The sequence below is a fragment of the Microcebus murinus genome, chromosome 1 (genome assembly GCF_040939455.1).
Source record: "Microcebus murinus isolate Inina chromosome 1, M.murinus_Inina_mat1.0, whole genome shotgun sequence".
Taxonomy (NCBI): domain Eukaryota; kingdom Metazoa; phylum Chordata; class Mammalia; order Primates; family Cheirogaleidae; genus Microcebus; species Microcebus murinus.
The window spans coordinates 107607642-107868951 of NC_134104.1; the positions used below are offsets into that span (position 1 = coordinate 107607642).

Sequence of the window (261310 nt, forward strand, 5' to 3'; positions counted from 1 at the left end):
CACACACACACACACAGTTTCTGTGTGTCAGCTCAGCTGAATCCTCTGGCTAAGGGTCTCATAATTGCAATCATTAGCCAGGGCTGCAATCATCACAAGGCTCAGCTGGAGAGAAGCTGCTTCCAAATTCACTCACTGTTGGCAGGCCCAGGTCCTCACTGACTGTTAGCCAGAAACATCAGTTCCTTGCCCTTTGGGCCTTTTCTAGGGTTACTCCCAACGTGGTAGCTAGCTTCATCCACAGGGAGGGCTCAGAGAGTGTTACAGACTGAACACTTGTTTACCCCCAAAATTCACACGTTGAAACTCTGCTCCCTGATGTGATGGTACTAGCAGGTGGGGTCTTTGGAAGGTAATTAGAATTAGGTGAGGTCATGAGGGTGGAGCCCTTGTGAATGGCATTAGTGTCCTTATGAGTGTCCCGAGAGAGCTTGCTACCTATCTCTGCCTCAGTGAGAAGGCTCTCACTAGACACTGTGGCACCTTGATCTTGAACTCCCCAGCCTCCACAACTGTGAGAAATAAATGTTTATTGTTTAAGCCACACATTATGATATTTCTGTTATAGCAGCTTAAGCTAAGACAGTGAGTGACTCAGAAGACAGAAGTCATAGTCTTTTTGTAACCTAATCTCAGAAGTGACATTCTGTCCCTTTGACCATATTCTACTCATTTAAAGTAAAATAAGCCCTCACTCAAAGGGAGGTGGGTTCCACTGAGGGGGGGGTGACACCAGGAGGAGGGATCATTGGGACCCCCTTGGAGACTACTTACTATAAGTATCTTGGCCTGTCTATAACTCAGTTTTGTCATCTATAAACATCTAACCTATAAAAGACATTGTGAAGATTAAAAGAATTTTAAAGTGCTTAGATATAATTATTTTAATATGTAAAGTGCTTAAATACGTAAGGTGCCTTGCACAGGGTGAGCACTAGAGAAAACTAGCTAAGTATGAATACAAAAATAATGCAAATACATAGACCTGCTCTGTGTAGTACAAAGTCCATGAAGTGGTTCAAGAAATGCTTGAATTAAATGACCCACATTTATTCAAAAGAAACTTGAGTACATGGAAATTATCCCAGAAACACATGTGCTTTATAAAGCTAAAAGTTCCTATCATAATTACCAGGGGTCCTCATAGTCACCTCTAAATTTTCCATAAGATTTCCTCTTACCAGAAATTTCCACACAGCATGTTCCAGTGCACACCTGAGTCATCTCTAAAACGCCAACCACATTTTGCTCTGCAAATGCACACTACTTGCCTATTGCAGAAGTTGCCCAATTTGCAAAACCACATAATTTGTAAGTTACAGAAAGAAGGCACCAGCCTGAGCAAAAGAGAGACCCCCATCTCTACTAAAAATAGAAAGAAATCACTTGGACAGCTAAAAATATATAGAAAAAATTAGCCTGGCACGGTGGCGCATGCCTGTAGTCCCAGCTACTTGGGAGGCTGAGGCAGAAGGATCACTGGAACCCAAGAGTTTGAGGTTGCTGCTGAGCTAGGCTGACGTCACTGCACTCTAGCCCAGGCAAGAAAGTGAAACTCTGTCTCAAAAAAAAAAAAAAAAAAGAAGAAGAAGAAGAAGAAGAAGAAGGGCTAGAGTTTATCTGCCTAGCTGGAGCATTTCCCATTGTGCTCATTTTAGGTGAGATTAGGGGCTCACCTGTGACTTTTTTTAAACACAACTCACCCCAACATTTTAAGTAAAGAAAGGGTTATTCAGTACCCCACCCCACGCCCAGTCTTTCAAGGTTAACGCAGAGCAGGAGAGGGTTAAGGAGAGGTATCTTGCCTGACATATGCAATCCAGGATTCAGTGGGAGGGAGAATGAGGCTAACCTCTCTCATGTAGCAGATGTGGCAAGTGGTCATGAGTCAGGAGATAATAAAAGGGTACTGGACCCTCCTCCTCAGGCCACAAAGTCACCCATTAAACAGAAGCCCAGAATCAGCAGCAACATACCCAAGGGAAAATAAACCTCGCAACAACTCAGCTCAGCACACATTCTCAGTGCCCATGCTGACTACCCTCCTGATAGGTGAGGCTCTAGCTCACGGTGCCCACCTTTCTCAGATTCAAAAGCTCCATGGAAGAAGGAAGAAAGGACTGGAAAGACCAGCCTGGAAAGGTGCCCCATGTGGCTCAACAGGCTCTCCTCCTGCCTACCTTGAGCAACTGCCCAGAATTTTTTTGTTTTTTAATTACCCTGGTCAACTTAATCAGGAATACAATGATGTGAAAGAGGAGGCAAAAAGAAATTTCTTTATACCCAGGGAGGCATCTGAAAGGGTAAGAGTGGATGGGTTAGTTGCATTTTTAGAAAAATAAATCAAATTCTCTCTGCAGAGAATTGCTTTTCCTGTTCTTTGTTTCAACAACTCACAAACCAAATTGCTTTTTGAATGACCAGGGCCTACCTGGCTGGAATACTGAGAGCTAGTAAGCCCTGGGAATGGAGGTCATCTGCAGATAGGCCGGAGGTGGAGGGAAAGAAAATATATTCCCATAATAAATTCCAATTGCCTGGGTTTTAAATTAAGAGTGGAAAGTATTACATTTTCTCCAATAACAGTGAAACAGGGGGTGATTTTTTTCTGTCATCACTATTATGTTTTTTTATGTCATAAAAAGATGAAAATGGAATAAATAGAACATGATTTAATTTTTCTCTCAAGACCAGTTAAGGAAAAAACTTATGTAAAGTTTGCCCACAAAATTCAATGCTTTATTACAGGCTGTGCAACTGTTTTCTGACTCTGTTGAGTGTGCTAATCTTAACTCCTTAACCAGATTATAAGTAGGAGTCGGCATAATCGAGTGGCATATAAACTAGTAGTTAAGAAGGGCTCTGGAGCATGTTCCAGTATTCTCAGCTGTGTGATCTTGAGCAAATTAACCGACGTCTGAGTTTCCTACACAGTAAAATAGAAATAACAGTAGTACCCATCATGGAGAGTTGTTGCAAAATACTTAAAACCATCTATGCCCACATAGTGGGCACTCTAAATATTAGCTATTATTTATTTACATTCCCCACAGCACCTATCCAAAAACTCAGGTTCAGCCATGTTACTAAAGAGCTTTCCAAAAAACCTATTGTTTTGAAAAAACCCTTCTCTCACTGAGGTAAATCTCTTACTAAGCCAACTGAAGTTCCCATGTGCTAGCCCCATACCCCTAAACTGCCATTACATCCCCCCAAGTCTCAATGCACTCCTGAAACACATTCTTTCACTCCTGCTACAATGCCCTTCCCACCTCCACTTCCTCCTGTGGCATCCTCTCCCGTGAGCGCTTGGTTATTGGGCCTTTCTCCCTAAGTAGGATGTAAACTGAATGAGAACCATTCTCAGAGCCTCAACAGTAGCCGGCACATAATAAATGCTCAGGAAACATTTATTGAGTGATTAAACAATATCTATACCTATTAAGTTTTTTCCAAGATTTAGATCAAATTCCACCAATTCCATGCATGTAGTATTTCTAGAAGCCCTTTATAACATTAAACTTTATTTTTCCTGAGTTCTAACAGCATTATTTCTTGGATAGATTTTATTCACTGATATTCACTAATATTAATATTAAATCCTAGCACTCTGGGAGGCGGGCAGATCGCTCAAGGTCAGGAGTTCGAAACCAGCCTGAGCAAGAGCGAGACCCTGTCTCTACTAAAAATAGAAAGAAATTAATTGACCAACTAAAATATATATATACAAAAAAAATTAGCCAGGCATGGTGGTGCATGCCTGTAGTCCCAGCTACTCGGGGGGCTGAAGTGGTAGGATCGCTTGAGCCCAGGAGATTGATGTTGCTGTGAGCTAGTCACGATGCCATGGCACTCACTCTAGCCTGGGCAACAAAGTGAGACTGTCTTAAAAAAAAAAAAAAATAATATATATATATATATATATATATATATATATATATATAAATTAAACATTCGCTAATGATATTTTTTAAAAACACAGCTAACATTTAAACAGTGCATATGATGAGCAAGGTTCTGTTCTAAGAGCTTGGTATATACTACATTCATTTAATCCTCACTATCCTACCTACAAGATAGGTATTTTTTTTATTCCACTTTTGCAGATGAGGAAATTGAGGCCCAGAGAAATTAAAGAACTTGCCCAAAGTCACACATATGGCAAAGCAGATAGAGGGTACCGTTTTTCACTCATTCCTAAGAGTTGTTCCTTACCTCTGTCTCTCCTACACAAAATATCCGATTTCGGTAGCCCCTTCCCAAATTCCAATGTCTTTGGCTCAAAGTTTGCAGAAAAGCAATTCAATTTGGAGCACACGGTATACATTAAATTAGCATGTGGTTCGCTGTGGGCCCTCATGCTCTCTCTAGCGCTTCCCCTGGGCGCGCAGGGCGAGTGCTTACGCCTCGCAACAAAGACTGTGCAAGGAGGACGCAGCGCGTTATACCGGAGGGTCACCCACTGTCTTCCTAGGCCTCACGTCTCTGGCACTCTGCGATGATCTCAAACTCTCCTTTTACAGCTGTGCATGAATGAGCTCCCTCCCCGGCCTGCCATACCAGTCAAAGGCGCTCATTTGAAGCTTTCGCCAGGTCGGCAGGTAAAGAAATAAAGGGAGTTTACCTCCTCCTCACCCCTTAGGGTCCAACCCCACCCTCAACAGTACAGCAGTAGGTTCTGTGCCGGCTGCAGACCCAACTCCAGCCCCTTGCCCTGCTGCCGCCCAAAGCTCTTCGTCTCGACCCGGTGTTCCAGACTAAGAGCCTAGCTCGCCGCGTCGGACGCCTCCCCTGTGCCCTGGTGACTCAACCCGGGGAAGAGCAACCTCTCACTTTTTTCCGACCAGTCCTGGGCCCCCGCCCCTCCCCTGCCGGCTGGCGTTCCGTCCCGGCCCCCGCCCCCGCCCCCACCCCGCCTGAAGTTGCCCTTCTGGTTTGAGCCCAGGGACGCGACGGCCAAGATCCCCGGGGTGTGGTCCTGGGTCTTCGGCGACGCCTTCCCGAGGGCGGCCCCTTCCCCAACCCGGAAAAGGCGACCCCGCACGGTGGCTGCGAGCCGGGCATGCTCACTAGCGCAGGCCGGGCCCGTAGCCCGAGCAGGAAACGCCCGCGCTAGGCGGCCCCTGCTCAGTCAGCTGGAGCCGGGCGGAGCCCGCGCCCGGGTGCTGGGTGGCTCTGCCGGTCCCCGCGCGCCTGGGCGGCCGCACACGTGTCCAGGCGTCACGTCCGCGCGCGCCCCCGGGGCTTGCGTCAGCTGCTGCTCCCGAAGCCGGTGGGTCGGGGCTCTGCGCACCGCTCGGGTTCGGGGCCGGGACGCCGCCGAGAGGAGGGCACGGCGCGCGGTCCCACGCAGAGGCGAGTTCGGAACGCCGGGGACTGCGGAGAGCGTCAGCGGGCCCAGCCCCCTGTCTGCCCGGTGCCGATCGTCTCCGCCGCCCGGCTCCGGGCTGGGCGCCGTGGCGTTGCCCCGGAGCCCGCTGCCCGCGGGGCGCGCACCGCCTTGACCCGGGCGGCCCCGGGGCAGGCAGGCGCCCGCAGTTCCATGGTTGGTTCGGAGCGCGATGAGCCGCCCGTCCTCCACCGGCCCCAGCGCTAACAAACCCTGCAGCAAGCAGCCGCCGCCGCAGCCCCAGCACGCTCCGTCCCCGGCTGCGCCCCCGGCCGCCGCCACCATCTCGGCTGCGGGCCCCGGCTCGTCCGCGGTGCCCGCCGCGGCGGCGGTGATCTCGGGCCCTGGCGGCGGTGGCGGGGCCGGCCCGGTGTCCCCGCAGCACCACGAGCTGACCTCGCTCTTCGAGTGCCCGGTCTGCTTTGACTATGTCCTGCCTCCCATCCTGCAGTGCCAGGCGGGGCACCTGGTATGTAACCAATGCCGCCAGAAGTTGAGCTGCTGCCCGACGTGCAGGGGCGCCCTGACGCCCAGCATCAGGAACCTGGCTATGGAGAAGGTGGCCTCGGCCGTCCTGTTTCCCTGCAAGGTAAGCCCAGCACGGCCCTCCCGTCTCCTCCCGGCCCCTTCCGGACTCCAGCCCACTCGAAGGCCCTGAAAGGCGGGTGGCATCTTCTCTCGTTAAAAAAAAAAAAAAAATTATACTTTGTCCACCCTCCCCCATGCCCACCTGTCCACTTTGGGAGTAGCTCAGGGTTGACATTTGCCCAAGTCCTGGCCTCAGATTAATTGGCACTCGCTGGTGGTTGGAACACACCGTAGCTCTCCTGGCCTGGTGCCTGCGTCCTTTACAGACGTGTGCTCAATGGGTCTGCCCGCGCAAGTAAAACTTGGACGGGGAAGCTGACTGGGGGCATTGAGGAGGGAGGAAATGCGCGAGCTGAACGCATCCTTGACCAGACTCGGCTTGGCAAGATTGGTACTGGATTCCTCCTGCACCCTGCGCCTGCTGTCTGCTCACCCCTGACACGTGGGAGCTCTAGGGAGTGAAGCTAAAAAAAAGGCGCCCACAGCCTGTTTTCCTTCAGCTACAAGAAAACCCCACAACCACGCCTTTCCCTCTCCTGGCCTTCCAAGGACTGGGAAGGACTGAGGAGTTGTGGCTGAATCTTTGTAATCAGTGGGGTGAAAACAAAGTCACTCAAGAAATGAACAAGGGCACGCAAGAGCTGTTGTTATAGTTCTTCAAAGCCCATCACTTTGTTAATTTAGTTTAAAAAGTTATCAACGCCCTTGCGAATAATGCAAACCACCAAGATGAGAAAAGTTAAATGAAAGACCATGACCTCTCCCTTTCTTTCCCACCATTGTTAAGCTCAGTATGTATCTTTATAGACTTTTTAAATATATACATACACCCTCGCAGCTAAATGTAGAATCATAGATGTCAGTGTGTCAGGAAGGTTTTTTTTACAGATACAAGTTTTTCTCCAAAAATGGCTTCTGCAACTTGCTGTCTTTAAGTTCATATTATCACACATTTTTCAATGTCTGAAGCCTAGTTGACCTCATTGTATTTTAAATGGCTACATAGTAATGCCTTCTGTGGTCATATTATAACATTTGTGCACCACATCTATCACTTAGAAATCTTCAGGAGCAATTTCACAGACGTGCCTCTCTATATTACCCCATTATAACCTACAGCTGTACTGTAAAGTTCATTTTTTGAAATTAAAAGTGAAATAGTGTCATTAATAATTTTGAGCGTATTTTGTAAAAGTAACTGCTCTGCTTCCTGCGCCATGTAGGCTGTCTTGCATTTCTCCTTGGTGCTGCTTATTTTATAGGACAAGAGCTCAGTTTTAAATTAAAAATAATCCAACTGAGAATTCAGGCTTGGGACTCAGGTCAGTAAAATGAGTGATTTAATTTGGTCTGCTGCCCTGCCACAGAGTTTAAAATAGCATTATTTCAAATAAGGGATTGAATCAGTGTTTGGACTGTGGGGTTTCAGGCAACCTTAATAAATTACTTTACTTTCATCCCCTCCTCATAAAATGTTTACTAATTCACCCAGCCCAGTTGTTTCTCATAAGACTTAGATAAAATATTTCCATAGTTTTCTTAGGATCATGAAGAAGGTGGCAGCCTAGTTGTCAGAGAAGGTTTGGTAATAGTTGACATAGAGTGGATATTTGACATTTGAGATATATTGTGGGGGTGGGGGATGCCCCACAGGATTTCCTAGCCATCTTCTCACCTGTTCACTTTCTCCTAAACCTTAAGTGACTAATAGAAGAAATGGCTTTAGGTGAATTACAGTTCACAGATGAGAATTTGATATCAGTCAGTATTCCATAATTTATTTTCAAAAGGCAATCTCAGAAGAGAATCATGTTCCCAAGAGAAAGGGAAGGAAACAGTTATAACCTGCTATATGGAGTGTGAAGTTTCACTTTCAGAATCTAGAACTCTGGTTCCTATGGAAGCGTATGTTCTCTCCTAATGTATAACAGGCTAGTGAAGTCATTCTCGAAGAGTTCTCTTGGGAAGCAGGGGTACTCAGCCTTTGTACACATGTTAGTGATTTCCAGGTCTCTCTTCTATAAGAATGCTGTTGAGCAGAGACATCACTTTGCAAACTAAAATTTAAAAGGGTCAACCCTTTAAAATTTAAAAGGGTCAACCTACAGACCAGGAACCAAGCTTAGAATATGATCTTCAGATCACTTTTGTGTGTGTTTGTGTTTGAGATTTGCAAAGCTGGAGTGTGTATGCTCACCTTTGGTTGACAAGTAATGCAAGCTATTGATGGGACAGCTCAGCCAGTTAGTGTGGATAAACCAAACTGGGACATATACATAGGCCCAGCAGCCAACCAAGATATGTTACTTGGAAAAGATGGGAAACCATAGGGAGTGGTAAAGCCTGTTTCAAATTTAAAACAGGGTAGGTCTGTTTACCTAGCCTGTTGGCCTGCAGCTTGAGGCTCGTAGCAATCATAGGGACTGCCTTGTCACTGTCCCCACCTGCTCTCAGAATCTCTCATGGGCTGGCTTATAGGAGAAAACCAATATTGAGTAAAGTACTAGAGCTCAGGTCTCAAGAGCTGCCTGGTACTGCCACTGTTTGCCTGAGAGACCCCTTTGAAGGCCTTGATTTCCTCATCTATAAATTTAGGGATGAAACTGTCTGGCTCGTTAGGACCTGTAGCTTCTAGTATTCCATGAGAAGAAGGGAGGCCATGTGGGATGTTATTAATGCTCTCTGTGTGCCAGCTACTTTGCACGGGTCAGCTTTTATTCGTTTGCCTTTTCTTCAGATGAGAAAACCCATGCCTATAGAGTGGTTAAATGTGAAATGACTTGTCAAGTCACATAGCTAGTAAGTGGGCCAGTCCATGCATCTGTATCCCTAAGGCACGAATCTTTTGTATGTAGGAATAGCACAAAAGTTTTTGTAGGGATTTTGAATCTGAGTGTATACTCCAAGATTCCAAATCATAGCTCAAAGTTGACACCAGTAACAAAACCATCTGGTTGGATGAGTTCACCAGATGGGCCTCTGATGGGACTGCCCCAACATGGCAACATACATACTCACTCTGAAATTCATTGGCAGGGATTTTGTAGGGCATGTGAAGTAGAAAGATCAGGGTCAGAGGGAAGCCTACAAACCTAATATTTTGGGAGATTTCATCACAGCTGTGGACTGTTCATGCTTCAGTTGGCCAAAAATGGATGTATTGCCAAATAGCTACTGTACAGAGGTGTGTGGAGCCACTTAATTAAAGGCTAGAGTGTTGCCAGCCCCTTTGATACAGGGTACCACATGCATTATTAGCTCGTCTCCTTATTTTTAGAAAAAAAAATATATGTTTATTAGAGTATACTCTTCCACTTGGGGTATTTTCAGTCCATTCTATGGTTTATTCTACACCTGAGAAATTTGACATCCTGTTCCCAGATCGCAAACTCCATCCCCCAGGGTGTGGGTGTTGGGGGAGAAGTGACACAAATGTGTCAACCACACAGTCTGTTTTACCACTCAACAGTGTATTTTGATATCAGCCAAGTATTTCTCTCCATAAGTGTGGGAAATGCTAATCCACTCCAGCCTACTTAGAGTATGATACATTTTCTTTCCACTGTATCTTTTAAGTTTCTAATAGCATATCTCCAAATAATTATTGACTTTGAAAGCCTCAGCCAGCCAGACAACTCTTCCCTTTTGTTGGATTGTGACAATGTTGTCCTTGTTCCTAAAGAAACCAAATATAAATAAAACCAAGTCAGGTCAGCCAACACAGTTGAAAGTTTAAAAGTCCCTTGGTGTGACCTTATCTAGTCCAGTGGAGACAAACTCTAAATACCAGCAGGGACTAGGTAATGCAAGGGAGAGAGGCATCTGACACATGGCCTCAGGGTCGGGGAGATGGTAGGGAGCTGGGGGACAGGTACCACCTCCAAAGGGCAACACTCAGTCAGCTCTGGCTGATTGGTGGGGGTGGGGTTGGGTGCAGCCATGCCAGACCTTTAGATTTTTTTCAAGAAAAGCCAAAAAATCTAGATTTTTTTCAATGTTAAATACCTTTTTTTTTTCTAACATTGGCTGAATCCACATGGACAGCCAGCACTTGCAGGCCAAACCAACCATGTCTCCAGGCCAAATTCCAACTGCCAACGTGCAGCCTCTGATCTGGTTCTCCTGTAGATTGCATTCTGTGAGCCTGCAAGTTCTCATTTAACTCTTGCCATACATGAACTTCAGAACAATAATACGTCCCAATGATAGGTGATTTAGTAGCTTTTGTAACTTGTTTTCTTTTTATCTTTATTTTGCCGAGACAATATTCTATTCTGGCCACCGGGACAGCTGAAATGTCCTCTTAGTTACTAGATGTTTGACTTTGTTCAGATCAAACAAAGTGAGGGGCTTGCATCCAAGTGAGGGTCTTTAAGAGAAGAGGTTGGGCTAAATGATACCAGGGTTCTTTCTTACCCTAAAATTTTGGAATGTAGTAAGCAGTCCCAGGAAAAAGAGCACTAGCCAGGAGACAGAAGAACTGGGTTCTCATCCTGGCTTTGTATGACTTTAGTCCACTCACTTCCCTGACCTTGTTTGTTCATCTGTTATAAAGAATGGAGCTAACACTTAGCTGGTGTGCTCTGCGATCAGATTAGAAGAGCTATAGAGGGCTTTTGCTTCACCTTTTCAAATGGAAGATGAGTGGTGTTGAGGTGTTTGTAAGGTGATGGGTGATCATCTAGAAGTATAAGCCGATTAGCCTAAAACAGTTTCAAAGCTTTCTTCTTAGCCTCAAAAATTCCCCTAAGACAAAATCATTTACTTTGGAAATTGTCCCTGCAGGCCTCACTACAGCCTGAAATGAACAAGGTTGACCCATAAAAGCATAGAATGAGCTGGCAAGCACCAGAGTCCACATACTTTAACCCCGGGGCTCACTCAAGATTTTAAAGAACAAAATTGACAGTACAGCTTTTATTGTATTTTATTATATAAAACAGAAGCATTAGAATACTACACAGCAGTACTAATGTTTAATGCTGACACTACACGTAACTGGCCAAAAAGTTTTCACAGGTCACTACAACCTGGAAATGGAATAAATCCTTGTTAAAGTTGATCCTTAGTACAGCCAGAATGGAGGCTTCCCTAAGGTTACAGCAGGTCTGGCCTATAAAATACCAGCCTGAGATTGAGTTAGATTTCTCCCGTGCTGTGAGTTAGATCCCTGTTTTGAAGCCCCATAGAAAGGTACTGTATACACGTGACCATAGTAAGACCTCAATGTAAAATGTCTTAAGAGCCAGATTTGTGCTTCTGACAAAACTTGTGAGAAATGGCATTTCTTATTCAAAACCATAAGGGCCTCACTCCTTGAAAGGGGCACAGCGGCCCCCTTTGCTAGACTGAATGCCAGCATTCAGAGCCACTGTGTATTGCTGGCGTAGTGTGCAGGGCGTGATCATACGTGCGGTATTAGAATGTGGTTCCACTCTGGACACCTTGAAAAGGAAAGTAAGAACATTTTCCTGATCAAATATATCTTTAGATTAAGCTGTCGAGTATACTTTCTGAGGCTTATGAGAAGTTCTCAACTTTGCCCCAGATGCCCATCTTTCTCCATTAGTTTCTTGAAAATTAGGAAACTGCTGTTTTCCTCGTTTCCAGTTTGGTAAAGATTTTATGTGTGTAGACTATGTAGCATTAATGACATAAAGGATTACCTCCTTCCCAGTTTTTGGCCACAGATGCTATTGAGATGGATGAAAAATATCCCTGTGTTAAATGTGTGGGCCTGTGCACTATTTTAAAAGTTTGAATCGACAGAGGTAGTGTCTTTGGGTTCCTCCTCCCCCCTGACTCCCTGGCAGTTTTGAAGGCAGGTTCCAGTCGTACCTCCTGGTCCAAACCCTGACTCTGTCCCCACTGTGACTGGCTGGTGACCTCTCCAAGCCTCAGTGGCTCATTGGTAAAATGGGGTGATGATAAGGTGTTGTAAGGATCAAACACTGTGATAATTCATGTGAGGTGGCTAGCACAGCCCTGGCACTAAATAAATGTGCACAGTCAGAAGCTGACAGAAAGCAAATGGCCAATGTCTGAATTCAGGCCCAGTCATAAACTTGAAAAAATGGTTATTTTTCTCATTTTCTCCCACGGATTTTCCCACTGAACTTCTTTTCCCTACTCCTAATCACATATGGTTTTCAGAGAGCTAGGTAAGCTGGTCCTGGTATTGGTTTTTCAGTGATGAGAATTTTTTCCCTCATTTCTTTTAAAAGGGAAATCTTGGTTAGATTAAGCAACATTTTAAAGTATATGTATTATATGCATTTTATTTTATATATTATATCTTTTCTAAAGTTATGATCCTTATTTTAAAATGTAGAACATATAGGCCAGGCGCAGTGGCTCACGCCTGTAATCCTAGCACTCTGGGAGGCTGAGGTGGGCGGATTGCTCAAGGTCAGGAGTTCGAACCCTGAGCAAGAGTGAGACCCTGTCTCTACTATAAATAGAAAGAAATTAATTGGCCAACTAATATATATAGAATAAATTAGCCGGGCACTGTGGTGCATGCCTGTAGTCCCAGCTACTCGGGAGGCTGAGGTAGTAGCATTGCTTGAGCCCAGGAGTTTGAGGTTGCTGTGAGCTAGGCTGACGCCACGGCACTCACTCTAGCCTGGGCAACAAAGTGAGACTCTGTCTCAAAACAAAATAAAATAAAATGTAGAACATATAGAAAGTAAAATAAACTTCAAGTCCTCCATAATCCTCCTACCTAGAAATAACCACTATACCATTTTGCATATGTCCTTGCAAACTTATTTCTACATCAGTGGAATTTGTCATTCAAAAAAAAAGCTGGTGAGATGAGGAATCCTATTATACATACTACTTCATAACCTTTATCTAACTCATCATGACTGCTTTTCTACATGGATAGATACTCTTCAGAACCATGTTTAGGCCTGGCATGGTGGCTCATGCCAGTAATCCTAGCATTCTGGGAGGCCAAGACAGGAGGATCGTTTGAGCTCAGGAGTTCAAGACCAGCCTGAGCAAGAGTGAGACCCCATCACTACTAAAATAAAATAAAATAAAGTAATTGGCCAACTAAAAATATAGAGAAAAAAAATTAGCCAGGCATGGTGGTGCGTGCCTGTAGTCCCAGCTACTCAGGAGGCTGAGGCAGAAGGATTGCTTGAGCCCAGGAGTTTGAGGTTGCTGTGAACTAGGTTGATGCCACAGCATTCTAGCCCAGGCAACAGAGCCAGACTCTGTCTCAAAAAAAAATAAAAAGCCATGTTTAATGGCTGTATACTATTGCAATTCTTTAACAGTACCAGGGTTATCTACTTAGGTTCCTGTTTGTGGTCATTTATTCTGTTTTCTGAGATTATAAAAAATAAATAAATACTAGTATAACTTAATCCTTGTGCATAAGAAAATAATTATTTCCTAAAGGTAAATTCTTAGAAGTTGGTTGGTAGAGTCCAAGGGTATATGCAGAAATAAAAGCTTTTAATAGTAGAATCAAATTGTTTTCTCCCTTGGAATTATTTACAGTTGAGTGCCCATTTCTTCTCAGCATCACCAGTACTGGGTGTTATCCTTTTGGTTTTCTTAATGCTGCTGCCTGCTCTGTCTCTCTGATGTAACATCAGGCCAGAGTTGTCTGCTGCTTTGCCCGCTAACTTGTGATCATACCCTCTCTTGTCTTGGAATCTCCTGAAGCTCCAGGCCATCACCTTCCCACAACCCACCTGCCTCACCAGCTGTTACCTCCACTCACCCCTCCCATCCTTCTGAAACCACGTCTGACGGTGGAGACAGACGTGCCGACAGGGCGGCAGAGCCCTTCTGAAGTGAGATGTGCAGAGAGGAGTCTGAAGACCTCACTGCTTGGTGGTGCCAGATGTATTCTGAAGGATGAGCAGCAGCTTGCCCATGAAGAAGGAAGGGATGGCAGGTCACAAGGAGGCTATATGGGAGGCCAGCAGAGTTGCTTGTAGAGAACCTAGCTGGCCTTGCTGATAGGTGCCCTGAACTAGGTGTGTTATCTTATGTTATTTTTCTCATTACTTTGTAAAGGAGATAGGACACAGTGAGTGTCCCCCGTAAGAGATTTGCCCAAGCTCATGCAGTTTGTAGGTTCAGGGAGCAGAAACACCAGTGTGGGCCTTGTAATCTCACACACACACACTGTCTTTTTCACTACAGCCTCCTGCCTTTGCTGCAGCCCACCCCACGCTGCTGACTAACAGTGATTCCCCTTCCCATTCCAGACTCCACTAGTGGCTTTTGGAAGGATGGCAGTACTGGGGCTCTCTTACCAGTGTGACCAGATAAAACACAGAATGCCCAGTTAAATCTGAATTTCAGATAAACAATAATTTGGGGGGGGGGGGATAGGGAGTATAAGCATAACCAAATATTGCCTGGGAGATACTGGCATCTTGTATTTTTACTTGCTAATGTTACAACCCTACCACTTAAGTCTTCTGGTGAATTCAGTTGCTTTAGTCCAGAATTAAAGACAGGTGAGGGGAGTGGAGCTGTTTGCAGTTAAGTGATTGTGCAGGTGGGGACAGGTCGTGGAAGAGTGAGGGCATATTGAAAAGGGTAGGCAGGACACCGGTCACGTGGCGTAAAGCTTTTGACTCTAAAGGTGCTCTTGTTTGCTTGTGCATGCTCTGAAGGGACCTCACAAAACTGGTTCTCCAAGACAGTGAGTGGTTCCTGCTAACTCTGGCTATGGACAGATGAAAAACATACATAGTCAAAAGTCAACTTTTGTTTAAAGTTTCTAAGATTAAAAATAGGGCTTTTGTAAGGTCAAACACATGCTCCCCCCCATAGCAGGACTTTCTCAAATTTCTGCAATAATCATGCCAAAAATATTCCACCACGAAGACACCTTTTAGTAAGAAAATTAGCTGCAACAGTAGTTTGTCAACTTTCTCTTTGTCAAAAAGGATGAATTTTTGAGCCCAAGATTTTGATTATTAATAGAATTGCCATACCCAGAGGAAAGTTTGTAAAGTTAACAGTATTTTCCTAGTCTCACTGCTGTTTGATGACACTGATGGTTCTGGTGCTGAGTAATATTATCTTCTCATATTATTATCTGTAAAATTGTTGATGCAATATTGGTCAGTAATTATCTCTTTGTACTGCCTCATAGTGGAGCTAAGGAATTTTACCGTTTGAGTTACATGAAAATAAGCTAAGCTTCTTAGAGGAAGGATGCTAGACAGATGCAAGTAAGTCGAGTATTATAATTAAGTCACAAGAAGAAATTTCGCTTTCTACTGTTGCTCAAGTCTGAGCATGATTAACTTGAGGAGTCTACAATTCTTCCACTGTTAATAACAATCCAGAAGTGAGTCATAGACAGTTTTATAGACCCAGAGGTGGCTGGGTGGGCTCAAGGTCACACAGGACGCTGGGTACTTGAGTTCTAATCATAGCTACTTTACCATTATTGTAAACACATTTTAAGCAAGAGGAACATACAGCCATCAGGACAACAGTGATGATGTTTCCCAGTCTATGTAAGATCTCAGAAGAGCTATGAAGTCCCTCATCCCAAATATTTATGTAAAAATAAGTGAAATACCTTTATCAAAAAAGACAAAGCAAATTCATAGTGCCTGAAATCTAAACTAACAATAAATATTTTTTTCTGACATGATCTCAAGGTCTATTGAATTTTTTTAATGTTAAGTTCTACAGTAAAACATCTAATTAAAGTAAAATTAATATGGTGTAGAACATTCCATCTTCTGCAGATAAACCTAGTATTTATTCATTTATCAACAAATACTGGGTTGGCAAGAAGCAGGCAATGGATCAGTAAATCAATAAAATTAATAGGCCCTTAAATTAACTAGAAAATAACCTGAGATTGTTTATTGGTATTTTGGGGGCAGGCAAACATTTTTAATCATGAAGAAGCTAGCTTGAATTGATAGAAGTCCTTTTTAAAAAGTGGTAAAATTTAATTGCTGGTTAAAATGGAAAAGTTTTACCATGGTGTTGATTTATACTAGATTTAGCTGCAATTCCCATTTGAATGAGTCTAAAGAATGTTGAGAAGACAGAGACTTCAGCCAATAGTCTCCTAATTATTTGCTGAACATACAGAATAAATTACACTGTCAGGAACTCATCCTTCCTGTTGAATTCCCATAGCTCTACTTCTGGGTTCACCTCCCTAGCACTAAAAGAAGGGGGCTAGGTGGGTAAATTTCATTCCTGGAGCTCATCTTTCAGATGGTTCTGGATTGGAGTAGGAGTTTACCTTGGACCATGTCAGGTGGTGGATAATGAAACTCTAGTGGCCAGAAACCACATGCCAAGGCCGCAGACTTGTCAGGGCCCCTCAAACCTTTGGAAAGATCAGAGGACAATAGAGAATGCTTTGTCTTCTGTGATGACAAACGAAGTGTTAATTAGTATAACAATTTATGTCTTCAATGCAAAATTGTATTGGTTCACTAAAGTGAATCCCAAAGGGCCTTTAGTAAAAGAAAAACTAACTGTGGTTGCATTTACATGTAAATGTACTAAAAGTATAGTTTCTTTTTTAAAAAAATACTATTGTGATAACAGTTTATTCAACCAACTCTGCATAAGAAATCTCTATATCCCATAAAGGATAAATATGCTAACTCAGTCCCTGATTCTTTAATACATTTTTATTTTGATAGGATTTCAAATTTACACAATAGTTGCAATAGTACAAAAAAATTCTCATATAGCCTTTATGCAGGTTTACCAGTTGTTTCCTTTTTACCCTATTTGCTTTGTCATCTGTGCTCTTTCCATTCCATATATTTAACCATATTTCCATATATTTAACCATTTGAATGCAAATTGCAGGCTCCTGCCCCTGTACTGCTAAATAACTCACTGTGTTTCTTTGAGAAACAAGGACATTTTCTTACATAATTATGGCACAGTTATCAAAATCAGGAAATTTGGCACACAGTAGTAGATTCTGTTATCCAATCCACAGTCCATATTCAAATCTCAGCTATTGCCCCCATAATGTCCTTTGTAGCAATTTTGGTTTCTCGGGCCAGGGTCATGCATCACATTAGCAGCCAGTGTGCGTTTTGTGATCATTACAGCTTACTTAGATTGAAGGAAAGCACGGTTTGCTTTTACTTCAAGACAAGGTCATTTCTTGGATTTAATTCCCAAGTCTATGATCATTAACACAAAATATTGATTGTGCTTTGTTTTTCTTGAGACATTCTCATTTGAGGCACTGGTAGATATTTTGCTAATAAATTTCAACTGTTTCCTAGGAGATAAGCAGGTCTAGGCAGGGTGGTTACCTCATAGTTCCCGAGAGGGACGAGCCTCTACCGGGGAGTGCATGGCACCTCCATTGTAGTGCATTGTTGATTGTTGGAGTTCAGCAGATCGTTCTTGAATTGTGTGGAATCAAACTTAATGAGATTAAATGACTTGGTCTAAACCACTCACTGCATCCATGGCCTTCACTAGCACCCCAGCCAAGAAGGGTTATTTGTTTTGCTTCTATACTCATTTCATAAGCAGATGTAATGTGACTGTGTTTATTAGGTAAATAACAGGTGTCTCATGTTTGAATGTGTTCTGACGTATCTCTTTGTATCTGTATGTGAAAGGGTTTGTATGCCGAAACGAGAAAAACCCTGCCTAAATTCCAACTTAAATACAACCTTCAAACCCCAAGCCCAGGGAAAGAATGGGAACTATTTACTGCTTTCTGTAAAGACTTAAAAAATAAGGCTCCAGATTACTCATTGCCTTTCAATGGCAGAACACATTTGCACAAGACTTTTGAGCCATTTCAACATGAAAAGTTCCTTAAAAAGTCAGAAATGGGATTTCAACATTTTTTTTCTCATTCTGCTGGATCATCTTCCACCTCCCTATGTTCCTTAACTTTGCATTTCTCTGTGTGTATGTGTGTAAGTGTGTGTGCTTTCTTTAGAGAGTTACTTTAATTCCCCCTGGGGGAAATGAGCAGATATTTCCCTGGGGAGAAATCTCATTTATAGCTGTGAACTTGTCCCAAGATACACAGGCAGCCTCTGCAAACCAGCCCTGGTGCTTTCTCTCAGTAACAAGAGGCCACAGCTAAGGACCAGGTGTCTAAAGGAAAGCCCTCCCTGGAAAGCTCAAACACAGAAGTCCCTTGACCCCATCACATTTGGAGGGCCCAGCCCTAGCCAGAGTGTGAAAAGTGAAACCTGAGGACTTTTTGCCTGATGCCAGAGAAGGCCGGGAGGACCTGATGGCTGGTTACTTATTTGTGAGGTGCTGCTGCCTTATTCCTAAGGGAGTGGTGCTTTCAGGGCTGTTTTTCTGCTTGCACGCCAAGGAAGAAGTTAATATTAGAACCTACTTCCAAAAGCAGTGTATCTGTGGACTCTGAGTTTTGTATGTGTTGGGTTGGGGCTGTGGATGAAGGCAGATATTCTGTTCCCTTTTCTCAAAATATTCTTTGTTTGACTCCTGAGCTGCGGTGTGCTGTGAGAGAGCCCTGGAGGGGCAGCCTGGGAACGTAGGGCTCTATTCCTGGTGTGGCCACAACTGACCACGAGGCACTGACCAGTTAGTCACGCTCTGGGAGCCTCCAGCTTCGAGTCGGTAAAACGGGTAGAACCAGCTCCCTGGTCTATCCCCACGCTTTGCCAGCAGCCAGATTCTGGCTGTGTGTCAGGGCGGGCATTCTCAAAGTTGTCCTGGCAGTGCCCAGTGGGCGGGGCAGTGACCTGCTGGACCTGCTTGCTGGCGTGGGCTCCTCCCAGCTGTGACTGTGGCTGCCCAGAAGCCGGGTTTTGTCCTTATTCAGAATTGGAATGAGCGGTTCTCCTCAGAATCAGTGGTTCTCGCCCAGAGCGATTTTGCCCCTAGGAGACACTTGGCCATGCTTGGAGACATTTCTCGTTGTCACAACTGAGGGGCAGGGCATGGTTACCGCTGGCATCTAATGAATAGAGGCCAGAGATGCTTCTAAACATCCTACGATACACAGCACAACCCCACAACAAAGAATTATCTGGTCCAAATGTCAGTAGTGCCAGCGGAGAAAACCTGAAAATAAACTGAATTGTTTGTGAAGTCCCTGCCTTCTCCTTTAGCTTTTATCCCCGCTGTTTCCCCAGTGCTAGAACCACATGGGACAACTCCATCCACAGTCCAGCTGTCCATAGCAAAGCTGCCCTCACCCCTTTTTTCTTCACCCTGCCCCACTTTGAAATCACCTGTCGCCCTTCTGGTTTTCTTGTGCACAGTCAACTTCGTTTCTGACGCATTTGAGTTGTTTGTTGTTAAGTTTATTCTATGGCCCCTCTTAACTGGAACACCGCAAGGGCAGGACCCACAGCTGAGTCCCTCTATGTGCTCCAGCATAGAGGTTTGTGCCCCTAGCAACCTTCAGAAACCCTTGGAGTTTTTCAAGAAAACACAAACCCTAGGCCAGGGACTGGTGAGATTTGGCTTTGCTCAGAGGCACCTAGACAGTTTTACATACAGTCTTGGGGAACTCACAGACCCCTAAAGCCCTCTCTCTGATCCCTGGATGAGAGCCCCTGATGAAGGTGACAGGGACACCCATCGTGCTCTGGAATGTCTTTCCAGAACCACTCCAAGACTCTTGTAAGTATGAAACAGCACGGGAGACTGTGTATGTGTGTTTAAAGTAGATCTTTTCTCTAATCCAGCCATCATAAAAGTGGCCCCAGTGGTCATGAAGACACAAACCTTACCCATGATAGAAAGAGAGAAATAGGCATTAAAGTTCAGCTTGTTTAGAAAAAGCAGAGTAAGTACCGTACCTAAGGCTTTAAAAATGTATTTAATACAAAATGTAGCAAGATCTTTTTTCATAATGTCATTGTCCACACAAATGCAAAGTAATGCCTTTTCTGTTTGTGTAGTCCAGGGAGGTTCCCTGTTCTCCATATTTGTGTTGAAGGAAGTGTTGACTGTGTGACTTGTAAAGCAAACCAAATAATTCCAAATATAAATTTTCCTACTTGACTGGGAAAAGTTCTAAAATGATTGCTAGATGGTACATATTTGTCGTAGATGTTGAGTCCATGAATAAGGGGTGGTTCGGAGCTTTGGGAAGAAGTGCAGGTGGTACTTTTCTGTGTGCCACTGGCCTAAGTTCATCTTGTTCCTGGGATGATTCCTGGGCAGCCGTGGCAAACAGCTCATTCTGAACCGTCTTCGGGTAGTGAGGGCTTGTTTCAGCCAGAGAATCTGCCAGGCTCTGGGCTAGTTCTTGCTATTTTTACTGTGTGTTTTTAAACTCTGGACAGAAATGCCTCACCCATCTTTCAGGCAAGAATATCAGAAGGCTCTGTATTCCTGGCTACATCCTAGATTTAAAACACAGTTAACAGGGATTTGGGGTTTGGTTTTTTTTTTGTTTTTTTTTTTTTTTTTTTTTTTTTGGAGGGGGTGGTTTATAAAGTTAGGAACACAAAGTGTAAATATACGTGGATAAATAAATGTGTTTCTCCTGATTAAGTATTTTTACACCCAGGCTTTAAAAATTAGTGCATGGTTTAAAAAAGATGAACAAACAATTCCTGTGGGCAAAGTAAGAGTGAAATATTTCTTCCAATTTCTACTGAAGATTATAATCCGCTTTAGGTACGGGGGATGTGGGGAGGTATGAGCTGCATTTCTTTCTTTAAGCCACTCTTCTTCCTGATTAGAGGAGACTAATCTCTCTGAGTGGAGGCTGTCATCTTTGCTCCTGTATCCTCCGAGTGACTACAGCTTAGCGTCTTGCATGGAGAAGGTGCTCAGTACCTGCTTGTTGTTGGTGATAAATTCATCTGTCAAGATTAGCATTTGACCTTCTTAAGGTTTACAAGGAGGTTATTCTATAAGTCAGGGTATGGAGAAGCAAATCTACTGTGGTGTTTTCGTTTGGGGGGATTTTTTAGCAATTGAATATTTTTTTTTTTTAGCCTCTTAGAAAAATGACCTGGCCCTGGCCTTATTTGGTGCATTCATGTCTCAGGGAATGGGGGACATTCAAGTGTCGTAAGCCAGACAGTTTACCTGCCACTCTGTGCTCCAGGGCTATAAGGCTGACACCTGGTTTCACTTGAAAAGGTGATTCAGGTTTCTTAATTCTTTACAAGACAACATAGTACTCTGGGCAAGTGTCTACTTGTGGGTTGATTCTCCATCTGGTATCTAGGAATTAACTTTGTCATTCTTGTGAGAGCTGGGAGCAAAAGTCCACTTCCTTGGTGTGGTCTCTTGCTACGCTGAGTGTGATTTATCCCTCGGGTTGCCATCCTGAGTGCAGCAAGAATAAGGTTTCGTTCTTACCCTATTAAAGCAGCGTCTGAGGGGCAGACTGACTGTGTCAGCAAACTCGTCCAGTACCCCTCCCTTCTGGGCCTGTCCTAACAGCCTGACGTACCTGGTTGTGAAGTGGCATGCCCTTGGACTTGAGGAAGTGGTCTGGGGCAAGAAAGGGCTTAGGCCTTTCTCATCTGAACCTCCATTGGCTGGAATCAAAGTGACAAGCAGTCTTCTTGGATGTGATCTCCTTCCACCCAAAAACTACGGGCAAAACCTCCCAGAGAAAAGGTTAAAAGGAGAAGGTGGGTAATATTTCTAGCAGTGTGAAGGGGTCTCCAGCCCTCCTCTGCCCTAGCCTAGTCATTCCAGCCTTCCCCACGGCCGGCCTGCCTGCCAGTCACCAGTTTGAACCAGGAAGGAGTTAGGGGGACAACAGAAAGAATTATACTATTTTTGAAATTGTCTTTATGTGAAAACTAGCCTGGAGGTAATATAATATTCTTTGCCCAACACCTTGGTTCAGGAAATGCCCTTGATTTCATGCATGACAACACTGATGATGAATATGACTGAGATGTTTAGTTTTGAATATTTCACTCATCTTGAACAAAAGTAGTTGAGATAAGAATACAGTTTAAGCCCAGGAAACCTGAGTGGGCATTCCCAGCAGTCTTAGAGGGTCGCACCAAGAGACGTTTTGAGAAGGCCGATGGCTCAGTGTATTTCCTTCTGTCTCTGCAGTATGCCACGACGGGCTGTTCCCTGACCCTGCACCATACGGAGAAGCCAGAACATGAAGACATCTGTGAATACCGTCCCTACTCCTGCCCTTGTCCTGGTGCTTCCTGCAAGTGGCAGGGGTCCCTGGAAGCCGTGATGTCCCATCTCATGCATGCCCACAAGAGCATTACCACCCTTCAGGGAGAAGACATCGTCTTTCTAGCTACAGACATTAACCTGCCGGGGGCCGTCGACTGGGTGATGATGCAGTCATGTTTCGGCCATCACTTCATGCTGGTGCTGGAGAAACAAGAGAAGTACGAAGGCCACCAGCAGTTTTTCGCCATCGTCCTGCTCATCGGCACCCGCAAGCAAGCCGAGAACTTTGCCTACAGACTGGAATTGAATGGGAACCGGCGGAGACTGACCTGGGAGGCCACGCCCCGGTCCATTCACGATGGTGTGGCCGCAGCCATCATGAACAGTGACTGCCTTGTTTTTGACACAGCCATAGCACATCTTTTTGCAGATAATGGGAACCTTGGAATCAATGTGACGATTTCTACATGTTGTCCGTGATGCACCGTGTGGCTTTCATAAACCATCAAAATTATTTGGGCATAGTGCTCTATGTTTAATAAAGATTTTTATAGATGTTTTAGTCCATATGTCTTCACAAGGGACCCTTCACAAGGGACCCACGATTCCCCGTGTTTCATTTGAACAGCAGCTTCCCATCTGGCATCGGCCCAACAAAGTTCATTAACCTGGGATGAATGGGGTTGGCCCATCGATGATCCAGAGGCTGTTCTGTGATCTAAAATCAACTCTATCATTAAATCTTTCTTCCTGAAACAACACTTGACAGGTTGCTCAGGGCTGCTGCAGATGAGCATGTTAGAAATTGGAGGCTCCTTCCTGTCCGCCTCCCTCCATCAGCCACTCGACATTGACAAAAGCACAGTGACAGCCAGCAGACCCCTTTACTTGTGTTTTTTAGCAGGTAGGAATTGTTTTGGTGCATTTTAAATAGTGTCTCTCAGATGGGATGGCTGGCCAATATGCCTAGAATCACCTGGAGTGCTCATCTTAAAATTGCAGACGTAGGGAGCCTGTGACTTTAACAATCTCATCAGGTGATTCTTTTCAACAGGAAAGTTTGCGAATTACTGGGTTAAATTGTGGGAAAGAGTCCAGATTTTAAAGGTGCTTTAAGATTGCCCTCAGCTGATACTGTTTGTCTTTCTATTTCATCCCCTAACATCCCCCCCACCCTCAAATTAAAACTAGAACTGTAGATCCTCGTGAACACACTGAAGAGGTTTGGTCACTCTTGTGTTTTGGGTGGACGGCCCAGGAAAGCAAGTCACATGGCCATTGACAATGCTCACGTCATTAGTTTCCGCTCACCACTGGTACAGATGACCTGTTTACACTTGGCTTCCCTGAGAAGCCCTGCCTGACTGTAGCTGGTGTGAAAGACTAGATCGGTAGGATTGGGAAAGCTTTATATAACCAGTGTGTCCTATGCTTGCTATTTAAAGGTACGTGTTGGTTTTGTTTTTGTTTTCTGCCACATTCACTTTAGTTTTTTAATAAATATTTTCCAAAAATGAATATTGTGCTTCCTTTTCCTAATTGAAGCCTGTGTATTTATTGTGCATTGACTCAATAGAGTGCAGGTGCAATGAAGCTTCTTCACTACCTCTGCAGTTGGAGCTTTCACTGTAGCCACGTGGGAAAGAGTCATCAGCCCAACGTCATGGTGCAGGCCAGTGGCAGCACTGGGGTCCCAGCTCATGTCAGTCATTGGTGTTGCAGGTCTCCTCCCCGGCGCTGTCCTTGTTTGGCAGTCTAGCACTTGTGTAAGAGGAGGATTGCTCCTGCTTGCAGAATCAGAAGGAAGAGACTTAGCTAGTGCTGATGTCCAGAGTACTGGGGTTGATCCATGCGACCCACACCCTCAGTCCCAACCCTAAACTTTCAAAAGAATTCAGATTAGCCCCACATGTTCAGTAAGGATTGAAGACTGCTTACCTCAGTGGCCCAATTTCATTAGCATAGCACCAGGTGGAAGTGATGGCTTTAGAGTTGTTTTTGGTTTTTGAAATACAGTGGTACCTTTCTAGCCAGCATAGAATTCTGGCACTTAAGGAATTGCTAAAGTAACTTATCTTCTAGGCTATTTTTCAAATAAAAGTGAAAAACAATACCCCGCAAAAAAAGTAGGTACTTAAAACAATTTTGGTGGATGAATGGAAAGCACAACTCTTATCACTAAGAAAGTCACATTTCCAGCCAGAACAGAGGGATCTATGGAGGTGAAACTAGGACCCAGGTGCAGATAGACTTTGACCCTCATGGGCAGAGCTAGTCCAGGTAGGGCTGTCAGGAGCCTGCACAGCACCCAGGCAAGGTTTTGTGTGTGTAAACTGGCTAGCTTGGCAGCATCACTTCTCGTCCACATCTTACCCTCTTGTATTTGTGATGGACGAAGTTGGGGCTGATTGGTCAACAAAGGGTAAAGCTATAAACAAAAGACCATGAAGAAGTAGTGAACACAAATTACTCCAAAAGCACAAAATGTCAGCCCAAAGAGGTAAAGGAATAGGCCAGCAGCCACACAGTGCATTAGTGGCAGCACTGATTCTAGAATTCAGGCTTCATAACTCCCCACTTAAACATGCTTCTACAACTCAACAAATGAAAATAAAGTTGTAGGCAACAAAACTCTGAACTTTTTTTTTTTTTTTTGAGACACAGTCTCGCTTTGTTGCCCAGGCTAGAGTGAGTGCCGTGGCGTAAGCCTAGCTCACAGCAACCTCAATCTCCTGGGCTCAAGCAATCCTTCTGCCTCAGCCTCCCCAGTAGCTGGGACTACAGGCATGCACCACCATGCCCGGCTAATTTTTTCTATATATATTAGTTGGCCAATTAATTTCTTTCTATTTATAGTAGAGACGGGGGTCTCGCTCTTGCTCAGGCTGGTTTCGAACTCCTGACCTCGAGCAATCTGCCCGCCTCGGCCTCCCTTGTTTTCCAGAGTTCCTTTAATATCTGTCACCAAAAATGTGGAAACATAAGTCTATAGAGGCTCTGACTTGCTTAAAATTTTCTGCCAGAAAATAAGCAAAAATCCCCAGGTTGTTCCCTGTTTTAAGAGGAAGTAAAAGGCCAGGTATGGTGGCTCATGCCTGTAATCCTAGCACTCTTAGAGGCCAAGGCCAGAGGATCGCTTGTACTCAGGAGTTTGAGACCAGCCTAAAACAAAAGTAAGACCCCCATCTCTTCTAAAAATAGAAAAATTAGGTGGGCGCAGTGGCATCTGCTGTACTCCCAAATCCCAGCTACTTGGGAGGCTGAGGCTAGGGATCACTTAAGCCCAGGAGTTTGAGATTGCTGTGAGCTATGATGACGCCACTGCATTCTAGCTGAAGTGACAGAGCAAGACTGTCTCAAAAATAAAAAATGTAAAAATGAGGAAGTGAAAACAGCAAAAAAGATTATGTAAATTGAAATGCCTTTTTATATTGTTCCAATTGCAAATGCAATTTAAAATATAATGATAGGCATTTGTCAAAATTCATTACTTGGTCCACTAAGCAGCATATTAAAAAAAAAAAATGCAGCCGGGCATGGTGGCTCATGCCTGTAATCCCAGCACTTTGGGAGGTTGACTTGTGAAAAGGAAGGCAAGAGTGCTTAAAGGATAGGAAATCTAATTCTCTGTATTGTTAAGCTTTCTGTTTATACTACTAATTTGAAGCTTAAAATTTCTTTTCTTTCTTTCTTTCTTTTTTTTTTTTTTAGGAGACATTCTCTAGCTCTGTCACCCAGGCTGGAGTGCAGTGGCACGATCTTAGCTCACAGCAACCTTGAACTCCTAGCCTCAAGCAATCCTCCCGCCTCCGCCTCCCAAAGTGCTGGGATCACAGGTGTGAGCCACTGTGCGTGCCTAGCCCATTGAAGCTTAAAATTTTCTATTTATGACCGCTGTTCATTTGTCTTAAGAGTCCCCAAATGGCAAGGCAGAAAGAACTTTACACCCCATTGACACCAACACCCACCACTACTATCATTTACAGAATAAATAAATAAGACCTACACGGTCGGGTGCGGTGGCTCACACCTGTAATCCTAGCACTCTGGGAGGCTGAGGCGGGCAGATTGCTCGAGGTCAGGAGTTCGAAACCAGCCTGAGCAAGAGCTAGACCCCGTCTCTACTATAAATAGAAAGAAATTAATTAGCCAACTAATATATATAGAAAAAATTAGCCGGGCATGGTGGTGCATGCCTGTAGTCCCAGCTACTGGGGAGGCTGAGGCAGAAGGATTGCTTGAGCCCAGGAGTTTGAGGTTGCTGTGAGCTAGGCTGACGCCATGGCACTCACTCTAGCCTGGGCAACAAAGCAAGACTCTGTCTCAAAAAAAATAAAAATAAATAAAAAAACCTACAGAGAGGAATCCACTGGCCCAAAACCATACTCCTAGTTAGAATTTTCTATGATGATACAGTGTCTTCTGTATTAAGTAAAAGGGGAAAAATTATAAAACTATTAAATCTATGAGCCAACATTTCACGATAATGAAGGGAACTCGATCCCCATCTCCACTGCCACGGCCTGGAACAAACCACTGGAAGGGCCCCTGATGGCTTGCCCTCCTCCCTCCTGCCTGCTCCAGTCCATAATACCCGTAGCAATCAGAAGGCTCTTTTGAAATGAAAATGAATGGTGCCGTGGAGCTTCAATATTCTCTTTCAGAGCACTCTGTTCTTTTCCTTCAAAGCACCACAATTGCAATTGTATATTTTATTTGTTCAGCACCTGCCTCCCCTCGACAACCTTCAGGGTAATAGAGACTATGAAGTTTTTGTTCATCCCTGGGTCCCTGGCAGCTGGGCACTCAGTTAATATATGATTGAACAAATTACTAACAGACTAGTCTGATTGCAGCAGTGAAGTCAACACTTTAAGGATTAAGGTTTTCTGTCTTTTTACCAAAAATCACTGGGGAAATTGCACAGGTAGGCAGGGAACAGATATGGGGAGATATTCTAACAATCTAGAGAAAGGAGAAAATAAAGGGTTTCTCTGCCCCTGTCATTCTCTAGGCAAGGACAGAAACGCTGGTCTGAAGGCTCTGTGTGCCTTGACATTTCTTATGTCATCATGTCACCTGACATTGAGATCAAAGGCAGACTCTGATCTGTTTGATGATCCTTGCAGCTGGCACAGATCAAGGTTCCTGTGGCCTGCAGGGAACTGGATAACAAGATTAGACCAGTTTGCAAAGTCCACCAAGATCACAGCATTGCCATTTATTTGACACCTATTGTGTGCAAAGTGCTTCGTATGTTTTAACCCATTTAGTCCTCTATGAGATAAGAAGGGCTCATTATCCCAATTTTGGAGTTGAGGAAATTAAGGCTCGGAAAGTTTAAGTAACTCGCCTACACTGGCACAGCCGGTAAGAAACAGAACTGGGATATGAACCCATTGCAGAGTCCATGCCTCATCTCCATATCACATCATTATTCATTTTGGCTTTCACATATTTAGATCACCAACAAAAACACTGCCTATTTGTAACAGAGAAAGATGAACGAGACTTGGGCATGCAGGATGCTTGGTGAATACAGAACACCTGTGCTTTAGAACTGCTTTCCCCACAGTTTGCTAAAGGGGACGGAAACCTAGAGATCACTCAGACCCTCACCACTGAAAGTGTGGTCCATGGACCAGCACATCAGCCTCACCTGGAAGCTTGATAGAAATGCAGCATGTCAGGCCCCACCCCAGACCTACGTAGTCAGAATCTGCATTTTAACACAATCCCCAGGTGATACGGGTGCATGTTCAGGTTTGAGAAGCACTGGTCTCAACCAGGCATTCTCACTCAACCCACGTGTCCTTTAGAATCACAGGGTGAGTTTTAAAGCATACCAGGACCTAAGTTAGAATCCTTAGAGCTTCTGTGTGCTTTTTAAAGCTTCCCAGGAGAGGCCTATGAACAATCAGAGCAGAGAACCACTAACCAAGTCCAACCCCACTGCCTTGTTTTGTTTTTCTCTTGTTTCGTACTGCAGCTAAAACAAGTGAAGTGACCTGCCAAGTATAACGAAGAGGGTGGACTTTGGAGATAAACAGATCAAGATACCTGTTCTCATGGAAGGAACATTCATGTGGGGAAAGCGAACAATGGACAAGTTACCATCAGAGTGTGAGAAGGGCTCGGCAGAGAATGTAAAGGGGATTATGTGCTAAAGATGATGAGGCGGCTATTTTAGAGTGAGTGACCAGGCAGGGAAGGCTGAGGAATGCGAGTGGACATTAAAACCACCTGGAGGCAAGCACTGTGGCAAGAAGAGAACAGCAAGTGCAGAAGGCCTCAGGCAAAACCAGCCGGCGTTGCCAAGCATGGTGGAGCAGGGGCAAAATGATGGGATGGGTGGTCAGTAAGCAGCCAGAGCCTTGCCCTGTGAGGCCAAAGCTGGGAGTCAGGATTTCTTTCCAGGTACAATGGGAAGGCACTCGAGAGTTTTTAAGATGGAGCATCAGTGTGATTTTGGTTTTTAAAACAAGCTGTAGCTGCTCAATGACAAAAAATGATTGTACAAGGCAGAATGGAAGCATTTAGGAAGCTACCGCATTTGCCTGGGTGAACGATGATTATGGCTTGGACAGGGTGGGTAGAGGTGGAGTCAACAGAAGTGGACAGAAAACACTTGGGCTATGTTTTCAAGGTAGAGTTGACAGGAGCTGGTAAAAAATTGGATGAGTGGGAGAGCAGTGATGAAGGTAAGAATAAGGAAAAGATGGAAGGGGTGAGGGATGAAAAGTTATTCGTGGGGTACAATGGACAGCACTTGGTAGCGGGTACACCAAAGGCCCAGACTCCACCTCTGTACAGTATAGACATGTATTTTTTTTTTTTTTTTGCTGGTGTCAGCCCATGATGACCAGACTTATTCATTGGTACATGTCAGACATCCTTGTGGGACTTGCACAAGTATAGTTGGGGAGTACCTTGTCCAGATTTAGGGACACAAGAGTTATGTCAACATGCCTTAAACACAACTTACTTTGCCCAACCCAACTTTCTCACCTGCCAGTAGTCCCACCAACTTTCCAGTCACCCTGGCTCAAACCTCAGTGTCACTTTTTACTCCTTGCTTCTTTTATCTGATTATAGCTACAGCCAGCAAGCCCTAATAGCTTGTTTATTCAACAGATATTCTCAAGCTCCTACCTGTTCAGCTCACACTGATTTCTTTCCTCTTACAGAATTTGCTCTTGGTACACTCAGTTTGGCATGTGACTGTACTGTTCATTTGATGTGGGTGCTCCTAAGTGTCTTTTTCTTTTTTTGAGGCAGAGTCTCACTGTGTTGCCCAGGCTAGAGTACCATGGCATCAGTCTAGCTCACAGCAACCTCAAACTCCTGGGCTCAAGCAATCCTCCTGCCTCAGCCTCCGAGTAGCTGGGACTACAGGCATGTGCCACCATGCCTGGCTAATTTTTTCTGTATATTTTTAGTTGGCCAATTAATTTCTTTCTATTTTTAGTAGAGATAGGGTCTCACTCTTGCTCAGGCTGCTTTTGAACTCCTGACCTTGAGCAATCCGCCCGCCTCAGCATCCCAGAGTGCTAGGATTACAGGCGTGAGCCACCTCGCCAGGCCTGCTTCTAAGTGTCTTGACTTAAACTAGTCTGTAATTCCTCCGAGGCAAAGACAACACCTCACCTCTGTTTGTATCTTCTTTTTTTTTTTTGAGACAGAGTCTCACTTTGTTGCACAGGCTAGAGTGAGTGCCATGGCGTCAGCCTAGCTCACAGCAACTTCAAATTCCTGGGCTCAAGCAATCCTGCTGCCTCAGCCTCCCAAGTAGCTGGGACTAAAGGCATGCGCCACCATGCCCGGCTAAGTTTTTTCTATATTTAGTTGGCCAATTCATTTCTTTCTATTTATAGTAGAGACGGGGGTCTCACTCTTGCTCAGGCTGGTTTCGAACTCCTGACCTTGAGCAATCCGCCCGTCTCGGCTATAGACATGTATTGAATGGAATTCAGCTGGTACTCCCAAACCAATTAAAATTATTTAAAATTAATTTTTTTATTTTTTATTTTTTTATTTTTATTTTTTGAGACAGTCTCACTCTGTTCCCTGGGTTAGAGTGCTGTGGTGTCAGCCTAGCTCACAGCAACCTCAAACTCCTGGGGTCAACCAATCCTCCTGCCTCAGCCTCCCAAGTTGCTGTGACTACAGGCATGCGCCACCATGCCCAGCTAATTTTTTATATATATTTTTAGTTGGCCAATGAATTTATTTCTATTTTTAGTAGAGATGGAGTCTCACTCTTGCTTAGGCTGGTCTCAAACTCCTGAGCTCAAACGATCCTCCTGCCTCAGCATCCCAGAGTGCTAGGATTAGAGGCGTGAGCCACCACACCCGGCCTTAAAATTAAATTAAAAAACAAAAAACCAACAAAAACAGAATAAGAATCAAGGCTGATCACTCCTAGGTTCTCACCCTGAGTAACCAAGTGGATCAGAAGCCCCATTTACTGAGACTAAGGAGGCTGGGGAAGGAGCCAGCTCAGGGGAGGGATCCAGAAACACATGGTGCAAAGTAACAACCAGGATGGACACAGCAATTTGGGGCCCATCACCGTGTGTGTGGTATTTAAGCTGTGGGGGAATGAGAAGATGGGTGGGAGGTGTGGATGGAGAAGAGAGTGGGGCTCAAGCCCATCTCCTGGGACGGTCAACCTCTTAGAGGTCACATGAGGAATCAGAGCCCAAAGATAGGGCTGAGTCAAAGGCATGGCTGTCAAGATGGGGAAATCCTAAAGAGTGTGGTGTCACAGACGCCCAGGAAAAATCGCTGGGTTCAAGTAGAACAGAGGAGTCGACTGTCGAATGCTGCTGGGAGGACAGCGTGGTCAAGGCGAGGCATCAGGCGCGGTGTCGTGGAGTGCGGACAGAAGCCGAGAGACAAGCAGGTCGGGGAGAACTGGGCAGGGGAGTGAGGAGAGGAGGTGAGAGCTGTGGACAACACTGTAGGAAGTTATGCTGAGAAGGGGTGGAGAAAGGAAACCACAGCTGCAGGAGAACAGAGGGATGAACGACAGACAGGGTTTTGTGTTTACAGAGTTGGAGCCACCAGAGCCTGGTACAATGCCAATGGGAATGATCCAGAAGAGAGGGAGAAATGCATGGTGCAGGAGAAAGAGGCAACAGTAGCAGAAAAGAGTACTTATACAGACAAAACTTTTCAGGGCAGGTTATTTACTTGTGCAATTAAGATGGTCAGGAAACAGTCACTATTAAAAATAAAGTAAGAGCGAGGTTGTAACCTTATACGTTGTGCCTACAAGCAAGGGCTGCAGCAAATGGTATTTAGAAGGGCCCTGGTGATGGAGTCTGTGCATAGCCAGCCCTGAATTGGAGAAAGGCCCTGGATCTGCTTCAGCCTAGAACATTCCAGGCAACAGAGAGGTTTACACCTCCATAATTGTGGTGTTTTTCCAGGCTCCCTTGAAGCATGCATGAAATATTCCTGAGGACTGCCCAGCACCATTTCCCTGAGAGCCTAGTGACATCCTGTTCTAGTTACTGATTCCAGTCCCCGGTGTGGGGACATCAAGTAAGGCGTGTGCTGCGGCTCAGAATGCAGAGTTTCCATTACGCTGGACGACGCGTGGCTACCTGAGTCCTGGAATTACAGTGGCTTCCGCTGACAACATGAGGAGGAGATGTCCTGTCCAGAGCGTGGCCCACTTGCTGCCTGCTCCCTGCTCAGCCCACCCCCTGACCCGTCCCTGAGAAACCAGAGAGAACTCTGGATGTGCTCTTTTCTTTCCCTTATCCTCCTAGCTATGCTAATGCCACTCCCCCTTCAAGGTCTAACTTGTTTCTCCTCAATACACAGACCCCCAGGAAAAAAATCTGGGTTCAAGTAGAACAGAGGAGTTGACTGTCAAATGCTGCTGAGAAGACCATTCAACTGCCCTGTGCTTGGTCTTGTTACTTTTATATCCTCAATATAATTTAATCCTCATAAAACACTTTGAGTTGGGTATCATTCCCATTAACAAATGAAGAAAGTGAGGCTCAGAGAGGCTAAGTAACTTGCTCAAAGTCACACAGCTTGTAAGTGGTGAAAATGGGATTTAAACCTAGGACTATAGGCCTTCCAACAGCCCTGCCACCTGCAAATGTGTCTAGGATATGGCGTCTACAGTCTAGCAGAAGTCCAAAAGCATAAAACAAGAGGCAACTTAAGAATAATGCATTACTCTCCAAAATCGGAGCAAAAAAAAAAAAAAGAATAATGCAAAATATGCAACTACAACTACATCAACTATGTCATTGCAAAGCAAGTTAAGGTAAGAGAAGGACATACAAATTGCTATGGAGTATTGGAAAGTGCTTCTTGGCGGGGGTAGTGCATGCATTGAGCCTCGAGTGTGGAACAGGATTTTGCAAGGCTGAGCTTGTTAGGAGGATGTGCCAAAGACGGGAGCATTATCTCCCAGATCAAGTCCAATCCACTGAGTGTCTAAATCCAACCGTGTCCACCCCCTCCCATCTCCTTCACAGAGTTTTCCAGCTCCAACATTTCCTTGATCCCTACACCCCCAGCACCTAACACAAGGTCAGACACATAGAAGGTACCTGGTGGATATTTGGGTTCAACAGTATCCTGTCTGGTCTCCTAAAACTAGTCTCTCCTTTCTGTAATCCAACTCCATACTAGCGAAATTTTATGACCAACCCTGTCCACAATTAAACCTGCTCTTTCTAGAAAATGTGCCCTGCCCCAAGTTCCTGCAAAACCCCAGACAAAGCCCCACTAATCCACATACCTAAAAACTCACAAAGTGGGGCACGGTTGATAAGGCCTAACCCAGGCCAGCTGGTGCATTGGCTGAGCAGTGACCAGAGTCTCCTGAGAGTCAATGCCACTCAGTGGAGGGCCGGGGACTCGCATAGCCCTGGAGAGTCAGGGCTGTGCCATGGGAGAGGACGGCACAGCAACGGCAGCTGAGACGTGGGGGCAAGAGGCCTGAGAGAGGCAGGCAGCAGCCACCATTGCCCCACTCCGAGGTCCTGATCCACCCCTGAGGCCCAGAGACACTTCACTCCCTGCCCTGGAGCGTCTTGGACACAGCCTGCTGTGCCTTCACAGTTAACTCCCCTTATCACTTTTTCCCTTTTTCGATTTCAGAGCATATTTATTGACTGCCACCATCAAAACTGAAGAAAGTAACACAGTTAAAGTTCCTTCCTCCTTCTAATTTTGTTTAATTCTATGATTATTGCTGTCAAGATGTATGACATTTTTGAAAACCTTGTATTATGTAAATTTTCAAAAGAAGGAAGGGAGAATAATATAATGAATTTGATGCATCATCACCAGCTTCAACAATTATCAACTCTTGGCCAATCTTGCTTTATCTATACCCTCACCTACATCCACATGTTGATGTTTTAAATCAAATTCCAGGCATTATATCATTTCATCTGTGTATATTTCAGAATAGAATATCTAAAGATTAGAACGTTACATACTGTTTTCACAATACTATGTTCACACCCATAAAAATAAATAACAATTTTTAATATAATCAAATATCCAGTCAGAGCTCTCATTTCTCTGGTGGATGTATATTCTGTTTGTTTGAGCTGGAATCCATATGTATATAAGATCCTTATGTTGCTAATGGTGAGATGGTTATATCTCTTTTAATCTATAGATTCTCCATCTCTTTTGCTTTCTTGAAATTTTTTATTGAAGTAGCCAGCTTTCCTATAGCAGAGTTTCCTATCGTCTCATTGCATCCCCAGAATATCATTTAATCTATATGTCTTCTAAATTAGTAGTTAGGACAAGAGGCTTGATCAGATTCAGATTTGATTTTTTTTTTTTCCAGACAGAGTCTCACTTTGTTGCCCAGGCTAGAGTGAGTGCCATGGCGTCAGCCTAGCTCACAGCAACCTCAAACTCCTGGGCTCAAGCAATCCTGCTGCCTCAGCCTCCCGGGTAGCTGGGACTACAGGCATGCGCCACTATGCCCGGCTAATTTTTTCTATATATATTAGTTGTCCAATTAATTTCTTTCTATTTATAGTAGAGACGGGGTCTCGCTCTTGCTCAGGCTGGTTTCGGACTCCTGACCTCGAGTGATCTGCCCACCTCAGCCTCCCAGAGTGCTAGGATTACAGGCGTGAGCCACCGCACCAGGCCCAGGTTTGATTTTTCTTTTTGCAAGATTGCTTCATAGGTGGTGGTGGTGGTGTTTACTTCCATAACAGACAGAAAATCTCAGTATCCTTTTTTCTCTCTCTCTCTTCCTCCCCAACCTCCTTATGGTGATATTATCAGCCACTGATGGCCCATATTCATTTATTAGGGATTAGAAAATGATATTTCAAATATTCCTTCTCTATTAGCTGGGGAGCTTCTATAGTAAGAAACTTCCTCTTTTCAACTACTTGTCTACCCCGAGGTACATTTTACAAGGGAAAGGTAATATATTAAATAAATGCTTGATTGTTTTCCTTTATCAATTTTCAAAATAATGAGGTAGTTTTTGCACCTCCAAAAATAACCAATAAACTAACATTTTAAAAAATATTATTATGAACACATGGATTTAAACATTTTTGATGTATGTCAATCCACTGCAGTTATCCCTGTTGATATTCATACCATTCCATCTTGGCCTGGTAAATTCTTATTCAGTTTAGTTCCTGAGTCCTTCAGACATGACTATAAATAGTAGTCTTTGATGTTCCAGGCTCATCTTCTTTTTTGCCCTCAACATATAATCAAGTTTGTCTCCAAAGAACCTTGGTTTCTTAGTGAAAAACAATGATTCAAAACCACACTCTAGGCAGTAGACTTTTATTCAAACTTGAGCCAATTTGAATGATTTTTCCACTCTGTAGCTGAATGGACTTTGACTAGAATTCTCAATGTTTCCACCAAAATAAATCCACAAAGAAGCAAATCTGATCACATAAATCTGATTTAAAATCTCCCCCCTTTAGGCAAGGCTGCCAAGACCATTTAATGAGGAAAGACTAGTTTTGTCAACAAATGGTGTTAGGACAACTGGATAATTACATGCAAAAGAATGAAGTTGAAGCCCTGCCTCACACTCAAAATAGATTAAAGATGTAAATGTAAGAACTAAAACTTAAACTCTTAAAAGAAAACATGGGTGTAAATCTTCATGACCTTGAGTTAGGTGGTTTTTTCTTAGATATGACACCAAAAGAACAGGCAACAAAAAAAGAAGTAAATTGGGTGACACCAAAATTAAAAACTTTTGTGCTTCAAAGGACACCATCAAAAAAGTGAAAAAAAAATTAAACTTTTTTTGAAAATCAAATAGCTATCAAGGATCTAATAATCAGAATATATAAAGAACTGTTACAACTCAACAAAAAGACAACATCCAAATTTTAAAATTGGAAAAGGATCTGAATAACATTTCTCCAAAGAAAATATACAAATAGCCAATAAGCACATGAAAAGATGTACGACATCATCAGCCATCAGAGAAATAAAAATCAAATTCACAATGAGATACCATTTCCCACCTAACAGGATGGCTGTAACCAAAATGACACTAACAAGTGTTGGTAAGAATGGGGAGAAGTTGTAACTCTCATATATTGCTGATAGGAACATAACATGGGGTAACTGCTTTGGAAAACAGGCTAGCATTTCCTCCAAAATGTTAAACATAGAGTTGTCATATGACCCAGCAATTCTACTCTTATGGATATACCTAAGAGATAAAATAAATATGGCCACACAAAAAGATGCACATGAGGCCGGGCGCAGTGGCTCACGCCTGTAATCCCAGCACTTGGGTGGATCGCTCAAGGTCAGGCGTTAGAAACCAGCCTGAGCAAGATCGAGACCCCGTCTCTACTATAAATAGAAAGAAATTAATTGGCCAACTAACATATATATAGAAAAAATTAGCTGGACATGGTGGCACATGCCTGTAGTCCCAGCTACTCAGGAGGCTGAGGCAGTAGGATCGCTTGAGCCCAGGAGTTTGAGGTTGCTGTGAGCTAGGCTGACGCCATGGCACTCACTCTAGCCTGGGCAACAAAGCGAGACTCTGTCTCAAAAAAAAAAATGCACATGAATGTTCTTCATAGCATTGTTCATAATAGTTAAAAAGTAGAAACAACCCAAATTTTCATCAACTGATGAATGAATAAATACAATGTAACATATCCACATAATGGAATATTATTCATCATAAAAAGAAATTAAGTACAAGCTACAACATAGGTGAACCTTGAAAATGTTACACTAAGTGAAAGAGCCAAATATAAAAGGTCACATATTACATGACTCTATTTGTATAAACTGTACAGAATAGGCAAATCTACAGAGACAGAAGGTAAATGAATGGTTGCCTAGGGTAAGGGAATTGGGAGGTAATGGGGAGTGACTGCTAATGAGTACATGGTTCTTTTCAGAATGATGAAAATGTTCTACAATTGACATTAGTGATGGTTGCACAACTCTGGATATACTAAAAAGCCATTGAATTGTATACTTCAAATGGGTGAATTGTGTGGTATATGAATTATAGGTCAATAAAGGTATATATATATATATATATATATATATATATATATATATATATATATGAAAGTCTCCTGGTTCCTCCAGGAGTTGAGCACACAGTCACTCATTTATCTTATTTGATACACATTTACTAAACATCCACTATTCAATAATTGATTTATCCAACAAATACATACTAACCCCCTCTGCTGTGCCAGGCACTGTTCTATACACAAAAGATCCAGCAAAACATACAAAAAATCTAGCCTTTGTGTTGCTTACATTCTCTTAGAAGGAAACAGGCAAGAAACAAAATATATGCAAAGGTTTTATACACTGTAAAATATTAAAGATAATCCATGCTATGGAGAAAAGTACTGCAGGGAAGAGGGATGGTCAGTAGAGGAATAGAAGAGAGGAGGGATTGCATTATAAACAGGGTGGGCAGGGAGCACCTCACCAGGAAGGGGACATTTAAGCAAAGAGTTGAAGGAGGTAAGGAAATGAACCATGCAGATGTCTGGAGGAGGAACATTCTAGGCAGGAGAATGGCAAGTGCAAAGGTCCTGAGATGGGCCTGTGTTCAAAGCATGTCCAGGTTGCAGAGTCAGTAAGAAGGAAAGTAGAAGACAAGGTTAGAGAAGTAAGAGGAGTGACAGCCTCTGCTATTTTATTGAAACAGAGCATAGTGGAGTGTTTACATCTAAAAATAGCAGAAATTATTCTGGACGGAAACTCCATGAGGGGAGCATATGCAGCTTGCCTGGCTTCAAGATAAGAAATGCGATCAGTGGTGAGCCGGAGCCGGCACATACCAATGCATAAGAGTCAAATTTTCAGGAATCTTGAGAGCCAGTTGCTAAACCCAGCTATTATTAAAAATTAAATTTTACAGATTTACAATTTGATAAACTATAATAAAAACAAAGGTAGTAATTATTCACATCTTCCCAATTATTTTTCTATGTTTAACTATTATCTAGGCTCTTTTTTTTGTTGTTGTTGCAAAGTTAAGGTATTATCTAGGCTCTTATAGTTATTTACGTCTACTGTATCTGCACGGTGCAAGTACTATAAAGGGTGTGCTATGTTCATCTCTCCCCAGCTCTGCATTCAACGGCGTCACATTGGTAGGTTGCAAAAGGCATGGTAGGAGAATTTATAGCACAAAAAGTAGCAAGTGCTACAAATCAAGGTTCGATTTACTATTTGTGGTGGTGGTTGTCTAGATTTAAAAGAGTGAAGGAGAAAATATTAATAATGGAGCTTTAACTTACAAGTATGTCAGACTTGGAGTCATTTTTTAAAATTTGTATTTATTTATTTATTTATTTTGAGACAGAGTCTCGCTTTGTTGCCCAGGCTAGAGTGAGTGCTGTGGTGTCAGCCTAGCTCACAGCAACCTCACACTCCTGGGCTCAAGCAATCCTACTGCCTCAGCCACTGAGTAGCTGGGACTACAGGCATGCGCCACCATGCCCGGCTAATTTTTTCTGTATATATTAGTTGGCCAATTAATTTCTTTCTATTTATAGTAGAGACGGGGTCTCGCTCTTGCTCAGGCTGGTTTCTAACTCCTGACCTCGAGCGATCCACCCGCCTTGGCCTCCCAGAGTGCTAGGATTACAGGCGTGAGCCACCTCGCCCGGCCCAGACTTGGAATCATTATATTGAAAATAGAACAACAACAACAAAAAAAAAAACTGAAGAAATATTTTCTTCAGTTTTCCCAGTAATCAAAAACAATTACTCAATTCAGCAAAGAAGTCACTCATCACTGATGACTAGTTGAGGAACTAGTGATTTTGACAAACATCTGAAAGCTAAAGTTGCTTCACGTTAATCTTAGTGCTATCTACCAGCATTCATGTCATAACTACACTTGTTTGTCAGTTTCAACCACAGGCTGGCTACAGATACAAGGGCTGAGCAAAATCCAGTGAAAACATTCTGAGAAAACCAATCAGCTATGTGGAATTGACAATAAAGAACACTGTATATTTTCTTATTATTTGTATATTGTATGCTACAACATACAGTTCCTTTATATCAGCAAGATTCACCTGAGACTTGTCTGTGTATGCGCGTGTGTATGTACACATTTAATTTTTGGAGGGCCAGTTGTTAAACATTACCAGCACACCTCTGGCTACAATCCAATTTCAAATCCGATTTTACAGATCTAAGGGCCCAGACAGATAGATGGGAGAGAGGCCTCTCAAGACAACCAAGCAGTTAAAAGGGCTGAAGTTATTTCAAAATCATTCAGCCTTATAATTCAGAGCCAGCCAGGCTGGAGACCACGATTCCTTTGTATTAATATTTATATTTATGATACCTCCTATTTAAGTACAGTCATTCTAGCTCTCCATTTACAGTGGTAATATAGTTTCCTTTTCAAGCAAAATTTGTTTAAAGTACCAAAAAAAAGACAATTTCAAGAAAAATATTAAGTAAATGCTAATACGGGAAATACACAGATGTGGCAAAAACTCTAATAGTGGACAGCAATGACTACACTGGGAAACACTCACGCAGTGATTAAGAACTCAGGCCTCGACCGGGCACAGTTGCTCAGGCCTGTAATCCTAGCACTCTGGGAGGCCAAGGCGGGAGGATAGCTCGAGGTCAGGAGTTTGAAACCAGCCTGAGCAAGAGAGAGACCCCGTCTCTACTATAAATAGAAAGAAATTAATTAGCCAACTAATATATATAGAAACAATTAGCCGGGCATGGTGGTTCATGCCTGTAGCCACAGCTACTTGGGAGGCTGAGGCAGTAGGATTGCTTGAGCCCAGGAGTTTGAGGTTGCTGTGAGCTAGGCTGCCGCCATGTCACTCACTCTAGCCTGGGCAACAAAGTGAGACTCTGTCTCAAAAAATAATAATAATAAAAAAAATAAAGAACTCAGGCCTTGAAGTCACATACCCTGGCTCAACTTCAGACTCTCCTAATCACCACTGCCTTTGTGAACTCACTAGCTTCAGTGTCCTTGTCCGTAACACAGTGTCCTTGTGCCTGCTCTGCAGGGCTGTCAGTGGGGTCTGGAGAAGGCAGGGCCTGGCACAAATGGGGGCTGACTAACGAGGGGCTCTGCAGAGGAGCCCGGCCTGGACCTGGCCTTCTTCTTGACCCAAACCAGCAATGCCTTCAACTTCCTGTCTCCAACATGTGTGAAATGTTAATATTCACGCACACACACCCACATGTGCACACACCCTCACAGCAGCAAGCACCTCTTCATGGACTCAGTGTTCTCCCCCAGCATCCCAGGTGTTTTCTGCTTCTGTCTGCTGGAGTAGTAGGTTCCTGATGCTTCTGAGGGGTTCCTAAAGCCCTAACAGGGCCCTCAGTGATATGCCCCTGGTCCTGCTTGGCACTCTTTTTGCAAAGAGGAAAAGGCCTCTGTCCCTGCCCACAAAGAGATTTTACCAGCTAGTGCAGGAGACAACCTGGTACACAGCACAGTGCACGATTCCCACAGGACCTGCATGGTCCCATAGGTCTCCCCTGCGTGACCCCCATTGCTCTTTGTGTTAGGCTCTTTTGTTTGCAAGGAATGGAGACTCAGTCAAGTCCGCAAGTGACAGGCACCTATTGTAGTAATAGCAACACTGCAGCATGAGTGGCCAACCTTTGTGCAGGATGGGCTCTACCGGCTCTACATCCTCTCTACAGGCCTTACCACCTGCTCCAGGCCCTGCCAGGCTGACCTCTGTGGTTTGTATCCACCTAACTGCCTTGCCCTTTGGCCCCTGGTTGGATTGGCCTTTGGGGGGGGGCATGAGCAGGAGATCAGAGCAAGGGAGGAGGGAGGGCTCAAGGCTGGGCATCCTCTCCCCTCCAGCCCTGTGGGGCCAGGCTGGCTCGGCTGCACTCCTGTGCGCGCGCGCACACACACACACACACACACACACACACACACACACACACACACGCTGCCGTTCCTGTCCTGTCACCCCTTCTTGAGGCTGCTGGGTGTCTGGCAACCGCTTCCTCCCCTTGCCTCATCTGGCCTAGGAACACTAAAGGCTCCATGGCCACTACTAGCCCAGGGTGCTCCACTGTCGTTTGTCAGTGTCCCTTCCTCTGACCCCCACCTTTGTAAGTAGTCTCTGTCACCCTCCTTAATTACACAGTTGGAGTGTCCTGCCCGGACCCAGGCCACTAGCTGCTTATAGAGAGCCTAATAAGTGCCAGGCTCTTCTCCGCAGTTTATATCCATCGATTCATTCAACCCTCACAACAGCCCTGTGAAGTAGACACCACTGACACCCCAGCTCACAAATGAGGAAAGCGAGGCACAGAGGGGTCAATTACTGTAACAGAGTAGTCGCCCCTCCTCCCATAGATATGGAAGCGTAGAATTGAGAGTGGGGAATAGGTGTCAACAGAAAACAAAGCCAAACTCTGTAAAATAATTTTAAAGAGATTTACTCTGAGCCAAATTTGAGGACCATGACCCAGAGCCACGCCCAAGAAGCCTTGCGCGAGTGGACTCGCTGTGGCTGGGTTACAGTTTGGTTTTATACATTTCAGGGAGACAGGGGTTACAGGTAAAGTCATAAATCAATACGTGGGAGGCATACATTGGCTAGGTCCAAAACGGTGAGCCATCTCAAAGTGGGGGGGATTACAGGTTAAGGTGGGCTTAAAGATTCTTTGACTTGTAATTGGTTAAAGACATGAAGCTTTGTGTAAGGGCTTGGAATGTTCTAACATAAAGAGCTGTTAATCAGAGACAAGACGAGGCCTTTCCTCTCCAGCTGCGTGAGCAGGGCGGGCTCTGACCTGCCCGGGCTGAGACTCTGTCCATCTGCTCCCAGCCCAGAGGCAGGCTGACCTCCCACGTCCTACGGGGGCTGCGGAGCCAGAGCGCAAAGACAGAGGCCTGCGCAAGAGATGCTGCCATGAAGGACACACAGCCTGGGGACGAGGTGGAGCTGGACAGCCGGGCTGCCCCATCTGAAGACCCCCAGGACGTGACCTACGCCCAGCTACACACCTGGACCCCCAGACGGGGGACAACTGCACCTCCTGTGTCCCAGGAGGGAGACCCTCCAGCTGAGCCCAGCGTGTACGCTGTGCTGGCCATCCACTAGCCCAGGAGGGACCCAGACCCCACCCTGCACAGAGGGAGGCTCGGGGAACCTGCGAAGCACAGGAGCTGCCCCCAGGGCCCTAACCAGTGAACCCCAGCCTGGACCCCCGACAAAGACTATCGGGAGGTTCTGGAAACTTTTGAGAGTCACCTGATTCTGTGGAGGTAACTAACATCCCTACATTTTGGAAATAAAGCAACAGACTTGTCAATAATCAATGAGTTAAATGAGAAAACAAAACAGAAGTGCAAGAATATTTTACATTGAATGATAATGTCGCTATTACCCATCAAACCTATGCAATGGAAAAATTAAGAATAATGAATGAATATATTAGGAAAAGCCTTTAAAAATCAATGACCATGTCAAGAGTTTAGAAAAATAACAAATGATTCCAAATCAAGGTAGAGGGAAGGAAATAATGAGTAACTACTAAGGAAGACAAAAAAAAATGGAGGAAGGCCGGGTGCGGTGGCTCACGCCTGTAATCCTTGCACTCTGGGAGGCTGAGGCGGGCGGATTGCTCGAGCTCAGGAGTTTGAAACCAGCCTGAGCAAGAGCAAGACCCCGTCTCTACTAAAAACAGAAAGAAATTTATCGACCAACTAAAATATATATAGAAAAAAAAATTAGCCGGGCATGGTGGCGCATGCCTGTAGTCCCAGCTACTTGGGAGGCTGAGGCAGCAGGATCACTTGAGCCCAAGAGATTGAGGTTGCTGTGAGCTAGGCTGATGCCACGGCACTCACTCTAGCCTGGGCAACAAAGTGAGACTCTATCTCAAAAAAAAAAAAAAAAAAAAAAAAATGGAGGAAAGTCATTAAGCCAAAAAAGTTCATTTTTGAAAGTGTTAATTACATTTGTAACTCCTAGCCACAAATGACCAAGAAAAAGAGAGCAAGCACACATTTCCATATAGGCATGGAATAGGGGGCAGCACTACAGACCCTACACACATTTATACCAATATATTAGAAAATATAGATAAAATGGATAATTTACTAAATGAACATGAAATAGAAAGTCTTAAACTAAAACAAAAGTAAAAGCCATTCTAACAAGAGTGAGGTGATATCTTGTGGTTTTGATTTGCATTTCCCTGATGATTAGTGATGTTGACCATTCTTTCATGTTTGTTGGCCATTTGTCTAAGTTCTTTCTAAAAACTTCTGTTCATGTCTTTTGGCCACTTTTTAATGGAGTTGCTAATTTTTTTCTTGCGGATTTGTTTGAGTTCTTTGTAGACCATTATCCTAAGTGAAGTATCTCAAGAAGGGAAAAACAAACACCACATGTTCTCTCTAATAAATTGGAACTAACCAATGGGCACACAAATACATAGAGGAAAGTAAAAGTCATTGGAAATCAAGTGGGTGGGAGGGAAGAAAGGCAAAACCCCATCTAACAGGTGGGGCAAAAACCCACCTAACAGGTACAATGAACACTATTCAGGTGATGGGCACACTCATAGCCCTGATTCAATCCATGTATATATATATATTCATATATATATATATATATATTCACACCTACTGGGTGCAGTGCACACCATCTGGGGGATGGAACACTTGAAGCTCAGACTCGAGTGGGCAAAGGCAATATGTGTAACCTTAACATTTGTACCCCTCTAATATGCTCAAATAAAATAATTTAAAAAAAATCAGAGACAAGACACCAGACATAAATTTGTTGTGTAAACTGAGGACCTGCAGGCTTGTCTTTGCATACCCTTAGGACTGTTAATGGGTTACAAAGATGTCCCCAAGAAGGGAGGGGGACATGATGAGACAGGTCTGACCTCCCTCCTCCTGGCAGGCAATTTAGTTTCCGGATATTCCTTTGGCCACGAGGGGCGTCCATTCAGTCAGCTGGTGTTGGAGGGGTCAGCCCTAAAATTTTATTTTAGTTCACATAGGTAACAGAGGGAATGGCTTGATCTAAAAAAAAAGGTAAAATATTTTCTGTCTCATTAAAACATCCTCCATTCCTTTTTTTTGAGACAGAGTCTCGCCCTGTTGCCCAAGCTAGAGTGAGTGCTGTGGCATCAGCCTAGCTCACAGCAACCTCAAACTCCTAGACTCAAGCAATCCTCCTGCCTCAGCCTCCTGAGTAGCTGGGACTACAGGCATGCGCCACCATGCCCGGCTAATTTTTTCTATATATATTAGTTAATCAATTAATTTCTTTCCATTTATAGTAGAGACAGGGGTCTCACTCTTGCTCAGGCTGGTTTGGAACTCCTGACCTCGAGCAATCCGCCTGCCTTGGCCTCCCAGGGTGCTAGGATTATAGGAGTGAGACACCGCTTCCTGCCTCCTTTTTGAGAACTAAAACCTGCATCCCTGCCTGAGGCCAGTGGTTGGGAGGGGCAGGGTCATTTTGTTGTTGTTGTTGTTCTTTGCACTATAGGAAATAGCTCAGCCATCCCAGGATGGTGCCAGATCTCCAGGTGGGCAGAGATCGCAGGCTCTATCTTTGGCAGAGATGGGACCATTAGAATAGTGAACCACAATAGCCAAGAACTCAGAGCCCTCCCTTTAAAAGCTCTGAATGTCTGCTGATGTTCAGGAAATTTGGATTTTTGAGACTAGGTCTACCATTTTTACTCCTTTGCTGACAAAGTAATATACTTTTCTTGCCTTATCTCTAGACCACTTGTTCTCATTCTTCTGATGCAGCCTCAAGGACAAGTGCCAAGCTTTTGGTAACATTATTTGCCCAAGTTCACACGGAGGTGAGTGGCAGGGCCAGGCAGGGCCTCTCCTGAGGCTGCTCTGTGTTAGGATATGTATGGGGTCAGGGAAGTGTGCACCTCCCTTTGCCTCCTGGGAGCATAGCACCAGCCATACCAGTAGGTTTTGGGGAGCTGGAAAGTAGTTCAGAAATAGAAATGTCATCCAGGCCCCACAGGGGGTGCCGACCATCCCTATCTCACAGGCTGCTGGTGCTGCTGCGTCACTATGTGTCCCTGCCACATTCTGTCCGCTTCTCCTGCCTCTGCCTTCCTCTGCTCTCTCACCCTGTTGCTCCTGCCTAGCACTTTCTCTGTATGTCCTTTACTTCCTAACCCTCACCAGATGCTGCTGTCTCAAAGTCCCCAAAAGGGGGCTGCTTGATTCTGCCAGCCACCAGTCCATGTGGTGCCCACCCTAAAAGTCACTGGCCTGTCCCTGAATTAGGGGCAGCAGGGTTGCCCAGCAGAATGGGGCTCAATGGAAAGACTCCAAGAGACCCACTGCAGGACCCTCTCAGGGCAAAGAAAGCAGAAGCGCACACATGGTGGAGATTGCACCGCCTGCTCCCGGGCAGCGGGATGAGCATTCTCATGGGGGTGATGGATATACCCTCTCAGGCCCTCCCAGCTGTTCTAGAAATGCTGGCCGCATGCTGGCTCTCCTCAATTGCAAGAAATGGATGCAGGCTGGGCGCAGTGGCTCATGCCTGTAATCCTAGCATTCTGGGAGGCCAAGGCAGGTGTATCGTTTGAGCTCAGGAGTTCGAGACCAGCCTCAGCAAGAGCGAGACCCCGTCTCTTCTAAAAAATAGGAAGAAAATTACTTGTACAGCTTAAGATATATAGAAAAAATTAGCCGGGCATGGTGGCACATGCCTGTAGTCCCAGCTACTCGGGAGGCTGAAGCAGACGGACTGTTTGAGCCCCAAAGTCTGAGGTTGCTGTGAGCTAGGCTGACGCCACAGCACTCTAGCCGGGGCAACAGTGTGAGACTCTGTCTCAAACAAAAAAAAAAAAAAAAAAAAAGAAGAAGAAACTGATGCAAAACAACCCTCACACATTACCCTAAGGCTAGGGGAGGCAAGATGCGGTTTTCCTGGAGAACCCACCACAGATTCAGGCCTCAGGCCTGTCCCGAGTCCATTCCTACAGGTGTCCACTGGTCAGCTTGAATGGACCACTTAGTAGAAAAGTACGAAACTAGACCAGCGACACACCAGGAGCCCCGGAGGGCCCCTCTGCTGACCTCAGGGTGTAGCAGGCACCCAGGTTTTGACAGTCTCCCATATAGCACATTCCTTAGGCCCCTCACTCCAGTCTCCCTGAACTCCCCACACTTCCCAAACACACCATGTCCTTTCATGACTGTGTCTCTGCCCAGAACATTCTGTCAGCCCAGAAGGTCTTTACCCACTTGTTCCTGCAAACTACTTCCTACTCATCCTTTAAAAGACACTCCCAAGAAAACCTCCCAGATGCCCCAAGCCGGATCAGTTGTCCTGCCCCGTGTTCCGCTTCCTTGGTTCTCTGGAACAGTATTCACCTTGTTACACTGCCATTTTCTTAGCTGTCTGTCTTTTGGCTTAAACTACGAACTCCTCAAGAGCAAGGTCTGTGTCTGATTCCTTTTTATGTCCTAAAACTTCCCTAAGCCAGGAACATATCAGCTGTTCCCCAAGCACGTACTAAAGAAATGAATAGATGAAGAGCAAGGAACACAATCAAAAAACAGCAAATAGGATGGTGACTGTTGTTTTCCCCTAGCAAGAAGAACTTGAGACAAGGCTTAGATGAAGCTCATTTAGGAAAGTGATCCCAGGTCACAGGAGTGGGGGACTGGGGAGAAGGGAACAGGCAAGGAGGGAGAGACAGGCAGCACAGGGCCATGTTACCGCCACTGTGCACAGCTGGGGCTCAATCCTGCAGGGGACTTCCGAGGAGCTGTGCAGAAGGACCTCAGAGCTGCCCACCTGGAGACAGAAAAGGAGGGTCTTTACCCTCCCGTTCCCATCCTCTATTCATCAGAGGTCACCCTATAGCACGGTAAGTCCCTAGCATGTCCAGAAAGCAACCAGGAGGCAAGTGTGTCTATGTTCCGCACTGCAGGAGCAGGAAGACAGCAAGCAGAAAGTGAGCAATTCTCAGTGCAGAGAAAGCCAGAGCTGTCCAGAGCTGTCAGGCCACAGCTGCACAAAGCTGCTTGCTGCAGCAGTGGCTACAGCAGTGGCTGGGCCAAGAGGATGTGCAGCATCCATGTAGGTCTGTATAAGGAGTAGGAGATGTTAAGGCTAAAAAAGTGGGGTCAGCCGGGCGCGGTGGCTCACGCCTGTAATCCTAGCACTCTGGGAGGCCGAGGCGGGCGGATTGCTCAAGGTCGGGAGTTCGAAACCAGCCTGAGCGAGACGCCGTCTCTACTAAAAAAATAGAAAGAAATTAATTGACCAACTAAAAGTATATATACAAAAAATTAGCCGGGCATGGTGGTGCATGCCTGTAGTCCCAGCTACTCGGGAGGCTGAGGCAGGAGGATCGCTTGAGCCCAGGAGTTTGAGGTTGCTGTGAGCTAGGCTGACGCCACGGCACTCACTCTAGCCTGGGCAACAAAAAGTGAGACTCTGTCTCAAAAAAAAAAAAAAAAAAAGTGGGGTTAAGGTTAGACTGTAGAGGACCTTGAACATCAGCCCAGAGCATGATTTGGTAAGCTACTAAGAGCCACTAAGGATTTCTATGCAAGGCATAATATAAATGGCAGTACCAAGGGGGTGGCTTGAGTTAATTTTAGCCCCCTCTCTCAATAGACCCAATCAGCACTTCCCCAAGTCCTCTCCAAATAAACATGTAATCTTAGGAAAAAATCCCAGTGCAAGTGCTGCCTAGTTCCATCAATCAATAGCCACACCTAAGTCCCTGTATGGAAAAATACTAAGCTCCAGTTGGGTGCTAGTCTCTCTCACCTGGGGTTTCATAAAGAAACCCCAGGAAATATGTTTTTTAATGTTTGGATCTTTAATTGAGCGTATCTTTAAGATCTAAAGAAAAAGGAGCCTGGGAACCTTTAAGAAAGAAACCAGTCAAAAGGGTCCTCCCTGTTGCAACCCATGAGGGGTCTTCAGATGACAGAGAAATTCCATTCTAATTTCCAAAAAAGATAAGAGAAAGGAAAAAAAACTTTCAAATTGGAAAACAATCAAGAGAGATGCACTGGGAGTGTACACAGGGTGCAATGACACTACTTTTTTTTTTTTTTTAACAATTCTATCAGGACACGTACAATGAGACCTGGGCTCTGGGACCTAACACTTATTCCCTGCTGTGTCACTACTCCACATGGTGTGGGAAGTACATCTCTATCTACCTCCTAACTCTGATGGCACTTTAGATGACTATCTTCCATGGTTGCTTTCTTTGTCCTTTTGTGGTAAATTAGATTTTCTTGACTAGTCAAAGATCAAAAGCAAGATGAGAGATTAAGATTTATTTTCTTGTGTGAGTCACAGCCTGGATCACCAAACAGAGTTCACCAAATGTTTTGAGCAGCGATGACATTAACTGAGACAAAATTATAGAGTTCTGGTGTGATGTTTAATTAAAACTTTCATCTGATCAAGGGCACTGTCAATGATGGTGACAATGTAAATTACCCATCACCCAGAAATTCTTCCTCTGGGAATTTATCCTGAGATACTATTAAAGAATGTAGGCTAAGACTTAGCTACAAGGATATTCACTAGACTGCTCTTTGAAAGAGGAAAAATTTAGAAACAACCTAAATTCTGCAAGAAGGGGGATTAGTTTAAAAAAGATAGTATCGTCCTATGATGAAATACTACATTCCATGCTGCTATAAATGTAAACACTATATATATGTATACACACACATATTTATATATTACCCTCTGACATAAGGCAAAAAGAATCTGTAGACTTAATTCCTCAGGTTAATATTGGGTGGATGGAGTTATGAGTATTTAAATGTTCTTTTTGCTTGCTTTTTCCATTATGAGCATGAATTGCTTTTGTATGTAGAAAAAAATAACTAAAGAAAATTGACGGGGCGGGGAGCAATGGATTTGAGAGTCCCACTGATCATGCACAAAAAGGTCATAATTTTCCCTGTTTGTGGAGCAGGTTAGTCCAGTCAACATTATTGAGCTTCACTAGTACATATCCACTGAAAATGGCTAGGGACACAAAGATGAAGATGGGGTAGTTCCCTGCCCTTGAGGAACTCAGGCCAAGTAGGGGCACAAATATCTAAACAGAAACTCATCAGAAATCTCAGGGAAGCCTAGGATTTGAAGCACCCTGGACCTCCCAGACTAGATATTATTTTAAAGTGCTTGGTAAGGCAGCACTATACTAAGGTACGCTTCCAAACACTTGGAGGGACCAGCTCACAAGAGACACTAAGTGTTCTCATGAGAACTGGTGTATAAGAATGAAGAGCATGTGAGGAAATGGTTATATTACCTCTTTGTGGCGGGAACATGTAGGTAGAATTTGAGGAATGCTGCAGCTATCCTTCCAGAAGCAATACCCTGCTAATGTAGTAATAATATTTCCCTTCTGTAGAAGAATACTACAGGACACTATATTAAAGGAAGACATCTCACTTTCCTTTGATACTAGACATTTTGTATCTTCTGATCTGAGAGTATCAAGTGTGCTGATTTTTCTTTATTGTAATTGCATGTTTCCCCCTAGTGTTCATCTATATTATTACAGCCTGTTGTAACTGAAGGTGGAGTGGAGGGAGGTCAGAGCCACTTCCCAGAGAGAGAAAAAGAAATGTATTGGACGTGTGAGAGAACTGTCAAAAGTACACCAACAACAGCTGCTTAAGCTGTAAAGCATAATCAATGGCTCTATTTTTTGTGTAACAATAAAAAGTTTGCTAATTTTGGTCAGGATAATAATAGCTAATATTTATTTACCATGTGCTAGGCATGGTAAATGCATGTATTAAAGCATTTGATCCAATAGAATAAATAAGATCTAGTGTTTGATAGATCAGTAGGGTGACTCTAGTTTACAATAACTTATGATATATTTCAAAATAGCTAGAAGAGAATAATTTGAATGTTTCTAGCATAAAGAAAAGACGAATATTTAAGGTGATGGATATCCCTACTATACTGATTTAATCTTTACAAATATGAATGTATTAAATGATCACATATACCCCAAAAATGAACATCTATTATGTATCAATAAAATTTTAAAATAATTTAATCCTCCCAGCAATCCAAAGAAGGGAGAACTATTAATTGCTCTAAGTGAGTGCAGCATCTCACGATTCAAGGGAGGGGGGAACATAAAATGTCACATCAAAAGAAAGCAAAATCGGGCGACTTCTGGGGCCCCCCTCTCTTGGGGCCCCAGAACCTCGTCCACGAGTGTATAATAAAGCCACGTGGTTTGGCCCCCACAAAAAAAAAAAAAAAAAAAAAAAAGAAAGCAAAATCAAGGCACATGCAATCTACAGAGGTTGGAATGAAGAACCACATGCAGATGGCAGAGTCAGCACTCTGTATTGTTGTTCATTCGTTATTACTAATGTGTAGTGGGTTCCTTTCAGTTTATCCTCAAAAGTAAAACACTTCCTTTCCTTGTTTTTTTAAATTTTATTTTATTTTTATTTTATTTTTTTGAGACAGAGTCTCACTCTGTTGCCTGGGCTAAAGTGCCATGGCGTCAGCCTAGCTCACAGCAACCTCAATCTCCTGGACTCAAGCAATCCTGCTGCCTCCGCCTCCCGAGTAGCTGGAACTACAGGCATGCGCCACCATGCCCGGCTATATATATATATTATAATCCGCCCGCCTCAGCCTCCCAGAGTGCTAGGATTACAGGTGTGAGCCACCACGCCTAGGCCCCTTTCCTCATTTTTTAAAAACAGCTTTATTGAGATAGAATTCACTTACCATACAGTTCACCCACTTAAAGTATACAATTCAATGGTGTGTAGAATGTTCACAGAGATGGCAACATCACCGCCATCAATTTTAGATCGTGTTCACCACCCCAAAAAGAAACCCCGTGCTCACTGGCAAACACGCTCCACTTCCCCAAACTCCAGTAGTTGATTCTAGGCAATCACTAATCTACTTTCTGTATCTATAGATTTGCCCATTGTGCCTATCCTACTTTTCATACAAATGGGATCACACAGCACATGGTTCTTTGTGACTGGCTGCTTTCACTTAGCATGACGTTCTCAAGGTTCATCCATGCTGTAGCATGTATAATTCATTTATCTTTATTGCCAAATATTATCCCATTGCATGGATATACCACATTTTAATTATCCATTTATCAGTTGATGAACATTTGGATTGTTTCTACTTTGTAACTATTACGAATAATGCTGATATTAACATGCATGTATAAGTTTTTGTGTGGATATATGTCTTCATTTCTCCTTAGTGGAACTAGAGTTTAAATTGCTGGGTCATATGGTATCTATGTCTGTTTACATTGCTATAAAGAAATATCTGAGGCTGGGTAATTTATAAAGAAAAGAGGTTTATGTGGCTCACAGCTCTGCAGGCTGCACAAGAAGCCTGGCACCAGCATCTGCTTCTGCGAGGGCCTCAGGCTGCTTCCACTGCTGCTGGAAGGCGAAGGGGAGCCGACATGTAAAGCTCTCACGGTGAGAGCACGGAAGCAAGAGAGGGGAGGCAGGCGCCAGGCTCTTTTTAACAATAAGCTCTCCTAGGAACTTAAGAGAGAGAACTTACTCATTACCGCAAAGACAGCACCAAGCCATTCATGAGGGATCTTCCCCCGTGACCCAAACACCTTCCACTAAGTCCACCTTCAACACCAGGAATCAAATTTCAACATGAGACTTGGAGGGAAGAAATAACCAATCATATGGTAACTCCACGTTTAACGTATTAAGGAAATGCCGGACTGTTTTCCAAAAGCAGCTGCACCGTTTTGTGTTCCCTCCAGTGGTCTATGAGAGTTCCAATTTTTCCACATTCTTCCCAAAGCTTGCTACTGTCTTTTTTACTGTACCCATCTTAGTGAGCGTGAAGTAGTACTTCTTTGTGGTCTTGTTTTGTGTATCCCTGATGGCTAATGATGTTGAGCATCTTTTTGTGTAAAATCACTTTTTTTATAGTAGCCACAATGGCCAAATTAGCGTTCACTACCTTTAATTTTGTTAGCACTCTAAACATCGCAGATAAGATATGAGTGAGAAACTACCAGAAGAGACGGAGTTAAAAATTCTGAAGAAGGCAAGTCATTAATTCCTTTATTTGAGTCCCTGTTGGAGGCAAGAGACTGTGCTGGGTGCTGAGGACAGGGGACAGCCACATGGGGGCAGCCTCTGCCTTCATGGAGCTTAACACTGTCGGGCAGGCTGGTCTTAAGCAACTATTTACATAAGTAAATAACTACAATCATAAAAAGCTCCATAAAAGAAAAGTGGCAGAGGCTCTGAAACATATAGCACAGGGTCCTGACTATATCTCGGGGTCAGGGAAGGCTTCTCAGAGGAAGCGAAGTTTGAGTAGAGACCTAGGAAGAGCTCACTGCGGGAAGGAAGGGGTAGGCGGTGTGGGACTCCACTGAGGTGCTGCGGGCTGTGAATGGCGTGGGGGGGGGGGGCAAGTGTGAGGGATTGGAAGTTGGCCAGCGTGGCTGGAGTGTGTAGATCAAGGAAAGAAGAGGCTAGAAGGCTAGAGGAGCAAGCCAGATCAGGTACAGCATCACGACTTTTGTGTTGAGAGTTTTGACCTTGTTCCCAAGAACAGTAAGATGCCACTTTTTAAAGGGCTCCAGGTCAGGGAGCTGGGTGATAATTGGATTTCCACTTTTAAATGATCTGCTTTGGCTGCAATTTGAAGGATGCAGAGATAAAAATGAAGGAAAGCAGACTATTCAAGAAGTAATCTTAATTAATCTAGGCCAGAGATAAAAGTAATTTAAGTCTAGGATTGGGGACAGTAGAGAGATTTAAGAGATGACTAGCAGAAATTTTGCAGAAACTCAGTGAGTGATTGGACTTGGGAGCTGGGAAGTGGCAGATGTCAAAGATGACTCCTTGCAATTGGATTGATGATGTTATCATGGACCCAGGGAAGGAGCAGGTTGGGGTTGGGGGTGGGGAGATTATGAGTTCATTTCAGAGAAGCAAATTTACATACCCAGGAAACACCAAGTAGATAGATGGGCAGTTTGAGATACAAGGTTGTAACGTAGAAGGAAGATCCAAGCTAAAGGTACACATTTGGTGTCCTCAAGGTGGAGGTGGTAAATGTGGCTATAGGTAGAGATGAGCATATTTAGGGAAATGATATGGAATTAGAAGAGAAGGAAGCTCAGAAATGAGGCATGAGTCACTGCAATATTTAAAGGTCTTAGAGAAGAGGATTAGCCAAACAAGCAATGAAGAGAGAGATTAAAGAATGAGAAATAAAAATAAAACCCTAAGGCCACCAACCAACTGATCAGACTACTCTGGGCCAAAGGGACTCCAGAGAAACCTTAAATCTGAGTTTTCAGACAAGATAAGGCGGGAGGTCAAACACACCTTGTTACACACCCTCCCATGTTAACCATCATCAGGCGTTCTTCCCTAACAGCTAAACAGAACCAAATCTTTGGATAGACTTGTTCTATCCACTGATTTCAATCCACTGGCCTAATGCTGCCCCTCCCTTTTTGTGGTTTCAACTTACAACTGACCAGCATTTCTTCCTGATAAGGGGCCACAGACCATGGAGTGGTTCTGACCAGTCTACGGAGGCTAGGCAGAGAGTGTTTCCATGTCCTCTGCTTCACCTTTTGAAGGCAGAGGGCTGAAAACTGCACCCTCAGATCATGCTAATGCCACTATTTTTTGAACATGGGTCTTATGAAGTAGCAAAAAGCTCAGTTGCGCACATGCATGTTTCTCCTTTCATAAATATTCATGACTCCTCCTATAGCTTGTTAAATATGTATATTTGCCACCCTGCTCAGCATAAATTCCTGTTCCCAGTGCCTTCCCCTGGAAGTATTAATATTTGCTCTTGGCTTCTGGCCAGAGGTTATGCTTCCCAGCCTGCAAGATGGCCAGTCTGCAGGCTGCAACCCTTTATGAGAAATAAAACTCTCCTTGTAAAATTTATGAACCTTGTCACTCTTCAGTTGACAAGAGGTAGGATGAAAACTGAGAATTATTCAAGCCAAGAAATGAGTTTCAAGGAGTGATTGATCCACAGTATTGGAAACTGCCAAGAGGAGATGTACAACATGATGACCAAAAAATATCCGTTGGATCTAGCACGAGATGTCATGGTGACTTTTGCAGGAGTGGATGTGGCTGAGTGGTAGGGGCTGAAGTCTGACTGGAGTGTGGTAAGGCGAGTGTGGGAGGTGAGGAAACAGAGATGATAGGATGGGCGACTCCACCAAACCTATGGCAGTAAAGGGAGGGGCAGAGGGAAGTGGCCAGAAGGAGATGTGTGGTCAAGGGAGGGTTAAATTTAAGGCAGCAAGATGAGATATGTTTACATGTAGATGAGCTGAATCCACTCTCCTGGTAGGGACAGGAGGATGAAGACACAGAGAGGCGGCACAGTTTAGTGACAAAGAGCTCGGCTTCTGGGGCCAGACCACTGGGGCTCAGTTCTGGCTTCTCTACCTGCTGCCTCTCTGGTGTGGTTGAGGGCAAGGTATTTGGCCTGCCTCTACCTCAGTTTCCTTATCTGTAAAAATGTAGGAAAAAATGGAGCTATTGTTCTAAAGTTAAATAACAATGTATAGAAAGGCCTAAGGTTTGGAGTTCTTTTGCCAATGCACGATTTCAAAGTCACAGTGACTATTTTCACCCCTCACCTGAGCTCTGCCCTTAGAGACACCTAACTGTTCTCTTTTAATTTCTTACAGCAACTAACAGACACTTCCTGACTCAAAGAGAGTTGCAGTAGACTAAATGTTTGTGCTCCCCCCCCCACCAAATTCACAAATTGAAATCCTAATCCCCACCATGATGGTATTAGGGCATGGGACCTTTAGGAGGTAATTAGGTCATGAGAGTAGAGCCCCCATAGATACGATTGGTACCATTTATAAGGGACCCCAGAGAGCTTTCTCACCCTCTTTCCACCATGTGAGACAGAAGGAGAAGACATTTGTCTGCAACCTGGAAGAGGGCCCCTACCAGAAGTCAACCATGCTGGCACACTGATCTTGGACTTCCTGCCTCCAGAACTGCAAGAAATAAATTTCTGCTGTGTATAAGCCAGTCTATGGTACTTTGTTATAGCAGCTCAAATAGAGTAAAACAAGGGTATTGGTGGTGAGCTATTTCTACAACTAAAAATAAAGTACCAACAGAATGTGAATATGTACTCACCAAAAGTCACATAATAGGAAGTTCACAGCAGCATGACTCATAACAGCCCCCAAACTGGAAGCTACTCAAATACTCATCAACAGAAGAATGGATAAACTGTGGCATATTCACACAATGAATACTATACAACAGCAAGAATGCAAAATCTACAACCACACATAGCAATAAGGAAGCAAGAAGCCCTATATAAAAGAGTATGTGCTGTATGGTTCCGTTTTTATCAAGGATAAAAACAGACAAAACTAATCAATGCTATTATAATAGATATGAAGACAGGGTTCCCCTTTCAGGTAGGTAGTGGCTGGAAGGTGGGGGACAGAGGGAAGTTTCTGGAATGGGCTGCTAAAATTTTGTTTCTTGATCTGGAACTGGTTGCATGTTCAGCTTATATAAATTTATTGAGCTGTACTTTATTTAAAAATTTAACAATAAAGAAGCAAAGAGGACATATTTGGAAAAAATGCTGCTTGATTCTCTCTCTTTCAAATTCAAGTTGCTTTATCAGGTTAGTGAAGTAAATCCATACATTCTGAAATGCAAAGCAACAATGGGTTTTTGTGTTATTCCTAAAAAGCAATAATTCCAGACTCTAAAAGAGGTGTTTGAGAAACAAAACTTTTTAGAGAAAAAGACTCTCATGTCTTCTTGAGATTTGAGGTCTTCCATCTCATCAGGCAATTTGGACATGTAACCTTAAGGTACTCAGCCTGGGTGTCCCAAAGACTTCAGCTCCAAGGAGAGTCACTTTGCAGGCAAGGCAGTGTCTACTTGTTTGAAACAGCATCTAACTGCTCAGAAGCCACCTTGACCCTCTCTATAACGTGCCTGCCCAGAAAACTTGTGGAGTTTGGGCTCACAGTTACTTCTCAACTGAGATCTAATTCCCTGAATGCTTCAGGGACAATATTGTGTGGTGGCCACAGTCCTACCTGACCTCCTGCCTGGTTCTCTTGACTTATTTTTCTATCCAGATTCTCTGCCTGGACTTTTGACAACATGATTAGAGTTACCCAGCTCTGAATCAAACATCAAGACACTTCTCTTGAAACTGCACCCCTGTTTGTTTCCACTAGGCTGGGTTCCCTATGATGGAGAAAGTGAGAACTGCATTGATAGCCAACTACTGCTTGGTGGCCTGAAGGGCGGCCTCCTCCCTGGGTCTCACCCCTGTCCCTGCTTGTGCCACATTTCTTATTTCCAGCATAGTTGGGCTCCTTCCTGTTTTTCCAGCTGTGTCCCCTAATATCCAGATCAAGGCAGACTTTGACACTAGGAGGTTAAAGATCGCTCCCTTCTCCCCACTCCCACCTGCTAAATGCAACTTGGAATTGGAAATGAAACAACCCAACTTCAGCTAAGATGCACATGTCAATAATCAAAATTGAGGCCTAGGCCGGGCGCGGTGGCTCACGCCTGTAATCCTAGCTCTCTGGGAGGCCGAGGCGGGCGGATTGCTCAAGGTCAGGAGTTCAAAACCAGCCTGAGCAAGAGCGAGACCCCGTCTCTACTATAAATAGAAAGAAACTAATTGGCCAACTGATATATATATAAAAAAATTAGCCGGGCATGGTGGCGCATGCCTGTAGTCCCAGCTACTCGGGAGGCTGAGACAGAAGGATCGCTCGAGCCCAGGAGTTTGAGGTTGCTGTGAGCTAGGCTGATGCCACGGCACTCACTCTAGCCTGAGCAACAAATTGAGACTCTGTCTCAAAAAAAAAAAAAAAAAAAAAAAAAAACAAAATTGAGGCCTATAAATAGATTCCATGCAGTTTTTAGTAATTTCCTCAGGAAATGTAATTATTTTCAAATTGATCTGCCCTTGTTTTCAATTCCATTCAATAATGAATATGTGGGAATTCAGTTACCTCACTCAGTAAATTCAATATCTTTTTTAAAATTAAAAAAAGGAAGCAACTAAATAAATCATGTTCCATCTTGTCCTGAAAAACCAAGACCTATATTCATAAAATTCTCATTAAAGTATGAATAAAAAGCTATAAAAATAATGTGTTGCACATATTTTTGTGAAGTAAACACACAGTGAAATCTGCTTATCAGCTATGCTTTAAGTGGCTTTCCAGGATATTCTATTGGAATTAGCAAGGGAGAGAGAAACCGGGGATTAGGAAACCAGAAGTGAAGTGATTGTGCTCATCTACGTTAAGGAGTTTACCTAGTCTAGGCTACAGTGATCCCCTCAGTAATACAATGGTAAAGGATTCTAGAATCCCATAGCTAAAAATGCAGGGCCCAATTTTATTATTATTGTTACACACACCCCTTTCCATCAACTCTTAGAAACAAAGCCAATACAAGCTAGTTGGGCACAAAATAGTGTTTTTAAACTCCCTGGACCAGTAATATTAGCATCATCTGGAAAATTGCTAGAAACAAAAATTCTCAGATCTGTCCCGGACCTACTGCATCAAAAATCTGTGGGGAAACACTCAACAATCTATATTTTAACAAGCCTTCCAGGTAATTTGACAGTCACCACTCAAATTCAACACACAGAAACATCAGGCGCCCCTTCTCATGTGTGAAGCCCTACTGGTGTCTGTCCTCGGCTGGGCTTGTCCTGGGTGCAGGATGTCATTCTCTCCCTCTCTCAACCAGGGTCCATGATGGACACTGCTAATTCCATCCTCAGGATCCATTCCACCCTTCTTCTGAACTTCAATCCTATTTCCTTTCCTAAGGCTGAGATTTCTTAGTCTGTACCACTAAAACAAACTACCACAGACTGGGTAATTTATAAACCACAGAAATTTCTCACAGATCTGAAGGCTGGGAAGTCCAAGATCAAGGCACCCACAGTTTCAGAGTATGAGGAGGGCCTGGTCTCTCTGCTTCCAAGATGGCGCCTTGTTGCTGTGTCATCCTCCAGAGGTGACAAAGGCAGTGTCTTTACATGGCAGAAGGCAGAAGGGCAAAGGAGACGAACACTAGTTCTCTCAGCCCTTTATTGATTGATTGATTTTTTTTTTTTGAGACAGAGTCCCGTTTGTTGCCCAGGCTAGAGTGAGTGCCAAGGCATCAGCCTAGCTCACAACAATCTCAAACTCCTGGGTTCAAGCGATCCTCCTGCCTCAGCCTCCCAAGTAGCTGGGACTACAGGCATGCACCACCATGCCCAGCTGATTTTTTCTATATATATTAGTTGGCCAATTTAATTTCTTTCTATTTATAGTAGAGATGGGTCTCACTCTTGCTCAGGCTGGTTTCGAACTCCTGACCTTGAGCAATCCACCCACCTCAGCCTCCCAGAGTGCTAGGATTACAGGCGTGAGCCACCATCCCCAGCCACATTCTAGTATTTTTTGAGACAGTGTCTCACTTTGTTGCCCAGGCTAGAGTGAGTGCCGTGGCATCAGCCTAGCTCACAGCAACCTCAAACTCCTGGGCTCAAGCGATCCTCCTGCCTCAGCCTCCCAAGTAGCTGGGACTACAGGCATGTGCCACCATGCCCAGCTAATTTTTTTCTCTATATATTAGTTGTTGAATTAATTTCTTTCTATTTATAGTAGAGACGGGGTCTCGCTCTTGCTCAGGCTGGTTTCCAACTCCTGACCTCGTCCTCAGCCTCCCAGAGTGCTAGGATTACAGGTGTGAGCTACCGGCCCAGGGACATTCTTAATTAGCTATCAAGGCTGCAGTTCTTTGCTATTGTTCTTTCACGGTGAATCAGAGCAATGCTTAACAAAAGCATGCTGAAGAGACACTGTACTTTCTTCATGAACATAGTAGGGAGCTATCTACAGCCCATTCAATATATTCTGCATGCAAATAAGAAGTTAGAACGGGACAAAAACCCACTTTGTTGCCTTTCTCAAAGTGGTGGTATTCATGGCAGTCTTTAAAGGGAAATGGTACATAGAAAGAGAAAAAAAACAAACAAAAAACAAAAAGAGAGCTAGAGGCATCACACTACCTGACTTCAATATATGTTTCAAAGCCAGAATAACCAAAAAAACATGGTACTGGCATAAAAATAGACACACAGACCCATGAAACAGAATAGAAAACACAGAAATAAATCCACATACATACAACCAACTGATATTCAACAAAAGTGCCAAGAACACACCATGGAGAAAAGACAGTCTCTTCAATAAATGGTGCTGGGAAAACTGGATATTCACATGCAGAAGAATAAAGCTAGACCCCTATCTCTTACCATATACAAAAATCAAATCAAAATGGAATGAGCACTTAAATGTAAGACCTAAAATGATAAAAATACTAGAAGAAAATACACAGGAAATGCTTCATGATATTGGTCTGGGCAAGGATTTTTTGAATAAGACCCCAAAAGCACAGGCAACAAAAGCAAAAATAGACATATGGGATTACATCAACTATAAAGCTTCTGCACAGCAAAGGGAACAATCAACAGAGTGAAGAGACAGCCTATAGAATGGGAAAAAAATATGTGCAAACTCTGCATCTGCAAGGGGTTAATATCCAGTTATATAAAGAACTCAAAAAACTCAATAGCAAGAAAACAAATAATCCAATTTTTAAAAAGGGCAAAATATATTAGACATTTTTCAAAAGAAGACACACAAATGGCAGAGACGTGAAAAACTGTTCAACATCAGTAATAATCAGAGAAATGCAAATCATAACCACGATGAATTGTCACCTCCAATTAGAATGGCCATTATCAAAAAGACAAAAAATAACAAATGATGGCACAATGTAGAGAAAGGGAAACTCTTATACAGTACTAGTGGCAATGTAAATTAATACAGCCATTATGGAAAACAGTATGGAGGTTCCTCAAAAAGTTAAAAATAGATCCAGTGATCCCATTATTGAATATAGATCCAAAGGAAATGAAATCAGTATGTTGAAAAGCCATCTGCAGTCCTATGTTTATTGCAGCAGTATTCACAATAGCCAAGATAGTGAGTCAACCTAAGTGTCTATGAAGAGATGAATGGACAAAGAAAATATGGTGCATATATACAATGGAATACTATTTGGTCATAAAAAAAAATGAAATCCTGTCATTTATGGCAATATAGAGGAACCTGGAGGACATTATGCTAAGTGAAATTAGCCAGGCACAGAAAGACAAATACCACATGATCTCACTCCTATGTGGAATCTAAAGAAGTTGGTTTTATAGAAGTAGAGAGTAGAACAGTGGTTATCAGAGGCTAGGGAGAGATTGGTCAATGGATACAAAGCTACAGTTAGATAGGAGGAATAAGTTCTAATATTCTATTGCAAATTAGGGTGACTATGGTTAACGATATTGTTTATTTCAAAATAGCTAGAAGAAAGGATTTTGAATGTTCTCACCACAAAGAAATGATAAGTGTATGTGGTGATAGATATGTTAATATGCTGAACATCACCTTATACCCCATAAATATGTGCAATTTTTATGTGTCAGTTAAAAGAAAAAGGAAACAGAACATCATGTAATGATAACAGAACAATTATATATTATATACTTGTGATAGGAAACTTTTTTTTTTAAATCTACTTACCTCTGAAGTTTTTAACAGAGACATTATTTTATAGATCATAGAAGTTAACATTATTTTCTAAACAGAAAAGAATTATGTGCCCTAAAAAATTAAAATAAAATACAAGATCAGTTCTCAAAAAGAAAATAAAATATGGCTGGGCGCAGTGGCTCACGCCTGTAATCCTAGCACTCTGGGAGGCCGAGGTGGGTGGATCACTCAAGGTCAGGAATTCGAAACAGCCTAAGCAAGAGCGAGACCCCGTTTCTACTAAAAAAAATAGAAAGAAATTAATTGGCCAACTAAAAACATATAGAAAAAATTAGCTGGGCATGGTGGCGCATGCCTGTAGTCCCAGCTACCTGGGAGGCTGAGGCAGGAGGATTGCTTGAGCCCAGGAGTTTGAGGTTGCTGTGAGCTAGGCTGATGCCATGGCACTCTAGCCCAGGCAACAGAGTGAGATTCTGTCTCAAAAAAAAAAAAAAATAAAAAATAAAATAATAATTAAATTTTATTTCCAAAGAGCCCTGTGAAGTAAATGGAAATATACTAATATTTCCATTTTACATATCAAGGAACTTAGGCTCAATAACCTCAAAATCACACAGTCGGGGGTGGTGCCTGGCTCTCAAATCTCAAGCCCTTGACTCCAGCTAGACACTGGGAATGGGGCAGAGAAGAATACAAAGTGGCCCAGCATTGTTCTCTCTCTGAATGGACCAAACAAGAGAGTGACGTTCCCTTCTGGGGAAATAAGACACTGTTCTTTGTGGAGTAAGTGGATCCAAGAGAAGGAGATTCCCCAAGATTTTCCAAAAGGCCTTAAACAAAGGTTCAAAAGAAGGAGTACTTTAACAAATTAATTCATTATGTAACTAAGAAAACTCCACAGCAATCAGAGAATGGAGCTAGGAGCAGGAACTCAAGAGTGAGCGCAAACGCTGTTACCCTTGCTCTCTGCTAGCCTCCATCCCACCCCACATCCTGATGTTCAGCCTGCTCTCTCAGGACCCTGCAAACAGAAATACTCAAGTCCCTTCCCCTACGTAGGACCTGGTTGAGTTCCATGACCTGTAAGATAGCTGCCAACATCAAAATGCTCTTATTGCCCAGAAAAGGAATGGGCTTTTTCTTTCTTTCTTTTGTAATTCCACTTATCTTATTTGTTCTTCAACATGTGTATGCACAGTTTCCTGTGCTGACCCCTCCTTTCCTGCCCTCAGCCTGTTGGAATGCCTCTCACTCTTCTCTCCAGCCACCCACATTTTACTCTTCCCTCCAGAGCAACTCAAATGTCCCTTCATCTGTGCCTCCTGCTCCTTTAGCTTGCAACTTCTTTCAAAAATATTCTGTGTATTTTCTCTCTGACTCCCTGGAGTACAGGGGAAGTTTTGTGTTTGTCACCTCCCTTGTTCTGCCCTTGTGCCTGATAGCTTGCTGGACTCCAGCCAGATGCTCTGGTGCTGTCACCAGTTAATGAGGACAGGGACCATGCCTCTCCTATCCACTGCCATAGCCCAGCACCAGCAGAGGGGTGGCTCATGGTAGTGTTCAATCAAAATGTGTTTGATTTGACAGTCACAAAACATTGCTTGTGAATCTAGACACCTAACTTCTCACTTCCTGCTTCCTTTAGAGCCCTGTTAGTACAAGTCCCCTGGGCTGGAAAGCTCATGGCTGGGAAGTCCTGCTATATTATTCACAGCTAGACCCCAATATTGTTTCAAGCTGGTCTAGTACTCACAGCCAGGCCATTTTGTTCTCCTGTTGGATAGACACCTTCTCAAGGAATAACAACATCAGACAAGGTTACTCTGACATCATGATAAAATGAAACAAAACAAGGCCACCTCATAGTTTTGTCTAAGCACAGACAAAAGATCAGTAAGCCACCACAAAATACCCCATCAAAGAATTGCTGTGCTCTCCTGCTTCCTTAGATCCACTCCCAAATCATCTAACCTCAGCCTAAATCCTGTAATAGGATCTTTCTAACATCCTCTTACTGAGACACTTTGCTGCAACAAGTATTAATAATAAAGCCAACTTATTTCACTACAAGTTTGTTCCTGCTGGTCTCTGGACGAAATGTGTTGATAACTGTAGGCAGCCATTTCACTTTCATCAATACAGACATCTTAGGGGTATGTATTTTTATTACCAATTTATACCCAGGGAAACTCTGACTGAAAGAGATCAAATGATTTAGCTGAAATCATATAAAGGGACTTCTAGATGTACCCCTGGTCACCTAATAATGTAAGCGTCAGTCAACCACATGTCTGCAATATTATTCTGTATACCTTTTTGTATGTATACAAGGTATTTTACAAAAATTTAAGTAAGTACAATGAACTGAAAACAAAGTCCCCAAAAGATGCAGGTGGTACCTAGGTGGGCAGATGCCTCAGACCTTTTCCAACTCCCAGATGAACAGATGGAACAAGCAACAAGCAGGAGCCAGACTACAACAGGGTGCAAAATTTAAGAACACCAAAAACTCTGGCTAATCAAGGTTAATTAACATTAATCTAAACATTTCAAGGCAATTAATATTTAAATCAATTCCACATGCTAATTATATTTAAGGCAATTTTTTAAAATAGCAAATCAGCAAACTAGGGCCCAAAGCTGGCGCCTACTTTGTAAATAAAGTTTCACTGTAAGCTCCAATAAGTATCTGTCCACTCAAAAAACAAACTCCAGCATCCGCATTGCAAAGTGGCATTGTGGGTGTCCATCGCTAGAAGACACTAAAAAAAAAAAAAGGCTGAGAGATGAACGGGAGATCATTTCGCCGCAGGCTGCCCGGGGTCCCGGAGACCCGGCAAAAAGCCGACGGAAAGAACCCTGCAACCCCAGCCGTGCCGCCCCTCTCCCAGCAGCCGCGTTGTACCCGGCTAAAGGGGTCCTGCCGCTTTAAATCCGGGCGGCTGGCGAACCCTGGGCGGGCCGTTGCCCGGGGAGACGGACGCGCAAGAGCGGCGCACGCCAAGCCTGCAGCTCCGGGCCGGTCGCGGCTGCCTGGGCGCCCGCCCGGATCCTGCCGCTTCCCGCCAGCCATGGCCGACTCGCCCTCGCGCCGCAGCTCCAGAGAGCCTCAGGGGAAAGAGGAGAGCCGGAAGGAGTTGGAGGAAGGGTTAGAGATGGAGGAGGAGGAGGAGGAGGAAGAGGAGGAGGAGGAGGAGGAAGAGGTTGAGGAAGAGAAAAACGAGGAGGTGGCGGTGGAAGAGTCTGAGGTGGCGGTGGAAGAGTCTGAGGTGGCGGTGGAAGAGTCTGAGGTGGCGGTGGAAGAGTCTGAGGTGGCGGTGGAAGAGTCGGAGATGGCGGTGGAAGAGTCGGAGATGGCGGTGGAAGAGTATGAGGTGGCGGTGGAAGAGTATGAGGTGGCGGTGGAAGAGTCGGAGATGCCGATTGACCCCGAGTCGTTTTATGAGTACTTCTGGAAGGTCATGGACCTGGGCGGCAGCAATGAGAACCAGTTGGTGGGGTTCCGACCCCGCTTAGCCAGCGTCGTCAGCCCCAGCCTGTCCCCGACGCCGCCGATGTCCAGCGAGACCGAGAGCCTGACCATCACCCTGACGCCGAGCACCAAGACGCCGCCGAGCACCCAGACGCTCAGCACCCTGACCCAGACCGTGGGGGAGAGCCCGCTCTTGAGCACCGCCTCCCAAAAAAGTACCGCCCCCGGGCCCACCTCTTCTCCCAGGGCTTGTCTGTCCCTAGGGGGCAGCTGGTCTCCCCGCTCCCGAGCCCTCGTGCACCTGGGTGTCTGGTTTCTATACGCACGCACCGCCCCACACACCCGCAGTCTGTGTCAGTCTCTCCTGTCAAAGGCACTGGACTCTTGGCTGAGCTGTTGTGATGCTTCCCACTTTAGGATATAGGTGAAACCCTTAGTAAAAGGTGAACCTTGGGCAGTGCTGTGTGGACTGTAACGGGTTTTGTGTTTGCTTTTTGTGGACAGGGTCTCATTCTGTTGCCCTGGGTAGAGTGCTGCGCTCAAGCAATCCTCCCGCCTCTGCCTCCCAGAGTTCTAGGATTAGAGGCGCGAGCCACCGCGCCTGGCCGAGTGTTCATTTTTATAACACTCCTGCGTGCATTCATGGCGATGTTCTCTCTCCTGTCTCTCTCACATACACACACATGCACACACGCACTTGTTACTCCTAGAGAAAAAGTATCCGAAGGGTGCTATGTTACTAAACTCCCTTGTGTGTGTTTAACTTTCTGTGCTGAAACCACGCCAACCAATCACTTCATTTAAAAGACAGGCAAGAGCAGTTATTTAGAGAAGGTTTCTCAAGCTTTCAGCATTTACATTTTGGTCTGGATAATTCTTTGTTGGGGGGACTGTCCTGTGCATTATAGCACGATTAGCAGCATCCCTGCCCCCTGTCTCTGGCTGTGTTAGTAGCACACACCCTTGTGATGATAAAAAATGTCTCCAGTCATTGCCAGTTGTCCCTGGGCAGCAAAATTGCCCTTTTGAGAACCAATGGTATAGAGAGAGCGGCTTATTTTTAAATGTTTCATTCAACAGGTTTTCCTAAAATATTTCAGACATTTAGGCAAGACATGTCTGAAGTAAATTTAGATAGGTAAGAAAATGTTTTTGATTTTCATATTATTTTTTTGAAGTTGATAATGTTTGCCTTTTGGATAAACATGTTAGAAAGTAAAGCAAAATAATCTAGGACATTTACAACTTATCTATTCAAAGAGTTTTTTAAAAAATCTATGCTGGTAGATGCTTTGGAAGAGATGAAGACAAGTTCTCTGCCTATCTCTAGCTTATTCTAGCTGTAGAAATGACGTGGCCACTTATCAATGTTATATAAAAAATAATACATACATGCCATGTGTACAATAGTAAGTGCTATGAAAGTTTAGAATATAGGCCTCTGCTGGCTAAATGCAAGAGTGACCAAGTATACCTTTGTGGAAGAGAATGGAAGTTCTGGCCTTTTTTTCCTCTCTTCTTTTTCTTGTTATTGCTATTAGCCTTCAAATGCTTTAATTATAAAAGGAAGATACCAGAGAAATATCTTTTGGAACAACGTTGTAAATCTTCCCTGAAATCTCACATCAAACCTGAATCCACAATCTTTTTTTCTTTTTTTTGAGACAAGAGTCTCCCTCTGTTGCACAGACTAGACTAGAGTGCCATGGCGTCATCATAGCTCACAGCAAATTCAAACTCCTGGGCTCAAGTGATCCTCCTGCCTCAGCCTCCCAAGTAGCTGGGACTACAGGCATGCACCACCATGCCTGGCTAATTATATATATATATATATATATATATATATATATATATATATACACACACACACACATATATATATTTAGTTGGCCAATTAATTTATTTCTATTTTAGTAGAGATGGGGTCTCACTCTTGCTCAGGCTTGTCTCAAACTCCTGAGCTCAAATGATCTGCCCACCTCGGCCTCCCAGAGTGCTAGGATTACAGGTGTGAGTCACCATGCCCAGCCTGAAATTCTTAAGTATAAAGAAAATTGTTCTGTCCCATTTACATGTTTTTATTTATCCTTTTAATTCAACTTTTTAATAAAAAAATATGCACATGTTAATAAATAAAGTATACAAAGGTATAAAATTGAAACTGTCCATGTCCTTCTCCACCTTTACTCCCACTCACCAGAGTTAACATATAGTTAATAGTTTCAATTTTGTTCCCATTATAAATTTAAATAACATTTTCACTTCTTGATTTATCAATTTCTGACATAACTATTGACTTTCCACCTTTCCATTTTGGTAGTTGTATTATTTTTAGTTTTTCTAACATTTAGTACTTAAAAGTATTCAAACCTCTACTTTTGATTTATTAATTTTAGTAAGTATCAATTGACTGTATTATGAAAAAGTAACACATTAATGTACTTGTGCTTTCTTCCATCTTTCCTCTCGCTTCTGTCCCAATTAACAGAATTTATATACATTATATAACAAACTATATGAAAATATACATATTCACAAAAAGTTATATTACTTTGCCAAATTTTAGTATGTTTGTACTATGGTTTGTTATTTATAATTAAAGTGCTTTGGGTACAGGTTGTTTCTAAAAACCAAAAACTGATAAATAATACAATTCCATGTTAAAAAACCAGTAATGTGATTGGATCCATGGACAAGAAAATGTAATCCTATGTCCATAAAACTTGTCTCCTAAAAAGTGAACTTTTCAACTCTCAGTTGTTTTTAGTTGTCTCCAATTTTTCTGGGTTGGACCCAATGGTCAGGCTTTCTTGATTCCTGTATTGCCTTCTTTCTTTTATTCCTTTTCCTTTTTCTAGAAAAACTCCTAAGGTAGTTTTTGCACATAGGTCTCATGGATAGTCAAATTTCTGAGTTTTTGCCTGCCTAGAAATTTCTTCATTTTGTCCTCATATTTTATTTATTAATAATGTAACCTGGCATAAAAGAATAGATTAAAACCATTTTCCCTCAGAGCTCTGAAGACATTGCTTCATTGCCTCGTAGTATCCAGCACTGCTGATAGGTCTGATTCTCATATCCTTCTGGTATTTGGTTATTTCCTCTTCTTCATTGATTGGGTCTATTCTTTTCTTCAGAACTCCTCCTAGAGGTTATTGGACCTCTTAGATAGATTCCCCAACTTTCACAACTTTTCCTTCAAATTTTCAGTATCTTTAAGGTTTCTGATGTTAGCATGCTACTATACAGCCCTTGTACAGAAGTTTTTATTTGGGGAATTCATATTTATAATTTCCCAGAACCAGTTCTTGTTCTCTGATTGTTGCTGTTCAAAATAAATATTTTTTTTATTTTTATCTCTTTGAGAGTACTATTACAGTATTTTTTAAATTTTTTTTGAGACAAGAGTCTCACTCTGTTGCCCTGGCTAGAGTGCCATGGCGTCAGCCTAGCTCACAGCACCCTCAAACTCCTGGGTTCAGGTGATCCTCCTGCCTCAGCATCCCGAGTAGGTGGGACTACAGGTATGCGCCACCATGCCTGGCTAATTTTTTCTGTATATTTTTAGTTGGCCAATTAATTTCTTTGTATTTTTAGTAGAGACAGGGTATCACTCTTGCTTAGGCTGGTTTCAAACTCCTGACCTTGAGCAATCCACCTGCCTCCTAGAGTGCTAGGACTACAGGTGTGAGCCACCGCATCCAGCCACTATTACAGTATGTTAAAGATCTCTTTTGTTCTTTGTATTCCTTTTTTCTTTCAGGGTCAGTCATTCTGTTTATATCTCTTTCTCTTCTATGCTATTGATTGTCCTTCAGTGACTGGTAATCCTTGGTTACCCATTTATATTTATAAATGGATGATGGGAAGGTAGCTTGAATGGAATCTTCCATAGGGTTTGCATGGGAGGCTTTACTATGATCCCTCTGCAGGTGGGTGGGGAGTATCAGAGCCCACTTCCTGCAGTGTCTGGGCAGGGAGCAGTCAAGCCGGGTAACCCACTCTTACTAGAGGTAAGGCAAGGACACTTTACTGTATCGTTGGAGTTCTTTATGGAAGGAATGTCACTTCCTCCTTTCTCAACCAAGCCTGTTGGGAAAGTCCTGAGTAAACTCACACTCTGCTCTACTTCCCTTTCAGGGCTAAAATCTCCCCTAGCACGTCGCCCACTTTTTTTAGAAGGCAATTCTTTGGACTTCATTTGGAAATAAAAACAACTGCTGCCAACTGCTCTGTGTAAGGGGAGAGGAAGGGGTCTGCCTGACCAGCTGTCAAAATTCACTCCTTGAACTACCCTGATGACAGCCCCCAGATCTCTTCTCGCTCTCTGTTTGGTTGGTCCAGCTAGAAGCTTCTCAGGATTCCCTTTGGAAGAACCTTACCTCTCTCTGCTCTGGCTTTACATCAACCTCTAACCATTTTCCTCTTTTCTTTTAGTATGACTTGTCTGTTAACCTTTCTTTTTTCCAGAACTAGTTTCTGTTTGTTTGTTTGTTTAAAGTGTCTGTTATTTCAGTAAGAACTTGGAAAGGAAGGGAAGGAAAATTGTGTACTGAGCTGCCATCTTGACCTGAATTCCTATTGTATGATTTTAAATCCGTGGGAGCCTCTCTTTCCTAGATCAAATTCTTAAACTTCCCTCATAAATCTTCCCTAAAAGATGCTTTTTATATTTCAAAGCAGTCTCTGGTAAATTTGATGAGATTATGAGTGTTGTTTTTTTAAAAAGTCCTAAAATTTCACAAAAAATGCAACCCATTTTGGCTCAACTTCTATTTTTAATTGCCTTATTACTATTCCTATTGAAAATGGGGCAAACTTTAGGAAGCAGATGAATGTGGAAAAACACAGGTTTTAGAGCCAGACAGGAATCCTTGTGGTTCCCTAACCTTCATAAGCCTCAGTTTCCTTAACTGTAAAAATGAAATGCTAATACCTGCCTTGATTATTTTTTGTAAAGATAAATGAAATAATGTAAGTAAAGCAACTACTATATATGTATTACTATATAGTAAGTTCTCAGTTAATTTTAATTTTGTCATTGTCTTCCATCTTTCCTATTTATACAGATGTTCATAAGTAATCTTTGGTGTTGGTTTAAGGAAGGCAAAGGACCTAAATGAATAACATATTGTTTTTGTTAACCATTGAATTGGGGGTGGGGGAACAATTAAAGGTGACCTAGGGATTTCTCCTTAATGATCCTTTGCTCATAGTCTAACTTGTTTCTCCGGGAGGTTAGATAAATAGGGCTCCCTAAGAGACCTGCACAGGTGTCCTCCACAGGGGAGTTCCTCACCTATTACAGGACACAGTCATTTCAGAATTACAAAAACAAAAGCACTTCACTGATGCAACGTGCCAAGGAATAACGCATCAAAAAGGAAGATGGAGATGTAAGAGAACCAAGAAAGATGGAAAAGTGACAATCCAAAAGTTAACTAAATTGTTTGAAAAAATATTGTCTGGTAATTTTGGAAGATCCAGCACATTATATTTAAAACATTGAAATTCAAAGAGACCGAGGAGCTTGAAAAGTAATATTGTTTAATTGTTACTAGTAAGCATTTTAACTAGTACTAGTAAAGGTCAATAAATTCCTGCCTTGCTATCACATCAGTGATAAATAACTGGTTAAACTGCACTGAAAAAATACAGACTATTTAATGACAATGCATTTAACATCAGCCCTTTAAAAAGAGTTTAGATTATTTTTAAACTATTGAAAATGAACAATTTATTCTAATTTAAATTCAAGTAAATGTTTAAATGCATACACCAATACCACCATCACAAATGTACAGATATAGTGGTAGTAATTTACTCCCTGAGGGAGATAATATGGTATTGGAAGCCACTGGGATTTAGAAAGGAATTCTTTCCAAAGAACAGGTTTGATGCAAATACACTCTGCCTAAATTTACTGAAGAGTTAAGAATGAAAGAAAATATTTCAAAGAAAATAGAATCAAGATTTTCTATGTGTTAATATATTTATTTGTTAAATGTACTATATTTAGAAGATCTGCTAATGACTATATTGGTATACTCTCAAAACTAACATTTTGTCTAAATTTCAGAAGTATCTATCACGGTTTGTATCCAGGAATTCCAATATCAGTACAAACAGAAGAAAGTTGGCTTCAACAACTGTCTGGTAACAAGTATACAAGTGAGCCAAGTGAGTAGTTCGATTTCTTAGCTTTGCTGGGAGGTGGGATTGCCTGTTGGCAATATCACAGGTGTTCAAGGTCAAGAGAGTTAGGTTTGAATCCCAGCCTCAACACAAACTAACAGTGTGATGTTGGGCAAGTTACTTAAATCTCACTGAGTCTCAGTTTCTTCATCTCTTGGTAATAATCGTACTGTCACAGGATCGTTATAAAGATCAAAATGAGATTAAATATTTAAACTCCTTGTCATTTAGTATTCAATAAATGGTAGCATTTATGTTCACATCAAGAAATAATCTGGGCCAAGCACAGTGGCTCACACCTGTAATCCTAGCACTCTGGGAGGCCGAGGCAGGCAGATTGCTCAAGGTCAGGAGTTCTAAACCAGCCTCAGCAAGAGTAAGACCCTGCCTCCACTATAAATAGAAACAAATTAATTGGCCAACTAATATATATAGAAAAAATTAGCCGGGCATGGTGGTGCATGCCTGTAGTCCCAGCTACTCGGGAGGCTGAGGCAGGAGGATTGCTTGAGACCAGGAGTTTGAGGTTGCTGTGAGCTAGGCTGACGCCAGGGCACTCACTCTAGCCTGGGCAACAAAGCAAGACTCTGTCTCAAAAAAAAAAAAAAAGAAAGAATCTGACATTATATTTTTGATACACATCTTTATGTTTTATTATGGAAATAACATATGCACACTGTTTTTAAAATGTCAAACCATTAAGAGGTAGATAATGTAAAACTTTTTTAAAAATGTTTTAATACCTTGGATATGCTAAAAATATTAAAATTTTAACTTATCCTAGTATAGTGCCTTTCAGCATTTTTTTTTGAGACAGGTTCTCACTCTGTAACCTAGGCTAGATTACAGTGGCACAATCAGCTCACTGCAGCCTCGCGGACTCCTGAGCTCAAGGATCCTCCTGCCTCAGCCTCCTGACTAACTGGGCTACAGGTGCTCACCACCATGCCCAGTTATTTTTTTACTTTTTGTAGAGACAGAGTCCACTGTGTTACCCATGCTGGTTGCAAACTCCTGGCTCCAGCAATCCTTCTGCCTCTGTCTTCTAAGGTCCTGGGATTACAGGCATAAGCCACCATGCCCAGCTCCTTTTCAAATTTTATATTCAAGTTTTATGTCATGTCACTTATTCATCAAACACTTACTGAGCACCTACCATTTGCCAAACAACTGTCATAGGCCAAGCCCTGTTCTAGGGAACCTGCAGTGAAAAAAACCAATGTCTTAATGATATTAACAGTGGGAGGTGGAGGTGATGGTGAGATAAATAATACACAAAATAAGTAAATATATACTACATTAAATGATGTAAGTGCTGAGGAGCAAAGTAAAGCAGGGAAGAGGATGGGCAGTGTGAGGGTGGGAGGGCTGCCAGCTTACACAGGGTGTCACTGAGAAATCATCACTGGGAACTGAGACATTTGAGCAAAGACCTGAAGGAAGTGAGGGAATGAGCCATAGTGATCTCAAGGCAAGAGTGTTCCAGGCAAAGGAAACAGCAACTGCCTCCTTCTAGAACATAAGAGGCCACTGTGGCTGCAGTGGAATAAGCAAGAGGAGAATCCTAGGGGATGAGGTCGAAGAGATAATGAGAAGCAAATCTTTCTCACTGGGAGTGAAATGGGAAGTCACCGGAGGATTTGTGCAGAAGAGTAACGCAATCCACCTTGTATTTTAATGACTGCTGGCTGCTGAGAAAAGTTGGCAAAGGGGAAAGGGCCCAAGGATTGAGCCCTGCAGTTCTTCACTGTTAAGTTGGGGACATGAGGAGGAGACTGAGGAAAAGCATCCAATGATATAGAAAGAAAACCAGGCAAGTGTCCTTTCAGGGGTCCTCAAACTATGGCCTGCGGGCCACATGCGGCCCCCCAAGGACATTTATCCAGCCCTGCCGGGTGTTTTTGCCGACGCTGCCTGTCCTGCTTAGCAGCCGACTTGTCTGGGCCCACAGTGCACATGTGTGGAATGTGCACTGCACTCTCTAACGGCCCTCCAACGGTCTGAGGGACAGTGAACTGGCCCCCTGTTTAAAAAGTTTGAGGACCCCTGCTGGGATGCTAAGAAAGAGTCTCAAGGAGGAGGGAGTGATCAACTGGGTCAAATGCTACTTAGAGGTCAGGAAGATGAGGGCTGAGAACTGACTGGGACATTTAGCATGTGGGGATCACTACTGATGTAGACAGGACCAGCTTCTGTGTAACTGCGGGAATGAAAGCCCAATTGGAATGGGCTCAAGGGAGAGTGAGAGACGGGAATTGAAATAAGTGTAGAATAAAAATGGAATCATACCCCTCACTCCCATTTCATTCATGGTACAATGGTGTAATGAATACATAAACATAGTCTTATTTTTCCTTCCAGCCTAGATTCTGATCTGAACATAGTCTTATTTTTGAAAAGTTAAAAAATGTAAATCAAACAATGGTTTATTTTGACTATTACCCCCAATTTCATAGGTCATCCCTATTCTCATGCTGTATCTTTCCAAATCTTTTTCTGAGCATTTACACTAATATAGAAGTATGGACTATACTTTGGCCCTTTTTGTTTGTTATTGTTTACATGAATAGTATTACACTGAATATGTTATTTTGCTTGCTTTTCACTTAACAATATGCCTTGGAAATTTTACCAGGTCAGTAAATACAGATCCTCCTCATTCTTTTTAATCGTTGCATAATAGTACATGGTATGGATGTAGAATTACTTATTAAAGATTCCCCAATGCATGCATAAAGCCATTCCCAGATTTTCACTTCCACAATGTTACAGTAAGCATCCTCCTCTTTGTATATACATCCAAGTATTCCTCTAAGACAGATGCCAAGAATGTGGCATTACTGGGTGAAAAGTTCCATATTTTGATCATCACCTTCCAAAAGAGCTGACACAATGTCTGTTTTCACCAAAGGGGTTGTTGAGACTACCTTTTTTCTACCCTTCCCAGTATTTGATCTTGTCACTCTTCTAAATTTTTGATAGTCTGGTAGGTGAAACTTATACTGTATCTTATTATTTTATTTAGTATTCCTTGATTACTAAAGAGGTTGAGCTTCTTGTTCGCAGGATTTTTTTTTTTTTTTTGGTCATTTGAATATCTTCTTTGGATTAAGCAAACAAGTGTTCACATTTTTTGCCCATTTGGGTTGTCTTTTCTTTGCTTCCTTCCTTCAGCTCTTAACATATATCATATGCTTCCTTCCTTCAGCTCTTAACATATATCTCTAATACTTCTTTGAATGTTGTATATGTTACAAAATTTACCTCCCAGTTTGTCTTTCATCTTTTACATTTGCTTGTGGTAGTTTTTTGTCATATGTAATTTTTTTTTTTTTTTTTGAGACAGACTCTCACTCTATTGCCCAGACTAGAATCCCATGGCATCAGCCTAGCTCACAGCAACCTCAAACTCCTGGGTTCAAGTGATCCTTCTGCCTCAGCCTCTCAAGTAGCTGGGACTACAGGCATGTGCCACCATGCCCGGCTAATTTTTTCTATATATTTTTAGTTGACCAATTAATCTTTGTATTTTTAGTAGAGATGGGGTCTCCTCACTCCTGCTCAGGCTGGTTTCGAACTCCTGACCTTGAGCAATCAGTCCACCTCGGCCTCCCAGAGTGCTAGGAGTAATGTTTTTGGTTTTTTTGGTTTTTTTTTTGAGACAGAGTCTCACTCCGTTGGCCGGGCTAGAGTGTTGTGGCGTCAGCCTAGCTCACAACAACCTCAAACTCCTGGGTTCAAGTGATCCTTCTGCCTTAGCCTCCCAAGTAGCTGGGACTACAGGCATGTGCCACCATGCCCGGCTAATTGTTTCTCTATATTTTTAGTTGGCCAATTAATTTATTTCTATTTTTAATAGAGACAGGGTATCGTTCTTGCTCAGGCTGGTTTCGAACTCCTGACCTTGATCAATCCACCTGCCTCCTAGAGTGCTAGGATTACAGGCATGAGCCATTATGCCTGGCCTGTCATATGTAATTTTAAATTTTGATGTAAATAAATATTTTCCTTGTGATTCTTATATTTTGTGGTTTAAGAATCCCATCCCCAAATCAAGATTATAAGCATGTTTTCCTATATTTTCTTCTAAAACTTATAATATTTTATTATTTACTTTTAGCACCTTAATCAACATGGACTTCATTTTTGTGAATGGCTTGGCATTTTCCTATATCAATATCGCATTGTCTTAATTTCTATAGCTTTCCATATTTAATATATGATAAAACAATTTCTGCCTTCCTTATTCTTTTTCTTTTTCTTTTTTTTTTTAACATTTGACAGTCAGGTCACATCCTTATTCTTTTTCAACATATTATTCCTAGTTCTTTTTGGGCATTTGTTCTTCCAAAAGTATTTTGGAATCATTTTGTCAAATTCCATTGGAAAATTCCATCAGAATTACATTGACTATATAGATTAATTTGGGAATAGTTGTCATCTTTTTAATATTAAGTATTGCTTTTCAGGAATCTAGAGTACATCTCCATTTTTTTGAGGAAAATTGAAATCCTTTTTCTATTATATTTTCTAATTGGTTATTGTCAATTTCAGAGCCTCTTTCCTTTGCCTCTGTCCCATTGTAAGTTGCTCTGATTAGTTTTTCACCATTCTAATCCTATCTGCTCTCAATCTTCTAGACATTTACTGGAAGGTGCTGGTACACTGATGCCTCCTTCCCTATTTCCATGCTGCTCTGGAATTTACAGAGGGAGTAATCCTGGTGCTTTAGTTCACTGTCTTGAACTAGAACTACCAGCACCCTCCTACCTGAAAAATCTCACACAGATTTTTCTACAGACATAATGTAGACAGATGGTACTTAAAAGAAGCAGAAAACAAAGAGTATGCAAAGCGTAAACACAACCAGTTAAAATATTTAGCCATGTAGTATAGTAATACCCCCTTGTCTACAGTTTTGCCTTTTGCAGGTTCATTTACCAGCATTTGACTGCAGTCAAACATATTAAATGGAAAATTCCAGAAATAAACAATTGCTAAGTTTTCAATTACACACCATTCTGAGTAGAGTGATGAAATATTTTGTCATCCCTCTCTCTCCTGGGCTGTGAGTCATCCTCTTGTAGACAGCCACGCTGTCTACAGTGCCCACCCATTAGCCACTTAGTAGCTGTCTGGGTTATCAGATCAACTGTCATGCTTGTGTTCAGTGAACCTTTATTTTATTCAATAATGGCCCCAAAGCGCAAGAATGTGAGGCTGGCAATTCAGATATGCCAAAGAGAAGGTATAAAGAGATTTCTTTTTTTTTTTTTTTTTTTTTTTTTTTTTTTTTTTTGAGACAGAGTCTCGCTTTGTTGCCCAGGCTAGAGTGAGTGCCGTGGCGTCAGCCTAGCTCACAGCAACCTCAAACTCCTGGGCTCGAGTGATCCTTCTGCCTCAGCCTCCCGGGTAGCTGGGACTACAGGCATGCGCCACCATGCCCGGCTAATTTTTTATATATATATCAGTTGGCCAATTAATTTCTTTCTATTTATAGTAGAGACGGGGTCTCGCTCTTGCTCAGGCTGGTTTTGAACTCCTGACCTTGAGCAATCCGCCCGCCTCGGCCTCCCAAGAGCTAGGATTACAGGCGTGAGCCACAGCGCCCGGCCAAAGAGATTTCTTTAAGTGAAAAAGTGCAGGTTCTCAACTTAATAAGGAAAGAAAAAAATTTGTATGCTGTGTTTGCTAAGATGTATGGTAAGAATCTTCTACCTATAAAATTGTGAAAAAGGAAAAAAATTCACACATAGTATATATAGGGTTCAGTACTACCTGTAGTTTCAGGCATCCACTAGGGGTCTTGAACATAACCCCCACAGATAAGGGGGGACTATATTATATTGTAGGACTAGAAAGGTACATGGTAATATTTGTAAATGTGATACATAAAGTGGTGAGTTTTTTCCATGTATTCCTTGTTGATGAAATGTTATTTGGAAAAAGGCAAAAAAATAAAAGAATAATTAAATTAAATTTATTTCATAATTAAAATTAAAAGATAAGCACAGTAAAGGTACTTATTTTTCCAAGAAATAAGTTGCTACCAAAATCCACATTGCTACAAGGGGGTTCTCCCCTAGGTCCAGTTACTCACTGCACAGAATGCCAATTACTGAGACAAGGATTACCAAAGAAGAAAGGAATTTTTCTTTTTTTCTGAGACAGAGTCTCACTTTGTTGCCCAGGCTAGAGTGAGTGCCGTGGCGTCAGACTAGCTCACAGCAACCTCAAACTCCTGGGCTTAAGCGATCCTCCTGCCTCAGCCTCCCGAGTAGCTGGGACTACAGGCATGTGCCAACCATGCCCGGCTAATTTTTTCTCTATATTTTTAGTTGGCCAATTAATTTATTTCTATTTATAGTAGAGATGGGGTCTCACTCTTGCTCAGGCTGGTTTAGAACTCCTGACCTTGAGCAATCTGCCCACCTCAGCCTCCCAGAGTGCTAGGATTACAGGCATGAGCCACCACGCCTGGCCAAGAAAGGAATTTTTAATACAGATGATGTTATTCTCAAATCTGTCTCCCCGACTAATGAAGAGTAAGGGCTTTTATAAGCAGTTAAGGAATGTGTACAAATAGGGAGGAATGGTGAGTCTTGGTGTAACTCCTTCCAGCAACAGCTCATAAGTCCAGAGTTCAAAGTCTCACCTGAGATATAAGGCAAGTTCCCACCATGAGCCCAAAATGAGTTATTTATTTCCAAGCTACAATGTTGGTACAGGCATTGGGTAAATATTTCCATTCCAAAAGGGAGAAATCAGCCCAAAGAAAGGCACTCCATGTCCTGCAATCTAGGCACACTGGTGCAAGGAGTGGGCCCCTGGAGCCTCAGGCAGCCCTGCCCCCATGGCTTTGCCGGGCACCCCCCACGCGGCTGCTCTCAAGGATTGGAGTCCGGTGCCTGGGGCTTTGCCAGGCTGAGCGTGTACACTGCCGGTGGATCCACTGTTCTGGGGTCTGGAGGGCAGTGGAGTCCTTCCCACAGCTCCACTAGGCAGTGACCTGGTGGGGACTCTGTGTGGGGGTTCCAACCCATTTCCTCTCAGCACCACCCTAGTAGAGTCTTTCTGTGGGGGCTTCACCCCTGTGGCGGGCCTCTCCCTGGGAACCCAGGGAGAGATTTAGATTTCCCATGAAATCTAGATGGAAGCCATCAAGCCTCCACCACTTCCACATTCTACGTGCCTGCAGACTTCGCACCACATGGACACCACCAAGGCTTATGGCTTACATCCTCCAGAGCAGCCACCTGAGCTACACCTGGGGCCTTTTGAGCCGTAGCTGGAACCAGAGCAGTAGGGAAGGAGGCAACAGCCTCCCAAGGCTGCACAAGATGGTGGCAGCCCAGGTTCCCCAAACCATTCAGTCCTCCTAGGCCTCTGGGCCTACAATGGGAGGGGCAGCCTGGCCTCATTTGCACCTCATCAGCCTGGCCTTTACTGTCCATATTTCTATCAGTATTTTGGTCACAACCACTTAACCAATCTCTAAGAAGTTTCAAACGTTCCCCCATTTATCTTTTTCTGAGCCCTCCAAACTCTTCCAGCCACTGCCTGTTACCTAGTCCTAAAGCCACTTCCACATTTTCTGGTATCTTTATAGCAACACCCCACTCTTTGCTTAGTCCATTTTGCAGTGCTATAAAGGAATACCTGAAGCCTCATTATAATTTATAAAGAAAAGAGGATTATTTGGCTCACAGTTATGCAGGCTGTACAAGAAGCATGGCTCTGGCGTCTGCTTCTGGTGAGGGCTTCAGGGAGCTTCCAGTCAAAGTGGAAGGCGAAGGGGGAGCACGTGTGTCACTTGTTGAGGGAAGGCACGTGAACGAGGGGCAAGGCACCACTCTCTTTTAAACAACCAGCTCTCACGTGATGTATTAGAGCGAGAACTCATTACCGCGGGGAAAGCCTTTCATGAGGGATCCACCTCCATGAAACAAACACCTCCCATCAGGCCCCGCGTTCAACACTGGAGATGGCATTTCTACATGAGATTTAGAGGGGACAAGCATCCAAACCATATCATTCTGCCCCTGGCCCCACAAATATCATGTCCTTCTCACATTGCAAACTACAAACATCCCTTCCCAACAGTCTCCAAAAGTCTTAACTCCTTTATCTTGCAGAAATTCCACCATTTCTGGGAAATAACTCAAAAGGTCAAGTAGTTAGTTAAAAGTTACAGGGTTCTGGTCGTCAAGTCTTACTGGCCTGGGAAACCAAAGCATAAAAAAGCTTCAGAGAAAATATGTTTGGAGGTTCATCCGCATTTGTTCATGGGGCCAGTTACAATATTTTCTTTTACATTCAGCTTCTTTTCTACTTTGCCAGATTGATGACAAATGCACACTCTTTTTGCAGAGCTAAAAAGAACCCCTGCAAAGAAGAAAGTTGAACGTCAAAGTCTAGCATCTAAGTTAAGAGGTAAGTAGAGGTTCGACACCATCCCCTTTGGATGGCAAAGGCAAACTACCAGTAGAGAACCAACTATAACTCGTGCAGTGCCCACTTCCTTTCGGAAAGCAGTCCCCTAAGAATATGGGCAGGAATGTGGTGAAAATGTCGGGTCGGGGCCATTATTAATGGATAGCACATGTGTTATGGGCTGGGAGGATGGGGTCAGGAGAGAACCTCTACCTAAAGAAAGTGGAATGCACTGCACAAAGTTTTCTTTCCTTCTAAATCTACCCTTTCTCTTCAGAAAAATGGATAATTAATCCAGAAGAGCCAAAACTAAGTATTTTATATGAGCTGGAGGTAAGAAATGTTTGTCATACCAAATAGTACACTGTTCCGATGGTAAAAATAGCTAATTGAGTCTTCAACTTTCTCTCTCTTTTTAAAAATTTAGTTTAAGGAAGACTTCATAACGCTATTTGAGCCTTCTCTAAGAACATTGCCCAGCATTGGGCCACCAGCCATTCTGGCCTACAAAGAAGAGAGTTCCAATTTAGACATTACCTTCAAGGTGATTTTAATTTATATTTTTATTATTACTGTAAAAAATAACATAAAAGCCACATAATGATTTGTACAATAGACAGTGAATATACCTTAAAAGAAAAAAAAAAAAAGCCAAAGAGCTCGATTACTTAGAACAGCACTTAGGGTGGCTGTGCTAGTTCTTAGCTGCTATAACAAATCACCACGAACCAGGCAGCTTAAAACAACAGAAAGCTATTGTTTCATAGTTCTGAAGGCTAGAAGTTTGCAATCATGTATTGACAAGGCCAATCTGGAGGGAAGACTCCTTCCTTAACTCTTCCTGGCTTTTGGTGGTGGGCAGCAGTCCTTGGCATTCCCTGGCTTGCAGCTGCATCGCTCCAGTCTCTGCCTTGCCTGCCGCGGCATTCTCTCTACCCCTCTGTGTCCAAATGGCCCTCTTTTCTAAGGAGGATTTTCGAAGTCATATTGGATTAGGGCCCACTCTAATGACATCATCTTGACCTGATTACGAGTTTCTAAATAAAGTCCACATTCATGTGTACCAGGAGTTAGGACTCCAACGTATCTTTTCCAGGGACAAAATTCAACCTGTAACAATAGCTACAAAGCCTGGAAACACAGGAGAATGTATGCCATGTTTGATCGTGTTAAGTGACCAATTAATGCAGGTCACCTCAGTAATTCCAATGGGGTGGTGAGCCACCCCACTACACCAGGGTCGTGGAATGATTATTTTCAAACCTGGATTGGATGCCGTGGCTATGTGGAGAGAACTGCCTCTTGCCCTGTTCCTGCTCTGAACTCCCCCCCCCCCTTTTTTTTTTTTTTTTTTTTGAGACAGAGTCTCACTCTGTTGCCCAGGCTAGAGTGCCGTGGCGTCAGCCTATCTCACAGCAAACTCAAACTCCTGGGCTCAAGCAATCCTTCTGCCTCAGCCTCCCGAGTAGCTGGGACTACAGGCATGCGCCACATGCCCAGCTAACTTTTTTTACTATATACATGAGTTGGACAATTAATTTCTTTCTATTTATAGTAGAGACAGGGGTCTCGCTCTTGCTCAGGCTGGTTTTGAACTCCTGATCTTGAGCAATCCGCCCACCTCGGCTTCCCAGAGTGCTAGGATTACAGGTGCAAGCCACCATGCCCAGCCTGAACCCTCTTGATGACTTCTTCTGGCTATGATAAAAGAGCAGGTATATTCACCGACAATAAGAGGCACCAATCATGTGTGGCAGAGCCTCCTGGGTGCATGTGTAGGGATTGATGGATATGCTGTGTGGCTGCATTGAGGTGGTGTTCATTGCCATTTTGTACAGCACATTGAACTAAGCAATACTAATGAGGGGCAACACATTAAATATATCAGGTAATATATAAACATTTGCCGTTTATATTTACCCAGGTTTCTAAACTTTATGGTTACTCTGTAGATTCCTTAGGCTGAAATGCTTTATTTAAACTTAGTACCTTTCTTTTTCTGAACCACAAGGCTTGTATCCAGGGAAGACTTTTGATCTGGGGTTACACTCTTCCCCTGACACCCAGAGATGGGCCTGAACATGACAAGGCCTTGTGGCCTCTCCTCCAGGGATACGTCCCTGAACTGGCACCTGGACAAGGCTGTCTCCTCCTGCTCCTCAGCAAACTTTCAGGTCTAGTGTTGACACTCGTCTAGTTCAGAGCTTTCCCAGCTCTTCTCTCCAGCCACAACTTCTTCAGGTGCAGATCCCAACAACACTCATGGTCTTTCGAAGTACCTCTTGCCTCATACCCAGGTGAAAGGTGAAGGGACCATAGGCTGAGTTCACTACCAAGTCCCTTGTATAGAACAGGTCGTAGATGGCCTGGCATTGCCAAGCTCCTTTTCTACCCTGCTCCATCATTTGACAGTTGTCCTAGATTTTCCTCCATCATCTCTATTGCAAGCCTTCACTCTCCACACACCCTGCTTTCAGCACTGTGCAGCACTTACTATTGGGTAGTTTCAGTGGCCTAAACATGTTGAATGTTACTCTATGAAGGGTCAATGCCCCCTGCACTGGCCATCTTAGTCACCCTTTAGCCCCAGGCTGGGCACTTTTGCCAGTCTCAGAGGATGGTTTCCATGGCAAATACCAAAGCCCCGGTGGTGTTCATGGGGCGCGAGTCACATGATCTGGGTCTTTCCCTGGAGACTTGTGCTGAGGCTTGGCCACTCATCTGCTTAGCAGCCTGTGCAGGAAAAGACATGACCCCAGGTCACTGACATGGCCACGGTGTATCAGCTCCTCACTGAGTCACCTGAGCCCCTAACTCTGGCTCTCTCCTTTGTTTCCTCCCTCTCCTGAATCACCGTCACAGCACAGACAAAATTCAGAGCTCCAACCCAGGGATCCTCTTGAGAAGGAACTCTTGTTTAGTTCAGAAAGTAGGTAATTGTACATGGTGGCTTGCACAGTAATGTCAAGGCTTTTTCTTACCTGGCATTTCTTGAAAGAGTTAATGATATTTAAGCACCTTACACTATTTACATAGAGGCTGACCTCAGAGCCCCTGGGTCTCCTTGTGGTCAGGTCTTCATGGTATTCTCTCTCTCTCTGAAGGATGAAGAGGAAGAGATAGCACCTCAGTGTGAATTTTGTGGAGGTGATCTAAGAGCATTTTTTTCCAATGTGGACATTTGCTATGACTCTAAACCAATGGGACTTGTAAGTTCTAAAGCAGGTTTGCTGAGGAAACAGTGTTATTTTTAAAAACTGCTTTTAAACAGATGTAGTATTTTCTCCTGTATCTTTCCCCTGCTGTGCCATTCTCAAAAGCATTGCCAAGAATGTGTCTTAGATGTCAGGGAAGTGCAAATCACAGCTACAATGGGATACCACTTTACATCCGCTATGTGAATGGGTATAATTAAAAAGACAGATAGTAACAAGTGTTTGCAAAGATGCAGAGAAATTAGAACCCACATACACTGCTGAGGGGGAAAATAAAATGGTGCAGTCACTTTGGAAAACAGTCTTGCAGTTCCTTGAAAAGTTAAACATACAGTTACCATATGACCCAGAAATTCCATTCCTAGGTTTATACCCAGGAAAATTCACAACATATGTCCACACAAAAACTTGCACCCAAATGTTCATAGCAGCATGATTCATAATAGCCAAAAAATGGACACAACTCAGCTGTCCATCAACTGATGAATGAATAAATAAAGTGTGGTATATCCATACAGTGAAATATTATTCACCCATAAAAAGAAATACGAAGCACTAAAACGTGCTAGAATATGGATAAGCCCTGAAAACATTATGCCAAGCGAGAGAAGCTGGTCATAAAGTACCACATGTTGTATGGTTCCATTTATATAAACTGTACAGAACACACAGATCTAGAAAGAGGGAAAGCAGATTAGTGGTTTCCAGGGGCTGGGAGGAAGGATGGGAAGTGACTGTTAATGGGTAGTGTTTCACATTCTAAAATTGATTGCAGTGATGGTTGTGCAACTATGTGAATATACTAAAAACCAATGACTTGTTCCTTTTAAGTGGGTGTATTATATGGCATGTGAATTATATCTTAATAAAGCTGTTACCAGGAAAAAAAAAGAATTATGATAAATTATCATTGAAACCCCATTAGCCATTTTTGTCCCCTCTAATCATCTTCATCTAAAACTGATGAGATGAAAATAACCTGTCTCTTTTTTAGGTCTGCTGTTGTATGTCTTTCCAAAATCTGATTGACTATGTCTGTGAGGAAGAAAAAACTATCAAAAGGTCTGAAGCTGAATTAATCAGTATTAAACCTCATGCAGCCCATGGCAGTGAAATTGATAGACTCAAGGCAAAGGAAAAAGCCCTGGAGAGGTAACACTGAGCCTTTGATAGTCAACTCTGATAGGCCAACTTAATTGGAGAGCTTTTTCTAAAATTCACCTTGTTTTTTCAAAATATATAATTTTGAAGATGTGCCCCTGTAAAGAAATGAAAATTGGCCAAAGAAAACCTATTACAATTTCTGGTGGGTATCATGAGATTCAAAAGGCCCCAGAAACTCAGTGAACTCACTGAACTCACTGATTTAAAGCAGAAATTTATCAATCCTAAATTATCAGGACAATTCAGAATTCTTATGTTGTAGAAATGTGTTCAGTAAACAGAGTAGAGACCCATGTGCTCTGAGTAAATAGGATGGATTCACAATAACATCTAAAACTGACAAGAGATGGCATTTAAGCAGTTGAAATGTATAGTATACTGTTTTAAGCTTTGACCACATTTCAGATTTATACATATTTTTGATTTTGTAGAAAACATGCCCGACAAATGGCCAAACATTTTGAAATGATGTCCTCGCATGAACCTGTTACTACTGTCTCTGAAGATGGTGAGTTTATCAATGCTGATATTATAGACCAGCTGTACAACATCAGAAAGCTCAGATATTTGTTAGAGATAAAATTAGTATATTTAAAAAATAATCGTGAAAAATTTTATTCCTTAGTAAAGCTTGCATCAGTCAAAATGACACAGAAAGCTGGTGTTTCCAGCCATTTCGCTTTTGGAGGTTTTAGTCTTCATCTCATTGTTATTACTGTGAAATAAATTAGCAACATCTATGAAGCACCTTACAGATAGCTGCAAAGAACTTTCGAGTTCATTGTCTTTTGTTTTATTAAGCACACTTTCCATTTTGTTTTCAAGCATGGATATAGAAAATCGGTCAAAAATAAATCAGATTACTTTCTTCATATATTGCTTTGTGTCAGTCAGTTGGCCAGTATAGCTGTAGTACTGGTACAGTTGAAGGAGCACTGATTTTAGAATCAGAAGTCCTGGATTTATATCGTTGCTTTTCTCCTTACAGGCTGTCTGATTTCAGGTTAATTACTTTATCTCTCTGAGCATCAGACTCCTCCTCTACCACTCAGAGCTATTGAAAAGATACTTAGAGAAGATATATTTTTGTAACTAAATCTCTAATGTAAAATTTCTTAATATTCAACTGCTTCCTACTAGAACTAAAGGCCAGAAAATTCCACTTAATAGACAATTGCCATTTTTGTTCTTTAACAAAGTAATATTCTCATTCTTTAACAAGTCCCTCCCTAACATAATGAAGGTTGACATTTTTCTTCCTTTAAAAAAAGTCTTATGGGCTGGGCATGGTGGCTTACGCCTGTAAACCTAGCACTCTGGGAGGCGAGAGGACCATTTGAGCTAAGGTATTGGAGATCAGCCTGAGCAAGAACGAGACTCGGTCTCTACTAAAAAAAAAAGAAAGAAATTAATTAGCCAACTAATATATATAGAAAAAATTAGCCGGGCATGGTGGTACATGCCTGTAGTCCCAGCTACTCGGGAGGCTGAGGCAGAAGGATTGCTTGAGCCCAGGAGTTTGAGGTTGCTGTGAGCTAGGCTGACGCCACGGCACTCTAGCCCGGGCAACAGACCCAGACTCTGTCTCAAAAAAAAAAAAAAAAAAGTCTATGAATCAATGCATTTATAAGGGGGTTGAAATTTTATTTTAGAAGAGAGGTTTTAGAAAATTTAAAACATATATTTACTTTCATGTGACCCTTTTCCCATTAGATTCAAAGCACTTAAAAACGATTTCTTATCAACTTTCCATGGATATTCCCCACACAAAGATGCCTAAGGACGTACTATTTGATTTTGAACTTAACAATAGTAACATATCGATTGTTTCTTGTGATTCTAGGATAACATGTGGAAAGGTAATTAACTTGTAATTGTTTTACTTACTATTTCTTAAAAAATATTGATAATTTTAATTGATATTAATTTTGAATTGATATTTTTGCATGTTGGTCAAGTAATTGCAATGAGAAATCATAGTAATTTTAGAATAATTAAGATTAAGCCAATGTATTATTTGTTTATTTATTTATTTCAGAATATTGTGGGGGTACAAATGCTTTGGTTACATAAATTGCCTTTACACTGCCCAAGTCAGAGCTACAGGCATGCCCCTCTCCCAGACAGCGTGCACCGCACCTGTTAGGTGTGAGTTTACCCATCCCCACCTCCCCTCTCCCACCTGCCTGACACCCAATGAATGTTACTTCTATATATGCACATAAGTTTTGATCGATTAGTACCAATTTAATGGTGAGTACATGTGACTATTTTTTAGAAAATCAGTTTCATCTGAAATTCTAAAAGCTCTCATGAAGTTTGGCTACATAACACATTTAAAAATTTGTCAAAAAGAATTGGTACAGAGTTGGCCTTTTCACTTCTACTAGACTGAGTCACAATGTCTTATGTTTTGGTTAAATGGTTAAAGCCTTTTTTACTTTAAAATGTAATAGTTGCACATTAAAGAACATTTGAAACCCTTAGAAAATTAAAAAAAAAGAGGAGAAGATTACCAAAATTCCCAACCACTATCCCCCAAACACTAATATTTTGATATTTTCTAGACTTATACCATCCAATATGGTGACAATACTGTATATGACTATTTAAATTTAAATTCATTAAAATTAAAATTACGAATGTAATTCCTCAGTTGCACTAGCCATACCCCAAGTCCTAGACAGCTGCATGTGACTAGTGGCTACCATACTGCAGTGAAGATACACAGAACATTTTTAGTATAATCAAAAGTTCTGTTAGTGCTGTTTTAGACTTTTTTCTTTGTATAAGTTTTTGTTAATATAATTGCATCATATATGTAATTTTTATCTCTTTTTAACCTAATAGTAAAAAGAAACTGTCCATGATATTGTATAGTTTACATTAATATTATTTTAATAGCGATGTAGTTTTTCATATAGTTTATTTAACTATTTCTTTACTTATATCAGTTGAAAAGCATTACTAGAGATATTAGTTAAAAGGACCACTTTTTAATGATAAAATTTCAACCTACCAGCAAGATATAACATTACAAAATATTTTTCCCATATCAACACAGCCTCAAAAATATATAAAGCAGGGCTGGGCGCAGTGGCTCACGCCTATAATCCTAGCTCTCTGGGAGGCAGAGGTGGGCGGATCGCTCAAGGTGAGGAGTTCAAAACCAGCCTGAGCAAGAGCAAGACCCTGTCTCTACTATAAATACAAAGAAATTAATTGGCCGACTAATATATATATAGAAAAAATTAGCCGGGCATGGTGGTGCATGCCTGTAGTCCCAGCTACTCGGGAGGCTGAGGCAGGAGGACTGCTTGAGCCCAGGAGTTTGAGGTTGCTGTGAGCTAGGCTGACGCCATGGCACTCGCTCTAGCCTGGGCAACAAAGCGAGACTCTGTCTCAAAAAAAAAAAAAATTTTTATAAGTCAACATAAAAAAATGTCAACTTAACAGAAAAATGGGCCCCCCAAAATTTGAACAGATGCTTCTCAAAGGGGAAAATTCAACTGTTCAACAAACATATGAAAAGGTGCTCAATCTCATTAGCAACCTGAGAAATGAAATTCAAACCACAACCAGAAATCAGTACATACCAACCATATTGTTAAAAAATGTAAAGTGTGATAGTACCGAGTTTTAGAAAGGGTACACACTCTAGGGGGGAGAGGAGGCATGGGCAATATATGTAACCTTAACACTTGTACCCCCATAATACGCTAAAATAAAATAAAAAATAAAAAAATAAATAGATACAGAACAACATTAGCTATTATTTACCTCTAGTGGAAGTGTGAATTGGCACAACTTGGAAATCATTTTGGCATTATCTAGTAAAGTGGAAGATAGGTATACCTTGGGATCCAGCAATTCCACCTCTGGGTATAATATCCTAGAGGAGCTTGGTACCAGTATACAAGTATAAGAATGTTCACAGTATCATTGTTTGTAATAGCCAAAAACTGGTAACAACCCAAATTTCCATTAACAATAGAATAAATAAATGAATAGTGATAAATTCATACAATGGAATACTGTACACACATGAAAATTAATGCATTACAGCTACATACTAGGACGTGTATGAATCTTCAAAACATTAGTTGACAGAAAGAAACAAGACATAAAAATATATAATCTATGATTTCATTTATGTCATTCAAAAGTGGGGAAATTAAACTATAATGTTTATAAATGATAAAAGTGCAAAGAAAAGCAAAGAAATTACTATGAAATCAGCCTAGTGGTTCCATCTAGGAAGGGTGTTGACATTAGAATGAACACATTGGGACAGGGGCTTCACAAAAACTGTCAGCATTTTTTGATTTCTTGACCTGGATGGTGATTAATGGGTATTTGCTTTATAATTACTCATTAAGGAAATAGCATGTTTTAGCACTGTCTGAATGTATTCCATATTTCATAATTTTTAAAAGTAAAAATATGTATTAGCTTTCAAAATAAATGACAACATTTACATGAACATTTAGATCATTTCATTATTTAGCCCTAGGAATTCCTATATCTTTTTTAGTTCAATTCAAGATTAGTAATAAATAGAATTAAATTGAATCTTCAGTTTATTATCAAATATTGTTTATATAGTAATATGTGTATAAAGTACATATAGTAATAATATGTATATAAAATAAAAAACTAAAAATAGGCTGGGCGCGGTGACTCATGCCTGTAATCCTAGCACTCTGGGAGGCCAAGGCGGGAGGATCTCTTGAGCTCAGGAGTTTGAGACCAGCCAGAGCAAGAGCAAGACCCTGACTCTACTAAAAAATAAAAAAAATTAGCCAGTTAACTAAAAATAGAAACAAAAAATTAGCCAGGCATGGTGGCTTGCGCCCATATTCCCAGCTACTCAGGAGGCTGAGGCAGGAGGATCACTTGCATCCAGGAGTTTGAGGTTGCTGTGAGCCAGGCTGATGCCATGGCACTCACTCTAGCCTGGGCAACAGAGCAAGATTCTGTCTCAAAAAATTAAAATTAAAATAAAAAAAATTAAAAACTAAAAATAAAAACAGAAAAGGTCCACTTCAAATAGATATGTAATGTCACATTTCTATCAGAAAGATTTTATCATGTTATACTGCAGTGTTTAGGGACAATCTATAAATGATTGCTAAGGATTGTCCCCTGAATATTTGGCAAGACCAAAAATTCACTGTCTAGCAACCAACCTATATCGATTGTTGTCATACTTACTGTTTTATATCTGAAGCCATTCACAGTTAAGTGTTTTCTTTTCTATGGTGTATAGATTATGAGAAACGAGCTCTTAGAGAAGTACTACAAACACGGAGGCAAGTTTCTGACTTCATTTCCAGACGGGACAACGCAAATATTGTATCCTTTCTTTCAACATATTACTTTTATTAGCTTTATTTTTTCAAAAAAAAGAAAGATAAAGAAAGAAAATACAGAAAAAATATAAAGAAAAAAATTATTCTCAAATTCTACCACTGAGAGAAAAGCTGTTAGCATTTTAAAATATATTTTTCCTTACTTCTTTCTGTCTTATGAGCACATATATATAGTTCTTTAAAAATCAATTCCCCAATTATTTATTCATATTTCACAACTGGCTCCTTTACATAATGATATTACAAAATAAGTAATGTTAGAAATATATAGCATGCAATAAATATAGAGATACCATTTTTATAACCACATGGTATTTCACTATAATTCATTTAGTCTATTTATCTCCTATTAATGAACAAAGGTGGTTTCACTATTTTTGCTATTATACACGACAGCTAAATGAACAGCCCTGTGTATACTTTGTTGCATTTATCATTTATTTCTTTGAATTAAATACCAAAGGGTAGAAATTCTGGGTAAGACATTTGGACATTTTAAAGCTTTGATAGATTTTGCATCCCCCCCAAGCCCCACCCTCCAGAAAGTGTGCACCAGTTTTCACACCCATGAGTAGCATGTAATTTTTTAATACCAAAATTCGATATTCATTTAATGGAACACTTTTTTTGATCACTTGGACTTCTGCCCGATGGCCAGGCTATTCACTTAATATTTCAACATATAGACTACTTAATTTCTTGAGGAAAGTAAAAACAAAAAGCAAAAAAATGAGGTTTATTTTTATGAACTGAGGCCCTCCCTTAGTAGAAGAAAGTCATTTTTAGTCATAATTTCCTAAATGTTCAGTCAAACTCCAATAATAAAGCAGAAAACCTACTTTTGTGGCATAGGAAGCATAATGAAGTTTTAGTTCCCTAGGCCCTATGAGAGGATAGGGTTTGTTTTAATTATATCAATAAACTTAACATAACTTACCCAACCTTTATTATTAGTTATTATTTCATGCACTGACTTTAATTCTTCTTAACTCTCTTGAAGGCTATGGCTGCTTTCAAGATGATTTAGAATCAATTTTGTGTTGACTTTATCTCTGGACTTCTGGCAAGCCTAGATATAAACTGAGTATTAACATTTAGTGAATTATCCTTAGTATATTTTATTCTTTTTGATGCTATTGAAAATGGAATTGTTTTCTTTATTTTTAGGATGTCCATTGTTAGTGTACAGAAATACAGTTTATGTTTGTACATTGATCTTGTAGTCTACAACTCTGCTGAACCCATTAGTTCTAATACATTGTTTTGTGGTTTCCTTAGGATTTTCTATATATACGAGCATGTTATCTGTGCATAGGTACAGTTTTACTTCCTTTTACAGTCAGGATGCCTTTCATTTGTTTTTCTTTCCTAAACTTTGTATGGCTAGAACCTCCAGTGCAATGTTGAATAGAAGTGGTAAGATAACATCTTTGTTTAGTTTCTGATCTTAGGGAGAAAGCACTCAGTCTTCCACCATTAAGTATGATTTTAGCTGTGGGTTTTTTTTTGAGACAGAGTCTCACTTTGTTGCCCAGGCTACAGTGAGTGCCATGGCGTCAGCCTAGCTTACAGCAACCTCAAACTCCTGGGCTCAAGCGATCCTTCTGCCTCATCCTCCCAAGTAGCTGGGACTACAGGCATGTGCCACCATGCCCAGCTAATTTTTTCTATATATATTAGCTGGCCAATTAATTTGTTTCTATTTATAGTAGAGATGGGGTCTCGCTCTTGCTCAGGCTGGTTTAGAACTCCTGACCTTGAGCAATCCGCCTGCCTTGGCCTCCCAGAGTGCTAGGATTACAGGCATGAGCCACCGCGACTGGCCTAGCTGTGGGTTTTTTATAGATACCCTTTATCAAGTTGAGGACATTCCCTTCTATTCGAAGTCCATTGAGTCTTTTTTTTAAGAAGAAGTGTTGAAGTTTGTCATATGGTTTTTCTGTGTCTATTGAGATAATCATGTGTTTTTTACTCTTTATTCTATTAATATGGTATATTACATTAATTGATTTTCAGATATCAAACCAACTTTGCATTCCTGGGATAAATCCAACTTCATTGTGGTACATAATCCTTTCTATATATTGCTAGGTTTTATTTACTAATATCTTGTTAGGGATTTTTGCATCTCATAAATATATTTTGATCCACATAAAAAGCATAAAATCTTTTTGTAATAATAGTACGTCCTATATTTGGACTGCTTTATGATTTCACAGGGCTCTCTCATAAGGTAAGTTTATTCCAGATTAGTCAAGAACCATTAGAACACCTTACATGACCTTATCTGACCTCAGCTATCCATCTGGAAACCTAGCTATCATCCGAGTACCCAACAAGATACATGGTTTCACATGTATAGTGCAAGAAGACGTGCACACCAACCCTGCCATCCTGGCAGTGCTGGATTCCTCTGGCAGAAGTTCCTGCTATCACCCCAATGGAAATGTCTGGTAGGCTTCTAGGTTTTTTCTGTGGTCCTTTTGGTTTTTTGGTTGTGTGAAATTTTATTTTTCTTTTTAAATTATATGAATGGCTTTAAGAAGATTTATTTAAGTTTGTGGCCTTTAGATAGTAACATTTAACTCAGAGACATTTTTGGTTTATGTCATTCCATATGCTTCTCAGAAAAATCCCAAGCTACTATATAAAACAAAGCTCAGTATAGTCTTTCTATAAACAGTAAGAAAATATGAGCTATATAATTGCAATATTAAAAAAATCTTAATAAATTATATGGTAATTCTAGAGATTTGGCATATGAACCTACGCAGTCTTTAGAGCCTGTGCCTTGATGATGTTATGCTGCTGCTTCTATGGAAATAATTTGTCAAAGGACAGTTGCTACGTTATGTTTTTATTGTTTGAGATACAGTCCTAACTAGTAAGCCTCCTACAGCCACAACCAACAACAATAATATATAAACAAAATCTTTAAAGAAGGCAGAGCACAGTGGCTCACTCCTGTAATCCTAGCACTTTGGGAGGCCAAGGTGGGAGGATAGCTTGAAGCCAGGAGTTCAAGACCAGCCTGACTAACATAGTGTGACTCTATCTCTACAAAAATAGAAAAATTGGCTGAGCATGGTGGTGCATGCCTGTAGTCCCAGCTACTCATGAGGCTGAGGCAGGAGGATCCATTGAGCCCAGTAGTTTCAGGTTGCAGAGAGCTATGATAATGCTACTGTACTCCAGCCTGAGCAACAGAGCAAGACCCTGTCTCAAAAAAAAAAAAAAAAAATCTCTAAAGAAATTATTATCGTGATCCCAATTTGATCTACTAATGTACATACTCTATACTATTACTTCATTTAGCCTAACAAAGTGACATGTGGGTCATAATTTCAAATACAACTTAAACTTTTTGAGCTTTTCAGGAAGGGATCTTCTCCTTTTTCCCCTTTACATTATTTACAGGTTTAACAATCTCATTTTGGGAAACTCTGCCAATAATTGGCAATGTTTGTATATTGCCAGTACTTGAGAAAGTTAGGACACAGTGAGCTATTTGGGTTTTTAGTCCAAAGCAGTAGTCAATCCATTACCACTGTGTATATTAGAAAATTTCTACTTACCTTTCAGGATTCAATAGTAATTCTACATTACATTTGGTGAAGTGCTATATTAATTATCACCAATATTCACTGGTTTCTAAACTAGAAACCAATTGGTTCTTCTAGATTGATTTCACGAATCCCCTGACCCACAAACTGAACTCTGGGCACTCTGGCATGGCTCCTTGATATTTTCATAGACTTTCTATCTGGCTTTCACATAGCAAGTCCATTTCCCCTGCTGGACTGATGTTCCCTGAAGGCACATCCTAAATCTTTGCCACAACATAGCAGTGTATCTCACACGGTATAGACCCAAAGAATGTTTATTAAATAAACAAAGCACTGACTTATCTAGATAATTTTACCCAAATATTATTTTCACACACATTTCAAGATAAAACTAAATCTCTCTCTTCCTAAATACAATAAGATAATCACCTCAGTTTTTCATTTGTGCTTGGGATATTAGATTACTATCACAAATCAATGAAATGAGATGATTTCTGGGGAAGTGAGATGATAGTTATCTTACTATAGGGAGCCCTTATGGCCAATTCATCGAGTGTTTATTTTTAATTCATTATCAAATTAAGTCAATTTTCTAAATACCCAGAACTATCCCGATTCTCTTTCCTCAAGATGGGAATGGTGATCCAAGATGGAAGAGGATGAGAGACTGTGACAAGGAGACAGCTGAGTAGAATGGCAGTGTGATTGCCTGTGCAGGGCTAAATGTAATGTAGTAAAAAGGGGCATTGGTGATGCTAAGAGATTGCAGGGGGACCAGTTGGTCTAAGTTCTACCTTCTGCTCCTTACAGAGGTCTTCTCTACTACAGGGCTCTCAGAGGTGTTCCTGAGCCTCTCCCCCGCCCCAACACCCACATCTGCTGAGAGGCCTCTGAGAAGGACACATGGCTCCCAGTTGGTGGGCACTGTTAGGAAACAGCTTTCTTGTACTGATGTCAAGTTGGGCTTCCCCAGAATTTACATCCACTGGTCTTCACTTTGGCATGATGAAAATCTAAGCATTGGTCTTTCCCCCTCTTTCAGGAATAGCCTATTCCCCTGTATCTCTTCTTTTCTGGACTAAACTTTTCCTGCTCCCTCTCCATCCTTCCAGAGCCCTTTACCATCCCAGTTCCATCCTTTGAATCATTTTAGTTTATCAGTATGGCCTCGAATTGGACCCAGTACTTCAAATTAGTGCAGAATTCAGTCATGGTATTATCAATCGTAAGATTATCTGACATTTTCACCACTCGTATGCTATTGGCTAACATAAACTGTTACTCCCCTTGGTAAGCAAGTGACAGGGCTAATTCCGCTATTGGATTATAGTGTTACTGTTTATGATTTTTTAATTTCCTTCCTGCCCAGGGTATACATCAATATCTTGGGAGGTCAATATTCAGATCAAGCTGGCAACAGAATAAGGGCTTGGAATTGGTCAAGTCCCACCACTTCCTCACCATTTGTTTCATTTAAACCTGTCTTTCTGGCTTTGAACCATCATATTGGAGTTCGCATCTTAGAACAAGACAAGATTTCTATCACTTTTCTAGCAATGGGCCAACAGGCAAAAATCAGTGTCGGAACCAAAGTGAAGGTAGGTACGGTTTTAAAAACAGTTTAAAGCATTTAGAATAATGAGTAAAATAATTTTTGGTAATGTTATTACTGATAGATTATACTTTTGCATAATCTACTGTCCACTAAGAATTTTGGAATTCAATGAAAAAACACATAGTGAAAGTTTCATATGGAATTGAGGCAGGCTCATTGTCTCTTCTTCTTCTGAAATTCCTTTTAGGTCAGATTTGGATCCAAGTAACACTTATTGAGTGCTCTGTGACTGAGTGTGCGCCTTTGGGGGTTTTGTTTTAGGATTCCTTGACAAAAATATGCTCTCAAATCCCTCAGAAAGTATTAACTATACATATCCCAAAGTCTTCTTCTGTCTATTAATTGTGTTTTCTTAAGTATTAGTTTCTCTAATAGGTAAATCTGATACCTCTCTTTCATGGCCTCAAGTATTTGGTGATTCTCAGTTGTGTGTTCATTTTTGTATTTGAGAATCTCTACTTCTCTGCTCTGCTTACTGAAGTTTGCTTTTGATCACTGCAGAGAAGTGGTATGTGCTGTTGAGGAGTGCGGGCACCAGTGCGCAACACAAAGGGGAAGCTGAGGGGGCTGCCTCCCAATGTAATGTAGACTTCAGGGTCTCTCCTCCTCCTTTCTCTTGACTCTGAGCTCAGAATGTGTGTGTTTTGGGTTACTGGTTTCATTTAGTCATTTATCTCCCTATAGATAAAGCCTCATCTACTTTTTGATCTCTAGGAATTCCTTAAAATTATTCCTGCCGATGAAATCTTTCTTATTAGAACCATCATTGATTTAATCTGTAAAAAGTTTTCTGTCATGTTATGGGATTTGGTGTTAAAGTGTAGATTGCGGATCTCGATCCATTCTTTGTTACTTGTCCATCTCGTATTTTTTTCCTTCCTCCCTTCTTTCCTTTCTATGGAAGGAGGTGTGGAAATGCAGAAGGATACTGTAAGTTCTTGCACATTTTGCAGATAAGTGGTCACTCTGCTTGCAGAAGGTAGTAGTTCTGTTTGCATTTAATCTGCCCCACTGAGGCTAACTGCCCCTCCCAGGCTGGCCCCAAAGGCACAGACTGGCAAGACCGTCCTAACAGAACCATTCAGCTTTCTGCAGCTGCAAGGAGACAGTAGCAGCCTAGAATCATCAAAGGCTGTGAGGTAGCAGGGAGGGCAGAAGCCCAGGAAGAGTAATGGAGAGGTTAATTTGGAACAGTCTCCTGGAAGTAGGGGGCACATTTAGGAGAACAAAAGGGAGTTTTAGTCATCCTGGTCCTACCTTCTCTGAGGAAAAATGCCCCCTCAGTGCCTTCCCAATGGATACCTAGCCTTCCCACACTTCCAGGGAAGGGACTGTGGTGGAGGCAACTTTGTACTCTCCTCAGTAGATGCTGGTTAAATTACTTGAATAAATTGTAAGCTTTTGGAAGTACCCAAATTCCACTCAGTCTCCTGAGTCTCCACAGCATTTCAGCTCTTTCCTTGCTGGGATCAGAATAATGCCACTGCCCCTTACAGATAACTAGACTGGACCTTCAATAGGGAATCTAATCCGAAATTAGGGCCATGATTTGGCTCCTCCCACCTCCCCAGTTCCACTCTTGGACTCTGAGCTTCCCTTCTCTTTCTCTTTGCTGAAAAGCTACCAGCCTCTGAGGAGATTCCAGTCTTCCGATATCTGAGTGGAGATGATCTTATTCTGCTGGCCAATTTAATAAAGATTCGACGCCTGTTTCATAAACTTGAAGGATGTGTGAATTTTCCGTCAAGCCAGGTTTTGGAAAAAATAAAGCAACCTTCCTACCTTTCCTCACTTTCTCTAAAACTAATTGCCCTCTGTCACAATTCTGGTATAAATCGAGATACAATGACAACAATAAAAAACATAATAAATGAAAAAATTTAACTAAGAATGATGGTACTTTCATATATTTTGTTGACTTTTTTGGTGGGGGTAAGATTGGGAGGTTTCAAAAAAGTGTACAAAATAACTAGGAAATACCAAGAAATATGCTATATTATAAATTTAGAACACATGCTGAGCATTACTGGTTTATATTCTTGGTCATAAAATCAAACAACTCAACTTGCACAATATCAGAAAATGAGCAAATCAGCAAAAGTATTAGTGTTAGTCAGAGTCCTATTAGGAAAATGAAAGCAGGAAGGGACTAGATGTTTACAAGGCCATTGGAAAAGCTAGGGAAATGAACACTCCTGCTGGCCTTCAGGAAATACGGAAGTGAAGGTGTTTTAGCCCGTTAACAGGACGGAGGATGAACACAGAACATAAAACACAAACGCAGAACACAAAGAAAAACATGGACACACAGACAGACGGTTGACTCGAGTAATAATACACCGGGTCCATTTTATTTTTATACTCTAAAAGATTAAAGTTAGTTCCTTGTACGTAACTGCCCAGGCATTGCAGCAATGGCCATAAATTCCGGAATACATAGCTTTAGGGAAGCAGATATCCCCTGGCTCAAGGTCTCCAGGTAGTTGCTCTAGGTGCTAGGCATAAAGGACCGAGATTAGCAAGGATGGGCAAGGTGAGCCACAGGGGGCATTTCTCATCCCCAGCTTCTGTTAGGGTGACCCCCTAAGATCTTCAGCTGAACCCCGGCAGCTGTGCCTGGCTTAAGTTGCCCCTCCCTTGAGGGGTCTTACCTGTCATTGACTAACCAGCCATCTTATGGAGTGTACGCAGCAATCACAGGAACAATATGTTTATCATGTGGCCTCCAGACCTCCCAATGCTGTGGGGCGGGGCTGCTCTTGCTACTCGCAGCTCAGGTCCTTTGTTATACCTCTAGGCAACATCCTTGTTTATCACAATGACCTTGTCTGGAACAGATTACTTTCAAACACTCTGGGCAGAAAACGTACATTACTCATTAACTTTAATTCTTAAACTAGGAAAATATATGTCAGTCCCCTACATGAAGGAATCTCAAGAAGCCACAGAGTCACAACTAATGATCTTTGCTGCCCACAGCACCAATGTGACAGACTGACAGGAACTCTTCTGGAAGTTGCTACAGCATCACATTATAGTGCAGGAAATACAAGAAACCACCATCTACTCAAACATCTACCTCCTCCTGCCAAAGATGAATGATGGCTTCTTATTCCCTGCCTTACAAACCTCAGGGAGGTGTCTCTCACTGGGGAATCATAAAGGGAACCAGCTAGTAAAGATTACAGAATATTATGTCTTTTCCACTTCCCATAATATGCGGGAGGGGAGGGGTGCTGCTGAATCTGCAAAGACAGCCCAGCACAGTATCCTCTGATGATAAGGTTGCTTTAGAACAGAAAGCGGAGTTGAGAGTTGGAGGTAGAGGACCATCAACACATGGGAGGGACGCTTGAACCCGGCAACTCCTGAACTTCCTGGGACTCAGTTGTCAGTTCTCTGTTCTTTGGGAGAGAGTGAAATAAATATAGTTTCAGAGGACATTCCTTTCACTGAATTTCAAATATGGTGCTAATGTGTAACAAGAGAGATTAAGACTACCCACCATTCACAACTTTGTTCCAAATCAGGTTGTTTTTCTACTAAGAACCACCTGAGGAAGTGCAAGAAAGGAATGGAAGGAAAGTAGTAAGTGAAAGCATGGAGTATTCCAGGAAGGCTGAGCTACTGGGAGAAAGGAGGTGTGGTTCTTGCAGCCAATCTATTAACCATATATATATATTTTTTTTCTTCCTTTAGTTAGCTTACTTTCTAGGAATTTTATTAATACTGAGGATTCGGTTTTATTATTATTTTTATTATTTTTCAATTTTTACTCTTGCTATTCCCCCTACTATTTTTGTGAAAGAGATTCCTAGACTCACATCTCTATGTTAAATGTCTCTATTTCTTTTTTCTATTTTGCCTTTAGCTTTTTCCTTTTCATTGATGAACTTTTAGTTTCTATCAAGTGAGATAGAAATATTAAATTAATTGAACTAATATGTATCAGTATAGCTCTAAAGAATAGCACATAACAGTACATCAAAACAAAGCTCTATGGCTACTCTTTTTGGCTTAGGAGCGATAGAAGCAGGTTGGTTTGAGTCTTGGGTTAACAGTTCCCCCTGGTTAACAACGCTACTATCCATCCTACTAGGTCCACTCATTATGCAAATCTTAGTCCTTACTTTTGCGCCATGTGTAATTAATAGACTAGTAGCTTTTGTGAAAGAACGGATAAACACTGTCCAGCTACTAGTATTGCAACAACAATATCAGCAGCTATGGTCAAGTGCTATAGAACTAGAGCACCTAAGAGTCCTTGAGGACGAGCAGGAGTGCTCGTCTGCTACCTAGAGAAAGGGGGGAATGTAAGGCAGAGGAATTTGTAGGACAGAGGAAGGGCAGAGGAATTTATTCTACTTGTTGGGAATTCACTTGGGTGGGGCAATGAGCTAACGGCAAACCTTTGCTTCTGGTCATTGCTTGCTTGCTACACCGCTGTAAGGGGAATTATGGGATGAGGTCATTGAAGCACGGGCAACTGGCCTATCAGGCAATAGAGGGCAACCAACCCGCCAATATTTCAAAAGGCAATAGTGGGCAACCAATCATTTCAAAGGTCAACGCATGATCCATGCATAGTCGGCTTGTGCGCAGCTTGTGCACCGTGGGGATAAAAGGCATGCCATTGTTCCGGTCGGGGTCCTTGCCTGCGAGAGTGGCCACTGCGTTGGTGCTCTGGGGCTTGGACCCTGGCTAGCCAGAAAATAAACCTCCTCTTGTGTGATTGCAAAAAAAAAAAAAAAAAAAAAAAAAACTGGCCGGGCGCTGTGGCTCACGCCTGTAATCCTAGCTCTTGGGAGGCCGAGGCGGGCGGATTGCTCAAGGTCAGGAGTTCAAAACCAGCCTGAGCAAGAGCGAGACCCCGTCTCTACTATAAATAGAAAGAAATTAATTGGCCAACTAATATATATATAAAAAATTAGCTGGGCATGGTGGCGCATGCCTGTAGTCCCAGCTACCCGGGAGGCTGAGGCAGAAGGATCGCTCGAGCCCAGGAGTTTGAGGTTGCTGTGAGCTAGGCTGACGCCATGGCACTCACTCTAGCCTGTGCAACAAAGCGAGACTCTGTCTCAAAACAAAAACAAAAACAAAAACAAAAACAAAAAAAAACAAAGCTCTAACTGAAATCTGGTTTTATACATCCATTAAAAACTAGGAATGCTCTGATTTAAGCCAAACTGGCAAATCCAAAGCAGGTGATAGAAAGACTCCATGTATACACAGCCAGCTAAGAAAATCACTGGTGTCTATATTATACCTTGTGGTGCAACCCAGTATTAAACAATGTACAAAGCCGGCCAGGGAGAAAACAACTTTCTATTTGCATCCACTTTTTACTTGCTCTACAGGACTGCGACCAAGAAATGAAAATGACATGCATCCAAACTCTTCAGAGATGACACCCTGTTGTGTCATTTTCAAAATAACCGAGTAAACCATTAAATAAAAGGACAACACACTAGAAAAATAATCAACCTCTTGCTCTCTTATTTATATGCATACATATTAGCACCTGAGAAATGTCAAATGAACGAATGAACAAATGAAGTGAAATCTCTACTATCGGGGGTTCGAGACATCCCGGATAAAGATAAGGTCCCATGGCAGACTGTGTTGCAAGAGATGAAAGAAAGAAAGACACAGAGACAGAAATAATATTTAAGAAAGTGGGGAAGTCACCACCAGCACTCTGGTGCCAAAGTGGCGGTGACTAAAACCCAGCACATGCTTTTTATTCTCTTTGCCATACTGCAAAATACAATGATCTCATGTGAAAAAATCACAGGATACAATGATCAAAGATCTTGGGGCTACCCCCAAATCACAAGGTGTCCTAGCTGATTTCCTTCTCCTTTCTAGAAGTGAAAAACACATAATTCTTCAGTAGGTACAACCCTTTTGATCAAAGTAAACTGATTTTATCCCAAACTCAAGCTATGTACACGGATATCAATCTTTAACTTCAGTAGCTGCAACCCATTTGAACAAGGAATAAAGAAACTACATGCTTTCCACTGGGAGACTGGTTTTACATTAACTGAAGCATTGTTGAGAGAAAGGGAGAGAAGGAGCTTGGGCAAGTGTTCTAACAATGGAAGCCTTGATATCCTTCCTCCCTGGCTGACATGTTGCAATCTACCTCTACAGCCATGAGTTTTCATGTCAGGTTGCTCTGTGGCTTTTCATGCATGAGACCCCTTAGGCTCTGAGGTTAAAGCATGCTTTGCTGTACTCCCAAATCACTAATATATGCTCCCTGGCTAGGCAGTTAACATCTGCACTCATTTCAGGCTTCTGCTCAGGCAATTCCTTCACTTCTTCTCCTCTCACAGCCTCAGACACGGCATCCCTAAATCCTACTGGTCTTAATCCCATCACTCTACCACAGACATATATTGTTATGGAGCAAGATTCTGGGTGTCTCTTTGCTGCTCTTTTCAGTGCCTGACAGTGCGGGTTGAGAATAGACCAAAATTGACGCATATCAAAGCCTAGTTCCCACCTCAATCCTTTCATTAAAAACCCAGTTTTCTGTGGAGCTGAGCTGCCATTGATAACAAATTTCTCAGAAACATGGCTGGCACTCTCTTTATTTAAGCTGAATGTGTTAATAAACCAAGTTTTCATTCCAGAGCTAGAGTTTAACCCATTCATTTAGTTCATCTGTTTAATAAACATTTATTCAATGCCTACTTTGTACAAAGTACTGGTGATCATAAAGCTGGAAATCATAGTTCCCTGTCCTCAGGGGAAAAGAAACACAAAAAGAGACCATGACAAAACAATGAGGTAAGTGACAGAAAGTACGGGGAGCATCAAAAAGATAGCATTATGTCCCAGCCCAGGGACTAAATGTCCTGGGGGGGGGGGTAAGAAGGCAAGGAAATCAAATGACCAATCTCAAAATAATCACAGAATTTTCCCCCTGAAGCAACAATTAACCCTTAGGTATGTTGACTGGATGTAGGGATCACAGGTGACTCAATTGATGACCACAAAGTCACAAATGCCCAGATGATAAGTAAATAATTACATGTTCAACCCCTTGAGCAGTTGCTCATACCATCAGGTTAGCAAGAAAGGGCCAGAGATGGCTCAGGTAAATCTTACCCTTGACTAAGCACTTAAAGAGGCCACACGACGACTTCCAGAAAGATGGAGAGAAAAGGGATGGAGTCACAGGTTTCATCGCAGGCGTTGAGAATGGAGGAGGGTTGGCCTGGCTTTGATCCAAAGAGAAAGGTTCAACTGTGGATAGAGCCAATGCATGAGATCTTGGGGCATCTCAAAGGGAAGAATACAGCACTGGACAGAATCTCCCTTCAGGATACCATCAGGGTCCTCTGCATTCACCCTACACACTAGTGGGCAGCAAAATGCTGGGATGAGGAATGATGGAGAAGTGATAGGAAAGGGGAACAGTTTTGCCTGGTAGGTAAAAACCTGAGTAGGTAAAAATTGAGAAGAAAGTAGCTGTGCAGTGAGCTGGGAAAAGAAAGCACATCAAGTTCTGAGGTGGGAATGAGTTGCCTGCACATTCCAGGGGCTAGAAAGGAGGCTGCTGTGAGTGAGGGGGAGTGTGGTGCCAGGTGAGGCTGGAGGTAGGAGGAAGCTGGATGGAGCAGGGCTGTATGTGCCATGGTAAGGAGTTGGGATTTTATTCCACAGATGCTTGTCTTTTTCTTGAAAAGATGCCAATTTCTAAAGCCTGAAGAGTTTTGTTTGTTTTTTTCTTTTGAGACAGAGTCTCGCTTTGTTGCCCAGGCTAGAGTGAGTGCTGTGGCATCAGCCTAGCTCACAGCAACCTCAAACTTCTGAGCTCAAGCAATCCTTCTGCCTCAGCCTCTTGAGTAGCTGGGACTACAGGCATGCGCCACCATGCTAGGCTGATTTTTTCTATACATATCAGTTTGGCCAATTAATTTCTTTCTATTTAGAGTAGAGATAGAGTCTCACTCTTGCTCAGGCTGGTTTTGAACTCCTGACCTCGAGGAATCCACCCGCCTCGGCCTCCCAGAGTGCTAGGATTACAGGCATGAGCCACCGCGCCCGGCCTAGAGCCTGAAGAGTTTAACCACTGATCACCATGCACTTTTCCTCTTCCTGACTCAATAATGATTATCTGAGAGCAAGGATGGAAAAGCAATGGGAACACTCAAATACACTAGGAGAACATTTAAATTGGTACCACCACTTTGGAGAGCAAATCCTATAACCTAGTAAAGTGGAGGATGTGCACACCCATCACATAGAGTTTCTATTTCTAAAGAGATACCTCCTAGAGAAACTCACACACAATGATACAAAAACAAGCTTGTTGCTGTAACATTGTTTGTAGTAGCAAAACAACAGCAACAATGAAATGTCCATTAACAGAATAGATAAATCGAAGGAGCAAAGACAGCAGAGTGAGGCGTGCTGTTGCTGACTGGCCTCTGGGTTGGGGGCAGAGGCGGAAGGATTACCCCAGGAGGCCGAGTGCATTTGGCAGACCCTGCAAGGTTCCTTATCACAGCTGATGAGGTGATTTTGGGTCATACTTCTGATTGGTTGACTGCCATGTAAATGAAGTAACTTTTGGGACATACTTCCGATTGGCTGACTACTATGTAAATGAAGTAACTTTTGGGACATATTTCTGATTGGCTGACTACTATGTAAATGAGGTGACTTTTGTGAAAACTTGCCATTGGCTAACTGTAACCCCCAAAAAGGTATAAAACTAAAAGAAAACGAAAAAGGGACGCTCAGAGTTTGGTGGCAGACATGCCTCTCTGAGCCCACTGGCGAAATAAAGCTGACTCTCCAACTCTCCGCGTGCCGCTTGGGTTTTTCTTCAGCCAAGAGCTGTTCATGCCTGCCGGAACATCACCACCACTAAGAGAGTGGCCCTTGAACCAGCAGCATGAGCATCTCTCAGTAGCTGGTTAGGATGTGCAACGTCTGGGGGATGGTCATGCTGGAGACTCAGACTTGTAGGGGGAAGAGGGAAAGGGCATTTATTGAAACCTTAAAATCTGTACCCCCATCATATGTCGAAATAAAAAAAAAAAGAAATGTGGGATCTCAGACCCCAGAATTTGCACGTTAACAAGTTCTCTAGAAGATTTGTATGCTCACTCTAAGTTTAAGGAGTGCTGATCTACAGTTAGTGGTTCTCTACTCTGGCTGCACATTAGAATCACACTGGGAGTCTTTCAAATACCTGTGCCTGGGAAATTGGAACTCTGCCCAAATAACTGATAAAATAAAAATATTAATGTTAAATTTTAAAATGTGATAATGGTATTGTAGTTATTTTTGTAAAGGGTCATTCTCTTGTATACACGTACTGATATGTGTGAACTAAAAATAAAATACTAACCTCCCCACTGACTCGGCCTCTCGACCCCCCCTCTCGGCCAAGGGGACCCCGAAGAAACCTTAAAACTGAGTTCCCCACCATGACAGGCATGGGAAGTCAGACACGCATCATTTTACCCCTTCCTTCCTAACAACCATTAGCCTTTATCTCCTAAAGGCCTGACCAGCATTCTTTCCTGATAAAAGACCATCAACCATGAAGTGGTTTTAACAGTTCTACAGAACATGAGCAGAGAGGGTTTCCATGCACTTGTTTTGCCTTTTTGACATAGAGGGCAGCCATTTTTAAACATGGACCCTATAAAAAGACAGAAAGCCCCATTGTGTAAGTGCATAGTTCTCTTTTCATAAATATTCATGACTCCTGTTACAGCTTGTTAAATATGTATATGTAGCCATGTCCCTCAGTATAAAATCCTGTTCCCTTTATCCTTCCTTTGAAGCATGTGTTCTGGGCTTGTGGCCAGGAACCCTGTTTCCCAGCCTACTGGAATGGCTACTGCAGGCTGAAAACCTTCTGGGAAATAAAGCTCTCCTTTTCCAAATTATAAACCTTGTTATGTTTCTCAGTTAACAAACATGAATAGAATATGAAGAGACTATCCTTTATTGTTATTCTTGGCACCCTTGTCAAGTCTGAGTAAACCGTATATGTACAGTTTCTTACAGTTTATTTCTGGGCACTTGATTCTGTTCCATTGCTGTATGTATTTGTATTTATACCAGTACCATACCATTTTGATCATCAAAGCTTATAATATAGTGATAGTCTGAAATAAGGAAATGTGATGCCAGCTTTATTCTTTTTTTTTTTTTTTTGAGACAAAGTCTCACTCTATTACCCGGGCAAGAATGCCATGGCGTCAGCCTAGCTCACAGCAACCTCAAACTCCAGGGCTCAAGTGATCCTCCTGCCTCAGCCTCCCAAGTAGCGGGGACTACAGGCATGGAGCCACCATGCCCGGCTAATTTTTTCTCTATATTTTTAGTTGGCCAATTATTTCTTTCTATTTTTAGTAGAGACAGGGTCTTGCTCTTGCTAAGGCTCGTCTTGAACTCCTGACCTTGAGCAATCCGCCCACCTCGGCCTTCCAGAGTGCCAGGATTACAGGCGAGAGCCACCTCGCCGGCCCAGCTTTGTTCTTCTTTTTGAAGAATTACCTTAGTCAGAATCTTTTGTGGTTCCATATAAATTTTAGGGTTTATTTCTATTTCTTTGAAAAATGCCACTGAAATTTTTATAAGGAATTTTGATAATTTTCTTTTTTTATATATATTTTTTTGATTTTTGATTTTTTAAAATTTTTATTTATTTTTTTGTTTTTTTGAGACAGAGTCTTGCTTTGTTGCCCAGGCTAGAGTGAGTACCATAGCAACAGCCTAGCTCACAGCAACCTCAAACTCCTGGGCTCAAGCAATCCTGCTGCCCCAGCCTCCCAAGTAGCTGGGACTACAGGCATGCGCCACCATGCCCAGCTAATTTTTTCTATATATATTAGTTGGCCAATTAATTTCTTTCTATTTTAGTAGAGATGGGTCTCACTCTTGCTCAGGCTGGTTTCGAACTCCTGACCTCGAGCGATCCGCCCGCCTCAGCCTCCCAGAGTGCTAGGATTACAGGCGTGAGCCACTTCGCCCAAATTTTGATAATGTTCAAGCAATAGATTTTCGGTAGTATAGACATTTTAATAATAATAATTCTTTCAATTCATGAACATGAGACATTTTTCCACTTATGTATGCATTCTTCAATTTCTTTTATCAATGTCTTAAGAGTTCTCATATTTTTCACCTCCTTGGTTAAATTTATTCCCATTTTATTGTTTTTTATGTTGCTGTAAATGAGAAATTAAACATTAAATATGCTCCTAAATTACAAATGGGTCAAAGAAGAAAGCACAAGAGAAATTAGAAAATACTTTTCAACTGAATGAAAACAAAACACAATGGAAAATTAATCCCCTTAGTGAATATCTAGAATTGGTGTCCTTCCTGAAATCAATACTCAACAGGACATACTGTGTATTGTCCCTAGAGATTAACGTCAGGATTGACTGGGCCACAAAGAGCAAGAATGACTTCTCAGAAAAACAAAAGAGAATAATCACATTAAGCTACTGGGCACTCTAATTACAGGAATTTCATATTCTCAGGCAAAGAAAGGAGGGTGCTTAGCCAATGAGCAGAAAAGAGATTCCAAAAGAATGTAAATGATACTCAAAGGTTAAAAGCTAAATTACCAACATGAGACTTTAGAGTTAAGAAGGATAATTCCAAGGCAGTGTAGGTTTCTGTATGACACTGAACCATAAAGTAAATGAAAACCCAAGAAGAAAACAAATGTGACCACAAAAGCTGACACTAATATTTTAAATTGAAAAATTTTAAAATTATATATCCAAGTCGAAGAAGTCTGAAGAATGTAATGCTGAGAATGCCAGAATGCAAAATGCTTTTGTTAGAACCTCTGACTACCTCTTCATTCTGTGCTCTGCCCACTACATGCTTACTACAGCCAGAATCGCCTCTTAAAACCCAAATCTTGGCCTGGCGTAGTGGCTCACACCTGTAATCCTAGCACTCTGGGAGGCTGAGGCGGGTGGATCACTCAAGGTCAGGAGTTTGAGAATAGCCTGAGCAAGAGCAAGACCCCATCTTCATTAAAAATAGAAAGAAATTATCTGGACAACTAAAAATATATTAAAAATTAGCCGGGCATGGTGGCACATGCCTGTAGTTCCAGCTATTTGGGGGGCTGAGGCAGGATTGCTTGAACCCAGGAGATTGAGGTTGCTGTGAGCTAGGCTGATGCCATAGCACTCTAGTACGAACAACAGAGCCAGAAGGTGTCTCAAAAAAAAAAAAAGCCAAATCTGATCTTATACCTCATCTGCTCAGAAATCCTCCTTGGCTATTTATTATCCATAGACTGCAACCCAATTCTTCACCTAAGCTCTCAATGCCCACAAGCATCTTGTCCCAACCTATCTTTCCAGCCTATTTCCCAGCATGTCCCTCCCTTGATTGCTACCCCATATACTACACTATGGTCCAGCCCCCTTCCCCTACAAGAATTACCACAAAGACCTCATACTTCTGTGCTTTCTTGCCTCTAAAGTGCTGTTCCTCCTGTGTAACATTCTCATTTATTAAAAACTGTATCTTTAAGGATCTAGATCCAATGCCCTCTTTCTGTTCTCGTCGCCCACTTGTTAGGCTTCTTACCATGTTTTGCTGTATGCGACATTTTTGTGTGGTTATCTCTTCCACTAAAGAATAAGCTCTTTGAATGCAGGAACTGTGCTACCCATCTTTAGAACTGTTATCCCCACAGTATCTAGCACAGAGAAATCCCTCCAAAAATGCTTTTAAGCTAAATGGAAATATTATTCTGGAGAAGTTGGAAAATTCTAATAATACTGATTTTCAAGTTGTGGATCTGCTTGGCCCAACAGCAGATTCCAGTTGTTTTCCCCCTTCCATCAGCCTAAGAAAAGGTGGAAGCTCGGAAGACCAACACAAGTTATTTTCATTGTTGGAAGACAGTTTTTAACTCTACTGGTCTGGAATGTTAATCACCTCTTAACATGCAACTCATTATTACAAATGCCTTGGGGGGGGGGGGAACTACACCCAAACCAGGCGTTTTATTAAGTCATACCTCAAAGCTGCTTCTGATCACAGCTTCACATTCCCAAACAAGTTCCAAGGAAACAGGAACTTCCCTAGAAAACACTGTGAACTCTCTTCTTTCTGTCCCCTTCTTTTTCCTTTTTTTTTTTTTTTCCGTTCTGTTGTTTTTTTGAGACAGTCTTGATATGTTGCCCAGGCTAGAATGCCATGGAGTCAGCCTAGCTCAGAGCAACCTCAAACTCCTGGGCTCAAGTGACCCTCCTGCCTCAGCTTCTCTAGTAGCTGGGACTACAGGCAAGCACCACCATGCCTGGCTCACTTTTTCTATTTTTAGTAGAGATGGGGTCTTGTTCAGGCTGATCTTGAACTCCTGAGCTCAAGGAATCCTCCCACCTCAGCCTCAGAGAGTGCTAGAATTAAAGGCATGAACCATTATGCCCGGCCTTGTCCCTCTTTCTGTCCTCTGGGGTGGCCCACTGCCAACTTCAAGCTCCAAAAGTTCTTCTGGCTTTTTTCTCTAATAAAAAAAGAGAAAGGATCTAATAAGAGCCATTTCTCTTTGTTGGCTTGACATCCTTGACAGTCTTTCTCACTAAAATGTTTGTCACCTTCAATTTTGCCTTTTCTTTCATTATTGGGTCATTATTCTTCATTATTCTGCCTCTACTAAAGTAATTTTAAGCATAAATATGGGGATCAAATTTCAACATGAGGCTTGGAGGGGACAAATGTCCCAACTATATATCACCCATTCATTTATTCACTCACTCATTTACAAGCAACATTTACAGAACCATTTTGACCTTCCTCAAAACTATCTTAAATTTGTCTTTACTTTGCATAATCTTTAATTTTTTTGGTATTATAATGTTATGTAATTATTTTATAGCTCATATCTATGCTTCCCATATTATATTCCCATAAAATTCCTGGAGCACCTTTTCTTCAGTTATTATAATCACCTTAAACATGCTGCTTTACTGCAGGTTACACAGAACGGTTCTATAAATTTGAAGATGACTCTATAATGTAGGTTGCCTTGTTTCTTAAGATGATGTACACACATGCACACAACCCACACCCAAGGGGAATTAAGATGCAGTGGAGCAGGGATTATACACAGCCTCAGGAGAAATGCATTTCTTGGAGTATCCATTTTGCTAGGGAGGATTTAGGGAATTAAGAATGAAACAAGTTAAAACCAATAACAATTTGAAATGATTTTTTTGCATGAATTTTAAAATGAGGTATCAACAAAATTGTTTTGCAATGGGCTACATCAGGCCACAGTCCCAGGCAGGCTGGTGCTTCAGCAGAAAATTTGAGAAGACCTACCAAACAGAGCATTTTCACCGAATTTAAACTGAGAGAACGTGTATGATCCAAATTCTAGCTCAGAGGCAGGTGTGCTGTTTTTAAACCCACTGTATGTGTGAGGTAACCACCTTGCCTAGGAATGTAACTGGTAGTCTCTGTATATACTTGCAATTCTTACCATATAAACAGATGAAATGCAAAAGAGAGTAAGTAGTCTGAAAAACTGCGATTTGTAAACTCACTTTTGGGGAAACGTCTTTCCAGTTAATCTGAAGCTTGAATTTAGTTATGTTACAATAATAAATTGTCATGTAAACTTGCCTTCTATTCTGGTGTCTCTTGCACACACACTCCTTTTTTATTTAAGTTTATTTGAAAACTTCCAGATCATCTTAGCTAAAGTAGAGTAAATGTGAAACTAAATTGAAATTAAATTTGTAAGATTGCTTTGTTACTCTCTCCTCTCTTCCTGCCTGGTATAATTTCTTACAAAGACCCCTTTGCTTTTACTCTGTCTTCCCCAAGCTCCACCAAGGGTGTAGGTTTCTTTTTACCATAAGCTATATAACCAGGACAAGATACTTAATCTCTCTTAGCCTTTTCTTTATTTGAAAATTGGAGTATTGAAGTAGATTTCAAAACCACCAAATTTCATATATATAATACAGAATTTTACTGTAAGAATCATGTTATAAGTAATCCATTGCTTGTATGTATTGTACATTTTAATATCTTTAAATATAGTCTCTTATCTCTTGATTTTATGAGCTATTAAAGGACAAAACTCAGCAGCATGTTCTAATATATTTTTTTAATTATTTAGGGGAAAATGTCAACAGCACACTTTCATGCAAACAGACCTGCTCTTAGCAGCTCAAGAGTAATAAACAAAGGAGCTGTAATTGTTTTTTTCTTTAGTAAGGGTTGCTAGTATACAGAGGAGATGAGTATAGCCAATGGCCCAGGGGAGTATTGGTAGCAACCTGCCTGCTAGGCTCTAATACTTTCCTTTCTTAGCCAAGCGATCAAGCTCTGGCTCCATCCATGCTAGACAACTCTCAGTCCGGTTAAATAAATAGCTGAGTACTTGATCTGAGTAGCTTATAACTGCAAAACCATAGACTTGTCTTAAACATTTATGATCCTGAATAGGAAGGAGGTTGGGTGGAATGAGTGAATTAGAGGAAAAGAAGGTTAACAAATGATAAAATGATCAGGGTTACCTATCAAGTGAAAAACAGAAAGAATCCAAAGACAGGGAATGTGATACAAGTTGGACCTGAGTACTTTTCTGGGACTTTATCTATGCGCTCTCCCCTTTCTCCCCCAACCTTTTCCTCAATTATGGTGAGGCTCCTGGAGAAGATAAGGCCAATTTAGAGGAGAGTTCTGATCATCCCATTTGAACTCCTGAGGCCAATTCTAGAATGGACTTTTCTGGTTACATGGAACTAATTAATCCTTTTCTTTTTGAGGATATAAAATAGTTCAGATTGGGTTTCCCTAGCAATTTAAAGAGTTCCATTATGGTTACTCTAATAAAACTAAAAGTATGCATTTTTCTTAGAACTATAAGAATTTAAATAGATGTCTATTTAATGTGAAAATCAAGATCAGCTGTCACTGCAAAATGAGCATTATATAGGCATGCTGTTCCCTGATTTGCTCTGAGAAAATCTGCCAATTCAAGCTAGTTACTTCAAATGATACTCAAAGATATAGTATTTCCTTTTAAAACACATTGATCCAAAAAAATTTTAAAGTATTATACTATGATTGTCACTGTACTGTAGCCTGGGCAGCAGAGCAAGACCCTGCCTAAAAAAAAAAAAAAAAAAAAAAATTAAATTAAAAAAATTAAAAGTAAATTAAAATACCAATGCAACAAGGATATCTTGATAAAAGATAAATTGGGACAATTAAGTCAATTTTTCTTAGAAACACAATCTCCCTTTCAGCTCATTCTGTTTGTCTCCTGAGTTAATTTCCCATTTTCTGAATTTGTAAGTCATTCTATAAACATGAAGTTTCTAGGATGAGTAATGAATCTTTTGAACTCTGCTCTATGGTTCAGTGCTGTTTAGTGTAGACCACAGACTGACAGTAATAGCATTATTTTGAAGCTTGTTTGAAATGCAAATTACTGGGCCCCATTTCAGACCAACCAAATCAGAACCTATAGGGGTGGGATCCAGAAATTTGTCCCAGTGATTCTTTAGCATACTAAAGTTTTAAAACCACTGGTGTCATGTGGTTGCATAGTTACCTTGTTTCTTTTTTATTTTGCTCATACTTAAATAGGTAACAGAAGACATTGTAAGCTGGTCCTAAGGTAGTGAGTTATCTCACTTGATTGAACTCCTTGTTCTACTACTTTTCCCCCTTCTCACTACTGTACTTGACTGGTCTTTAAAAAAAAAAAAAAAAGACATTCTATTAGTCTTGATATAGAATGGATGATTTAACAGCTTCTCACGGTATCTGGAACCAGTTTATATTTTTCTTCAAGATACAATTTGGAGCTAAGTCTATTTATTTCTATTTGTTTTTCTGAAGCCTATGGAAAAGGGAGCCAGGGATTATAAAGGGAAAGGCTCAACTGAATTTTTAAAAAATATCTTTGTTCTCTCTTCTGAGATTGTTAAATCGTCCATACATGTCAACAGAGAGAAAGGACTCATTCTGTTTCTCTCCAGAGTTGGGGATGTTAGTGTGAATTTCTTAAGAATTCTGGAAGTTGGAGGTAAAGATGGACAGTGATGTAAAATAAACTGTTTCTCTTTGCTCCACTCTAACACAGAATATATCACTGAGCTGTTGACAGTTTAGCAGCACTGAAGCACAGGTGGCCCATAAGGAAGTAGTTTAAGGTCCAACCAAGAACGGTGGAACTGAGTGCCAGACTGAGGGTGGGTGGTAAATATTGGTTAAGAAGCCATTGGAAAGTAAACATATTTGATAACTTTTATAACACAAAATTTCCTAAATACAGTTAGCAGATAAAGTGCTCCATGTAGATTTAATTCCATAAAGTAGGGGTTCCTTTCACATTAGCTCAATAAAAGTTTATTTTCACAATGTCACAAAGGTAAATCCCCAAAGTTTACAACTCCTCACCTGTTTCTCTCAAAAGAGATTTAAAAGATGAAGCCTTAGAATATTAAAAATCTTGTAGGCTATTTTAAAAATCTGATTTTAAATTATGACAATGATAAAATGTTTGTCAACCAATTGAGGTCTCAAACTAATTAACATTCAAAGTATGAAAGAACACACATTAGGATCCAGTTATATTTTGGTAGTTGTAAAAGCTGATTAATTCCTGTCATTAATGTTGATGCCATAAGCAAACAATACCATTTATATTTTGAAAGCATATTTGTCTTACATATCTTACACACTGAGGTAAAAAGCCATGTTTTACCAACATTTCTTTATTAATGTAATAAATAATTTCTTCCACAGTGGCAACTGTGGTAAAAACCCCAACAATATTAGCCAACCTGCAGGCATGTTCTACGGTCTTCTAATAGTGCACAGACATTTAGAAAACTACACAGCCACAAGAATTTATAAGCAGCTAACAAATTTTGAAATGTTAGGAATAAAACTATATCCTAGTTTACATTCCCTTTTCCTTATATTATTCTTTTATATTCATTCTTCCCACTAATTTTTTTCACTAGACTCTATTAAAGTCAAGATTTCAATATGGCTAAGCATAAAACAAAATAAAGATGAGTGTCAACAAAATAGCTGAGTTTTATCAGTGTATAAGCCACTTAAAGCTATTTATTCTCCAAAAGACAAGTTATTCAACCCAAGGCAAAGATGGAGAAAGTTGGATTGGAATCTTAGGTTCTTTATAGTTTGACCCATTGGGTCCATGGTAACTTCCAAGGCCCAAGTTTTGAACATCTACATGCCACAAAGATAACTGTGTCACTAGTGCAATGCCCATCAGCTGAAGAAAGACCCCTACACACATTCAGCAGGATGTTCAAGTTGCAGAACATGGGGAGTTTAAAGTGGTATACAATCAGATAGCAAGGTTTTGTGCTCTAGACAAAGATGTAATAATATCATACCTGAATACCAATCTCTAAGGAATTTTCAGCTTAAATTGTATTGACTCTTGTCATTATATGAAGAATTTAGGTTAATAGTTCTGCACTCTTAATTAAAAGGATAACCATTTAATCAATCTCCTGTAGTGAATTATTAGATTGTCATCTGGAAATAATATTATATTATGTTCCACCTTTAGGCTGTCACAATCAGGATCATTACCTGACACATAATCAACAAATAATCAGTGACAAAGTATAAAGTTAGGTATTATATAAAATTAAGCCCTATAAACTTAAGTGTTAGGTGGACCCAGTGTTGAACTACAGATTGAGCATCCCAAATCTGAAAATCTCAATTCCAAAATGCTCCAAAATCCGAATCTTTCTGAGCACCAACATGACACTCAAAGGAAATTCATTGGAGCATTTAGGATTTCAGATTTGGGATGCTCAACCAGTAAGTATAATGTAAATATTCTAAAATCCAAAAAAATCCAAAATCTGAAACATTGCCGGCCCCCAAACATTCCTCATAAAAGGGATTTCCTTAAATCCCTTTATTTCCACTAACAAATCTAGGCCTACTTTTGGCTCTACCACTTTTATTTGTATATGGGAACTAAAGTATAATATGATTGCTACTATATGACTTTTTAACATTATGGTTTTATCTCTGCTAAGTTATTTTTACAGTTGTTAACAATTTAAGTTTTTAAAAAACTACCTTTTCAGAACTCTGAATAATAGTTAAAACTAAATTTAAAAAACTTGTTTGTTCCTCATATACAATAAAATTCTGATATTCGATGTTAGACAAATTATATTAGACAATTGATCTCCATTCACCTAATATCAATGATGTAAAGAGGTTCAAGTGAACTTTCTTTAGTGAGGTGAGTTTCAATTATCCTAAAAATGGTAAATGAATCCATTCTTTGTGTGTGAATCTAAACTGTGTCCTTTATGAATTATCTATAAATCAAAACAGAAATTTAGGCAGACGACTGTTAATATAATGTTAACAGGTACATTGAGCAATAAATTGAAACTTTTTTATTTAACTCACATCTGCTTAGTTTTTTATTAAGTATAAAGGCCCAGTTAATCAACTCATTAGATTGGTCAAGGCAAGACACTTGAACTACATAACAGGATTTAAAAAGCAATTGGTTTTTTTAGTAGTTCTCTGGTAATCATACACACACACACACACACACACATACACACAGATTTGTAGAGTACTGTGAATATAGGATTTCCCCCATAATCTTGTATAATGCACTGTTCACAATCTGCAATATTTTGAAAACTATATAAATAGGACATGGCCAAATTAGAGATATCTGATAAACTGTTATAAAGTATTTGGGAACTTCAGCTATATTCCCAAAAAGATTAATTTGAAACTATAAAAAACAAAAATTCATATAAAAGCACAACAGATTTAACAGACATATTAAAAAAAATCAAATTGTAACTCAATTTTCTACTTTTTCAAATATGACTAAGAAAAAACTTACAAGTAGCAATGTTTACTATTTTTTTAAAAAAACAATTAACTGGGTGAATTTGTTGGGGGAAAAAAGCTATACAGTATTATTGCACTCCACGAATGTGCAGAATTCCAAAATGTGCCAGCACTGAAAAACTCTCTTGCACTGAGGTTTTCCAAGAGGTACAACGAGCCTGCCAAGAAAGCATCTGGTCTGTACTAACAGCTTGCTGTCTTCAGTACAGGCCTTCATAATGTCAGTCACGCTGCTCTTGCAAAAATCCCTTAATGTCTGAAAGATACACAGAAAAAAAAAAATTTATTTCAAAAATTACTCTTATAAAAACTCTTTTAGAAAGTTAACTCACTGATCAGAAAAGACCTGAACAACTCTGCTAAGCAAAAGTTGTCTAATACCTCTCTGTGTTCACACATTTACTTGTAAGTTTTCTATCCAGAGAATGTTAAAAGAATTTGCATTCTCTCAGGAACTAATTATTTGAAAGTAAAGAGAAGATGCATGTATATACACATTCTAACATATCAACTATTAAGCCTTAAAGATAAACAGAATTATTAACACAAGAGTTTGGTAGGCCCAAACTCTCTTGATATAAATTTTAATGAAGAACACATCCATCTGCTAAATCTTAAATTGGAAACTCCAGTGGCAATATATGTAATATCTACTAACTTGCTAATTCATGATGAGAATTAACAGAAACTCATGTATAGTTATTATATTTTTAAACTACTTACAAAACAGTTTTCAGTGCTGATAGGTGGGGCTATGACCGATGATGTGGGATTGAATCCATATGCACATTGAGTTTCATTTCATTGTCAAGAATTTGAACAAGTTGTTGCATGGATGGAAGGTGACCAGATTCCAGCTTAGACCATACAGGTACATCTATAAAAATAAAAGGTACCACCCCACAAAAAATTAAAGATGATTTTATAATAAACATTCATTCCACAAGTATTTATTGGTGCCTATGTATATAACTGGGGATACAAAAGAGAGAAAAAGAATACAGTTTCTTACTCTTATGGGGTTTACATTCTTGTAAGGGAAATACCAAAAGAACTATATAAATAGCTACAAGATTACAACTGTATACCACGAATTAAAACTAGAAAATGCCACTGTACTATGAGAGGCACATACTCAAGCTTCTCTTCCTTACTAGTTAGAGAAGTAATGTTCTAAAAGACAAAAAAAAATTTCTAAGAGTGAAGGTTCATGGGAGTAGAAAACCACTGAAGCAGAGAGAAGAGAAGTATAATGGCTGGAAAGGAGGATGGCACATTAAAAGTAAGAGAAAGTCAGAATAGCTGAGAGAAATATACGGGAGGTGTAGTAAAAAGGAAGCCGGGGAAGCAGAGATTATACTGGTGCCAAAAAACTAAAGGGCCAGTAAGTAAACATTTTTGGCTAGGGAGACATACAGTCTGTCACAGTTATTCAACTCTCTTTGTAGCCTGAAAGCATCTATAGACAATACATAAACAAAGGGGCATAGTTATATTTCCATAAAACTTTGTTCACAAAACAGGCAGCAGACGATATGGTCTACAGGACCATAGCTTGCTGACCCCTAGACTAGACCATGTAGGGCCTTTTGGCCATGTTAAATGTTCTAGTCTTTATACTGAGAACAAAGTAAAGTCATTTAATGAATTTCAGACATTCAAACAACAAAATAAAATTTGCATTTAAAACAATTACTATTTAGAGCTGATATTGGTGAATTTTTCCATAAGCTAGATGGTAAATACTTTAGGCTTTACAGAACAAGGGACAAAATCAAGGATATTTTATAAATAATTACATAACTAGAGAGACAAAGTTCCACAAATTTATCATTGATGAAACTCAAAACTTTAGTTAAAACAGTAAAGTTTGAATTTCATATAATTTCTGTGTGTCACAAGATATTCTTTTGACTTTTTTTTAACCATTTAAAAATGTAAAAACTGGTTGGGCTCAATGGCTCATGCCTGTCATTCTAGCACTTTGGGAGGCCAAGGCAGAAGGATCCCTCCAGGTCAGGAGTTTTTGAGAGTGGCCTAAGCAAGAACAAGACCCTGTCTCTACAAAAAATAAAAAAATTAGCTGGGCATGGTGGTGCACACCTGTAGTCCCAGCTACTTGGGAGGCTAAGACAGGAGGATCACTGGAGCCCAAGAGTTGAAGGTTGCAGTGAGCTATGATGATGCCACCGCACTCTACACAAGGTGACAGAGCCAGACCCAGTCTCAAAAAAAAAAAAAAAAAAAAGAAAGAAAGAAAAGTAAAAACCATTGTTAGCTCAGAGGCCATATTTGCCAATCCCTAGTTTAGAGAATGGATAAGAGGGTATCAAGGTAATTGTGGCCTAAACTAGGTTATGTTTAAGATTTCTAGGTATAGCACTTAGAAGAGAAGTCTAGAGCTATATATTCAGAGAGTATCACACAAATGTTATTTTAAAGCCATGGGAGTAGATGAGGGCCATAGAGATGATCTGCCCTAAGATGGCCAGCTCTTTGAGGAATTCCAAAATGTGAAGTTCAAATAGAGGTATAGACAGTGAATAAGTTCAAATTTTCCAAATTCTTCTATCTCCTGAATTTCCAATTTCTTTCAAATAAAATTCTCTTATGTAAGCATTAAAGAAGTTTCTCCTTCCCAAAGGATCTTGTGTCAGCAAATAAATAATAAAATAAAAAAGTCTATTATGAAAAATAGAAATGCCTGATGCTCATTTCAAATCATTTAAAATTTGTCACAAAATGCAAACTATACAGAACCTACCATTTAAAGTTATTTCAAATGCACCTGTTGACATACACTGGTTCTCAATCATGTTGCTCAAGAAGAAAACCATCATACACGCATAGACCTAAGAGAAAATATAATTAAGCGCAACAGAGAAAGTCATTTTGAAGTCAAAATGATACAACAACTTAGGACACATTAAACTTTTTAACATATAGTCTCATTCTCTGTTTGATAAGTGCTCTTTTTAATCTACATTATAAATTTCCGGTATAAACTATTACTGCTATTCCATATGTTCAGATAACATATCCAGAGGAAGAAAACTGCAATATTAATTTGCAGCTCTATACATACTGAAGAACTTTTATATGATATTCATAATGTACACAGGATTTCTAAAAAATATCAATAGACTTAATAAGTTAAACAAAAGAATACCAGTGTAAGAACAATTCATTTTACCATTTTATATGATTTCACAAGAGACTAGTGATGCAATAATCAGCAACCATGTATTTAATACAATTTGTTTATTACGTTTCAAACAAATCAGTTTAAGTCAAACTAAGAAAGTAGATTAAAAAGCACTGGCATATTAAAAGTACATTCATTCACCTTTTGAAGGCAAATCTATTCTCTCCCAAAAGAAACTATATGTTCCTTGTTGGACACAAAAGTTCTAAAAAAATCACCAGACTAGAAGTAGGATGTAGTTGAGGATGCCAATTCATAGCAAGCTATTTCATAAAAATAAATCAAATGTCCACAGTAGATGAGAAAAAGCTTTACCTCCTGCCCCACTTGACCTAGATGATGTTTGATTTCACAGGGATTACCCTAACATTTAGGAACACAAGTCTGCTTCCAAGGAAACAATACACTAAGAACTGTCATGAAAGCTACAGCTTTGAAGTACATTCCCCTTCCACAGTGGCTCAACCATGGTACATATTTATAGAAGTAAAATGCACTAGAGACAATTTGAAATCAATTAATAAATATAGCATAAAACAGTATCAATAAATACTCAACTTCCAATTCTTAATCCTTTGCAAATTGACATTTTGCTAGTGACAGGGTAGAGGCAAACTTCAATTAGAGATAGCACCTGAGCAAGCTTATGTACAAAGTCTTGCCTCTTATTGGAAATAAGTGGTTCCCTAAGAAAAAGAAGTTAACTATGAGGAGCTGGGTGCAGTGGCTCATGCCTATAATCCTAGCACTCTGGGAGGCTGAGGCGGGAGGATCATTTGAGCTTAGGACTTCGGGACCAGTCTGAGCAAGAGTGAGCCCCCATCTCTACTAAAAATAGAAAAAAAAAAAAAATTAGCCAGTCTGGTTTTAGTTTAGGTCAACTAAAACCAAAAACAAAAAATTATCCCCAGGCATGGTGGCTCGCACCTGTAGTCCCAGCTACTTGGGAGGCTGAGGCAGGAGGGTCGCTTGAGCCCAGGAGTTTGAGGTTGCTGTGAGCTAGTCTGATGCCATGGCTCTCACTCTAGCCTGGGCAACAAAGCAAGACTTTGTCTCAAAAAAAAAAAAAAAAAGAGGTACAACTATGTAGGAAGGAATCCACTGCAAGTATTCGGCCTAGAACTAAAGGACAAGGCCAGACAGAGAACTCAAAAAAAACCAAAAAACTTCATTGAAGAAAGCGTAAGAAATTCTATTCAAGAAAAAAAATAAAAATTTGACACAAGAGATCCTCCAGAAAAAATTATTTTAAGTAACACATGAAAATAAGAGTGCTCTACAAAGAATGCATGCTGCAGCAAGACCCTACAAAGGAAAAGAGAAGTAGCACAAGATTAAGTATATTTATATCGATCCACTGAAGTAATTTGCCAAATAGATTTCCATGGACTTAAGAGTCAAAGGACAAATAATTAAAAGAGAAAGAGGTGTTTTGATAAGAATAAATTCATCAAAACCCCTTTTATTAATGTGAATCAACCTACTAATACTGCATTACTTGGTAAGGCCTATAATATGTATATATTATGTTTTGCTGGATATGATTTGACCTAAATAATATAATCAAAATCAGGTAATAAGTTATTTTGTGCCCAGCTTCTATTAAAGTAATACCATCCTATCACCCCAAAGTTTAAGACATAATCATTCTTTTTTTTATTTTTTTGAGACAGAGTCTTGCTTTGTTGTCCAGGCTAGAGTGAGTGCCGTGGCATCAGCCTAGCTCACAGCAACCTCAAACTCCTGGGCTCAAGTGATCCTACTGCCTCAGCCTCCCAAGGAGCTGAGACTACAGGCATACGCCACCATGCCCGGCTAATTTTTTCTATATATATTAGTTGGCCAATTAATTTCTTTCTGTTTATAGTAGAGACGGGGTCTCGCTCTTGCTCAGGCTAATTTCGAACTCCTGACCTTGGGCAATCCACCCGCCTCGGCCTCCCAGAGTGCTAGGATTACAGCCGTGAGCCACCATGCCCGGCCGACATAATCATTCTTAATTCATCAATATGAAAACTTAGGACAAAAGAGGTTAAGTGACTTGCCTAGAGATAAAAGTGGTATAAGTTAAAATAATACACATTAAAACAAGTGAATCAGTAACAAGTACTCAAAAAAAATTCCATTAAAATATTTAATTGACATGCTAAAAACCTACAGTTACCAAAGCTATTAAGTTACATACCTTATTTTCTTGGCCCCACTGCCAGATGCTAGGAGCTTGCATGCCAAAAAAAGCAAAAGGATCCTTGCCAACAATTATTAAGCCTATTAATACTAGTTTGAAGATTGACAGGAAAGATGCTATATGTCTATCAAAAGAAAAGAAACAAATTCATCAGAAGCCACAATTTCTCATCTACTTTAATATTTAATTCAAGTATATGTATGTATATAGACATTTTCTAGACACCAATCTAAAAGTTACTAAAGTTTATTGTGTAGTTTTAAAACAAAAATGTTTAATATTTTTAAAACAGTGAAAAATTAACTTATAAAATTATACAGAATTAATTGGCCTTTAAAGCTCATCTTTAGAAGGCTTGCCATCTCTGAAATGACCCTATTCCTTCTTACAGAAAAAGCCTTCTATATTTGAGTCAAATAAACTTGCTATTAATAAAGCAGCATTCTCTGTATATTATTATAACCAACTAAGAAATTATAATAACCAAAGAAAGTTAATGAAACTAATTCACAAAAGTTTATAAAGTCAAACTGTATTCCTTTTAAGTTACTGAAATACTTACCTATATATTGGTTGAGGGAGGTAATTCTCTCCTTCAATGCGGATGTCTGGGTACCGCTGGCTGATAACCCGCATGTACTCCTCAAACACCCGCCTATAACCTCAGGAAACACTGCAGAGAAATAAGTGTTTCCATTAAGTGGTTTAGTATACACCTAGGTGTATTATGCAGTTAGACAAAGCCTAAAACAGTACCATGATTAAAATTTTTTCTCAAGATCAGTCACAAATTAATAATGATTGAACCTGGATGATAGGTACATGGAGGTTTTTCACAAATTTCACATATTTCAGTTACCTCCCCCTTCAAATAAAGCCATTAGAACATTAAACTTTACAGATTTGGGTTACTATTGGACAACAGCAACTACCTATTCACATTCAGCATATCTTGAGTTCTCACATCACTTTAGCCTTAGACTAAATTCTTGTATCTCTTCTGACTCAATAATTTGATTCTACCTTGCAAAGGAAAACAAATATTAAGATAATTTTCAACAATTTGGAAAGAAAATCCTTATTACTCTGGATATTAAGTCAACAGCATCCAATCTTCTCCATTAAAGTCTCTGAACAACTCACTTTTGAATATGTTGCCCTAACAAGAAAAGGGAAATATACCACCAGAATGCATATATAAAGAAAAAAGACGATGATACCACCATATCAACAGACAAGCTTACAAATTCAGGTAATATTGTTAAGCACTTAAGTTCACTAGGTTCTAAGCTAAGGACCACATAAATACCATAAAGCAATGAAGGCACCACTTGGTACAGGAGAAGCAGGGTCAGTAATTAAGTTATAGTACAGTAAAACCTGATGTGCCAGCTTTGTCAATTAAGGGGGAAAAAACAAACACCACTCATACCACTACCAACCCAAAGGAACAGTGTGGAATTTATAACTGACAGGGTGAAACAGTCCAAATATTAGCAGATCTCAATTTAAGAAAATCTGCTTTAAAAAAAGAAATTCACTGGTTTTACAGTGAATATTTTCTTTACATATAGAATGAATTTTCACAAAAGATGAAGTTCCTTAAAAGTATAAATATTTTGTAGAGAGAGCTTTACACTTAAATGGATTTATAAATCTTCAGATACCTTTAACATCCACCTTATCTAATACTTTACTATTACCATTATTATTTTCTTTACTCTTTCCAATTAGCACGTTGGGCTTTACCAAGTTCATATTACTAATTTGATATAATTTAAAATTTACAGAAAAGTTGCAAAAATAGTATAAAGATCTCACATAAACCTTTCACCTGGATTCATCAAGTATTAGTATTCTACCACAATTGCTTTCTCTATGAGAAGTTTTTTAATATTGCTTTTGTTTTGAAGGTATTATAAAAATAATCTAGATAACCTATAAAACCAAGAACCTTAACACCAAGAAATTGATTTCAATGCCCAAGTTTGCACTGGTGTTTACAATGGAGTTGATTATCTAAAATAATAGTACCTTTTTTTCTTTCTTCCTATATACCTGGGACTACAGGTGTGTGCCACCACACGTGGCTAATTTTTTAAAACTTTTTTTTTTTTTTTTGTAGAGACAGGATCTCACCATATTGCCCAGGCTAGTCTCTAACTTCCAGCCTCAAGAAATTCTCCCACCTTGGCCTCCCAAAGTGCTGAGATTATGGGTGTGAACCACTGAGCCCAAGAATTTCAACTAATGTTTATTCTACCCTCTACCCAAGAAAGTCAGGAACGTATATTATAAATACTGGTTTTGAAATGCTACAGAATAGGTCAGCTCCAAAAGCACACTGATCACTAAAAACTGACCATTGCCAGGTGCAGAGGTATACATACACCCACAGCTCCAGCTAATAAGCAGGCTGAGGTGGGAGGATCACTTGTGCCTAGGAGTTTGAGGCTGCATGAGCTATGATCTCACCAGAGTGAGACTTCATCTCTTAAAAAAAAAACCAAAAAAACCCTGACCATTACCTTTCTAGATGTAATCTTTATTTCTCCTTGTTCTGTTTAAGTAGAGGAAGTAGTAATAAACATCTGTCTGGGTCATTACCTGCTCTAAGTGTTTTAAAAAATAAGATCTGAATAGGTACTCCATAAATCATACAAGAAACAAGATATTCAGGGAGCAAATAATAAACTAATCTGATAAATGCTTTTTAAATAGTTACACACAAGAGTGCTCATACACTTTGGATGAAGATAAAAGATGTGGACCAGACTTGCTCAGTTTTTTTCTAAAAGGTGCAAAAACAGCACTAAAAAGGTGGCAGCTTGTTAGGTTAAGGAATTATATTATATGAAATCAGGTGATATCCCTTTCAACTGCCTCACTCTTAGAGATTTACAATGTCCATCACTGTAAAAATATACAAAATGAGCCCCAAAGTGGCTTCTGAGAGGTTGAGAGCCCTGGCTTCTTTACTGAGTTTATTCAAATGTCACCTGAAATCAGTCTACAACCAACAGGTAAAATTACAAGATAAACAGGAAAGCAATAAATAAAGCACCCAAAAGACCTTTCTAGTTTGGCCAATGAATTAACATAGAACACAATATATTTTCTTTTTATCAGTCTAACAACTTATAAAAATGCACTGAGAGTAAATCTTACGGTGTGTGAATTACAGCTCAATTTAAAAAGAAAAGCACTGAAAAGAATAAAAACATTAAGTAGTATATGAAGTATTTTGACAAGAAACAATTCCTTCAAACTGAAGTCAACTTTATTGAGTGGCTACACACCATATAAATATGTTAATAAAAAAATACTTTCCAGAAAAAAGAGACAAAATTCCTTCTTTAGGAAGAACTGAGGAACTTAAGCAATTTATAAATCCTTGGTGGAAGAGGCCAGGTGAGGTGGCTCACACCTGTAATCCTAGCTAGTTGGAAGGCTGAGGTGGAGGATCGCTTGAGCCCAGGAGTACAAGGCAAGCTATGAACAAGCAAGCTAGGAACACCCCACCGAACTCCAGCCTGAGTGACAGAGCAAGACCTCCGTCTCTAAAATAAATAAATAAATAAATTATTGGTGGAAGAGTCTATGCCCAAAGATTTTCTGAAATGTTATGCCAGAAGTATAGGAAAACCAGAAGCTAGAGAACTAAAGAATAAGACACAAAGAATGAAGAGAATAAAAATAGATTAACCAAATTTTAGGTTTATCAAATCTTTGATAGCATCAGAGTAATAGAACATTACTGAATCACCTGGGGGGGGGGGAATCTCCTAAAGGTGAAATAATAAGGGTAAAAATTACAGAGAAATTTTGGAAGACCAATTAAAAATCAAAAGAGTGTTAAAAAATTCAGTGAATTGGCTGAGTAGTGGCTCACACCTGTAATCCCAGCACCCTGGGAAGCCAAAGCAGGAGGATTGCTTGAGGAAAAGAGCTCCACACCAGCCTGAACAACATAGTGTGCGACCTTGTTGCTACAAAACATAGAAAAATTAGCCAAGTGTGATGGCACATTGGCATGTGCTTATAGTCCCAGCTACTTGGGAGGATTGCGTGAGCACAGGAGTTTGAGGCCCCAGTGAGCTATGATGACGCCACTGCTCTCTAGCCTGGGTAACAATGCAAGACTCTGTCTCAAAAAAAAAAAAAAAAAAAATCTATAAATTTGTTTTTAGATTTTTTAGCATTTCTGTAATTACTAAATGAGAGAAAAAATTTAAGACCAGTTGTTTCAAGGAACACAGGCTGGGAGAAGACGGGTGGGGGAAGGAACACACTGAGAGAAACAAATATACTGTGAATATAATATTCCCTACATATCTAGCCTGATTCTCTCAGTAGTCCTCCAACTCAGCTCTATCTGGATGTCCCACTGATTCCTCAAACAATATACTATCCCATTTCTCAAGTTCAAAACTGCCTCCAAAATCCACATTCATTTATTTTTCTATTACAATTGGGCTTAACACCTTGTGTCCATCCATAGCTGCCTATTAACACACTGACTACCATACTAGAAAAAAAATGTTTCCCTGGGGCCATGTTGTTTTATTATGAGAATAAAACTTCAAACACAAAACGATTTTCTAATATAATGAAAAATTTTGTTATTTTTTGTTTTCTGTGTGTGAGTTATATGCAACTCACGCAGCACTAGAACCCATTTTTACACTGCATGCCACATGAGTTGTATATGACTCATGACATACTTATTGAATTTTTTTCTCAGAATTGAGTCTTTTGTCATTCCATAGGCATTTGTCTCTGGAATGGACCTTGGGTGGTCCTGGATGATGACCTCTGAATCATACCCCCTCAGTATGTGCAACAACATCACACTGCCACATAATTGTTCAGAGGCACCAGGCAAACATTCAAGGAGAAATGCACAGCAACACACAGTCCAGCACATGTGGTGGATGGGCTGGCCAGCACAGTCCAGCACTTGGATGGGCTGGCTGGAGTGGGGCAACAGGAGGTGGGGGAGATGTGCTGACTGACAGCAAAAACAATGAGCAGAGGTTTCACAGAGCGCAGGGATGCTATGGCCCTTCCTGACTAGCCACCATTCTAGTTTAGTATAGGTTCTGTGACCAGAGGTGTGATCATCACTTACGTTTATTTTATGTTTTTCATTCTCAAGAGAAAATATGTAGAGAAAATGGTCCATTAGTCTTTGTGTAACTGCCATTTACATCACATAACACTCCACTAAACAAAGTAAAATATTTATAAACCTTTTTGTACTACAGCCATCCCTTTTCTTCAGAAAACTACTTTAAGATTATTAAGTTATTACTAGGCAATGTTTTCCATATGTAGTACAGAAACATGCTGTAGCTGTGACTTAAAATTTTAACCAGTATGTTTGTGCTATGGTTTGAATGTGTCCCCCAAAAAGCATGTAACGGAAAGTGAATTCCCAATGCAACAGTGTTGGGAGATGGGGCCTAATGGGAGATTATTAGGTTATAAAGGATCCACCCTCATGAATAGATTAATATTGATTATAAAATAGCTTGAAGCTGTGAGTTTGATCTCTTGCCCTCTCTCTTTGCCCTTCCACCATGGGATGAAACAGCAAGAAGGCCCTTGCCAGATGCACCTTGATACTGGACTTCCCAGCCTCTAGAACTCTAAGAGATAAATTTCATTTCTTTATAAATTATCCAGTCTGTGGTATTCTGTAATAGCAACACAAAACAAAGACAATCATTTCTAATTCTGTTCAAAAACCCTTTAAATCTCCACTCTGTTTGAATATTTCTTTTCCAAAAAGGTACAGTGAAAATGAAAGTGAATGATATCAAGAACTCTTAGACAGTATCTCTTAAAGGATAAGCACAAGAGATGCATATAACCAAAACCAAACTAAACTAATTAAAAGAATAAAAGCTAAAACAAAATGAACTCTGGAGGTTAATGCAGAACATAACAATGCTGCTTTTTAACTATGAGTAAAACAAAAAGATGAACAAAACAAGCTTGCCAGTTTTAATTCTTATTTCTGTTCTGACTTATCCAATAGGAAAAAAAGGTGAAAATGTATCAAATACCTATGTCCTTGAACAAAAACTATCTATCTAGCTATATTTTTATTTAACTATGAAGACAATTCTGGCTGGGTACGGTGGCTCACGCCTATAATGCTAGCATTCTGGGAGGCGGAGGCAGGAGGATCGCTCCAGGTCAGGAGTTTGAGACCAGCCTGAGCAAGAGCGAGACCCGGTCTCTACTAAAAATAGAAAGAAATTAGCCAGACAACTACGGATATATAGAAGAAATTAGTTGGGCATGGTGGCACATGCCTGTAGTTCCATCTGCTCGGGAGGCTGTGGCAGAAGGATTGCTTGAGCCCAGGAGTTTGAGGTTGCTGTGAGCGAGGCTGACACCAGGGCACTCTAGTCTGGGCAACAGAGTGAGACTCCATCTCAAAAGAAACAAAAAAGACAATCCTTTATCATCCCTACTTTATAAATGAGCAAACATTCAGGAGGTTAATTTGTTTATGGTCACATAGCCAGTACATGGCAGATTCAGAATTAGAACCCAAATTATGTGAGACCACCTCAATTATAAGAATCCAAAATCCAATTCTCAAAGAAGAATAAGACAAAGGACCTTAACACTAGAAAGAATGACCAACAAAAAAAAAATTATGACTCATGAACTTTCTCACTGATCAAAAAGATAATGGTTGAGTCCACTAACCTTCATCATAGTATCCACTCCTGTATAACAAGTAGGATAATACTTGCAGTATCCAAGTCCTAATAAAGCATGTAAATGTGACACATATATATGTAAGTTATCACCATTAGAAAATGTTAGCAACACTTAGATACTTTTTTTTTTGAGACAGCATCTCATTTTGTTGCCTAGGCTAGAGTAAGTGCCATGGCGTCAGCCTAGCTCACAGCAACTTCAAACTCCTGGGCTCAAGCAATCCTCCTGCCTCAGCCTCCCGAGTAGCTGGGACTACAGGCATGCACCACCATGCCCAGCTAATTTTTTCTATATATATTAGTTGGCCAATTAATTTCTTTCTATTTATAGTAGAGACAGGGTCTCACTCTTGCTCAGGCTGGTTTCGAACTCCTGACCTTGACCAATCCGCCCGCCTTGGCCTCCCAGAGGGCTAGGATTACAGGTGTGAGCCACCGCACCCGGCCTAGATACTTTAAATGAGTAAAATATTTCATAGTCTCCTTTCCTAAAGGAGTTTCCAATCTAATTATTTTAGAAAGACATACACAGTAAACCCTGGGGAACAATTATAAGGGAAAATATAAGCAAGCCCACAGAGCAACGTACAAATTATAAACACACATGTTAAAGTAAAAGAGCAAGAAGAAAATGAATTGTAATTTCACTGGCATATCTGTCATACTTCTCTTAGATCACAAACTCTCTACTAGTAAAATTGAAAATAATAAAACATAGATTCAATCTGCTAGACTGATAGAAACATTAGGACTGTATTTAGTAACCAAGATGCAAACCTGAATATACACCAAACATAGATGGCATCTTGAATTTGTAGTAAGAACATAACCAAATCAAATCAACCATAAGTAGTTCTGGTCAATGACGTCCTACTTCCCAAATGAACCCCTAGTCAAACTGGAGGAAGAAAGGTAATTTAAACCTGATAAAAAGATTGTCTCGCTTGTGGTACAAATGTGAGGTTTCATAATGCCAAACCATAACAAAATTAGTTAAGTCACCTTCAAAAGCAAGCACTGTAATGTCAGAACAGAGATCAATCATAATTAAAACAATTGGGTTCCATTTCCATTCATATACAATAAGTACAACAGGAATCTTTGACACCATTTATTCTCTATTTCACATTTTTCCGACCAGTCAAAATTTTCTAAAACATTAAACTACTAAAAATCTTTAATATATCTTTTGATGCATAACCCCTATCAAATTATTCAAATTCTGAAATCACAGAAATTTACAAAAAAATGAATCACACCAAACACTGACAGTAATCAACGATCTAATGACAAAATCTAGGAGAAAATGATATTAATTACAAGGCAGACAGTAAGGGCAAGATTATGAAAATTTACCTAAACTCTGCTTCAGGAAAATTCCTACCTAAAAGCTTATAGATCTAAGGCCCATTCCAAAGGGAGGATTGGATAGTATGGATAATTGTTCTTCACTTTCAGTGAAGTCAGTTACTGTGCATTCTCCCATTCCCAACTTTCTGCATTCTGGCAAAAGATGTTTTAAAAAGAAAGAAAACACCAAGAGGATAGATAAGTAATAAGAGTATATCAGGGTAACAAAGCAGCAGGAAGAAGACTGGCAGCAGCAAGTGAATTCTGGAAGTTTAACCCCACCTGTGGAGGCAGAGGCCTGATAGCATAGTATATTCAAACTAGAAGTCTTACATATATCATATCCTATGTGTAATAGCTAACAGGCTGAAGCAGAGGCTAACCAGGTAAAAACCTACCATAAAGGAACTGTGCTGGGAAATATCAATCTATACTCCAGTTAGGAATTTTAAAAGGTGGGGGAAAGAATGGGAAGGATAGGTTTTCACAGGGCCAACGACAGTGGACTATAACAGGGTGCACTCATTTTTTTCAACAAATATCAACTGATCATAGTTACTGTTCTAGGCTCTACAGATACATCATCAAGCAAAAGAAAAATCTATGTCTTTTTGGTGCTGGCAACATTGTAATGGAGAAGACAGAGTTTGTTAGTTAATATTGGAAGCTGTTTTTCTTGTCTTGCTTCAGAAAAAAGGAGGAAAATAAAAACCTAAGGAACTATGGGGGGAAAAAATCACAAGAGAGCAGAAGCAATAACCAAAAGATTCAAAATAAGAGCCTATATCCAAAAATATTCTGCAACAGGCAGAAGAAAAGGATAAGAGAGATATGGAAGAACTGTAAGAAAATGAAACCAAAAACAGAATTAAAACATATTTTAAGGCCCTAGCAAATCAAATCCATGAGATAAGACCTCACATCCATTAGGATGGTCACTATCAAGAGAATATAAAGGCCGGGCGCGGTGGCTCACGCCTGTAATCCTAGCTCTCTGGGAGGCCGAGGCGGGCGGATTGCTCGAGGTCGGGAGTTCGAATCCAGCCTGAGCAAAAGCGAGACCCTGTCTCTACTATAAATAGAAAGAAACTAATTGGCCAACTAATATATATAGAAAAAATTAGCCAGGCATGGTGGCTCATGCCTGTAGTCCCAGCTACTTGGGAGGCTGAGACAGAAGGATTGCTTGAGCCCAGGAGTTTGAGGTTGCTGTGAGCTAGGCTGACACCACGGCACTCACTCTAGCCTAGGCAACAAAGCGAGACACTGTCTCAAAAAAAAAAAAAAAAAAAGAGAATATAAAATAACAAGTGTTTGTGTGGATGTGGAAAGATGGGAACCCTTATGCATTGTTGGTGGTAATGTAAAACAGAGTAGCCATTATAGAAAACAGTATGGAGGCTCCTAAAAAATTAAAAATAGAATTATCATATGATCCAGGAATCTAACTTCTGTGTATATACCCAAAAGAATTCAAAGCAGGAAGAGATATTTGCATACATAAGTTGATCCCAGTACTATTCACAATAGCTAAGATGTGGAAGCAACCCAAGTGTCTGTTCTTTGACAGATGAATGGACAAAGAAAGTGTGGTACATACATAGAATGGAATATTATACTGCCTTAAAAAAGAAATCCTACCATTTGCTACAACACAGATAAAACTCAAAGACATTATAGTAAGCAAAATAAGCCAGTGGCAAAAAGACAAATACTGTATAACTCCGCTCACAAAGTGGTCAAAATCATAGAAACGTAAAGGTAGAAAGGCTGCCAAGGGCTGGAGGAAGGAAAGGGGGAAATTAGTGTTTAGTGGGTAAAGAATCTAAATGTTGAAAGATGATGAATATATTTAACACCAATGGACTATGCACCTTAAAAAGGTTAAGACAGTAAATTTATTGTTACATGATTTTTACCACTTTTTTAAAAAACACCATATCTTGACACCCTAAAGAAAAAAAGTGATGTGGTAGAAAACTGAATCAGTGATACAAGACGAAAAAAAAAATTACAGAAGTTCTCAAGAGTATCATTAATAGATGTGATTAGATTAATAGACTTAATAATTAGATTAACTTAATAGAGTGATTAGATTTTTTTCCTATAGAAAATATCTTCTTTCTGAGAGCCCACAAAACATTTACAAAAAGTGACCATTTCACAAAGAAAACCCAGTAAGCAGAAATACCAAATGTTACTCTTGGATTATAATGGAACAAAATAGAAATTTTTTTTTTTTTTTTTTTGAGACAGAGTCTCACTTTGTTGCCCAGGCTAGAGTGAGTGCGGTGGTGTCAGCCTAGCTCACAGCAATCTCAATTTCCTGGGCTCAAGCAATCAAACTGCCTCAGCCTCCCGAGTACCTGGGACTACAGGCATGCGCCACCATGCCTGGCTAATTTTTTGTATATATATTTTTTAGTTGGTCAAGTAATTTCTTTCTACAAAATAGAAATTTTTAAAAACCCAATTCACTCTATGATCTTCTAGTAGGAGTATTAACTAATATAATTATGTCAAAATTTAAAATGTAATACCCTTTGACATTTTACTTAACATTTTACGGAAATAATTGGACAAGTACACAAAGGTATTTGAGGGTATTCTCTCAGCAAAGTAATTCTGTAAAAAATTTGGGTCAACATAAATGTTAATAAGGCACTGGTTAAGCAAAGGTATACCCATCTTATGGAATACCATGCCTAATGATGCAGATCTGCATTTACTGACATAAAAGGTTAAGTATGGGGGAGGAGGCAAATTTTTTTAAAAGCATACAACTCTAAGCTAATTTATATAAAATTATACCATATGGAATATGTCTATGTAGTCCTCTTGAAGAGGACTCTTCATACAGACACATACCATATTGTATAGTACACAGGACTTTTTACTTCCTTTTGCTTCATTATTTTTATAACAAAATATATTATTTTCATAACCAGAAAGCTATTTTCTTGTTTTTAGAGTTAAAAGTCAAAAAGGAAAGCTTTCAAAGTTCTCATCACAGCATTAAAGATAATGAAAATAACAAATAAGCAATTGATAAATGATAGCATACACACACACACGCACACACACACTGTGCTAGGTGTTTTAAACTGATTATCTGACTTCCAATTTCCTCATTTTCTGTCCCCAATCCTCTCCTATATACTAAGTCAGGCTTCACATTTGCTTATGGTCTTCCGTTGGCCCTTTCTCTGTATCTCCTGGTAGAGTTCCCCATACCCTTCAAGATTTCATTTCCTCTTCTCAAAGCCTTCCAATTCCCCCTGAATAAGTAATCCTTCTTTCCTCTGAGTTTCTATAGTCCTTTGTTACAATCTCTTTTACAACACTTATTCTGTTTTACTGTGAATATAGTTTATAACTGTCTCTCCCACTAGACAACTGATTTTCAAACCTTATTGTTAAAATCTTCCTCCTAAATCTTAGACAAAAAAAAAAAGGGGAAACAGGTAGCATAAAAAAAAAAAGTCTTAAACAAAAATTTAGTTCATGCAAAACCCTACATAAGATTTCTTCTTCAACAATCCCAAGCTGCACCCCAATCACAGCGTATGAGAACATGATTGTCCTTTTTGGAAAGCAAGGAAGGTGACCAGCAGAGGAACCAGAGTGCTCCAACCACACTCTTTTTTTTTTTTTTTTTTTGAGACAGAGTCTCACTTTGTTGTCCAGGCTAGAGTGAGTGCCGTGGCATCAGCCTAGCTCACAGCAACCTCAAACTCCTGGGCTCAAGCAATCCTACTGCCTCAGCCTCCCGAGTAGCTGGGACTACAGGCACGCGCCACCATGCCTGGCTAATTTTTTTCTATATATATTAGTTCGCCAATTAATTTCTTTCCATTTTTATAGTAGAGACAGGGCCTCGCTCAGGTCCAGCTCAGGCTGGTTTTGAACTCCTGACCTTGAGCAATCCGCCCGCCTCAGCCTCCCAGAGTGCTAGGATTACAGGCGTGAGCCACTGCGCCCGGCTTCCAACCACACTCTTAAGTGACAAAGACAGAAAAGAAGATAAACACATATATACACTTCTTATTTTTTTCTTTAAGCCTCCCAACAGTACAAAATAAAGTATCAGAGGTAAATGGAGGCCGGGCGCGGTGGCTCACCCCTGTAATCCTAGCACTCTGGGAGGCCTAGGCGGGCGGATTGCTCGAGGTCAGGAGTTCGAAACCAGCCTGAGCAAGAGCGAGACCCCGTCTCTACTATGAATAGGAAGAAATTAATTGGCCAAGTAATACATACAGAAAAAATTAGCCGGGCATGGTGGCACATGCCTGTAGTCCCAGCTACTCGGGAGGCTGAGGCAGGAGGATTGCTTGAGCCCAGGAGTTTGAGGTTGCTGTGAGCTAGGCTGAGGCTGACGCCATGGCACTCACTCTAGCCAGGGCAACAGAGTGAGACTCTGTCTCCAAAAAAAAAAAAAGAGGTAAATGGAATACAGCCATCCTTATTTTGCAGATGAACAAGTTGAGCACTAAAGAGATTTTTTAAAAAGAAAATATCATAGAAGAATAAAGAGATTTAATACTATTTACCTAATGTCATTCAAAGGTACAAGGCACATCTAATAAGAACCTGGCCTCTAAATTGCTAGTCCAGTAAATGAGCAGTTTCCCAATAACTATACTAGCCAAAACTTCTCAGGTTATCTTGGTATTTCTTTCTTTGTTGCTTTCTTTTGCTTTTTGAGGCAGAGCCTTGCTCTGTTGCCCTGGCTAGAGTGCAGTAACGTCATCACAGCTCACTGCAACCTCAAATTCCTGGGCTCAAGCAATTCTCCTGCCTCAGCCTCTGGAGTAGCTGGGACTACAGGTGTGTGTCACCACGTCTGGCTCATTTTTTCCACTTTTGGTAGAGACAGGGTCTCACTCTTGCTCAGGCTGGTCTTAAACTCCTGACATCAAGTGATCCTCCAGCCTCAGCCTCCCAGAGTGCTGAGATCAAGGTGTGAGCCACCACACCCAGCCTATCTTGGTATTTCTAAATTATATATTCAACTTGACCTTCCACCACTTACCTTAACAGCAAACTGTAAGGAAATAATGCTTCAGGCCGGGCGCATTGGCTCACACCTGTAATCCTAGCACTCTGGGAGGCCGAGGTGGGAGGACTGCTCGAGGTCAGGAGTTCAAAACCAGCCTGAGCAAGAGTGAGACCCCATCTCTACTATAAATAGAAACAAATTAATTGGCCAACTAATACATATAGAAAAATTAGCCAGGCATGGTGGCGCATGCCTGTAGTCCCAGGTACTCGGGAGGCTGAGGCAGAAGGATTGCTTGAGCCCAGGAGTTTGAGGTTGCCATGAGCTAGGCTGACGCCACGGCACTCACTCTAGCCTGGGCAACAAAGCAAGACTCTCTCTCTCAAAAAAAAAAAAAAAAGGAAATAATGCTTCAATTTTCTGTAAGAGAATATAAAACCTTCAAAATCATTCAGTCACATCTTACCTACATCTAAAAGCTTTGAACTAAATACTTCATTCATTATTAAGTGGAAACAACCATTATGTATGTGCACTGTGTTCAATCAGATGCTGCAGCTACTTGGTTTAAAAAAAAAAAAAAAGGTAAAAAAAATAGTGGCTAAATTTTATGTGAATATTTCTACGGAATTAAAAAAATCTAACCTATTCGTAGGTATAGCAGCCATCATTTTAGTTCTTCTCTAGTAACACTATTACTAATAATTTGCTATCTGGACCAACTTTTTATTACTTGTTTGTTTCATTGATACCAAGAAGCATATTTCCATATTTAGCATCTCTTACAAAAAAAAATCAGGCCAGGCATGGTGGTTCACACCTGTAATCCCAGCATTTTGGGAGGTGGAGGCAGGAAGATCACTTGAGGCCAGGAGTTGGAGACCATCCTGGGTAACATAAGAGACCTCCTCTCTACAAAAAAAAAAAAAAAAAATTAGCCAGATGTGGTGGCAGACACCTGTAATGATCCCAGCTACATGGGAAGCTGAGGCAGGAAGACTGCTTGAGTCCAGGCGTTTGAAGCTGCATTGATGTACGATCGCTCTACTACACTCCAGCCTGAGCAACACATACGCGAATCAGGGTTTACCTTATAGTCATTAGTGTGTTATAGTTTTAAATGGCAGTGTCTTTTCCTTCTAAGTGGTATATTAAAATAATGGTACATCTTACAATCCAATATATTTTAGATTTGGTGAAATCCAGTAACTATAAATTTAAATTTTCTAGTTTCTAGTGAATGGTGTAGCATCACTCCAGGAGTTAGGAATCATCTCTGACATCTCTCACTTGAGGCCACCTCTCCTTCCCCCCAAATATATAATTCATCACCAATAACTGCTAAATTTACCTCCTAAATATCTTTCAAACTTGTCTCTTTACTTTCTATATCTACCACCACCTTTCTATTCCAAGTTCCATCATCTCTTGCCTGGACAACCCCGAAAGCCCCCCTAAAATGCATTCCTATTTATTCTTTGTCCCCTGGAATATCTTTTCCACAATGAAACCAACTGGTCTTTCTTAAGCATGGCCTGCCAGATCCTCAAGGTTGTGTGCCACCTTCTTTTTGATCTTAGAGGTTAATAGCCTTAGGCTTCTCAAGTAAACTGTTCTTTTCTACTAGAAGCCCATTGTACATGTTTTATTCCCATTGCCTGGGAAGCTCTCTCTAGATAAATCTTACCCTTCAAATCTCAATTTGAAGTTCATTTCCTTATGGAAGCCTTCCCTGATCCCTTAAGTCTCTCTCATATCATTACATAACCCTTCTTCATAGCACTGAGCACAACTGTAATTTTACATGTGTGTGGTCCATGGATTAATGGCTATATTTGCTCTTGTCTGTAAAGTCCATGAAAGCAGTGAATTCCCCGCACCAAAGTGCCTGCATAGAGTAGGTGCTCTAATATTAATATGTGAATATGCAAATATCAAGTCTACAGCAACTAACATGCTCTCCATAACTCACAATTTCTCCAATTAAGCATTTTACTAATTTTGATCAGTATTAACATCCAAATCAGTTTTAGGCCTTTATTTTAATCTCTGCAATAACTAATTAAATGCTATATATCTAATTACATATTAAATCATATATATGTAGGAAAATAAAGTATGCATGTCATACACCATGCCTAAAAGTAGCTATCAGAATACATTATACATAAAAATCAAAGAGAGGAAAATGTGGGCTGGTGCGGTGGCTCATGCCTCTAATCCTAGCACTTTGGGAGGAGGAAACGGATCGCTTGAGGCCAGGAGTTTGAAACCAGACTGAGCAAGACAGCAAGACTCTGCCTCTATAAAAAACAGAAAAACAAAGTGGTTGGGTGTGGTGGCACAAGCCTGTAGTCCCAGCTAATCAGGAGGCTGAGGCAGGTGGACCGTTTGCGCATAGGAGTTTGAGGTTGCAGTGAGCTAAGACTACCCAACTGTACTCTATTCTGGGCAACAGTGAGACTCTGTCTCAAAAAGAAAAAAAGGAAGAAAATGTGATTAGAGAACTTCTTATGTTCAATGTTTAAATGCCCAAAGAGGATAAATTCTGTCCCAAATATGAAGCCAATGTCATCAAAATTATCTAATTCTATTAATATTGTTCAATTAATTGACATAATAAACCAAAGACTCAGATACATAGAGTACTACTGTGCTAATTTTGTAGGCTTCATGAGGTGGTCATATCTGTCTTATTCACCATATCTTCGGTTCCTGGCAAACAGCAGGTACTGAATGAAAATTTATTGGAAAAAACACATGAACTTACAATAAGACACTTGTTTTAAACTATTCTATAAGCTTGATCTCTGCACTGTGTTGCTATTTTGTTGTAGTAACAATTACAAAAGTACTACAATTACCAGGTGATATGCTGAGCTATAGTTATTTTTAAAAAGTACTGATAAGGGACAAAATCAATTGAAATTAAAGTAAAAATGGGTTTTTTAAATTACATTAATTACAGTGGTAATTAATGAAAAATTGCATTTGATAACACTGAAATCAAATAGAATTTAAAAATTTCTCCATGTGGCTAGGCACAGTGGCTCACACCTATAATCCTGGTACTTTGGGAGGCCAAGGCAGGAGGATCACTTGAGACCCAAGACCAGCCTGAACAACATAGCAAATCCTTTCCAAACATTCTGTGAAGAAAGAAGAAAAAAATAAGTAAAATAATAAAAATTTTAAAATAAAAAAGAGAAAAAGAAAAAAAAAAAAAAACATAGCAAATCCTCATCTCTACAAAAAAGTAGAAAAATTAGCTAGGCGTGGTGGTGCAAAAATCACTGAGCCCAGGAGTATGAGGTTGCACTGAGCTAGGACAACACCTCTGCACTGTCCCATCTACCCTGGGCAACAGAGTGAGGACCTGTCTCAAAAAAAAAAAAAAAAAAAAATCCTTCATGTGTTTATCCTCAATTATATTTGCTTCCTCTATTTCCACAAACAAACTTGCAAACCAACGTCCAAGAGATTCTACCAAAACCAGCAACCAAATATTCACTTTACTATAAACAGATTAATCTCTGGGGGGAAAAGCAACAAACAAGCTATGTTTATTTGTATTTGGTAAGGCATATCAATAAAGTTATTTCCTATCTATAGTTTAAAAAATTGAAACATTTTTGTTCTGTAACATGCTCAGGGTGACTACAAAAGAAAACTTTATTAGACTTTTGGGGCAAGTCTGTGCTTACAACGAAAACAAAGAAAAACTGTCAAAAGTTCAACTGAAGTACTTAGGACTTTTTTAAAAAGTTTAATTTGAAGGACTGAATGCCCTTCCCCACATTTCCTTACACATTTTGAAAACCTTGCTATGAACATCCTCAGTGGAAGATATATGGGTAAATTACTGTGACAGCTATTTCAATACAAGCAAATGTAAAAGAGGAGCATTTTGGAAAAGCAAAACTGCAAAGAAGAGACAGTAAAGTATGATACAGAAAAATTATATAATTTGAAAACTGCAGTCTTTTTTAACTACTTAAATCCAAAAATATCACAATCCTTAACAATCTTTATGTTGGTAAAGTGATTAACATTTTTTAATTAAAAAAATTAAGAGAAAAAATTTAGAATGGTCAAATCATACTCCCATTTGCAGTATTATATGAAAAATGATATATTCCAGGCACACAGTAAACTGTATTAGGGAGTTGCTTGTTTTAAATCAAAACAAATTACAATGTTTTAGTTTTCACTCCCAAAATAAAGTCTCACCATCTTATTTTCTAATTCTCTGGCTTAAACGTCACCTTAAACTGACTTTTTTTTTTTAATTTTTAAGATTTGCTTAGTAGTCCATGATTAAGCAAAAAGCTAGTTGAAGAAGTAAAAATCTAAACTTTAGTATACTTATATTAAAACATGAAGTTTTAAAAAGATGACTTTCAATGAATTATGTCCAATACCACTATTCTAAAGGATCAGGACTCTGATGATTTACTAATCTGACCATTCTATCCCGAGAAAACGTCACCTTTTGGGCCGTAAGATTCTCATTCTGCAATTTTACAATTTTGGATTTTTAAAAAAATCTCTGAGCCTTTCAAACCTTCCCCAACCCCACTTACCTTATAAAATGCATCACTGCACTGCTTCTAACCCTTAACCATTAGCTAACAACAAAATCATGTACAGAACAATGTCGAAAACCGCCAGGTTCTTTTCCTACTTCTCTGAAAGCACAACACATGTGAAAGGCAGAACGAGATACCAGAGCAGGCAACTCCTTAGAGGCGGGCGTGAGGGGAATGGAAGAGAAGACCTGGTTTTCTGGGAGCAAACCGTCAAAGTTTAGAGAGCAATATGCTCTTTTTCTGACACTTTGGATATCGCAAACCGAGAACCAGCATCTGCAGATCTCTCCAAGCCTTCCAGCCGTCAGAAGCCCACTCCCTCACTCAATAGTCGCCCCAGCAGGTCCAGGAGAAAGAGGCGTCTGTCAATCCCGAATCCTCTCCAACGACCCGAATTAACCAACACAGGCAGGCAGACCCCGGAAAAGGGTATAGGAAAAGTGAACTGAATGACAAACGCCTGGCGCTCCTCCGCCGACGCGGCGCCTACTCATTCCCATCTCCGCAGGCAGCCAGGGTAGCTATGGCGTGACGCCGCCAACCGGTCCTCTGTACTGATACGAGTTCCCTATCCTCGCCTTTCAGCGTTTAACCTTCTCGTGCCCTCCTTCCCTATTCCCACCATTCTAGGAGGCAAAAAAGAAGGGAGCGGTTGTACTTGGAAGGAAGGAGGGCGGCCTGACCGTCCCACAGTAATGCCTGAGGGAAGCATGCTGCGGAAGGGCGCCGGCGCCGTTCTTCAGGACCAGGAAGATGTAGCCTGCTAGGCCGCGAAGCCGGGGTCTTGCGTAGCGAGCGGCGCCGAGCACAGGCGCGGCGGGGCAGCCCAGGTCCGGTGCACATACTCACCAAATCTGGAACTTGAGCAGCGGCCCTGTGGCGTACTGCATCTTTAATCTCTTGCTGGGCACGCCGCCCAAGTTGGTCGAGGCCTCGCTCCGGACCACCGCCGACGCCGCCACCAAGAGAAGCAGCAAAAGCCTCATCTTCAATGAGACAGCCACTTCAGCCGCTCTCAGACTGAGACTGCAGCCAGCCTAAAGCTGAGCCGCGAGCAGCTCCCTATTGCGCAGGCGCGATTCGCCAAGGTCGGCGAGGGAAGCAGGAATGCGCCTGCGCAGCCCGGCGCCTGCGCACACTCCGGGAGGGAAGCGCTGACCTGTTTCACTGTCATGACACACCACCATCTTAGATGTGTGCAGAGACTCGGTAGAGAGGGAGTGAAGGAGCTGGTGAGGTGTCTGAGGAGCCTATCAGTTATTGCCTCGGACTTTGAGTTCTACATCGTATTTTATTAATTTGTATATTTATTTGTCTGAGATACGTAGGAACTCCTTCTGCGCGACAGCCCTGATTCAGATGTGGAAGGCAGAAGGGAAAGCCCTGGCCCTTAGAACAGCAGTGCCAACCTTTTTGGGTGCCCAGATATGGCCTTTTCTTTGGTCTTACAATATTGCTGTCTCCTAAAAGAATATTAAAAATAAATTTTAAAAAACCTTTGGAAGATTTCAGACATACATAAGAATAGAAGAATTACCATACTTAAAAACAAGCTTTAACAGTTACTGGCAATTTGACCATCTTGATTTGTCTATAGTTCTAAGCACTTCTTCCTTCCCCAGGGATATTTGGAAGCAAATCTCAGACATCATATCTATAATTATGTAAGCACATATCTCTAAAAAATATTCTTTGGGATCACTAATCATCCGGAAATACAAATCTAAAACCACAATGAGGGGCCGGGCGTGGTGGCTCACGCCTGTAATCCTAGCACTTTGGGAGGCCGAGGCGGGCGGATTGCTCAAGGTCAGGAGTTCGAAACCAGCCTCAGCGAGACCCGTCTCTACCAAAAACAGAAATAAATTAATTGACCAACTAAAAATATATATACAAAAAAAAATATTCTTTGGGAGGAAATAAATGACCACAGTACCATTATCCCACCTTTAAAAACAACTAATTGAGCAGGGTGCAGTGGCTCCCACCGCTGAGGCTGAGGCAGGAGGATCACTTGAAACTGGGAGTTTGAGACCTGCCTGAGCAACACAGAGAGACCTCATCTCTTAAAGAAGACATTAATTTCTTAATATGAAATATTCATCAGTGTTCAAATTTCTCCTGTGGTCTTAATAACTGTTTTTCCACTATTCATTTGTTCTAATCAGAATCAAAATAAAATTCTCATTAGTTGATATGTCTTTTAGGTCCTGTCAAAGCCTTTAAGACCAGGTGACACCAGTAATTGAACAATTTTATTTATTAGTAATTGCAGTAAGAGGGATGCTATAGTTTGAATGTGTAGGGGCCAAGGTCCTTGGCCCCTTGAAGGTTTATTCAAAAATCACCTGGCAAAAGAAAGATTAGTTGGAGAAAAGGCATATGAATTTATTTAACATGTACACATGGGAACCTTCAGAATGAAAACCCAAAGATATAGAGGAAATTGTCCATTTTTATGCTTAGGTTTGACAAAGTATGGACAGCCATGCAAAAACATGATTGGACAAGAAGAGTATGATCTAATGCTAATAGGCTGAGTGCGGATATCCAGCAAGGCCTGTCTGTCTAGATTATTTTTGGCCTTTCTGAGTATGCATTCCTACCTCTGGGTGTGGGGCAGGACACTCTCTGGAATGGAGGTCTTAGGACCTATAGTCAAACAAGGTGAGTAAAATATAATTTCTTTATGGCCAGTTTTTTCATAGAAGGTAGAAGAAAAGTTAGATAGACTAATATTTTTAGGGTTTTATGGCTAGCTTTGGGATAATGAGGTTCTGGTTTTTATGACCTGCCCTGGGGAAGAGGGATTCTAGTTTCTATGTCTAGCCTCAAGGGCAAATGGGACTGAGGGACAGGAGAGCAGGAGAAGGTCAGAGAAAAACTTTTGTTTCTGAGGCCTTCATTTTGGGGTATTGTTTTCTGAATCCCAACCATATGCCCCCGAAAACGCATATGTTGGAAACTTAACACCCAATGTAACAGTGCTGGGAGATGGGGCCTAGTGGGGTCATGAGGGCTCCACCCTAATGAATGGGAATGGAACTTTTGGAGTAGGAGAAAGGAAACAGATTTAAGTTAATGTATTAAAAAATACATGAGAAAGTTGAGATAATTTTAGAGTATATAATTTTTTAAAATTATCTTTTATTTATTAGAGATAGGGTCTGCTATGTTGTCCAGGCTGTATTCAAACTCCTGGGCTTAAGCAATCTCTCACCTCAGCCTCCTGAATTGCTGGGAGTACAGGTGCATACCACCATGCCTAGCCTAAACTTTATTAAGTTAAAAATACCCATTATTGGAATTCTTTATAATAATTGACTACAGGAGAAATATCATATTATCATTTCAATAGATGAAATAGTATTTGATTAAATTCAACTCCAATCATCATAAAATTTCTCAGCAAATTGAGGAGGAAATTTCTTTAACTTGATAAAAAGTATCTAACAAAAAATGCAAACACTATATTATTACTGAAAGTTTGGCACTTGACCCCAAGACCACATCAGAATAATAAGGACAAGTGGTTTAAGGAGAAGGAAATGGAGATTTATTAATTTGCTGGCAAATGAGGCAAAGGACAGACTCCTGTCTTTTTTTTTTTTTTTTTTTTTGAGACAAAGTCTCACTCTGTTGCCCAGGCTACAGTGCCATGGTGTCAGCCATGGTGTCAGCCTAGCTCACAGCAACCTCAAACTCCTGGGCTCAAGCAATCCTGTCTCAGCCTCCCAAGTAGCTGTGACTACAGCCATGCACCACCATGCCCGGCTAATTATTTCTATATATTTTTAGTTGGCCAATTAATTTCTTTCTACTTTTTTTTTTTGAGACAGAGTCTCGCTTTGTTGCCCAGGCTAGAGTGAGTGCCATGGCATCAGCCTAGCTCACAGCAACCTCCATCTCCTGGGCTCAAGCAATCCTTCTGCCTCAGCCTCCCGAGTAGCTGGGACTACAAGTGTAGGGCAGAGGAAGGGCAGAGGAATTTGTAGGACAGAGGAAGGGCAGAGGAATTTTTCCGATTGTCGGGAATTTACTTGGATGGGGCAATGAGCTAACCGCAAACCTTTGCTTCTGGTCATTGCTTGCTTGCTACACCGCTGTATGGGGAATTATGGGATGAGGTCATTGAAGCATGGGCGACTGGCCCATCAGGCAATAGGGGGCAACCAACCCGCCAATTATTTCAAAAGGCAGTAGTGGGCAACCAATCATTTTAAAGGTCAACGCATGATCCACGCGTGATCAGCTTGTGCGCAGCTTGTGTACCATGGGGATAAAAGGCATGCCGTTGTTCCGGTTGGGGTCCTTGCCTGCGAGAATGGCCACTGCGTTGGTGCTCTGGGGCTTGGACCCTGGCTAGCCAGAAAATAAACCTCCTCTTGTGTGATTGCATCCTCGATGTCTCTGCTTTTCTGTCCGGTGGGGCTGTGGAAGGTCGGTCCCTAACACAAGCATGCGCCACCATGCCCGGCTAATTTTTTCTATATGTATTAGTTGGTCAATTAATTTCTTTCTATTTTTAGTAGAGACGGGGTCTCGCTCTTGCTCAGGCTGGTTTCGAACTCCTGACATCTAGCAATCCGCCCGCTTCGGCCTCCCAGAGTGCTAGGATTACAGGTGTGAGCCTCCGTGCCCAGCTCTTTCTACTTTTAGTAGAGATGGGGTTTCGCGCTCTTACTCTGGCTAGTTTCAAACTGCTGACCTTGAGCAGTGATCCTCCCACCTAGGCCTCCCAGAGAGCTAGGATTATAGGCTTAAAGTACCAATTTTCCCAACTATAAACAGAAATACAGAGCTTTTAAAGGGAGGGTTTTCAGGTTCAGGTTATTGCTGTTAACTATAGCTGATGATTCTGATTTGTCCTATCTCTGGGAAGATAATCTCATGACCTCCATCTGGACCTCCAGATTGAACAATTCCAGACAGTTCCATATAGCCGTCTCCTGTGGTACAAAGATCAAAAGACACTCCCCTGCCCCTCCCAACCACTGGCCTGACACCAGGATGCAGGTTTCAATTCTCAAAAAGAGTGGGGGAGGTTTTAAAGAGACAGCTTGTAAAACATTTTTACTCTTTTTCAGGTGCCCTCTGTTACAATACTTACTTTGAAACAATAGAATCCCAGAAAATTCCCATAAAAAGAAAATCAGTATCTCAGGGCCAGACACACCACCTCAACTCCTTATGTAAAAGAGAAAATATAAAGCCTCAGGCACCTGTGACGAAATGGCCCCACAGATCATTCATTAAGGAAATTCCTTGTTAACCTCCCAGTAAGCAAAGACATGCAAATTGAACTTATGTCTACCATCTAAGACTAAAGCCTATTCCATACTAATAATGAATTACAAGTTTATAGGTAATGGAACTGGAGACGAGAATCAGACATTCTTCCATCTACCCAGGGATATCTACATAATTGGTGATTTCTTCACTCCATTTCTTCTTTCTGACATTCCCCTTATTTTATGTAAAATGTCTCATAAACCAACCCCCCTCCCCTTTCCTTCTCTCTGTATGGCTTTAAATGATGCTTCCAACTTCCCCTTCAGAAAAATGGACACAGCTTGTCTGTGGTTCATGTTTTTTCCAGGTGCATCCTCAAAATCTTGGCTTAATAAACCTCCATTGATTGAGATCTTTGCCTCAGTCATTTACTTGAGTCGATATTCCCATTTCAGCTATAAACAAGTCAAGTATGCCCACTCATGCTCCTATGGTGCTGCAGATCTTAGTTAATATAATAAGAAAAAGAAAATATGTGAAGGCTGCAAAGAGAGAAACAAAGCTGCCATTGTTTGCAAACAATATGATTACATGCACAGAAAACCAAAAAGGCTCTACCAACTTAGTACAGTAAGGTTGCTGGATACAAGTTCAATTTACAAATATCAATAGTTAGTTTTCATCAATAATTCGAAAATGTAATTCTTATAAAAGGTGCCCTTTAGTATTCCCTAGAATAAATCTAAAATGAAATGTGCAAAACTTTAAAAAGAAAAATATAAATCTTTCTACTCACTCTTCAAGGCCAATTCAATGTTTCTTCAGTGAAATCTACTCTCAGCCCTCCCTGAAGTGTGCCCCTGAAGCACTCAGCATTGACCTCCCTGCTTAGTTATTATATTTCACTGTAATCAGTTGTTACTGTGTCAGTCTCTTCTGCTTTTATCAGAGCTTATCTAGAGCAGGGACTATAATTCATCTTTGTAGCCCAGGTGACCACAGAATTTTTTTTAATAATAATGAGAATTAAATAATATCAGTTATTATTTATCAAGTGCCTACTATATATAAGGTGCTATTAGGGGGTTTACATATATATTATTTTATTTACTTATCAATTACTGACATTTGAAGGAACTAACATTTGAATGCATGCATGTCAGGAATGGTTAAGCTCTTGAACAGTGAAGAAGAAAGGAAAGGACACAAGCAAAGGCCAGGAGAGAGGTCATTGCATGACTGCTGTGCTGGAACGAAGGCTCCGCTAGGGCAAGAATGGGAAACCAGACTGGGAATATAGGTAAGGCAGATTGTGGAAGGACTTGAATGCCACACTAAGCAGTTTGAATTGTTTTACTGTAGGAAATGGGAGACATTGAAGATTGGGAGCATTATCACAGCTCTTTTAGGAAGACTGATGAAGCAACTGTGTACATAAGGACTGAAGTAAAGAGTGACTAGAGGTAGGGAGGGCTAACGGCTATTAAAAACCACCTTGGGCCAAGCACAGTGGCTCCATTGCTATAATTGTAGTGCTTTGGGAGGCCAATGCAGGAGGATTGCTTGAAGCCAGGAGTGACCAGCCTGGGCAACATAGCAAGATCCTCTCTTTTTCCAAAAACAAAATTTTTTTACATTTATTTATTTATTTATTGAGAGTGTCTCACTCTTGCTCAAGCCACCGCAACTGGCCCAAAAAAATGTTTAAAAAAAATTAGTTGGGTGTTGTGGCACATACCTGTTGTCCCCAGCTACTCAGGAGGCTGAGGTGAGAGGGTTGCTTGCACCCAGGAGTGCAAGGGTATATAGTGAACTATGATTGTGCCACTGTACTCCAACTAGGGTGACAGAGAGAAACTCTGTCTCTAAAAAAATAAAAATAATAATTTTTAAAACCTGGAATTTTGGCTAGGCAAGGTGGCTCATGCCTGTAATTCTAGCACTCTGGGAGGCCAAGACAGGAGGATCACTTGAGCTCAGGAGTTTGAGACCAGCCTGAGCAAGAGGAGACCCATATCTACTAAAAATAGAAAAATTAGCCGGGTGTCATGACACGCACCTATAGCTACTCAGGAGGGTAAGGCAGGGGGATCACTTAAACTCAGGAGTTTGAGATTGCTGTGAGCTAGACTGACACCACTGCACTCTACCCAGGGCCACAGAGTTAGACTCTATCTCAGAAAAACAACAAACAACAACAAAAAACCCTGGCATTTGTAGCTGTTGAAACACAAAGAAAAACAAAAAACAAACAAAAAATAGTCTGACATAGCACAAAGCCAGGGCATAAATAATTAGACTTGGTGGATTCATGAGGAAAGACTTAAAGAAGATCCTATATGGCAATAAAATATTTTGAAAGGGTGGCCTTGCAAAAATAACAGGAAAATACCTAATCCCACATAGGAAAATAACTAATCTGACAATTTCCCCAGTAATGGTTAAAGATCAATCCTATGAGTTGTCTCACTAACAGGTACCCACAGGAGTTCTGTTTTGAACAACTTCTAAAAAGGGCTGAATGGACAAAAAAGAGATGTAAATCTCTCTCTTTAGAAATTGTTTTTTTGAGAATCTGCTTTTACAGAGTTCCCGAGTAAACAGCAGAAGAACGAGCTACAGCCTCAACCATATCTCCAGGACAGAGTCACATCTCCTGCGATAATTCCTTCTCCAAGAAAAGTCAGGAAACCAAGTGTTGGACTTTGACATCTTTGTAGTTTTTGTTATCTACCTGCTGCCACTTTTATTATCAACTGACAGCCATACTGGTTTTTTTCCTTCTTTTTGTCCCCTATAAAAATCAATGAGCCACTTGGCCTCACTGCTGGCATCTCCCTTCTTTCTTTGGGATGCCATGCCGCCTCTCTGCTCTCTTCCCCCTCTTCTCTCTCTCTCTGTCCTTCTAAACGATAAAATTAACTTCTTTTACTTTTATAACTTAATGTCTGTGTGAGAAGTCTTTCTGCACCCACGCCACTAATCTTTCCACCCTAACAATTTCATGTAGGACAAATAAGAAGTGCAAAAGTAGATGAGTGGGGAATCCCAATAAACCTACAACGTTTCCAGTGCTTCGCTCAGAGATGTCAGGTGTGGCTGGCAGATAGATGTGTATCTGGGTTGAGGGGACATGGAATGAATGCTCCAGAGACATGATGCAACTTAGGAGAAGAAGAGGCCAAATAGCAAGAAAGCACTATCTTTGCGGGAAGGATGATTCCAACTTTAGCATAGTGACTGGCACTCAGATTGCATTCTCATCCCAGCCTGACTAGACTCAAGATAGTGACAGGTAAAAGTGCTAAAACTGCTGCACAACGTGGGGACCCCAGAAGCACAGCTTTCAACAACCCTCTCCCAACAAAACAGCATAATGCAAAGGGAAGAGAGTCATTCTCCATTTTATCCAGAGACAAAGCTCTGGCACCAGACGGGCTCTAGCCTATCAGAGGTGTGATTTGGTAAATGTGCCCAGATGTTTGGTCTGAAATTCACTTTACAGAGAAGTAGCCCAGGTCCATAAAAAGAAGAAAAGAACTGGTGGGAAGGAATTTCCTTGGATAATACAATTAGTAACATGAGAAAGGGGCATAAAAATGATGACCTTGAAAGCCATTCTGGAAATCCAGAGAAGAAATGGAGCAAACGACAGTGGTACTACAGGTTCTTGAGCAAAGAAAAGTGCTACAGAACATTTCTGAGGAAGGTCATTATGGGGCTTTGTGCAAGGTGGACTGGAAAAGAGAGAGAATGGAGACAGTAGTGAAGAAGGGTGATAATCACTGGCTTTGAAGCCAGATCCTCTTCTCTCTCGCTAGCCATGTTGCTGTGAGTTTCCTCACAGTTATAAAAAGGATTAGAGTAAATAAAATGATAGATGTAAAAATGCAGCTTAATGCCTAAGTGACAGTGACTGTGATTATTGCTTTCTCTAAAGTACCAGGGGCTTTGAATATGGGATGAAGATAAATGTAAAGAGAAAGGAAGAGACACAGCTAAGAGACTTCTCAAAGAAAATATTACTATTTGGTAATTGCTGATGAAGAATCTAGATGAGTGAGTAATCAATAATTGTTACTTTAATGCAGGTGTTCTTATTTAATTGGTGGAGTCTGGGCACCCATATATTTAAAAGTATCCTCAGATAATTCCAATGTGCAGCCAAGTCTAGTGCACTGTCTCTGCAGAGTATAGACTGGGTCTTACTTTTTTTTTTTACTTTTTATTTTTAAGAGGTGGAATCTCCCTGCGTTGCCCAGGCTAGTCTTGAGCTCCCGGGCTCAAGTGATCCTCCTGCCTCAGTCTCCTGAGTAGCTGGGACTACAGGCACACACCACCATGCCCAGCTCAGACTTAGTCTTATTTGTCTTCCAGTCTCTAGGGGACCTAACACATTTCTGTGAACATGGAAGTTACATAAACTTTTACTGCAATGAATGGTAATGGAAAAATTGGCAAGCAGTAAAAGAAGATAATTTGATTGTCAACGTGTTAAATTTCGACTTTTGACTAGAGACTCAAGTAAACCTATGCTTAAAGATAGTAGTATGGGACTAGACAAAGAGGTAAAATGTACACATATATTTGAGAACCATGTGGCAGATAAAAACTATGAAATAACATACAAAATGTATTTGTACAATATTCTAGAAGCCTCAACTAAAAGCACAAGATGCAAAGTAAACTAATACAATCAGCTAAAATTGAATTTAAAAATATATCCAGAGAACACAATCTGTATGTAAAAGCAATATTTGAACCAAATATATCCATTCCAATATCAAAGGAAATAAAGTACTCCATACAAAAATTGATTGATGGGCAAGTTCAATGGGCAAGTCCAGTCTTGTGGCTTTTTCATAATATTAATAAAATGGATATATGTTGTTTTTTTCCCCAGCATCTATTCCTTTTTCTTCTGGTAAGAACCTTGTTTCCCTTCGAGGGATCAGCCAGACCCCACTGCACAAGTCTTGGGACTGTCAATTGAGATGTCCAAAACTTTCCCAGCTAGAGGTATGCCTGTGTCCAAAGCCAAAAGCTATTGAAGCTGATTAATTCTAGTAGAAGAACTCTGAGGAGAGTTCTAGACCCAGATCTACTCTGGTTCTTGTCTCCTCCAGGACCTCATTCTTCAGCTTTTCCTTTGATTCTATGAGCTACCACGTATTTTATTTGCAAACCAAGAACCCTAACTTAGAGCCAGGCATCATCTTTCTTCCTGAAGTCTCATCTCAGTTTTCTAACTGCTGCCACTCTTAGCCCAACCCTTAAACACAGAATTATAGACAGTCAATACTTGCATGTTCAGATAGGAGACTGTCAGTGTCTGGGAGGCCACTACACAGATGCGATAATCCTAGCTGGAAAGTTATTTAGGCCAGCAAGCTCAGAAGCAAAGCCAGACCTCTGTACCAGGAAGGAGCTAGAGTAAGAGGCCTAGGATAAAAATTCTGGAGCAGAGACTTTAGAAGTCCAATTATTTAAAAGCACAGTGTTCAAACAGAAGAACAAGCAGCGCTAACTTTAGTAGCACTTGGGCAAGCACACTCATACACTGATGCACAGACCACTAGTCACCCATCAAAACTTGATCTTCCATAGCAATAAAGAAATGTGGCTGCTACCTAGTTGCCCAGTTATGGACTATATTTCCCAGTCTCCTTGCAAATAGGCATGGCCATGTCACTAAGCTACAACTCTTATTCAAGAGACAATCCCCTTCTGTGGACCTCCACTCTTTCCCCATCTCTGCTGGAATAGTAATGGCAAAAGCAACCTTCAACTTCAACAATCTTCAACCTCATATTGAAGATGGGAGAGCCTGTAAGTCTGGGTCCCTGAAAAACTGAGTGGAGCAGAATTGCCCTTCAGTCTGAAACATTCTCCTTAGAGCTCTTATGTGAAAGAAATGCCTTTGTTCTTTAAGCCTCTGGATTTGGGATATAGCAGTTTAGCCTACTCTAATATGCAACAAGAAGAACAAGCCCTCAAATCAATTGGGGGTAGGAAGAGAGAGAGGAAAGAATGCTAACACAGCAGGTCTGGGTGCTTACTCCTTGCTGTCTGCAAGTGAATCTGGAACCATGATTGACCTTTGACCAAGCTGTGGGAATGTGTTCCTCAGAGTGTTATTGATGATTTTGTTATAGACACCTGCAGCAATGGACCATGCCACACCAGCTTGTCAGGTGTGACGGTTAATTTTATGTGTTAACCTGACTGGGTTAAGGGATGCCCAGATAGCTGGTAAAATAGTATTTCTATGTGCGTCTATGAGGATGTTTCCAAAGGAGATTAGCATTTATATTGGTACACTGCATAAAGATCACCCTCACCAATGTAGCTGGACATCATCCAATCTGTTGAGGGCCTGAATAGAACAAAATCATGGGGGAAGGGTGAATTTTCTCACTCTGCTTGAGCTGGGACATCTATCTCTTCCTGCCCTCAGACATTGGTGCTCCTGGTTCTTGGGCCTTCAGATTCAGACTGAGACTTACTTATCCCATTTAGCTTCTATGGTTTCCAGGCCCTTGGACTCAGATTGGAGTACACCACCACCAATTTTCTTGGTTCTCTACCTTGCAGATGGCAAGATGGCTGATCGTGGCACTTCTCTGCCTCCATAAGCACATTAGCCAGTCCTTCATAATAAATCTCTATGATCTATATATGTCCTATTGGTTTTTTTCTCTGGAGAACTCTAATACAGTTGTTTTGCACAAACATCAAGACTAATCATGTATAACTTATTGTTGGGGTCTTAAGTTTTGGTTGCTCATGGCTGGATACATAGTAGGTTATGCCTAAGTCACCAGCCCCTCCATAAAAGCCTCAGACTCTGAAACTCAAAGGGGCTTCTCTGGGAAGAGAGAGTGTAAGAAGGAACCCTGTGTGGCCCACAATGGGAAATATAAGGAAGCCTGTGTCTGGCCTCTCTGAACTCCCTTGATGAATATCTTTTTCCCACTGCTTTTGCTCTGTAACCTTTGCTGTAATAAGCCTTAGCCATGAACATTACTTGCTACTCCATCTTGTGAGCTCTTCTACCTAATCAGTGAACTTGGGTCATGACCTCTGAAACAGACAGCATGGGAGGAATTCAGGGAATAGAGGACAAATGAAAACCGGATAAGCCTCAGGCTTTAGAAGAAGCTGATCAGTAAAACATAAAACATATTCACTTACCAAGTTGTAATATTTGTGGAAGGGAAAAAGACTATACACAGTGTTGACATTATGGGAAAATACTATCCATAGGGAAAATAAGTGGGTATAGTTCTTTTGAACCACAATCCGTCAACATAAACCCAAAGCCTTAAAATGTACATAAACTTTGAGCCAGCATTACCACTTTCTAAATCTAACCTAGAGAAATAATAACACACGAGTAAAGATTTTAGTTACAAAAATGTTCATCACAATGCTATTTTATAAATTTATAAATCAGAAACAATCTCAGTATTCAACATTGAATTAAAATATGGTATATTAATTTAATAGTACTTTAACAACCATTAAAATAACATAGTTTTTACACATGCATAAGTATGTGCAGAATAATATACAAGGAAACAAAAAGTGGTAAATTCCTGAGAGGGGAACAGGGTGGTTGGGAGGGAGAGATGTTCTTTTTATTGCATAAGTAACTTTTGTATCTTTAAAATTTTGTTCTGTTGTCATGTAATACTTATTCAAAGGTAAATAATATAAACATTTTAGAATTCACTGAAAAATAAAATTCTCAAAATATGTTAAGAAAAAATTGGATTATGAAACAGCAAAGTATTATATTATTATCTATATTTTTTTACAGTATATAAAAAGGATGATATGGACTAAAATGTTTTGCTTGGCTATCTATATTTTCTATGTTAAACATAGGTTCCTTTGGTAATAAGAAAAAAAGAGAAATAGAAAACAAAAATCTCTTTTCTCAGTGGTTCCCAACTCGAAAACTGCCAGCAGTCTTGGTGGGGTTGGCCACTACTTTTTCTTCCTTTTCCTCCTTCTATGTCCAGAAGCAAACTACAGAGCTTCTTATAGGTCAGAGGGAGTTGGAAGTTCAGTAGTTTCTAAGCAAGGCTGGCTTTATGAGTATGTGACCTCTACAGTTGCACAGGGCCCTGTAGTTGGTTTAATGCTTTGCTGTCACCCTTTGAAATTCTTGATAATTTTGAACAAGGAACTTTGTGGTTTTTTTTTTGTTTTGTTTTGTTTTTTTAGGCATTAAGGTAATGGTGAGAACTTTGTGTTTTTATTTTGCACTGGGCACTGCAAATTATGTAGCTGGTTCTACTTCTGTGCCCAAGGCTGATTACTTCTATAAAACCATCAGTATTACCAAACTCTCCATTTGAAATTCCTTGAAAAAGTCTTTCACTGCCGGTATTCAAATAGATTTTTTTTTTGAGACAGAGTCTCACTTCGTTGCCTGGGTTAGAGTGCCATGGCGTCAGCCTAGCTCACAGCAACCTCAAACTCCTGGGCTCAATTGATCCTTCTGCCTCAGCCTCCCAAGTAGCTGGGACTACAGGCATGTGCCACCATGCCCGGCTAATTTTTTTCTATATATTTTTAGCTGTCCAATTAACTTCTATTTTTAGTATAGACAGGGTCTTGCTCTTGCTCAGGCTAGTCTCAAACTCCTGAGCTCAAAGGATCCTCCCATCCTCCCGACTCGGCTTCCCAGAGTGCTAGGATTACAGGGGTGAGCCACCGTGCCGTCTGGCTGCGCTGCCGGTGTTTAAAATACAACTATCTGCTTGAGTTTTGTGATTGAAATGTATACTTTCTTTCTTTCTTTTTTTTTTTTTTTTGAGACAGAATCTCACTCTGTTGTGCGGGCTATAGTGCTGTGGCATCAGTCTAACTCACAGCAACCTCAAACTCCTGGGCCCAAGCAATCCTAAATGTACTACTTCAATCATTAAATAAGTATGAATGTATTGTCTCAGATACCATGGGGGGAGTGAAAGAAGCACAACCCGGGGACTTCACGTTCCCTGAATGGAAGCCAGATGTCCCTGTTGGGAAGAAGATGCAAAAACACAACAGGGTGGGCACAATAAAAGATTCCCTCCAGTGAGATCACAATTCTAGGATTTGCCTTTTAAATTCAGTTGAACATAGACCAACACACCTGTGCCTAGAAGTAATTTTTCCCAATAGTGTAAATGCAAAAAGCTCTGCTTTGGTAGGTCTGAGGCTCTAGAAATACAGCTGACTTTTCTTTGAAGAGGAATTTAAGTCCTAAAAGCTTTGTGGATGTATTGCCAAGTCACATAATGCCTGCTTTGTAACTATCCCAGGGCTAATCTCTGGGTTACACGGTTCTTCTCTCCTCTTCAGAGAGTGCTCACAGTTCCCCCAACTCTCCCTCTCTGCCCTCAAACAAGAAACTGGGATGGTGTCCTGGGCATAACGGGGCTCCCACCTGATCAGAATGCCTCTTTTCCTCACCTCCCCCTTTTCTCTCTTTCTCTGTCCTTCTCACATACATCTTTTTCTCCATAATGCCTTTCTCTCCTCTCTTCACTACCATTTTTTGCTTAGTTAGTGATCCTGGAGAAATGTTTTCCTTTCTTTCCCTCTTTTCATTTCATTTGTAAACACTGAATGATCTCAATCATGGTTGAGAATAGTGAAAATTTATATTAAGGAAAAAAGAAGATAAGTTTATATGTTTGTTGTAAAGAAACTAAAGCAAACAAAAGGATCCTTAGGAATCTCCTGAAAATTCTTTTCTTCTACTTTTTCCTTCATTTTAATCTGATTTTTCTTTAAAGAAATAGCATCCAAGCTTTTCGAAAAGAATTCTCATTCTATATTTTTATTCTGGCATTAATTTTAAATATTAAGTAATTTTTAAAAGACTTTTCTGGGAGCAGTTTTAGGTTTATAGCAAAATTGAGCAGAAGGTACAGATTTCCCACATATCCCCTGCCCCCACACATGCATAGCCTCCCTCATTACAAACAATCCAAATCAGAATGGTATATTTTATTATAATGGATGAACCCATATTGACACATCATAATCAAAGTTCACATTAGGGTAGCACTCTTGGTGTTACATATTCTGTGCATTTGGACAAAGGTATAATGACATGTATTCACCATTATAGTTATCATACAGCATATTTTTGCTGCCCCCAAAATCCTCTGTGCTCTGCCTATTCATCCTTCCCTCCTTCCTAATCCCTGTCACCTTCTGATCTTTTTATTGTTTACAGTTTGTCTTTTCCAGAATGTTATATAGTTGATATCATACAACATGTAGCCTACTCAGATTGGCTTTTCTCAATTAGTAATATGCATTTAAGTCTCCTCTATGTCTTCTCATGGCTGGATAGCTCATTTCTCTTTAGCACTAAATATATTCCATTGTCTGGATGTGCCATAGTTTATTCATTCACTGAAGGATATCTTGGTTGCTTCTAAGTTTTGGCAATTAAAAATAAAGCTGCTATAAATATCTGTGTGCAGGTTTTTGTGTGGATCTGAGTTTTCAACTCCTTTAGGTAAATACCAAAGAATGCCAAGTTGGATGTTATATGTTGGATATGTTAAAAGTATGTTTAGTTAAGAAACTGCCAAATTACTTTCCAAAGTGGCTGTACCATTTGCATTCCCACCAGCAATGAATAAATGTTGCTATTGCTCCATATCCTCACCAGCAATTGATATTGTCCATGTTCTGGATTTTGGCTATTCTAATAGGCATGCAGTGGTATCTCACTATTGTTTTCATTTGCATTTCCCTGATGACATACAATGTGGAGTATCTTTTCATGTGCTTATTTGCCATCTGTATATCTTCTTTGGTGAGATGTCTGTTAACATCTTTGGTCCATTTATTAATCAGCTTGTTTACTTACTGATTTTTAAGAGTTCTTTGTCTATTTTTGATAACAGAAATCCAAAGATAAGATATATTTTTATCAGATATATCTTTTGCAAACATTTTCTGTGGCTGTCTTTTCATTCTCTGGAAAAATTAATTTTTAAACTACTTTTTTTTTTTAAATGAGCCCATGAGCCTATACCCAGTTTTTCCATTTATGGTTTTCATGGCCTTACTTCAGCACCAGTGGCCATCTGTAATATTCTGTCAATAGCTGGGCATGGTGGCTGAAACCTGTAATCCCAGCACTTTGAGAGGCTGAGATGGGAGGATCACTTGAGCCCAGGAATCAAGGTTACAGTGAACAATAATCGTGCCACTGTACTCCAGCCTGGACGACAGAGTGAGACCCTGTCTCTTAAAAAGAAAAAAATCCCTCAATGGGAAAACATATTCTATCTTGTAAATAGTTGAGCTATAAACAAACTCTTGGAACATGATTCATTTGCAGCCAATAAGAGATCACTATTACAGAACAAGTTTAGGGAAGGGTGGTAATAAGCTTGATGGTAAAAGGCTAAAGAGGGTTAATTCAAGGAATTTGACAATAAGAAAAGAAAGAACAGTAACCAGGCTACAAAAATGGCAAGTTTTAAGTGAGCAAACAAATTTTTCAGATATTTTCTAAAATTTCTAATTCTTCATTGATTTCCCTATATTCCAGATCTTGGGAACCCTCTAGTGGCCACATAAGGAATTGTTTTAGGTGAACCAAGGAAAATGCCTTCAATTTTTAAGTTCATTTAAAATATATATATTTTGGCCGGGCGCGGTGGCTCACGCCTGTAATCCTAGCACTCTGGGAGGCCGAGGTGGGCGGATTGCTTGAGGTCAGGAGTTCAAAACCAGCCTGAGCAAAAATGAGACCCTGTCTCTATTATAAATAGAAAGAAATTAATTGCCCAACTAAAAATATATAGAAAAAATTAGTTGGGCATGGTGGCACATGCCTGTAGTCCCAGCCACTTGGGAGGCTGAGGCAGGAGGATTGCTTGAGCCCAGGAGATTGAGGTTGCTGTGAGCTAGGCTGATGCCAGGGCACTCACTCTAGCCTGGGCAACAAAGTGAGACCCTGCCTCAAAAAAAAAAAAAAAAAAAAAATATATATATATATATATATGTTTTATAAAATATAAAAAAATCTTTAGACGCATGCTTTTCTGACTTCCAGTTCAAGATAACGGAATAAGCATATGCATTTGCCTCACTCTTCTTAGGATTCCAGGGACATTACAGGAAAATGTTACAAGCAATACATTCATGGCAACATTGAAAAAGAAAGAAGGACCAGTGCTCCAGATATTGTCTAAAAACTCTAGAAAATAGAAAGTAGATGGAATCATACAAATTGGCTTACCTATCATTTTCACGACATACCAGGGGTGTAGTGAAGAGTGGAGCTGGTGAAGTCCCTCTAATAGAGAAGTTCCAAGAACAAAGTGGAGCATCATAGAAGGAAGGAGTGGGCTATGAAGCAGTGGCTCAAGTACAGTTATGCGTCACTTAACAGGGATATGTTCTTAAAGAAGCGGTCATTAGGCGATTTTGTCATTGTGCAAAGATCAGAGTGTACTTACACAAATCTAGATGGTATAGCCTACTACACACCTAGGTCATACAGTATAGCCTACTGCTTTTATGCTACAAATCTGTTCAGCATGTTACTGTACTGAATACTATAGGCAATTACGATGCAATGGTATTTGTGCACCTAAACGTATCTAAGCATAGAAAAGGTACAGTAAAAATATGGTATAAAGATTTAAAAAAATGGTACCCCTGTATAGTGCAGTTACCATGAATGAGCTTGCAGGACTGGAAGTTGCTCCGGGTGAGTGAGTGAGTGAGTGAGTGATGAGTGAGTGTGAAGGCCTGGCACATTACTGTACACTACTGTGGACTTCATAAATATTGTACACTTAGGCTACACTACATTTATAAAAGATGTTTTTCTTTCTTCAATAATAAATTAACCTTAGCTTACTTACTTTATAAAGTTTTTAGCTTTTTGACTTTTTTATAACACTTAGCTTAAAACACACATTGTATAGCTGTATGAAAATATTTATTATATCCTTATTCTAAAAGCTTTTCTCTATTTGAATTTTTTCTTTAAATTTCTTTTGTTCAAAACTAAGACGCACGCACGCGCGCGCGCACGCATGCACACACACACACACACACTAGCCTAGAACTACACAGGGTCAGGATCATCAATATCACCCTTTTTCACTTCCATATCTTGTCCGACTGGAAGCTCTTCAGGGGTAATAACACATGTGGAGCTGTCATCTCCTATGATAACAATGCCTTCTTCTGGAATACTTCCTGAAGGCCCTGCCTGAGGCTGTTTTACAGTGAACTTTTTTTTTTTAATAAGTAGAAGGACAACACTATAAAATAATGATAAATAGTATAATAAACCAGTAACATAATTGTTTATTATTACCATCAAGTATTATATACTATACATAATTGTATGGGCTATACTTTGATATGACTGGCAGCACAGCAGGTTTGTTTACACGAGCATCACCACAAACAAGTGAGTAACGTGTTTCACTAGGATGTTACAATGGCTATGTCACTTGGCGATAGGAATTTTTCAGCTCCATTATAATCTTTTTGTCGTTGGTGGTGTTGTTTGAGACAGAGTCTCACTCTGTTGCCTGGGCTAGAGTCAGCCTAGCTCACAGCAACCTCAAACTCCTAGGCTCAAGCAATCCTTCTGCTTCAGCTTCCTGAGTAGCTGGGACTACAGGCATGTGCCACCATGATTGGCTAATTTTTTCTATATATTTTTATTTGTCCAGCTAATTTCTTTCTATTTTTAGTAGAGATGGGGTCTCGCTCTTGCTCAAGCTGGTCTCAAACTCCTGAGCTCAAATGATCCATCCGCCTCGGCCTCCCAGAGTGCTAGGATTACAGGCATGAGCCACCGCACCTGGCCCATTAGAATCTTATGGAACCACTGTGGTCTGTTATTTACTGAAATGTTGTTACGTGGCATATGACTGTAGCTAATTAGGGCCCTAGCTGTGGCACTGCAGGGCACGGACCTCTCCCATGTGGACAACAAAGGATTACAGCATTTCCTTTGGCTAGAGTCCTACAAATTGCTTTCCAAAGACAGTACTGAGCCTCATATGATTCAGACCACCTCAAAGTCCTGAAGAGTAAAAGAAATCTCCATTACTAGAGACAGAAGAAAGCATTTACTTTGGAAATCGTGGGGGTCCTTTGCCATCCTGTCACCACACTAACAGGCCACCTGCCTGTAACAGGACCAACCATAAACAGGCAACTGACCCTCCCTCCAGTTAGGGGAGGCCTTAGGTATAAACAGGTCTTCAAAACTGCAGTGCCAATGCCTGCTGCCTAATCTCATCAACTCTAAAGTCTGAGCTGTCCCTGTAGAGTTGCAATAAATGTTTAAATCAAAATGTATCAAAATCAATCTGGCCTACTGCTTTACTTCTTTAAAAAAAAAAAGCTTAGGTGTTAAAATGCCAATTTGCAATCATTCACCAGATTCACTTAAGTAACTTGATCATGCCTCTGTTAAATGAAAACAATGGTCTCAGAATAACAGCAGTACCAAATGTGAAAACAGATTGTGTATAAGAAAAAAACCAAAACCCCCAAACAGGTGAAGTTAGTGAAGGAAAAAATCAGAGTAAAATATTAATAAAGTGTTTACATTTTCTAATATGATGTGACTCAACAATTCCACTTTTAGGAGTTTATATAGTGGAGAACAAAAGAAGCAAAATAATTATATATTATGGCTATTTCCATGTTATTTTGTATTCTTCTACAGTGGGGGTTAGCAAACTTTTTCTGTAAAGGGCCAGAGAGTAAATGTTTTAGGCCTTGCAAAAACACGATCTGTTCCAACTATTCAACTCTGCAGTTGTAGCATGAAAGCAGGTTAATGAATGAGAATGACTGTGTTCCAATATTTTACTTATGGGCCGGGCGCGGTGGCTCACGCCTGTAATCCTAGCTCTTGGGAGGCCGAGGCGGGCGGATTGCTCAAGGTCAGGAGTTCGAAACCAGCCTGAGCAAGAGCGAGACCCCGTCTCTACTATAAATAGAAAGAAGCTAATTGGCCAACTGATATATATATAAAAAAATTAGCCGGGCATGGTGGCGCATGCCTGTAGTCCCAGCTACTCGGGAGGCTGAGACAGAAGGATTGCTCAAGCCCAGGAGTTTGAGGTTGCTGTGAGCTAGGCTGACGCCACGGCACTCACACTAGCCTGGGCAACAAAGCAAGACTCTGTCTCAAAAAAAAAAAAATAAAATAAAAAAATATATATATATTTTACTTATGGACACTGGATTTCATAGTTTCATACAGTTTCCATGTGTCATCAAATAATCTTTTGATGTTTCAATCATTTAAAGATGTAAAAATTACTCTGTGTTGGACAGGATTTATTTATTTATTTTTTTTTAATTTTTTTTTTTTCTTTTCTTTAGGGGAGTTAATACAGTTGTAATGGTTTAGCTCAAGGACTATAGTTTGCTGAGCCCTGTTCTAGAGAATCATTTACTAAAGGCTGCATGTATGTATTCCATTCTATTATTAGCTGAAGTTTTTCACTTATGTAAACATCACTAGGATTAACATTTTTTAGTAGTATAGTTTTATATTCATCTCTAACTATTTCCTTTAGATAAATTCCTAGAGGTGAAGTTGCTGGGTCAAAAAGACAGGTAAAATTCGAAGCACCCCTACCTCTCGTATCTTTTTGTTATATTCTTTTGACTTTTCTTATCTCCCTTGTGTTTTCTTCACCTCACCCACTTTTTTTTTTTTTTTTTTTTGAGACAGAGTCTCACTTTGTTGCCCAGGCTAGAGTGAGTGCCGTGGCGTCAGCCTAGCTCACAGCAACCTCAAACTCCTGGGCTCAAGCAATCCTCCTGCCTCAGCCTCCTGAGCAGCTGGGACTATAGGCATGCACCACCATGCCTGGCTGATTTTTTTCTATATATATTAGTTGGCCAATTAATTTCTTTCTATTTTTAGTAGAGACAGGGTCTCGCTCTTGCTAAGGCTCGTCTTGAACTCCTGACCTTGAGCAATCCACCCCCCTCTGCCTCCCAGAGTGCTAGGATTACAGGCATGAGCCACCACACCCGGCCCACCTCACCCACTTTTATTTTATCTTCTTTCAGTTCTATTTTTTCTGATTTACCTCTCTGAGGTTGCCTTTTTACACACAAGGCTAGTGGACATGTCATTGGCCCAACTGATTTTGGCCCAGCTACTCAACTGAAGCTGAGAAAGCTGTGAAGTTGATAGTGTGGCTGTCCCTACTTTCCCAGAGTTTACAGTTACAGATTACCCAGTATTTGTATAGTAGACTGGCAGGATAAAAATGTTATGATGTGCAAATGAAAAAGAATAGGAATATGAAATATTTCTATGACTGTTTATATGGGGAAGCAGCCCAAATGTTAAGATTCTTTCTGGACTTGGCCCTTCTTTTGTTTAGCTGCCAACCATGATAAACATGATAAACCTTAAACAAAAAGCAAATTATTTTTCTATATAGAGCCCCAATAACAGACACATACTAAATCTTAGTTTTTCCCATTAAGTCTTCCCTGATTAATTGGTTGTCCCTGACTTTTCTAACAAACTGAAATTTCTACACCCTATGTTAGTCTGGTCTGGCAGCCATAACACCATGTCAGACTAGGTGGCCTAAACAAAGGAAATTTATTTTCTTAAAGTTTTGGTAACTAGAAGTCTGAGATCAGTGTATCAGCATGGTTGGGTTCTGGCAAGAGCACTCTTTTGGACTTACAAACAGCAGCTCTCTCACTGTGTCTTCACATGGCAGAGAGACAGAACAAGTTCTCTTATAAGGGCACTAATCCCATCATGAGGCCCCACCCTCATAACCTCATTTAATCCTACTTACCTCCTAAAGGCCTCATCTCTAAATACCATCACTTTGGAGGTCAGGGATTCAACACCTGAATTCTAAAGGGATATACTTAGTCCATACATTCTGTCCTTGCTCCTTCCCCAAATTCATGTCTTTCTCACAGGAAACACATTTATTTTCATCCCAACAGCTCTAAAAGTCTTAACTCATTCCAGAATCAACTTCCAAGTCAAAATCTCAGAAAAATACTGATGCCTAGTTGCTAACACTAGACATTCTTATTTAATTGGTATAAATGGGGACTTGAACATTAGTAATTGTAAAAGCTATCAAAGTGATTTTAACAGGTGAGAAAATTTGAGCATCACTGGGGGATTAAAAAAACAAAAAACCAGGCCGGGTGTGGTGTGGCTCATTCCTGTAATGCTAGCACTCTGGGAGGCAGAGGGGGGCAGATTGCTCAAGGTCAGGAGTTTGAAACCAGCCCAAGCAAGAGCGAGACCCATCTCTACTATAAATAGAAAGAAATTAATTGGCCAACTAATATATATAGAAAAAAATCAGCCGGGCATGGTGGCACATGCCTGTAGTCCCAGCTACCGGGGAGGCTGAGGCAGAAGGATTGCTTGAGCCCAGGAGTTTGAGGTTGCCATGAACTAGGCTGACACCACACCGCTCACTCTAGCCTGGGCAACAAAGCGCGACTCTCTCTCAAAAAAAAAACAAAAAACCAAGCCTCAAAAAATAAGTCTATTTCTCATTCATGCTACAAGTCCAGACTGAGGCAGAAAAGCAAGTTTGCTTATCTTCATAGTCACTTGATCACTTGAGGCCTACCACCAATGACACCACCATCTCAACCCCAAGCCTCAGGTTCCACCACAGCAGGGGAAGAAGCATGAAGAAATATGCACTGGCTTGTAAAAGCTTTTGCTCAGAAACAACACACCTCACTCCCCAGTCCACTAACATTTCATTAGTTGAAGCAAGTCACTTAATCATGCCTAATTTCAAAGGGATGGGGAAGTGTAATTCTCCCACACTCCTAGAAGATAAGAACAAGAAATACTGCTGAGCACAGTAATGTTCCCATGTTTTCAAAATCAATGCTTGTTTTTATAATGTCCCCTGGACACATCTATTGGTATCAAGTCTTGAATATTTTTTTTTTAAGAGACAGGGTCTTGCTATGTTCTTCCTATCTGGCCCAGACTGGAGTACAGTCCCTATTCCCAGGCATGATTATAGTGTACTACAGCCATGAACTTTTGGGCTCAATACCTCCTGGGCTCAAGCAACCCACCTGCCTCAGCCTTCTGAGTAGCTGGAACTACAGACAAATGCCACTGTCCCCAGTTCGGGGTTTTTTTTTTTTTTTTTGAGACAGAGTCTCGCTTTGTTGCTCAGGCTAGAGTGAGTGCCGTGGCATCAGCCTAGCTCACAGCAACCTCAAACTCCTGGGCTCAAGCGATCCTCCTGCCTCAGCCTCCCGAGTAGCTGGGACTACAGGCATGCGCCACTATGCCCGGCTAATTTTTTCTATATATGTTAGTTGGCCAATTAATTTCTTTCTATTTATAGTAGAGGCGGGGTCTCGCTCTTGCGCAGGCTGGTTTCGAACTCCTGAACTCGAGCAATCCGCATGCCTCGGCCTCCCAAAGAGCTGGACTACAGGCATGAGCCACCGCGCACGGCCCCAGTTCGCACGGCCCCAGTTCGGGTTTTGAATCTTTTTTTTTTTTTTTTTTGAGACAGAGTCTCACTTTCTTGCCCAGGCTAGAGTGCCGTGGCGTCAGCCTGGCTCACAGCAACCTCAATCTCCTGGGCTCAGCGATCCTACTGCCTCAGCCTCCCTAGTAGCTGGGACTACAGGCATGCGCCACCATGCCCAGCTAATTTTTTTTGTATATATATTTTTAGTTAGTCAATTAATTTCTTTCTATATTTTGGTAGAGACGGGGTCTTGCTCAGGCTGGTTTTGAACTCCTGACCTCGAGCAATCCGCCCGCCTCGGCCTCCCAGAGTGCTAGGATTACAGGCGTGAGCCACCGCGCCCGGCCGGGTTTTGAATCTTAAAATGTCATCTATTTCATTTCATGAACCAATATACAAATATACATATATCTATAAATAACTTGACATTTCTAAATGATATATATTTCTAATTATATTTCCTTTGTAACCTGCATTGTATCCAGTAAACACTTGATGAATGATCAATGTAATTTTAAAAAGAGTGTGAAGGTTATTCCTCTTAAATTAGGTTTGATTTTATGGTCTTGGCAACTAAGTATGACCTAGAGAAGTAGGTACCTGATATGGGCTTATTCCATTCTTCTTCCTTTCAAAACAAATGATTTTGGTAAGAATGGCACAGCAAGGCTGTCACAGTCATTCCTGCCATCTTACTACTTATAAGTTTTTGCTAGTTTGCCTTGGCTTTGGATTTTGATTTATTTACACAGGTGGATGAGCCCACTAACTACTTTTTATGCACTTTTAAATGCACTTGAATAAAAATTTTTAAATGCACTTGAATAAAAGTGCACTTTTAAATGCACTTGAATAAAAATTCAATATTCCTAACTGTCCTTCTCAGCATCTCACTAACTCACAAGAAATATTTACAATACACTGCATAAATGACCATCAAACTGATCATCCATGGAACTAATTTCTCAAAACTTCAACAAAACTCAATCCCAGAACACAGATAAGCATCTATACTTTGTTGTTGTTGTTTATGCATGTGTATATGTTTGAGTTTTATTATATAAATGTGCATCCATTGTGAAGCTAGTTAAATCATCTTCTATACAATGTATCATTATAAAAAAATAGATATATAGGAGATGTAGTGATATGGGATGATCTACAAAATATTTCAGGGGGAAAAAGGGTAGAGAACAGTGCATATATGCCATTATTTGTTTTTCTGAAAATGTATATATATCTATGTTTGAATACATATATGCTATTTAACTTTAGAAAGATACACACACACACACACACACACACACACACACACACACAAAAAAAAAAACCAAGAAAAAAACCACTCTCGTAATTGTTGTTCTAGAATAGAGGTAGGAGATTTACTTTTCATTGTATGTCTTTTTGTACTGTTTGAATCTTTTAAAAAATCCTATGCATGTACTTTTTACTAACAATTTTTTAAAAAACAGGATTTTATGTGTTACCACATAAGACATTCTTATAAACTAAGAGGAAAACAACCAAACAGAGAAATGAGCAGAGAAAAAGGAAAAACAATTCACTACAGAAATACAAACAACTGTTAAATGTGGAAAAGTACATAACCCATCCCTAATAAAAAGAAATGTATATAACAATAAACTGTCATTTCCCCTTAATCAAAATGTGGCAAAAATTTGAAAGTCTTAAAACCTCTGATATTGGTAAGAGCATGGAAAACTTTCACTGGTAGAAGTATAAACCTGGAAAGATGGCAATTTTGGCAGAATACATGAAAATTTAATTGTAAACAGTTTACGATCCAGCAGTTATACTTACAGAAGAACTCTTTCAGTAACACTAAACAGGGTACTTAGTGTTAATGAAGAATATACTACCTAAGGGTATAGGAGCAGTTGTATCATAAGTAACCTAGAGCATAGGCTCTGGGGTCAGACTGCCTGGGTTCAAATTCCATTTCCTAGCTTTGAGACACTGGCAAGCTTCTAATTTTATGGCCTTAGTTTCTTCATTTATAAAATATAATAACATCTACTTTATAGAGTCTTGCTGTGATAATTAAATAATTTAATATATGCCTTATAAATTAATAAAAGTTTTCTTAACTAAGGAACTTATAATAAAAGCAAAATGATTAAACTTATAATGTCTTTATTTATTTATATGGTAAATACTGACCCCTACTAAAAAACAATGACATTTGTATTTTGATCTGTCATGGTTAGCTAAAACATTCATGTATCTCTTTTCTATATCACATATTGACATGATATAGGATGCAAGATGTAAACATCAATTTAGTAGACATTATTAAATAACTTCACACTAATGCAGAATCTTGGATGAAAGGTTAAAATTATAGATCAGCATTAAATACGGGTACATGAATACCCTGTGTACACAAATGGGTTTAACAGAAGATGTGTTTGCACTGATTTCTGGTCACCAACTTGCTTTCTTTGAATCTTTAAATACCCAATTCCAAATCTTCCAGCTCCTGCAGAAGGGCTGTCTCTTTTTGAATTTTCTCCAACTAGAAAAGTTTAAAACAATGAAGTTATTAAATAGGAAATGAAATAATTATTGGATTGGTAACCGAAATAGCTCAGGAAGACAAATTTAGAGAAAGAATATTTGACATTTTATTAGATCCACTCGTAAACACAAATTAAAAAATATAGATCAGAAACAAATTCTAATTTGTTCTCTGGTATGAATCAAGGGGGCAAAGAACAGATATGGTCTTACTGAATCCCTTTAGGTCCAGTAAGTTTTCTATTCTATATCTGGGCTTAAAAGTGGGGAAAAGGAGAAGAAAGGCAAATGGGGAGTGCAATCTGAGATATGAGAAGGAAGAGAATCTTATATAAGATTCTAATATAAGAAATGTCCATTATTTTCAGCAGCAACAGCATACTATGCCTCTTAGGAATAATGACTCTATCACCATAATCCATACAACATCTTCCCCTATTTAAGTTTAAAACTGTTTAAGAGTAAAAAAATTAAAAAGATATGGCACGTGGTTTTCAAACCAAGTTTTACAATCTTTGTGCTCTTTTCCCTGATTAAATAATTCCTTATAACAAAAGGGGGAAGGGTGGTGGTGATTACCAGCTCAAATGAAAAATGCAGAAAATACCTGATTTTTTTCTAGCTGTTTTCCAGTTGCTGCTTGTTCTTTCAGTTGTTCTATTGCTTTCAGTTTCTGTAAATATCAAATGAGTCAAGAGGAAAGAAGAAAAAGTCATTTCAAATGCAAATTTACTTATTAACTCAACATATGAATGTGAAACCTGAATAAGGAAAAACAATCATCTTACATTTGTATTAAGAATGGTCTGTTAATATGCTAGGGTAAACTATCTTTTAAAGTTAAATGTAAACTTAATACATTAAAAACATAGGCTTGGCCGGGCCCGGTGGCTCACGCCTGTAATCCTAGCACTCTGGGAGGCCGAGGCGGGCTGGATTGCTTCAGGTCAGGAGTTTGAAACCAGCTGAGCAAGAGCGAGATCCCGTCTCTACTATAAATAGAAAGAAATTAATTGGCCAACTAATATATATATAGAAAAAATTAGCTGGGCATGGTGGTGCATGCCTGTAGTCCCAGCTGCTGGGGAGGCTGAGACAGGATTGGATTGCTTGAGCCCAAGAGTTTGAGGTTGCTGTGAGCTAGGTTGACGCCATGGTACTCACTCTAGCCTGGGCAACAAAGCGAGACTCTGTCTTAAAAAATAAATAAATAAATAAATAAATAAAATAAAAATAAAAACATGGGCTTGTAAACTTAATACATTAAAAGCAAAATATGTTTCTCAAACTTTTAATTAATGTTATCACATATATACATATGTGTATGGAAATATATCACTAATTTCAAAATTTATTTCAATACTCCATTGGACCTAGATGATATCTTTTGCTTTAAAAGAAACCTCAAAATGCCGCTGGGGGCCGGGCGTGGTGGCTCACGCCTGTAATCCTAGCACTCTGGGAGGCCGAGGTGGGCGGATTGCTCGAGGTCAGGAGTTCAAAACCAGCCTGAGCAAGAGCGAGACCCCGTCTCTACTATAAACAGAAAGAAATTAATTGGGCAACTACTTATATAGAAAAAATTAGCCGGGCATGGTGGCGCATGCCTGTAGTCTCAGCTACTCGGGAAGCTGAGGCAGTAGGATCACTTGAGCCCAAGAGTTTGACGTTGCTGTGAGCTAGGCTGATGCCATGGCACTCACTCTAGCCTGCGCAACAAAGTGAGACTCTGTCTCAAAAAAAAAAAAAAAAATGCCGCTGGGGCTCTAGAGACCTGGTTTTATCCTCAGAGCCACCACCACAAACTCGTTGCAATTTTGTAAGTTAATAAACTTCTGTTTGTCTGTTTCTTCATTAAAAACATAAAAAGTTTGTAGGCCAGGCGCAGTAGCTTGCGCCTGGAATCTTACCACTCTGGGAGGCTGAGGCGGGAGGATCGCTTAAGGTCAGAGGTTCAAGACCAGTCTGAGCTAGAGCAAGATACCATCTCTAATAGAAAAATTAGCCGAGCATGGTAGTGTGCACCTGTAGTCCCAGCTACTTGGGAGGCTGAGGCAGGAGAATCGCTTTAGCCCAGGAGTTTGAGGTTGCTGTGAGCTAGGCTGACACCACGGCACCCTAGCCCAGATGACAGAGCAAGACTCCATCTCAAAAAAATAAAAAAAATTTCTTTTTTGTAGAGACAGGGGTCTTGCTACATTGCCCAGGCTGATCTTGAACTCCTGGCCTCAGTGATCTTCCTGCCTTGGCCGTCCAAAGTGCTGGGACCACAGGCATGAGCCTCTATGTTCCACCTGTTTCTTCATTTTTAAAACTGAAATAAATAACTGTTTCTACTTATCTCACAGTTATCTAATGAAATACTGGGTATAAAAATGTTTAGCACATTTCTAGATGAATGCATATTATTTTTTATTTCTTCAAAAATAAATAACAAAAGTACTACGGGCTTTTAAACATTTGTAACTAAAACTAAAATCAGTACCATTCCTAAGTTACAGTATTTCATAGTGAGAAAGCAACAATGAGAACTGCTACAAACTTCTTAGATACCTACCTGTCTGTAGGCATCTAAGTATTGCCATATTTACATAAGTCTCATGTACTCTTTTCAACATAAACATCTGTTTTTTATTTAAGTCTCTCACCTTCTTTAGGTTCTTGATTTTTTTGTCTACGTCAGGGTCTCCAGAAGTTGACTGAGAGATAGTGTTTCGTGGTGTGCTCTGTGGGGCAGGAGGAGATGCCAAATCTGGACTCTTGTCATTTCTTGCTTCCTGTAGAAAATACTTTTTTTTAAAATTCAATTTTAATAATTTTTTGTACACTCCAATTCAACTAACATTAATTCCTTACTTCCTGTGTAAAAACACATTACTGGGCACTCCGAGTATTCAGAAAGAAAATACTTAGTGTCTACTCTGAAGAGAACTGTAAGTTCTGATAATATGCAGTTAGGTATTTTTCATAACATAAAATTGAAGTAGAAGAGTAGATAAAAAGATAAGGGGATACTTTGCCTATCAAAATTCATTTTGGATATCAGATAAAAATTATGAAATTTTAGTTATTTGTAATGAGCCAAGAATATAACATTTCATCTAGGAAGAAAGATTAATGTTATAACTGTGACAAACCATTAAAGTTAAGTGAAATATGAAACTTATTTTTTCTACCATAAACTAATCAAGAATAATTTAAAATGTCTGCATTATTATACTTAAATTCTGATCACTCTCTAGAAAGGATGTGTATTTGGTAAGATTAAATTGTTACATTTCAATCCTTTTTTGGTAAAGTCAGTAAACTTATAAAAGTATTACCAGTTATAAAAATATTAGTTAAATTATCTACATCTGACTGTTCTATCTTTGGTTACCTAATTCAGGTCTGAGACTGAGAAGGCCTGGTCAATGTGAGATCCTGTCATGGGCATTTAGCTCTATTCTACCACACAGCTCTAACTTTTACTAAATCCAGTCAGTCACCTCAAAATTATATATTAAAAAGATTATCTTGCAGGTTGAAAATCTCTTGCCATTACTGGAAAAACACTTAAAAAGCAACTCCATAGTGGTGGATTAGTGGTATCATCTTTAGTAAACACTATATGTGGGTGCTTGTATGATTGGATTGGAGGGGGACTGATTTTGTGATTATTATGTTTTATATTAACAACATTGATGCTTTTGTTAAAAGAGCCACAAGGCTCTATTTAATCAAGTCAACTATTTTAAAATTGATTTTTCTGAATAAGACATACTGATTCTATAACTCCAAATATTTTTACATGTTCAAATACCAGAAATGGGCCAGGCGCGGTGGCTCACGCCTGTAATCCTAGCACTCTGGGAGGCCGAGGTGGGCGGATTGCTCGAGGTTAGGAGTTTGAAACCAGCCTGAGCAAAAGCGAGACCCCGTCTCTACTATAAATAGAAAGAAATTAATTGGCCAACTAATATATAGAGAAAAAATTAGCCGGGCATGGTGGTACATGCCTGTAGTCCCAGCTACTCGGGAGGCTGAGGCAGCAGGATTGCTTGAGCCCAGGAGTTTGAGGTTGCTTAGCTAGGCTGATGCCACGGCACTCACTCTAGCCTGGGCAACAAAGCAAGATTCTGTCTCAAAAAGAAAAAAAAAAACAAAAAAACCCCAAATACCAGAAATGCATACAAAATAAACAAATATTTTATTACAACGGGATTTTAGTTCAATACCAGTGATGGTCATATTAAAAATATCTTCTGATAAAGAGGAAGAAAGCTTGCTTATAAAAATAAAATTTTAAGTTGTATGAATTTTAGAGGGGCCCTAAATCTCAACTAGAAGGCATAAGGAGTTATAAGGATACTACTAATGTGTTATAATATCTAGGAACAGCAAAGGCCCCTATCTGTACTGATAAAGGGACAAGTTTTGCTTTTATACCAATCCAATGCATGGAGTAGATCATTTTACTTGGAATAACCTAAACCTGACCAATTAAGGTATTTCTGGAGATGATTTTTTTTTTTAAATCTTGAGATGGGGGTCTTAAACTCTTGGGCTTAAGCAGTTCTCCCATCTCAGCCTTCCAAGTAGCTGGGATTACAGCCATTTATGCGCCACCCACTGTGCCTAGCTGGAGACGAAATTTATTAGCTACAAATGAGCACAATGACTTTTTTTTTTTAAAAGCCCATTATTTTAGCAGAATATGGTTATATAATGCAATCCTACACCTTAAAATAGCAAGTGCCTATCAAAACACATAAGCAACCTAGATCTGTCAAAATTCAAGAATTACCAGCAAGATTGTATTGGTAATACAGAAATCAGCAGTTAAAAATCTACCTCACTACTGTGTTCTGAATACTGGTATACCCCTCAAAATTCATATATTGGAAACTAATACCCAATGTGATAGTATTAAGAGGTAAGTCTTTTCGGAATTGATTCAGGGGTGCACAAACTATGGCCCTTGGGCCACATGCAGCCTGCCGAGGACATTTATCTGGCCCACTGGGTGTTTTTGCTGCACTGCCTGTCCTGCTTAGCAGCCGAGTTGTCCCAGGCCAACAGTGCCCATGTGTGGAATGTGCGCTGCACTCTCCAACAGCCCTCCAACAGTCTGAGGGACAGTGAACTGGCCCCCTATTTAAAAAATTTGAGGAACCCTGGATTAAGTCATGAGGACTCCACTTTCATGAATGGGATAAACGTCCTTGTAAGAGGCTTAAGGGAGATTTTTTGCCCATCTGCTACGTGAGGACACATACAAGGTACCATCTATGAGTTCCAGATACTAAATTTGCCAGCACCTTGCACTTAAGACTTCACAGCCTCCAAAACTGTGAGCAATAAGTTTCTGCTATTTATAAATTACTCAGCATTTTGTAATAGCAGTCTGAATGGACCAAGACATATACTCTCTCTGAATTGCAAAAATGTAGTTACCATGACTTCACTAACCAGACATTTCCAGTCCAGCAGATCACAGAATCATCATGAGCCACACAATATCGCAATTTGTCAATTTTTACACTGACGTGTTTTTTCAACAATATAATCAAATAAAAAAATTATTTTAGAACAATTCCAATAGGACGAGCTCAGTGGCTCATGCCTGTAATCCCAGCACTTCGAGAGGCCAAGGTAGGAAGATCACTTGAGACAAGGAGTTCAAGACCAGCCTGAATAAAAGTGAGACCCCCATCTCTACTAAAAAAATAGAAATATTAGCCAGATATTGTGGTGCACGCCTGTAGTCCCAGCTACTAGAGAGTCTGAGGCAGGAGGATCACTTGAGCCCAGGAGTTTGAGGTTGCAGTGAGTTATGATGACACCTCTGCACTCTATCCCTAAGAAACAGAGTGAAATTCTGTCTTAAAAAAAATTCCATAGTTGGGGTACTTCTGATATTTAGATTCCCAGCTGAATAATATGGATATTTCATATAGTAATTTAATACTGAGTGCTGAAATGGCTTTATAGTCACATAATTTCCAGCTTCTACTAATAAATGCATACTCTAAAGGAAGCAAACTATACTACCTCACACAGGTTCAACCATAAGGGTCTACAGCTAGTAAACTATTATATAATCCCATTAACATTGGGACCTCATTAGGGTCTCAGGTATTAAAGTCAGGTCCATTTCCTTTATAACGCTTTATAAAGATAGGACTACTTAGAAATTCACAGGCAAACAGAAAAGAAAGATACTCTGGCTATTTAACTCTAACTCCAACTACATTTTATAACAGTCAATTCTTTTTTTTTTTTTTTTGAGACAGAGTCTCGCTTTGTTGCCTAGGCTAGAGGAGTGCCATGGCGTCAGCCTAGCTCACAGCAACCTCAAACTCCTGGGCTCAGGCAATCCTTCCTCAGCCTCCCAAGTAGCTGGGACTACAGGCATGCACCACCATGCCTGGCTAATTTTTTCTGTATATTTTTAGTTGGCCAATTAATTTCTTTCTATTTATAGTAGAGATGGGTCTCGCTCTTGCTCAGGCTGGTTTCGAACTCCTGACCTTGAGCGATCCACCCACCTCAGCCTCCCAGAGTGCTAGGATTATAGGCGTGAGCCACTGCACTCAGCCTATAACAGTCAATTCTTTATACTTTAAGGCTCACAGGTAATTTAAAACTGATTTTTGTTTTGTTTTGAAGAGATTAGTGCCCCAAATACCTGCTTTGCAGCTTTCTTAGCTTCATGCTTCCTTTGATTTTTAAGGGCTGTTTTTGATAATGGCTTATCATTTCCTGGTTGTGGCTTCATATTCTGAGGTGGTTCCTCTTCATGCTATGGAAATATAAAATAAACAATTTTGAAATGGAGTCCATGTTTTAAAAGACGTACACGACAAAATTATATACTGTTGCTAGATAGCATAAATTTATCTTATCAAATTTATTTTAAGACTACCAGTAAAGATTATTTCAATACTCGTTTGTAGTGGCACACTCCAACTGCCATAATGGATTTAATGGTCATTATAGTAGTTTATAGGTATTTTTCAATTGCATAAGAGATGGCAAAATTCTCCTTAGTTTTGTTCAAACAATATTCTTTTCTTTTTTTTTTTTTGACAGAGTCTCACTCTGTTGCCCAGGCTAGAGTGAGTGCCATGGCGTCAGCCTAGCTCACAGCAACCTCAATCTCCTGGGCTCAAGCAATCCTCCTGCCTCAGCCTCCCGAGTAGCTGGGACTACAGGCATGCACCACCATGCCCGGCTAATTTTTTTCTCTATATATTAGTTGGCCAATTAATTTCTTTCTATTTATAGTAGAGACGGGGTCTCGCTCTTGCTCAGGCTGGTTTTGAACTCCTGACCTCGAGCAATCCGCCCACCTCGGCCTCCTAGAGTGCTAGGATTACAGGCGGGAGCCACCGCACCCGGCCTTTTTTTTTTTTTTTGAGACGTGCCCAGCCTTTTCTTTTTGAGATAGAGTCTCGCTTTGTTGCCCAGGCTAGAGTGAGTGCCGTGGCATCAGCCTAGCTCTCAGCAACCTCAAACTCCTGGGCTCAAGCAATCCTGCTGCCTCAGCCTCCCGAGTAGCTGGGACTATAGGCATGTGCCACCATGCCCAGCTAATTTTTTCTCTATATATTAGTTGGCCGATTAATTTCTTTCTATTTAAAGTAGAGACAGGGTCTCGCTCTTGCTTGGGCTCGTTTCAAACTCCTAACCTCGAGCAATCCGCCCGCCTTAGCCTCCCAGAGTGCTAGGATTATAGGCATGAGCCACCATGCCCAGCCACAATATCCTTTTCTTATGACTACTGCAGATAACATGATTCTTATGAAACTAGATACCAATAATAACTTCTTCTGAAGTCTTTTTGGTTCTGACTACTGTCAACAGAAGCCTAGTTGTCTCACTTCTTTTTTCAAAGAAACGATTACTTGCTAGATCTTTATCTGTAAAGCCAGAGGTTACAAGATTAAAAATAAAAGCAAATGAAAAAACAGTAAGAAAAGAAATCAAATAGAAGGGGCAATTGCATGATAAACCTGAGATTAACATAATGAAGAGGCCAACAAAAATCAAATGGTTTGTCAGACTATACAATGAAGATAATCACTTCCATTGTCAAATATTAGGTATATTAAGTATGAAATGTCTGATTTTCTTAAGTACTAAGTTTGATAATTGATATCTCTGATACTTCACTTTGATACTTGTCTTATTTTTATTGTGAAGATACATCCTCACTCTTTCAAATGCATGTTTTGGCTTGTGATTATCTTTCAAATTTTTTTTAGAGCACTGTTTGTGAATCCATGGGTAATTCAAAAATGCGTGTTATTTTTTAATAATAGCAATGTAGATAGAAATCAGTAAGTAGATGAATCTGATAAAGAGTTGCAGTGTCATCACTTAATACTGTATATGTTGCTTAAAGCTACTCAGAGATACCTTGAACCTATACTTAATTTGTCCTTTTTCTGTCTTAGAATGTAGTTATACAGTTATGTAAATTTGAAATGGGTCATTAAATATGAAATGTTCAATTTCAGATCAAGAGTGTAGTTATATCTCAAACAAGAGAAGTACAATTAATCAAAGTATATGTCTAAACTATTATGACAGTTTTGCCATCTTAACAATAGCTTGTTTATGCCAGCATAACTTTACAATAGAGGTGGGAAACTAATGGCCTGAGGACAACAAATGTGTTTTGGTTGACCAACAGTGTTTTAAAAATTGAGAAATTTCTCATAAGCATCCAGACTCATTTTGTCTTGAAAATCAAACATTTAGGAAAACTGGACTTAAAATCTCCTATGGAAAGAGTCAGCTACTGCTCTGTAGCTGCCATGGCTTTGAAAGAGGGCATAAGCTCTGTCATTCATCACTCACTATTGGTTTATATGACTGGATGAGCCTGACAACATTTGAATTTGAGCCCCTGATCTACAAAGCCAATATGTTATATTCAGTTACCTTTCTCAGAAAACTTAAATGTGAATTGTTTTATGTTAATTACATTGTCAACTTAACAATATGAGCTGTTAACCATGTTTCAGGAGTACATCTTCAATGATTTCTTCCCTAGAATTTACATTCTAATCAGGTACTAAGTAACACAAGAGCCTGAGAAAATTCTGGAGAACTTCACAAAATGGAAAACCTTCTCTACCAAATTAGTAAAACTTTACTTACCAGTTTGGAATTGGTGATTGGTTTGTTTCTTAAAGCTGGGGGTCTATAAGCCGTTGCAACTTTAGGTACCTCATTGGGTACTTCACTTGGAACTGCTTGATAAGTTATTGTTTTCACTGGAAATACTCCATCCAAAAATGGTTGCCAAGAAACCTGCCATAATTCTCCATTTGATGGCACATCATACTTGTGCAAGACAGAACCAGTATAATGCCAAATCTTGTACCCATTATTAACACGCAACCTGGGAGCACACGTGGCTGTTAAAATATGCTCACCATCTGGGCACCAAGCAAAATATGTAGAATCAGAAGCCACTGGTTTAGAAATAAGTTTGTAGTTTTTAACATCCCACACTTCCATTTGTCCTCTCAGATTTCCAAATCCAGCTAATACTAATATATGTCCATGAGGGCTATAGTAGGCTGCATTACGAGGACCAGTTCCAAAGTCAAATACAGGATCACATTTCAAGTTGAAAATTGTTGCTTTGGCAGGCATAAAACCATAAACAGCACAAAATTCAGTAGAACTAGAATTCCAAACTACATCATAAATTGGGCCATTTTTTGCTAGAAAAAAAATATAAAGCCCCAATTAGCAATAATTATATGAATATAACATTAGCACAGTTATATAGCACTTATAAACATATCAAACAGTAAAAAAAAAAAACCTCCACAAATTGTAAGGAATGTTAAAATTAAAATATTCTTACATGATCTATCATGGAGATTAATGTATAATCATAAATTTATCTAAAGATCCCAACTGAATCTTTTTTTTTTTGAAACAGAGTCTCGCTTTGTTGCCCAGGCTAGAGTGAGTGCCGTGGCATCAGCCTAGCTCACAGCAACCTCAAACTCCTGGGCTCAAGCAATCCTACTGCCTCAGCCTCCCGAGTAGCTGGGACTACAGGCATGCGCCACCATGCCTGGCTAATTTTTTTCTCTATAAATTAGTTGGCCAATTAATTTCTTTCTATTTATAGTAGAGACAGGGTCTCGCTATTGCTCAGGCTGGTTTTGAACTCCTGACCTCAAGCAATCCGCCCACCTCGGCCTCCCAGAGTGCTAGGATTACAGGCGTGAGCCACTGAGCCCAGCCCCAACTGAATCTTAATTTTAACACTTTTAAACACTTTGGACTCAGAGACGCCCATATCGGCTTTTAGTAATAGTTTATTACAATTAATAAACAAAATTTTTGGAAGTAGTAATATATATACATGGAAATAAAAATAAAAACTATATAAAAAGACATGTCAAAAAGTAGGTCCCTCAGAGCTGAGTGAGGTGGCTCAAGTCTGTAATCCTGGTACAAGGTCAGGGATCACTTGAGATCAGCCTGGGCAACATGTTGAGACCCCACCTCTACAGAAAATTAAAAAATTATCCAGGTATGGTGGTAAGTGTCTGTAGTCCCACCTACTTGAGAGGCTTGAGACAGAAGGATCACTTGAACCCAGGTGTTCAAGGCTGCAGTGAGCTATGATCATGCCACTGTACTCCAGTCTGAACAATAGAGTGAAACCTTGTCTTAAAAAAAAAAAAAAAAGTTCCCTATACACAAGGCAATCCTCTGCTATAGTCTTGCATATCCTTTCAGAAAAATTTGTGGAAATAAAACATTTTTCTCTTAAGCACACAAACAAATGACAAGGTTCTAGACTTCTGTTATTTCATTTAGTACTCTATGTTGGAAGTTTTTCCACATAAGAATCTTAAGATCTGTTTCACTTTTTCAGTTGCATTGTATTCTATTACAGACTTCGCTGCATATTCTCCTCTGTGAGTATACACAAATATATCTGTAGGAATGAAACTTCAGTCACAGGGCATATGCATTTAAATATGCCCTTTAAAAGGACTGTACCAATTTACACTCCTATCAACAGTTTTTGATGGTAGAAGTTTTCCCCTTGCTCTCACCCATACTGTGTAGTTTCATAATTTTATCTTTGCCAAGCTATTAAGTGAAAACTTCTATCTTGTTTTCATTTTTCTTTTTCTATACTAAAATAAGCCCATCTTTTTCCATTTTTATTTAATTATTAGCTAAGCTCTTTAATAAGAGTAATTTCATTTTTTGCACACTAATTTTTACTGTCCCATGCCCATTTTTCCAGTTATTGGTCTATTACTTGGTTTACTTGCTATTTTAGGAAAATTTACCTTTTCTCATACTCATCCCTTTTCTGCTTGAAAAAAATTTCCCCCAATTTTTTGTTTGCTTTGCTTAATCTATAGACTCTATTCTTCCCCCAATGTAGAAATCTGTACTTTTCATATTTTCAAATTTATAATTTTTTCCTCTTACGACTTCTGTCTTGTTTAGAAAGTCTTTTTCTACTCCAACATTAGAAAACAAATTCTTCCATTTGTTCTCCCATTTCTTCTCCCAACAAATTCTTCTAGTTCCTTTGTAGTCTTATGGATAATTTTTGGCTCAACCAGAATTTATTTTCGTGAAGAGATAGAGATAATAACTTTTTGTTTCAAATGGCTAGCCACTTATCCCCAAACCATATATTAAATGACCAATTATTTTCTCCACTGATGCAAATACTGACTTTATTATATATTAATGTCTACAAAAGTATGAATCTGTTTCTAGACTCTAGTCTGTTCTACTGATTTACCAGTCTATTCATCTGCTAGAACCAAACTGTCTTAATTACGACTGCCTTACATTTTAACATCTGGCAGTATAAGAATTCCAAAACTCCCTCTCCCTACTCTTCTTTTCCAAAATTTTCAAAACATTTTTGTATACTCATTATTTAATATCAACTTTAGAACCAATTTATTTATTTAAAAAATCAATTGGCATTTAGATTTAATTTTTAGATTATCTTGGAAAGAAATGACATCTTTATAAAATTCTTATTTTTTTTTTTTTTGAGACAGAGTCTCGCTTTATTGCCTAGGCTAGAGTGAGTGCCGGGGTGTCAGCCTAGCTCATAGCAACCTCAAACTCCTGGGCTCAAGCAATCCTTCTGCCTCAGCCTCTCAAGTAGCTGGGACTACAAGCATGTACTATCATGGCCAGCTAATTTTTTCTATACATGTTGGCCAATTAATTTATTTCTATTTATAGTAGAGACGGGGTCTCGCTCTTGCTCAGGCTGGTTTCGAACTCCTGACCTAGAACAATCCGCCTGCCTCAGCCTCCCAGAGTGCTAAGATTACAGACGTGAGCCACTGCGCCCGGCCCTAAAATTCTTATTAAAGGTTATAGTTTGTTCCTCTGAAGAATTTTTAAGTTTTCTTCCCACTGGCCCTACATATTTCTTTTTTTGGAACAGCATCCTGCCCTGTTTCCCCTGCTGCAATCTCAAACTTGTGGGCTCAAGCAATCCTACTGCCTCAGCCTCCCAAATAGCTGGGACTACAGGTGTGTGCCACCACACCTGGCTTGTTTTTTCTATTTTTGGTAGAGGCAGGGTCTTGCTCTTGCTTAGGCTGGTCTCGAACTCCTAAGCTCAAGTGATCCTCCTGCCTCAGCCTCCAGAGTGCTAGGATTACAGGTATGAGCCACCACACCTGGCCCAGCCCCTACATATTTCCTATTTTTGTTGCTGTATTTGGAATCTTTCCTTTCATTATTTTTTAGTGGCTATTGTTTATAATGGACTTCATACGAGCAGAGATGATTTAGTTTCCTTCTTTCAAAGTTGTACATTTTACTTCTTTATATTGACTAGGTATTTTAGAATTTTATTAAACTAATAGTGGAAAGGGAGCCATCCTTATTTTGTTTCTGACTTCAATGGGAACAGAGTTTTTTGTAGGGAAGGTTATCCTACTTATGAATGTTCAATTCAAAATGAGAAAATTAGGAAGCTGCCATTATTTTAAAATTATTATTTTAAAGTTTTAGCTCATCAAAACAACAGATGAAGTGGTAATATTCTTGGGTATTATCAACAGTTCTAAAGATAGTACTAAACATACTAAATACCTTGCTGTCATAATTAGTTAAATAAATCCTAAAAGAGCTACCACAATGGAATTACCTAACTCAGGAATTTCCCTACTAAAGTGCTGGCATAACTTAATTAACTAATAGGATCCTGTCAAAATAAGGTATGTTTGAAGATGATTTTAAGTTTCTTAATTAAGAGGAATTTCATCTTAAAGGTTATTAAAGTATTTGAGTTCTTCTACTTGATTAAGAATTTCAATTATATCATTTTTGTGGCATAGTATTTTTCACTATCAGTGTTTTTACCAAAAGTAGGACTGCTGGAATACTCACGTAATTGCACTACAGCACTTTCTCCATTTGTTGCAATGTAGTGCAGCGTTTGTTCCCCATAGTAGGAAGCTCCTGTCTTGTCAACATCTGTACTAGCTATTACCAACACAGCAGTAGCTGTAACAGTAAAAAAACTTTAATTAGATTCAAAACACAAATTAAATAAGCATTGATACTCTTTTTTTATACACATAGGAATACAGTCTAAACACTTGATAAACAAAATTAGGGATAAAATATACACATAGTACCTTTTTTATTCCACAGCATTGTAACTTTATCAGCCTTAAAGAAACTTTTATTGGCTAAAGCTGCATGAGGTCCACCAAAGTTGGGGTATTGATACAATCTTACAAATGAAGGTGCACCTTTACTTCCTGGAACATAGACAGCCACCTAAGATACACAGATATAAATCATTACTTAATTTTTGGAAGCATATAAAGTGAGGCAGACATGCTTTTACTGTCACTAAAACTAGCAAAAGTTTTAAAAATATTGCATCCGAACAAATAAAAGGATAGCAATTACCTTGTATGGTTGGGGTCCAGGTGATAATACAAAATCATTAATTTTTTGCAAATGTAACTTATTTGCAATTGTGTCTAAAAAGAAAGTAAATAATGTTAGACTGATGACAGAAGCTAATAAGAACATGTTAAACTCTGAATGCAATATAAAAGGTTACTATAACTACACATTAACATTGCTCATTATAGTCTCACATAGATGAGGCAGAGCAATACAGTGGAAAAAGCATGGACCAAAACAGATTTAGGCTTCAATTCCTCCTCATTTAGTATTAATAGCTATGTGAGCTTTTGGCAAGTAAGGGGATTGATTTTAAGACACATTGCTTGGGCAACTCCTAGGGATTGATTTTAAGAGCACAGTGCCAGGCACAGGTAGGTTTCAATAAATGTCAGTTCTCTTCTTTACAACCTCTGAAATAAAGTAGTCTTAGAGCTCATTAGATGGGAGAACAAACTTATTACGATAGAATGTGGATATGGAAATTCTGTAGCTAATATGATAAACAGATACATGATAATGATCATCACAACAATAACAATGGCTGATACTTATTAAGTGCTTACTTTATGCTAGGCAGTCAGAACCTATGCTATTAATAACACTGCCACCCTAGTTAATGGGATCAGGAGTTAATACTCATTCTTTGTTCAGTTTTCAGAAATCAATGGCTGCTTGAGAGTAGCACACCAAAGGCCAAAGAGGTGAATCTCCTACATTTGACATACTCACAAAGAGGCAAGTAAGACAAGAAAGTAAGATAACCAAAAACAATGGGGGGTAGGAGTAAGTATCAAATGCAGAAAGACAAAGGGCATGGCTATGCTGACTGGATGCTGCACAAAAATCAGCCTGCATGCCACCTTTGGTACATGTGAACAGACATATCAATTCCTATTCTAACCATGGGATACAAAAGCAAAATTCAAACCATGAGAAAAATATGTAAGACAAATAATCTTGTTTCTTAAGCAAAAATTAACAGGGGGAAAAAAGAGACTGGGAACTAGACTAAAAAAAAAACCTAAAAGATATGCCAATCAACTACAATGTGAGATACACCTTATTTGGATCCTAAGTTTTAAAAACATTATAACATTTGCAATTTTTAGAAATTTGAACACTAAATATTTAATGATCTGTGATAATGGTATTGTGACAGTTTAAAAAGTTAAGGACCCTAATCTTTAGAGAGAGACAGAGAGAGAGAGAGAGAGAGAGAGAGAGATTGATTCTGAAGTATTTAAAATTCTATATAAAATTATTTGTCTGGGATTTGCTTTAGCTTAGTAAGAGAAATGTAACAAGACAGAGTATGGATGAGATAGGATTGGTTACAGGCTGACGCTCACTGGAACTAGGTATCTACTTTCGTGTTTAAAATTCTACACAATAAAACATTTAAAAATTTTTGTGTCACAGAATTTCAATAGCAATTAAACTCAGGAAGAGGTATTCAAATGTCTTAATTTAACAGCAATTATCAGATAATAAAAAGTTATTGTAAAAGAAAACCTTTGCCCATCTAATCTTTGACAAAGCAGACAAAAATATACGCTGGGGAAAAGAATCCCTTTTCAATAAATGGTGCTGGGAAAACTGGATAGCCACCTGTAGAAGGCTAAAACAGGACCCACACCTTTCACCTCTCACAAAAACCAACTCATGCTGGATAACAGACTTAAACCTAAGGTATGAAACTATTAGAACTCTAGAGGAAAAAGTTGGAAACACTCTCTTAGACATCGGCCTGGGCAAAGAGTTTATGAAGAAGTCCCCAAAGGCAATCACAGCAGCAACAAAAATAAATAAATGGGACATGATCAAACTACAAAGCTTCTGCACAGCCAAAGAAATAGTCATGAAAGTAAACAGACAACCTACAGAATGGGAGAAAATTTTTGCATCCTATGCATCCGATAAGGGACTGATAACTAGAATATACTTAGAACTCACGAAAATCAGGACGAAAAAATCAAATAACCCCATTAAAAAGTGGGCAAAGGACTTGAACAGAAACTTTTCTAAAGAAGACAGAAGAATGGCCAACAAACATATGAAAAAATGCTCAACATCTCTAATCATCAGGGAAATGCAAATCAAAACCACAATGAGATATCACTTAACCCCAGTGAGAATGGCCTTTATCAAAAAATCTCCAAACAATAAATGCTGGCGTGGTTGCGGAGAGAGAGGAACACTCCTACACTGCTGGTGGGACTGCAAACTAGTTCAACCTCTGTGGAAAGCAATATGGAGATATCTTAAAGCGATACAAGTGATTCTACCATTTGATCCAGCAATCTCATTGCTGGGCATCTACCCAAAAGATCCAATGACACTCTACAAAAAAGACACCTGCACTCGAATGTTTATAGCAGCACAATTCACAATTGCAAGGCTGTGGAAACAGCCCAGTGCCCATCAATCTAAGAATGGATTAATAAAATGTGGTATATGTATACCATGGAGTACTATTCAGCTCTAAGAAACAATGGTGACATAGCACATCTTATATTTTCCTGGTTAGAGCTGGAACCCATACTATTAAGTGAAGTTTCCCAAGAATGGAAAATAAGCACCACATATACTCACCAGCAAATTGGTATTAACTGAACAGCACCTAAGTGGTCACATAGGTACTACAGTAATAGGGTATTGGGCAGGTGGGAGGGGGGAGGGGGGCGGGTATATACATACATAATGAGTGAGATGTGCACCATCTGGGGGATGGTCATGATGGAGACTCAAACTTGTGGGGGGAGGGGGGGAAATGGGCATTTATTGAAACCTTAAAATCTGTACCCCCATAATATGCCGAAATAAAAAAAAAAAACCTTTGCGTTACAGATTTTCACTGGATTTAGACTTACAGAGTTATGCATATGAAAATAACAGTAATTACTAATTAATAAATTAACAGCATTTAGAAGAACCCTATATGCCATGAAAGTTAATGGAAACTGTATACAATTATAATAAATAATAAATTATTTCATAAATCTTTCCATACTAAAATTGTTGTTTTCAAAGAAGTGAACTTCATTGTTAACATTTCGGGCACAAAGATTTTCGTCTTCTGACCAGGATGGACACCTATGTCAGAAACAAAAAGTATTAAAAAAAAAAAAATTTAGATGGAATGTAACATCATGTTAACATGTTTAAGTTTGTGATATTGCTTACTATTTAAGGAAAAGTAATTATAAATCTGATATCAAGTCAGACTAATAATTTTAGTCAGTATACGTAATAAAAAAATTTTGTTCCTTTCCATTTAAATACTAAATAAAGATCAAGTTGTTACTCTATTACATTCCCACATACAAAATCCTTAAAGATCTAGATTTTGGTATGATAAGTTATTTTAAAAATCAATACCAGAAAAACACATATTATACAGTGATGATATTTGAAATGGTGTGTAAAAAATTAGTAATTTAAAGCATGTGCTTACCAATTTTGCATTTTTTTCTGGATGAAAGATTTCAAACATGTCCCAGTTTTCACATCATAAAGTTGTAGGTTGGGTGTCCCAGCTGTGCCATCTTTAGAAGCTGCAATAAAAACAATAATTTCATTCTTAGAAAAAATTTGAATGAGATTATAAAGATTAAGTAAAAGAGTTGCTTTGAATCAACTTTTCTCTCTAGCCTTAATTAGAGTTAATCATCCATTCCAAAAGCCATGACAACAGCTGTTTAAGTAAAAACCCAGCATCTCTGAAATGAGTTAATTCCCACAGATTTTAAGAATACTGAGATTTCTTATTTATTGTTTGACATAAATTACTGTCAAATGGATTAATCATACAAAGTTACATAAAACCACTCATGATTCTCAACTTCCCTTTTATTTACTTAGAAAAATAAGATTCATTAGAGTGCATACTTGTTGAAAGAATAAAACCCAGATTTATAGAAAGAATAAAACCCAGGAGATTTATAACCCAACAATGACCTATTATCATTTACTTATTCAATAATATCAATATTAGAAAATATCTCTTAAAATAAGCCCCTATACCAGTTTCCAATATTTTATTACTCGATGAAGCACAGCTATATAAAATGTTCATATAATGTATTATTATTTAGAGAATGACATACCGTTTCCTACTCTTTGTCACCCCTTAGATGTTGTGAATACTGTATTTCTTTTCATTTATAATGAGCATTTAAAATGTTTTGATTTTAGAAGTCTTTATTATTCTTAATCTTAGAGCTCTCCTCTACACAGCAGTGAATCTGTAAATTTTCCCTTGAGCTTTTTCTCTTCCTCTATCTCATAACTGATCTTTTCACTAACTTACTATATATCTTGAAATTATTTTCAGTGCATTATATTTAGAAAGTATAAGACTCATTCTTGATTATAAAAATTCACAAACACTATTTATTACCATAAAGAGTAATTACTTTCTTAAAAGATTATAAACTTTCTCCTTTTTCCCCCACTAAATTTAATTAGTCCTGTCAGAATACTTTTACAATGGGAAAATACTTACTAGTATAAGGCTGCCACGTTGCCAAGACAGTGTTTTTTGGTGAGAATTCAAGGCAAACTGCTTTTGGGAGGTCGAAGGAGTGCAGTAGTCCCTTGTTAGTGACATTGATAATATTTACTCTGGTTTCAAAAGAAATTACTTCAGCAATGAAATATTGTTTTATAATAGTCAGCAAATACAGATCACTTCAAGTGTTCATTTTCCATTAAAATCAATTTTCAGTTAGTTCCAGAAAATACCTTAACTAAAAAAAAAGTATAAATTTTACCAAAAGGTCTCTATGTAAGATTAGTGTGGAAAATAAAATAGAATTAGCAGAAAGACACATGGATGATTCTACCTTCAGCTAAAAAGGAAATGATATGGCCTTTGAACATAAAGTTAACCTACAGAGAAGCTGAGGTATATCAAACCAAAGGGAAGGTAGAGGTGCTAGAAAGAATAAGAGTATATTTTAAAATTTGAATAAACAGAAGCTATAGCAGCTAGGGAAATCAGCAAGGAAGCTTTTGATGTCTATTAAAATCTTAAAAGCAATCTCCAAAAGATATAAGACTTATTGTAGTAAAGTAATGACAAAAATTACTATAAAAAAGCAGTTCCATTTTTTGGATATTTTCTATGTACCAAGCAGCGACCTACCCACTTTATGTACATTTTCTCACTTAATCCTTACAACGTCCATGTAAGTGTCATTATCTATGTTGAATGGTTCAGAAAAATCAAATGAATTGATGATTTGCTGAAGATCATAATATTAATAAATGCCAGAGCCAAGCTTTGAAATCATTTAGGCCTGACTTGCTTTTATGTAGTACACTAAACTCTTTGGGGTAAAAAACAAACAAACAAACAAACAAACAAAACCAACTATACTCCATCTTGTTCTAGAAATTGCTAAAAGTACCTTTGTTCTACTTAGGTTTGAGGAAGACACAAAGGTTAGGATAAGCAGTAACTGGTAGGAATGAAAGATTTTTGCATATTGTTTAAACACACTCATATGATTTTTCACAACTCACTAAAAAATAACATATTTTAGAATTATAAGCAGCTTTCTTGTTTTTTTGTTGTCATTGATAACCTTTAATTCTTAGTTTAATGAAGGATGTTTATTTTAATTAAAAAATACAGGCCGGGCGTGGTGGCTCACGCCTGTAATCCTAGCACTCTGGGAGGCCGAGGCGGGTGGATTGCTTGCGGTCAGGAGTTCGAAACCAGCCTGAGCAAGAGTGAGACCCTGTCTCTACTATAAATAGAAATTAATCGGCCAACTAATATATAGAGAAAAAATTAGCCGGGCATGGTGGCGCATGCCTGTAGTCCCAGCTACTCGGGAGGATGAGGCAGTAGGATTGCTTGAGCCCAGGAATTTGAGGTTGCTGTGAGCTAGGCTGACGCCAGGGCACTCACTCTAGCCTGGGCAACAAAGCGAGACTCTGTCTCAAAAAAACAAACAAACAAGAAAAACATATTTAAGGAAGAATCAGTTAAAGTTTCTGACTTAACCAGAAACTGAACAAAGACCATAATCGATACACAATATCTGATTCTCTTGCCCTAGAACAACAATATGTACCATTGTGGCCACAGCACTTTAAGGAAATAAATGCTAGAAACTGGTGTAGAATATATCTATTAAAATAATGGACACATTAAAAAAGATTTAGAGTTGAATCCAACAGAAGGCTAAGTGGAAATATAAAGTCTTAACAATAATTGCCAAGGTAAAAATAGACTTATTCAATAAACTCTAAGCTAGAAGAATAAAGGATACCTCAAAAAAGTAACAATGAAAAGAAGTATGGTATATCCCATTAGGTAGCAAATTTCTATTGACTCATTACTAAAACAGTATAAACTAAAATATGGATTTAAAAAATAAAACTTCTCTTACTTGAGGGGGTAGGGGGGCATGGGCAATATATGTAACCTTAACACTTGTACCCCCAAAATATGCTAAAATAAAAATAAATAAAAAAATACATAAATTTAAAAAAATAATAAAACTTAAATACCCACAATAGGTTATACCAAAAGAAAAAAGACAATTTGAGAATATATCCTATCTTTAAGGCTGAGATTACAACTGTTAATATTGTCGATAAGACCTTTGGATTCAATAACTTAAAAAATAAATTAAAAATGAATAATTTTTTAAATTATAAAAGCTAATTCTGCCAGCTATGTATAGTCATAAAAGGTGAACCCCCTAATTTAACAAAGATTCTCTTTAATAGTTTTTAAAAATCCTGTGTTTAATCCAATCTTAGTTAATAGTTAAAGACTTCAGAATATAGTACCACTGTCAAGAACATTTAAAATGCACTTTTCATAAGGTAGGATAACAGAACTTGAGAAAAATATCCAAGGAAAAAAAAAGAAAAGAAAATGCACTTTTCAAACAAATGTATACTTTTCTCTCTTTAAAAAACCTAGCAGTGGCTGGGCATGGTGGCTCATGCCTATAATCCTAGCACTCTGGGAAGCCAAGGCAGGCAGATAGCTCAAGGTCAGAAGTTTGAAACCAGCCTGAGCAAGAGCGAGACTCCGTCTCTACTAAAAATAGAAAGAAGTTAATTGGCCAACTAAAAACATATATATAGAAAAAATTAGCTGGGCATGGAGGCACATGCTTGTGGTCCCAGCTACTCGGGAGGCTGAGGCAGGAAGATCGCTTGAGCCCAGGAGTTTGAGGTTGCTGTGAGCTAGGCTGATGCCATGGCACTCTAGCCCTGGCAACAGAGTGAGACTCTGTCTCAAAAAAAAAAAAAAACCAAACAAAAAACCTAGCAGTATTATATGTGGTTAAAAACAACGTAATTTTAAACCAAGCAACAGATATTTGGTCTGTGAAATGAAATGTTGTAGTCAGTCTTAGGAAATTTAAAAAGATTGGGTTTTTTAGTACAATATGAGCATTTAACTAAAATTATTATTCTTTGAAAGACTAATTTCCTAATCTGATAATTTTTTAGAATGCTATACTAAACATTCTTTCACCACAGACAGTTGTTACTAATTTAACAGCAAAGATAAAAAGTACTAACTTTAAAATAAACAGCAAAGAGAATTATTTTCTCGGTGTTAGTAAAGAACTTAAGAAACCCTGCCCAATAACTTTGAGCACTATTTAAAACAACTTAGCTTCTTCAGTATTAAATCAATGTTTTTCATGTTAATTTTTAATTCTAAGTAACTAGATAACTCAAATCATGGCCTATACAAAGACACAAACAACTTTGAATGTGCTCTTTGTAACACTGGAGATGCCACATCATGAAAATAAAAGATGGACTTTATTAATGACATTCAAATATGTGTTATTCAAATAATGTCAGTTATGTTTATATTCATTACACACATAAAATATAATGTTATATAAATGAGTACTAACTTTTCTCCATTGCCCCAGGCAAACAAGGTCCCATCCTTACTAAAGGTATAGACTTTGCAATTTTTCCCAGATTCCCTGAAAATGGAAACAAAAAAAGTTTAAATGAGTAAGTATTAATACTTTTCAAAAAATTTGATTATAAACTCTACAATCTCTTAATAACTAAGAACTTACACAAATTTTAGAAAATAATTCCAAAATGCTTTGGTCTGCCAAAACACTTTATCTCTTAAAATGCAATGCTAGCAATCACATAAAGTAAGCTGAAAATTGATTTTATACTAACAGATAAATCTTAAGAAATAGAACCCTTTTGAATGAATTGTAAGTTTGTGTGGAAACCCTCAAATGTAACTAAATGTAAAAGTTACTAGCTATCAGCCCTAATCTTGAGAATGCTGTAGATTTCAAATTGGGGACTTTGTGGAGAATGCCCCAGACAACCTGCATGATAAAACAATGGTAGACAGAATATCCTCATGTGGCCAACAAGTGTTCCTGGATTTGAAGGACAAAGGTAGACTTTCCATCAATTTCTCATGTGTAGAGATAGAAAGCACAAGAGATCTTCCCATTACATAAATGCTGATGCTGTATGCTGTACAAAAGCAGATGAGTGGGAATCAGACTGCTTAGCAATATTCTATCAAGTAATTAAAACCGTAAGTAGTGTGTCAACTGGAGATGGCCACTATGAATATATCTCTCAGTGATAACAAAAACCTGAATAGAGATGTATATCTGTATACATGTAGATGTCCATTAGTATAGTCACAACATTAGATGAGAACTTCATGTCCGATACATAATTCAAATTACTAAGTAACAACAAATGCACTGAGAACTGACCAATACTTCCCTATTAAGCTGAGCATTATCTTTATGATAATTCATCTGAAATGATATTTGCACTTCTACAATCACACTATGGTAGCTTATACTCAGTTTATAGTTAATGGAACTATTTTTTTTTTTACCTCTTTCTCACAGAAATAGCTATGACCAAGATGTTCCCCATCCTATCTTTGTGCAACTCATTCCTGAACCTTAAGGCAGAATTTTTTTTTTTTTTTGAGACAGAGTCTCGCTTTGTTGCCCAGGCTAGAGTGAGTGCCGTGGCGTCAGCCTAGCTCACAGCAACCTCAAACTCCTGGGCTCAAGTGATCCTTCTGCCTCAGCCTCCCGGGTAGCTGGGACTACAGGCATGCGCCACCATGCCCGGCTAATTTTTATATATATATCAGTTGGCCAATTAATTTCTTTCTATTTATAGTAGAGACGGGGTCTCGCTCTTGCTCAGGCTGGTTTTGAACTCCTGACCTTGAGCAATCCGCCCGCCTCGGCCTCCCAAGAGCTAGGATTACAGGCGTGAGCCACAGCGCCCGGCCCTTAAGGCAGAATTTTATAATTATCCTTATTAAATTCCACCCAGGTTTTGGCCTATCATTCCAGCCTACTGCGATCCACTTAAATCTTGATTTTCTCTTTTTAAAACATTAGTCATTCCTTACAGATTTATGTAATTATGTAGATTATAAAACATCATTTTTAAACTATGATCTAAATTATTTGTAAGAATATTGAATGAGCTCTGAACAAGATCTGGTGGCTCACCAACAGTCCTTCCTTCAAACTAAAATTAACTCATTAATCAGCTGACTTCACTGCTTCACCGCTCTTAACCAATGACAATTGTGTCATCATTGTCCAACCTAAAGACTTGATTTCTCAGATATTTTCCTAAGATCATGTTTACAGTTCTATTTTTCTGATATGTCTGGAAATTCTACTCAGAAAGGAAATAAGATAAGCTTGAAACAATTTGTTCTTAGCAAGCTCATTCTGACTCCACTAATCAACCCCCTTATCTCAATGATTACTGTCTTTTCAATATATCATTCTAGAACTGTGTTTAGGATCGAAAGCAAGCTTGACTATACAATCCAGAATTCAATTATTTTCTTTCCCATCCTGGAAACTGAGAAATTTTGTCTGTTTCATTTTTGTATAATTTTTTTAAATGAAAAATTTCAAATGTACACAAAACTAGAGAAAGAGTATGATAATCCACCCATGTGCCCATCATCAAGCTTAAACAACTATTAACTCAAAGCCAATTTTACCTACTCTGTTACTTTTAATGCCATATTTTAAAGCAAAATCCAGATGTCATTATCATTTTATTCTATATTTCAGTATGTATCTCTAACTGATGAGGATTTTTAAAGAAACATAATCACCACTATGCCACTTCATCTCATGAAATTAACTCCTTATTATCATCTAATAGCCAGTATGTGAATAGAATATCCAGGTTTAAAAGCTCCCCAGGCCATTCTAGTATGCAGTCAAATTTGAGAACCACTCATCTAAAAGACTGATTAAAATTCACAGCTTTTTCAAAAAATTTTTAGCCTTCATAGAAGATAAGTACCACACACATTCCTACTGCAACTTACCAGGAAGCACACAATATCTCTTAGTTCTACTGAGATTGTACTAGATTCAGTCAAGTGCCTTCTTGGATCCATTTAATCTTTCCTGCTGCCAAACCTCAACTATTGAACGAAGAGAAGTGGCCACCTCATCTAATGCCACTGGTTGTCTCAGACTCTCTAGGAGTAAGAGCCACACTTCAGCATGGTTTCATCATGCCCACTGCACGGGAGAGCAGGGAGAGGAGCTCTGTCACTCAGACTGAACCCAAACAGGATAAAAAGCTCTGGCTACAGATAAATGTCTTATCCTTCCTCCCCACAACAGGTTGGTTTCCAGGTTCAACGGTTCCATACAGCCTCTCTGGAGAAAATCTGCACACATGACCAAGCAACTCAGCTACATTTTGTAGATCTGTGGTCAGCTCAGCTCAGTGCATCCCCATTATATTTGCTTTTACTCCTTCCCTGCCTCACTGCCCCTTATTCCTGCTGTCTTGGAACTGCAGAGCCCAATCAAGTGTAGTATGTGACTTTGCCACAAACTCTGATTTCTAGAGGAGTGCTTCTAAAACATGAATGTACATAAAAATCATGCCAGGACCTGGTTAAAATACAGAGTCTGAGTCAGTAAGTTGGGTAGGGCCTGACATGTATTTCAGTACTGGCTCACAGGTGATGTCAATATGGCTGGTTTGGGGCCCATACTTCCCATAGCAAGGTTCTGGAGAACTGGGCCTAATAAAGATTGGTCAATAGATACAGATGATGTCAGCCTGATTATAAAGTTCCCCATCAATAGTCATCAACGGTTCATGTAATGGTTTCAGGATCTTTGATGATCATTTGCCTGGATCAACAGTTCTTAAAGTGGGGACCCTGATCTTGCAGCATCAGCATCACTGAGGAATTTGTTAAAAATGCAAATTATTTGCCCCCATCGCTTATCTAATGAATCAGAAAATTTGGGAAGGGAACTGCAATCTGTGTTTTAACAAGCTTTTCAGATGATTCTTGGTAAAATTTAAAAACCACTGGCCTAGATCCATGATTTCTTTAGGTTTATAAAATGGTGATGTCTAATCCCATTAGTCCTACATTTATTAACTGGAATTCTTCAATAAAAATATTTTCCTGGCCAGGCGCAGTGGCTCACACCTGTAATCCTAGCTCTCTGGGAAGCTGAGGCAGGTGGATTGCGTAAGGTCAGGAGTTCGAAACCAGCCTGAGCAAGAGCGAGACCCCCATCTCTACTATAAATAGAAATAAATTAATTGGCCAACTAATATATATAGAAAATATTAGCTGGGCATGGTGGCACATGCCTGCAGTCCCAGCTACTTGGGAGGCTGAGGCAGTAGGATCGCTTGAGCCCAGGAGTTTGAGGTTGCTGTGAGCTAGGCTGACACCATGGCACTCACTCTAGCCTGGGCAACAAAGTGAGACTCTGTCTTCAAAAAAAAAAAAAAAATTTTCCTCATCAACTATTTGGTTACTCTGTAAGACAGTTTGTATGGGGAAAACAAGAAGAATACTTGATTCCTTCCCTTTCCATCAACCATCAATGCCGACCAATAAGGTTTGGAGGAAAGGGTTTTTTGTTTTGTTTTCGAGCATTAATACATTTGACATGCTTTATCCTTTTAGTTACAATTTTTAATGCTCAAAGTGTCCCATCTTAGGTTGGTGTGAACTCCCTTCAAATTGACTCTGATAGCCTTTTCACAAAACCCTGTAAGTACTTTATAGCTTGTTGTTTCCTGGTAAGAAATGTCCCTAACTCCATATGTACATTTTCTGTGCTAGATCTAGAGTTGATCAATTCTCCAAGGAGTTAGTTTCTTTTAGTGAGGAATGCTAGAGATCACAATCTGTGAGACAGGAGTATTCATTGCTACTGGGTCATCACTGTTTCCAGGCCTTTTCAGTAGACAGAAATAGGAAATTTAAATGTTTTTGTGGAAAATAAATCACAAATTCATATTCATATAGGAAAGTTTACTTCCTTACTCTTATGCTGAAAAATCTTGATTCCTAATGACATTAATATAATTACTTATTTACTTTATGCTATAATAGAGTCAAATGACAATATCAATTTTCAGTTACTAAAACTAGATGCTTTTTAGAAATTTTACAGGTCTTCATATGTTATGCCACCAACCTGATATAAGCTAGGATCACTTGTTTCAGTTTTCTATTTTAATTATTTTTATATTTTAACTTATAACTATTACATGGTCCAAAGTCAAAACTACATATACTTAAGTTCATTCATAGACATATCCCCTGAAACTTGTTAACTCTTTCTCCCTCTATCCATAAGCATTTTTACAAGTTTTTGGTTTACTCTTTGGTTATTTCTTTTTGGAAAAAATATATCTAGCTAGCTCTATATTATGCACATACAGTCATATTTCCTTCTTTTCTTATACTCCTTGTATTCTCTGATATCACAAAGATTACTGGCAGTGATTTGGCTATAAAATTTGCACCTTTTTCTCATTCTGTAAAACAAAACTATAATAAACTAAAGGCTTGAACTAAATCATCTAGTGTCTACTTTTTCTTAGTATTGTTCCCCACCTTTAAATAGGTGTAAGTTATTTTCAAATCTGAAGATCACTATCCTTGATAGAGAATATATATTCTTTTCATGTTCTGTTAATATTATATAATATGTTCCAAGAAACTAGTTTATCTGTTTTTTTTCTCTCTTGTTTGAAATATACCCAAAACAAAAACAGTTTAGAATATACTGCATGTTCCCTACAATACCACTTAACAAAATAAACCATACCTTGGAAACACTGGGCTTTCTGTAAAATGTGGTGGTCCATTTACCATGTATAGTCCTTCTGATCCTCGGACTGAAGAAATAAAATGGAAAGAATCACCATTACTTTGTTAATAAAGACTCAGTTATCACAAATGTTTTTTTTTTTTTTTTTTTTTTTTTTGAGACAGAGTCTCACTTTGTTGTCCAGGCTAGAGTGAGTGCCGTGGCGTCAGCCTAGCTCACAGCAACCTCAAACTCCTGGGCTCAAGCAATCCTTCTGCCTCAGCCTCCCGAGTAGCTGGGACTACAGGCATGTGCCACTATGCCCGGCTTATTTTTTTTATATATATATATCAGTTGGCCAATTAATTTCTTTCTGTTTATAGTAGAGACGGGGTCTCGCTCTTGCTCAGGCTGGTTTCGAACTCCTGACCTCGAGCAATCCGCCCGCCTCGGCCTCCCAAGAGCTAGGATTACAGGCGTGAGCCACAGCGCCCGGCCTACAAATGTTTTTTTAAAGCTTCAGTCAAAGCATTAATAAAATCATTGAATATTTTACTGAACTACAGAATGTTAGCATTAAAAGGGCATACTTTCTTACCCTAGTACCTAAAATCAAATAATTGCTGAGAAACAAACATAAATTTTACAAGTATAAACTCAAAACTTTAACTGTCACCAATGAAGAAAGGCAGCTGTGGTACAGTAGAAAGGACATGAACTCAGAGGCAGACCTGGTTTTGTAACTGGCTGTGGAACCTTGGAGAAACATCACTACCTCTGAATCTGTGCCCTAATCTATCAAATGGAACTATGAGAACACAAGATAGTTGTATGCTTTATATAAAATAATAATATTAAAATATAATTTGCTGGGTGCGGTGGCTCACGCCTGTAATCCTAGCACTCTGGAAGGCTGAGGTGTGTGGATTGCTCGAGGTCAGGAGTTCGAAACTAGCCTGAGCAAGAGCGAGACCCTGTCTCTACTATAAATAGAAATAAATTAATTGGCCAACTAATATATATAGAAAAAATTAGCCAGGCATGGTGGCACATGCCTGTAGTCCCAGCTCTACTCGGGAGGCTGAGGCAGGAGGATTGCTTGAGCCCAGGAGTTTGAGGTTGCTGTGAGCTAGGCTGACGCCACGGCACTCGCTCTAGCCTGGGCAACAAAGTGAGACTCTGTCTCAAAATAAAAAAAGAAAGAAAAAGAAAGAAAGAAAGAAAGAAAATATAATCTATTTATAGCTCTTGGAAATATAAAGCATTATTAATATATTTACTATTTCTCCAACTAAAAGAACAAGTAGAATGAGACATTCATTTATTAAGCTCCCAATGACAGTAATATCCAGAAAAACTAAGTTCAAGATTAAATAATTAAAATGTCTATAGAACTAGACTATACTTTTTAAATGGCTGAATTAGTACTTCTAAAGCTGACCCAAATAAATTGACTCATTTATTCAACAAATACTGGATTTAAAAAAATCAAAAAAACAAAAACCAAAAAAACCCCTACCTACTTAGTCCTATGTTGAGCACTAGAGACACAATAAGAAGGAAAATCAGGCTTGTCTCTGACTTCATTGAACTTAGCAGACAGTAATACAATATAATTCCAAATATAAGGAACTGTATAACTGTGTTTAGTGCTACAAAGATATATAGTGCCAAAGAGTGTAAAATAGAGAGTTTTGACCTAAAAATAGACGGTTAGGGAAAGTGCCCTTGAGTAAGTGATTTGTACATTGAGTCTAAAGAATGAATAGCAGCTAATAAGCAAAAAGAACAGTAATGAGTGCAAAAACTCCATGGTAAGAGAAACAACAGAGCATCAGAAGAATGGAAAAAGGCCTGTGTGACTGGAAGAAAATGAAGCTGGAAAGGAAAATAGGGCTCATAACAAGGATATTGAGGCCTACGTTAAGCAACGGTCTGTTTCCTAAGAATGGTGGAAATCCCCTACAGTTTTAGGCAGATTGTTAAAAAGCAAGATTTGCATTTTGAAAAAGTCAATCTGGTACAATATAGACAATGAACTCGAAGGGATTAATAAGTGTGGATGTGGAGAAACTATTCAAGATGCTTCCACAGTAGTCTCATAAGAGAGATTATGGAAACTTGAACTAGGATTGGGCAGTGGAGATGGAAAGTAATGAATATGTAATACACAGGCAAGAAAACTAACAAAACTTAAAGAATTGATGATGAGTTGCTATTTCATTAGGCAAAAGTTTTTTACTTTTTATTTTTAGACATGGGGGTCTCAGCTGGGCACAGTGGCTCACACCTGTAATCCTAGCTCTCTGAGAGGCCAAGGCGGGCAGATTGCTCGAAGTCAGGAGTTCGAAACCAGCCTGAGCAAGAGCGAGACCCGTCTCTACTATAAATAGAAAGAAATTAATTGGCCAACTAATATATATAGAAAAAATTAGCCAGGCATGGTGGTGCATGCCGGTAGTCCCAGCTACTTGGGAGGCTGAGGCAGTAGGATCGCTTGAGCCCAGGAGTTTGAGGTTGCTGTGAGCTAGGCTGACACCATGGCACTCACTCTAGCCTGGGCAACAAAGTAAGACTCTGTCTCAAAAAAAAAATAGAGATGGGGGTCTCATTATGTTGTCCAGGCTGGTCTCAAACTCCTGGGCTCAAACAATCCTCCTGTCTCAGCCTCCCAAGTAGCTAGGACTATAGGCATGCACCACCACACCGGGTTTCATTAGTTAGACTTCTTACTAATAGCAACAGTATAAGGGCTGAAGAGATGAAAACGTTTTACTAAGGGTCCTAGCTACCATTACACCTGTTTCTTTTTCTGCCAGTTACTCACAAATCTCCCACCCTTCTCCTGGTTATTGGGAAAGTAGCAAAGTTGGTAAATAGGGGCCAACCTACCTGGGTGCTCCAACTCTGATCTCTATTTCCTTTCCCTTCTCAAAAACTGTTAAGAGACAGTTCTCAAAACACTGATGTTCTATCTGAGAATTAACTAACCCAAATTTCAGGTATCCTATGATCTCAAAGTAAATAATCTAAAGTTAAAACAAAAATAAAAGAACCACTAATGAACAAGATGAAACCTATGTCCTCATGGAACCTCCTTCTAGTGGATAGATTGGAAAATAAATAAGTAAACACACATTATTGAATAACGAGTTTCTTGCTAGACATCCACAAATAGATGGACGCCATGTTTTCTCACATGCAAAATACTAGGCTGAGCTAGTTTGGGAAAACAGTTGCCCCTGGGGATAGTTTGCCTGTAAACAGAATGGAGCCTAGCAAAGCACTCTACCTATATCAAAACCCAAACTCCTTACACCAATGGCCTATAAGGCTCTACATGATCTAGCCTCTGCATAGCTCTATTATGTGCTAGGCATTAGGGATAAAGGGAAAAAAAGAAAAAGAGAAAAAAGAATCCATCACTGCAATCAAGCTAGTGATTTCATAGAAGCTAAGCCTATTGCTACAACTGGAATGAAACACTGAAGATAATCCACTCTAAAAAATCTCTAATGACATTTATAAAACATCTTGTGCCAGAAAATGTTCTCCTAGATTTAAATACTATAAAGTTTAATTCTTAGCACTAAAATTCTCTTGCTATACAGGCAAAGTAGTGTTCTCATTTCTCATTACCAAATCAATAATCTATTACAATATCAAGTATGTCATATTACAATTTAGAAAAGGCCCATTTTCTCTTAATAGTATAATTAAGATTTTAACAAACATTTGAGGGATTAATCAAAAATAAATTTCTCGGCCGGGCGCTGTGGCTCACGCCTGTAATCTTAGCTCTTGGGAGGCCGAGGCGGGCGGATTGCTCGAGGTCAGGAGTTCAAAACCAGCCTGAGCAAGAGCGAGACCCTGTCTCTACTATAAATAGAAAGAAATTAATTGGCCAACTGATATATATATAAAAAATTAGGCGGGCATGGTGGCGCATGCCTGTAGTCCCAGCTACCCGGGAGGCTGAGGCAGAAGGATCACTTGAGCCCAGGAGTTTGAGGTTGCTGTGAGCTAGGCTGACGCCACGGCACTCACTCTAGCCTGGGCAACAAAGCGAGACTCTGTCTCAAAAAAAAATAAATAAATAAATAAATAAATTTCTCAAGTGAGGGAGTTCATAATTATTAGATTACATTTTATTCCTACATTACATAAAAGGCTGTCAGCATGAGGACCCTCCCACAAGCTGTTGCTGCAAGTAAACACACTTAAGAGCTCTCTTTTAGAATTCACACACAGGTCTAGGATAGCAAAATGGCACATTGTTAATGTAGTCCTAACGAAGCTGCAGTATGACTAGAAAAGGTTGATGCAATCAAACCATGTTCTGTTACCTTAACTGCTGGCCCCAAGAACATATGCCTAAACTGACTGGCAAAAAAGAAAAAGAAAAAAGCTTTTACTCAGCTCATCTTAGCTTCCTGTGTTCTCCTGAAACTTTTAACTAGTCACCTTGATCCTCCATATTTGATTTTGCTGTTATCGACAACCATTATGTTTACTTGGGGAAAACTCAGAGTTTTTGTACATTACTTAAGTGGCAGCTGTACCCCAGAATCCATGAAAGTAGCCTTTTTGGCTATAGCAGTAAGAACTTTCATGGTATTCAGGGCAACTAGTAGAAGGTTTTCCTTTACTAAAATTTGTATTTCTTATCTATTTCCCAAACTAAAACAGGTGGAAGACCCCAAAGGAATGGGAGAAGAAAATCCATTTAACCCATACTTTTTCACACACATTCACCCTAAATCTTTTTCCTTTTGAGACAGGGTCTTGTCTTATAGCTCAGGCTAGAGGGCAGTGGCATGATCACAGCTCACTGCTGCCTCAAATTCCTGGACTTAAGTGATCCTCCAGCCTCAGCCTTCCAAGTAGCTGGGACTATAGGTGTGTACCACCATGTCCAGCTAATTTTTTAAAACATTTTTTGTAGAGATGGGACTTTGCTATGTTGCCCAGGCTGCTCTTAAACTTCTGTTCTGGCCTCAAGTGGTCCTCCCACGTCAGCCCCTCAAAATGCTGAGGTTACAGGCGTGAGCCACTGTGCCTAGCCTAATACCCCCATATCTCAGAAGGTGACAGGAAAGTCAGTGTGAAAATTGCCATGTCTTTCTTGCTCAAGTAACATCCAAGTCTCATGTGGCCTCTAATTCCTGGTTTTAGTATGTTTCTGGAGAAGGAAAATCTTGAGTCAAATTAATCAACTGCTTTCCAACATGTACATGTTCACAGTTGAAATAAAGAAAACTTTTAAAAACAAAAATCCAAAGGTTACATTTTCAATAATTCCATTTATATAACATTCTTTTTTTGTTGTTTTTTTTTTTGTTTTTTTTTGAGACAGAGTCTCGCTTTGTTGCCTAGGCTAGAGTGAGTGCCGTGGCATCAGCCTAGCTCACAGCAACCTCACACTCCTGGCTCAAGCAATCCTCCTGCCCCAGCCTCCCAAGTAGCTGGGACTACAGGCATTCGCCACCATGCCCGGCTAATTTTTTGTATATATATTAGTTGGCCAATTAATTTCCTTCTATTTTATAGTAGAGACGGGGTCTCGCTCTTGCTCAGGCTGGTTTCGAACTCCTGACCTCGAGCAATCCGCCCACCTCGGCCTCCCAGAGAGCTAGGATTACAGGCGTGAGCCACCGCGCCCGGCCTATATAACATTCTTGAATGACAAAATTATCATGATACCAGACAGAGTGATTGTAAAAGGTAGAGCTGGAAAGAAGGATCTAACTATATAGAAGGGTTGCACAAAAGTTTTTTGGTGGATGGAGTTTTATATTCTAATAGCAGTAGTTGCATGAATCGAAACATGTGATAAAATTTCTCAGTATTTTGTTTATATACTCACACATACAGGTAAAATCTGAATAAGGACTGCAGTTTAGTAAATACTATTGCACCAGTGTCAATTTCCTGTTTTTGATAATATACTACATTTACATAAGATGTTATCATTGGAGAAAACGGGGTGAAAAGTACACAGAACTCTCTTTACTATTTTTGCAACTTCTGTGAGTCTTAAATTATATCAAAATGAAAAGCTTTTAAAAATCATTTTTGGTAATGTTTTGAATAAGAAATTAAACCAATTGCAAATAGACAATAAGAAATTAAACCAATTGCAAGTTTAAGTTTTCAATACTGGGTTTTACTTGGGAATAATGGACAAAAATATAGAGTTATAATCAAATACTGAATAGACTAAGATTTTTGTACTAAGGTAAAAACATTTCAAGAAACAAAAATATATATCAAAGCTACTACGAAGGCTGACAATATTGATGGTCCTCCATTGGACAACCTTCTTTGTACATGATACTTTCTGATACATATGTCTGTCTTAGGGTATCAATCGAAGTAATTACCAATTAAATTCATAATAAAAATCATATTGAGTCATTACAGTTTTTTTGATAAATATAAATCACTATTTAAAACAAATATGTTATTCTATACCTCCCTATAGAGAAACCTAACTAAGACAAAGTGCCGCAACACATTTTGCACCTCTAAGATACTTTACTAGATTTAATCAGTTTATACAGCTTCCTCATACAAATCTGTTTTTTTTTCCTTTTTAAAACAAGTGTTTGGTCTATTCTGTTCAAACACTGTTGAAGCAAGAGACAGATCCATGAGACCACCTAATGCGCTGCCTCAAATCCGAATAAATGTATAAACAAAGTTTATTAGGAGAAACACAAAATCAGGTCCATAACAGAACATAAACTGTTCTGCAAGTTAATAAAAGCAAAAATAAATATGCACTAAAACGAAACTCTTTTCAATACACAAACAAATTTGTTCTACATATAACTTTTTTTTTCTTAATCTAAAAATATTTAATTGACAAAGATTGTATATATTCAAAGTGTTCAACATGATTTGATATTTGGGTACATTGTGTAATGATTATCACAATCAAATTAATTAGCACATTCATCACCATCCATGCTATACATCAGATTCCTTTGACCAATATCTCCCCCTCATTCCTCAGTCCCTTGCAACCACTGTTCTCTCTTTTTTCTAGGAGTTTGACTTTTTTAGATTACATATAACTTTTTAATGAGGAATCCATTTTAATTAGAAATGTCTGAATGTGAAACAGTAAATATATAGTTAGCTTAATACAGTGTATATAGACTTGGTGTGATTTCTTATTTTTAATTATTTCCTCCTTTAATCAAAGGGTATTAGTAATATGTTCTATTAGAAAAAACTAGAATGCAAACAATTCCTTTCATTACAAGAACAAATAAATGCCAGAGTTTCACATAGTAACCGTTTAAAAACAATAACTGAAGTTGTATTACATAGTATCTTTTCTAAACTTACTAGTCTTTCTAGAGACTCTTATACTATTAATTGTTCCAGGTTTGAGTTAGAATGAGAAAAACACTGGGATGTCAAAAAACAAGGGTCCTATGTCAGGGATATAGTAATCTTTAAAATATGATACTTTTCCCAAACCTTACATTTCCTGAACTACTTATCAGGAAAATAAGTTTAGGAAAATGTCTCCATTTTGAATAAATTATCTTGATGATCTCAACTAGGAAAGCTGATTAGGCAACATGAATTTCATGTAATGGACACTGTTATTTTACACGCATAGCATCTAGCTCCTATTCTTTAGGAGACATTAATCTTTTGTGACCTATGTAGGAGTTTAAATATAATTTGGTCCTGACCATTCTGACTAAAAATTGGCTGATGCAACTACAAACAGGAATCAAGCAAAATCACAGACAGCTAGCCTCAAGACTTTGGCTGAGACTACTGGCAAACAATGTGCTCTTTCCTTTAGAACTACTGGACTGGTTGAATGTTAGACTGAAAATGAATTTAATCTAGAAGAAAGCAAGGATCTAGGGATGAAGAAAGACAGATTTTCGAAGCATGTTGAGTATATGCATATGGCAGTACCGAAGCTTTTAGGTTACATGAGTTTAAAAAAATCCCCTTTTCATTTGCTTTGGCTTTTTTGTCATTTTTAATTAAGAGCCATGACTAATAAAATTGACTGGATAATCTCCAAATTATTCACAGCTCTAAAATCTCATAAGTCTATGTTTAAAGACTATAGAAGTAAAATAATCTACTGTTGAGTGAAATACCTACACTAAGAACATTTTAAAAATTAAGCAGTGTATTCTAGTGAAAGAAAAATGGACCATGGAGTTGAATGATCTGGATACATATAATCCTGACCTTGCCAATTTGCAGGGTGAAATCTGATCACACCATCTCTCAGGATCTCTAAGAACATGAGGGGTAGACTGAATAGATAATCTTTAAGCTCTTACAAAGTCCTTGATTTTAAGCACTGCAAGAAAATAGTCATCCTTGGTTAATTTGACTATAAAGTAGCTATTCTTTGTTAATTTATTTCTCCATTAAACATTCAGAGTACCTATTGTTTACCAGGCACTGTACTAGGTACTAAGAAGACATGGGGCTCACAGTCTAGCAGAGGAGAAAAACAACATCTAGAAAATTAACCTATGTGATAAGTGAAAAAAAATTTCAGTTATACATGAGGTACAAAAATAGACTGTGGAGTGACTGACTTAGCAAGAGTGAAGAAAGGCTTCACAGAACAATGATGTCTCATATGAAGTTTAACAAATGAAAAGAAGTTTGTCAAATCAACAACAGGAACAGAATACTCCTAGGCTGAAGAAATAGGTTATTCAAAGGGATTTTCAAGCAGGTCAGTATTGATGGAACACAATTTAAGATGTGTTGGCAAGGAAATATAAATGAGTGTCAAGAGCTATTCCAGGATTATAAAGGGTTCCCTATGCTATGCTACACAGGATGGAATTTACCCTGTAAGCAGTAAAGAACCACCGCAAGCATTTGAAAAGTTTATCAGATTTTAAAATATACTAATTTTTTATTAGAGTTCACATAAGCATTTAGTACTCAAAAATTGTGAATAACATACAAGCTACCTTCAAGAATCTAGAAAAAATCCATTTAATTATGTAATTATGTAACTATGCCTTTTAAACAGTTTTTGCCTAGCATATTATAGTCATTGTTTGATAAATGGATGAATAAACTGTAGTAGATAGATTGAACATGAGTGGGTATGGTGCTTACTATCAAAAGACTTGCAGAATAGCAAAAAATGCAAAAACTTAAGGTTTTTTTCAAGTCTTGGGGAAATATGATCCCCTTCCTCAAACTGTAAACAACCTCTCTCGTTATGACTTTTTCCCTCCTATGCAGTTATTGCTACTTATTCAAAGTCTTATTTTCCCTCCCAACTCCCCTTTCCTTATTTGATACTCATATACAAAGACTTACAGGCATACTCTAGTCCAGTGTCTTCTTCCCCGGCACTGTCCAATACTAAGTTTATTCTTCAACACTACAAACTCTCCTCAGCTTCAAAATCTCAGAGGTCCTCTACTAAAACGCTCATAACCATTTCACTACCAAATGTTGCTAGAATATTTCTATCATGCTCACTACTACTCCCCCAAACCACACCTTCATCGTTTGAAATCTGCACTACCACAGCTCCTCTCTCCTTATCAGTCCTACAAACCTCTTTAAGGCAGAGAGTACGGAATTCAGAATTACGTAAGTCCAGGTGTATTTAATGTGTGTGGTCACTCTACAGGACTAAAGGATATGCTTATTTTTTGTTCTTATTATAGAGCTAAATGACTTCAGAGGGACCCATGTAGCACCAGTATTGCACAAATTCAACTTGCACTTTCTGTTCTCTCCCGTCTTCTCCTCCTGCCGAAGAGCAAGCGGCAGGGAAGAATGATGGATGGGTAAAAGGGAGGGGGAATACTGGAGCCCAGGGGCGGAGGCTTCACTTCCGATTGCCACGCGATATCAAGATAGCCAAAAAGTCTGGCTTCGCAAGCCACAAGAAGAGGTGGCTCAGACTCCAAGGCTCCTCGAGTAAGTTCTCAAGGGCAAAGGCAGAAAACGAAACTGCTCTGAAGAAACAAGAGTCCCTTGCTTGTTCAGAACTCACCTGTCAAGAGCGGCGTGGAGGGCGCCATGTTGTCCCGTGTGAGAGTTCACGAGGACCGAACCCGGCCCCTACACGTCTCCTCAGGCGTGGGGACTGAGACTTGGTGTTTCCGGGGCCACCAGCCTCGGGGCCGATTCACTTCCGGTTGCGGAGAGACGCGGAAAAGGAGCCCGAATGCGCACGCGCAGCACTGGGGGCGATGCTTTACAGAGCTTGGGAGGGCTGGACTAGGGCTAGTGTGCTTGCTTTCGCCCTCCCTCTATAGCGGGCGGAGCCCGCACTTCCGCGGGGCGGAGCCCGCCTAGTGCTGACGTTGGCAGCCGAACCCGAAGTAGTTCGAGGCGGCGGGCTGCACCGTCCGGTTGTGTTGCGTTTCCTTCCTCTTTCACTCCACGCTCCCGGCAGCGGCGCGAGGGCGTCCCGGCGGCCTGCTCTCTTCTTCCCGCGCACCCTCCTAGCTGGTCAGTCCGGCGTCGTCAGTCAGTCGGCAACCCGCGCCCCGCTAGCGCTCAGTCCCGGCGCTCGCCGCGCCCAGGCCCTTCGGCCGTAGTAGTGCCCGGCCTGATAGCCTCAGCGCTCCGGCGGCGCGGGCACCCGGAGCGGAGCCTCGCAGCGGCTCGAGGGTCGGCGGGCGTGCGAGTGTGAGGGGTGGCCGGGGCAGGTGGTGGCGCCGCGAAAAATGGTCGCCAAACAGCGGATCCGTATGGCCAACGAGAAGCACAGCAAGAACATCACCCAGCGCGGCAACGTCGCCAAGACCTCGGTAAGGAAGAGCGGGCGCCCCTCTCCGTTTCACAGCTGGGGCTGAGTCCCGGGCCTTGGGGCCGCGTCGAGTTTTCTTCCGCAGACCCGGCCGACTCTGGGCTCCGGGTGCCGTGGAGGGCTGGGAGCCCGAGGCTGTGAGCTGGACCTAAGTCTGGGGGCTTGGGAACGGAGGGGAAACCTGTGAGGTGAGGAGGCCTGGCGACCTGGCCCGGGGTGCAGGCTGTGGAAGCCTGGGGTCCGAGTGGTCTCTCTGCATCTGAACGGTGGATTTTCGCTTTTGCAGAGAAATGCCCCCGAAGAGAAGGCGTCTGTAGGACCCTGGTTATTGGCTCTCTTCATTTTTGTTGTTTGTGGCTCTGGTAAGTGTCCTGGGGGCTCCCATCTGGTAGAGGCTTGGGTGAAGGGTTTGGGATGACGTAGTGACCGATCAGTGGTGAGTCCCACCTGCGTAGTTCTCATTCCACCTGCCAGAAGCGCCATATAATCCTATTTTGTATGAACCAAATAACTTGTCCCACATATGCACAGAAGGTGGTGCTCCAGAAACTTCTCCCAGCTTGATTTGTGGTCACAGGAGATCAGAAAGGAGGTCAGGTTCTTGGTAATAATCAAGTTGGAAGAAATTTAAGACCAAACGAATAAACAAAAAACTCACGGAATGAGAATTTAGAATGTAATGCAACTAGATTATCAGTGCCTTTGCAAAGAAGCTTATAAACATCACATACATATGGAGTTAGAACTTGATTTAACATGTACCAGAACCTAACGTCTTTGTGTCAAAATTGGGTATGTTTTATAGAATAAAGCTTGTGCAAAAAATGGATTTACTATAGAGGAAACGTACCTGATTGACAATGTATGAGACAAATGTTTTTAAATTAATAAAAAAAAATTTGACATGTGGTAAGAAAAAATAGTTGTCTCGGCAATCTGTTACAGTAATAGACATTTGCCTCTGCAAATGAGTTACAAAATATCTTTCCTCTCTTCATTTATTATCTTAATATGCAAGCTGTTAAATTTGAAGTAGATGTTTTTGTTTTCCACATTCTAAAGTTATTGAGATTTCTGTTTAACATTTCACTTTGCCTTTCTCCTGAACTTACCAATAGGAGGCTTTCCTGATAAATGGCCAAGAGCCAAGTAGTTTATATAACCTAAAGATGATTGAATTTCAGCTTTGTGAGAATGAGGAAACATGCATATATTATAGGCCAGACCTTTAAAAGATGCTTAATTATTTAGGGCTAAACCAAAAATAACTCTGTGCTAGAAAAACCTGTTTGCTTTGGAGCTTTAAGTTCTTTCTAAAAATGATTTGTTATCTGCAAACCTCACTTGGACACTTAGACATAAAGTTCAGGGAAGCTGAGATTTACAAAAATAACTTAGGGGCATTTAGTTGTTTATTAAGATAGGCTTGTCTTCACTTATTACAATGAAGTTAGTTAGCATTTGCAAATGTAAGAGTATCCTTGGATTCTTCAACTACATTTATAAATATTTGCCAGTCCGAAGACCTATTTTATTCAAAACTTGTTTTAATATTTGCTCTTTCTCTTTACAGCAATTTTCCAGATTATTCAAAGTATCAGGATGGGCATGTGAAGTGACTGACCTTAAGATGTTTCCATTCTCCTGTGAATTTTAACTTGAACTCATTCCTGATGTTTGATACCCTGGTTAAAAACAATTCAGTAAAGCATCCTGCCTCAGAATGACTTTCCTATCATCCTTCATGTGTCATTCCAAGGTTTCTTCATGAGTCATTCCAAGTTTTCTAGTCCATACCACAGTGCCTTGCAAAAACACCACATGAATAAAGCAATAAAATTTGATTGTTAAGCTACAGTAGTGGACCCTACTTATTTAGTCAGTAAAGAGTAAGATTTTTATGTGGTTATTGAAATAGTATGCAAAATGGGCAATTAGATTAAATCTGTGTAGACAGTGTCTAGATTTTGTTAACCCTAATGTGTAACTGCAATTAGCTTAATTTAAAATTTAGAGTCTTGTGGTTTTTATATAGCTAGGCACTTTATTACTCTCTTGAATTCAAAGCACACTCCCTTATAGGGTCATGTAACTGTCCTGTAATAAGGTGCTTATAAATGGAACAACTACATAGTTAGCCTAGTTTTACCACAACTTTCAGCATCTAAAGATTTTTAAAAGCTTCTAAATGCCTAATATAAAGGGAGATGCTTATAGCCACAACATCTATTTTAACAATATAGTTTCTATTGTACTACCTTGGATTTTGCATGAGTATAGTAACCTAAGATGCCATTAAAAAAATTGGTCGAGCATTTTCTAACTTAATCAGTCACTGAAGTTTCACTAAAAGCTATTATGATGGAGTGAAGTCAGTCTGGGAAGGTTTATTTATGTCACATTGATTTTACCAGGATTATTTCAATATATCAAAGGGATTTACTATGCTAGACAAAATTTTAGGGAAAAATACTAAAAATGAATGTCTCATCAGGACATGCTGTTGAGTCCAATGTGCCATAAGACATCTTAGCATGTTAATAGCAACAAGGCACATCAACTAAAAAGTTACGCTTAGTTTGGAAACGCTTTTTCTAGATTTATAATTAAAATGCTGTTAGGGTACTAGATACATCAGTAACATTTGGAATTAAATGGATTTACTGATAAGGATCAATCTTCAGTCTTCCCTTTGTTGTATGATTTTTATAGGTTATGGTTGATCAAATTTTCTTTTACTAATGGTAAGAGTGAGGGTGATAGGGCAGGTTTTGAGTTTTCTAGTACTGTTGAAAACTGCAAATATTGGCTATTTATATACTTAGCCATAACTTGATGAAATAAAGCCTGAGCAGTGTCTGTGTAGTAATGAATTGGAAAAGAAAGCTGCTTATGTTTGCTTTGTTAATTGCCTCAGGATATCTTTTTTAAAATAAGCTGTTTTAAGAGGAACAGAAGGGAAATCTACCTAGTCTATAACACAGTGTGAACCTCATAGAGGGCTTCTGGTGCCCTCAAATATGGAGAAGAGTAAGGGAGAAAAGTGGTTAAGGACGGTTGAGAACTTAACTACTCCGGAATAGGAAAGGAATCAGGTGACCTTGGGCCAGCAGGTTTTTAACTGAATTGTTACCTGCCTTTCTCACCCAGCAAATCAACCCCTGTACTTGTTTCCCTCTTTGAAACAAGCGTCTTGGTTAACTAATGCTATTTTATTGTAACTTTAAAAATGGAAGTTACTGCTCTAAATTCATAGCAGGTGCCTTATTCTTTGCTTCGAGTCAAACCATTCCATATCAGAATTTTCCTTGATTTACTATAGATAATTGGCTTCAGGGTGTTTTTTGTTTTTGTTTTTTAATGTACAATGTTTTTGATTAATTTGACTGTTAAACTGCTATAGCCGGCAATCATTTTGCATATGTAAAATTGCATTCCCTTTGTATTTCATGTATAATTTACCAATGGAGTACATTTTATATTCAGGTTGGATTATGCATGTTTGGATAAACAAAAATTGTGTTTTATTTGACTTCTCCTTTAAAAATAAAGTTCCCAGAATATTTGATGCTTATCTTCTAAAAGAAAATGATTTTAAAGACTTAACCTGAGTAAACTTTGTAGTCAGTAGCAAATGACTGTAAAGAATGCCTAGTATTACGTTGTACTTAAAAGAAATAGTACACAGAGGCACAGATGTAAGGTTTTGTAACTGAAAATGAGTAGTAAGAAAAAATATATAAAAAGCACAATGAATTAAATTTTCTCCATTTAGGATTTACTCATCTCCTTGTTATCCAAGTCAGGTTCAAGGAAAAAGCACAATTCTTTGATCTCCCTTTCCCAGCTGAATTTTATATATTACCTAGTGTTGAGCACAATATAAGAATAAATACTTTGTTGGGGTTGTCTACATTATCCAATTACTCTTTGTGGTTTAGCTCTAACATTTCAAGGAGTCTTCAGTTATTTCATTGTATCTGTTGGGTTGTATATAATGTTGCTCAAAATAAGTAAGTGGGCTTCCAAAATAAGTAAAGATTTTCATTGTAACAGGATACATTGTTTTGATTTACATTAAAGAAATGTATGTACTCAACTGCAGGGCCATGTCTCTTCTCACTAAGGTTACTGGAGTTCTGTTGGCACAAAAGACTTCTATATAGAGCTGAATTATGTTCTTGGGCTCAGTAGCAGATCCACCAACAAAACTTTATTGTGCTTTAACATCTGTGAAATTTAGAGCATCATTAAATTCTCCATTTGGAAATCGTTCTTAAGTTTGATTTCCCTTTACCTACCTTTAAGTTAGTTTTTTGATTTATTGTTTTAGATGCAAACCCTAATTTCAAGAGGTAAAAGTTGGCTTCATGCTCTTTGCTTTACCTTCCAAAAAAAAAAAAAAAGTTGGCTTCAATAGCAAAGTCTATGGCCAGGCGCGGTGGCTCACGCCTGTAATCCTAGCACTCTGGGAGGCCGAGGCGGGCGGATTGCTAGAGTTCAGGAGTTCAAAACCAGCCTGAGCAAGAGCGAGACCCCATCTCTACTATAAATGGAAAGAAATTAATTGGCCAACTAATATATATAGAAAAAATTAGCCGGGCATGGTGGCGCATACCTGTAGTCCCAGCTACTCGGGAGGCTGAGGCAGGAGGATCGCTTGAGCCCAGGAGATTGAGGTTACTGTGAGCTAGGCTGATGCCACAGCACTCACTCTAGCCTGGGCAACAAAGCGAGACTCTGTCTCAAAAAAAAAAAAAAAAAATAGCAAAGTCTACATCACTCCCTTAGAGAAGCATTTTCTGTATAAACAGTCTCATTCTAGCTACTTGTACTGCTTTATCATCAAGTTGAATTAGTATAACATGTCCTTATTTGGAAAGAGTACTAACAAGCAATAAAAGGCTAAAAATTAAACTGAAGGGGAAAAATTAACTAGGCTTGGGTAACCCATGTATGTCACAGAATTCATATATAACACAGAAACATAAAGATAGAAAAGACATAGGCAATTTAGTCCAACTGCTTCAATTAATGGATAAATAAAACTATGCATTTATTCAATGAATATTGAGTAACTTACGTACCAGGTATGGAGCTGTGAATACATCGAGCCCCAGCACTCAAGTATCTTTCAATCTCGTGGAGTGGGAACAGACAATAAAATGAAAGCATGATCATAATTGTGATAAGTATTTCAAAGGAAAAGTAAAACCAGTTAAATCAGGGTTTTTTTGTTTTTGTTTTTTTGCCATCATTTAATTGAAGTAAAGCAGAAATCAGAACTGGAGTTTCTTGACTCATTGTACTCAATAGAAATCATAGGAATGATTGCAAAATTTAGAACACTTCTGTTTTCATGATGAGCCCTTTCCTACTTCTTTCATAAAACATCTTTAATTTTTTTTCAACTTGCCAATTTAAGGAAGAATAAAAGGAATTTGTCCTTTTATGGATGCAATTTCTTTTGAAAATGAACTCAAGTAACAAATTTACTATTGGTGTTTACAGCACAAAAATGCAAAGATCAAACCAGTAATGTTACCACTGTGACATATTCAAGGTTACATTTTAAAAAATTATTTTACTACAATTTTGTTTAAAAATTTTTTATATGTGACATTGAAAAAGTCTAAAAATTATTCTTATCCTGATTCAAGTAGCAGAGACAGAAAGCATTATTTTAAAAATTGTTTTTAAAAATTAGTCCAGTAGTCCAAAAAATGCAGTACTGTGCTCTCCATAGATACTTTTTATAAGAAAAGTTCAGTGAATAAACCATATATGAATTCTTTTCCATTGTGCAAATTTCTACTTTGGGATGCAAATAAAATTAGAACAAATCTATCAATTTAAGTAATTAAAACTATGATGTCCATATCAGTAAATGGACTAATAACAAGTTCTTTTTTTTCTGTTATGGAGAAAGCCTCCCTAACAGGAGAGTGAACAGTTGATTTTTGAACTGGAATAATTGATTTAGGAACTTTAGAAATGATCTTGATTGGACCCTTTATTTTACATTTGAGGAAATTATGGCCTAGAGAGATTATCTTTCCCAATATCAGTGAACCAGTAACAGAACAAGGATTAGAAAACAGATTTGCAAAGACCAAAATGGTTCTTTTGTATGTTAAGTGCCAAGAAATTATGATTCTTTAAGAATGTCTCCTTTTACCTTCACAGATTATTTATTAATCTCATTAAACCCCAAGAGATTTCCATGGAGGTAAAAATCTAAAGATTTATTAAACTTCAATAGCTTCCCACTGCCATTGAGATGAAATAACTCTTTATCCTTGATTTTTCAGAACACTTCATAACCTACCTTTTCAGCCTTGTCCTCACAGCTTCCTTCTGTAGAACTATTCTAGCTCAAATTTTTCAGATACCTTTACTTTGTTTTTGCTCATTTTCCATACATTACAATACTACCTACCCTTCAGATCCGGTTTTAATTTCATGTCCTCTGAAAAGTTTTCCACTGCCTTGGGAGTCAGAAACACTCTCTTTGGGATTGGTGACTCTGGATCAGTTAGCATTTATTATGTTGCCATGTTTATTAATTTTGTTTCTTAGTTTCTCAGAGTATGGAGTCCTTAAGGACAAAGGCCATATGTTCTCTTTTTTACTTTGCTTACTTTCACCACCCCAAGGCTAGTATGGAGCTTTACACAAATACTGGGAGATTAACATATTAATTGAAAGATAAACAACAAATGCCTTATGACATCAGAATAATCTTTAAGAAATGTGACTTTTTGTAAAATCCTCTAACTCTAGTATAACAGTCATCCAACCGCTTCCAAACCTGGTGACCTCTGGTTGATAGCTGGGTTCAACACCAGAGTTCAGTTTCTTTACCCTTGAAATAAACTCATCCCGGATAGGCTTGATATTTGGAAACACATCAACAGTGTGATATTTGCCCTTTGGTCATATTTGAGAAGCATTCATAATAAGTGTCATTGAGAAAATGAAAAAGTGCTTTATCAAAAGCTGTAACTAGTCAGTCTGGTTACAAGGAAAGAGTCGAATAGCCATGCTTGCTGTTTAGAGCAGGTGCCTGTGGGCTATCACCCGCCCTTTGTCCTATCCCCATCCTAGGGTGGAGGAAGGGGCAAGGACACCACACAGGTGTGCCCTTCTCAGTGCCAGTCCTGGGCAAATCTGGCAGGTGTACCCCACACAAAATTCAGCCCTTGAGAAGAAATATCTTGTTCTTGCGAAGGAATTCCCTACAGCAAGGCCACACCATGTTGATTATCATTTAGAATATGGTGTGGTTATCAAACCAGATCTCATGCCTTGGTCAAAAGAGATTTCCGGGGTTCTTTGGGAAACTGTTGTCTACCAGGCCGCACAGAGTGCCCAACTTGCAGCACGCTTAGCTCCAGACATCCAGGAGTGCCATGAGACCAGGGCAGAGCCATGGAGGGGCTGCACGTTTGTTTTCTGTTTGATGTGTGGGGCACTAAGAAATGCACAGCTGCAGATTGCAAAACGCAAACATGTCCAGGATTGAGATAACGTTATAATTTCTGATAAAGCCTAAATCATAAAGGCAAACAGTAGGAATATCCAAGTATATTTCCACCTAGCTCCAGCCTTGGTTACTGGTGCACAATCTGCCTGTTAGTTATAGATGGATTATGTGAAAAAAGGTACCGCAGAGAATGAAAACCATCAGGAAAGTAATTTGTTTTTGAGAACAGTATCAACATGTTCTTCAAGGCCAGACACCTTTCTTTTTGTAAACATTCCATTAAAATCCATCTGTGTGGCCAAGTACATTCAGGGAAAGCTGACCAGGGGAGTTTAATACGCAGCCTGGTCTAATCTCCTACTACTCAGAGTGTAGGTGGGGACCAGCAGTTACCTGGAAGCCTGTCAGAAGTGTAGTATCTTGTGCACCACCCAAGACCCACTGAATCAGAATATGCATTTCACAGGATCTTCAGATGATCTGTCTGTGAATAAAACTTTAAGAAGTATTGAGAAGAGCCCTGAGTTCTAGCTCCAGCTCTAGAGCTAACTAGTTAGAAGTCTTAAATCCCACAACCTCTTTGAGCTTCCTTTTCTTTATCTGAGGAAAAGAAAACACCCTCTTGCCTCACCCAAACGTTATGAAATCTAATCATGGTAAAAGCACTTTGAATAGTTAGAAATATACTATGCAAATAGGATGCCACTGACTTTGTGAACTGCAAAAACGAAGAGATCTCTGACAGGGCGAGGCCTTCCTTACTGAGAACGAAAGGGAATCATAGGCTTCACATTTGATCTGGCAGAAAGTCACCCACCCTCTTAGGATCACTTGCTATTTATAAATCTCAAATGATAACTTTTACCTTTCCTAAGTTTTACCTTCTGAATGACTCTCAAAACTTATAGGACTATGAATAATATTCAACTATTTAGCCCCTAACATAAAATTCTTTGCCTGTTCCTCCATGTTGTAGCATATAACTGTATTTCATTCCTGTTTTTGATTGAATGCAGATGTACCATATTTTGTGGATCCAACATCAGTTGGTGAAGACTGGGTAATTTTCATCTTTGATTATTATGAATAATGTTGTTATGAACATTCATGAACAAGTTTTTGTGTAGACATATGCTTTTATTTCTTTAGGATATACACCTAGAAGTAGAATTGCTGGGTTGAATGGTAACTCTATGTTTAGCTTTTTGAGGACTGCCAGACTGTTTTTTAAAGTGGCTGCACCATTTTACATTCCCATCAGCACTATATGAGGGTTCCAATTTTTCTACATCCTCATTAACATATTATCTGTCTTCTTTATTCTAGTCATCTTGGTGAGTGTGAAATGGTATCTCATGTAGTTTTGATTTGCATTTTCCTGATGTATAATGATTTTCATGTGCTTATTGGCCATTTGTATAGCTTTGGTGAAATGTCTGTGCAGATCCTTTGCCCATTTTAAAAATTGAGTTATTTGTATCTTGTTATTGAGTTGTAAGGGTCCTTTATATAGTCTAAATACAAATCCTTTATCAGATATATGATTTGAAAGTATTTTGTCCCAGTCTGTGGATTATCTTTTCACCTTCTAGAGAGTGTCCTTTGAATCACAAAGATTTTTTAATTTAGATGAAGTCCAATTTATATATCTTTTTATTTAGTTGCTTGTACTTTTAGTGTCCCATCTACTAATCCATTGCCAAATCCAAGGTCATGAAGATTTACTCCTATATTTTCTTTTATAGTTTTGGCTCTTATATTTACAAGTCTTTGATCCATTTTGACTTAATTTTTGTATATGGTGTGAGATAAGTATCCAATTTTGTTCTTTTGTGTATGGCTATCTAGTCCCAGCACAACTTGTTGAAGACAATTTTTCCTCCATTGAATTACCTTGGCATCCTTGTTGAAAATCAATTGACAATTTATACATAGGTTTATTTCTGAATTCTTTATTGACCAATATGTCTGGCCTTCTTTCAGTACCACAATGTCTTGATTACTCTTGCTTTGCTAAGTTTTAAAATCAGGAAGTGTAAGTCATCCAACTTTATTCTTTTTCAATATTGTTTTATCTATATTCTGGGTCCCTTGAGTTTCTATATGAATTTTGGGATCACCTTGCCAATTTCTACAAAGTCAGCTGGTATTCTGATAGGGATTGTGTTGAATCTGTAGATTAATTTGGGGAGCACTGCCATTTTAACAATATTAAGTCTTCCAATCTATGAACATGCATGTCTTCAATTTATTTAGATAACCTTTCATTTCTTTTAACAATGTTTTGTAGTTTTCAGTGTATAAGTTTTACATTTTTTGTTAAATTTATTTCTAAGTACTTTATTCTTTTTGATTCCATTATAAATGGAATTGTTTTCTTAATTTCATTTTCAGAATTTTCATCGCTAATGTGTAGAAATACAATTTGTTTTTGTATATTGATCTTGTGTCCTGCAACTTTGCTGAGCTCATTTATTGGTTCTAATCGTTTTTTTAATGAATTCCTTAGGATTTTTCATATGCAAGATTATGTTATGTGCAAATAGAGATAGTTTTACTTCTTTCCTTTCTAATCTGAATGACTTCTATTTCATTTTCTTGTCTAATTACTCTGGCTAGAACCTCCAGTACAATATTAAATAGAAGTGGCAAGAGTGGACATCTTTGTTTTGTTCCTGATCTTAAGAAGACATTCTGTCCTTTCACCATTAAGTATGATGTTAGTTGTGGGTTTTTTGTAGATGCCTTTTTTTGGGTAAAGATTTTGGTTTGCTAATATCTTGTTGAAGATTTCTACATCTATGTTCATAAGAGATCTTGGTATAGTCTTCATTTTTTGAGATGTAGGTTTTGGTATTAGGGCAATACTGGCCTCATGGGATAAATCAGAAATTTTTCCCTTCTTTGCTATTTCTTGGAAGAGTTTATGAAGAATTGGCATTAATTCTTCTTTAAGTATTTGGTAGAATTCACCGGTAAAGCCATCTGGGCCAGGGCTTTTCTTTGTGAATAGTTGTTTTGTTACAAATTTAATCTCTTTACTTATTAGAGGTCTATTCAGATTTTCTATTTCTTCTTGACTCAGTTTTAGTAGTTTATGTTATTTTAGGAATATGTCCATTTTGTCTAAGTTACCTAATTTATTGGCCAACAATTATTCACAATATTCCTTTGTAATCCTTTTAACTTCTGTATCATCAGTAGTAATATCCCCTCTTTCATTTGAGCCTTCTCTTTTTGGTATAGCTACAACTTTGTTGGCTTTGTGGTTCTTTTCAAAGAAATGACTTTTGGGTTTTGTTAATTCTCTCTGTTGTCTTTTTATTCTCAATTTCTTTAATTTCTGCTCTATAGCTCTTGGTATTCTTGGCTTGTCTTTCTTGGAATAGAAGCTTTGCTTTATGAATGAGCTTGGGTGAGGGAAACTGGACCCAGTAGTCTAGGTAGATACTCTGTCCCATGCATGGGGGATAGGTAGAAGAAGGGACCCCCCAACTTTTGGCCATACTCCTCAGAACTTAGCCTTTGTAACAGGTAGCTAGGAGCAGGTTGAGAAATGCAGACATCCTGCTCCTCCTGGGAAGATACTATAGCTCTCCAGTTGGGAGCAGAGGGAGCCCTGTGTTCTTGGCTGCATCCATCCAGAGTAGAGTTTCCATCACTCGGAGTATAGAGGGCGGAGGGAAATGGATCATGACTCAGATGCCACAGACTCTTACTGTCTCTACCTAGTTTTAGTAGGTTTTCTTGGATAAATGTTTCTTCATTTGCTGTATGGCCTTGAGATGATTTCTAGAGAATTAAATTTAAAAAAAAATAATTTTCACCAATTTCACTGTGTAGTAGGTCCACAGAGGCCCTCACATTACCGAAAGTAGAACCTTAGGATTTGCTTTTTAATTTTAATTCAATTTAATTTTATAAGCCTGTAATCCTGGCATTCTGGGAGGCCGAGGCAAGAGGCTCTTTTGAGCTCAGGAGTTCAAGACCAGCCTGAGCAGGAGCGAGACCCCATCTCTACTAAAAATAAAAATAAATTCCTTGGACAGCTAAAAATATATAGAAAAAATTAGCCGGGCATGGTGACGCATGCCTGCAGTCCCAGCTACTCTGGAGGTTGAGGCAGGAATATCGCTTGAGCCCAGGAGTTTGAAGTTTCTTTGAGTTAGGCTGATGCCACAGCAATCTAGCGCAGGCAACAAAATGAGACTCTGTCTCAAATAAATAAATAAATAAATAAAAATAGAAAGAAATTAGCCAGGCATTGTGCCATGTGCCTGTAGTCCCAGCTACTCTGAAGGCTAAGGCAGGAGTATCGCTTGAACCCAGGAGTTTGAGGTTGCTGTGAGCTAGGCTGACACCACAGCACTCTACTCAGGGCAACAGAGTGAGAGTCTGTCTCAAAATAAATAAGTAAATAAATAAAATAAAAATAAATTTAAAAATAAAAAACTATTTCATTTTATAAGTATATTTACATGAGTCTAATATCAAATCTATTAAACCAGGTATATCCAGAGAAATCTAGTTCCTATTCCTGTTCTTTCTACTTTGTTGTCTCTTCCTATTGATAAGGGTTAAAAATGTTTTTTTGAGATGTAATTAATTTACCATAACACTCACCCTTTTAAAATGTACATTTGGTGGTTTTTAGTATGTTTACAAAGGTTTGTAAGCCTAGTCACTATCTAATTTCAGAATAATTCATATCTCTAAAAAAAAACTTCATTCCCATCATTCCCTTACCTATAGCCATTAGCATTTCCTCCTCCTCACCATCCTCTGGCAATGGCAACCACTAATCTACTTTCTTTCTCTCTAGATTTGCCTATTCAGGACTTTTCATAACAAACGGAATAATATAATATATGATCTTTTGTGATTGACTTCTTTTACTTAACATGTTTCAAGGTTCATTTTATAGCATCAATTAATACTTTATCCCTTTTTATTTGCTTACCCAGTCATCGGATGATGGACATTTGGGTTTCCATTTTTTGGCTATTATGAATAATGCTGCCATAAACATTCATGTACAAATTTTTGTGTTGGAGACGTTTTGTTTTTTTTTTCCCTTGGGTATATACCTCAAAGGAGAATTGCTGGGTTTACTTCCTTTTTAAAATTTTAAAAGTTTCTGCAGGAATCTTGATTATATAGGTAACCTTTTAAAGAAAGATTTTGTTCTTTCATTTAGAGATAGGTAAGTAGATAGATATGAATGTGGATATATAAATATTTGGTTTCTTAGATAAATGATAGCACAGATATTATTTTCTTCACTTTGCTTTTTCCATTTTTGCACTTAAAATATATTCTGGAAAACAAAAGCAAAAAACATATATCCTGGTATCAGCCCAAATCAGTGTACAGAGATATTCCTCACTTCTTTTTATAGCTGCATGATCTGGATGTGCCATTTATTCAACCAGACACTATTCATGAACATTCATTTTATAGTCTCTTGCCATTACAAATAGAACTAGGATAAATTGCTGTATGCATTATATGTTTTCATATTTTTGAATGTGTATTTTTGGAATAAATTCTTAGAAGTGAAATTTCTGAGTCAAAGGATAAGTGTAATTAAGCGTTATCAAATTCTTTTCCATTGAGATTGTTCTATTTTATATTCCCATCAGCAATGTATGAGATTGCCAATATCCCTATGTGGTTACTTTTTATGATGTACTATATGTGATTAATAAAAATAATGTGTATTCTCTAGTTTTGGTGCCAGTTCTGTGTTCTTTGTTCAAGTTGTTATTTATTATTGTTTAAATCTAGATTCTTATCAGTTTTTAACTTTTTGAAGAAGGTTTATGGGCTTGTAAAATTCTTCTAATATTTCCATAAATTTTTGCTTTAAATATTTTTAAGGCTCTGTTAGATATATTCAAGATCAGGGACATCTTTCTGTTGGATTATTTTTTTTTCATTATGTATATTCATCCCAATCTTTTTCACTTACAGTCTATTATATTTGATGTTGAGATTTATGTAATCTTTATATATAATTTTTATATGTACAGTTATATATAATCTTTATATATACAGTTGGCCCTCCATATCTGTGGGTTCCACATCTGTGGATTCAGCCAACACTCAGATTGAAAATATTCAGAAAAAACATTCCATGAAGTTCCAAAAAGCAAAATTTGAATTTGCTGTGCCAAATACTATAATGAGTCCACATGAATAAAGTAATATGTGGACATTGTATTAGATATTATAAGTAATCTAGAGATGATTTAAAATATATGAGAGAATGTGAGTAGGTTATATGCAAATACTATGCCATTTTAAATAAAGGACTTAAGCATCCACAAATTCTGGTATCCTCAGTGGTCCTGGAAATAAGCCTCCATAGATATCAGGGGATGATGATATACATTCAAAAATACATAAATCCTAAATATATTGAAAAACATATATTCAAATGTATATACTCAGATATGTATACTAATATAAATATTTATATATTCAAATAGTATATATAATAAATATATGTATATATTCACCCTTCTTTGGGATGCAGTTTATGCAGTGTCTTTTTCTATCCCTTTGTCTTCAATCTTTCTATTATGTCTTATGTTTTTTTTTTTTTTTTTTTGAGATAGAGTCTCGCTTTGTTGTCCAGGCTAGAGTGAGTGCCGTGGCGTCAGCCTAGCTCACAGCAACCTCAAACTCCTGGGCTCAAGCGATCCTTCTGCCTCAGCCTTCCGAGTAGCTGGGATTACAGGCATGCGCTACCATGCCCGGCTAATGTTTTCTATATATATATTAGTTGGCCAATTAATTTCTTTCTATTTATAGTAGAGACAGGGTCTCGCTCTTGCTCAGGCTGGTTTCGAACTCCTGAGCTCAAAGGATCCACCTGCCTCGGCCTCCCAGAGAGCTAGGATTACAGGCATGAGCCACCGCGCCCAGCCTATGTCCTATGTTTTAAGTGTCTAGTACAAATATCTAGCTTTGATTATTTTTATGTAGTTTAAAAAATACTGTGTTTAGTTAATTTACATATATTATAATTAGCAATGTTTTGAGACATTTCTACTGGCATATTTCTTGCTTTCTGTTTACCATATATTTTAGCTCTTATTATATTTTGCTTATTTTTAATTTTCTTTTATTGTATTGATTGGGATTTCTGGAGTTTTTTTTAAAAGTAAAATATATCTAAGCAGCATGACATTTTCTTTATTATAATTTTTACCTGTGGCTCTTCTATTTCAGAAATTAGAGACCATCTTTTCTGGATTAGTTCCTTCTCCTCTCTCAGCTTATGGGTAATTTGACAAAGACTTCATTTGTAGAAATTATTATGAATTTTTAAAAATTTATAAATCATAATTTAAGCTTACATAAGCTACACAAAACTGCTTATCATGTAGCCTTTGAGAAAAAAAATTTTTTTTTTTTTTATTTTTTTTGAGACAGAGTCTCACTTTGTTGTCCAGGCTAGAGTGAGTGCCGTGGCGTCAGCCTAGCTCACAGCAACCTCAAACTCCTGGGCTCCAGTGATCCTTCTGCCTCAGCCTCCCGAGTAGCTGGGACTACAGGCATGTGCCACTATGCCCGGCTAATTTTTTATATATATATATCAGTTGGCCAATTAATTTCTTTCTGTTTATAGTAGAGACGGGGTCTCGCTCTTGCTCAGGCTGGTTTTGAACTCCTGACCTTGAGCAATCCGCCCGCCTCGGCCTCCCAAGAGCTAGGATTACAGGCGTGAGCCACCGCGCCCGGCCGAGAAAAAAAATTTTTATCATGATCTTTTGTACTGTAAAAATATTCTCTATAATGCTTATTGTCAAAAGATAGACTCTTTTTACTATCTTTGTCATTAGGAAAACCACACCAAAATATTTACGGGTTAATACTCATGATGTAGGTAACTTATCTGCAAATGGTTCAGGAAAATAATATCCAGAGAGAGAGAGAGAGAAAGTGAATGGTATAAAATGTTGACAATAGGTAAATCTGGGTATATGTCTGGTTTTGGTACTATTTTTGCAACATTTTATAACTTTGAAAGTATTTCCAAATAAAGAATTTTAAAGTCCATATTTAGCAAAGGAGCTTTAAAAATCTCTGTGAAATTTTCCATTCACACACACAAAAAGTAAAGTATTACTATTTTTATGATTGGGTGCCACCCAGTGTTCAGTCTCTGCAACTACATTCAAATCCAACTTCTCAAAACTATTTGGAAATGCCTTTTTGTTGATTTCTTTGTGGTGACAACATAAATTTATGAAAGGAATGTATGTGATATCAAAATTAGTAAAAAAAAAAAAGCCACAAGCTACTAAAATATGAAAACAGACCCACACTTTGTAATATCAAATGCAGATTTCTGCCTCCCTTATGACTCTGATCAGTACACAGACTAGTCAAAAATAGGGGTTTATGCATAATCCATGATAATTTTAGGGCATAGAATTATTCAAAACATCCATTTACTGGAGATGAAATAGTCACAGCAGGAAAACTAGCAACACTTTTTTTTTTCCTTTTTTTCTAAACTGTCCAGAACAGAGAAAGATAAGCTTCCTTGGCATCTTCCTAACTTGGTGGACACATTTCATTCTGATCCACTTTTTCACGCAAACATCTTAATTTATTCACCTCACTTCCCTAACCCTTGTGGATCCAAGGTTTTGTCTCTAGTCCTTTTGTAGCTTCAAGGACAGCCACAGGATTATCTTCTGCGTCCAGTTTTCCATTGCTTCCTTACTCTGGCATTTGAAGATTCTTCTTTCTAATTTGTGAGTTTTGATACTCACTTAAGAGGATTGTTGTTATATTCCTAGTCCTCTTATTGGAATTAATTGGAAGGCTTGACCTTGTTAAAGGATCATTTTCAAAATGGGTAAGATCATGACTCTATACAAATATAAAATGAACATGAGTTAAAGATTTTATTTAAATCATTATTAATAAAGGAACCAGTAAGATGGTAAACAGCCAGTTCAAAGGAACCAATTCTGTCAAAGAAGCACAATTTTTTATGGAGTAAAGGAATGCTGAAATAATTTTACAAATGAATAGAGAAACTGCATTGTTCCACAGAGAGGAGAAAATTGGACCTCTATATAACAAAATGTATTTGCCTGTGTATAAACAAGACTTCTCATTATTACTTATCCACAACTTACAGAGCTGTAAAATATTAGTAGCTCCAAGGCAACGGAAGGGTAGAATCAGATAATAGGAAGGGTGGGCTCTTACTAGTGCTTAGTTTTCCACAAGAGACACCCAATAACTTACTATTTCTAAATGTTCATATTACCTTGAATTTTATAGTATTTTTTCAGAGAAGACATGGCTATTTCTTTACTTTCACAGTGGGAAAAAAAACCCAGCATTTTTCCCCCTCTATCTTTTGCTGAATTAATGGAGCCAAATTTGGGGGTGGGAGTGGGGGATAAAGAAGGAAAAGGAATTACAGTCTTATACTGCATAATGATGTTTGTATCAATGTCAGACTGCATATATAATGGTGGTCCCATAAGATTTTAATGGAGCTGAAAAATTTGTATTGCCTAAAGACATCATAGCTTTCATAACATCATAGTGCAACACATTACCTTTTGTCTAGGTTTAGATACACTTACCACTGTGTTACAACAGTATTCAGTACAGTAACATGTTATATAGGTTCATAGCCAAGGAACATAGGCTACATCATATAGTGTAGGTATGTAGTAGGCTATCCATTCTAGGTTTGTATAAATACATTATATGATGTTCACACAACAAGGAAAATGCCAAGGAATGCATTTCTCAGAAGATGTCTTTGTTGTTAAGAGACACATCATTTCTCCTATTTTCTCCTAAAATTTCAGAGCCATTAAATGTCATTAAATGAACATTTGATCCTGGTTACTCTTAGAACCCTAATCTATCAGGTGTTTTATCTATTTATGGACGAATTGGTGATGGATAACAGGGGGCTATTGTTGATTTGTAGAATATGAACAGAGTATAAATATTTTAAGGTCTGGGAAGAGAAAATTCATTCTCACTGACCTACTCATAACAGCTCCCTATGAAGCATATTTTGAAAACCACTAAAGGAGTTTGAAAGATGAAGTTGTATTCAGGATTTTCCTTTTGATTTCAAGGTTGGGCCTTATCATTTTGTTTCTAGAAAGGAAGATTAAACAGATTTTGGTCATATATTAACATAGGGCTAAAAGCACTTTGAGGACAACCCTGCATGCCCAACCCAAGGAACTTAAGGGATAAAATGCTTTCTGGTGGGATAAAAGGCAGGAAAGATGACATCTTCCCCCAGCAATGGGTAAGCATCTGGCTCTGCTTTTCACTGATTTTCTGCCTTTGCTTGGGAGGCAACAACTTGACGGAGGCAGTTGCTGTTTCAAGCAGAAGAGAATCAGGGGGTGGAGTAAGATTCAGAAAGCGTTGTGTTTTGTCTAAATGTGGGAAGGAATGAAAAATTTACAAGAGAGAAAAGACTGATATATTTGCTCCAAATACTTGTGTAAGTAAAAATCTGAGGAGTGGAATTACCAGGTTGAAGGATATGTGCATATTTTATGCACTTTCATGTAGTCCCTGTATATTAATTTAATAAAGCTTGTATGGAAACAAGTTAACATGGTAATGGAAATCATTAATTGTAAGTGAGAAGTGTAGGATATAAAATGTGTACTAATATATACATACTAAAATGAGAAAGGGACATGAAAAATACTAACGTGGTGGATTTTTTTATTGTGATAGTTATGTGGATGTTTTTAAAAATTGTTTATATTTCGATCAATGTGTCCATAATAATAATTTGATAATTTAACAAAGCAAAAGAAAAAATGTACATTTGCTTATTGCTGTAATTACACTTACTTGAAACCTCTCACATTTTACCCTTATATATAACCCTGTGTAGCGTATTAGATAACTTATAGGATTAAGTGATAGTAGGCAACACCTGTGTCAGGATCACTTATGGAACTGTTCATTTGTAAATTGTTCTCTCTAAATTTCGGTTCCTTAGGGTTTTCAGGCTTCAGGGAGTCTTGTAGGATTAAAGGCAGAAGCAACCAGAAGTCAAACATCCTCCGGGTCTTTTGTCAAAGTCTGGAGAAGCTACCAAGGGGGGCGTCGTGGAGGGTAGGAGAGTCAGGCCTAGAGGCGGGAAGGGGAGCGGAGCAGCTGGTCCCCTGGGCTGGATGTGACGCCAACGGAGGGCAGGGGGTGACTTTTGCAGGAGATTGCCAAACCCCTTGCGAGGGGTGGAGGACCCATCGCTAGCCACGACCCTGATGTCAGCAGGGGTCTTGATGAACTGCAAGTGGGACCATTACCCAGTTCTGTCTATGCCTCCCCGGGGAGAGGCCTGGCACCACTAATACGGCATCTCCCTCCGCCCCGGGAAGGAGGGTCTGTATAAAGGTGATGGAAAATAAAAGTGAGTCCGAGTTTGTGGCCTGAGATTCACACCACAAAGTGAAAAAACCCCGCAGAGAACGAGGAGGCGGAGCGCTTCTGTCTGGAGGTGCTTGTGAACCGGGCGTTTGATCACCTATAGAGCCCTTGCCCGCGCAGAGTAACTGGGTGCAGGAGTGGTTCTCAGTGCGTGCACCTGCGCGTGCGCCACAGGCTCGCGAGGGCTCTGTAAAACCTGGGTTGCTGAGGGCCTCACCCCTCGAGTTTCTGATTCAATGGGCCTGAGTTGGGGCTTGAGAATGTTTATTTCTAACAAAGTCCCAAAGTGAGGCTCATGCTGCTGGTCCCCGGACAATACTTTGGTGAATGTGCTGTTTTTCAAATGCTTTGATGTCAAACGTCTTGATGGCTGCCACTACGTAAGATGGTGTGATGCCACTTTTACTAGACATTACTGTTCTCTTAACGCTGGCTTGGTTTATTTTCAGATTTAAGAGTGGAGCATTTGGAGTTTGTTGGATCCGTTTCCAAGGCTCATTTGGAGAAAACCATTTCAGTGCTTTCACTTACTTTATAGAAGACCATCATTTTACAAGATTTCCATGATATAATTAAAATGATGTCTTGGTAATTTGTATGGGCTCTTTGAGTTTAAAACTTTTCACATATTATCATCTTGTCATGGTATTTCTCTTAATGTAAATATGCCTTTGGGTCTTTTTAGCAGCAGTCTTCGAGGTAAAGAGTAGTCATCCTGATTATGGTGTTAGTCACAGAGCTGATATATATATATATATATATATATATATATATATATATGTTTTTAATTTCATAATATTATGGGAGTATGGACGTTTTTGGTTACATGGATACTACTTTTGTAATGCTTCAGTCATATCTATAAGTGTACCCATCATTCAAATAGTGTTCATTGTATCCATTATGTACATTTTCAACCATTCTCTCCTCCCCCCTCCCCTGCTTGATTTACGCTAAGTTTTACTTGCTCTGTGCATGTGTGCTCATCAGTTAGTTCCAATTTACTAGCGAGTACATGTGGTGTTTGTTTTTCCATTCTTTAGATACTTCACTTAGAATAATGGTCTCCACTTCCATCCAAATTGTCGCAAAAGGCATTCATTCATCCTTTTATGGCTAAGTAGTATTCCATGGCATATATATATATATATATATATATATATATATATACCACATTTTGTTAATAATCCACTTATGAACTGATGCGCACTTGGGTTGATTCCACATCTTTGTGATTGTGAATTGTACTGCAATAAACATTTGCATGCAGGTGTCTTTTCAGTAAAATGACTTCTTTTCCTTTGGGTAAATATCCAGTAGTGGGATCCAGTAGTGGATCAAATAGTGGGTCTACTTTTAGTTCTTTGAGGAATCTCCATACTGTTTTCCATAGAGGTTGTACAAATTTGCTGTCCCACCAACAGTGTATATAAGTATTCCTTTCTATCTGCATCCATGTGAGCATCTGTCGTTTTGGACTTTTTAATAGAAGCCATTCTTCTAACTGGGGTAAGGTGATATCACATTGTGGTTTTAATTTGCATTTCCCTGATGATTAGTGATGTTGAGCATTTTTTCATATGTTTATTGGCCATTTGTCTATCTTCTTTTGAAAAGCTTCTGTTTATGTCTTTTGTCAACTTTTTAATGGGGTTGCTTTCTTCTTGCTGATTTGCTTGAGTTCTTTGTAGATTCTGGTTATTAGCCCTTTATCAGATATATAGCTTGCAAGTATTTTCTCCCATTCTGTAGGCTATTTGCTCTGTCAATTATTTCCTGAGCTGTGCAGAAGCCTTTTAATTTAATCAAGTCTCATTTATTTATTTTGTTGTTGCTGTAATTGCCATTGGGGTCTTCTTCATAAATTCTTTGCCTAAGCCAATGTCTAGAAGAGTTTTTCCTACATTTTCTTCTAGAATTCTTATGGTTTCATACCTTACATTTAAGTCTTTTATCCATCTTGAATTAATTTTTGTGAGTGGTGAGAGATATGGATCCTGTTTCATTCTTCTGTTGTGTCTCTCCAATTCTCCTGGCACCATTTATTGAATGGAGCATCTTTTTTCTAGTGTATCTTATTGTCTGCTTTGTCAAAGCTCAGTCGGCTGTATGTGGATGGTTTTATATTTGGGTTCACACAGAGCTGATATTAACTCCACACTGCCTCCTAGCGAGTTTGTGTCGGTGTCACAGCTATAATGTAACAGAATGGGTGTGATTACTGAACACAGAGGAAAACCCAAACACTACAGAGAAATGTGAATTATATGATTCTCTGAGACCTCATATAGGCTTCACCAGCTAGCCCCCTCAGAACGCTCCTTCCCAATAAGCCTTCAGCTGGAAAGAGAAGGAGGCCTCAGCCATAAAGGAAACACTTTCTTATATGACTTCTGACACCTAAAGTTTCAAATTCTCGAATTGAATGTGTCCCACCACTACCTCTAGAGCCCAGGGCATCTCCTGAAGCACAGTGTATCCTCTTCCTGCCTCACCTCTCTGATATCTTTATCTTTGCTTCACTAGCTTGAGGGGTGGTAGAATCAGAACCCCAAGCCGGAATCCAGAAGTGGACAAAAACATACAGTGTTTAGTCTTCTCTTCGGGTACAAGAAAAGAGAATATGTCAGGGAATGGATACCAGCAGGCAGGAAAGAAGTGAAATTTGGTTGAGAGGAAACAGAATGGCTTGGCCTTGGGAGAAGATAATTCCAAAGTTTCATTTTTTCCACCTGAGCGCTGAGATACAACTAGTAGATATGACTTGAAGGAAATGAAAGCAGGCAAAACACCCCTGGCATTTCTAGAGAGCAGCTGGGCTCAAAGCATAGAAGAAATGTCAGTGCCCAGGGTCTCTTTTATCTTCTTCTCTTTTCTGCTCCCCTTTCCTTCCCCCTCCCTATTCCCACTATTTTATTAATATCTGCTTTAAATCAGTTATAAGTGACAATTGAAGGCAGCGTGAAAGAGAAAATTTAAAAATATGCAGACCACATGGCCCTGGAGAAGAGGAGAAAAGCATTACAATCCAGTTTGCTTTAGTCATGGAAGCTTTCAAGCTAACTAGACTGATGGGATGATATTTTTATTTGTCTATAAAACTTTTTTTTGAATTGTGGTTTAACCTTCATAATAAAGTGAACACATATTAAGTGTACAAATGAATGAATTTTTTACATATACACAATCACACACACATATTCACACTCATTCGTGTTCCCATCTTCCAGATCAAGATGATAGAGGATTTTCAATACCATAAAAGGCTGCCTTATGCCTACTCCCAGACAATACACCTAAAGGTAACAACTGCTGACCTCTATTGCCACTTAATGGTTTTACCTGTTCTTGAACTTAGTATAAGTGGAATCATACAGTATATACTATTTTGTGTCTGGCTTCTTTCACTCAGCACTATGTTAAATTCATCTACACTGTTGGATGTAGCAAGAGTTTGTTCTTTCTCACTCCCCCATCGCCCATTTCCCCAGCCCTAGGAAACCGCTAATCTACTTTGTCTCTATAGATTTGCCTGTCTTAGCATTTCATACAAATGGAGTCACACAATATGTAGTACTTATGACTGGCTTCTTTTACTTAGCACATTTTCAGGGTTCATTCGTGTAGCATATATCAGTACTTCATTTCTTTTTATTACTTAAAACTATTGTATTGTTAGCGTATACCACATTTTATTCATCCATTCATCAGTTGATGGACATTTGGGTTGTTTCCACCTTTTGGCCATTACGAATAATGCTACACTGGATATTTGTGTACATGTCTTTGTGTGGATAGTAGACATAAGTTTTCATTACTCTTGGGTATATACCTAGGAGTGGAACTGCTGAATCATCTGGTAACTTTATATTTAACTGTTCAAGGAATTGCTAGTTTTCTAAAGCAGCTACACCACTTTACATTCCCACCAGCAGAGTGTGATGATTCCGATTTTTCTGTCTTCACCCATGTTTGTTGAAAGCATTGCTGTCTTTTTGATTCTAACTATCCTAGCAAGTGTAAAGTGGTATCTGACTGTGGTTTTGGTTTACATTTCCCTGATAGATAATGACATTGAGCATCTTTTCATGTGCTGGTTGGTCATTTGTATATCTTCTTTGGAGAAATGTCCCTTCAGATCATTTGCCTATTTTAAAAAATGGATTGTTTGCCTTTTTATTATTGAATTATAATAGTTCATTATATATTCTATATATAAGTCCCTTATTAAATATATGATTTACTAAAATTTTATCCCGTTCTGTGAATTTTCTTTTCACTTTTCACCTAAGTTTTGATAATGTCCACATTTTCTAATTTTTATTTTGTTATATGTACTTTTAGTGTCGTATCTAAGAAACCTAAGGTCACAAGATTTATGCCTTTTTTTTCTAAGAGTTTTATAGTTTTAGCTTTTACATTTAGGTCTTTGGTCTATTTTTTAGTTAATTTTTATATAAGTTATAAGGAGTCAAACTTCATTCTTTTACATGTGGGTATCCGATTGTCTCAGCTTCATTTGTTGAAGGCTATTATCTTTCCTTTGAATTGTCTTGAAACCCTGTCAAAAATCAATGGGCCATCATTGTTAGGGTTTGTTTCTGGACTCTCACTCCAATTCCATTGATCTAGCCTTATGCCAGTGCCACACTGTCTTTTTTTATTTTTTAGTGTATTATGGGGGTACAAATGTTAAGGTTACATATATTGCCCATGCCACCCTCCCCCTGAACACTGTCTTGATTACTGTAGCTTTATTGTAAATTTTGAAATCAAGAAGTTTGAGTTGTCCAACTTTGTTCTTTATCAAGATTGTTTTGGCTATTCTCAGTCCTATGTAATTCCATATGAATTTTTCAATTTCTGTAAAGAAGTCTCCTGATATTTTGAAAGTGATTGCAATGAATCCATAGATCAATTTGGTGAACATTGCCATTTTAACAATATTAAGTCTTGCAAACCATGAAAATAGGATGCCTTCTATTTAATTAGTTCTTCTTTAATTTCTTTCAACAATGGATTGTATTTTCAGAGTATACATTTTACATTTTTGTTACATTTGCTCCTAAGTATTTTTTTCTTTTTGGCTCTATTGTAAATGGAATTGTTTTCTCAATTTCATTTTCTCTTGGCAGTAAGCTACTCTATAGAAATGCAATTGATTTTGTATATTGATCCTGTGTCCTGCTGCCTTACTGAGCTTGTTTATTAGCTTTAATAGTTTTTTAGTGGAATCCTTAGCATTTTCTACTTATATCATATCATCTACAGATGGAGACAGTTTTACTTCTTTCTAACTTGTATACCTTTTATTCCTTGCCTACCTGCTCTGGCTAGAACTTTCAGTATAGTATTGAATAGAAGAGTTGAGAGTGGACATCTTTGTCTTGTTCCTGATCTTAGGAAAATGGCATTTGTCTTTCACCATTAAGAATGATATTAGCTGTGAATATTTTGTAGATGTCTTTTATTGATTTGAAGTTTACTATTTTGGTGATTGTTTTTTGTTTTCATTGGCTTTAGCTTGCTAAAGGAAGTTCATCTCTCTTCCTAGTTTGTTGAATATTTTTTTTTATCATAAAGAGCTATTGAAGAGTTATGAACATTCTTGTACATTACTTTTTCTGACCTTGGGTACACAGTAAGCACTCATTTCTGTTGTGTATATAACAAGGAGTGGAAATGCCAGGTGATAGGGTATGCATAAGTTTAGTTTTTGTAGACATTGTTGAGCAGTTTCCTAAAGTGCTTGTACTAATTAACACTTTCACCAACATAATGTAAAGATGCAGTGACGACTCCATTCCCTGGGGAAAGAAATGTCTCAGTTCTCAGATTCTAGGAAGCTAGTCCAGCTCCAGGGAAACAGGGTACTAGAATTGTTTGGCCTCTAGAGTAGGGTGTCTCAGCACAGCCACTGTTCCATTTCCCTGGAACATGAGGTACTATGTCAACTCAGCCCCATTATGTGCAACTGCTCAGTTCAGCCAAGGCACTGATTCTCCAGGGATGATGTGCCAATTCAGCTCAGGCCTGGGGGTGTGATTATTCTGGATGGCCCAGTCTCCATTTACCTGGGATGAAGGCACTGCTTCAGCTTAGTTTTGGGGGTGCATGACTGTCCTGGGTGGCCAAGGCATGGTTTCCTGGGAGGCAGAGCTGTTTCAACTTTGGCACTGGAAAGGTGTAACTGCTCTGGTTACCCAAGACACCATTTTCCTGGGATGCCTGGTGTTGCTTCAGCTCTGACACAGGGGCAGGGCACAGCAGTGACTAGGAGGGGTAAATGGAGTGGCTCCATCAAAGCACCATTTCTTAGGAGGCTTCAGTTAGAGTCCTATGGGGCAGGGTGCAGCAGCGACGGGGAGGGGTTTTTGGAGCAGTTTCCTAGGGAAACAGTGCCTTGGCAGAACTGCTATAAAATAACTCTTGGATGGTAATGGGCAACTTTAGCTCATGCCCCTAGGGGTAGGGTGCAACATCAACTTGGAAGGGCAGGTGGAGCAATTCCTCCAGGAGAGTGTACAGCTTTAATTTGGGCCCTGAGGGACAGGGCACAGCAGTGACTGGGAGAGATAGATGGAACAGCTCCCCCTCAGTACTGTTTCCCCAGGAGTGAGTGCACCGCTTTAACTCCAGTCCCCAGATGCAGGGAGCAGCAGCAGTAGCAGCAGCTATGAGGGGTGGACGGAGCAGCTCTGCCAAGGCACTGTTTCCTTAGGAGAGAGAGTGACACTTCGGCTCCAGCCCAAGGGCATAGGGCACAGCCACAATGGGAGATATAGATAGAGTGGTTCTGTTAAAGTACCATTTCCCCAGAACCACTCTATCTATATCGCCTGGGTTTCTGTCACTCCTTTGATGTACTATGGTGCTATCTTTTAGTTATTTTCATTAAAATGTAATTGTTCATTGGTTTGGCTGTCTTTGTGGTGGACACAAATATGAGGGACTTCTGATCAGCCGTCTCAATGACATCAATCTCCCAACTAAACTATGTTAGCCCATTTTAACCATTTTTAAAGGGAAGCCTAATTTTAAAAATCTGTGATAAAAAAATATAACATAAAATTATCATTCTTTTTTTTTTTTTTTTTTTTTTTTGAGACAGAGTGTCACTGTGTTGCCCAGGCTAGAGTGCCATGGTGTCAGCCTAGCTCACAGTAACCTCAAACTTCTGGGCTCAAGTGATCCTCCTGCCTCAGCCTCCCGAGTAGCTGGGACTACAGGCACGTGCCACCATGCCCGGCTAATTTTTTCTATATATTTTTAGTTGGCCAATTAATTTCTTTCTATTTTTAGTAGAGACGGGGGTCTCACTCTTGCTCAGGCTAGTTTTGAACTTCTGACCTTGAGCGATCTGCCTGCCTCGGCCTCCCAGAGAGCTAGGATTACAGGCATGAGCCACTGCACCCGGCCTAAAATTTATCATTCTAATAATTTTTAAATGTACAGTTCAGTAGGGTTAAGTATATTTACATTGTTATGAAACAGATCTCCAGAACTTTTTATCTTGCAGAACTGAAACTCCATACCCTTTAAACAATCACCTCTCTTTCCCCACCCCCCAATCTTCTGGTAACTACCATTCTACTTTCTGTTTCTATGGATTTGACTACTTTAGGTACCTAATGTAAGTGGAATTATACAGTATTTGTCTTTTTTGTGACTGGCTTATTTCATTTAGTAGCACATGTAAGAAATTCCTTCCTTTTCTAAGCTGAATAATATTCTATTATGTGTATATGTCATATTTTAAGGCAGCACACTATTCCACTGTGTGTACATACCCCATTTTGTTGATCCATTTATCTATCAATGCACACTCGAGTTGCTTCCACTTTATGGGTTTTTGAATGATTTTTGCTATAAAGATTACTTTTGTGATTTGAGGACATTCATTTAAAGGAAAAAAAATTGAAAAAGGATTATGTGCCCCTTCATGGTGTGTATTTATTCTAAGCAGCTATACAGTCTTAGAAGAAAGTCCGTCCTAGTACATTGTCTTAGACTTTGTGACCTTCTGATCACTTGTAGTACCCTCTTTTTCATATACCTTTGCTCTTTTGTGCTCACTGTCCAATTAAATATGAACCCCTTGGCTAATGTGGGACAATTCAGAATAAAGAGCTATATGGCAGCATCAAATATAGCCATTTATCAGAAGTGCGATTTCTTTCTCATTGAGATATTGTGTAATACTAAGTGTTTGCAAAGTGCTACGTGATAGGTTTAACCAAGCAAGCAAGCATCATGAAAGTCCTTTGAGGATTTATATTCAGTTCAGTGCCCTGCATAGGACAGTGAAACCTCTAGATCTAACAGGAGATAAGGTGACAGGGTTGTTCATGTCCCACGGGCAATGGAAGAGAATGAGAGAGGAGTGGGGAGCATCATCTTAACTCCTTTTAGTGAAATTGACATGTTACAAAACAAAATTTTCTCTAACTACAATGAAAAAGCAGCATTTGGACACATGATTTTGAGTTCCTAATCTACTCCTCAGCTGTGTATAAAAGTCAGTGAACAATACTTTGCAGCATTATGGTACCTCTAGTGAGCATCCTTCATCAATGCCAACGTGAACAAATAAAAATCAGCTGCATCAGAAGGATGGCAGCCAATGCCTGGGCATCCCTGGTCCAACTGATTAAACTAGCTTCAAATTTCCAGCAGGGAATTTGACTCCAGAAGACAACAAATGCAGCAGCCTCAGTGGTCAGCCACAGACTCGGACCTTGTCAATATCTTGATTGTCAGTAACCTAGATTTTAAAGGCATCCATCCCCAAGGAGTAACTAAACAAAATTCACAGTAGAGCTCAGTGTCTCGCTGCACCCTGGTCAAGTATTGTGTTTCACAACTCTGCTGCCTTGACATCTCTGACCAGTTTGTCTTGTCTCTGGCTCATTTTGCTGCCTTCTTAACTGATTATTCACTGTAGTAGGTTCACGTGTCATTATTAAAACCTTGCTCTCCAAGCTTTTCCTCTAACTGCCATTTTTATCATCCTGTCCTATAAGTACTTTGGGACTTTGGTTTCCTCTTCATTTGGCTTCTCTTCCTGTAGCCTGATCCTTACCATGGTCGGCTTGCTCATTCCAGTTTAAGTACCATGTTATCAGGCCTTCCACGTTAGCCTGCACAATATTCTACATTGACTTGGTGCCACTACTGGCTCTTTCCCTGATGCTAAAGAAAAGGAAGCTAAGGAGTTCAGAACCTAAAGTTTAGATCACCACTACTAAACGGCTATTCCTCTACGGCAGATAGCCTCAAACTTTAGCCCTCATCAGAATCACCTGAGGGCTTGTTAGACAAATTATTATTATTCTTGACACCTAGATTTTCTGGTTGAGTAGTTCTGGGTTGGGCCCAGGGAATTGCATTTCTGACAACTTCCCAGGTGTTGCTAATGCTGCTGGTCTAGGCACTACACTTAGAGAATTAATGCCAAAGGTAATGACATTAAAACCCGAAAGAACCATAGTTATTGGTCACTTACTATAAACAACAAGACACTATTTTTAAGTGCTTTACTCATCTTGTCTTTTCAAAAACTGTCCTTCATATTTTCAGATGAGGAATCTGAGTCATGGAGAGCTTAAGTATCTTTCCCAAAGTCATATTGCAACTAAGTGCTGATACGGGGTTATGAACCTTGGTGGTCAGTTTCAGAACCTGTAGGTTTAAATTAACCTCTATAATATAAAGTAACATATTCGAGGGCTTGAAATAAGTATGTTTGCATATATTTTGCATTTGCTTGTGTATGAACTTATAAAAACTCAGAAATGCTTAAGAAAAATAATGTGTTGTTAATATTAAGCCAATTGTTGCATTCCCCCCAATTCTATTAATTTTCACTAACTGTCTCCCACTTGGGGCCAGAATGATGACGAATGAAGAATATTACAAAGTTTCTTTAATTGGAAAATTTACAGCAGGCAGGGTGGGTCACACCTGTAATCAATTCCAGCACTTTTAGAGGCTAAGGGTGGGGGCAGGATTGCTTGAGGCCAGGAGTTCGAGACCAACTTGGGCAACATAGCAAGCCCCCTTTCTCTACAAAAAAACCAATTAGCTGTGCATGGTGTGGCGCATGCCTATAGTCCCAGCTACTTTGGAGGCTGAGACAGGAGGATTGCTTGAGCCTAGGAGTTTGAGGCTGCAGTGAGCTATCAGGCCCACTTACTTCAGCCTGGGTGATAAAGTGACATATGTCTCTAAAAAAAAGAAATTGGAAAACTTAAAGAAGATTTCTCAGGCCGGGCGCTGTGGCTCACGCCTGTAATCCTAGCTCTTGGGAGGCCGAGGCGGGCGGATTGCTAAAGGTCAGGAGTTCAAAACCAGCCTGAGCAAGAGCGAGACCCCGTCTCTACTATAAATAGAAAGAAATTAATTGGCCAACTGATATATATATTAAAAAAAATTAGCCGGGCATGGTGGCGCATGCCTGTAGTCCCAGCTACCCGGGAGGCTGAGGCAGAAGGATCACTCGAGCCCAGGAGTTTGAGGTTGCTGTGAGCTAGGCTGACGCCACGGCACTCACTCTAGCCTGGGCAAAAAAAAAAAAAAAAAAAAGAAGATTTCTCTCTCAAAATGAAAAGTATTTTTGCATATTTTCCTCTTCTTCCCTTCCTTTTGAATCCCTATCAATCTTCTGTCATAGCAATATTTCATTCACTCTGATCACACGTGAAAATGTGGTTTATCGCTTTTTTCTCCGAAGGGCCCTTTGTGTGTGTGTGTGTGTGTGTGTGTGTGTGTGTGTGTGTGTCTCCCTGCTCCACTAACGTTTTAATCTGGGCTTTTCCAAGGGTGGAAACTAAAAAACAGAGTTGAGAGTTTGCTGCTTAATGACTACACATTGTGACAAATGAGCTCCTCTTTGGTTTCCGCATCTGAGTATTATTTGTTTGTTCATGTGTTTGTGTCTTCAACAAAGTAAGAGTCCTGGGGGACTTTCTGCTGTGGTAGATAAAGATAGGAGGTTTGGGAAAATATCAGACCCTGCTAGAAAGTAATAATGGAATTAGGTTTGAAAATTAAGAAGCTTTCTCCATTCCTGGTTTCTTCAAAGAGCAAAATAAGAAAGGAATAGGCCAATCTTTTAATTTTTTTGTAATAATTACTTTTTTCTAGTTTGAAACATTATTTTAATTAAAGAATTTGATCACACATACATAAGAGAGAAACTGAACTGGAAATGAATATTTTCCCCCCGTTCCATTCAGGGCTTGTGCTCTGATTTTCAACCACCAGGTGGAGACCAAACAAAACTAAAGTATTTCCCATAATTAGTGCTTTATACTGAGTTTGAACAATTCCTTAATCTAAATCAGGGATAGGGAGAATTTACTTTCTCTTGTGAGTGAGCCACTGACCTCATAGAGCAAAAAATCTAATAACTCAAAGAACACAATCTTTTTAGAGAACCATAATACGTTCAAATCAATGACTTTTAAAATTAAAATTGGGCTTGGGCATGGTGGCTCATGCCTTATAATCCCAGCACTTTGTGAGACCAAGGCAGGAGGATTACTTGAGGCCAGGAATTTGAGACCAGCCTGGGCAACCAGCCTCTCTGTTGTAGAGAGTCTTTACAAAAAATAATAATAATAATAAAAAAATTAGCCAGCTGTGGTGGTGGGTGCCTGTAATCCTAGCTACTCAAGGAGGCCGAGGCAGAAGGATCACTGAGTCCAGTAGTTTAAAGTTACAGTGATCTATAATCATGCCACTGAACTCTGACCTGGGTGACAAAGCAGGACCCTGTATCTAAAAAAAAAAAAAAAAAAAAAATTAAATTAAAATCAGGAAACATGTACATTTTAAATAAGTTTAACAGAATTAAATATATTTCCAGGCTACATTGTAGCCAGTTAGAAGATGCATGAGATGAAATAGAGAAAAGCAGCAGGACAAAAAAGAAGAAAGAGGAAGAGAGAAAAGCAGACAAGACACAGGCACACACAAAGTGAAACACCAAGTGGTTGAAGGCTGAGCTAGAGTGTGAGATAGACACACAGAGACAGAGCCAAGTCTGGTCGTCTCTTATGGGGCCAGCGTGGTTTTGATCCTTCTTCTTGTCCATGTGCACTGAGTGTATCCGGGTCAGCAATCCCACAGAGCTCTTTCAAAGGCTGATTAACCTCCAACCATCCCCTTTCTGAACTAGGAGTTGGGTCTGCTTTTATTTGCAAACTTCAAAGTTTAATTTTAAAATGAAGATTTCTCTTTTCACCAAAGTCGAAAGATTTTCCCAGCCCATGTAAAAGAATCACTTGAGGTTTTAAAGTTCCCTCTTTGTAACTTTAGAAGTGCTATATTTGGGGGCTAGATAGCTAATATTTACAAGCATTCGGGTAACTATTTTTATTTTATTTTTTTAAGTTAGGAGTTTCTCATTTTATAATATTTGGAAGTTATAATAATTCTAGTGGCCATGTAATTATTCCGAATCTTACTGACAATCAAACTTTTTATTGTCGAGTATGTGCTAGCAGTCACGTGCCTCTGTGTCTAATTAGAGCCTTGTGAAGATGTTCTATGATAGAAACAAAGACAAAATTTCCCCTCTGGGAACACAGCGTAACAGCAGACCCTGCTTTCTGCCTCTTGAAGGATCCAAAAGTTTCAGTCACTATAGCCCACTACAAAGAAGGGGAAATGGCCCTATATTTGTAGCTCACTTCTCATTATCTACCAGGAACTGGACGCAGTGAAATGAGGAGCCAAATTTCAGTAATGAGCTGAACTTCTCCATGAGGGTCTTGTTCAGATGAAATGTCTGGCACAGTTGTCATTATAACTAGAAAGTAATGGCAGTATTGAAACGAATCTGTTTTAGAAAAACTCATAGGTGCTATGAATCACTACTCTTTACCATGTTTGAAACTTCTGTAAAATTACATTATGTGAAAGTTGGTAGCTTTTTGACAAAAAGGCAATGGTATTCACATTTTGTCCTATAACACTTGGGGCTAAAAAAAAAAATGGAGCAGAAAAAAGCCAACATTGTCTTGTCATTTAACAAGTATCTACGTCTTTTTTTTTTTTTTTTTTTTTTTTTTTTTGGAGATTGGAGACAGAGTCTCACTGTGTCGCCCTGGCTAGAGAGTATAGAGAGTACTGTGGTGTCATCATAGCTCACAGCAACCTCAAACTGCTGGGCTCAAGCACTATTCCTGTCTCAGCTTTCCAAGTAGCTGGGACTACAGCCATGTGCCACCACCAGGCTAATTTTTCTATTTTTTGTAGATGCAGGGTTTTGCTCTTACTCAGGCTGGTCTCAAACTCCTGGCCTCAAATAATCCTCCCACCTTGGCCTCCCAAAGTGCTGGGATTACAGGCATGAGCCACCATGATGGGCCTACTTTTTCTTTTTTTTAACGTGACACTGACTTGAAGCTCACCTACTTAACTTTTTTAAAGTATTAAAACAAAAATAAAATGGCCTTGCTGGAAGCTAGCTGTGTGACCTTGGACTGCTCATTCAACCTCTCTAGGTGTCTGAGTCTTAAAGGTGAAGCACACATTGCTGGAGGCATGTGCAAGTTGACCCAATGGGAAGCTAGAAGAAATGTTAGAACCTTTACTAACATCTTTCCATCCAAAATGTAAGGGAAAATATTAAAATTTACTAGTATTTAGGCTGGGTGCTGGGTATAGAATTTTGTAAAATACTTTTTCTACATCTATTGAGATGATCATGTGATTTTTATTGTTTATTCTGTTAATTTTTTTAATCACATTTATTGATCTGTGTATGTTGAACCATCCTTGCATCCCAGAGATAAATCCCACTTGATCATATTGTATGAGGCTTTAATGTGCTGCTTAATTCAGTTTGCTAGTATTTTTTTTTTTTTTTGAGACAGAGTCTTACTGTGTTGCCCAGTCTAGAGTGCCGTGGTGTCAGCCTAGCTCACAGCAATCTCAAACTCCTGGGCTCAAGCAATCCTTGTGCCTCAGCCTCCCGAGTAGCTAGGACTACAGGCATGCGCCACCATGACCGGCTAGTTTTTCTATATATTTGTAGTTGGCCAATTAATTTCTTTCTATTTTAATTTTTAATTTAATTTCTTTAATTTAATTTTTTATTTTAATTATTTTATTTTAATTATTTTAATTATTTTATTTAATTTTTTAAATTAAATTTCTTTAATTTAATTATTAATTTCTTTCTATTTTTGGTAGAGACGGGGGTCTCGCTCTTCCTCAGGCTGGTTTTGAACTCCTGACCTTGAGTGATCCTCCCACCTCGGCCTCCCAGTGAGCTAGGATTACAGGTGTGAGCCACTGCGCCTGGCCTGCTAGTATTTTTGTTGAGGATTTTGACATCTATGTTCATTAGACACATTGGCTTGTAGTTTTCTTTTCTTGTGAAGTCTGTCTGGCTTTGATATCAGGTAACACTGGCCTCATAAAATAAGTTTGGATATATTCCTTCTTCCTCAATTTTTTGGAAGAATTTATGAAGGCTTGATATTAATCCTTCCTTAAATATTTGGTAGAATGCACCAGTAAAGCTGCCTGGCCCTGGGCCTTTCATTTTTGGAAGGTTTTTGATTACTGATTTGATTTCCTTATTCATCACTGGTCTGTTCAAGTTTGCTATTTCTTCATGATTAAGTCTTAGTAGGTTGTATGTTTCTAGGGATTTATCCATTTCTTCTAGGTTATCCAGTGTGTTACATGTAATTGTTCATACTGTTTCTTATGACCCTTTTTATTTCTGTGGCATCAGTCATAATAATGTCACTTCTTTAATTTCTGGTTTTATTAATTTGAGTTCTCTCTTTTTTTCTTAGTCCAGCTGAAGGTTTTTCAATTTTGTTTATCTTTTAAAAAATCCAACTACTACTTGCACTGATTTTTTTCCATTGTTTTTCTGTTCTCTATTTCATTTATTTCTGCTCTAATCTTTGTTATTTCCTTTCTTCTGATAGTTTTAGCCTTAGTTGGTTTTTTTGTTTTTTTAAGTTCCTTGAGATATAAAGTTAGGTTGTTTGAAATTTTTCCTCTTTTTTTCATGTAAGTGTTTATTGCTGTAAATTTCAATCTTTGTACTGCTTTTGTTAAATTTCATAAATTTTGGTCTGTTGTGTTTTCATTTCTCTCGACATATTTTCTAGTTTCCCTTTTGATTTCTTCGACTCATTGATTATTGAAAAGAATAAATTAAAATTGTTTAATTTTCACATATTCATGAAATTTCCAGTTTTTCCTCTGCTATTGATTTCTAGTTTTATTCTATTATGGTTGAAAAAGATTGATTTCAATCTTCTTAAATTTGTTGAGACTTGTTTTGTGACCTAATCTGTAAGCTGGAGAATGTCTCATGTATGCTTGAGGAGAATGTGTATTCTGCTGTTGTTGGGTGTCATATTCCCATGTCAAATGTTAGGTTTATTTGGTATATAGTGTTCATTTCTGCTCTTTCTTTATTGATTTTCTGTTTGGATGTTCTATCCATTATTGAAAGTTGGGTATTGAAGTTTCCTACTATTAGTGTATTGCTGTTTATTCAGGTCTGTCAATGTTTGCTTTATATATGTGTGTGTGTATATATATATATATATATATATATATTTTTTTTTTTTTTTTTTTTTTTGAGACAGAGTCTCACTCTGTTGCCTGGGCTAGAGTGCCGTGGTATCAGCCTAGCTCACGGCAACCTCAAACTCCTGGGCTCAAGTGATCCTCCTGCCTTAGCCTCCCTAATTTGCTTTATGTATTTAGATGCTCTGGTGTTGAGTGCATATATAATCATATATCTTTCTGATGAATTGTCCCCTTTATCATTATATAATTATCTTCTTTGTCTTTTGTGACAGTTTTTGACTTAAAGTCTATTTTGTGTAATATAAATATAGCCAATGCTGCTCTCTTTGGGGTACCATTTATATAAAATAATTTTTTCCAACTCTTCACTTTCTACCTAGGTGAGTCTTTGATTCCTAAGTGAGTCTCTTATACACTGTATATAATTGGATCTTATTTTTTTGTCTATTTGGCTGCTCTGATTTTTAATTGGAGAGTTTATTTATGTTTCAAATAATTATCAATAGGTAAGGACTTAGTATTGCCATTTTGTTGTTTTCTTTTCTGTAGTTCTTTTTTCCCTCTTTTTCTCTTTTACTATATTCCTTTGTGATTTACTGTTTTTTTAAATGGTGATATGCTTTGATTTCTTTTTCTTTTTTGTATCTACTATCGGTATTTTCTTTGTGGTTACCGTGAAGTTTACATAAACCATTTATAATTATAACTTTCTATTTTAAGCTGATAGCTTCTGTTTCAAATAAAAGCTACAATTTAACTTCTCCCCATACTTTGTTATTTATGTCATCTTTACATATTTTTTTGGTGTATCTATTTAACAAACTTTGTATTTACAATGATTTTTAATAGTTTTGTCTTTTATATTAAAGATGACTTACCACAATTACACTATTATAGTGTAGTATTCTGCATTTGTCTATAAATTTACTATTACTAGTGAGCTTTGTACTTTCACATGCTTTTACGTTGCTGTTTATTGTCCTTTTATTTCAAATTGAAGAATTCCCTTTAGCATTTCTTGTAAGACAAGTTTGGATGGTCATGAACTCTATTAGCTTTTGGTTGTATTTTGGGGTCATTTTCATCTCATAGCTTAATAACTGCAATATTGTTTTGTAGTAAAAGTCTTCTGTGTGTTAGAACATCGGATTTGTTGCTGTACATTCTGTCATCACAGCATAATATACAAAAATCCTATTTTTTATACAAGAACACTATAACAAAGGAAAGGACATAACAGAGTACAAATATCTTATGATCTCCATGTATTCTTGATTTACATACTCTAAAAATCCTTAATTATATCCTTTTTCATAGCTTTCTTGATTTTTCTAGAAACTGATGGGTACCATCATTCATTTTTATGTTGACCTTTTCAACCATTTTCCTCTTTTAATTCACACACAGCTTTTGAACTACAAGACTATTTTTCACTTAAAACTTTCTTCTTTCAGGCTGAGATCAATGAGGAGCAAATTTGTATTTTATAAGTATTCAATAAGACCCTAAACATCAAATAACAACTCCGAATGCGTGTGGCGATTATGAAATAAGACACCAGACAGTGGAGGCCTCAGCGGGCAGAGGACGTGCAATGGGACAGAGGAGTGTGCTTCCCGGGCCTGGGTGCGCTTGGGAAACAGTCATGCGCTTTTGTATGAGGTATTTTTCTCCTTCAGTTGCCTGCCAGAGGAGGCAAAGTTAGTATTCTCTGAAGCTTTATTGTGTGAGACACAATTGTTATATTTAGCAAGGGAATAAATAAATACTGATAAAATGCTACAGATTTAATTTTGGGGTCAGATTTTTTTCTGATATCAGACTCAAGCTCTTAAATCTGGGTTATTTGGCCCAGGACCCAGGCCTAAGGGAGGATATTTCTTTACTGAGATGTCTACTACCTATTCAATTAATACTGGGAGGAGAAGAGGAAATATCCTTACATAACAGTCAACAAGGTTTTATAACTTTGTTTTTTAATCTACAGAAGCATTTTCCTTTTCTTTTTTTTTTTTTTTGAGACAGAGTCTCACTCTGTTGTACCGGTTAGAGTGCTGTGGTGTCAGCCTAGCTCACAGCAACCTCAAATTCCTGGGCTCAAGTGATCCTTCTGCCTCAGCCTTCTGAGTAGCTTGCAGGCATGCGCCACCATGCCCAGCTAATTTTTTCTATATATTTTCAGTTGTCCAGCTAATTTCTTTCTATTTTTAGTAGAGACAAGGTCTCACTCTTACTCAGGCTAGTCTTGAACTCCTGACCTTGAGCAATCCTCCACCTCCACCTCCCAGAGTGCTAGGATTACAGGTGTGAACCACCACGCCCAGCTGTACAGAAGCATTTTTCTATATATTATTTTATTTAGTCCTTAAAAACACTCTGTGAAGTAGGTATTATTGCCATTTTACAGATGAGAAAACTGAGGCTCAGAGTAGCAAAGTGACTTGTGCACGGTCCTTAGAGTTCACATTTGTATTTCTTTGATGTCAAAGCCTGTGTACTTTATTCACCATGGCAGGATTCTCCATGCTTTGGTCATTTGCCCACCATTAAGATTTTTGCTGTTATGTACTACTGCTTTATTTCTTGGTTAAGATATATATTTTAATTGACTCTTTTTTGTAGTTTTTACATAAGCATATATTTTTTTTTATTTTGAGTCAGAGTCTCACTCTATTGCCCAACTAGAGTGCCATGGCGTCAGCCTAGCTCACAGCAACCTCAAACTCCTGGGCGCAAGCAATCCTTCTGCCTCAGGCTCTCAAGTAGCTGGGACTACAGGCATGTGCCACCATGCCCGGCTAATTTTTTCTATATATTTTTAGTTGGCCAATTAATTTCTTTCTATTTTTAGTAGAGACAGGGTCTCGCTCTTGCTCAGGTTGGCCTTGAGTGATCTGTCCGCCTCGGCCTCCCAGAGTGCTAGGATTACAGGCGTGAGCCACTGCACCTGGCCTACATAAGCATATTTTAATAGGAAATTTCATATTAGTTATCTTCAAAGTAGGGTACAAAGACTTTACAAAGGAAACCAGACAAGAATAATGAGAAAATTTTAAGGCAACCACTTTTCATATCTTCAACTTCCATAAGTACTCTTTCCTAACACAGATCATCTGCCTAAGAGAGAGCCTTTCCCTTCTTCCTTCTCCCCATCCTGTTCTTACTGTGCAGACTCGCCCTGGGGTATAAAAATCTCTGGTGTTCAAACAAATGGACAACTTGAAATATCAGCTCTTATTGACTGGGTAACAAGTCCTTTTACAGGGCAGGAATTTCTCAGTTTTTGATTTTAGCAAAATTGAAGAAAGAGCCAATTGAGTTTTCAGCTTGTTTATCCCTAAAAATAATATCCGATGAGAGATCGGTATGTGAATTTTGTCATAGAACTCAAATGAATTCAAAGACTGATATTGATATAACAAAACTCCCATTCTTATCTACTTAAGTCAACAAGGCTTTTGAAAGCCAACATCTATAAAAATGAAAAATAGAAATAGAATTGGTGCTTAATTTGTCTTATTCAACCAGTAAATAATAGTCATCCATGGGTACATGAATTAACTTTTAAAAATTATCAGCCATATTCATCTTAAGTGTTTTTGGTATAGCTTTTCAAGTTTAAAAATTATCTATCATAATTTTTAATGTATTTAAGTTTTTGACCAATTTTATACTGATGCAACTATAACGATAACTTAATTGAGAAAAAATTTTTATCACCTTGAACTTTATGCTCATGGGTAATAAGCTGTATTTTGATTTATTGTTATTACAGTGAGTATACAAAGGTTATATCAATAAAGAGAAGACTTTCAGGCTTAAGAATATATGACATGGGGTCCAGGTTTCTTAACCTTAATATGTTATGGGGCAGATAATTCTGTTGTTGTTGGACAGGGAGGGAGTAGGTTGTTCTGTGTTCTTAAGGATGATTAGCAGCTTTCCTGGCCTCTAGCAACTAGATACAAGTAGCACACACATACCAGCACACCCACCACCAAATTATGACACCAAAAAATGTATCTATTGTATTGTCAAAAGTCTTCTTTGGATCAAAATCACCCATGGTTGGGAACTACTGCAATTGGTTAAAATTTGGTGGGGAAATAGAATAGAAAATGGAAATTCAAGGAGAAAAAGAATCATTGGCCTGTTAACATGGAGCTTGCTCATTTTTGGATGATAAGTATCTAACCACTATGGGATTTAGATTCTATTGGCTAAAGTTTAAAAATGTGATTTGATATTTCTTCTTTTTCTTCTTTTTAATGGAGGTGTATGATATATACAATAGAGTATAACATTTCTACTTAAAGATATTAATTTTTATAATAGTCTAAACATTACATTCTTTGCATCTACTAACGTTTCTATTACATTTTTTGCCAACCTAAAAATATGTAAAGGGGTAGATAGTTATTCAAAATTCTTTTAAGAGTATATAAGCAAAAAATTTAAAAAGCCTGACAATCACTGCTTTAAATGGAAAACTAGTTATCCTTGCTTTATGAGTTGAATTGCATTTCTATAAAAAAGATATGTTGAGGTTCTAACTCCCATTACCCCAAAATGTAACCTTATTTGGAAATAGGGATTTTACAGAAGTAATCAAGTTAAAGTGAGTTCATTAGGTTGGACCCTAATGCAATTTGACTGGTGTCCTTATAAAAAGGTGAAATTTGGACACAAAAATGCACAGAAGGAAGACAAGATAAAGATGGCACATGATGACAGAGGCAGAGATTGGACCAAAGCAACTATGAGCCAAAGCATGTCAAGGATTATGGTCACCACAGGAAGTTAGGAAGAGAGAAGGCAGGATTCTACCCAGAGTTGCAGAGGGAGAAGGGCCCTCCCATCACCTTAATTTTGGACTTCTAGCCTCCAGAACTGTGAGGCAATAAGTTTCCTTTTCCTAACACCACCCAAGTTATGATACTTTGTTATGGCAGCCCTGATAAATTAGTATATTTAAAATAAAAATAAAACTATAAAACCAATATAATAAAAAACAAGACAATGCCCTTAAATGTTATTAAATTCCAGCTAGATGCTGAAGACAGGCCCGAACCTCACTATCTCCTTGTTCAAGGAAGACTAGCCAATATCACACTCATGTTCATAGCCGAATTATTTGAAGCAGCTAACAGGTGGAGGCAACCCAAATGTCCATCAATGGATGAATGGATACACAATATATGATGGTTAGATACACATAATGCAATAGTATTCAGCCTTAAAGGGAAGAAAATTCTGACACATACAGCAACATGGATGAAACTTTAAGAACATTACTCTAAATGAAATAAAGCAGTGACAGAAGGACAAATACTGCATGATTCCACTTATATGAGGTACATAGAATAGTCAAATTCATAGAGATAGAAAGTAGAATGGTGGTTGCCAGGGGCTACAGGAAAGGAGTAGTGTGGAGTTATTTGTTTAATGGGCATGGAGTTTCAGTTTTACAAGATGGAAAGAGTTCTGTGGATGGATGATGGTGATGGTAGCACAACAGTGTAAATGTACTTAATGCTACTAAATTTTAGACTGAAAAACAGTTAACATGGTAAATTTTGTGTTGTGTTTTTTACTGCAATTTTTTAAAAAAGAATAGCCAATGTTAAGACAGGTATTAAAGGCACAATAACACAAAATTTAGGTGGCCACCTTGACTTAATGAAGTAAGTTGAAAGTTAATTGAAATTTGAATAACTTCCTATGTGAGTTAATGTTATTTTTTGCTGGGTAAATGTCTGCATAGCTAAAGTCATCCCACATAGGGGCAAGCCCTGGCCTACACCATGTGGTAACTGCTCCTAAAACTATTTTAAGCCATGGAGAGTCAGAGGCTTGAATCTAGGCCTTTTCACTATTAGTCTAGTGCATTTTCCTTGTAACACAAAATAACTATTATTTTGAAATAATTTCATCTGGTCATTGGGTATCAGAACAGGGAATAAACCCTGAGCCCAGTTCCCCTTTGTTAGGTTAGTGGTTGGCAGTAAAACATTCTGGGGTGAAGAATAGAGAAAGAAGAAATTCTATTCGTGTTGCCAAGGGAAGTAAGTTCCGATCTCTGCTTCTGGTCACATTGTCTCCTTCTCTTTTATGTCAAAACTCCCTCTACTTCTTTCTAATGAGAATACATGTGAATGCATTTAGGGTTTGCCTGGATAAGGTAGGCTAAGCACCTTCTTGTAATATCTATAACTTAATCACATCTTTTGCCAAGTAAGATAATGTTAACTCTTTTGTCATATAGGCAACATTATTCTCAGGTTCCAGAAATTAAGATGTGGGGACATGTCTTTTTTGGGAGCCACCATTCAACCATCTAAGAATAGAAAGCAAAATCTTGACAATTGAGTAATGGGCCTATGTGAGTTTTAGTTTTGGAAAAGTTTATACATTTTTAAAATAAAAAAGTAGGATTTCTGCTATGGCAATGATGAATTAACTGAAACCAGATTTAACTTTCTGCCATCAACAAGTAGAAAACTGGATAAAAGAGATGAAGCAACTGTTTCTAAACACTGGACAAAAGGCAATCCAGAACTGATCCCTGAGAGTAGGAAGATAAATGATATGAGCCCTGTGATAACCCTAGCTTTCCATCCAGAGATAGTTTCTAGACCAGCGCGCTGGGAGGTGAAACTCTGATATTGCCCAGCAGTCTCAATGAAATCCAGAGACTGAAATTAGAGTTTGGGAAAGCCAAGGTGGCTGGAATTTGCAGGACAGAGTGCTGGAGAGGAAGGAGCTGGATGGAGAAACAGCTTCAGAAAATTGAACAGGAGTCCCTTTAAATATGTTGCTCAATACCAAGTTGTACACGTGTAGGGTAAAACTGCCTGAGTCTAGGCAAAGAACTACCTGGGAGCTGAAAGATAAACATCCCAGAGCTCATTTTGAATTCCAAACCCAGAGACTAAAATCCTTACCAAACACCCAGGTCTTCTGTACCAAACACCCAGACCACAGAGGACTCACACCTAGAAATTGAGATAACTAGGTCCAGAATAAAGGCTGTTCTAGAGATGACCTTTAAAAAGCACAAAAACAAGCCTCAAAAACAGACTGAAAGGGTGGCTGGGGAAGGGGTGCTAGGGAGGAGGAAAAGAGGAGGGTTAAAGGATACAAACTTACAATGAGAGGGAATAAACTCAATGTTTGGTTATAGAGTAGGGTGACTACAGTTAAACAAAGTGTTTGTATTCAGGAGATGGATGCCATAAATACCCTGAATTGATCACTATGCTATATATATATATATATATATATATATATATATATATATATATATAACAAAATTTCACATGTACCCCATAAATTTGTACAAATAATGAAGAAAAGATCAAGTGGATTATCAGTTTACTTAAGTGACTATCAGAACAAAATCTGATAACTTTTTTTTTTGAGACAGAGTTTCACTTTGTCACCCAGGCTAGAGTGTAGTGGCATCATCATAGCTCACTGCAACCTCCAGCTCCTGGGCTCAAGCTATTCTCTTGTCTCAGCTTCCTGAGTAGCTGGGACCACAAGCCCACACCACCACACCTGGCTACTGTTTTTATTTTGTGTAGAGATGGGGTCTCACTCTTGCTCAGGCTGGTCTCAAACTTCTGACCTCAAGCAATCCTCTCACCTTGGCCTCCCAAAGCGCTAGGATTACAAGGGTGAGCCCCAAAGCCTGATACTCTTTTAAGGAAATAAACAAAATCTGATACTCAATAAAGCAAAATTTGCATATCTAGCAACCAACAAAAAGAAGGATAATATGACCCTTAATCAGGAGACAAAGAAGCAAATAGAAACACATCCCAAAAAGATAGATGATGAAATTAATAGCAAAGAACTTTAAAATAGCTATTATAAATATTATAAATATACTCAAGGATTTAAAAGAAAATATTAACATAATGAAGAGAGAACTGGAAAATATTAAAAAAATCAAATGGAACTTTTAGATATAAAATATAAAATATCTGAAATGGAAGTCATACTGGATGGGCTTAACAGTAGATGAGACGCACAGTAGAAGAAAAGAGCACTGAACTTGAAAATATGGCAATAGAAGTTATTCAAGATGAACTACAAAGAAAAAAAATCCTGAAAAATTGAATAGGCCTCAGTGATTTGTGAAACAATATCAAACAATAAAAGATATGTATAACTGGATTCCCAGAAGTAGAGGAGGGAAGGCAGAAAAATATTTCAAGAAATAATGGCTGAAATATTTCCAATTTCACAGATTCAAGAAATTTAATGTATATAAAGCAGGATAAAAACACAGAAAACAATATCAAGGTACATTATGATCATATTGCTAATAAAACCATGATAAAGAGAACATTTTAACACAGATAAGATTATTGCAACAAAAGAAATGATTCCTTATTTACAGGAGAGAGCAATATGACTTATGGCTAATTTTTCATCAGAAACAATGGAGGGCTGAAGGCAGAGATGTGATCTATTAAAGTGCTGGGGGGAAAAACATGTTAACCAAGAATTGTATATTCAGCAAAATTAATTTTCAAAAATAAAGGAAAAAGGTAAGGTGTGGTGGCTCATGCCTATAATCCTAGCACTCTGGGAGGCTGAGGCGGGAGGATTGCTTGAGGCCAGGAGTTCAAGACCAGCCTGAGCAAGAGCAAGACCCTGTCTCTACTAAAAATAGAAAAATTAGCTGGGCTAGGTGCTACATGCCTGTAGTTCCAACTACTTGGGAGGCTGAGGCAGGAGGATCTCTTAAGCCCAGGAGTCTGAGGTTGCAGTGAGCTACAATGATGCCACTGCACTCTACCCAGGCGACAGACAGAGACTATCTCAATAATAATAATAATAATAAAATAAAAATAAAGTCTCAGATAAACAAATATTTGAGAGAATCCATTGTTAGTAGACCTGCTTTTAAGAAATGATAAAGAAAATGCTTCAGACTGAAAAGAAATGACACCACATAGTAACTCAGAGTCATACCTTTATATATTTTGGTAGTGAAATATCACACATGACACATATAAACATATAGACAAACAGACACACAGAAGTAGATTTTATAGTTTTATAAGGTTTTTAATTTTACAGGTTTTAAATAGTTTTTTCCTCCTTGTAGACTATCAAGCCCTAAATGAGTATTAGCTAGGCAATTTGAAATTTGTATCAAAGACATAAATTTTGGGGGGAAAATTTCATCTCAAAGGCATAGGACTTAGTTCTAAACACCATTTTTGTGCTGAGACAAAATAAAGGCAAAGAAAATACCCGGCAAAACAATATTGCCAGAAAAAGTATCTTATACAAAGGTAAAGTTTTTAATGAAAATTTAAGTCAACATTTTCTCTATCCTAAAAGTTTCTAGTGGTTTAGGTGCAGGGAGGGAGGTATACTTACAAATGGTGATTTCTTTTATAATTGTAATTTTTTTTCAAAGAGTTTCAAAATAGCTAGCTAAACAGGAGAAAGTATTTTGGAGACCAATCTAGTTAGGTGGTGTTTCTAACATAGCTTGTTTCTTGACTAGATTACTGACTTCAAGGTGGAGCCCTTTAAGGAATAGGACAAAGAAAGCATTCTCTATGCCTGGACTCAGCATGGATAGCACTAAAGAGCACACTACTTTACCTCAGGACCTACCTTTTATAAAGACTATCCAGCTTTTGCCCTCACTTTTGGGGGAGGATAGTAACTTAGTCAATTAGTTGCTTAAGCTTTTTATTTGCCTTTATAAATAGTCTTTTAAAAAAGGAAATACAAATATTGAAATATTTTTAGAAGCCTCTGCATGTCAGTAGGCATCCCTAATTCCGGACCCCCCATTTTCAAATGCACTTCTTAAAGTGCATTATTGTTCATTTGGAATTTTTCACTGTAATTTTAAAGTACCTTTAGTAAGATTTTGCCATTTTTGTAAGCATCTGCTGCTTCCTGGACCTACTACTTATACGTATAAATGTAGGCATAGCCAGAAGGTAGAGTACTCAAAAGGTAGAGTTCTTCAAAAATTAAGGATCCCAGTTTTACATTGTCTCTTGGCTTTGGCTCTCAGATCCCCTTGATCAACTTAGTCAATGACTTTTCTCTACCTAAGCATGCAAGACAAAGAAACAAAGAGGATAGAACACAAAAATCCCTGAGAATTTCTGAAAACTGAAGTTTGCACCCGTTGTAGTATTACCATTTGCTGCAAGTTTCTTCCTGATCCAGAGACATCCAAGGCTTATAATTTGATCCAGGCCAGTTAATTATTGGATCCAATCTGATCCTGGACCAGTCCAGTTTCTAGGATGACTTCTCAACCCAGTTAGGATAAAAAATGTGCCCAAACAAATTTAGATAGCTCAAAATACAAGTCTGGGGAGCTTCAGACTCCAAGAGAGAATTTACCCACAATCCCCAGTTGCTGTGAGAGAGCAATGGGTCAAATGAATCAGGCAGGTAACTTGCTTGGTCATTTCATGCTCGTAGGGGTCACTAGAAGTTCTACTTCAGATCCCATTTCTGACACCATATGTTAAAAATAAAACTTGAAACAAATTAAATTCAACAGAGTTTAATTAATTGAAGGAGCTCAGGAAATTTCACCCCAAAATATAACTCCTTAATATAAAGAGCATTTTGAATTAAAGGCCCTTAGAGATCAACAGGCCTTTGGAAGATTTCCCTCTATCTGTGTAAACCAGATGCACTCATCAAAAGAATAATTGACTTCCCTTCCCCTCCCTGTTATCTCAATATATTGCAGGAAAGAAAATAATGCAACCAGACCTCGCCCAAATACATAATACCTATCTCTCAGGGTAATTTACAAGTTGATCTGTTTCCTCCATCCATCTTCCCTAGCAACCATTTATTACCCCCTAAACAGAAATACCTATATTTCTCATCTCCCCCTACCCTCTAAAAGGAGTATATAAAAATAATCTGGATCTTATTGGGATACTAGGTAATTATCTGTGATTCTCCCCCTTGTGCATGGTAAATAAACCTCTTCCTCTTATTAATCTGCCTTAATTGTGAATTGATCTTTTAGTGAACTTTCAGGGGAAAAGGGAAGTTTCCTCTCACCCCCAGCTGAGCAAAAAATTGTTCATGAATTGAGCAGCCTCAGAACCAGAATAGATTCAAAGAGACTCTGGTGCTGCCATGCAGCCGGGGAAGAATTATGGACAGAAAATGGAAGTGAGGTACAGAAACAGCTGGATTGTTTACAGCTCAGTATTGGCCTTATTTGAGCATGGTTTGAATAGGTGGCTGCCTTTGATAGGCTGAAACTTGGTGATTGGTAGAAGAGTTTGTTACAGTCTGTTTACATAGGTAGTTAAATTACAGTTCACTATGTACAAAGAAACCTGTAACCTGAACTTAAAATATGTAAAAAGACAGCTTTAGGCCAAACTTAATTTAACACTCTTAAGATCAAAAACAAGACAAAGATGTCCACTCTTGATACTTCTATTCAACATTTTACTAGAACTTCTCATCAGTGGGATAAAGAAAATAATATTAATTAAATTAATAATAATATTATTAATAATATTAATTAATTAAAGCCATCCAGAGTAGAAAGGCAGAAGTAAAACCTGTTTATTCACAGATAACATAATTCTCATAATTCTGTATGTAGAAAATTGTAAGGAACCCCCTTCCCCTGCAACACACACACACACACACACACACACACTGCTTGAATAAATGAATTCAATGAAGTTACAGGGTATAAGGTTAATATACAAAAATTAATTGTTTTTTTAGATAGAGTCTCACTTTTTTGCCCAGGCTAGAGTGAGTGCCGTGGCATCAGCCTAGCTCACAGCAACCTCAATCTCCTGGGCTCAAGAGATCCTCAGCCTCCCAAGTAGTTGGGACCACAGGCATGTACCACCATGCCCGACTAATTTTTTGTATATATATTTTTAGTTGGTCAATTAATTTCTTTCTATTTTTAGTAGAGATGGGGTCTCGCTCAGGCTGGTTTCAAACTCCTGACCTCGAGCAATCCACCCACCTCAGCCTCCCAGAATGCTAGGATTACAGGCGTAAGCCACCAAGCCCAATGGTATTTTTATATACTAGCTATGAACAATCCAAAAATAAACTTTAAAAATTTCATTCACAAAAATCTCACAAAGGATAAAATAATTAGAACACATTTAACAACAGAAGCACAGAACTGTACACTAAAAATTATAAAATATTGATGAGAAAAGTTAGAGATCTAAATAAATGGTGAATAATTCCATGTTCATGGATTAGAAGGCTCAAAATTAAGATGGCAATTATCCCTAAATTGAGCAAGAGATTCAACATAATTCCTACCCAAATCTCTTCAGATGTTTTTTTGGAGAAATCAACAAACTATAGGAAGAGCTCTACAAGAGATATAAAAAAAAAAAAAGAAAGAAATCAACAAACTAAATTTTAAATGGAAATGCAAAGAACTCACAATAGCTAAAGCAATTTTTAAAAAGAAGAATAAATTTGAGGATTTACACTATATGATTTCAAAACTTGCCATAAAGCTATAGAAATAAAGACACTATTATAGTGGCATAAAGATAGGCATATAGCTTGATGGAACAGAATTGACAGAAACTGGGTTTACCTTTACACTGTAAGGATTTTACATTTATAGTTGATCAATTTTTGACAAAGTCACCAAAATAGTTCAATAGGAAAAGAATAATTTTTTCAACAAATAATTCTAGATCAATTGGACATCTATATGCAAAAGTATAAATTCATACTCTTCATGCTATATACAAAAATTTACTCAAAAGGGATCATAGACTTAAATGTAAAAGCTAAATATATAAAATTTCTAGAAAAGAACATAAGAGAAAATCTTCATAACCTTGGGATAGGCAAAGATTTCTTCTTAGATTCTACTCAAAGAACATGAACCATAAAAGAAAAGTTTGATAAATTGGAATTCATCACATGAAAACTTTTTGTTCAAAATGAAAAGGCAAATCACAGCCCCGAGGAAAATATTTGCAATACTTATGTCTGACAAAAGGGTATACTGAATATATGAAGACATTTTGTAACTAGTTAGTACAAAATCAGACAAAGAGTTAAGCAGATACTTCACAAAAGAAGATATATTAATGGCCAATAAGCACATGAAAAGATACTCAGCAATCCGATTAGTAATAAGGGAAATACAAATTAAAATCACAAAATACTGCTATATACTCCTTTAAAGTATTTAATTAAAGAGTGACAATACCTGGTCCCAGCAGGATTGTGAAACAATTGGAACTCTCAGCAAGAATGTAAAATATATAAGCACTTTGGAAAACATTTTTTATAAAGTTAACTATACATTTACCATATGAACCATTCCTAGTTATTTATCCAAGAGAAATGAAAACAGTATGTCCACACAAAGACTTGTACCTGAATGTTCATGCAACTTTATTCATAATAGTCCCAAATTGGAAGCAACCCAAATATTCATCAACACTAGTAGATAAACTGTGGCACATCTCTACAATGGAATACCATTCAGCAATACCAAGAGATAAATTACTGATACATACAACATGTATGAATGCAAAAATATTGTACTGCACTAAAGCCAGGTCCAAAAGATTAATTCTGCATGATTATATTTATATGAAATTGAAGAAAGTAGAAACCTAAAGAAGAAAGAAAGAAAGAAAGAAAGAAAGAAAGAAAGAAAGAAAGAAAGAAAGAAAGAAAGAAAGAAAGAAAGAAAGAAAGAAAGAAAGAAAGAAAGACCATCCTAGGGAAGAGGACGGTGGGATTCAACTGCAAAGGGGCAGAGGGAACTTTTTGAGGTAAAAGAAATATTCTTCATCTTGGCTATGGTTGTGGTTACATGGGCGTATACATTTGTCAAACTCATCAAACTATTTAAAATGTGCATTTTAGTGTATAAGTTATGCCTTAATAAAGTTGATTAAAGTATACTGAAAGAAAAAAAATATATACTAAAGGATATTTTAAGTAACATTTCTCTGCTTTGATTAGTCTCCTTGGATCATCTAGAGTCTAACCATTTTTGGTTTTTTATCCACTCAGATTTTCACTTGGAGGTAAGTAGTTTTTTAACTAAATGAACAGAGTACAAGGGGTTCAAATACAAGAAATACAGACCTTTGATACTGTCAAACTTAAATAATGAGATTCAGAAAATATGATATATTTTTTGAGACAGAGTCTCACTCTGTCGCCCCAGCTAGAGTGCACTGGCGTCATCATGGCTCACTGCAGCCTCAGACTCCTGGGCTCAAGCAATCCTCCTGCCTCAGCCTCCCAGAGTGCTAGGATTACAGCGTGAGCCCCTGCGCCTGGCCAGAATATATGATTAAGTATAGAATTTATCTGAGCTCAAAGCTAGGAGTAGACATTCAAAAAACATGGAGTCCAGAAAAATATAGTCCTCTGAAGTGAAAAGTCTTGTTATATAGACAGAAAGCAAAGGAATTTAGTAGAGTATAACATTTTCTATACAAAGCTGGTTTATGAGTTACAATAATTTAATTAGTTACAGCTTGTATTCATTTCTTTTCCAATTTAAAAGAGTATATTTAATATTCCATAGTAGACAATGTGATAGGCATGAAGTTTTTGTGTGAGGAAAAGGGAAGAGGGAAGTTAATCTATAAGGAAGATAAAAAGTGAAGAAGGAAGAGAGTCTTCCCCGGCTCCCTTTAGTCATCTATAAGATTTTACAAAACAATGTAGGTAAGGAAGAAGGCTAATCTATGATCAGATAAACAAAGGTGAGGGCAGCATAGGTTATAGGTGCCTGTTTATGTAACTCAGGTCCCATAACCACATTCCCTTAAGGCTCAAATTATTTTAAAGTTCCAACATCTTAGGTTTTGAATTCCTTATTTTCACATATTATTAGAATATGAATATATTTGAAGGATAAAGGGAATCTGGATTTTGGAGCAAAGGAACTGAGTTTCTACTCTAATTACATAACAAAAAATCTCTAGCTTTACCATTTGTGAGCCTCGGTTCCCTATTTTTCCACAGTGAAATCACTTACCCATGGCTCAGCCATCTTGTCTTATCCACATGACGTGAAGGCATGGGAGTCCAGAAATGTTAGCCACTCTTTTTCTAAAGAAATTCTCATGCAATGGGTAAAGATGTATGGAGAAACAATTCTGATTACAGGAAAAAATCAAATGCCATCTAAATGTCCATTAATTAGTAAGGGAGAGTCATGGTATGGCTTATTATACAACACTATATATATATATATATATATATAGTTAGATATAGGATCTCATTGTGTCACTCAGGCTGGCATGCAGGGGTGCAATCATTGTTTACTGCATCCTTGAACTCCTGGGCTCAAGTGATCCTCCTGCTTTAGCCTCTCAAGTAGCTAGGATTACAGGCTGTGCACCACCACATCTGCCTACTTTGTTTTTGGAGAGATGGGGTCTCTCTGTGTCCCCCAGGCCAGCCTCAAATTCCTGGGCTCAAATGATCCTCCTGCCTTGGTCTCCCAAAGTGCTGGGATTACAAGTATGAGCCACCACACCCAGCCAGCACTATATGAACTAAAATAAAATAATAAGGCTTCCCACATTGGCTGACTAAATGGACCCTCTCTTGGACCCTCAATTTTAGGGGATACCCTAAAATTGAGTTGCTAGCCATGAGAAGAGAGTTCAGATATGCCTCATCATGCCCCTCTCCCTTCTTGTATTAATAGATATCCTTCGTAACCCATTAACAGGCCCAAGGCTATGCAAGACAAACCTGCAGGTCCTCAACATACAGAACAAATCACTTGAGTCTGGGTGTATGTCCAACGGCTTGTCTCTGATTAACAGACTTCCTTATCTTAAAACATTCCAAAGCTTCATTTCTTTAACCAATTATAAATCAAAGAATCTTTAAACCTACCTATCCTCCCTTCAAGATGTCCCACCTTTCTGGGACAAACCAATGTACACCTTTCATGTACTCATTTACAACTTTATATGTAATTCCTGTCTCCCTGAAATATATAAAACCAAACTGTAACCCAACCACAGAAAGTCCACTTGCTCAATGCTTCTTGGGCATGGCTCTGGGTCATGGTCCCCAGATTTGGCTCATAATAAACCTCCTTAAATTATTTTACAGAGTTTGGCTTCTTTTCCATTGACAACTATATATTTAAAAGAAGAAAGAGAATCTCTATGTTCTGTCAGGAAAGATGTTCATGATTACTGTAGATTTGTAGAAAGCAAGTTAAGAAATGTTTAGTATAGGCCAGGTGAGGTGGCTCATGCCTGTAATCCTAGCACTCTGGGAGGCCGGGGTGGGCAGATCGCTCAAGGTCAGGAGTTCGAAACCAGCCTGAGCAAGAGTGAGACCTCGTCTCTATTAAAAATAGGAAGAAAATTAATTGGCCAACTAAAAATATATATAGAAAAAAATTAGCCGGGCATGGTGGGGCATGCCTGTTGTCCCCACCTACTTGGGAGGCTGAGGCAGAAGGATTGCTTGAGCCCAGGAGTTTGAGGTTGCTGTGAGTTAGGCTGATGCCACAGCACTCTAGCCTGGGCAACAGAGTGAGACTGTCTCAAAAGAAAAAAAAAAAAAAAAGAAAAAGAAAAGAAATGTTTAGTATGATCCCATTTATGTTAAAAAATACACACTATGTGTGTGTATCTCAATTATATGCAGAGAAAACTGAGGATAAATGGAGAGGGAAGACTTTGCCTTGTTTTTAAAAAATAAACTTCTTTATTTTGGAATTTTTCAATGAGCATGTGCTACTTATTAAGAAAATACAGATTCCTTGCTTGAGACAGAGGGGATGTAAAAACAAATACACACATTTCTAATAAAGTCGGCACTTGTCTCCTTAACTGAGGCTATTCTGATTGAACTCTGGTGTTTTGCGGATGGAGACTTGCCTTTCTTCATTCCAAGGAAGGTATGTTGTCATATGGTGTTCTCCTTTTGCCCATCCCCTATGGCCATCTTTTGATTCACAGAAATGCTTAATGAAATCAAGCAGATCAATGGATAGCAATAAATTAGGTAGAGCTCCAGCATAATTTGCTCCAGAAAAGTTCTTTCTTTCTTCCTGTGACCTCCAAGCCATTTAAGCACAATGGGGAGAAAAATACGGGCTACGGAGTCCCATGGCCTGGAATCTAGTTTTACCACAAACCAGATCTGAGATCTTGGGCAGCTGGCGGGTTCTTTGGAATCTCTGAACCTATTTCCATGTCTGTCGAATGAGCAAGATACTTGCTTTCCCAAGCCTTGCTAGGGTAGTTGTGAGGTTCTAAAGAGATAAAGGAAGAATAGTAGATCTCGTGAGAAGCACTGTAAATCTTGGTACTGTTATTATTTGGAGAAGGTGGTTTAACTTATCCAGGTGATGTGAATTATCAGAGGTGCTGTTTCCAGGGCCTAACAATCGCCCAGTTTTTCTCCAGAGCTTCTGGTCAAAAATGAGGAGAGTGAACACAGCTTCAACCACATGCTTAGAAAGAGGTAAAAAGAAAAGCAAAAGCAAATATTTATTGCATGCTCACTGTGGGCCACAACCTGGTTAAGTGATTTGATCTTACGTATTTTATCTTGTTTAATCCTCACAACAAGCTTATGATTTGGTTATCTCAGGCTACATTTACAGATCAGAAAACTCAAGAATAAAGAATGTATAACATAGGGATGAACCCTCATTCATTCAATAAGACTTTCATGTTAGTTGCGGACTGCCATCAGTAAAGTCATAACGCAACCGATTACTCCTGTGTTTGTGGTGATTCTGGTGTAAACAAACCTACTGTGCTGCCAGTCATGTAACAGTATAGCACATACAATTACGTATAGCACATAATACTTGATAATAAACAACTATGTTACTGGCTTATATATTGACTATGCCATATTTTTTATTATTTTATAGCATACTCCTTCCACTAATGAAAAAGAAAGTTAACTGCAACCCTACCCCTCAGGCAGATCCTTCAGGTAATATTCCAGAAGAATATTGTTATCATAGGAGATGACAGCTCCATGTGTGTTATTGCCCCTGAAGACTTTCCCATGGTACAAGGTGTGGAGGTGGAAGATGGTAATATCAGCGATCCTGACCCTGTGTAGGCCTAGGCTCATCTGTATTGTTTGTGTCTTAGTTTTTTAACAAAAAGTTTAAACAGTGAAAAAAAGATTAAAAAATTTAAAAAACTTATAGAATAAGGATATAAAGAAAAAATATATTTGCACAGCTATACAGTGTGTTTGTGTTTTAATTTAAATGTTATTGCAAATGAGTAAAAACATTAAAAAAATTTAAGTTTATAAAGTTAAAAAGTTATAGTAAGCTAAGGTTAACTTATTGAAGAAAGAAAACTATTTTTTATAAATGTAGTATAGGCTAAATATACAGTGTTTATATAGCGCACAGTATTGTCCTATGTCTTCACGTTCACTCACCACTCACTCACTGACTCACCTAGAGCAACTTCCAGTCCTGTAAGCTCCATTCATGGTAATTGCCATATACAGGTGTACCTTTTTTTTTTTTTTTAAATCTTTTATACTGTATTTTTACTGTACCTTTTATATGATTAGCTATGTTTAGATGCACAAATACTTAGCATTGTGTCACAACTGCCCACAGTATCAGTATAGTAACATGCTGAACAGGTTCGTAGCCCAGGAGCAATAGGCTCTATCATATATCGTAGGTGTGTAGCAGGCTATAACATCTTGGTTTATATTAAGTACACTCTATCATGTTTGTACAACAACGAAATCACCTAATGATATATTTCTCAGAATGTATCCTGTTGTTAAGTGATGTATGACTGTATTAGGTACCAGGAATACAACTGGAAACAAAAAAGTAGAAGTCCGAAGTTTCCCAGCTATGAAAGCACAATGGGGGATTCTCATTCAATTTTATACCACTCAGCTTCTGTCTCTAAGTATTGGCACCCTCCCACCCCAAGTTTCCTAGGCTCTTCACGTTAAATGCCATATGTAGATCCCAGAACTCTATGTACGTTCTCCTCCTCCCCCTAGGACTCCCTACCCTAGGCTGATATTCTTGAATATCCTGGTGTAGAAGCTTGTTTTAAACAAAAATTTTTTCCCAGGGTGTGATTATCTGAGCAGAGGAAGCCTCCAGGAAAGCTGCATTCCCAGATGAGTCAGCTGTCATCATAGCCATTACCTAATGCTGAACTGAGACGGATTCTGGAAGCTGAAGTCAGCGGATATAAAGCTAAGACTCACAGGTCTGGAACTCGGGCTCACTGGAAGCAAGAGCTGTGTTTCTGCAGCCCTTGCCAAGTCTCCACTTGTTCACTCTCTCTAGAGAACGGGATAGGGCATTGTCTGAGAGTCCCATTTTAAAGGAGGCTGATGTTTCTGGGGATGGATTCCTTTTTCTCCTTCTTAATTTTCCTCAGTGAGTACTTTAGCAAGAATAGACTCCTAAGGGCAGGATGGAATGGGGTGAGGGGAGACAAAAGGGAGACATGCTGGCTGGAGGGAAGTGGATGAGAGGAGCAGGTATGAGGAGGGCCACAATTCGGGGTGGGGAACCTATAGCCTTCTGATTTTAAGATTGTTCTTTTTTAAGCACCAAAGGAGGCATGAAAAGCTTCATTTTCCCCTGCTGCACCCATTTTAATAAGAGACTTTGTTCTGTAAAATTTGGATTCAGTCAAAAGGCTGCACTTAAGGACCTAGAAGGCCACATGTGGCCTTAAGGTTGCAGGTTCCCCACTCCTCAATATTGCATGTGCTAAATGTTACCTAGCCCATGCTGTCTTTCTTAGTGAACTTTCTAGCTCATTGTCAGCTTATAAGCAGAATATGTCTAGCCTCCATTTGGCACAGAGTGGGCATACAAAAATCCACCGCTCATTTGTGTAATGCTTAACTCCCTGGAATTCCTAGGGCACCCTGGTTTTTCTAGCTGCAGATGCTGCTTCTGAACCAGCCCCACTCTGTCCAGATATGGGCTTTCTACCCCCCGTTCCCTCAAGGTACTCTTGCCATGGAAGTTACTCTCAAACTCAGCGGTAAAGACAAGTCTTTAGGTCTCCATTTCCTGTCATCAACTTTTTTGGGGTTGTTATTTCCTGGCTTTTTGCTACCAACACCTAAAGTAGAGCATCCTAAATCAACTCAATGCATTCTCTTTTCTCAGAATGAAATACCAGAGTAAGTCTTCCTCAACCATGCCCTATTTATTTATTTTTATTCCTTTCTAGGTATTCAATTCATTATTTTGAAAACTGGGAAATGAAAGAATTAAGCTCCTGCCTTTCTTGTATGAACTGTACAGGGTAACTGAACAGTTGATAACAGTAAGTTTCTCTTTAGAGAAGTATTCCACTAATGAGTGAGAAGGAATAATATAATTAGTAGGCTAATGGGTCTAGATAATGATTATCAGTGTTGCCAACATCACAAAATAGAGACAACCAGACATTAGGTGATAGAATTTTGTAACACACTTACAAACTAATCTTGACAAAATGTAAACCTGAATTTCATTACGCTTCTAGATCTAATTTATAGGCATGGGAGGGGAAGGGTCTGCTGGCCCCCACAGTGGGGGCCAAGTGCCACTCTTTGCCTCTTAAAATAATAATAATAATAATAATAATTTATAGGCAATACAGGGGACAGAGGAGTCTACAGGAATGCAATCAGGAAAACACAGACTTTGGGAAAAGCTATAGGACAAACAAACCAGATTCTTAAAGAATTTCAAGGGAAAAAGAGAAGTGTGGGAAACCTATAGATTAAAAGAGACTTTAGAGGCATGACAACCAATTGCAGTGTATGGACCTTATTTTGATTTGTATTCAAACAAATACACCATAAAAATTTATAATAATCAGGGAAATGTGGACATTGACTAGATTTTTAGTGATATTAAGGAATTATTTATTTTGAGATGGATAATGGTATCATGGCTATGATTTCTCTTTATTTTATTTTATTTATTTTTTATTTTATTTATTTTTTTATTTTTTGAGACAGAGTCTCACTTTGTTGCCCAGGCTAGAGTGAGTGCCGTAGCGTCACGTCAGCCTAGCTCACAGCAACCTCAAACTCCTGGGCTCAAACAATCCTTCTGTCTCAGCCTCCCGAGTAGCTGGGACTACAGGCATGCGCCACCATGCCTGGCTAATTTTTTCCTATATATATTAGTTGGCTAATTAATTTCTTTCTATTTATAGTAGAGACGGGGTCTCGCTCTTGCTCAGGCTGGTTTTGAACTCCTGACCTCAAGCAATCCGCCCGCTCAGCCTCCCAGAGAGCTAGGATTACAGGCGTGAGCCACCAGGCCCAGCCTGATTTCTCTTTAAAAAAGAGTCCTTATCTTTTAGAGATACATGCTGAAATATAATATACATGGATGAAATCTATGATATCTTGGATTTCCTTCAACATAATCCAGAGGATCAAGGGGGAAATGGATGAGAGTATCAATAATGTAAGGTTGGCCAGGAGCAGAAAATTGTTTAAGCTAGGTGTGATAGGTACGTGGGAGTCCATTATACTGTTTACTTTACTTTTGTATATGACTGAGAATTTCTACAACAAAACGATAAACAAAATTGTAGGGTAGCCACTGGAGGAATGCACACAGAATCTATAACTTCCCAACCAGAAGAGGGGTAAAAAATAGATAAGAAAACAAACAATTGAATAAAAGCCAGGAAAAGGGAAAAATCGGAGAGGGGAACTAGTAAGCATTTAAAGGAGAAAACACAAAATAAGATGGCAGAAATACATCCAAATATGCCAGTAATGATAATAAACAGAAATGGGCTAAATTCACCTATTAAAAAGACAGATTGGGTTAAAAAATAAAAAAATTCAGCTACATACTTTTTGGAAGGGAAACTCCTTTAAAAAATGAAGTTGGGAGATGAAAAGATAGAAAACTATCTACTACACTAATCAAATGATGATAAAGAGAAATTAGGTAAAACAGTTCAATAAGATAAGTGAAATGTATGGGATGAAATTAGCAACAGAGTGATCATCAGTGACCTTGACAAGAACTGTTTCAGTGGGGCGGAGGGAGCAGCCAGACTGTGTCAGATGAGTTGTGAACAGAAGAGGAAGTGGAAGGGCAGGGAAGGTAGCTGACACAGCAAGCAGAGGGGACATGTTGTCAGTTGGAGGGAGTTACTTATTATTTATCATTTAATTATTTATTGAGGCTGTATAAATATCAATGTGAAGAAGCCAGAGGAAAGAGCAAAGTAGAAGAAATGGGGGAGAGAGAGAAAAACATCCCAGGGGAGGAGAAAGGGCTGAAGATCACGAGACCCAGGGCACCAGGGCAGATGTTAGCAGCAGACAAGGAAACACCTTCTATTTTATTTTATTTCTAATTTATTAATTTGTCATTACACAAACAATACATGAATGCATATTCAAAAACATCAAACATTACAGTTAGAGCTAATACACACCACCAAACTACTGTTAACAGTTTGGTTAGTATCCTTCCAGATCTTCTCTCTATATAATACACAAATTTGTACTTATAGAAGTACACTACGGAGTAGAGTATTTGTACGTGCGTGAATGTGTGTAGCATGTGTTTTAACATCAATGGTATCTCATTTGTATTATGTGTACTGTCTTTCAATCTTTTTCCCCAAAACTTTTAACAAACTTAACATTGTATCCTAGAGATCTTTCCAGGATAGTACATAGGGAGGTCTTTCATTTTTTTAATTGATATATATTTTATCATGTATATCATATTCCATCTTCATAATCGGTATTTTGATTTTTCCAATTTTATATTATTATAGTAGCTCCCCCTTATCTGTTGGGGATATATGCCAGGACCCCCAGTAGATGGCTAGAACCAGATAGTACTGACCCTTGTATGTAATGTGTTTTTTCAATCTGGTAATAGGGATGGATGTTAAGTGACTAACGGGCAGGCAAGTAGCATATATAGCGTGGATGTGCTAGACAAAGGGATGATTCACTTCCTGGGCAGGGCAGAGACGGACAGCAAGAGATTTTATCACACTACTCAGAAAAGTGCACAATTTAAAACTTATGTTTCTTTCTGAAATTTTTCATTTAATATTTGCAGACTGGGGTTGACCACAGGTGACTGAAACCTCAGAAAGCAAAACTGTGGATAATGGGGGTAACTCACAAGCAAAGGTGCAACTGATGTCATTGTACCTTGTGAACACATGTGTGTTTCTTTAGTATGTATATTATTTCTTTCCTTTTTTTTAAGTTGTAGAGCATATATTAAAAGTTGGAATTGTTGGGTCATAAGGTATGTGAATTTAAAAATGTAATGGATACTACTCAATTGACTTTAAGAGTGGCCATGCCAATTTGTACACTCACCAGCAATGTAGGATTCCTGTTTTTCTACAACTTTGCCTTTTGATTTGTATATATTTTTAATATTTGCTGATTGGATCTGAGATAGTTTCTTGTGTTTTAATGTGCACTTCCTTTATTTTACTGAGGTTGAGCATCTTTTCATAACCCTATTTATAAAACATTTTGCTTATGTGCATTTCTACAGGGACAGGGTATACAGGCTTTCAATTTCTGAAAGGGATGTGTGACCAAAAAGTAGAATACTGCCTGCCATTCTAGCTGGAATTAATTTTAGTGAGAGGTCTGAATTTATTATTTTCCTAAAACATTATGCTGTCCCAATACTATTTGTTGAATAACTCATTATTTCCGAACTGATTTGAAATGTCACCTTTATCATTTACTCAATATATGCTTTTGTTTCTGGATTCTCAGCTCTATTAGAGATTTATTTTTGGCATTAGTCACCTGAGCTATTATTCTTAACTAGGTTCATTGTATGGTAGCTGATTTTGTCAGCTGAGATAATGAGTGTGTTGCTTATGAGACAGGAGACAATATAATTCATGACACATGAATCCTAGTCTAGTTAAATTTGATTTAAATCAATTCCATTATCTACAAACTTAGAGTACTAAAAGTATGTAAACTTTTTTCTCAGATTAGTTCTTTTTTAGGGAATACTTCACAGGCTAAATGTTAAAGTGGGAAGCTTTTCACCAGTTCTCCTCTTTCTAAAAGTATTATTTGATGTTAAAGCTTTTGGTCATTTAAAGTTGTTTCCTGGCAATATGAAAGGATTTTATATGGAATGGCAATATTACTTTTGATATATATGAACCGTCCATTTTACTAATGATATGAGATTCATAAACTGTGACATATACTCTGAATACACAATATGGCACTTTAGCTTCTACATTTACATTCAACTATGAGCTCCTGGTGCACACAAATCATGTCCCATTCACCTTTCTATCCCCAAACACCTACTACAAGATGCAACACCTAAATTGAAATAGAATTAAATTGCATTTCAATATTGTTTCTATAAGATAAAAAATAAAACCCAAATTTCCTGAAAGCTTCACTTTTGTGACTTTACAAAGTTACATGTATTTATCTTTTTCTGTCCATGCAAGTCTGCCACCTGATCAAGTGATATATGTATTTATTACTTTTTAGAAGGAAAACTAGAATTAGACACTGACCTGATATTATTTCAACCCCAAGGGTGGGGAAAATGTTGCCTTGCTGTCAGTGGACTTCCTCAGATATGATTTATCTATAGATATATTGCTTGCCTGTGAAATGATGGCAAGAACTGTAATCTGAAAAAACATTTTGGGTTGCAGCAGGCAAGAGTAATTTACAGTTATTATATGGAAATATCACAGGCATGCAAAAGATGACCTCAACTTTTTTTATGGCAACGTTAAACCACAGCATTTGCCCTGTTTTAAAATTCAGTTATATTTATGATCTAAATTAGCAGACCTTTTCCTCCCTCCTTGAAAGTTATAAATATGCTCCTGTGGACTATGTTTTAGTTTTTGAACTTAGATACTCTGGTCCCATGACATAGATGGGGGAAAATTCCCCAGACTGCCTTAATCTATCAGTTTCCCTGGAGAGAAGGAAAAATAAAGCTAACTCACCATCCAGGTATGTTGAAGAAAGTCAATGACCAAGTGGACTGTGCCAGTGCAAAATACCAACTTTTTAGCTTGCCATCACCAGTCCTGAAAGTCTGTCTCATTTTTCTTATTTGATGATTCCATTAAAAACAACAACAATGTGAACTTTAACTTGCTTTGTATAGTTCCTCCCTTAGCATTTTTCATCTGTGAACACAGCATGTCATACAGCATGTCATTGTACCCCACAAACAAAATAGTTACAATAACACTGTATTAGTAAGTAATCCTTCCACCTACAAAGGGAATCCATGTATTTAAAGAGATCTTGCTATAGAAATCCTGTGACCTGGTATAGAAATATATGAGACAGGTATGTATTCTGGAATGATGAAAAGGGGTAAAGTGCAAATATACATCACTTAGTAATAGATTATTATTGTTAGAAAGAAATATAAATTATTAGGAGGCTTGAGGCAGATGGAGGTGGGAGAAATGATCCAGTTTTGCATAGGCAAGGGACTTAGAGAAGAAAAGAACTCTGCTGGATTGATCTATGTCACAGAATGGAAGGCTAACGCCTAGCAAAACTATTCTGACTTGGGCTGTCAGTACCTGCCATGGGGCCAGAATCCATATGATCTTTTCCAGCAAGCAAGGTGATAGTTAGGGAAAGGCTTTAGAATCATGTTAATCCTAGTCACCATAAAAGGATTAAATTTAGTTTACCTTTAGAGCTGAATTGATAATGGAGGCAGAAAGAAGGTGACAGCAAAGGTTCCTCTATTCCCCCCACACTTTTGTTAAATTCTTGAAATTCCTTTAGTAGGAAACAAAGACTTTCATTTCATAGAGATATATATGACTGTTGAAAGAAAAGAACCCAAACTTTCAAGAATTAGGTGGGGCTCTTTGATCTTTCCTGGGGTGGAGGGGAGAAAACAGTGCACCTGATGTTGGGAATGGAATGTTCATTGTGGAGGGGGAAATGGTACAGAAAGACCGAAGGTAAGTTTCTTCATGAGCTTCAAAAAATTGCCTGTTACTTTGCCTTTCTATCATTTATTTTTTTGGATAAAAAAACCTAAAGCACAAATGACATGTATAGGTCTCATGAGCTGATTGTCATAATGAATGCATTTTGTAATTCAAATGTTGTAGACTTATAATCTCCTATTCATTTGTAAATTTTGATTGTTTTAAAGTTTTTATTTCTATTATTCTATTTAGATAAATTATGATTTTCTGTTCACCCTTCCAAAAAAAAAAAACCCAAAAAACCAAAAACCAAACTTGTCCCTCATACATTATTTCTCAGTTTCCAGTTTCAATCACCTTAATCAATCTTCCATCTGCCCCGGGAATTGTGCACAATATCCAGCACAATTTGAGCACAATATCCCAC

General features: G+C 39.3%; 5 protein-coding genes across 6 annotated transcripts; 3 read left to right on the top strand and 2 right to left on the bottom strand.

Annotated features, from left to right (window-relative positions):
• The first annotated feature begins 4949 nt into the window (after positions 1-4949).
• Positions 4950-23593, top strand: SIAH2 (siah E3 ubiquitin protein ligase 2). The gene is made up of 2 exons (XM_012782856.2): positions 4950-5978; positions 21998-23593. Exons 1-2 carry the CDS (start codon positions 5562-5564, stop codon positions 22553-22555), a joined length of 975 nt encoding a protein of 324 aa, XP_012638310.1. The 5' UTR covers positions 4950-5561; the 3' UTR covers positions 22556-23593.
• Positions 23594-23770: 177 nt separating this feature from the next.
• On the bottom strand, positions 23771-137360 carry SELENOT (selenoprotein T). 2 transcript variants are annotated; one of them, XM_076004656.1, is made up of 6 exons: positions 137114-137360; positions 119149-119259; positions 118584-118710; positions 115958-116045; positions 113917-114070; positions 23771-23859 (listed from the first exon to the last, which is right to left on the bottom strand). In XM_076004656.1, the coding sequence occupies exons 1-5, from the start codon at positions 137248-137250 to the stop codon at positions 113946-113948; spliced, it is 588 nt and encodes a 195-aa protein (XP_075860771.1). In that variant the 5' UTR covers positions 137251-137360; the 3' UTR covers positions 23771-23859; positions 113917-113945. The 2 variants fall into 2 exon arrangements, with proteins under 2 accessions (XP_075860771.1, XP_012638308.1); XM_012782854.3 differs by lacking the exon at positions 23771-23859 and adding an exon at positions 112715-113449 and having other exon boundaries at positions 137114-137358.
• ERICH6 (glutamate rich 6) lies at positions 63083-95670 on the top strand. The gene is made up of 14 exons (XM_076004657.1): positions 63083-63928; positions 64794-64851; positions 69793-69893; positions 78279-78341; positions 78619-78674; positions 78769-78885; positions 81446-81550; positions 82551-82708; positions 83152-83228; positions 84434-84579; positions 87990-88075; positions 90390-90545; positions 93028-93256; positions 94894-95670. The coding sequence occupies exons 1-14, from the start codon at positions 63313-63315 to the stop codon at positions 95155-95157; spliced, it is 2232 nt and encodes a 743-aa protein (XP_075860772.1). The 5' UTR covers positions 63083-63312; the 3' UTR covers positions 95158-95670.
• A 24019-nt stretch (positions 137361-161379) lies between the features above and the next one.
• Positions 161380-199792, bottom strand: EIF2A (eukaryotic translation initiation factor 2A). Its single transcript, XM_012782852.3, has 14 exons — positions 199648-199792; positions 189642-189711; positions 184407-184481; positions 181010-181128; positions 179960-180059; positions 179516-179598; positions 176503-176576; positions 176223-176367; positions 175972-176088; positions 171712-172283; positions 169232-169345; positions 165210-165338; positions 163169-163234; positions 161380-162559 (listed from the first exon to the last, which is right to left on the bottom strand). The coding sequence occupies exons 1-14, from the start codon at positions 199673-199675 to the stop codon at positions 162494-162496; spliced, it is 1758 nt and encodes a 585-aa protein (XP_012638306.2). The 5' UTR covers positions 199676-199792; the 3' UTR covers positions 161380-162493.
• A 141-nt stretch (positions 199793-199933) lies between these two features.
• On the top strand, positions 199934-202266 carry SERP1 (stress associated endoplasmic reticulum protein 1). The gene is made up of 3 exons (XM_076004658.1): positions 199934-200410; positions 200696-200771; positions 201983-202266. Exons 1-3 carry the CDS (start codon positions 200327-200329, stop codon positions 202021-202023), a joined length of 201 nt encoding a protein of 66 aa, XP_075860773.1. The 5' UTR covers positions 199934-200326; the 3' UTR covers positions 202024-202266.
• Positions 202267-261310: the final 59044 nt, after the last annotated feature.

What these genes read in the sequence shown, in the direction of transcription:
- EIF2A (XM_012782852.3), bottom strand. Translation starts at nt 199,675, where the DNA reads ATGGCGCCCTCCACGCCGCTCTTGACAG. An exon ending in GCCTGGGGCAATGGAGAAAA is followed by an intron (nt 181,129 to 184,406) that starts GTTAGTACTCAT and finishes TTTTGAAACCAG; the next exon opens with AGTAAATATTATCAATGTCA. An exon ending in AAATCAAGAACCTAAAGAAG is followed by an intron (nt 163,235 to 165,209) that starts GTGAGAGACTTA and finishes TGATATTTACAG; the next exon opens with AAACTGAAAGCAATAGAACA.
- SERP1 (XM_076004658.1), top strand. Translation starts at nt 200,327, where the DNA reads ATGGTCGCCAAACAGCGGATCCGTATGGCCAACGAGAAGCACAGCAAG. An exon ending in GCAACGTCGCCAAGACCTCG is followed by an intron (nt 200,411 to 200,695) that starts GTAAGGAAGAGC and finishes TCGCTTTTGCAG; the next exon opens with AGAAATGCCCCCGAAGAGAA. An exon ending in TTTTGTTGTTTGTGGCTCTG is followed by an intron (nt 200,772 to 201,982) that starts GTAAGTGTCCTG and finishes TTCTCTTTACAG; the next exon opens with CAATTTTCCAGATTATTCAA.
- SIAH2 (XM_012782856.2), top strand. Translation starts at nt 5,562, where the DNA reads ATGAGCCGCCCGTCCTCCACCGGCCCCAGCGCTAACAAACCCTGCAGC. An exon ending in CCGTCCTGTTTCCCTGCAAG is followed by an intron (nt 5,979 to 21,997) that starts GTAAGCCCAGCA and finishes CTGTCTCTGCAG; the next exon opens with TATGCCACGACGGGCTGTTC.
- ERICH6 (XM_076004657.1), top strand. Translation starts at nt 63,313, where the DNA reads ATGGCCGACTCGCCCTCGCGCCGCAGCTCCAGAGAGCCTCAGGGGAAA. An exon ending in ACTCTAAACCAATGGGACTT is followed by an intron (nt 81,551 to 82,550) that starts GTAAGTTCTAAA and finishes TCTCTTTTTTAG; the next exon opens with GTCTGCTGTTGTATGTCTTT. An exon ending in GACGGGACAACGCAAATATT is followed by an intron (nt 88,076 to 90,389) that starts GTATCCTTTCTT and finishes ATCTGACCTCAG; the next exon opens with CTATCCATCTGGAAACCTAG.